The 232,665-nt window shown below is 32.7% G+C and overlaps 3 protein-coding genes across 7 annotated transcripts; 1 reads left to right on the top strand and 2 right to left on the bottom strand.

Annotated features, from left to right (window-relative positions):
- Positions 1-3,813: 3,813 nt before the first annotated feature.
- Positions 3,814-120,842, top strand: Megf8 (multiple EGF like domains 8). Its single transcript, XM_076465084.1, is given in 37 exon segments — positions 3,814-3,926; positions 9,944-10,302; positions 13,154-13,317; positions 15,526-16,705; positions 17,537-17,711; positions 20,998-21,100; positions 23,832-23,994; positions 24,694-24,866; positions 33,131-33,343; positions 36,336-36,530; positions 39,808-40,053; positions 50,513-50,616; positions 52,711-52,857; positions 55,294-55,448; positions 55,946-56,159; positions 57,145-57,336; positions 59,941-60,120; positions 61,897-62,064; positions 69,533-69,920; positions 71,175-71,465; positions 73,679-73,843; positions 74,821-74,995; positions 78,581-78,753; positions 78,947-79,091; positions 80,922-81,228; positions 83,191-83,329; positions 84,211-84,412; positions 87,680-87,894; positions 89,502-89,769; positions 89,990-90,167; positions 93,739-93,925; positions 98,092-98,247; positions 98,660-98,808; positions 107,649-107,787; positions 109,706-109,811; positions 111,479-111,814; positions 111,817-120,842. Coding segments are annotated over 36 exon segments (8,421 nt in total). The 5' UTR covers positions 3,814-3,926; positions 9,944-10,106; the 3' UTR covers positions 112,551-120,842.
- A 228-nt stretch (positions 120,843-121,070) lies between these two features.
- Positions 121,071-141,753, bottom strand: LOC143230843 (heparan sulfate 2-O-sulfotransferase 1-like). 2 transcript variants are annotated; one of them, XM_076465086.1, is made up of 8 exons: positions 141,556-141,753; positions 137,392-137,540; positions 136,671-136,921; positions 136,062-136,147; positions 131,853-131,991; positions 131,421-131,518; positions 122,851-123,008; positions 121,071-122,505 (listed from the first exon to the last, which is right to left on the bottom strand). In XM_076465086.1, the coding sequence occupies exons 2-8, from the start codon at positions 137,501-137,503 to the stop codon at positions 122,285-122,287; spliced, it is 1,065 nt and encodes a 354-aa protein (XP_076321201.1). In that variant the 5' UTR covers positions 137,504-137,540; positions 141,556-141,753; the 3' UTR covers positions 121,071-122,284. The 2 variants fall into 2 exon arrangements, with proteins under 2 accessions (XP_076321201.1, XP_076321200.1); XM_076465085.1 differs by having other exon boundaries at positions 141,634-141,720.
- Positions 141,754-149,754: 8,001 nt separating this feature from the next.
- Positions 149,755-215,298, bottom strand: LOC143230841 (uncharacterized). 4 transcript variants are annotated; one of them, XM_076465080.1, is made up of 4 exons: positions 215,163-215,297; positions 204,232-213,506; positions 154,952-155,416; positions 149,755-151,098 (listed from the first exon to the last, which is right to left on the bottom strand). In XM_076465080.1, the coding sequence occupies exons 2-4, from the start codon at positions 212,618-212,620 to the stop codon at positions 151,073-151,075; spliced, it is 8,880 nt and encodes a 2,959-aa protein (XP_076321195.1). In that variant the 5' UTR covers positions 212,621-213,506; positions 215,163-215,297; the 3' UTR covers positions 149,755-151,072. The 4 variants fall into 4 exon arrangements, with proteins under 4 accessions (XP_076321195.1, XP_076321194.1, XP_076321197.1 ...); XM_076465079.1 differs by lacking the exon at positions 149,755-151,098 and adding an exon at positions 151,782-153,959 and having other exon boundaries at positions 215,163-215,298; XM_076465082.1 differs by lacking the exons at positions 149,755-151,098; positions 154,952-155,416 and adding an exon at positions 160,699-162,421 and having other exon boundaries at positions 215,163-215,296.
- Between the last annotated feature and the right edge of the window lie 17,367 nt (positions 215,299-232,665).

Raw genomic sequence — 232,665 nt, 5'->3', positions numbered from 1 at the left:
AGCTCCTAACTCACATATTCAGTTGTATAAACTGTTTAAACTGTTAATGCATCTATTAGTGCCAATCATTCTAATTTCGTTGTAATCAAAAGGTAATTGCATCATGCAGTGTATACACTATATGGTAAACAATCACTTTATAGCTTGGAAAGCAATGATTGCTATTTTCTTTCAATTATTAGATGCTTAACATGATGATTTCACTGGCTTTATACAAGTGATGACTGGACAATGTAACACATATATGGCGCTTCATGTTAACACTCAAAGGTTAAGATGGCAATGGTCGCGTCATTCTTTGAGTCAGCAATCTTTCAATGACATTGCCATCTAGCTACATAGATTAGAAGTTAGTCAGTGGTGATTCCATGGATTGTAAAAGCTAAATCTGCAAGTTTTATGATTTTTTTAACTGACTCATCATGGAAGGTCAGCTTGATTACCTCCTTTTCTGGATCTTGATAAGGTCGGTTCATCAAACGTTAATTGATCATGTATTAATGTACGTTATCTTTGACTGCCAGAGACAAGAGGCTTATTTGTTGGTAACACATATACTAAAAACACACACAGTCCTCACTTTGTAACACACATTCTTTTACCGTATTATCGTAACACTTCTGTTATATAGTAGCTTTTCATAACTGTTGATATGCAGACCTGTGAACATCCACTAATGCATGCCCTAACCACTCAGTTATTCATGTGGACATTGTGGGACATCCTTTTTACCTTGAGAATTATACATCACGTCTACATGGAGCAAGTTTGTCCTGCTAAACATTGAACATTAGAAAACAACCTATGGATCCATGTTCAGTTGTATGAAATGCACTAGGATGTAGGGTAAGTGCTCACCTCAGTCAGTTTAGTCAGACTTAACAAACGTAGCGAGCAAATGCTTGACAATCTGTATCATCTTTTCTATTGAACTTTTATACTGGGGAGGATATAAAGTGAAGTGCGTATCCAACACTACACAGTTCAAAGAACAGTTGGTTGTTAAAACTAGTTCCTTGATCTATCTGGATCTCTACAGATGTCCTGAACTAAGTTATCCATTGCTCTGCAAGCACATCAGCTACAGATTTATGTACACATGTTCATCCATGGATAAACCTCATCACACTTTGTGAAGTAAACAATACCCATGAGTATACACAGTTGGTTTTTCTGTGCCTCGTACTGTATCAGAGATATTCAGTGCTTTTCTCTGTAGAGAAGAACCAGTTATTTTTTACTGGAGTTTAACCTATATAAGTCGACTTTTTCGTTTGATAACGCATACCAAACATTGTTAACACCAGTAATGGGCATTAACATAAATGTATGTAAAACTTTGATGATCTCCAACTCTTTATGTTTTACAAATTCCGAAGAATTTTGTATTTCAAGGTTATTAGGACCAATGACAACTAATATTGGCTTGTGGGTAAATTTGAGTATGTATTATGATGTTATTTAACAATTATTGCAATGATGAGTTGACACGTAAAACTGGAAGTGAGAAAGATTAAGCGGTTTGAATGCGACTGTGGTGAGTTCAATGACATGAAAAGACCCATAAACAACTATACATTGAGCAATTATTCATATTAAACTTTTTACAAATTAACTAAAGCTACATGATAGAAAGGAAATACAAATATCAACAGAATCACACCAATTGAATTAATGTGCTAAATTAAAGATAAGTGTGTGTGTATGTGTTTGTGTGTTTTCTCATAGCAAAGCCACGTCGGGCTATCTGCTGAGTTCACCGAGGGGAATCGAATCCTTGATTTTAGTGTTGTAAATCCGTAGACTTACCGCTGTATCAGCGGGGGACTGAAGATAAGTGATTTTCAAATCAGAAAAAAATATCTTAAAATGAAAGATCACTGTCAAACTTTAAAATAAAACAAAAATAGAGTGTACTACATTGTGGTCTTAAACTAAAACCAACAAATTGTAACTTACAACAAAGATAGCTCAGATGATAGTATCACTCCAAATGGGTGAAAGTCGTATAGAACACGTTCTCCTATTGCTCTATTTTATTTCCCTTGATCACTGGCTGGTAACCTTGTATGGCATCTTTAGTAGCCATTAAAATCAAAAGATCAATACGACGACAGAAACTAGCCAGAATGAAAAATATCGAAGAGGTGACAAACTACAAACCTATATTCGAAGGAGACCAACAGCAGTTTCTTTGTCCAAACTGCCAAAAAATCATAGTAAAGATAATTTTCGACTATTTTTTAGAAAAATTTTGTACACTGAGACAGATGGCAATAACGCGTCAATGGCTCAAAATATTCATGTATGTGAATATGTATAGTTAACACAGAAAAAGTAATTAAAATAGAGTTCTGTTGTTGTTTTGTAAGTCCTGCTTTCATCTTCAATTTAGAAATAAGAATATTTACCTCAGATGTTCAAAGTTTTGTTTTTGAAGAAATTACTATTATTTTATAATGTACAGTACAGAAACAAAACCCTTTTTAAATTGTATATTAATCATAAAATTAGTTGATACTTTCGAGGACTCTGGGATACTAGAGTTTAAGTTATGAAAGTTAATTTTTAGGTTATTCTATCCTTCAAATTAAATTAAAATAATTAAAAGTAACCCAAAACCAGTCCTTGTCATTTGTGTGCTTGTCAAGATTTTTAAGAGCTAACTGAAATTTACTGCCTCTACAAAGTTCGAAGGTAACCCATTCCAAAGACAAACCATCCTGTCAGAAAAATGAAATTATCTTAGCTGACGATGACTCCTATGTGCCAAAATTTATATTTGTGTTCCATAGACTTACTATTCTCGCTGTCAAATATAAAATAGATGACGCACCAACATTATCAATTTCCTTTACGGTCTTAAAAATCTCAATTAGATCCTCCAACTAATTTCTCAAGAGAAAACAATTTGAGAGATTTCAGCTTCTCCTCACATGATAAACCATACATCCCATGTATTATACTAGTAGTCTTTCTCTGAACCATTTTCAACAATTTAATGTCTACCCGAAGCTAAGGAATATAAGACTGAATACAGTACTTTAAAGCTGGCTTAGCCATTGACTTGTACAATGACACTGTAACTACTTTATTCAGTATTTCTGTACATACAACCTAAAATTCTATTTGCTCTACTACTAACAACAGCATCCTGCTTGGATAACTTTAGAGACTAATCGACTATTGCACGAAGATCGCTTTCTTTAATGACACTGTTAAAGTTATTCTCATCTAAATTATATTTATAATTCAACTTATGGTAATTTGCATGCATTATCTCGCATTTCTTATAATTACAACCCATTTGCTATTTATTTGCCCAATTCACTAGATGGTCTAAATCCTTTTTTTACGTCAGCAACATTTCTCTTTACAGCTAGCAACAACCAAGACTTAATATTATCTGCATATTTAAGTAATTTGTTGACTATTCCTTCATCTAATATTATTTGCGCAAAATACCTAACGAATAAAAATAACTCTGACTGAAATTTAAAACAATGCAAGATTTTAGCTAAATAATTCTTATTACAGACGAAAAATATATTGATTTAAATCATATAGTATTTAAATACCTCACTTAGTGCTGTTTAATGAAACTTATGAAAATAAACACTTTACTATTGATCTGATCGCATATATATGTTCCTATCACTATAAATTATTGTAATTTTAATGTAAAATATGTTTAAATTATATTTTATAAATAATGATTTTTAAATCATATGATTCATTTTATTTCAGTTTATGTCCTGAATTATGCTTTAAAGTTTTAAGCGCCCTCTTATTTTATTTCGATAAAATGTGAGTTAGGCCTAAAAAGTAAAACTAAACTGGGCGTCTTTTCTAGTTATTAAACAATATTTAGACAATTTGATTTCGTAGTTTCTATAACTGTAAGTTACAATGGGAGAAATTAAAAGGTAAATAATTTTCTGTTTAGTCTTGAAGTTCACTTGTAGTTGTAGGAGGATTCAGAAAGTAAACTTAATCAAATTATTATTTAATACTTATTAGTTGGACTAGGAGAAGTTTCTAAAAATGAAATTAAAAAGACGCTACATTTATCAAGTTCATTTAAGTTTCAAGTTGACTCACTAGATTTACACTATAAAAAGTATAAATGTGCAACAAAGTGTATACATGATCTGTAGGCTGCTTTGTGCTAGCTTTTCTGAAGTGAAGAAGTGTTGGAACTGAATTTGGTTTAAAAAGTAGACCTTATGTTAAATTGATTGATTACATTAAACCACACACACACACACACATTTTAAGCTTTTAAGTTTGACTTAAATTTGATTTCAAGCTTTTACTGTCTAAACTAAAGAAATTCTGCAGAAATTAATTCAGGTTAGAATAGAAAAAAATTGAAATATGATACAAATTACAAGTCTAAGATTAGTACTAGTAGCAGTATCACTAATATCAATTATATAATTAATATTACTGAGAAGGACAGCTAAGATCTCGCTGTCACTCAACACAATAACTAGAGTTGATTTAAATAGTAAGTTTGGTTGGATATCTTATTTTATGGGCTTCCATATCATAGTATAGTATTGAAATAGTTATTTTGTCATTGGTGTTTGAAAATAGAAAAAAGATGCAGAGTTCTGCATTAGTCAGTGACTATTTTAATTCAAGAAGAATGTGGCATGTGAGACAGTGCTTTAGACTGTTGTTTAGATTGTGCTTATGATCTCTGGCTTGACAATGAAGAGCAGAAGCAACACAACAGGTTGTTGTGATGTTTGTTCAAACAACATCATGACTAATTACATTAATCAGTTATAGTTACCTATGAGCAGTGTTTAAAACAGTAGTAGTCTGTTTGGTTAAGACAAGCAGACTTTATCTTATTCAGCCAGATGCCCTATCAAGTTGCATAGCCAATGACCTATTTTTGACTGGTAGGTTGATCTTTATTTTTGTTTCAAAAACAGTGTGGTAGTCATGAGCTGCTGTGTGTATTTACATTTTTTTTATCATGATGAACACTTTCTATTGAATGAAGAGGTCATGTGTACATTTTCTATTGAATGAAGAGGTCGTGTGTACACTTTCTATTTCTTTATGAAGATATTGATGATGTCTGCCATTTTTTTCTCTTAACTATAATCTCTTCCTTACTGAGTATTAACATAGTGGTACAGTGGAGGATGTTGTACTAGTGAAAGACTAACGAGTAAATAAACTAAAAGTTTTAATTTAGTATTGGTGACAGTACATTGGTATTTATTAGAACACAGTATAGATAGTATTTTTAATTGTAGTACGTAATATTTTATATTTGTTCTTAGAACCAAAATTTTAGGTGTTAAATTAGAACACACTGGATTACCAGAAAGTCTACACTTATTTTGAGTGTTGCCTAAATATCATGAAAATTAATGTCACAAAAATAACCAACTAATCTCAGTTATTACTGTTGTATATTATTTTAGTTATCTGTGTTTCATGTGAGAATAATAAGCTTAATGTAATTGATTAATAAGACTGATGATTAATTAATTATCCAATTCTACTAATAACCCAATTCTTTTACAGCTACTGGAGCTCATACTTTTTAGTAATAGTGAAAATACTGTGTTTAGAAGCTTGTAGAAAACTCCAGTGGCTGGATGATGTGATACGTGTTAAGTGTGACGATGCACAAGCAAGTGGTATTATGCCTGAATAATATTATGAGATATTTAATTTGCAGAATTGCTATCTGATTATGCACTGCATCCAAAAATGAATATCTGATCTAATTAAATTTTATCTTTTAATACATAGGATTGAATATTTTTCACATTCTTAGAAATAGTTAACAGAAGCATTAGTTAGTGCATTTATTCACATTGTTTGTGAAGACTGTCAGTGCTTGTACTTCCTTGAAAAAGTAAATATTTAAATCCATAATTTAATTTCAGGAAATCATCAGTTCAAGTCCAAGACACCTGTGAAGTTTAGTCCTGCATTATGACTTAAGATAACTGATTCCATAACCCTGCCACATAGTTAGAACAATAAAAAATATGTTAACAATAGATTGCCATATCTTTCCTAATTCTGTTCTCTTCAGAATAAAGCACCAAGAAACCAGAGGACTATATCCTATCAGCTCCTCAGATAATCTCACAAACTGCAATAAGAACATCTCTTATCATTTTTCTTTTAAAGGGAAATTGAAAATGTTCATCTATTCTTTTGAAATGATTCTTTCATCCTTGTTTCCCTCCTTGGAAACCTTTGCTATTAATAAGTTAATGTATTTACGTAAATAATAAAACATAACTATACATTGTATTCTAAGTTAGATGTAACTAGTGGTTTGTATAGAACAATATTTACTTATTTTAACCTGTACATGACAATAAATACACCTTAACATTCTGTTAGCATTGTTATTCTGTGGGGGTCACCTGCAGCCCTCTGGATGATTTAACATGGAATGACCTAGCAGATTAGTAAGAAGAGGCAACCCTTTGATGAATCCATTCACTTGGAATATTTAAAACTGATTAATATTAGGTGTAAAGTATGGTGGCTGACACTACTCAGAAGAAAATGCTAATATTTATATTTGTGTCTATAAATAGTTCCTTCACACTCACAAACTAGTTTTTTACAATCTGATCCTATATGCACAGCACAGTGAATTTGCTTTGATGATTCCACTTTTCATATCAGATGTAAGGAACTCAAATTACAACTTATAGGAAGAGATTATTTGTGCTGAAATATTAAAGGACAAGTAGCTTATGCACAGTCTTATTCTAGACTTGAACTGTTACATCTAAGTATATGGGAAACAGTTTTCTCTTTACTAGTAACTTTCTATTTAACTTTACCATTATTTTTTTGGGTAACTTAAGACTTCTACAAACTCTTCATACAAATTGTTCCATTTTAAGGAAGGTTAAAAACTCATCCATTGAGTTTAACACGTTGGCTTCCACACAACTCACCTGTGGGTTGTGATGGTCTTCCAGTAGACCCACACAACCCAGCAGTGAATCATGCTCTGTTTTCTTTTTAAAGGGCCACTTATTGGCTGGGACACAACAGCTACATATACAGCTTCCTAAAGAGTAATTGTAAAATGACTAGCTGGATCCTAGAAAGTATTGGCAAAATAGTCTTGGGAGCCAATGTGTTAAAGAACTTACTAATCCATTTTAAATTGTCACAAGATACAAGACACCTGGCTACGTTCTTTGCAAATGCTCACAATGTGAGGCATGACAACACATACACAACATTTCTATGGTAAAAAAGATTCATGTTGGAAAAGTACACGATATTAGTTATTAAGTAGCAAATAACATGCAATCAGAAATCTAATTTACAGTTTCATAAAAGTAACAAACATGTATTGGAGAAACTTTAAAACTCTGTGTCTGTATATCCATTTGAATGTAAGAATGAAATATAATCATCTACTTTTGAACATTTCAAAAGCAACAGACACAACTTAACAGTTCTTACATTTTCACTGTTAGTTTTTTTATTTTTCAGTTTAATTTTTCTAAATTTTGTTCTTAGTATTTAGAATATTGTGAAGCTTCATTTACTTTTTCTGATTTCTTTGAATATTAAGAAAAAGTTACAGAAGTTGAACAAGTTCCTATTACACACTTTATGCATTATGTATCACAACATAGATGTTTATTTTGTCTCTTATTTTTTACTTAATTGGTTACATTCTCTGTTGTTTTTATTAGGTACAATATGGCATATCCCTTTGTTATATGTTACATGTGATTGATTGTAGTCATTGTTTTATATCATGTTCCATGTATGTGGCATGTACTGTTGTTACATATTACGGATGATTTTTTTGTAGATGTTGCTCATAATGTTCGATGTATATGGCATGTCCTTTTGTCATGTGTTGCTCATGATTGGTTGTAGACATTGTATATCATATTTTACATATGTGGCATGTTCTTTTGTCACATTACTCATGATTGGTTGTAGACATTATTTTATATCATGTGCACATCCTTTTGTTACATGTTACTTGTGATTTACTGTAGACCTTGTTGTTTATAATGTTTATAGTGTATGTAGTATTTTTTTTTGTCAAATGCTATTCGTGATTGGTTTTAGACATTGTTGTATATCAACTCTGTTGTTTATTCCTAAATCTTCAAAACTTCCTATTGAATGCTTTTGATCAATTGTATGGGAGCAATGACTTGAAATTTCTTACAGAACATAAACTACTGCTCAAAGTCTTTTATTTACTGAACTGTGACATGAAAAGTCCAGTTCTTGCTTTATCCAGACATCATCTAACTTTATAACTCTTTCTCAAGCTTGTTTTACATTAGTCAATGATGGAATGACTTGATGGGATATCGTAAATTGGCAGCAACCAACATCTCAAGGATCTAAATATTATTTTCTTGCATTATTAAGGAAGTTGACTTTACAAGAGGAATTTCATATTTTTAGTTGACTTACCTGATAAGGTGTGGGTGGTCCATTTGTATTAACTTAATTATGACCAATGAGAGTGAACATAATGCATAGATTAAATAAAATCAATTCATGAGAAAGTGCAATTTTACATGAGAGAATGTAGTTAATATAATAATATTTAAGCATTTCTATTCCTAGTCTGTACAGAAGATGAACAGAAAAAAATAATGGTTGGCTTGAAAGTCAAGAAATGAGCAATATATTCCCAAGAAGTGATGAAATAATGTTTTTATCCATTACCTTAAAGATAACAGTTAAATACATGTAACTGATACAAGTACCATGGTAAACTTAAAAATTATACATATATATATATGTGTGTGTGTGTGTATAGTATATTCTGTTTGATGTTTGTGATTTGTTGAAGCAGGGTATTCTTTATGTCAGTATATTTGTTTTTTGCAGTACTTAAATGTTTCAGTATTAAAATGTTAATAAAATATTGTATATATTCAGAAAGTTGAATGACATTTTATGCCATTAGCATGTTCAAAGGCAAATGTCTTTTGTTGTGATAGATATACTATAATCAGTACTAATTATTTAAGGTCATTGGTGTCTGAAGAATGTTACAAGCAGTAGTTTTAATTAAGGTTTCATGACATATGCCTTTTGAAGTTTTAATAATAATAGAGAAAAACCACAAATGTATATTTATTTATAATACTGCTTATTTACTTGAAACAAATAGATCAGGAGAATTGTTTCATACTTTGTTTTTTGATAGTATGTATGCTGTGTTCACAAACTGACTTGAAATATTATGTACTGTTTACTTCATTCTTTTATTTAACACATATATACTTCATACTGTTTGACTGACTTAAATATGACTATAAAAGAATTTACAATTTGTAACTTTACAATCTCTGAAGGAGTTTCTGTTCTATCTTCTTAAATCACAATGTCCTTTTTGTTGATAGATACATCTGTGTTTTCCACACATATTATTGATGTCTGTGTGATTAAGAGTTTTACATAAAATAACTTGTTTTTAAGAAATGATAAGAAGCTATTTCATTAAATAATTTTGATCAACATTTTCATTAGAAAAATTTCTATTTACAAACTTAAAAATATCACAATTTATTCTCATTTTACAGATTTGCTCAGTAGTTTACCAGATAATGACTATTATTTCAAACTGTGATGTGTTTTTTGAGATACGAATTGAATGTAAAATGTCTTTTAAGCAGACATTGTTTTTCTACTGTCTGCCAAACATGTTTAAGATTTAACACACACAAAAATTGACTGTTGTTTGTTTATGCTAAACACTTGGATAATTTTGATAATCAATAAAATTATTTTCTTTTTTTTTAGATCAAGGAAAAAAGTGCATATTATTCTTTTGTGATTAAGAATCTTTCTTGGAGTTATATGTTAAAAGTTGTGATTTAAGTTTCTGTATTTTTCAAAATAATTAATTTCTTTTAACTCAGATTATTTTTGTACCCTCTTTTATTAGTTTCAACAGAAGGAAGCCAAAATAGAAACAAGCTTGAAATTTCCTTAGTCACGTGACTTTCGTGAAATATGGATTCCACTGGAAATATAAACTGATTATCAAGGGAAAAAATAAGTTTCTTAAAACAACCATGAAACAAGGATTTCCTGTTACTTAATTCACCATGTTTCAACGGGTGGTTCAGGGCAACAGTAATTTGTTGACTTGGTTTATACTGTCACTATTTCTTATGTACAGCCACTTAGAAGATGTGCAGAAATGTGATAGAAAGCGTCCTATATTCACAGAAAGTTGGGGTATCATTAGTGATGGACCAACCAATTACACCAACAATTCTCACTGTGAATGGCTTATCAAAGGTAAGGCTTTGATTAATGACTGAGGAAGTAAGAGTAGAATATCTGTAGTATGTTATATTGTGTGTGTGTGTGTATATATATATATATATGATATATACTGTGTGACATCCTCATACTTTGGGTAAAAAGTGTTTTAAAGGTATGTTATATATGAAATGCAGTTCAAAGACATCTGTCTTAAAGTAACCTTCAAGAATTTGATAAATATGTAAAGTATGATTGATGTTTAACCAAACTGTTGTTTACAGTTTTCTGAATGAAGGTTCATAGTTTTGGAAAGGCTTTAATTATTTTGAATGTGTGCACTTTCCCTTGTTCTACAATTATAGAATTATTTAGCTTGAAATGCAGTGAAAACAGATTTAGCAACCTCAGCATATCCTTAAAATGTAGAATTGGTAATTAACTGTTGACATTAATGTGAAATTAAATCTAAGAATTCCTATTCTAGTCCAATAATTTACATGGTAGTTGCAAGTAACTGAATTTGAAACAGAGGTATCAACATATCAACACAGTAGAGTTAACCAGCTAACCATAAATTATTCCATATCTTATTTGCTTGGTGAAGGTTAAACATATATATGAACTAGTTGGTGACTACATTTAATTGATAAATATCGGGAAAAGATATCATGATACTTACTCTTTACTGAATCTCCATGGTTGTAATTCTTGTGTATTTTGTTTGTTGAAATGTCAGATGTTGGCTAGTTTCAGTATTAAAAGTTGTTGTAGCTGAGTGGTGTTTCAGTGCAACTATAATTTTTTTATAAGTGAACTTTTAAAGCAGTCATTTAAATTGTGATATTCCAAGATGCCAGAACTATAAATGTTTGTTTTGCACAAGATATATTCCATATTATTCTCTAAGGTGCTGCCCATTTTTATAATTGAAGATTTTTGAAGTTGTATCTATAACATTTAGGTTTTATTTTATGTTAAAACTTTTGTGTGGGCAATTGCTACTTCTGTTTGACTTTAAAAGCTTTTTTTTAAAAACTGAAATAATTTGGTATTGAAATCTCATTTTGCATATTTTTCTATTTAGTTCTTAGTGTGCTTTTGACTTTTTATTTATTAGAAGTTTGCCATGGTAATTTCAGACTACATTGAATGGTTAAATGTTGATTAGGCCTAACTGTTCTTACACTGTGCCTAAAAATATAGTTTGTTATTTTTGTAACAGAAATTAATAAAAGGTTAATGACATGAAAAATTTCTTTTAAGTAAAAGTATACATTTAGATGGAACAGTTATTTTAAGTAACTAACATTTTTCTTTTTTAATGGCATAAAAGTTCCAGTTGAAACATAGAAACTATTAAATTTAAATATTTTGATTTCTTATGTGATGTAGAAAATGTAAATAATATTTAAAAATGTTTCTCTTGAATTATGCTCTCCAAGCTTTAATGTATATGTTGGTGAATCTTTAAATTTTTTAAATATAGTTACACACATACAGTTTAAATGCTGGTGGTTCATTCAAAATTAAAGAAGCAAACATTCTTGGATGGATGCAACATGTCTTTGCTACACAATTCCAACCAGTTTTGGCACCAGGAAAATCATGAAAACCACAATAAAAATTAAAAACTATCTACATCACTTTTTGGGACCTTCAAGAAGGTTTCTTTGTATGAAATTCTATGCAAGTTAGTTAAAAGTACACAAGAATAGTTCACAAAAATGCCAAATTGTGCTTTCCTTACTGAAAAATTGAGCAAACGACAAAATGTCCAAAATTGTTTATACCTCTGGTTGGGATCTATAAGAAAAGTATATGGCAAAGTAATTGTCAAACAAAAATCTAAAATTATATTTTTGGTGGCATCTTGGCCCCTATAATTACTAAAAAGGGGCAAATTCAACATTTATGCTTGCTAATGTGTGTTGCCTGAAGAAAAGTATTTTTGTACCAAATTCCGTGTAAATTGGTTGAAACAAGGCTAAGTAATTAATCAACCCCAATTGAAATGGGCAAATCCAGCTTTTTTGTATGTCAGTGTTTTGGTTGTATGAAAATTTATCAGTGCCAATGTTTGTATTGATTGATGCAAATATGACTGCATAGGAATTTAATGTATACCTTTTTGGATTGTTTTACCCATAACATTATAATATTCCTAAAAAAGCACAAATCTGGATATGTTGAATTAAAGTTTAACCCTGCCAAGTTTCAAGTCAGCCTTCCTTTAAATGGAGGAATGGCCATCAATTGTAAAGTTTGGAAGAAGAGAAACAGTATGTCTTTCTGTGGAGACATTAGTAATATACCTAAACTAGTAGGAATGTGAATAAATGGTTGCAGATGTTTTTATTACACATTTTAGGCCAAAGTGTATTTGTTATTGCAACATAGTTGTTGATTATTAACAGAGGAAAAAAAAGTAATTTCATGCCTAGTTTATTTTTTCTTGTCAAGCCATAGAAGGTCGTGAGTATTGCATAATTGTTTGTTACCTGTTGAGATATACAATAAGTAATCTCCCACTTTGTTTTTACAGAGCCTTTGTTATGTTGATGTTATTACATGTTATCAGGTCATACACATCATAAAGCTTTAAGTTGAGAAACAACTTATTTCAGAAATGTTTATAGAATTCTTTTAAAACATCTTTATTTTTGTAACTCTTGGAAAGTGAATTTTTGTTTTACAAAGTGAGAGTTTATTTATAGAAATGAAATATTTGGACTACTTTAATACAGCATTGTAAGGTTCATCTCCTCCAAAACTTCCATGAAGTCCAGTTGTTAATGTCACTTGTCTTATAATTTGGATTTGTTAAATAGATAAAAATTTATCACCACTTTTTGTGTTCCTGAGATGTAACCTTTCTTATTTTCAGCAAACTCAACCACTAGGTTTGTGACATTGAAATTCAAAATGTTAGCAACAGAGTGCTCCTATGATCATATTTTTGTTTATGATGGAGAGAGCTATTCTAGCCCTTTACTTGGAACTTTCAGTGGAGACACACTTCCTATTCCAGTTACTGCTCAGTCTGGCTCAGTAAGTCATGCCATATAATATTTTTGTTACATTTTAGATCTTTGTATATTTTGATGCAGTTATGTAGCATGAGATGTGCATTGCCACTTTGCATACAATTTGGGTGAAAGGCAGAAAAAATTCATGTTCAATCAAAAATGCAACAATAATTTTGTGTGGATTTTTTATTAAATAATAACTAGATGTGACATTGCAGTCAATTTTGATATTAAATTTCATTTTCTAAGAAGTTATTATTGCTGTTTCCTCTGCATGTGAACAGTGTTGGATATAGAGGAAAATAACTTATAAACTAAAAACCTCTGGATGACAAGAAACCCACTTGAAATCAAAATATATCTCAGAATGGCTGGTATGAGTATTAACACTTTTATTGATAAGGAGAGAACAATGTTTCAACCTTCCTAGGTTATCTTCAGGTTAAGAAAGAGAGAGTGTTTGAATGTGACTGATGATGGACAGGTCTTAGGGACGAGAGTATAATTGGGTATGGGATTGTAGGGGGCGTACAACCTGAAATTTTTTTTTAATATTTTATCCATTTTTTCAACAAATTGAACAATTTTCAATATTGAAGGCTATAACATCTACATTTCTTTATCATATAGTATATTTGGATGTAATTTGTGGTTCTAAAACTATCTTCTGAACAAGTTTTTTTTTCTTCAAGACATTTCTAAATTTACGTAGTTTTATTTACACTAAAATGAAATGAGATTGAACAGAATTATTGTAGACTTCTAAGATAAGTGTGATGCCTGAATAACACATCAATTTAAAATGTTACCAACAAAGTTTGGATAGAATTTTATTAAATAGCAACTTCTTTGTCAATAATTTATTTTTAAAATCTGTTTTCAACATTGGTTTGCCTATAGTAAAGCTAAACATATAAGACTATATCAGCATATAAAGGAAGTGACCGTGGTAAAGTTGCTTTCCTTTTTTATATACAGAAATTATTAGGTTCTAAATATCCAACCTCAGAAGCAAAAAAAAAAGCATAAAGAAATATTATTTATAGATGTAAAAACTGAAATCAGTAAATTTTTTGGAACGTCAAAAAAGTGATGCTAACTTCTGCCATGTTTCTCAGATATATGGTCTGTATAGTGTATAAGCTGAATGTGCCCTGACTGTGAATCTGAGGATTCATAGTTTGTGTTCCATTTTTGCAACAAACATGCTCTGCTCACTAATGCCAAGGGTGTGCAATAAGAGCAATGGTTAAATCCCACTATTAGGTCAGAAAAGAGTAGCTCAAGAGTTGGTGGTTTGTGATGTTGATTAGCTGCTTTCCTTCTGATCTATCAATTCAAAATTAGGTATTGCTATATACAGATAGACCTTGGCCTTGAATAGATGTTTTGAAATAAACAAAAAAGAAATGTAGGGTAAACATGGTGTCACTAGGGAAAGTAGAGCTAAGCTTAATTAATATTGCATAAACAAATTATTTTAATGCTAGTATTGAGAAGAAAATTGATGTTTGCAGTTCCACATGTGTATTGGCTTTTACAAAAACACATTAAATATAAGTTAGTGCATTAGAGTGAGACATAGGGGTATAAGATTTAGTGTTGACAATATGGATGAATACAGCACTGAAGAAATACTAAAATTGTTGTATTTTAACATGCAAATAATTTTATTAAAATAATATGCTTAAGGTTTCTTATAATAAAGAAGGATTTGAAATATATGTATATTTGAGAATACACATGCTTACAGCAAATCATCAACACAGATTTAAACCTGATGTTTATCCACTGATTATTTAGAGTATAAGGATCAGTTTCTAATGTGTTGAATTTTTTCAGTGTTTTAGAACATTTTCCCTGTTTTAAACATCTATGTTTTGCATACTGTTAATGTATTTAACCATCATCTATTTGTGTTTTTAGCTCCTCACAATCAAAAATGGTTTCTACTTTACTGCTCAAATTTAGATTGTTTGTCATGGCTTAGAATTTTGTATTTATATAAAACTTTCTGTGTTTAGATATATCTATTTACTAAAGAAGTAATTTTCTTCAGCTTTTGACACAGCTATTGATTTAAGTTTCAGTGCATTACTTTATTCTTTAATGTAAGAAATTAATTTGATATTAAAGTAAGTAATTCAAAAGCTTAAACTTATTAATCATAAACCACATTCTTTGAATGGTAGATTTTTTATAATATATTTTGATTTTTTCTGTTTTTCAGATGTTAATTTTATTGTACAGTGACACTAATTATGTATTAAAAGGATTTGAGGCAGAGTACAGCATAACAGACTGTCCTTTAAACTGCAGTGGGAAAGGAACTTGTGTAGAGAACCATTGTGAATGTAATCATCTTGCATCAGGAGACGCCTGTGAAATTGAATTGTGTCACAATGCATGTGGAGCAAATCAAAGAAAAGGACAATGTCAGCACATCCCCAGTCCCTCTAAGTGTGTGTGTAGTCATGGGTATTCAGGACAGTCATGTAGCTTACCAGCAACCAGTAACAATTCTGAAAACTATTGGCACCTACTATCTCAGGAAGGAACTGGTTTATCGCCAAGAGCAGGTCATGGAGGGGTTTACCTTGATTCACTTGATAGGCTTTATATTTTTGGTGGATTTTCATTTCATCAAGTTCTGGGAGACTTTCTAGCCTTTGACTTCAATCAAAGTAAATGGTTAAATATGACTCAGAAAGAGAACATCCCTGCTCCTCGCTGGGGACATGCAATGGCTACATATGCAAATAACATTGTGATATTTGGTGGAGAGTTACAAGATGGTAAACTCTCTAATGAACTTTGGCTTTATGATACAAACAAACAAGAATGGAAACTAGGAGCCACAGGGAGTAAACTGCAACCCCCATCACTAACTAAACATTCACTTACTGTTGTAGATGAGAAATGGCTGTATGTGTTTGGTGGTAGCTACCAGGATGGTTCCTTCGCTTCAGATATGTATCGCATTAACTTAAAGCCTGGTGGTTATTGGGAAAAGGTAGAACCTTTAGGCGGAAAGAGTCTGACCAGAAGACTGGTAGGACATTCAGCCATCTACTATGCTCCTCTGAAGTCACTTGTGGTGTATGGTGGGATTAGTGTTCGTGATGCTCGTTTTAGTCAGTTTAATATAAGAGTAGATGCATTTCATGTAGAAAAAAAGTATTGGACAGAACTTTTTCCTGGAAGATCTCATTATCATCCACAGATGATGCATGTTCCATTAGGAAGAGCTTTCCATTCATCTTCAGTGATAGGAAACTACATGGTGGTTTATGGAGGTTACATTCATGTTCATACAAAAGAAGAGAAGTGTTTTGATGATACACTTTATTTTTATCATTTAGAATGCCATAAATGGGTTGATATGTCCAAATTTATGGAAGAAAATTCAGGTACAGTGTTTTTGTGGCTTTAAGGATTTTGTTTAGTATTTTTTGATAGATTGTTTAGGCAAAGTATTCATTGATTTTTGTTGAGTTTTAGGGTTTAATATTGATTACTTTGTAAAGGTGGTTACAAAGCTATTTTTATAGTATAAATATTGTATAGCTATTTGTTCTACATTCTTGTATTAAAGTTATGTAAATCCATTCTTCCATTTGAAGTGTGATTAATGATTTATTAATTTATTGGTAAAGAAATAATAGTACTTTGCAGAAATTAGACACATTTGTATAATCAATTGTGGATATTGTGACACGTTTTAAATTTGTAAATCTTATACACCTGTACCTTGGTTGATAGTGAGAACTTATGTGTTTATGCACGAAATCTACGAGCGAGCAGTTGAACTCAGTTTGCTGTTAAGTTAGCTCTGAAATAAAATCATTAATGTCTGTACAAGAACAATTGACTGTTTACACACGTAATTATTCGTGTGATCTCTATTATTATCTATTGTCATGTGAGCTTGAGTCAGTATTGGTCTAAAATACAAAGATGAAAAAGTATTCTGGATATTTGTTAAAGACATTTAGGGTGCAAGCCTATTTTCAGTGCTTTGTAGTTTGCACTTGTTTAGATGGTACAATGAAATTTGTTTTTGAGAAACTTATTGTGCATGAACTTGGTTAAATTTAACACATTTGTTGTCACTTTTTTGTTATAATTTTTTTACTTTCAGTAAAGTTTTTAAATATATTCTTTACTTTATCTCGTTTCTTGTCTTACTGTTACACATATTGGTTTATTTCTAAACGCATATGCTTATTTTTTCCTTTCAGGTACATCTAATCCTGTTCCAAAAGGGGTGTTTTCTCATGTAGCATCTGTAAGAAAAGGTCATACACTTGTTGTAGTAGGTGGCTACAATGGAAGAATGAGAGGGGATATTCTGGCATATGTTTTCCCTCCTCCTATTACTAGCAAGGGAGGTGAATCCAGCAGAATTTGTTCCAGGTTTGTTTCTCTAACTCTTACATTTCATATTTTGACTAGTAACTGTAAAGATATTTTGCTTTTTTCTGGGAATTCAAGATCAATGTGAAGGTATGTTTAAAGTTTAGATATATTAAAGTAAGAATAACATATATTACATATTACAATCTGTCTAGCAACTCTCAGATGAAAAATCTATAGAAATAACATTGTTTCTAAATATAGTCTTCACAATGCAGAATAAAATTTAATTTGAGAAACAGTCTCCTGTATCAATAACCTAAAATATAAACATTGAATGAGTAATTGTGGTTTGTGGCTCAGTATGCAATTATTGGATATTTCACTAGGCTATAACATTTAGAACAATTTTTTTATATGCAATAATATCAATTCTAGCTATTATTTAATTAAATTGGCAGTTTGATATGGAATATAGGCTTAATAAGTATAAAGAAATTAAGTTATGGGACTTAAGCTACTTAGACTAACCACTTGTATTTTTGTGTTATAGTATGTAGTCATTCTAGCATGAAAAAGCTTATAATTTTGTGTTATAGTATGTAGTTACTTAGACTAACCACTTGTATTTTTGTGTTATAGTATGTAGTCATTCTAGGAGACTTAAGCTACTTAGACTAACCACTTGTATTTTTGTGTTATAGTATGTAGTCATTCTAGCATTTTTTTAATTTTTCCCTAGTATGTAGTCACTTATTATGGTTGTAATGTTGGTTAAATGACAGACCCCCATGTAGTTAGGAGTATAGGAAATAAAGTGTAAAGTCTTACTGAAAACAAATGTTTGGAATGTATTTAGGAGGTTCTAGAGATTACACAAATAATACTTGAGATTTTTAGGATGAAGAATAGTTTTTTAATCATAACATGAAATAACTTTGCATGTGGACTAGTAATGAAATAGACTTAATATTTTCACAAACAAATCTTTAGTAAAAATATATTTTTTTTAAAAGTATGAATTTTTTGTGTACAAAATACTTTTAATCTGTTCTAAAAGTCTACCAAAGTTCATAAAGATACATATGCTGTATCAAAAGTTATAGTGCAAATACTTAGTGTGCAGATTTGAAAATGAACTCGTATATTACACTGAGCTCATGGCAAAAGGGTTAAGCAAGTTTTAGGAGAATAATGTGTGAAACAGCAACCATAAAATCAAATCAAATTAGTGTTTGATTGTAGATTCTTTTTAAAATGTTGGTCATTAAAACATTAAATTAATTTGTATATTTAATTATGTGATTACATAGATAGTAACAGCTGATAGTTAATCCTTTCATGATGGGCTTGGTATAATATAGAGAAGTTTGTATACACATTTGTACACATTAAACGTTTATGCTATAACTTTTGATGCAGTGTGTATATTTTCACAACATTTGGTAGACTTTTAGTAAAGATTACAAGTATTTTGTATACAAAAAATTAGATTTTTTAATGAAATAGTCTGTTTGATACAAGTTTGAATGTGAAGTTGTTTGCATGTTATGATTAAAAACTATTCTTTATTCAAAAAGTCTCAAATATTATTTATGTAAGCTCTAAAACCTAAATGCATTTCAAATGTTTGTTTTCAGTAATATTTTATCTTTTGTCCGTTATTTTCTCTATCATAAGTATGTGGGGTCTGTAAATTTGAGATACCTCTTAACCACTATAAACAAATTAGGAATTAAAATATAAATTATACTTTTTTTTAAAATCTAGATTGACTACTCAAGAATACAGATGTTTAGACTAAACAGCTTAAATGTGATAATGTTATGCATTGGTATTTTATATATCATTTTTGTTATAGTGACTTTGAATTAATGCCTGTCTAACATAACAGAACTTGCATTGACATGGCACATGCACTCTCATGTTACTGTATCCAATAACATAAAACTGACCTTTAGTCTTTACAAAGTGACCTTGTCTTGGGTGTGCTTTAGTGAACTTGTAATATTTTGTAATATACAGTCACATTTCAATTATTATACATTATCTATATGTATGTAGATTACTACTGTTTAGAACTTAGCTATTAAATTTTTTTTTGAAAGTATGAAACAGTAAATAAAGAAGTAAAGCAAACAATTACCTCTTCTTTACAATTTTTGAACTTAGTTGCTGCTTGACGTAGGTTGCTAAGTCTTTTAAAATTTTTTATGTGGAAAATATGAAATTTAGTATTTTTAGGTTTTATGTATATAGTTTAATAACCAAAAAAATCATATATTACTATATCTATATCATAAAATTTCACTGTACGTTATCAAGCTTAGTAACTAAGCTGTATTTAGGTCTTAAAAGAATATGAATTTTCAAGCAGACTAAAGACATAATCTACCTCCTTGAAATCTTGTTTCAAAAAACAAGGAGCCATTCTATCAGATTAAAATGGCTGAGGAAACTACTAGGGGGCATTCTAAACTGTTGATTGGTTATTCACATCTCATATATTGAAGTGAGTGTACATAAGGGACTGTTTTCAAAAATAGAAAGAGGTAAATGTGGCCACTGTTTGATTCAGTACATAAGACATATTTCAGCAAAATAAAGATGTGTGAGGTTCTTATTTTATATTCTAGCTTATCAACATTGATAATTTGAGTTCCTAATTTGTTTGAAACTATGGACATGGTATTTTGACATCTCAAATATCTAATTTGAAGCAGTGCTGTATTCAACATACCACATGACTCACAAAAATTGGTGTTTAAGTTTTTTTAACATTTGCTTTTAAATTAATAAGTAAACTAATGTATAATACTAAATGTTGAATTATAATAAACAGTTTGATACCAAGCTTATAGACAGAAATTCCTAAAGTAGAAGTTCAATAAAATTTTGAATTTAAGTTGACAAATGTGATGACATGGTTTTTGACCTGTGGTCTATTGCAATAAGGTTAAATGGCTTAACAACTCAACTACCAATTATTTGATACATTTTTCTCTTCTTCCAAAATATGGCTATAATGCATTTCTTACATTTTAGTTCTATTTAGACAAATAGATATATATTCCTCTTATTAAATTGTGCAAGCTGTTATCTTTCTGTTGGTATGTCCATTTCTTTCACTTCTATATATTGTATTTGATTTATGAAATTTGGATACAATATGACTTATGTTAATTAGTTTTTGTTGTTGTTTTAGGATTTTTTTACATTGGTATAAGTCTTAAAAGATTTTTTCAATTGTGTTTCACTAAAAATAATTTTGTTGCACTATTTTTATTTTAAGGAAAGTTTCTTTTCAGTTTTAAAAATATGAAAACAAATGTATGTTAATTTACAGTTACAGATCAAAAAAGAATTGCACTCAAAATTCATTATGTGGCTGGTGTTTTAAAAAAAATGGGTCTGAGCAGGGACAGTGCTTGGAAAAATCACACAGTGAGGTAAGGCCAAATTTTACATATTTCTTACAGTAGTGTGGTTGCTAACTTTCCTTCATAAATGCTCAACATTTGGTGATAATTGTAGTTACCTTGAAAGTTTATAAAGTGATTTAATGAATTTATGACACCAGCCATTAATGTATAAAGATCTGTAGGAAACATGCCATTGAGATTGTTTTTAGAAACAATGTTGTCTTCTTAGAGTTCAGAATTAAGAAATGACATTTACCAGGCAATGAATAAATCTTTCTTAAAACTGGAGCTGTAACAGTCTCGTTTGTTTTTACATATGTATGATATTGTATGTATCAATTATTCAGTTTTGACAGTTTGATTGTCACATTTAAAATTGTGAAAGAAGGAACCTCATGTAAAAGCAATAAAAAATTTTAAATATTGCATTGAAAGTTTTTGGCAATTTTCACCAAAAGAAATAAGTAGAGTGTGACTATAAAGACCTGTATGATGATTGGCAGATACAGTGTTTTTTATTTTTATTTCAGATGGAGTTAATGGTTTAGTGAATGAAAAAATATTTATAGGTAGACAACTGAACAATTTCACAGAATTGGAAAATTATAATTTCATACATTTTCTTAATGTTTTGAAGTTTAAGAGTGAATTTGTTACAGGGAAAAAAAAACAACTACTATTAAACTTTATATTTAGATTTCTTAACTCATCCTGAACCTGGCTGGCTTTAATTAAATTCAGTCCAGCTGTTGGTTTTATAAGTTATTTTTTTTTACTTAGTAGATATTTATAGTTTATCAAGTTCATATATTCCTTACTTGTTAATGTTGCCTTGATATTATATTTTTACACTTATTTTCTGAATTTTTTTCCCTAAAAGTCTTTATTTATTAATATTCTTTTTCCTGGATTATTTCATTTGAATTATATTGAAGTTACAAAGAGTTTAGACTCTTTGGTACTTTTTATGTCCTTACTGCAAAGCATCATAGAGCAGAGCATTTTAATTTGTCCCTGTTTGTCTGTTCATAATCTTATTAGCATATGAAGTAAGACAAAAATGAAAAACCACAAAAAGACAAATAAGCATGTTTTTGTGATGCTTCCATTCTCATTGTCTAGAAAATGCCTAAAAGTCTGATAACTATTTCTATACTTATTAAATAGAATATGGCTGACTAACTAAAATTTACATTTTTAAACACCTGATATAACATAAAAGAAAGTTTTAAAAATGCATGTTTGAGTATGGTTTATTAATTCAGTTTTTGTTTTCTTCTTTCACAAATTTTCTTACAGATTTTACAAAACAATTAGTTTGTTTCTTTCTGTATATTTAAGCAATTACATGAGGATCTTGTAATTTATTTATGAATAAATTAAACATAATTTTAAAATTTTTATTTGGTTCATTTCTGTCACAATGAATATATATAAAAACAAACAACTACCACTACATCATAAACATAAATTTAACAAATTATATTCTTAAAATTTTTCTATTGTTTGCTGGTTTGAGGGGAAAAAAAAATTATAATGTACTTACTTTTTCTTTGGTACTTATTCAAAAGGAAATCAAACCCCAAGAACAAAAAAAAGCATTCGTCAGAAGAGACCAATAAATAAAAATCAATTAAAAGATGATATTATGCAATGTTCCTGTAGGAATCCTATATTTCTTTATTTTGGAACTATTTTCAACCTTATTATCGTAGTCTTTCAAACTTGTTATCCTCACTTTCCAAAAATACTGTCTGTTAGTAGTTGAACTTAAAATGTTGTTGCAATCACTTGAAATATACTTTTCCCATATGAAAGCAAATATAATTGTATTGTTGTTTTGAAAGTTAACATATCTTGTCTTCCACACCTATCAGTCATAATTTACATAGGAACTCCTACAATAAGCAGTATTAAAGATTTTAAATGTTTTAATTAAACTAGAGAAGTCTACATTTTTGAATGAAATATTTATTAACATAAAAAGATGTGATTCTTAAGAATTACCATGAAAATAAATGGCAATAAAACAAAGATATTTTTGTTGTAGTTCATTGTCTACAGTTAGTGTAATATTGTAAGTTCAACTTAAGCTTTACTATATTGAGTAAAGCTGAAAATGAAATGTGATTGAAGGTTCATGTATTCATTAATAATGTAATGCAAGTCTTAATATTTCACAGCATGATGTACCAACTTCTTTTTAAGTTGTGAACTTCTTTTTTTACTATTAATTAGAGATTTGAAATGTCTAGCATAAGTGAAATGTATTGGTAAAACCCTGAATTTTTTGTTATTCAGAGATAGGCTTTATGGCAGTTATGGTTCATGGATCGTGGCCCATTGCTGCAAAATATCTCCACACTTTTGAGCCATGGGTGAGGTATAACAGTTGACAGAAGCAGCTCAGTCTTAGGTTAAAGTATATAAAGAATCTACAGTGGATGCTGTCTGTCAGTTCAGAATTATGGATTTTTAGCACAGATAATACTTCTTAGCTTTGTGCAAGTATCCAAAACACAAACAGTCTTGTTTTGAATTAGTTCTTTGTGTATTTTCTATTTTCTTATATTTAAAGACAAGTGTTTAGTCCAATTATTACCATCATTTCAAGTTAGCACAAGAGAGAGAAAGAGGGACCTCTTATTTGTCATAATGGTTTAACAATGAAGAGACATGTTGAGTATATTAAAACACATTAAATCTCAGTATGATTTGCTTTGAGCCATGCACTTTTTTTTTCTCTCTCTCTTTCTAGGAATGTGAATTTCCATGTCCAGGATTGTGTTATCAGTTACAAGACTGCCAGTCTTGTCTTGCATGGGGAGAAGATTTTGGAACTGAAACTGTAGATTTGAACATTAAATATCAACCAGCTTGTGGTTGGTGTGTCCAGTCATCCCAGTGCCATCCTGCAAAAAGTAAATATATAAATATTTTGAAGACTATTCACATTCATAAAGCTAATGCATGCTATTTATAACAAAATCTTTCCCTTCCAAATGTCCCTCCCCAAAAAAGGAATATATTTTGTCAATTAGTTATTGTAAATGCAGGACAAAACTCCTGTTGAAATAAAAATGATGTTTAAGAGACCTAAATACCAAAATAAATGATGTTGAGTGAAGTAACTTCCTTTTGCTAATTTCACTGTTATTTAATGTAGTGTAAAATGTTTCCTATCCAAATATAATTTCATGAGAATGTAAAGTGATGTAAGTTCAAATTTACTTGATGTGACAGTTGTTGTAACAAAGTAATGATAATTGTAGTAAAGGATGGGCTAAGTTTTGACTTTAGCTAGTTCATGACTGTAAGACAGGTTATTGTATGATCCTTTCTAAATGTATATACAGTAAATTCAGTTGCACTTGATATTAAGTCAAGTGTATAGATAGCATTCCTTAAAAACTTAAAAGATATATATATGCATTGATAAATAAATAATTTTCATATGGATGTTTAAAGGGAAAATACACTGTTTTGAATGGAAAATTAAGAAATATTTTTCACACTTATTGTATGCTCTGTATAATGTAATTTGATCACAATATATATTAACATATTTTAGGATACAAATTTAGACTTTATTGAAGGTTTACATTTCTGGCGTTTTGTAGGTCCTCCACCTGAATGTCAGCATACATTGAATGAAGCTGGTGGTGATGTATCTTGGTGGGGTTCTCAAGGAACAGACATAAAGTCTCTTAGTAACTGTCAAATCAAAGACTATCCACCAGGGATTACATTACTTAGTTATCATTTGCATCCTGATTGGAACAATCCTGATAATGTAAGAGTTGAAACTTTAAATCATGAATGGAGTTGACACTTTAAGAGTTACCTTTTATTTGTAAATATTATGTGAAGTAGAGCTATGATATATTTTCTATAACATAACTATTTTTCCTCTTATGTTGACCTTTCGTCCAATGCACAGTGTGAGCCAAAAAAGTATATTAGTATATACAGGCCCATTTGTATGTAACTACATGTGAAAATAATTCTCAAGTTTAATGTATTAGTTCTTTGTGTTTATGTGGTATTTCTGGTCATGATTCATTTGTGTATCTTAAACCACTGTGAACGAAAAAGTAAAGGGAACTCTATCTCATTGGCATTTTGTTTTAGTCACCTTGTATGTCTTATACTTCATCATAACATTATTAGATACAGGTTATTAATAGATCTAGTTTTAAAATTGCTTATTACTTTGTTTTTTGTAAGCTAATTTTCTCAAATACATTTCTATATCTATTTATTATTATTTAATATCATCTGTAAAAAAATAATAAATACATTATATACTGCCTTTATTCCTTTTGTAATTTCACTCTTCTCACTTTAATAATGATTGTTTTCAGGGTACGTGTGCATTGAGTGGCCCATTTCTTAATAATATATTTATGTATTTCAAATTGCAGGAAAATAGATAAATCTTCTGAGTGGTGCATCATGTTTTATCCTCAGTTTATTATACATGAAACAGGGCACACAATCATTTTAAAAATGCAGTTCACAAATTTAATAAGAAAAACTGCCATATGGAGTATTAGTGTTTGGTTTATTATAACTTGTATTAGCAATCTAACATTAGATATGTTTATAGGAAAAGCTTCCATGTAGAGTTCTAGTGCTTGCTTTATTATGGCTTATATGAGTGATCTAATATTAGGTATATTTACAGAAAAAATGCTATATAGAATTTTAGTGCTTGCTTTATTAAGCCTTGTGTGACCAATGTAATGCTAGATATATTTAGGGAGAAAACACTACAATGTAGAGTTCTAGTGCTTGATTTATTAAGGCTTATATGAGTGATCTAATATTAGGTATACTTGAAGATTATTAATAATTTTTTAAGGCATTTTTTAAAAAATGTTTATCTGTCAAAACATGAATAACAAAACTGTATGGACAAAATATACTTCACAATTATATGGTAATTATATTTTAAGGAAGCTACTATATCTTCGTTTTTGCATATCTCTTTCTTTCAACGGCAAAATAGATCAATGAATAGATTTTGAAATTTACAAGTCAATAATGATAGTTCAAGAGTCATGCCAGTTCTGTCCTTAGCCCTCTTTCCATGGGCATCTTTTTTCTGCATGTTACAAGGTTTTAATGAGTTATATTCAAAATTTAATTAAACTACTTTCTTTTTGTGGTGCCTCTCAGTGGCACAGGAGTATGTCTACAAATTCAGTGCTAGAAACTGACTTTTCTTACCTGTGGTGGGCTGAGCAGAGATAGCCTATTGTGTAGCTTTGTGCTTAATTACTAACACTGTCAGAAAAATTGACGTTTTTTTATTTTACATACTAAAGTAAGTATATGGGTGTGTTGGGTTAAGGATTCTTCTACATTGGGTGTCTGTGACTTGTTGACAATAAATGGAATAATAAGTGAATAGCATATGATCTACATATATTTTAAAATAATATATATATATATTTAAAACAATTTAAACATGCATATAAATAATTCATTACACTATGGAAATAGTAGTTGTATTCTTAAATTGTATTTAGTTCTCTTCTTTTTGCCAAAATTCCACTTAGGCCAATTCAGTTGCTTTTGAATTCATTTGACAAAACAAGCTATTTTTTTATCTCTTATTGCTGTAGTGTCCTTGTATAGTTCAATTTCATTGTCATTGAGCTTCTGCAGTTGTATTCTGAACTTCAATTTTTTTTTTTTTTTTTGTTGTACTCCCAGTCATCATTTGCATTTTGTCAAAATCCACTTAAGTGGGTTCAATTACTTTAGAATTCCCTTTGGCAAGACAACTTACTTTCCTTATCTCTTTCAAAATTATTAACCTCACTTTAACATAATTGTTAGGCCTTTCACTCCCACTATGGTTAACTTTACTTTTAAACTTTTGTCTGACTGATCTTTTCTTTCCATGACTTTCTCTTACCCTTGTTACACTCATTTGGTTATCATTCTTGATATGTCTATCACTTAAGCCTTCTAAAAAATATCTATGGCTTCAATATTAGTGGATTGCACATGATGTTCAATAGTCTTGACATCAATGAATTACAAATAAATCAATAATACTACTTACACTAACCAGTCTTTTATGTGTGACAAACATACAGACAAACTTTTATTGGCATACCAATAAATATAGCATAGAACTGTAAGTAATAACTTGTATTTTAATAGTATACAAGTTTTAAGTTCTTACTTTCAATAAAGCAATATTTAAGAAGAAAAATTTTCCTTGTGTGAGAATTGTAACATTTGCTTTTTACACATCCTCTCTTTTCTAATGTATTTAACACCCCTCCAAGAAGTATGAAACTTAATATTATAAGTTTAAAACCAATTATAATGCCATCATTGCTAAGGCAAAGCATAATTTTCAGTCTTCAATCTTATTTGGTCACAAAACTATAAAATAGACAATCATCCCCATCTTGACACACATTCTCTTTAAGCAATTGCTAATATTTCTCTCTGATGTTCAATACTATATTATTTATAAATATTGGAAAGCCAGAGTTTTCATCTGTTAAATGGTATATTACATTATATTGTTTCCTGTACAGAGAATTATCTATTTCACTCCCATATCAAATTTTATTCCTGTGGGAAATGCATCGAAGAACTTAGCTTAAATTTTATGGCTTTATTTTGCATACTTAGAAAGCATAAAAAAATCTGATACTTGTATATTGTTGTCTGTTTTTTATGTTTTATTATTTTGTGTAGTTAGATGCAGTATTTAGTTAAATAAAATATGGTGATACCATTAGTATAAAAATTGGATTAAGTGTCATCAGCAGTCAAAGGCAAAACAAAATGTAAAAAAAGACACAAGTATGTGCTGTGTATTCTTTACTTATTATTATAAACAGTACTAAAATGTACACATTATAAATTATTTAGGTCAGGTTGGGTAAAGTAACCAATAATAATAAAATCTTTTCATGAGGTATGCTTGTGACCACTTTGTGGATAGTTAGAACATAGCGTAGTGTTAGTTGCATGTTTGCCAGTTGATTTACAAGTTATAATGGCACAAATAGTACTAGTAGTTAAGACTGGATTTAAAGGGTAATAAAACAATAAAATTCAATTATAAATAGATGTATACTTTTATGAGTTGAAAAACATAGTTTCTTGTTACAATATGAAGTAATTTTAGAAAGAAAAAAGGTGGTTTGATTTTTTTTGGTGGTACAAGATCATTCAGCTTGACCAACCTTTTATAATAACACAAGTTTTATTGGACAAAAATGTTCAAAATTTATTTAGGAAGTTTCAGAAATTATGCAAATAAAATCTGAGATGAAAAGTATTTTTAATTTAGACATGGAACTCACTTTGCTCTCAGACTAATATATATATATAGAAATACTATATATAGTTGTAGAGAAGTCTTTAGTAAAAATACTTCACAAAAAAACCTGATTTTTTTATAACAAATGTTTTTAATATTTACTAAAAGTGTAAAGATACATAAAGTATGTCATAAATTATATTTGGAAAGTGTAATGAGTACAAAATGGTTATGAGATTGGTCAAGTTGACCGACCTCATAGCAAGGAAGTTCATTATAAATGAGGTAAAGATTCAGGTGTGGCTAAAGTTTTTTTTTTTTTCTAGCAGTTCAAGGTTCTTAATTTTTACTGTTTTCAAAAACTTTTAACTTTATGTGATGATGTGTCACTATTAAAATACTTTTATACATTCAGAATTTGTGTTTGAAAGATAGTCCGTTGATCACCGAGCAACAGTGGTTAATTTTATACAATTTGATTTAGATCCAAGTCATAACCCTCAGGTATATATTGTTTTACATACTAAATGGTTATGTACTTTCTCTGTAATATAGTGAGGTTATATATGTGATGTAAAGAACCACTTTAGTGCATTGTTTAGTATAGTAGTATAGACTAGCTTTAACCCTAGTTGAGAGGGATGTTTATTCAAATTTCCAAAACACTCATGATACTGGAATGTCCTCTAAGCATTGCTAATCAAATTTTTGTTTCAGTGCACCAGTCTTTGTACCCAATCAGTTTTATGCCATTTCAGAATATGTACTGATCATGTGACTTCACCACCACTTGCTTGCTTATATACTGGTGCAGCGAACTCCCTCTATTATTCTAGAACAATTCTTACTTTCTTGATTGGCATTTTAGTATGTAGATGTGTGTTAACTTGCTGCCCTTGTGATTAAAAAATTCTGATTGTGCTTGATCACAAATTTATATCAGTTTCTATTTTACGTTTCTCCTTTTTATGTTTGATTAACCTGTTTCTACTCTTTTCTTTTAGGAATATTTCTGTTTTCCAAATTCTGATTTGTTCATATGAATTCAAAATTTATTCTGATGAATAAATGATGAATTTCTCACAACAGTCAACAGTGGTTCTGACATGAGTCCTCAGTGTGAAAATTTTTTTCTATTAAACTTTCCACTTATGTAATCACCTGGGTTTGGTATTCTTTTCCATGGGAGGTCTGTGGTACATTTTTCAGTGTGTATTCCTCACCCTCACTAGGTATATCTATGTTTCAAGTTTATGTGAGTTTGTGTGGATTGACATTGTTTCTTTATGCAATAAATTGGGTCTTTCATGTTTTCTTTGCACAGTCTCTTGTTAAATTAGTTTTTTATAATTCTTTTACCATCTAAGCTACTTTAGTTTAAATTTGCATTTAGAGTTTGATTATTACTTTGTTTCTGTTTAATTTTTGGTATACGTATGGTTTTTGCACCATATTAATTGTGTGGGTAATTGTAGCTTCAGCCAATTTTGTGGGTATCTTGGTTCATTATTTATACTTCATTTCACTGTTGATATTAGATTGTAATTTACTTTTTCTCTACCACTAGTCATATCTAATTGGGGATAAGATTTGAGTAAATTTTATTATTAAGTGCTCTTTCATTCTCCTGCATTACAGGGTAAATTTTACTTTTGTTTTATTGATGCTTTGAATGGATTTATAGCTTTGATATTTACATATCTTTTACCTTCTAAGTTCTTTTAGTGGTTTTTACATTAGTTAGGTTTTTTTATTGTTTTATGTTTAGTTTGAGTTTCATAGTTTTGGAAGTTTCTAATTTATATGTACTTTGTAGTCTCTGCAGATTTCTTTGTCTGAATATTCTGCCTACAATTCTGTTCCAAGAATTCAACTGTGACAGGTCTCCAACAGCCCATCTCTCAAGTGGCAACAATTAGTTGGGAGTGTAACACCACATGATTAGATACCACCCATTAAACAACCATTTATGTATTAAGTCTTGAGCAGATTAGACAAGATGACTTGAAGTATGATCCCAAAAAGGAGGAGGAGGAAAGGAGATCTGGGAAGTGTAAAGTGGGTGTAAAGTCCTGCCTTTCAATTTTGGGGGATATTTTCCTTGGTACTCTGAATGAACAAATCATTGTGGAGGATGCCTATTTTCACATCCCATTTGCTCCAGTGATAAGTTAGTTTCTTTGGTTTGTCAATGAAGGTCATGTCTTACAGTTCTTGGCACAGCTTTTTTAGTCCTTCTTGAGCTTCACATGATTTGTTGAGTGATGTGCTCTTTTGCACATCATTCTCACTCGTTAGGTCTTTGGACTTTCCTTTTGTATGAATGACTGGTTTCTGCTTGCTTCTTCCCATGCCTGGTCAATCAGTTGCACCTGTGTACTTCATTGGTAAGCTGATTGGATAGGGTTTTCTAATCTAGTTGGAGAAGTTCCTTCTTAACTCCACTCACTGTCTTATTCCATTGGGTTTTTTTTCTTCAATTCCAATCTTCATCAGATTCAGCTTTCTCCACTTCAGCTTAGGGATAGGAAGTGGGTAGTTTGAATGGCCCTACCCTCTCCTTTTCTCACTTTCTCACTGCATGAGGGTTCTGTCTCTTTGTGGCGTATGGGCTTCTTTGAAAGCTCTCATTCCTATGGATCAAGCTCACATGCATTCCTCTGAGTGTATTATTCTTGACTAATGAATCTTTTCCCACAGTCCTTTGAACCATCCTAGTACCCTTTTCCCTGGGATCAAGGCCAACATTACCTGATAGCTTGACAGGAATCATACCACCATGGGAGTTCCCATTTTCCTATTTTATCTAGAGTCTCGTACGTTTACTAATGATTCCTTGTTGGGTTGGGATCTTTCCTCAATTCCCAGGAGATTTTCAGTCAGTGGTCTGTCAAGTATGCTTCTTTCCATTTTCATCATTCTGGAACTTTTGTCAGTTTGTCAGGCTTTGTATCATTTCCTCTCTCTTCTGAGGAAGTGGGTGGTTATGGTTCATTCCAACAATTCTGCTGTATTACCAAACAAGGGGGGAACCATAGCCATGTCTGAGTGTTTTCAACTCTAGATATTTTTCCCTTGCATCATAACCATTGCATGATGATCTTGGTGAGCCACTTTTCTGGTGTTATGAATCTGGTGACCGATTGCTTATTTAAATGTAACCAAGTTTAACATATGGAATAGTCCCTTTTTCCAAGGGTATTTCAGTCAGTTTGTTCTCAATAGGAAGATTCCTTCCCTTTATTTTCTAGTTCCGTAACCTTCAGCTTTGGGAGTTAGATGCATTCAGTCAGCTCAGAAAGATTTTCACCAATACTTCCACCTTCCAATCAGAGTTTTTTCTTTTATCCAGATCATTCCTTGTCCTTATCTGCTTGTTGCTTCATTTTTGCATGCTCACATGTGGTTCCTTTTGCTCTGGCACTTATTGAAATAATATACCTTGCCCTTACCTCTGTCTCTTCTCTAACAACTGTGATTTGACATGGTTAATTCTGATATCACCAAACTCAATCTTCACTAGTGACTTTTGTCTGGTTCCTTGCCTTCATTCAGGGACTCACCCTTCATATTTCATATTTCCTTTCCTGTTCCATTTAACTTTTTTCCTTGTCTGTGTTTTAGAGGCAGTGACCTACCTTCATACCTTGGTCTATTTGTCTTGGTACCTGCCCATCCTGTCCTTCAGTATGTCATCCTTCTCAGTTGTTACCCAGTTGTTCAATTACAGTTTGTCTATGTCAACTGTTTCTAATTATAGGACTGCCTTATCAATCACCTTCCAATTTTCCTTTTCCAGAAAGCCTTCTCATATGCTGTTATTTTCTTTTTTTTTCCTCTCGTCCATCTTTCACCTTCCTTTGTTTGTCATATTGGATCTCAATTATGTCCTCAATGCCCTGTCCAGTTCTCCAGTTAAACCCATTGTTATGTGTTTCTTGTACCATCTTTCCCTTGTGTATTTTTTCTCTTCCAAGCTTGAGGTCATTTTTATTCTGATATTTAGTGTATAGAGAAAATCAGAATTGAGATAGCTTTAGGTGTGAGAAGGTAAGTACCTATCAGAAATTTTTAGTGTGAGAAAATGTTATATTTTCAGTTATGTTGTAGAAAACACAAGCTTTTATATGCTTTCTAATAGTCATTTATTAAAGTAATTGAATTTTTTGTGCAGTAGTAGTTCAAAATGTACATCGGTTATAACATAAAATCCTCAAATGGTGATTGTTTTCTGCCTAATTTTAAAATAAAATAATGGAACAAAGAGTGTTAAATGATAAAGACTAATTCTGTTTGTAGATGGTTTACATGCTATGAAAATTGAACCTGCAAAATACACTATATACTGAATTCTCTTTATTTTCTTTATGAATTTCAAATTTAACACAGAGAACTATTGTGACAAAATTGTTCAAGATTTTAATTTTTTGTAATTTGTTTGTGAATAACATATGAATTTGTACTAGTTCTTTTTTCTGTTTTGATGTTATTCTAACTTGTTAAATTGTTAATTTAACTTCTATAATTTTATTTTGTAATACGTCTTTTCTTTACGACCTTTGTATCAGGACAAATGCTTAGAGTATTTTGGGTTTCAGTAACTCAAGCGTTACTCTTATCTGAATAACTATTAACACTTTCTTTGCCTATTTTTTTGTAATAGTAATAGACATTTTTAACATGTATCCATTGTGTTAATATGAATATGTACATAAATCATATTTTAACATGACATCTCTGTACTCTTTGTTTGTATTTAGGTTTCATTACTTGATAAGACTACACACAGTGAATGGATTTCTAGAAGACCACTAACAAATCACAGTATTCCTAGTAATGAAAAGGTAGAAACTATAAAATTGCGAGGATACATTTACCCTTTGAATAAAAATGCTAAGCGAGGGTTGTTTCTGACAGCAAGTCCACATTTAGCAGTTTTAAGGATGAGTACAGATACAACTTGGGAACATATGGTAAAGTAGTGGCTATATTCAGTAAATCTATAACTGTGAGTGTTTGTTTTTAACTAAAAGTTAAAAAAACATTTTAATAATGTTAAATATGTTACTATTTTTGTAATGTGTATCTTTCTAGGAAAGATGTATTTAATTCAATTATGAAGTAAGCTGTATGTAAATTTGCAGATAGTTATGATTTTGTGTTGTAATATCCATTTGTTAATTTTTCCCACTATTTATTCCAGGATTTTTGTTTGTGTATGTGCATATATACAGTATTTTCCTTTTTACTTTCTCTCTCCATTAATATATTGAATCATATGTATTCAACATAACTAGCCCCTCCAGTTGCACAATCATATGTCTGTGGAATTACAATGCCAGAAAACAGGTTTCAATACCCATGGTAGGCAGAGCAAAGATAACTATTGTGTAGTCATGTGCTTAACTACAAACAAACAAATGAACATTATTAAGATATGCAGGATGCAGTAAACTTGAGTATTATCAAGCATTAAATTTTGTTGTAAAACAAAAAGAAAAGAAGTAACCTTACAGAAATTTAGTCTTTCTATTTGAGCGATTTGTGAATAATAATAATATAGTCACATGTTGCTGCAGGTTTGAGCCATGCTACCACGAGTGATGCTTTCAGTACTTATATATATTTGGTTCAGATAACTTATGGTTGTAGGAACATGACAAGCCTGTCTAAAGAAAAATATTTATACAGGAAATTTGTTATACATGGAAATAGTACAGTAGAACATTGAAGACAGCAATGGACTCTGAAATCCCTTGCTAATCTTGAGCAAGTCCTCATATGAAAAGTTGAAGGTTGTGGCTATAAAAAAAAGAACACTACAACTTAAAAAGTTATTGTAATGAAGCTGGACTAAGATTAAGCTTGCTACTAAAGCTTGTTACAATGGAAAATGTTAAGTCAGGCATAAGTGTGTAGTCATGGCCTTCAAAATTAGTATGACTGAAAAAAAAGAGGAAGTTGTTTCAATTGTAGTGTAGGTTCTTGAATATAATCCTTACAAAGTGCACATAACAAGTAGCTGTAGTTCATTTATTTGATTTGAATATTGGGGTTCCTAGTATCTTGGTTTAATACTTATTAGTTAAGTAACTCACATTTTGTGTAAATTAGAAAACATACAATGTAATAGTGCAAATTAATATTATTAAAATAATTACCACAATATTAAATATTGTGTAAGCCAGATACAGGAAGTAATTATGATTCAATATCTTTAAGCTGTTAGTTGAATTTTCTTAACATTATAAGCATTTTTGGCCACTAGATGAGATGTATTTAAATCATATTGTATAGATATTATTGGTGTGTTTTAAACTGTTTTTTTTTTATATTACTTTATAATGAGTATATGACCATACGTTAAAGTAAATATGAGTTAAATTATTTTATAGTGAACATAAAGTTAGATTTTTGACTTGTGTGCAAGCCATGTAATAAGTTGAGTTTAGCTGTTTTGGTTTAATGTAAAGATTATCAGATTTAAATTACACATTACTAAAATTTTCAGTCTTGAGTCAGTAATGATTAGTTTGGCTTTGAAGTTTATTATTTTTCATATGACTTTAAACTCAAATGCATTTACCTTCTAGAAAATTCGTCCTCCACAGTAAATATGTTTAAATAAAAAAATTCATGAATAAAAGATATGATAGACTTACCAATATGTCTATGAAGTTACTTTTGTACAATAATTTATTGAAGAAGTCTTCAACAGAACAATTCGGTCATGGGTATTTATTAACCAAAATTAACAAATAATACTATACTTATTTTAACATGAATAATCTTGCATGGACATCTTGCAGATTTTGAAACACGATTATTGCTAACATTATAACCATGAATAACAAACTGGAAGTCACATTGAGGTCAAAATTAACTCTTGTAATTTTGTACAATTTTTGAAAAATCTAAAAGAAATTCCTTTCTTATCCTGAATTGCTTGTAGGGAAAATGTTTTAAAACTTCAGCACCTGAAATAAATTTGATAAATTCAGTTTCTGAATTGAATGTTGGATCAAATATAGCAAAGATCAACTAAATTTGATTGATTATTTTCATGTATGCTTTTCTTACTTCCTACATTTACTAGAAAAATATTATTAGAGCATATCTTGCATTTGGGAAGTAGTTTAACAAAAGCTGTCAAAATTTTGTCAGGTCACAATTGAGTGAGAGTGTTGGTTACCATGAATTTCACAACCATAAAATCTTGTGATACAGTTTGTTTTTTTTAGACCCCTGTTCACAAAAAACCAACCACTCCAGGCATTGTATCAAATTTTGAAATATCTTTTAGAAGGTGCTGATTGGTAGAAATAAGCTACTTGACTTTACTATTCAGTCTTTTTTTCGAATGTAAAATCTATGAAGTATGAAAAAAGATACAGCTGCATATAGCAGTAATGGTTTTAGAGGTTTCATTATTTCCATCTCCTCCAGAATCAATATCATACTCCTTGCTTTCTTTGAATCCAATTTGATTCTCACCTCTCAGGACACTTGTCCTCGTTACTCATCTTTTTCCAATTTTAGCATCATTTCTTCACTTCCAGTTAATATCATGTGCTTTGTTTGAGCATGAATCCAAAGGTAAGCAGAAAATACAAACACCACGGGCAAAGCAGTCTCCTCTCTTTCTATATTTATGTTCTTGACAAAGCATTATACACATTTCACTTATGAGTATATTTTTTCAATCAGAAGAAAAGGCTAAGTTTGGATCATTTTTTTGCATTTCTGTTTTGGTTCTTATGATTTTGTATGAGACAGATTAACACAAGATAATTAAGATATAATAACTGCTGTAACATGTTTTAAGATAAAATATTCATCTTAAAAAAGTATTAATTATCTCTTACATCCATCTTTTAACCCTGCTGTTATAATGTGTTTAAAGTGAATGTCTTTTATTAATGTGTCACCTGATTTTCATGAAAAGTGTAAACTTTATTCATCTAGGAAATTGTGGCCAATGTAACTACTAGAGAAACAGAAGTGAAAGTTCAGCGTCCAAATGGCCAGACTTTGTTCCCTAATTTTACTCGATATCAGAAGTACCTTTTAGAATTGGAGGCCAGACATCATATAGATAATACACATCAAAGTCCACCTAAGGTGGAACTCTCTTGGAGTTCATCTGGATCAGAAAATAAGGTGAGCTCAAACAAATAAGTACATAACTATTATAGTATTTTGAACACAATCTAGAATAGAATACTTTCATCAATAAAATTGTCATGCTTCCCTTTTTATTTTAATCATATAATGATTTTAATATTGTGTTAATTAGTTTCATTCTTAGTTAAGTTATAGAAACATTTAAAAGTTTGAGTCACCTTATGGCAATGACTATTATTTTTTCAACTGTACTTTATCTGGTGTAAGATTCATTATAATTTTATGTGCACATAAAATATTTTCAGTTTTTGTGTTATAATTGACACTAGTATATTTTTTTTTTTTACATATAGATGGTGACATTAAGTGTTATTTTATGTTAAAATAATCAAAAGCAGTTTACATCAAGATGTGTTATGTGATTATTATCTGAAAAGAGAATAAATGTAAAATATGCAACACTCAGGTCTAACCTTATAAGTGTTGCAGTAGTTCACTTTAAGCATTATTTGTTTATGTAACCTTGTGGGCAGTATGTGTTATGGAAGATTTCTTACATTTTCTGGATATGACACTAGTAATTTTAAAATAACTGTATAGTATCAATTTAATTATTCTATATTTATGACTTCTCAAGCCAGGTGTTTTAAGTTGAAAACAAGTTTCTGATGTGCTCCCTGAAAACTTAAATTTATAGTTGTTTATAGGTATCTCATGTATGCAAACTTCACTACTTCACTAAGTTAATGTTTAGTTAGTGAATGATTATTGAAATTGGATACATTTACCTTTTAAAGACTAAACCTTTCCTTGTTAAGTCATTCTTGTTTTTTAACAACAGCATGGATTTGATATTGAATGTTCCTGATGCATTACATGTTTAACTTTACCCATAATTCTTCAATCTTTTACCTTTTGTATGATTTATTAACTAAGCACTAGAGAGCCTACAAGAGTACTGCTTTCCCAACAAAAGTTAGGTTTCCTTGTTGACAATTAAGTTATAAGTTTCATGCCTTCATTTACTCAACTCATTAATTCTGAAGCATTTTATAACTCTGATGTTACACTTTAGTTAATATAGAAAATACCAGATCTCCTTCAGAGTTTTGGAGGTCTTGTCTACAAAATCTTTTTGGAATATAGAGGGAGCTCCTGTGGCTGTATTGTCAGCTTTTATTATCAGCATATTAATGGTGAATTGTTTATTAGTGTCCCTGTATGTTTTTTTTTTTTAGTGCAGGCATTCAGTTTGTGGAACATCTGATTTTTTTTTTGTATTGGTGAAGAAATCTTGATTTTTTTTGCTAAGGTCTGTCCTCCTTCCATGTTGGTGGAACAGGATTTATATGGTAGTCCTAATCTTTACGAAACTTATGCTAGTTTAATCTCTAGCAGAATCTTTTTTCCCAGTGACAAAAATCCATTATCTCAAAATATATTTACCTTTGAGCTTGTGTTCCAGGTGTGATGAACATTTTGACAGATTCTCTTTCACAAAATCATCAGTTTCCTGATGGTCCACTCAGGTTTTTAAATTATTATGAGAATGTATAGTTCATTAATCTGATATCTTCACATAGCAGACAACTATATTCTTCTGCTTGGATCCAGCTTCACTGATATTGGATGCCTTTTGTCAAAATTAGAAAAAAAACACAAACTTAATTGAATATCCTCCTGTCTATCTTCTTCCACTGTTACAAGACAAGGTTGGTCTTCTGAAATGTTGGGGTCTGTTTGTTTGAGCAAAGTGGGGAGGGAGCAAAATTTTGTGGAGTAATTAAAATGTTAGGTTAATTTCATGTATTAATGTACATGAATGTAATATGTTTTGAAATTAATTGTAACTTTATCAGTTATTTAGTTTTAAAATGAAGTGAAAACTGTTCAATTGTAAAATACATTGTTACATATAGTAAAAATGTAACTAATACATAATTACTCTAGAAACCTACAAACATAAGATGTCAAAATCTATGAAGACTGCCAGCATGGAAAATGTAAGATAAATGTGATATCATATTTGGAAATGCATCAAAGCCCCCAAAATATCTTTTTGAAAAATATATCTGAGTATATGGGTCTGACTTAATATATGTCAGATATTACTTACACTTAGTATTTATGAGAATTTGTCATTTTTTATTTGGAGATATTCAACATTCTTCAATGAATATTTGCACTATGTTTTGTTAACAGTTGTTTGTGTGTTCCCTGTCTGGTAATGATATGAATATATTCTAAGAGTTGGCAGTAAATTTTATCACTTGCAAGAAATGAGTTAGTATGGTAGGTGTGCTACTGTTAATAGTTAGTCAGGTGTGGTTAGATTATCATTAGTAACCAGATAATTTTATAAATGTAAAATGATATACAATTGTTTGTTTTAAACAAATAACTTACGCATTAAATACTAAAAAAAATTTGCATGAAATACAATCAATTTTCACCAATAAATTCAGCTTTACATTTACTTTCAGTGGCAGTCTTGTAAATAGTAATTTTATTTCTCAAAAGGAGAATTCCAAAGATAGTAAAATACTGTAATAATACCATAAAGGTGGGAAAGTGTTCACAAGGATGCATTTTCATGTCATTCCTGGAGAGTATTTAAATAGTCAGAATTTTAAAATTTAATGTTGAATTGCTTCTCTGACAAAAGGAAAGGTGGTAAAATTAAAAAAAAAATCTTTGGCTTATCAAAGGGAAACAGAAAACAGAAGAACAATTACATTTGCATGCTATTATGATTGTTAATGACACAAAATGCCACATAATTAAAGTTAATGCCAAATTACATTGAAATATAAAGAAAATGCTGTAGTTTACACATGCTTATATTAAAAGGAAAATGTAAAGAAATCTTTTTGATTGGTAGATCATGCTTTACATCACACACATTTTTATAATGTTTTCTATTTTTGTGGAAAATTTGGTAAACTACACATGGGTACATTTTTCTCACTTACAGAAGAATCACTTAGCAACAACAATAACATGCTGTTCTAGTAGGTTGGAACCTAGTTGTTGCAGGTGAAATGAAATTGTTGTGTGTATAATGTATAATGCTGTTTTCATATACCAACTGAATGATACATGACAGCCATAAACTTTTAAGTAATAACTGAATACAATTTGGTTAGAAGCCTTTGAGCTTCTAGTCCCAAAATTTTGTACTTGTAATGCCTTAGTGTGGTTAAATGGAAATTTGTTAAGTTTATATTTTTGCATTCTCTCTGCTAGTTAAATTAATGTATTTGGTTCAATTAACCTTTTTTTATGAATGCAATACTTTCTTTCATTGCAACAGGTTATTACACGGGAACATCTGGAACCTTACAGGAATGGATCATGTGGTAGCCTTTCTACTTGCATGAGTTGTTTAAGTGATGCTGAATGTGGGTGGTGTCATTCACAGAACCAGTGTTTAAATCGGAATAAAAGAGACTCTCGCAGATCTCAGTGCTTCCACAATGAGGAGCTTCAGTTCTTGGTGTTAAAGACAGAAGACTGTCCTCTTTGTTCAGATTTTATCAACTGTAAGGATTGTACTCAAGTAAGTTTTACTGTTGTAAATACTGAGATGCTTAAGACAGTGTCACTGTATTAAAATCTGCTGTGAGAAAAAGGTTTGGGTGATTGTTGTATATGGACAGAGAGACAATTAAGTAAAAACTGTTGTTTCATTTAAACTATTTACATTAATTAAATCTTAGTAAAAATTAACTATTACTGATCTTAAAATTTGTTGTAGATGTTTGGGAAATTTAAATTTTTGTAGAAAAAAGTGATAAATGTAAAAACAACTAATTTAATGTCAAGGGGTCATTAATGTGATAATTAGTTGAGGAATGATCGCTGTAAGACATACAAAATCTGGGAATTTTATTTGCATGTGTATAAAAATTGTAGTTTTAAGAAAATTATTTTTCTAAAAAGCAGTACTGTAATAGTGAGTAATACTTTACAGGTAACATAGGTATTGAAACTCAATTTCATTAAATAGGAAAAAAAAACAAGACTTTTTAACTTGTGACTAGTCAGCATGTTATATGTCAACAGACAAAGGAACCATCATGATTACCTTGATAAAAACTTCTTACACATCAAAAATTATTCATATTCTGAATTACAATTGTCTTATAAAATGATATAAAAATGAAAGTAAATTAAAACTAACCTGTATGGGAAGGTAAAAATGTGCATGGCACAAACCTTTTACACAATTGCATTCAAAATTTATTTAAATCTTGGTATTTTTTACTGCACATGTCACAGAGTTTTAGTGACTTACATTCAAAATTTAATTAAACTCCTTTTCGTTCTGTTATACCAATTAGTATAGCATAAATTCATAGCTGATCCATATTAAGTTTTAGTTGTCAATTTTATAGTGTGAGAAACATGCCATTTTCTCTCTGCATCCCTTCTTCTCTAATTTATTTACCAAGAAATATGAAATTTAACATAAATTACTTATTATTATTTTGTCATTACTCAGATAAAGCATAATTTTCATAGCTTTCAATTTTGTTTGGTTACAGAGACATCTATTAGAAAATCAGACTCCCAGTGCCACATCCACCTACCATATCCTTACTTTTAGGATTTGTTAATAGTTCTCACTTACTCTTAATACTATATTTTATATGATTAGTAGAAAGTGTAGGTTTTTACCTGTCAAATGTCATATAATATTACATTGTTTTCTGAACAGGGAATTGTTATTTTTTCTATTAGTACAAGCTTCGTTTTCATGGGAAAGATAATGTTTATCTTGGAGGAAATGGTAACAGCTTTTGTCACATAGTTAGAAAGCCAGAAAAAATGTGATAGTTATCAGATATTGTCCTCTTGTTGCATGTTGTTATTCTGTGTTGTTTGGTGCACTATTTAATTAAATAAAAATTATTTAGTGCATTACTGCCATTAATTATAAAAAAAATAGTGTCAAGGGTCATTGACAGTGAACAACAAATAAAAGGAAGACCGAGGTAAGTACTTTATTTCTTGTTTTTCATCTTTGTTCTTCATTTGTTATAATAGCAACTAAAATGTAAAAGTAGGGATCTCTTTAAGGTAGTTAAGTTTAGATAAGGTAAAATAACTAATAATAATAATAGGGTTTTGAGAAAGATTCACGAGTCACATACATGAGAAGCTTGTGGGTAATATTATTTGATAGTGTAATATGAACTCCACATCCTCCAAGTGATTTAAAACTTATAATGGTGTGAATAACAGTTGTGAGACATGGTTCAATGAGTAATCAAAATAACTCTCTCTGACATTAATTGACTATTTTCCTTATTAGGCTATATCATTCTGATCAGTTTTGATTTATTCCACATCAATTTTCTACTTTACTATCACTGAGATTGCCATGACTAGATAAGGAAATTATTTCAACACACACATATAGCTTAATTAAACAGCCAGTGGAATTATAATAGTTTTAGAACAATGTTTTGTTTTTGTTGCATGTTAATGATTTTGTTTTAAAAGTAAAGGAAAAAAAAAGTTTACTAACATTGTGATTTTGAGAGCAAAAAATACAAGACCCACACATAAGTATTCATTTCTTGTTTTTTATGTATATTTTTAATTTATTTATTTATTTTTATAAAAGGAACTAAGCAATAAAAATTAGAAACTTATTAAGATAGACAAGAAAAAAAATTCTAACACAAGCATGCAGAATGTTGTAACTTCTGTGGACCAGGCATAGCCAGATGGCTAGGGTGCTTGACTTGTAATCTGAGTTGTCTTACTAAATATGCTTACCCTTTCAGCCATGGGGGCATTATTATGTATGGGCAATTCCACTATTTGTTTGTAAAAGGGTAGCTCAAGAGTTGACCAGTTGGCCTTCCCTCTAGTCTATCACTGCTAACTAAAGAACAGTTAGCACAGATAGTCCTTGTGTAGCTTTGTGGGAAATTCAAAAACAAACAAACAAATCTCTTCTGTAATAATTTGCAGTGCTGCAGATCTAAATGCCAGTAAAGAAATAAAACTAAATGAGAAATAGATTTGATTTGTATCAGCTTTGGTTGTAAGAATAAATAATGTGTAATTTTTTTATAAGAATATGCTATCATTCTAGAAATCAAAATGGTAACTTAGATTTCTTTTTGTTCATGTTTTGTGTGTGTGTGTGTGTGTGTGTGTGTGTGTGTGTGTGTGTTTGTTACAGGGTTGGGCAAATGAATTGAGCCAATGTACAGTGTCAGGGTGGAGAAAATAATGGATAAATTATGACATTTTATTGGCAAAAATACTTCTGGTATTAATTTAGGAAGTTTTAGAGGTTATGCAAGTGAAATTTGAAAACTGTAAGAGAAAATAAAATCATCTTGAACTCAGACTAGACAGAGTATCAGTTAGACTCTGAATACATAAGTTCCCAGACAAATTTTAAATAAAATATTGTTTAAACAATCTGAATTTTTATGTACAAAGACTGCAAAGTTTACTAAAAGCATGCACATTTTTATGAAGATAGACTTATTACATTAAAAGTTATAAGTATAGTTTTATGTTTACACGGTAGTTGCAGTATCAGTAAAAATGAAAAGTCCATATACCGATGATTAAATATGAGTAAATTCTTCACTAAGATGCACAACAACTATTTTAAAACTGACTTTTATAATCCTTGTTCATTGTACTTTTACCTCTTATTAATTATTTAATAAAATGTTTTTAACTTATGACATTATTAGTTTAACTTAATGAAAAATATCTTGATTTATTTTATAACTTTTTTCCTTACTGATGTCACATATTACACACTATATTTTCAAGTTTGAGCAAAGTTTTTAAATTTTTTTTTTGTGTGGAATTAAGTTAAGAACAGGGTTAACCCATTCCCCATAGTCTCCTGCAATTTGCAGGTACCCAATTGGGAAATACATAAGCAACAACAGACATGTTACAGTTACGACAGAAAGTGTTCGTACCCCTGCGTTCCAAGTAGTTTTTTGCTCATAATTTAAAAAATATCATGATTAGGCTGATAGAAGTATAATATATTATAAATATTATACTAACACACATTTACATAAATTTTTATGTAAATTAAACAACAAATAAACTGTTTATAAACAAATAATGAAAAATAGGAGGAGCAGAAAGTGTTCTTACATTTCAGAACGTGTGAAAAAACTGATATCTCATAAAAATTTTGTTTAGTTTGGCAAATAAACTGCATTATACCATTTCAGAACCAGACACTTGCTTCATAATTATTGGAATTTAGCCAGCAAAAAATTTACTTCAGGCAATTTAGTACTGTCTCCGTCATTATCTGCTTGGTCATCATGGTGAACAGGAAACAACTATCCAGTGATTTAAAAAACCGAATTATTGTAAAATACAAGTCTTGTGTGTCTCTTTCCGGTATTGCTACACAACTTAATGTGCCAAAATCTACTGTTCAAAGCATAATTGCCAAGTTTAAGCTTACAGGATCAACTGCTAACCTCCCTCGTTCCCATCAAAATTCCAGAGAAAACCAAGAGGAAGGTTCTCAGAGAAGTTAGTAGGAACCCTTGTTTAACAAGTAATGACATACAGAAACTGGTAGGGGAAACTGGGTTTGTAGTAAGCACCTCTACAGTTACAAACACGTTACGCTCTTCTGGGTTCAAAGCATGCTGTCCTCGTAGAACTCCATATTTAAAGCCTGTTCATTTAGAAGCATGATTGAGGTATGCAAGAAAGCATGTAGATAAACCCTTTACCTATTGGAAGAGTATTCTTTGGTCAGACGAGACTAAAATCGAGCTTTTTGGCCACAATGATGTTCGCAATATTTTCTGTAAGAAGGGGGAACGAAATCTTCCAAAGGACACCATTGCCACAGTTAAACACGGAAGTGGCTCGATCATGCTATGGGGTTCCTTCAGCTCTTCTGGTGTAGGCAGCCTTCACCGCATCAAAGGAATCATGAAAAAAGAAGAGTACGTTGATATATTAGGCACTTATATCAAGAATGATGCTCAGAACTTGCGGCTTGGGCGTTGTTGGATCTTTCAGCACGACAATGACCCTAAGCACACATCGAAATATGTGCAATCCTGGTTGCAGAGGAACCATATAAGTGTTCTGGAGTGGCCATTGCAGTCAACCGATCTCAACCCAATTGAAAAGGTTTGGCTATGAGGAGAGATTGGGCCAAGTAATTCACCTGAAAGGTTACACAACTGACCATTAAAGTAGATGCACAAACACTTTCTGCCCCTCCTATGTTTGGTTATTTGTTTATAAACAGTTTATTTATTGTTCAATTTACATCAAACTTTGTGTAGATGTGTGATAGTATAGTATTTATAATATACTATTCTTTCATTATCCTAATCGTGATAATTTTTAAGTTAAGAAGAAAAAACTACTCACGACTCAGGGGTACAAACACTTTCTGTCATAAATGTACATTGTGCACAAAAACGTTTAATTAAGGTTTCTGTTAAAAACTTATTATTTATTTGTTGCAGTTATTTTCACTCAGACACTGAATAGTTTGAGTTCAAGGTGACTGTTATTTTAAGTGTAAAAATATTTTCTTTCAACTTTGGACTTTTCAAGTTTTATTTGCATAATCTCTTGAACCTTCCAAATGAATGGCAAAAGTTTTTTGAGATTAATGTTTACATTTCATTTTTTTACCATATCACTAACTGTAGCTATTATCATCAACATACAGGGCAGAAAAATGTTTAACATTAAGTAGTAGAAAATATTTACATAACTTTTGATCTTTCACAGAGTTTCTTAAAAGATTGTTTTATTTATACTTGAAATTTCATATTTTTTCAGATATACTTAATTTTTAATGTTTTGTTTTCCCTGCTTGTCTTTTGCTTCATCTCAACACAAGTCAGTGATGCTCTCAAAGCATATTACATCTTTGGGAGAGATGTGTGAGCCTTCAGCAAAATTATCTTACACACGATTATAAGGCAGTGTTTGAGATAAATTTAAAATTTCAGTTATGGATTTTAAAACATAAGTAATACATAGTTAACTAAAATAGAAAGGTAAACCTAAATATAATTTAACTGTCTCTGTAATTATAACATATCTAGGTAAGAAACAACTTTAAGGACTATCATGGACAAAGCAACTAACAATACGTTTGGCAGTTAAGTCTGTCAGATGGTGACAACTGAGTACCAGTTTCATAACAACTATTATTAGATTATAGTTTAAAATGAGCTCTTTCTAATGATCATAAACATGTGTCGAGTAACTTTATGTGACTTCTAAAACGCAAAGAATAGTATTGAAGTTGGATGTGACATCGGTCATGGGTTGGAAAAAATTTATTTCTGGTTTCAACAAAACTCAGGCAAAGATCTTTGAAACATAATTGTCAATTGTGCAAATAAATGAATTTATTTTTTAGACATACAAGATAGAGAGCATAAAAATTGAGATTTCTTATAGCTCGTGTCAGTAAAGAACACAAAACTGAAAATAATTTTTTAAGGTTTCTTTTTAAACAGGAGAATTAAAACGTAGATAACATAAAACTTCGAATCATAACAATCTTGATTTTATTGACATACATTGATAATGAACGGATTTAATCCTGTCACGACAGATCATGGGTCTAAGGCCACATCATGCCATCTATTGACTTGCATTCAAAATTTTATGGAACAATTGGTTTATGAATTTATCTCAATAAGTTTGGTATCACACTGTAGATTATGATTTGAATTTTAGTATTATGTATTAGTTAATTTCTTAATTTGAAATTAAATATTAAAAGAACACACCTAAATATTGAATTTTGTATTTGTATGTCACATAGTAATTTAAATGGAGCATTGGTTCAAATTATATCTTTGTGATGTTCAAATACAAAGTCTTTAGTTTCACACAAAATAGGAACTCAAGTTATTGTTATTTACAAGCTACAATGTAAAACAAAAACCTCATATTATTTGTATTTGATAAGATATGGTTTATGTACTGAATCAAACACAATGACCCTGCTCACCACTTTTTTAATTTTGGAAACAGTCCCTTATATACAATTACTTCAATATATGGCATGTGAATAACTGATCAAAAGCTCAGAATGTCCCTCTAGTAGCTTTATCATCCATTTTAAAACACTAGAAAGTTGCCTTGTTCTTTTGAACCAGGATTTCAAGCAGGTAGGTTGTGTCTTTAGTCTGCTTGAAATTATATGTTTTTTAGATAAAAGGTAGCTTAGTTACTTAGCTTGGTAAATTACAGTGGAATTATATGGTATTGATATAGTTATTTATGATTTTTTTTTACCATTCATATGTATATACAAAGCCTAAATAGGTTATCTTCTTTCACATCCTCCATGTGTAGAATTTGAAAAGACTTTGCAATCTATGCTAAGCAGCATATGAGTATAAAGGCTATTGTAACTAGAAGATATAATTGTTTGCTATACTTATCTATCTACTGTTTTATGTTTTGAGAAAAATAAATTTAATAACTTATTTGTAAATAGTAATAATCTGTATACGTATGTAATGTATAATAATTATAAAATGGCTGTATTTTACAAAATACTAGTTCACTAAACCACAATCAAGACAGGTCACTTTGTAAAGAGTAAAGGTTAGCTTTTTATTATTGGACATAGTAACATCAGTGCAATACCTGTAATGTTAGGGCTGAACTTGTAGGTTAATATAATATAAATAATAAGTAGATGTGAATGTATAATGTTATGAGATTTAAGCAGTTTGGCTAAACATTTATGGTTTTGTATTGTATTTTGTAGTCATTCTACAACATAAAGATTTAATTTATATTTATTTCCTAATTTTTTTTTATAGTGGTTATGAGGTCTTTCAGTTTATAGACCCCACATAGTTAAGGTAGAGAAAATAACAGAAATCTAAAGTCCTACTAAAAGCCAATTGTTGAAATGTATTTAGGAGGTGTTAGAGCTTATACAAATAACATTTGAGATTCTTCTGATGATTAATATTTTTTTAATCATAATATGAAAGTCAATTTTCATTTAGACTAGTAATGAAACAGACTAGATATATTCACATACAAATATTTAGTAAAAATACTTCATTAAAAAATCTGATTTATTGTATCTAAAAGACTTGGAGTTTTTACTAAAAGTCTGTCAACTTGTTTGAAGCTACACTTCCTGCATCAAAAGTTATAGTATAAATACATAACTCTTATATTATACTGAACCTATCATAAAATGGTTAAAGGGGTACCACTTACAGAAATGGTTAAAAGGTCACTATTAAAAAATAGCAGAAAATCTTGTGTGACATTAATCTATCTTATACTCACTTGTACAAGTCTGTGAACAATAATTACAATTAATTAATTGTATACTCGCAGTTAATAAAATATTGTTTGTGAAGTTTAAGGGTAATGTATATTACTAAGAATTTATGGACAAAAATTTTCCATTTTAATGAGATTTTGATTTTTTTTTCATTATGAAAATCAAAATGTGATTATAAAAATCATCTATAAATAGCATAAAATTATCTTTCAAGTTAGTGAACTCCAAAGAAATATGAAAGTATTCAAGTCTGTGTTGGAAAATAATATGAATTCTCACTCTGTTCCTTTTTTAGTCTCTCCTGATGCTTTTTGAAAGGCTGTAATATTGGGATATCATGTAAAACTGTTAGTCTTAGTGTTTATAGGATGTTTCAAGGATATGAGTCCTTTATTTTAGAGATTATATGCAAGAAATATTACTCTTAATCTGGATGCTAGTGAAAAGTTTGCATTAAAGCAACTGGGAAACTTTCAGTAGAAATAGATAGGATTTATCGAAGAGTGTGTTAAAATAATAGTTCCTCACAAGACATTATATCTCATAAGTTTGTATGTCAGTATCTTCTGTGGCTGTAGTTGTGTATGAATTATTTGCTACAGTCAAATTATTATTATTATATTTTTTTATTTTTTGGCATTCTATGATGTAATGCACTGACCATTTAACAGCCCCTCAACACATTGGCTCCCAAGTCTTTTTTTGCCAATACTTTCCAGGGTCCAGAAAGGAAATTTTGTCCTGATGTTCCACTGATCTATATATGTAGCTGTTGTGTCCCAGCCAATAAGTGGCCCTTTAAAAAGAAAATAGAGCATGACTTACCAGTGGTGTATATGGGTCTTACTTGAAAGACTCACAACCAACTGGTGGGTCATGTGGGAGCCACCATGTCAGCTTTCTTAATGTGAGCTTAGTCAGTTTGACTGATCATGTGGCCTTTTGTACCCCTTTAGTCTTTTTAGATTTAATACTTCTAACTTTTAATATTGTGTGTATATCTTCACAAAATTTGTCAGTTATAATTAACTTACAAACAATCATATTTTTTTAATCAAGTATTTTTAATAAAATAAAGGTTTGTCCATGAATATATTGAGTATTTGTTTTTAATAGTCTGTGTGCAAAATAATTTTCATGTTAAAATTAAAAATGTTTCTCATCTAAAAAAACTTCACATTTTCTTTGCTTAATTCTTGAAACAGTGTAAATGTATTTTAAACATTTTCGTTTCAGTACAACATTCTATTTTATCTGTTATTTTTCTCAACCCTATCTGAAAACTTAATTGGTCAATTCAACCAATCTTGTAACCACCAAAAAAAAAAAAAAAGAAATCAATCTAAATTGTCCTTTTTTCTTTAGAGAATGACTTCAAATTGTAACATGAAACTACATTTATCCAAAGTAGTTTGAAGTTCATTACAGTATAAATCTATAATTAAATTTTATTGTTTTATTTCCTTTATAACTGTTTCTAATTACTATCCATGCCATTATTAGTTGTAAGTAACTCTAGAAATGTGCAGCTCATTTTACACTGATAAATTACATTACCTATGAACTACTTGCATGTGTGTCTCATGAAACGTATTTATGATATTATTATTTATTTTTTCCAAATCTAATCTTAACTAAACTGCAAAATACAAGAAATAATGTTCTTACCCAGTCATCTTTTTCTTGCTGTCAGTTGTTGAGGAGAGGTCACCCTAATTTTTTATACTAATGATAGAAAAGCATTTAATTATTTTTATTTCATTAGATAATACACTAAACACTACAGATTAATATTGTGCAAAAAGTAGACACTTTTTTTACCTCTTAAATTTTTACTGGCTTTCTAACTATGTTACAAAATTCATCCAGTCTAGTTGTTAACATTCTCACAGGTATGATGTTAGCACTTTGAGTAAAATAACATTTAATCATTCAAAACATAGTGTTATACAATACATCATGTGATAAATGAAAACCTTGAGTTTCTGTTGGTTTATAGGTAATATATAATTGAACATAAGAGAGAACTTTTAATGAATCCTGAAACAGAGGATGTGACAGGTAGGTGTGTCAAGAGGGATCTGATTTTCTATTTGATAGCTCTATAATCAAACAAAGTTGAAGACAAGAAAAAATATGGTATGTATGAGCAAGGAAAATTTTATAGAGAGTAATTTACTATTAATTTCATAATTTTAAAATAGGGAAGATGGCATGCTAAGAGAAAATGTTTCACACTAAGAGAAATTCAGAATATTTTACTATTGCCTTGTAGAATTAAGAACTTAAAACTTAAATACTATTAAGATATGGATTATTAACTCAGACTTTATGCTATTTTAATTGGTAAAAGATATACAAAAAGTAGTTTAATAAAATTTTAAATGTAAGACTAAAATAATATGTCATGCACAGTGAAGGATACCTGTGGTGAGAGGATTAACATTGGATTATTACCATATGTATTTCAATCTGTGGAATGTATTTTAAAAGTGAATACACATACATGTGTGTGTGCATGAGCATACATTCTCATTGAAATCTAGCTATACATAAAAAGTTATTTTTGTTCGTAATATTAATTATATGGTTTAATTTATTTCTCTATAAATTGTTTTTTTACATTCAGTATAAAATTTATGAAGTGACAGTGCTAATATACTTGCTTTTTTATAACTGTCTTTCTTTTTTTTTAAACCAGCAACCACACTGTGAATGGATAGTAAAAACAGCCACCTGTGTGCGCAGTGGAAGTAATGATAAATCTGTTCGTCATACGAAACTTTGTCCAATTCCATGTGGATCGTAAGATAAACTTTATATGAGTAACTTTTTTTAATGTTTATAGCATGAATTAGAAAATTAAAAACATGATGCATCAGCTTTCTTTGATTTCCTTAAATTGTCAATCTCCATCTAGTAGTTAATGAAGAATATAGTTTGGACAATTTATATCAAATACATGTATGAAGTACAAACATCTAGAAGAATATTTAAAAGGGTATGAAGGTTTAATGTAACTGAATAGCTTCTTCACAACTTTCTCTCTTAATTTGATTTAGCATCTACCATGTCTCCATGCACCTCAAACAACATACTGTATATAACTTATTAAACCTAGAGGCTAGTTCCCATTTCAAATACAGGTGACACCAACAAATTATCTCATTTGAAGTGAAGAGAAACAAAAGTTTCTATACTAACCTTGCATTTTCTTTCAAGCCCCAGAGGTTCTTGTGAAGCATGAATGATACTAAACCTGGATTCCTGTCACAAATTTGTTGTTGTACCTAATGGAAAAAAACATTGCTTCTCTTGTAGAAAAATGTGATGTTATTGACACTGGAACCCCATACATAGAAACCGATACATAATCTCTAATAAAGAGAGTAGATGAAAGGGAGATAATGGAAGCTCTCCACATTAAAAACAAATGACTAATCTTTAGCATAAATTTAAAAACAGAAAATAGCAATTCAAAGATAACATTGACACAGGTACAAGTTCTTTTATCATGGTTGTATAACACTTTATCGTACTTAAAAAAAACCAAACCACAGACATAGTGAAGGTCCATGTTAATCATTTAATTGTTGTCCCTTATCTAAGTTCTGAAAGCAAGTTTATTATTTAAAGAAATAAATCACTGTGTTCCACCATTTGGGCTTTCTCAAAACAAATTAAACTGTTGTATTTATTCTTGTAAATTAAATCCAAAATGGAATTATAACTGAAATACTGATATTTTCACATAAACTTTTGATGTAAGTTTATTAACATTTGTCTTAGAAAAAGTAGTTAAAAAATTGAAACAGTTTGCCATAATTTTCAATTTTTTTCTACTTTTGTAATTATTAGTGAGGTGGTGGAAATTATTGAATTTTTTACCTGTGCAGATGAAATTTCTTGGTTGATAAAACTTTTCACTTGTTTGAGATTTATTTTTAGCTAAAGTAGTGTGAAAATAGTGAATTTTTCAAGTTAGTGATATCAAGAGTTATAAAATTAAACTATCTGTATGTTTGTGTAACTCTTTCCTACTTTCTGGAACTAATGAAGTCTTGAATATGTCATACAAAATCTGTATTTCTTTCTTAAAATATGTCTCTCATGGAGCTCCCTTATCATTGAGTAGTTATACAAGATTGTGAATTTTCTATGCAGTGCTTTTGTTATGCAAGTTAATAATGGATTTTCTATAAATTTTTGCCAAATAAAATTAATAAAGTAAGTTTTGGAGTTTTCTTTTGTCTTTGGGATTTTATTGAAGTGATTGCTTTAACAGTTAATTTCCTGTTTACAAGAACTCGCAAGTTCTGTACCTTGAGCTCACCATGAATGCTAACATCATATTTTGCCCTTCAAGCAATGGTAGAGGTCAAGATAGTGTTATCTGAGTTAGTAAAAGAGGACATCAGTATGTATTATGTATAACAACAGAGCAAAGTAGATGCCATCTATTTATATCAGTTATAATACTTGATAGTTTTTATTGTTCCATTTCTTTGGTCAACTATAGCATAAGTACAATTATCTTTTAGGTTAACTGTTGTGCAGGTCATTCATAACAGTGTAGTAAGTAGTTGTGTTATGCACTGTATTATCAATTGTAAAAACATCAAATTTATATTTTAAAAGGTCCTCTAGTTATCATTCCCATGTGTTTGAATTGTCTTTCAGATATGGTAATTTTGGGATTTAAAGTATTAGTATCCATCACTACTATGACCTTTCTCTTCTTTAAATCTTAACATTATTTCTTAATACATTAAGCTTTTTAGAGTAATAACCATTTTTGGTTTCCTCTCATACCAAATAGTGTAGAAAAGTAAATACTTTAAATGGAATTAGTATGGGGCAAAAGAGAAACTCCATAAACATTTTTTTTTATGTAACAAGGCGACTCAACTGCACTTCTTGTCTTGGAAATCCTGGGATGTGTGCTTGGTGTGAACAAACACAAACATGTTTTATGTTCTCAACTTTTACAACATCTTTTATGTATGGTGGCTGTCGAGAGTGGGTAGATGAGGATGAGAACCGTAGGTGAGAATGTAATTATTTATTTCTTCTTCTTGCTTTTTTTTTAATGTTCCTTTTACAGTTGAAAATTATGCTAACATTTGAAAATAATGTCTTAAGTCAGAAATACTACATATTAAAACTTATGCTTAAATAATACATGTGAGCGTGATACAGTGGTTAGTTTGTAAGCCTATGGATCTGAAATCCCTTGGTCTGCATCTTGTTATTGGACAACCTAAAGAAAAAAAAATTAAATCTTGCTTTTCACATTGGGACTGTGGACTTATTGTAAGAAATATTGTGAACTTTAACTATTTGGCCTGAGAAAAGTAGTCCAAGAGTTGATGATTGTTGGTATTGATTTGCTACCTTTCCTCTAGTTTATTACGTAAAAATAATGGATGGCTAGTGCAGATAACTCCTTGTAGTATTATGAAAAATGTAGCAAAGAAACAAACTTATTTGGTTTCATAATTATTATTACTGATTGTGTTGCTTTTTTTTTTTCTTTTGTTATAGGTTTTGCATTCCAAAATGATAATTCTTATTCTCAAAGAGATTTTTTTTTTTTTTAGATATAAAACAAAATTTACAGCATTTACATTTAACTTAAAGAGAGTACTCATGATAAACAAAGATAAGTGGGCAATGACTGCCTAGTTCAGAATGATGCTCATAGAGAAAACCTTGAAGGACTGATCTATAAAAGGAAGAAAAGATAGTATTCAAAAAACTGTCAGTCTTTTTCTCTTCAGGTGAACTTGTACTGGTTTTGTATGGTTTTATATCTGATCTTGTATGATTGAAGTGGATATGGTGTGATGTGGTTGCTAATAATTTGACCAGTGGTAACCACAAACTTCTGATTCCCATTCCTAAGTCTCTGTTTAACAGTAATTTAATTATGTTTATATAAAAGATTCTTTGGTTTATCTTTGTTTTTTATCTGTGTCTTTAATTGTACCACTTTATCTCCCCTTAACATGGCATGTTTTATCAGGGCTGTATTCTATGTTTTCATCAGTCTTGTGTTCTTTCACCCATCTCCCAAAATGTCCAGCAGTTTTTCTTGTATATTGGTTTACATAAACAAGATATTTCAAAATTTATGTTTTAATATTTGTTATCAGTTGTTTTTTGGTTAGTTTTGACAAAGACAGTCTAGAGAATTCTATAAAATATTTGGTGGACATCAGATCTGTCATGGTCAGAACTAAACAACAGATAATAAACAAAAATGCCATGAGTATTCTTTGAGATCTTTGGAGGATATTAGATCTGTCCATGTCAAAACTCAACAAAGGAAACCTGACAAGTATTAAGACAATTTATAAAACAGCTTGTTTCTGTAAACAGACCTGTATTAGAGAAACTAAAGGTCAAAGACAATAAAGATAACATGAGACTGGTGAAGACACAGAATTCAGTCCTGGTAAAATATGCCATATTGATGGAATATAATTTCAGTTGAAATTACAGACACATTGAATCTGATAAAATCTCCAAAACATTAAAAATCAAGGAACTTTTCTACATTAATATAGTGAAACCATTGCTAGATGGAAAGTCAGGTCTAGCAAGCAGCTATTTGTGGCTAACATTAGTCAAATCATCACTTATTCCATAAACTGTGCTGCAAGGAGACATTACATGAATGGTTAATGTTTGTAAAACCAGTGCAAAGAGATTCAAAGATGAACATTTTCAAACTGTCATGCTTTTTACCAAAGCTTCTTTTGTAGAGTAGAATTACCTGAATTAGATAGCTGCTGTCCCTTTCACCTTTGTTTGATCAAACTTTCCAACTGTCATGTAAAGGCCAGTTTGCCAGATGCTAATTCTTATATTAAATTGTTATTTAACCCTTTGCATTGGGAAGTACGTAGGTATAGTTTTGAAAATATCAGATAAAATATAATGTTTTTCTGGAAAAAAAATTGATGTTTATTTCGGAGGTTTTAAAGATTACACAGATGAAATTCTAAAACCTTCAGATGAAGGAAAGTATTTTTAATTTTAACAGGAAAATCACTTTGTAGTGACAAATGTATAATTACATACAAAGTTTTAGTAAAAATACTTCATTAAAATAATGATTTTTGTCTACAAAAAATTTTCAGAGATTACTGAAAGTTTGCCAGATTTTGTGAAGATATGTTAAGTACTGTTAGGGTCATGGTATGTATTTTACATGACATCATAACTGTGGATCAAATTGTAGGGCAAAAAGTAACAGATAATTTCTCTACATATTTGTAAAAGTATAGGGTTACAAAAGATATTGCAACAGTTTTTGAATTATGCATCTTTTCTTCAACCTTTTTTAGTTTGTGACAAACCAATCTACAAAAGAAACATATAGAATGTTTTTACTTAAATAACAGAACTTTTAAAATTAATTTATGTTTATATTGTACTGAATAATAGAATATGTTGATGTTGATATCTTTACTACAGAGGCTTGGATAACGCTGGTGGGGAGTGTAGAAATTGTTCTTACCACACTAACTGCAGGTCCTGTTTAAATTACCTACGTTGTGGATGGTGTGGACTTGTCAGTAATCCAACCGTTGGTGCATGCGTGAGTGGAGACTATGGTGGACCAGATATTGGTAATGTCTTACTGTTTATTAGAATACATAACAAAATTTATGCATTTATTTTAAGCATAATATTAAGTCTCTCAGAAGCCTGCATATTTTTTTTTTCTGTGAGTGTTTTAAAAACAAAAATCTTAGGAAACAACTCTGCTGTACTATATTATTATTAGTTCTGATACAAAAATAACTTTATGAAGAACCCAGAAGGAAACAATGTTTTATACATCTTATATAAGTGAGAGTAGTTTTGGTTTAAATTCATGTTCATAAGGCCTATATATGATGCACATAACAGTTTTATATGTTTTATTGTTGTCCAAAAGAGGTTAAAAAAAGATAAATACACATGTATATAACTAAGAAATCTAATTTTCAAATAAAAGCTTATTCTATTTTCTGGTACTTAGATTTTTGTTACTTTTTTTTTACTAAACTTAAATTAACTTTTATAAGTTGTGTGTGTGAGTTTGAGTATTAAATAGTGATTGACTATTTTTGTTTATCTGCAGGACAATGTGAAAATATTTTAAAGCATATCCACACCAACATCTCTGAATTAGAGCTTGCTGAGTGGTCTTATAGTACTTGTCCTCTTGTTGATGAGTGCCGCTTGGGCCTTCATGATTGCCACTTGAATGCCAGTTGTGTTGACACAAAGGATTCTTATAACTGTACTTGTAATAAAGGGTTCAGAGGTGATGGAGTTTCATTTTGCAACAGAACGTAAGTATATAAACCATTATAGAACCTTGTGCTTCACTAACTTCTGGTGTGGAAATCAAAATCGTTTTTAGCAGAGACTTGCGAAACTTCCTGTGCTTGTTGTGTATTTGAAAAATAGATTTTTTTGTGTGTGGAAATTCTGGGCAATAATAAATTAATGAAGATTAAAAGACGTCTGATCATTTGGAATTTAACAATAATGTTGAAACTCACTGAGATAATATTTACATGGATTGTACCAATAAGTCAAAAATATATATAGAAGGTTTTATCGGCTATAAATGAATAATCAGATATGAAGTGTAATGTAATAATTTAACACTTTAAATTTGATTAAAATGTCCTGGTCTGTAATTATTTCACACTAAGTATTGTAAGTGTTTTAGAAATGAAATAGTTGTTGTACACTTTAACTTAAATGCATTTTTTTGTGTGTGTGTTCATTGATGTAATAAAAATTGTAAACACTCTGTCTAACAGCTTTGGCTATATTTGTTTTTGTTTCCTTTCTGTGAAACTACAAATTTGTTTGGAGATCAGTATGGTGGGTCTTTTTTTTTCAAACATCTGTATATAATTTTTTAATGAGTAAGATAACTTTGTAAGATATAGTAAGATAAATACTATTTATTTTTATTACCTTTTTATGCATAAAAGGTATCACAAGATATTCATTTGCAAAATTTATTCCAACAATTAGGTTGGGGCATGATGTTGTTAGGCCTGTGGTTTTGTTATTGCTAATAAACGTAAAATGTGGCTTTCAAGCCAACAAGTGTATTACATATAATGACAAAATATGACTTGAAAATACCAAACTTTTCACTTTTATAATTAAAAGTGGTACTTTAATATTTTTAGCTTGTAGTAGTTACTATAAATATTCATGTTAAGAAATTTGATGCATATGATATTCTATATATTAATTGTATATTTTAAGTTTTGTAAGAAGCAGAAAACTTTATTCCTTTTCATGAATTTCTAGATGTTTAGAAGAATGTGTCCATGGTCATTGCTCTGAAGTCCTTGACTACCAGTGTACATGTGAAATAGGTTGGACTGGCAGTGACTGTGATACTAATTGTGGCTGCAACAACCACAGTACTTGTGTCCATGGAGTTGGTCTCTGTGATGAATGTCGGGACTTGACTGAGGGAAAGTTCTGTGAAAAATGCAGGTGCAGTACCTCAAATAAAGTCTCAAATGTTCTCAGAATCTTTAAGAATATTTAAGATAGAAGTTTGTTTATTTCTGTCTCTCGTTATTTCAGCCTGAATGTTTTTGCATTTGTGCTTTCTTTTTGTTTAAACTTTTTGGTTGCAAATTTAGGCATTATAATAATGGTAAACAAAGGTTTTTAATTACATTATATAATTATGAAAAATTAAAAATCATATAAAGAGTAGATAAATTAGATTCTTAGTTTATTTTTAAGGTTTTTGAGTTTATTTCAGTGGCCAAGTTGATGTGACATGCCTGAATGCAAAGCAAAAATTTTACTTTGTATCTCCATGAATTAAAGTATATTATATTATGATTTTAATGTGCATTCATCTCTTGTTATGTAATTGTCTCTTTCTACAGGTTTGGTCTATCACGTAACCTCAAATTAACCTCTATAGTTTCCATACTATAATTGTTGATCCTTTGCTTATATTAATCATTAAGTCATTTGTAGAAACAAAATCAGAATATTTAATTATCTTCAATGAACATTTCTCCATGAATATATGGAGCCAAATCAAAAGTGATTTTCATGTTGAGACTTAAGATACTTTTTCTCATCTGAAAAATCTTATAGTTCACTTGTGTAATTTCTAAAACCTCTTTAATGAATTTCAAACATTTGTTTTCATAGTATTTTATATTTTATCTATTATTTTCTCTACCTTAACTATGTACAAGGTTAATTAATTTGGCAAACTTCATAACCAACAAACGAAAATTTGAAATATATCTAAATTACCCTTATTTCTTTCTACAATGACTTCATATTGTAACATGAAACTAATATGTTAATCCTAAATATCTCCAAACTCGTAACAAAAAATATACATATGTTTATACTTTTTGAACTGTGTCTATCTTCTTATATTACCACTACAGAACTTATAAACCACTCAGCAAATGAGTAACTCGTTACTCTATCAACTTGCATAATGTACAACCTACTTGTGAATTGCTCACAAGTGTACTTTGTGAAACTTATAATTTATTTTATCTAATGTAACCTAAATGTTTCTAATTTTTATATTTTAGTGACTTTTATACTGACAGATAAAGTATACACATAAAAAAGTACTTACTTGGGTGTTTTTTTGCTGTTGACTGTTAACATAACCCTGCTTTTTATACTAATGGTATTAACACACTAAATACTTTATTGAATTAAATACTTCACCTAAGAATGCATAATAATAATAATAGACAATGTCCTATAAGTATCATAATTTTTCTTACTTTCTAACTATGTAAAAAGGCCTTTAAAAATTCAGCTAAAATCCTTGATGTATTTCCTTTAGGAATAAAGTTTGAAATGGAAGTGTAAAAGACAATTCTCTATATAGGAAATAAAGTAATATAATGTGGCACTTGATATATTAAAATTTTAGTTTTTTGTTGATTATAAATAATATAGCATTAAATTCTAGAGAGAACTATTATAATGCTAAGAAAGCGAGGATGTGACAGGTGGGCATAGCAAGAAGGAGGGTAAATAAATTAGAAAAGAGGGACACCTAGAGAGAAAATGTCACAATTGTCATGTTAGAGGAAATTTATGACTATATTTTTTAAACTATTATGTTATAAAATTAAGAACTTCAAACTTATATATTATAGAAATTGTTATTATTAACTACATTTTTATGCCAAATTTATTCATATACTGTAATAAGAAAGCAGTTTAATTTTATTTTGAGTGTAATTGATTAAAACCTTTTGAATTTTGCATAAAAAGATGTCTGTAGAGAGAGGATTAAATTGAAATTACAATGCAGTGTTAGATAAGTATTAAAAATAACAAAATATTGGGTATTTTATTGCTTTGACAGTGAATAGGTTTGATACGATATGAAAAAATGAATTTGATGAATTGATGGTATATTGCAATTTTGTATGTATTCTAAATGTATTGTTCTTATTTAAGGCACTAAAAATCTAGACATGTTGTTTAATGTTGTTGTATAAGCAAAAATACCCATCCCCATGATGGTAAAAGTTTTAAGTTAATCTATCAATTTAAATTATTTTATAGACTTTAAAAAGATTAATTGTGTTGCACTCTTGGTTTCATTCAGCTTCAAAGTCCTAAGCTACTTATATTGCCCACAGTAAAAAGCAATTGTTGAGTGAGTACCTCAGTTATACTAAAAGCCACTCAACAATGACATACAGTAAATCTACATTTTTATTCTTGAAGTCACATTTTGAAATATGAATGATAGTGTGATTAATTACTAACAGTGTAGATTGTCCTGTTTGTGAAATGAAACTTGTCATCAACATTAGTCATGTCTGTTCTCCCATCATTTGAAAAATTAAAGTTGAGCTTTGTCTGTGTGCACAGCTTTTCAAATGGGAGACAGGCAAACGTTTGAACAGACTCCACAATTCACAATATGTACAAGATTTATATTTAAACAACACAGTGCAGGGTAAGTAATTTTAAATATCATTGAGTTCATGCAGTTTTTTTTATACGTGTTATGTGAACATGCATTGTTTTCTATTAAGTGCTTTAATAACAATATGTGTAGTAAAATGTAATCTTTCTACTTAGTCCTGGAAGTTATGGAAATGCAACCAGTATGTTAACTGGTTGTAAGAAGTGTGACTGCAATGAACATGGGGATGTGGAAAAAGGAATATGTGACAATAAAACAGGAACTTGCTATTGTGTTGACAACACCATTGGGAAAAGGTGTGAAAAGTGTGCCCCAGGATACTATGGTAATCCCATGTAAGTATAGCAGTTCTTCATATGATATTTTTATGTTATCAAAACTGCATTGTTATTCAGATTTGCTCACTTGAGTGATTCTCAATTAATAAAATATTTAATTTTTATTTTACTATACTTATAACCACAAGCAACTAGAAACATTAACAGGTTAACTGATGAAGATACTTTATTCAGCAACGAAATCATTTAAGAAATAAAGCATTATAACAGTGACAGTCAACTCCAGTATTTGGTTTGAAGAAGGCAAAATGAATGTTTGGGCAAGTGTTTATTATTGGCTGTGTACTCTTTAGTCAGTAGTTCAAAATTATTAGTGATGGTCGTATCTGAACCCAATGCCAAGAACATGTTCAATAGTTTTATATGAAATTGTTTCCACCAATTATAAAATAACTGTTGGGAAATTGTTCTTTGAAGTGTGCTCTTCTGTTGGTTATAAACATTCAGCTCAACTAAGTATAATTGGCTAAGAAATCAAGACTGTTGTACAGAAAGTGAGCATAACTTCTGTCAAAATCTCCAAGAAATTTATTTCTCCATTTTCTGAATGTGTTCTAAGGAGTTTGAAAGAAGGACGTGTAAACAGAGCAGTTAATCTGGTAGAAGTAGGGTATGCATGTAGAAGTATTCAGGTTATAGAGTTGAAAAGTTCAGACTTTGTGCATCATGCCACAAGATAACTAAAGTTTAAGAATTATTTTAAGGTTTCTTTTGAAATAAAGAAATTAAAACTTAGATCATACAAAATTTTGAAATGTAAATTTTAATGCAGATTTTGATTGGCACACATTGGTCTTAAAATGCCTAAACAAAATTTTGAATGCAACTTAATGAAAGCTCATGATGTGCAGAAAATGGTGCACATCTCTAGAGGGTTAAGAACTTTGACCTAGCTACACAGACCACATTCTTTTAATGTGTTGCTCATGTTGAAAATAATAGTTACAATACTTATAGAATATAAAGGCCATTGTTTTGTTTTGGATAGAAATGTAACATGGGTGGGGTTGGAACTAAACCATTTTGGTTAATAATTATTCTGTACTCAGTAATGTTCATCTTTTTACATTTTGAAGACTCGTGAAACTCAAAAAGCGTGCATTTTGTTTTCATCAAATTGGTAATCACCTTTAGAATAACACTTAGCATACTCTACAATAATCAGTTAAATGTCAAGCTAGTGAGATGCTGGAATGATAAATAACATTCAGCACTTGTTCTTTTGTTTCTGATGAATGAAAGATATGTAAAAAGACATGTAGAAAGCTTTAAGTAATTTTCAACTGAAATAGAATCAATGATTTGAGGAATAAGAAGATGAAAATTAAACTTAAGGGTTAAGGAAAATTATTCAATAGAAATGTTCAGTTTTTCTTTGTTTTGGCAGTGTTTAATTTGTTGATGTAAACTGTTAAAGGGGATGTAAAAAACATGTTACTAAATTTCATGCATCAACAAAAACCACCAGGATATTAAAAAAAGACAAATAGCTGTATTTTGAAGTCAATAGATAACTAGAGGAGAACTGTGGTCAACAAAAGAGTTTTACTTATAGTATTATTATGTTTCATATATTAAATAAACTAATGAACCAGTGGCTCATGAGTATTGCAGTTGTAAAATTATGATGTATATTTTTATTTAAATAGTAACATTTAAAGATCGTTGAGGCTTTAAGTGTATTGAAGCTATGTTAATACTTTTGTTTCATATTGATGAAAATTGTTTTTTTGTTTTATATATATATATATATATATATATATATATATATAGAAGTGGTGGTCAGTGTTATCGAAGATGTAATCCTCGAAGTGTAAGCACAGATGTAAAACGTGGGGGTTTAGGAGTTCCTCTGTCAACTAATGAACTTGGACATTGCCTGTGGATATTCACAGTTTACTCATCACTTAATGAATCATCCTTTCAGGAGAATAGACAGGGGTAATCACTTTTCTTAAAACTTGCTCTAGTATATTACATTTGTAAAATATTTGTAAGTATTTGAAATTTATGAGAGGTTTGGAACTACATATGTAAAATTTAATTATATCTCTTATTTATTTTATTATACCCTGTAATATAAGAAGGTGCATAGCATTGATGTGACCTCTTTATACTTGTTTGAAGTCTTTATACATTTAATGCTTCTATTTTTCATTGTAGTGCATTTAACTTCACAAAATTTAAGTCTTTCAGTTAACATTTTAAGTCTTTCACCTACTAAAAATCATACTTTTTGGGGAAGTATTTTTAATAAACTAAAATAAAGATATGTCTATTAGTTTCAGTGCCAAATAGTTTTCATGTTAAGATTAAATATACTTTTCTTCATCTCAAATATATCTAATTTCTTTTATGCAATTCTAAAAACCTCCTAAATACATTTCAAATATTTTTTTTTTTAAGTTAACTTTATATTTTATTTTGTTTACCCTAACTCAACATGGATTAGTCAATTTGTCTGACCTTTGACCACCAAGAAAATTTAAATAAATATACATTGCCCCTTTTTCTTTCTAGAATAACTTAAAATTGTAACTACATTCTTTGATCCGAAGTAGCTTTAAGTTTATAACAGGATATGTTTATTTGTAATTATATTTTATTGTTTCATTGCACTCTGAACTGTGTCCGACTACTTTTCGCATTAATATATGTTGTAAGTCACTCGGGGAATGTGCAGCTCAAATTACATTACCCGTGAGCTGCTTACATGTGTGCCTTATAAACTATTTTTTGTAATATTATGGTTAATATTTGTTCTACCTAACTTAATCTTAACTGAACTAAACAAGATCTCCATTTCTACACTTTAGTTACTTTTATAATAATAAAGAATAAACATTAAAAACAAGAAATAATGTACTTATCCAAATTTCTTTCTTCTTTCTGTCAGGTGTCGTGTGCATCTAACCCTCCTTTATTATACTGATGGTAGTAATGCACTAAATTTTTTTATTTAATTAAATAATGCACTAAAGAATATAGACTAATAACATGCAAAAAGTAATCAATTTTCCCTAACTCTTAAAACTTTTCTGGCTTTCTAAGTATGTGACAAGAGTCTTTACAAATTCATCCAAGCAAGTCATTAACTTTCTCACAGCAACAAAGTTTTAACTCTGAGTGAAACTGATGTTTATCTATTTAGAACACAACATTTACAATGCCATTTGACACATGAAAGGCTTCACTTACTGTTGGTTATAGGTAATATACAATTAAACATAAGAGAGGATGTGGCAGGATTGGTTTGTTTTCAATTTGGTAGTGTTGTAACTGAACATAATTGAAGGCTATAAAAATTATGGTTAGTCTGAGCAATGCTGAATTTATAGTGAGTAATTTACATTTAATTTTATACTTTTTCAAGAAGTGGTAGATATAGAAGGTGCCTAGAGAAAATGTGTTACACTAACAGAAATTCAGGATTTTTTAAATATTGCTTTATAGAATTAGGAACTTGTATATTATTAAAATATGGATGATTGGCTAAGATTTAATGCTATACTAATTGATATAACATGAACAAAAGTAGTTTAATAAAATTTTGAATATAAGGCTCTAAAATTTTGTGTCATGCAGTAAAGGATACCTGTGGTAAGAGGGTTAAAACGGTGTTTTAATTGTATTCAGATGAAGATCAATAAATGCTTTCATTGCAAAATTAGTGAGTATATGTTAACTCTCTCACTGTGGTGTCAATTGACTAGACCTAAAATTCATCCTAAATTGCCTCTTAGAGCTTCCAAACTATAATATCTAATATTCATGTATTTCAGAAAACAACTCCATACTTTCAGTAACCATTAAGCACCATTTGTAGACAAAAAATGAGGGTGTTTAATGAAGTGTTTTCATCAAAAATTTCTCTGTGAATAGATATGGAGTCAAAGTGTTGATTCTTCCAAGTGCAAAGTGATTCTTGTGTTGATATCAAATGTAGTTTTCTTCATGAGAAAAATATCAAATTTTATTTGCATAATCTCTAAAACTCTGTAAGCAAATTTCAAACTTTATATTTTATCTGTTTTTTTTTTTCATACTCTAACTTTATATAAGATTGGTCAATTTGAAAGACGTTTTAACCACCAAAAAACAAAAAATTTGAAACAGAACTAAATTACCCTTGTTCTTGAAGGGTTTAGAATTGTAACAAGAAATTACATTCATATGTAAAATCGGCTTGTTTGGGTTGAGAAAATATTTTACGTAGAAGAGCGAACAACGTTTTGACCTTCTTCGGTCATCGTCAGGTTCACAAAGAAAGAAAGAGGTAACTGACTGGAAGCTGACCACATGTTTGGAAGGGGTTGTGTAACTGAGTGTCGGAATGTAGAGGGCAGTGTTAGATGTTTGAATATATAATTTTATATTATTTATTTTATTATATTTTTAATGTAGGTATAAAGGTGTTCCTTTGTATTGGTTTATTTTGGTTTTAAATTGTTGTATAAGTAAGGCTTTTTAATTTTGCATTTGTTTATGTTTGTTTCTTTATTTAGTATTTGAGTGTTTTCTATGGTTATGTTGTGTTTATTTGACTTGCAGTGTGCGAAAACGTGTGAAGGTGACTTTTTATGTTCTTTGAATCTGGTTTCCATTTTTCTACTTGTTTCTCCAATATAGAAGTCATGGCAGTTATCACATTGTATTTTATAAATAATGTTGGTGTGGTGTTTGTCAGTGTAGTTTTTACATAGTATAGACATCAGTTTTGTGTCTTGTTTTTGAATAAATATGGTATTAACTGGAATGTCATATTTTGTTACTAGTTTTTGCCAAATGTTGGTTATTTGTCTGCTGATGTCAGAAATATACGGTATACAGCAGTATATGGTTTCGTGATTTTTTTTATTTGTGAGATATATTTACTTTTGTTGGTTGATTTTGCTTTCTGTCTAGGTGTGTGCATGTAATGTTTTCTACAGTTTGTGGAGGAAACTTTTTGATGTTGATGAAGTATTGTTTTATTTTGTCTAATTCATCTAAGAAACCAAATAAACACAGCCATAAAACTATGCTCATCAGATAAAATTAACGATGAATTAATGTGACGTAAATCCCTCTTCAAAGAAGTATCTTGTGTTACTCTATCAAATTACATAATTTATGGGTTACTTGTGTGTTGTTCACAGTTATACCTCATGAAAATTTATCATTAATATTTATTTTACCTAATCTGCTCTAAAATGTTTTTATTTTTTTCATTTTAGTTACTTTTATAATAACAAAGAATACACATTAAAAACAGGAAATATTGTAGTTACTTTGTTGTTTTTGTGGTTTTTTTGCTCTTGACTGTTGGTGAAACTTAACCCTGCTTTTATACTAATGGTTGTGCTAAACTAAATAATTTTTTATTTAATTAAATAATGCACCAAAGAACACAGAATAATAATATAATATCCTATAAGTATCATAACTTTTTTACTTTCTTGTTGCATGACAAGAGCTATTAAAAATTTAGCTGAGCTTGTAGATGTGTTTCCCATGGAAACAAAATTTGAACTGGAAGTGAAATAGACAGATCTCTGGATAAAAAACAGTGTTAAGTAACATATCATTTGTTAGATTAAAACTTTGACTCTCTGTTGATTGTAAATAATATTGTATTAAATGTTCGAACTATTGACAACTTGTGAAAGAGAAGGTGTAGGAGGAAGAATCTGATATTCTATTTTATAGCTTTCTAACCAAATGAGATTGAAGACTAAACATAATGCTTTGCCAGAATGATGACAACAATATAATGAGTGATTTTGTACTTCCTGGAGAGATTGTAAATAAATTAGGGAAGATGGGATACCTAAAAAGCAAATATTATAATACTCATACTAGAATAAATTCAGGTATAAAGGTAACAAATACTTAATTCAGTTTCACGTGTTCTGTCATTCTTCCACTGGCTGGCACCATTTATATTTGTCTTCTATAGTTGGTCTTTTTTTTTTTTTTCCCCTGGATAAAAAAGGTTTTCCAAAGCTTTTGTCAGTGATTATTATATTTATGGATTCTCACATATTACAAGATGTTGCACAATCAGAATATGGACTTGTTGGAAGTTTCTTTCTGGGTGATCCTGATGTGCTAAGTTCATTTATATTCCTTTGGTTTCTAATTACATTAACTACAAATTCTAAATCCCTGATCTGAATACAATTGTATGTTGAGAGTGTATGTGTATTTTGTCAGAAAAGGCTCTTGTATAATTTCCCCATATGTGATCAGTTTTTGGTAATATGACACTTTCTACAAAATACCAAATAAAATCAAGAGCTAGCTCTTATACATTTTGTTCATAACAACTTCATATTGTATGTGGTTTTCATGAGACTTGTTTGTTCAAAATTGTTTTAAAATACATGCCAAACTTTCTGTATAAATTATTGAATTCAATTCTATATATCAAAATGACTAGAAGTTTATAATGTTACAAATGACTCAACCAGAAACTTAATGTACACGCTAATTAAAATGAATTAGCAGATGGGTTTCGTCATTGTTAATGACATCTTTGAATATAATCCCATTAATATTTCACAAGATTCAGCTATTTAAGTGATTTAGGCTGATCATAGAAATGTAAACTAGGCTAACAATGCAAAATTATTTTCATGACCTTTTAAAAGATTATCGTAAATATTATAACTAATAGAACATAATTTAAGCATGAAGAGAAGTTAATATGTACAAATCATACAAACATACTGGGAGGGGGAGTATGCACAGCTTGTTAATGCACAAAGTACTTCTAACATTTGGAGATCACTTGAATATGTAGTTAAAGAAACTATAACAAATGTACAACCTCTCAATAAGCTTTTGTCACCATTGCCTGTCAACTGTAACAATCATCATATAAATTGATTATTGGTAAAAATTAATCACTTGATTTTGACTATTAAATGTTCTGGTGTGAAATATTGTAGACTTTTTTTTTTTTCTGAAATTGCGTATACCTTACTAAGGCATCTGCAACAGTGCAAATTGTTGAGTGCTATAATGACAGCTTGAAATGTGAGTAGTTGTGATGTTTTTCCCCACTACATGTTTCATATCTAGTAACAACTATGTCAGTATGACTTGCGATTTAAATATAATTCATTCGTCATTTATTAATCTTGTGACTGTTCTGGTAACCTTGGAATTACTGATGGGAACCCCTGTAAAACCTGTTGATTTTTAAACACACTTTTTAATTTGCTTATTCACCAAGTTGTTTGAAGCTTTGTAAGTTTTGGTTACATTTCTAAAGAATACAAGTCAAATAAAACCTATTAGATGAAGTAGTGCCAATATTACAGTTAATTCCACATTTTACTGGTGATGTACCTCATGTATACCAAACCCATCATTTTTAGTGATTTTTTTACTTTGAATGTAGTAACATAACATAAAATTGTTCAGTACTGTGCAATATGTGGATCCTACTGGCAATGGAAAATAAGTTGGTAGTTGGAAAATGAAATCTATTTTCTTGTGGTATAACATATTAACTGCTTATAAATTAGCTTTCTCAAAACTATAATTTCTGTTGTGTCAAAACTTAGCTTTTATGGATATTTCAGTGCAGGCCTAATAATTCCTACCTAACATAAGTTACTTATATATTCACTAATCTAGCATTTTTCTATTAAATATACTAACTTAACTCCCTTTAAAGCTGTGAGCTTTGTTGCTTACATGTGCAGTTCATAGTAACATGTCAAAGTAGGCATGATTCTCAGATGACTTTTACACAACCACTAAAAAGTTTAAAAAGAGTGTAAAATATACTTCTTATATGTATATAGTTCTTATAGTAATAGCAGTCTAAAATCAATGTGGATTTTACCCTTGAACACAGAAGGCTTATGTATTTGTAGAATTTAGTAATAAAGATTGATTTCCTTTGATTATCTTGACTGATTGATTATCTTTGAACAAATTGTTGGTGTTGAAATTAGTTTTAGTATAGGCTGTAACCTAATTAACTTATGTTTCTGTTCCATAAGAAGCAATGGTAAAATAATTGGCCTTTTGAATTGAAACCAGATATATGTATTACATTTTGGTTATATTTGAAAATCCAAATTAGAATTACTACTTCTGTAAACAATGTGGCAACATAATATTTACAATTGAAGCTGAAAATAATCTAAGGTGTACACTGGATTGTATAGTAATTATAGAAGCTGTGTGCCTAAGTTCATCATATATTAATATACCTTAGAGTTTGTCATCTTCCCAGTAACCCATTTTTGTTTCAACTAAAATGTTGTATAGTATTGAAGAAATACTTCAGAAACTTTATTTTCCTCTTGACTTTACCATTAATTATATTTAAAAAGACTTGATAAACATTTAAATAAAATCTGGTAGTTCTTTCTTCTGTTGGAAGATGTACTAACATGATCTTAGTTCTGCCTTACTTTAGTAAAAGATCTTTTTGCTTTAAGAGATAAAGTTGTGTGACTTTGAGTAGAGCCTTTCTACGGAATTGTTTTGAAAAGTATTTTTAGACTCTGTCACTTTTTTGTGTGTTTGTGTGTGTGTGAAGTATAAAATTATCAAATTAATGAAGTCAGCATTGGTTTATGAATAATGCACCTGTCTTTGCTGACTAGAAATCTGTATTGTTTCTATTGTGTTAATATCAAGTAATAAGTGAACACTTGTCATCTACTGTATACTACAAGTTGTCAATCCTATCACGTATGTAAAATGAGTGTGAATAATACATTTGAATAACTCTTTCACCTACTAATGCAATAGATTTGTGTATCGAAGGATATCTTGTCACAAAAAAAGCATATCCAAGACATTTATTTTGTTACAAAGAAATCAGAACATCTTTTAAAAATAAATTGTACGGGAACCGTTTCAAACAAACATTAACATGTACTTATATGAAACTGGTATAGCCAGCCACTTTCATTAAATACTAGAAAGAAATTGTTACTCCAGTGAAAACTTGGAAATGAGTACTAGGAAATAATATTAAAAAAATGTATAAATAAAATATTTGTTAATCTCTCTGAGACAGAGAAAAAGACAAAATGTTTAGGTGCATAATTTGACCAAGTGAGTACTTCTGATATTTATGCACAAGTCTAGAAATATTTCAAATGTGTTGTGTCCAGTGGAAACTGCTGTAACATGTCTACAATGTATATTCTAGTTATATTATGATAAGTGATGAACTAAATATTTTCTAGCAGAGGTGATTGTGGTAAATTGAAGGTTTAATGCTTTCTTTTAATTGTATTTGTTACTAATTTGTTAAGCTGTAACTTCTAAAACAGTAGGTATTTAATGATCTTTAATGAATTATTAAAAATTAATGTGATTCACAATGAAGAGTTAAACTTCTCATTTCTGATTGTTATCATCTTTGGTATTCTATTTATATTTTTTTCAATTCCAGTGCTGGTATCCTTTTGACAATTGAATCAGATATACAGATTTCTTGTTATCAAAATCATATTTACGTTTATGATGGGCTACCCAAGTTTCTACATCCAAATCGTTTGAGACGAGAACTTGGAACTTTCTGTGGTAAGAAACAACATCAATCAATCAAAGTCCTGGCTACTTCGGGATACCTTACTGTTTTCTACCAGCACATTGATGCATCACAAGGATTTAACGCCACTTATCATCGAGTGGAGTGTCCTGAGTTTTGCAGAGATCCTCACCGTACTTGTATAGATGGTCGATGCCAATGTAAACCTGGCTTTGTTGGTCCTGATTGTGAAGAAGCCATCTGTCCCAACAACTGCTCTTCTACACGAGGTTATGGAGCTTGTGATGAGGTATGTAACAATTTACATTCACAGTAATTTTTTTGTCCAGTATTTCATATGTTGAAATATTACAATATCTCTTATAATAACACTTAGTGTTTATCTGTCATGAAAATGTATACACACCTTACTATCCAAATGTGCACATGAACAGACTTCTTTTCAACAAATGTAGACATACTTCAGTAAACATTTTGTACAACAACATATTAAAAACTTATCAAAGTTTATTTGTATTGTCCTTTGAAATCACTTGTAAAATATTCCATGTTTTAAAATCACTAATAACATATGCATAAAGTTACTGGTAATAAAACGTACCGAGCAAAAAAAAAGAGGTTAGTTATTAAATTTCAAACTTTTATATTTTATCTACAGAACTTGTGATGGTTAACTTCTGCCCACTTCTTCACTGCCAACTTTGACTTTTCAAATTAAAAGACATTAAACACTGGGTGAACAGTTAAAATAAAACCCTAAAGAGACATCTCAGTAAATGTAAACAAAAATTGAATTAAACAGACATTACATTAGGATAGCATAAAAACTAATAAAAATAGCAAATATGAAAGCAATAATAAATTTGAAAATTATTTATTTCTTGGTAACTGACTTTCAGTTTACTGTAAAAAAAGTGTAGTATGCAAGGAGAAAATCTTTACAGATAGAAGGAGTGGGACAGTGAATTGCACTGTAATTAAATAGGCTTCACAGTCACTAAAAATTAAAATTCACAACAAATATCAGTAGTTGAATAAGTAACAAGAAAAACATTTCAGTTAAAAATATTTATGGAAAAGCAAGTAAATATGTTAAAACTTTGTTTTTAACCACTATGTATGGTTAGTCTTTCATTGCTTCACTAGATGGGAATCTTTGAATGAAATAATAGGGGAATGGAGTGGTTTAAGAGATATTTTAAAATGTATTTATTTATTTATCACTATATAAAAAGTAGCATCCAACATTTTTTTAATGATGTATTTTTTAACATTTGTTGTGTTATATTTTTGTAATTTGTTTATGGAGAAGCCTTTGTGTTATTAGTAGTTTTGAGTAAGTGATATCCATTCTCTCTTAGTGCAGATAAGTTTGTCTTGTAGCTGTGTGTATAAAATAACCCTGTTACACTTTTCAGTTTTAGTGATGTTTTTTATATTATTACTTAAGATATAAAATAATTAATACAAATTACACTGAAATTCTATTGCATAATAGAGTACTACATATAGCTCGTTATAAAAGACAGTAATAATTTTTCAGACTTATGGACGATGCCAGTGTTGGGGAAATTATGGAAGAACAAATTGTTCCATACTCTTGGAGCCACCTTATGCCAGTTGGAGTGTCTTATTTAACCCTGCAACTGCTCGTGCATCATCTGTACCAGATTTAGCATCTGTTCTTCCTCGCATGGGCCATTCCTTATTGACTAGCAGAAATCCTAGCCTTTCAAATAAGGGACTTATCTGGGTATTTGGTGGATATTCTACAGATAAAGGAGAACTGAATGATCTTTATAAGTTTAACACAGCTACCAGCAGGTGGAAAGAGGTATTTTTGAGTTTTTGAGAAAGATTTTTAAAATCCTTCTGAAACTTGTGATTCTGCAGAATTTAGAACAGTGGAAAAGGTGATGTAATAACAATGAAATTGTTAATTGACAAAACCGTTGTGTTAAGTATATATAGGCCAACAAAAAATGACTAACCCTGGTACTAAAACAATGTTTTTGCAGTAGTTTTTATTTTATTATTAAAGTACTGAAGTTGCAGTATCAAAAGTTTGTTTCTTTACATAGTATAATTATTGAATAATTGATGTTTTAACAGTTACACTGCCATGGACACTTACATAAAACATACTATATTTTTTGGTCTTTCAAAGTGATAATAAGCACAGATGATTTTGAAATTTTGTATGATAAAGAATAAAGGTATTTTCCTTAACTTTCTAAAGTAAACCAGTTTCAAGTTTTATGTAAGTAATGAAACATTAAAATGTTCTTGTTTTCTATTATGGATCTAAAAATAAACTTGGCTTTTGGAGAGTTGTTCATACAAAAAGTAACAATGAAAGAGTATAGAAACCACAGTAATCTAAACTGTAAAGAAATGAGTTTTAACACTGCAAAGATAACTGTTGTCATGATTATTAATTTGTTTATGCTTTCTCCTATTGATCATTTATATATTTTTTATCTTGGAACTAACAACACGTGAAAATACTGTAGTCACATTGGATTACAAGGTCCATCTTTTATTTAGATTCTAGTGTCTTGATTGGTATGTGTAGAAATGTGTTCTGTTGTGTATACAAGAGAATGCTCATAATGGCAGTAAATTAAATATCTGTTCTCAAATAATAGATAATGGTAGAAAGAAAAGAGTGTATGTATGTACTAAGGGAAGACATAATTGCAGTGACAAATTGTACAAGTAATTGAGGACAATTGATGACCTGTTTAAAAAAAATAGATAAGTAGAAATTGAAGAAAGTGTAAAGGAAGAATTTTCACTTTTACAACATGGAATTTATAAAATTCAAGTAGTGTTAAAAATGTGCAAAATAACTATTAGAGCTAAGAAAAGAAACAAATGAGTTAAAATTACTTGTTATGATTATGAGATAAGGTAATCATACTAGATTGTTTTTGTAATTTTATTTAAGTCAATGTCTGGATTTATTTAATTTGATTTAAAACTGGTTTATTTTTAATTCAGTAAATGTCTGTAAACAGTTTTTCCTCTTAAAGCTATACCATAGGATACCAAAAGGATGACCACTGTGGTTATTTATGGTCAAGGATGTTGAGGTGTTTGGCAGTGATTATTGAGTAAAAATAGATTAAACATGATTCAGTTATGGAATGATGGCTTCAATTAAAATTTTAACAAAGTGTTTAGATCATAAAAATATGTTAACTAAAACATGATCGAAAAGCTCTTAAGTTTCTTGATCATTTGTAAAACTGCTTAAATTTAGGCTTTACTTAGAATTTTTTTGAATTTCAACATAATCATTTGAAAGATCCATAAGTTAAAGCATTTTATAAAATTTCTGTTGTGAGACATCTCTTAGTTTTATGTAATTGGACCTTTAAGAAGTTTCATGAGATTGTGAAGTTAAATATTTTTTGTTAGATGTCTTTATTACCCCATTCAAGTAACCTGTATTTTTTGGAAAGTTTATTTTGTAATCTTTTTCCATACCATAAAACTAGTTTGCTAGCTTAGTTGCCTAACATCAGTTTGATACAGCAAGTTTTGAATGTAAAGCCAAATCATAACGCAAAAAGGCAATAAATGGTTTTTTCATTGTATGTATTTATTACTAAAATTATAACATTTTGTGTTAGCTTATTTTCATGAAATGAATGCTGTATTTTCTATTCTTACATAATGAAGAAACATGTATTCAATAGGAAATGGTCATATCATGGCAAATTCCAAAAACTGATTCAGAGAACATAAATGATATCACTGTTGTAACAACATAATAGATCTGTGCTAGATGACTGAAAACAAGGTAAAATTGCTTATACAAAATGAAAAGTATTTCACAGATATGAAGACTTTTGGGAAGAACAGTAGTTTTAGTTTCTTCAGAGAAAATAAATCAAAACCAAGAAATTGTTAAAAGGTTCTTGAATTTACATTGTTGGGAGTTTACAAACTCATTATTTAAAAATATTATGACATTTTTTACTAGTTTTAGTTTTATCAGTTTCAACATATAATTTCATTAGTACTGAAATACAATTATAGGTTGTTCCAGAACCTCAAAGTGCTGGACCACCTCCAGGTCGACACTTTCATGGAGCAGCAATGACAGGAAATGACATATATGTTTTTGGAGGACTAAGTAAGGACAGAGTATTGGGAGATTTTTGGAAATTTGATACTGAAAAGGGGGTTTGGACTCAGTTGAGAGTAAGTAGACTTACAAAAATTTTTTAATGCTTATATGTTGAAGAGACAAATTAAATCTGAAAGGGAAAAAAGATTACTTAGTTAAACAATTTTTGTATAATGATTGTGTATTAATGAAGTATTAGATTAAAGATGGCTATTCCACTTCAAATATAGCTTGATTTTAATCCGTAATGATGTACTGTTTAGTATTCCCAAGTTGACATCTTATCATTTATCATGCAGTAATGTTACTTCCTGATCAAGCTATCAAGCCATCTATTCTCAGAGTAAAACAGTTATAAATGGATAAAATTATATGGTTGAAAATATAACTTACACAGTCAAAATAAAGAACAGTAGGTGTGGCTCACTAATTTCACCAGTTTTTTTCAGTTTGAAGAAAATACTTCCTGTTGTTGTTTTTATAGGTTGTACAGTAAAAATAGTTTGAGAAAAATAAGTTGTAAATTTTGATATTGTTTAAAGTTAGTTAGGATTTGTATCAGTGACTGAGTACTGGATTATGCTAGTTCATAAATACAAGCTAAGATATTAATAAAACAGTGCAGTATTCTATTAACATAAATTATCTTACTAGTTAATATTTGTGAATGAGATTTCTTTGTTAACAGTTTCAGTGGTTTATTAACATTCAAGAATGTCTTAGGATCAATAAAAAGAAAATTTGTTTCAAATTCATCAAGAATTTCAGTTAAATCAGTTGAAACCATGATACCATCAATTCAGCTTTCATTGTAAACCCCTTTTGAGATTGAGAATAATATACACATTTATTAATATGTAATCCACATTTATTAGTTTCATAATTTTTAAATATCTTTCTTGATAGTTTATTGGTTTTTTATGTCGATATTTTGATTTTTTGATTTTATTACAGACCATGAAACTTTTGTTTTTAACAAAGGTTTGCCCTTTACTTTATAAAGTTGTGATTTGTTATCTGTTATTTGAAGAACATTTTCTGTTTTTGATAGACATCTTCAGATGTTCCACCGTTAAGTGGTTTAACCTTGATTGCTATCAGTGATAAGAGTTTACTGATGATAGGAGGTTATTCTCCAGAATATGGGTTTCTGGAATATCTTTTGGAATACAGTCTTTCTAGTCGAGAATGGAAGATTCTAAATAGTAGTGGAGCTCTACCAGTAGGTAATTGAAATATAAGAATTTTTTTTTTCTGTTTATGTTTCTGTATAACTTTGTAATTTTTGAGATGGCATTTGTTCATATACATAGAAATTGTAAGAATGTTTTTTAAAGTTAGAATGTTTTGAGAATTAAATTCAGACAAGTGAGATTCCAACAGGTATTTCTTAAGAGTCATGCCAAAATTCCATTTTTGGTAATTCACATAGTGAAAATGTAGACTTGACATTTGAGACTTTCTTAGGGTGTTTTAATTTACTGTTAGCAATTCCTCAGTAAGTGAAATTGCAGGTCAATATCTCACCTAATCTCAGTTGTTGTTTTTTTTTTTCTTCAGAATAGTACTAATGTGGGTTGAGTTTGAACAAATAATTGATATCTTCGATATCTCTTCTATGTAAAATATTTAAATGACATATAGAATGAGTTTTGCATATCAATTTCTCAACAAGTGGGTTTCACGACATCACTGAAATGATGCCATTGTTGTATAATTAGCATATAACTGTTTTAGTTTGCAAAGTTTCACAATACTGTAAATTTTCTGATCTACCAGTCATTAAAAATTTTTGGACTGACTGAAATTTTGATGAAAACAAGTAATAAAATTGATATTATAGAATATTTTTTTAAATAGGCAATGGAAATCATTAGATTGCAGCTTGAGTATGGTAATATCACAGAAGACTTGAAAAGACAAAATAAAACAATTCATTTATTAATTGTATTAATTTTAATTGTGTGCCAGAATCACTTATCTGTTTCATTGTCTTTATGTGAGGCCTCTTTAATCACTGTGCAACTTTGTGAGTATAGGCCCCAAAACATCTGTATCTCTCTTGGAAATAGACATTTCCAGTGTAGATGTTAACATTCATTGCTCCTCCACTAATCAAGAGGGTTCCAGGGTGGTTGGTAGTTGCTTCAGTTTTTACTAAGAGATTAACACAATCACAGAAAATCTCAATACAAGTTGTAAACTTTCTAATAGCTCACTTTTTGTCAGAAGTAAGCCACGTTTCCTGACCTTTTTTACACCTATCCTAGAACATCCAAAGCTTTTTCATGGCTTAATAAATTTTCTGTTCTGCTGTACTGACATTACTCTTATCTGCTGATGAAGCTTTTCTTTTCACCTCCTACTTTGGTCCTGCAGTGTACTAACCTGGCCATGCTGCCATTTGTAATCATTAGAATTTCAGGTGATTTTCGTATTGTAAATCTCACAGACTACTTTAAAAGTTACCATCTAATTGGGGAAGTGTGACATTCATTCCTATATGTATATAAAAATAAACACTCGTCAAGAATCATCTGAAAATAATCATGACATTATTGTAAATTTACTTGAAAATATGCAGCATTAAAACATGTCAGACTGTGACAATTTCTAACCTCAATTTCAAGAAGACTGAGGGGTTTGTAAAGTTCTGTAGTTGTACACCTTAACTAACATATGAGCACATATCTTTGATTTGAAAAACAGGAAGAGAAGTGTAAGAATATGTACAAGAACATAATTAGTTGTATTTATAAAGTGAAACCACACCTTTATCAGGACGTTGAATATCTACAGTGAATTTGTAGATTTACCTTACTTGTTTAAAAGGAAATGATGGAAAATTATTTTCAAGATAATTGTAAATGCCTAAAGTTATATTTGCAAACACCTGAAAATGAAATTATCTTTCTTTTAAGGGAGCAGGATGAGTGAAACATTACTTGTGTTATTGATCCTTGCTGTAATTTTTATTTGTGAATAAAAAAAAATGATAATTACATTTCACTCACTTGATCTCATTCACACCATAACAGCAGTTGTCCATGAAATTGATGACATGAATAGAACCTTTATCACTGCTCGCCTGATGACTGGTATTATGCAAAATTCTGTTACCACAGAATATGGTGGATGTAATGTGGTTTACGTGTTATTGCATATTCTTCTTTGTTTTCACTTATAAGTTCTGAGAACATGTTCTGGAAATAATTTAGCAATTCACCCAACAGATCCAGTATAGCTTTAAAGCTTCATTTTTAAGTGCTTTATAACATTTCAGTTATATTCAATGGGGATTTTATAAATGTTTTTGCTTAATACCAGATCATTTTATAGCACCAGGGTCACAACTGTAAAAAGTCTAATTAAAACACAGTTTATATTATAGGCATGTAATAAAATGAAAGGATGTATTTGTTAACATAATTGGTATGATGTTCTGTACTTGCTGGAGACCTAAATTGGGTTAGTTATGAAGGTAGTTTACAAATATTTTAATTATTTAATGAAAGTAATATATCTTACTGAGATTTTCAATGCATTTTGAAAATTTGTATATCAGTAAGCTTAGTGTTAATGTTTCAAATCTGAAGTTGAATAAGTGAAACCATTTGGCCAATAGAGTTTAAATAAGAAATCTTTTGTTTAATAACAATGAAAGTTTTTAGTTCTTTAAAATAAATTCTTCAGTAATGAGCAACTACAAAAGATATTTATAAAGAAAACTAAGATGTAGTGCCAGGATGAGGTTGTTAGTTGTGTTAAAACATCATTTCATTACTTTAAATATACATAAAATTTTCATAAGTGATTCATTAAAATGCTTTAAAAATTACTTATGATCTAAACATTTTAACACTATGCCTTTCTTCTATTTTTGAAACTAATAAAAAGGGCTAATGTAATTTTTTGTGTTATATGTAGGCGCTCTTGTACTACAGATGTATTCCAAGACACTATCATAAGTAAAAAATAATGTGCTATTTGTTTACGTTGCAGAAAATTTCTGTTGATAAAAATATTTCCAGTTACTCACAAAAAACATAGTAGTATGACAAATCAGCTTGTTGAGCTATTTTATCAGTTTATACAACAGCAGTGTTTGTGAGTGTAATCTGAGTTTGGTTTATAAAATTTTTAATGAATCTTTGTGATATACATATAATAATATGAAAGTAGGAAGTAGTATTCTGTAGTTTAGCCATATTATTAAAATTTTAAAATAATACTGATCTTAGAACTTTGATCTGAGTCATTTGCTAATGTGTTCAAGCTTGACATACATATTAGAGTATCAAGTAAAAAGAAAATGCCATTTTTTTTTCATTGTAATAAAAAATAGCACTCAATATTTAACTTTTGTCTTTCATAAGTCATTGGCCAAAAGGCTTTTCTTTTAACATCAGAGCTCATTATGTGGGTTGGACCTGTTTTTCCAAAATATTCATAAAATGCTGTTTAGGCACTTTAAAATTAAATGTATGAGTGGTGTTCAGTAACTAAATTGACAAGGAAATAAGACCCAAAAACAAAAGTCTTTTAGTTAAGTAGTTAAAGTCACATTAGATGGAGATAGTCTTGTCTCACCCTTCTATGAAACATTCCACATACTTTGATTTTAAGATGTTTGATAATTGACTAATTATAAAGAGAATCGTAATAAGTAATCTAAAGCAAAACATGATATAAAACAAACTTTAGTCAATTGTGATTATTGTCACTGTATTGTTAGGTATTAAAAAACAAACCTTTAATAACAATTTAAGGTCATCTGAGAAGACATTAATGCTTGGGTATTATTTTTCTAGGGATTTATGGACATTCAAGTGTCTACCATTCCCAGACTGAAGCTGTTTATGTATTTGGAGGTTTTCTGTGTGACTTCAATCAAGTGGTAGTTTCTGATCAACTTTATGCCTTTCACATACCCACGCTTCTTTGGTCAAGACTTCCTATTGATAGAAGAACCAGCTCAGCCAGAGTAAGTTCACAAATTTCTAAACTCCATGAGTTTTAATAGACAGTAGTTGTTTTTTTTCTGATGTTCCAATCAGTGCATGCATCTTCAGGTGACTAGTGTGTTACTAGCTTTTGTAAAGAAGTTTCATGTGATAGAATTTTTTTTATTTCATATGATAGACTAATAGAATACAAGCTATTATACATTTTTTTAGCCGATGCCAAGGTACTTTCATGCTGCAGCCACTACAGCTTCCTACATGATAATCATTGGAGGACGAACAAACAACAGCGAGTTGATTAATGATGTATTTGCTTACAACTACAAGTGTAATTCATGGGGTACACTTCAACTGAATAGTAAGTCTTTCACATTTGTTCAACAGTGACTGCAGAATGCATTTACAAAACTAGTGGGTTTTCAGTATTTTTTGTATGATTTGTAATTTTTTTTATGTTTACAATGATTTTAATGTACTTTAAAATAATAAATTTCTTGGTTCAAGCTTGATTTATTTAATGATTTTTTATTCTTTTTTTGATTCTTAAAATAATAAAAATTAAGTGGTTTTATGTGCTTTCTTGTATTATACATTTGAGATGGAAGACAATGGTTGCAGGATATATATTAAATGTTTTATATTATTGGAGTTGAAAACAGAATATAAATTACCAGTGCTTAAGTCATAATAAATTAATGCCAATGAAAACAAATAAAATATTTTAAGTAAAATAGTTTCTATTTATTACCCTAGAGTTACTGCTGGGGTATAACTATATGTGCATCAAATTGCTTGTTGTCTGTGCAACAGGGTCTCATATAATATGTGATATTGCAGAAAATATCTGAATAAAAAGACCATTGGTTTGTGTTTAATCCTTTTCATTACTGCTGAGATTATATATGTTACATATAAAAGTTAATGATTCATCCATTTTGTTTAGTCAGTTGTTTACTCTGGATGTTTTAACAATGAGAAACATTATTCAGTATGATGCACTATTTGAGCCCTATCAATATTGAATAATATAAAAACAACTCAGTAATTTGACAAATGGAGAGTTCTGCTATTCACTGTTCAGTTAAGAATAGTTAAACTGAATAAAATCATTGTTTTTAACATCCTCTTGAAGTTTTATTTTCATAATATAGTGTGGTTTATACTTTTTTGTGGAAGCACGTGTACACTTATCTGTTTGTAAATATATGTGTGTACACACATAAATAAGTATTTAGGGAATGATAGGCAGGAAGGTTATTTTTGATGAAAGCTCAGAACATATTTATTAATCTGGTAACAATAATTCCCACCAAAGTATCTACTTGGTTCTTGTCATGCAACTTTCCACAAGCACAATATCTCATGTGAGAAAAAAACAAAAAAAACACTTGTGTCACAGTTTTCTCAAACCCAAGTTATAAAATATGTATTTTTTTATTTATTTATTTAAAAGTATGTAGCAGAATTTCACATTTCCATTTTCATGGCACACTGTGAATAACCATGTTGGTTTTGGTATAAACACCTGGGGACATAAGGACTTTTCTGTTATGTAGCATTTTTCTTGTCTTTTGCTTCAAAGACAGTTCTTTTTAATTGATATTCTAGCATGGTTTTGAAATATTTTATGTTGGTAATCAGAGAAAACATTTAAGAAGTTCACTTCATAACTGTATTTACTTTTAATAGTAATGAATACTGAAAACCCCCTTCAGAAAGTTTGTTTTAAGATTTGTTTGCCTCTTCCAGATCATAAATATAGCAATCAAAACATATCTGACTACTTATTGTAGCAATTATTCACTTCTTTTCTAGTCAAAATCTAGTTATTTCATGCAGTAGTAACTATAGAAATGATATCTTAAAAATATTTTGATTATTTATTTACAGAAATTTTTATAGGAAATTTTCATAGACCTTAAACCTTTAAAATTTTGCAAGTCCTTCAATACATGATTTTGTCTATACGAAACTGGGATGCAATAAATCAGTTATAAAATTTTAATGATACTTAAAGACAAAACAATTTGCAGCCGATATTATATTTGATAATGAAAAATTAAAATTTGAATAGAATCAGAGGAGTATAAACCTCAGATACAGTTAGTTGAATATCTCTGTTAATATGATGAAATTATAAACAAAGAACAAGGCAGTTGATAATTTATTTCAATTCGTTTTTTTAAAGGTGATCTCCCAGATATTAAACGAGGAGAAAGAATCTTCATAGATGTTAAAATAGAAGGAGAGAGACCTGGTCCTTTATCTGGTCTTGCTTCTGTGTGGTTAGAAAGTGGTTTTTATGTGTTTGGTGGATATAATGGACAAACTCAGGGGCATTTGTATCAACTAAGTCTTCCCCTTGACCTTTGTCACCTCTTTACTTCCAGTGCATTAGCTTGCCGTAAGCACACTGGTTGCTCATATTGTTTAACATATGAAAATGGTACCAATGAAACTTTCTGTTTTGCAGAAGAAGGGTCCATACTTTCCAGGTAAATAGCTTATATAAACTTATAAGTTTTGATCAAGATCACAAATAGAAAAAAAGTTTTAGGTTTAAGATGTTAATCTTAAAACTAGTTTCTGAATAGTTAACTATTTGACATGAAACTTCATGTTTTACATTAAATTGCACTTTATGTAAACTGCTGCTGTGGGTAAAAGTATAATTTTTATATATTTGGTTATATAACCCTATAAGCAAATTTGGTTATATGGTTATTTATAATAATATTTATTATATTTGGTTGCACAACCATAAATCATAAAATCAGTTTTGTCATGCTTACCAGTCACATTCAATCATTCATAAATTGTCAAGAATGACATTTAATATTATATTATTTATACCAATAGAAAGTGAAATGAAATTGTAAAATTTAGAAACATTTTGTTTACCATACATTGTTTTATAGGCATATGTATTATTATTATTTTCAAACAAATAGTTATTTTTTTTTCTCAAAGCATAGAATAAAAATAAAAAATATTTGGTAGACAGTGATCTCTACTACTTATGCCCTTTTGCACTCATGAATCATACATGCTAACCCTCATCATAAGCCTTGTACAAATTTGCATGTGGAAATGGAAAAATAATAATTTTTGTAGACTTTATATGAATTTTGAAATACCAAAAATTATAAATTACTATACTGATATCCCAAAAAAAACCCTCTGTAATTTACCAGGCTTTTTAACTAAATTGTATTTGGGTCTAAAAATAATTTAATTTCTGCTACGAAAATTGTTTTCAAACTTTTGAGTGATATAAGAGCTTTTTCTTATATGTAGAGCTTTTGATCAGGTATAAAGTTGTTGGTATATAAAAGTAGTTGTAGATAATTATTATCAAATGATGAAGTGGTGGGTGGAGATAATATGATGGATTCACTAAATGTTGAGAAATCTCACTAGATAGGAAAGTTAGGAGGTTCTTACTTTATATTCTAGCATACCAATATCTGAAATTTGAGTTTTTAATTTGTAAGAAACTATAGATGTTGTATTGTGGCATCATAAAATATAATCGGACCAAATCCAAAACTTGATGTACAATGTGACATACAAAATTCGATATATAGCCTTTTTTTTTAATATTTACTTTCAAATTAAAAAATTAACTAATGTGTAATACTGTAATTTGAACTTTAATCTTCAATCTGATGCAAAATTGATTGATGTAAATTTATAAAACAATAGTTAAATAAAAGTTTAAATATAAGTACAAGCATAATGACATGCCCCCTCACCCCTTCCCTTTCTTTATATAACTATTCAGTGTAGCTCAGGCACAATCATTCTTTATTCTTGTTACAGTATCTAACTTATTAATTTTGAGTTAATTTTTTGATTTAACAAATTTTAAACTTTAAACTTCTGTATAAAAACTAAACAAAGTTTACAAAAAGTATACTTAATTAAGATTGAATCCTTTAAAACAAAGTGAGAACCAACCTACAATTAATGATTTTGTATGTTTATTGTTTAATCCTTTTCTTGTTCATTATTCCACTTGAGTGAGTAACATAGTATGGCAAGTTAACATTAAACTTCACTGTAGACCAATTCAGTTGTGTTTGGGTTCATTTAAACTTTGTTTTATTCTATTCTTTAGTAAATGTTTCTCTGTGAGCGATGTGTTTTACCACTAGTAATTAATGTATAGTCATCTAAAAATTTACTGTCTTTTCTATGTCTAAATATTTACATATTCAGTATATTTCAGATTACATTATACTTTATTTCTTTTATAGTATCTTAGTTTTAATTTTAAGTTGATTTGTTGATTAAAAAAACACTTTAAATGTCTGTTGAAACCTTAAATAAAGAACACTGTTTGGTTGAAGGTACTGTGCAAAATCTTAGTATTGTTATTGATTTGTTTTAATGAAAGATATTCTGTAATACTGAGGCAATATCATTGTTCATTTTTGAATTTTTATCAATTCCAGTTGCTCGAAACTAAAAAACTCTGAGCACAATCGGGGATTTGTATGCAGTAATGATTGGCTGGAACAACGAAACTGCTCCCAGTATACCAATTGTACAGACTGTGTGGCTTTCTGGCCTGCACATTATGGAATTAAACAGGTAATTTGTATATAGATTCACTTATGGAGAATAACAATTGGGCAGTTAGTATATGCACTATTTGAAGTTTATGTAAATAAATCATGAATTTACATGCTTTTCTGAGTGGAAATTAAAGAAACACAGACATACTTCCAAACTTGACTGGGTGTTAATACACTAAGAATTGGAGGAGAAACTTCTAGATACCTGTGACAGTCTCACAAGTGTGTATTATGTTACAGGTTTGCCAGTTGTCACTGAAAATGTCATGTTAAAATATTGATTAAACATTTATGATTAATTTTAGTCTTGCATAGCAAAATACCACATTGTTAAAAATAATCAATTATCTAAGACTACAAAATTACAGTAGTGTGATACAGTAAATAAAAATAATTTAAAACCTGACATTTTTAATGCTTTCCGATTGATTTCTCGATTTCATTACAAAAGTCGCATATAGGGATATTAAAAACAATTGTGAAGGTTGAAGCCTTTACTTTATTTTCAAATTTTTCAAAATAACAGCTTACTTGAACAACAACAACAAAAACAAAATAAAGAATATATTATTTATGACTCACTCTAGTTTATTTTAGAGAATTTTGAGGAATAAGGCCTACATGAAACTGTTTTTTTAAGCTATGTTTTATTACATATTTAGTGTCTTGTTATATGCAAATTAAGTTTTTGAAAATCTTATTGGTATTTTTAACTTGTGTTTGCCAGCTGTTCTTTAAGTATTTTTTGTAAATGTGTTTTATTGTCTTTTATATTCATACTTAAGTTGTTCTACATGTGATTCTTTGAATTTCCTTTCATAATTGTTTTGTAGTATTCTTATTTTTTATTTTTCTTTGCTGTTTATGGATAATGCATTCCAATGGCAATCTTTCCAGGCCTGTCACTGGTGTTCAAATTGTCCTACAGGCCGCTGCATTCCGGCATCTGCTTCTTGTGAACAAGAAAATCCTTGTAACCTTTCACAGCAAGTAGTAACTGATCCTACTGCATGTCCTTTTCGTCAATGCTTAGCATCTGATTGTGACAAATGTCGTAACCAGAATAATTGTATGTGGACTCGCCATGTCCAACGTTCTGGTTTGTATGATTTTGGTGGTTTTTAACTGGTTTAAGAGGAAATATTATTAGCTATTAATTATCTGACTAGATTCTGAGAACCATTTCAATTTATAACATAGTGAGTGTATTATTACTTACAGCTCTTCTGATGATGCTTGTTAATCTGAGGGTCACAGGTTCGAATCCCCATCACACCAAACATGCTCGCCCTTTCAGCCGTGGAGGCATAATAATGTGACGGTCAATCCCACTATTTGTTGGTAAAAGAGTAGCCCAAGAGTTGACAGTGGGTGATGATGACTAGCTGCCTTCCATCTAGTCTTACACTGCTAAATTAGGGGCGGCTAGTGCAGATAGCCCTTGTGTATATTTGCTCAAAATTAAAAAACAAACAAACAATATTTTATATCTCAAACACACACATAGAATACCTTCTCTACTTTAGACAAGGATTTGTATTCCTTTGTTGTAAAATTCTGCTCTGTGTTTTAGGGCTGAGAGTGTGCAATAAGAATGATGGTGAAATCCCACTTTATGGTCAGGAAAAAGTATTCCAAGAACTGGAGATGGGTGCTGTTAACTAGTTGCCCTCCCTCTGGTCTATATGGATATCTTTTTTGTAGAAATTCTAAAACACAACCTTGTGCTAGTTAAAATTAAGAGTTGTAATATTACTTTCAGTTTTTCCACAGGAAAATATGTATATTGGTTAAAATGTCATAGTTATAAATTCCATATATTGTGCATTTAATTGTTTACCTTTCAGTTTTAACATTGCAATCAAACAGAAGAGAAGGATAACAGGCAAGATGAGTGACCAAAAGTATCTATCAGAATTAATATTCAAATAGCATCTCATTGAATGCACAGAAAATTTTGGCACCAGGTTAAGGTCAATGAGACCAACAGAAGCAAAAAGTGACATTTAAATTTTGTCCAGAGAGGGTACTGTTGTGTACAAAAAGACTTTTTTTCATATGTGTATAGAATTATTATGAAAACTCATTGGCATGTTTGAACACCCTAGGTCATGATTTTTTTAAGGTTTTGACAATTTACTGTATTACTAAAATAACTTAAGAAATGCTGGAAGTTCCTTTAATATAACATAATGTTAAATCACAGTTTGGGGTGTTTGAAGTATTTTTTAACTGAAAAACATTTTTATAAAGTACTTTGTAACATACAAAAATATCTAAGCAATATAAGTTGAAGGGGAGTTGAAATATTGGGGTCAAATGCCAAGAAACCTGTGTAGATATAATGAGGCAAAATGATACAGTACTGTGAATATAACAGATGAATTTGGACTGACTTAGAAGTGTTTTCATGTATATGTTATTCATGTTACATGTTCTATAATGCAAGTAAAGAAGTTAATTCTGTCTAGGTATACCTTTGGAGTTATAAAGATTACTGAAAGACCAATTTCTTAGTGTGATTATATATTTTTCCATTTAATTTTGTTAATTAAATTAATGTTCGATTTTCCAGGAAAATAATAATAGTAATCATATTTTTGTTTTTTTAATATCTGTGGCATAAACAAAGTTGACCTGTAAACATTATAGGGTTTCTTTTCACTAAGATATTTTCACTAAAGATTTGTCTCTCTTCTTATGGAGTCAGACATTAACTGATCTGGGTGTAGGGTGATTTTTGTGCTAAGATTAGAAACACTTTTCATATACAGTTTTTATATTTCATTTATATAACCTCTGGAAGTTCCTAAATAACCACAGTGGCACAGTGGTATGGCTGTGGACATATAAAACTAGAAACCAGGTTTTGATATCTGTGTTGGACAGAGTACAGATAGCTTATTGTGTAGCTTTGTTTGGAACCTATGTATGAAGATCAGTTTGAGTTTAATACTTTGTTTTGAAAATCAGTTTTTGTCTAAAAAGTACTTATTAAAATCAATCTCAGTCTATTCATAAGACTCTGATAATTGTAACTGATATTCTCTGATTAATTCTTTGTAAATTTGTAATCAGCTGTATGTTTTAGATCTTTCCTGTATTGTTAATGTTGCAGTGTTTGTTGTGTAATGATTAAATCCTAAACTGACATTTAAGCATTTATGTATTTTTTTTTAGTTTCTACAACTTTGAACATTAATATTTTAAATATATTGCAACTTGTTTTCATTTATAAGATATATTTTTTGTTGTTTGCTGTTGAATACTTATACATTAGTAACACAGGATGATAGGAAGCCTGGATATAAAATTTATTCTTTTCCTTGATAATGCTGGTGCCAGATACTGCTCCAGTATTGCATATAGTCATTATATGCTGTTTATATGAAGTTATTTACTGGAGTTATGTATTTTACTTGTGTATGTGTTATTATTTGCTAAAACTTTAGAAGGAATTTTGGAATTGTAATAAATATTGTGTGCTTATTACTTTATGTATGTGCAGGAATTTGTTTTCTGTGTCTCTAAGTTATTTTGTTTCTTAAATTGGTTTGTAATTTGACACACTTTTGATCTTGAAACTGCTTGGTCATATAGATGTGTTGTGATATAAATGTTTTACGGGACACTCAGATAATAATTCATTCATCTGTAAATTCTGTTAATTTTTCATTGAATCACAGATATTTTCATAACACAACTTGAAAATATAAAATATATCCAATATTACTGAATACTTTGAGACCTGTAGTAAATTCCATAAAAACTACTAATGTTAATACTTATCTTCATTTCTTAATATATAAATGTTTGTGTTCAAATATTACGTAAATATTCAGATGATATGGATTCTCAAAAATGAAAGATTTGTATGTATCTATATTTGATATACAAAGGATGTGTTATGTTTTACTTTTGGACTTTAATATTTTATACTATACACATTTGAAGGCAATGAAAAAAATGATTTAGATATGTACATTCTAGTCAGTTGAACATTTGATTGAAAAAAAAGTTACTGCCATTTAATTTACAGAATTTTCCTATGGGTCTGTTTTGGTGAAATTACTCCAAAGATTCCACTCTTATGTCATTGATACATTTTAAGTGTCATAATCATTTTGTTTTTTTCTGTCACAAACTTTCATAAGTCAAGAATAATCAAATGCAAGTTGAAATATTTAATTGTAATTGTGTTTATTATTTCTGTCATTTTGTTGTTTCCATGTGCTCAATTTGATATTCATGGTATGTCACAGGAATAGTTTTTCATCATTAGACTGTAATTTTAGGAATCAGTTTATCTTCTTGTTTTAGTCTCTTGGTTTCTTGTTTCATTACATTTGACTTGTGTTTCTTACAGATGAGAAATTTCACAAAGTAAATGAAAATCCAATTTTTAACTGGACGTGCGTGAAGAAGAAACTTCACGATGTTACCTCGTACAAAATGGAGTCTATTCCTCCCAGGTCTTGCCCACCACGTTGTAATCACCATCGTAATTGTACAACATGTTTAAACAAATCAGGCAGCGAGGGAGGATGGCACGAGTGCCGTTGGTCTACTGCTTTGAGAAAGGTATGTTCTCTGTTAATCTGAAGATGACCTATTTTGAGAAAGGTATGTTCTTTGTTAACCTGAAGATGACCTGAAAAGACTTGAAATGTAGTTTTCTGCTTTGTTTTGGTAAAAGTGTTTATACCCATACCAGCCATCCTGAGATGCATTTTTATAAAGGTATGTTCTGTTTATTTTGTCTTGCTGATAAAGAATATTCTTCTCATAAGCTTGAATCAACATACTTGGATGTTACTGAACGTTAAAATTTTATGTACAATATTTTCTACATGTACTTCAATACAGTTCTCACTTTCATCTTTACTTTGATATTGATAAAGGATAGCATTTTATATACAATTGAACACTGTTCACACTTTCATTTTTTAAATTGTAAAAGCTGACTAAATGAAATTGTTACATGAATACGTCTAAAATATATTAATATTTGTAGTTTTTTGGACATTATTTTCTGAGGTGAATGGCATATTTAAACCAAGATTGGGTCTATATATTGGTGAATTATTGCACTTATCAAAACACAACACTTGACAATTGTTTATTCATTGTTTCTTTTAATTTAATTTGTGTTTCGAACCCAAGTAATGTATAAGTAGCAGTTTAGACTTTGTGTTTTGTCTTGAATAAAATACTTTCTTGTGAAGCTACTTGTTAGTATCCTGCTCTGTAATATTTTCAAACAGGTAGAACAGAAAGTTTATTATTTTATAGGTGTTTCTACCAGTTTTGGTTATGCTTGATATTAAATAGTTACTGCCATGCATTTAAATGATATGTGTATCATTGCTTAAAACATTTATAAACTTTGATAATAACATCATCTTAAATCATAAGTGTTCTATTTTAACATATTTTTCAGAAGTCATGGGGTATTTTTACACTACAATTTGTTGAATATTAAAATGTCAACTAAAGGAGAGTGGTTTTGGATGTATCTTTTTGAAACATTTTCAAGACAAGTTTCTTTTGTGTGTGTTAATTCATAAATGTTTAAGTGAAATACAGTATCCTCAGTTCTTCATATCAGTTAGTACTACAGTCTACCTGCTATAAGTAACTTCAGTATATATCCAATTCTCATTATTATTAATTCAGCAATTGCCAAACTTTTATACCTCTGCTTTCACCTCTTTATGTTTAACTTTCAATTGAGATATCAAAGATTTCACCTTCAGTTTGGTAGAGAAGATTAAAGCATTACGATAGTCAGCAGTAGGATGAGCAGATAGAAACAATTACAGGCATGATATTGTACTCAGCTTGCTGCACAATATTTATTAAAGTGGTTCTAAACAGTACCTGAATACTTCTGCATCTCATTTGGAGACCTCCATGCTTTTTGTACTTGGCCTTTAAGCTCATGATGCACTGACAGTCACTTTATCACTTCAAATTACTTTTCACAGTCCCAGTACTAAAAGAGTTTGGGAAATTCAAATTAAGAGAAACTGGAGTAGGTAGTTTGTTGGTTTTTTTTTTTTCCCTGCAAAAATACCCACTACTGTCTTCTGAGAGGCCTATTAATACTTTATCTGTTCTTTTGACTGGAAATCAGTGAACAACCCAGTTTCCACTTTGAGATGATTTACTTTATTTTTCTATTGTAGTGCTTTTCTCCCAGTTTCCAACGATTGCAATGTGAGGGAGGATTGTGTGGAGCTGTATTGGAGGCCCCTAATTTTCAGTGTAGTGATCCATGTTGGAATCACACACAAGCTTCTCAGTGTCTCAGATACCCTCGCTGTGGTTGGTGCTCTTTCACAGGAACGCTTGTTGATGGCCAGGGTCTGTGCATGGATGGTGACTTACAAGGCCCAACAGGTGGAGGCATGTGCCGTCAAGATGAAATTCGATTGCACGATGCTGAAATTTCAGGTAATTTCCTTTGGGTAAAAATAAGCTTGTCCTTGTATAAATTTTAGGTGCAGCTTTTACAGATAGTGTAAACTTCTATTGATTCATAATTGTACAGATACATTTATAAGTTGCTATTTTATTAAACTGTTGATTTTGATATTCATATCTGTATTGTTTATTATTCAAAGAAAAGGGAACCAATTATAATTATTTAAATATATGGATACTACAATTTCAGAACAAGTAAATCGCTGGTTTTCAATGTCTCTTAACCCTCCAAAGTGGGCGTACTTGAAACCACCACCAGAAAACGAGTGTCTCAATGGACATCATACCTGTGATGAACGACTTGAAAAATGTGTTGATCTGGAAGAGGGCTTTACTTGCCAGTGTCGGGATGGCTACACAGAAGAAGGGTAAAAGTTTTGTGATAGTATATGGATAAGTAATTAGTGTTCAGTAAGAAATCAGTTTTTGCAAGAATGAATTAAAAGTTGGTTTTGAACAGAAACAAGGGATTTGTTTTATTTTTAGCTGTGTTGAAGTAATGATTTGCATATGAAATTTCTCAACGTTAATGTACGTTTATATAAATGTGGCTAAAAATATTTGACGTATAATTTTCATGTATTTGAAAGTTAAATTATGTTCATTCATAACCTATTGTATTTAAATAGAATTATTATTTTTACCTGGAAAGGTAAAATCTTCTTCATAACTATAGCTGTGATTTACAATGTGCCATGTTCTAGAATTTGTCCAAGTAGTAGTGGCTGGATCTTAAAACTGGATTTATTTTTTGCCTTTTAAACTCTGTATTACAGGACTTATAGAAAGCATGATTTAAGCTTTCATACCAGCTCTGCTTCTCTAATATGATGTATACTGACAAACTAGACTTCCTTATTACTGTTTGTGAAAAATACATATGGTATTAAAAACACCTGAAACAAAGTATTTGGACTGAAGTGTAACAGTTTTTTAGATATCATGTAAAGTTTCCTATAGTTAACTGATTAACTCAAAGAGTCATAATATCTAAGCCATTTTAACTAAAATACTTGTGCACTAGCTCAGTTTTCTAGCTAAGTAACTTTGTTCTGTATACTCACCAGCTAAAACTTCTTGCATAAAATCTATAATTATTACTCATGCTTTTGTTAAACAAAGTAAGAATGCTTTTGTCACAGGTAGTACTGAAGAACACTTGTACCCAGCTTGAAGTCTTAAGAGTTAACATGGAACAAAAGTACCATAGAAATAGTACATTTGTTTGTTCTATTCACATTTATCTTTCCATGGTGAAATAGTATTCACACAAAATTGTTTGAAAGTAGATGGATACCCCAGATAATTCCAAAACTATTACTAGTAACATAAGAAAATTAAACCCCCAATGTACAATTATTTTACTACACTGATTTTTGTATTGTTAATCCAGTAGAAATAATGCTGAAGGAGGAATGAAAATATAATGTAATGTTTGTTATTATTTTTATTATTATTATTTCTGTGGTACTGCTGTTCCTGGATATTTTTACAATAGGCTTGATATAAAATACTGAGTCCATATACACACTTGTTCTTGTAAAATATTTATACTAATCTTTTAGTACAGTATGTGTATCTTCACAGTTTTTTATGAAATATTTTTAAATACTTTTTGTGAATATATTTTCTTTTTTTTAATAGGCTGAGTGCAATATGATTTTTATGTCAAGATAAAAAAAATTCTTTTCTTCTTCATCTCAAAAATCTCAAATTTCATTTGCATTATTCCTAAAAACCTTTTAAATGAATTTAAAACATTTGTTTTCAGTAAAACTTTATATTTTCTCTGCCTTAACTCCATACAAGGTTAGTCAATTTGACTGGCCTCATAATCATCCAAAAATATCAAAATAAATTTATATCACCCATTTTTCTTTCTAGAATGACTTCAAATTGTAACATGAAACTACACATGTTTATCCTAAATAGCATTTAACTTGTAACAATGTACAATTATGTATCTTTAAATTTTATTGTTTTACTGCCTTTTAAACTGTGTATAACTGCTATTTGCACCATTATAAGTTCTAAATCACTTGGGATATATGAGACTTATGTAATGCTGTTGAATTACATTACCCATGAGCTACAATGCTTACCTCATGAAAATGTTTTATTATATTATTATTTTACCTAATCTAACCTTAATTAACCTGAAGAGGCTCCTGTTCATTTTAGTTACTTTTATAATAATATATAAAGAATACCCATGAGAAACAAGAAATAAAGTATTCACCTGGGTCTTCTTTTATTTTTATTTATTTTTTGCTGTTGACAGTTAGTGCACTAAATAATATTTATTTAATTAAGTTATGCATCAAAGAACATTGAACAATAACATACAAAAAGCAGCAATTGTCCTGTAACTATCACAGTTCTCCTGGCTTTCTAACCATACAACAAGAGCTGTATAGATGAAACGTTTGGCTTTCTATTGGTTATAAGTAATTTAGTTGTGAATGTAAAAGAGAACTGTCAACAAATTCTTAAAAAGAGTATGTGACAGGTGGGTGTAGCGAAACAGGTCTGATTTTCTGTGTAATAATTAAATAAAATTGAAGGTTATATTAAGCTTTATCTGAATGAAAATTATTTGATAGTAATTTATGTTAACTTTTATATCTGTTAGATGGGTGGTGAATGAATTGGAGAAAAGGGATGCCAAGAGAAAAAATAAATGTCATATTTCTCACACTAATAGGATAATTTAGGATTGTTAAAATTTTGCCTCATAAAATTAAGAACTTAAAACTTTTATACTATTAAAATATGGATCATTAGCTACAAGTTTTTGCTATACTAATTGTACAATGTAAACAAAAAGTTGTTTAATTAAATTTTGAATGTTAGTTACTGAAATTCTCATGACTTGCATAGTGAAGGATGCCCGTAAATAGAGGGTTAATTATATCTGTAAAATACTTTGGAAGTTTCCGCTTTCCATAGATTATGCAACTTTTTATAGAAGTCTTTCTGATTTTTTTATTATGCCGTGTGTTATAAAGAGTATTGTTCGTAAGGTATATGGCTAAAGAATGTTTGTGAACTTTTGAAAAAGCTTAAGTTGATGTTTGATAATTTAAGTGAAGCATGGCATATGTATTTTGAGTGCATTATTTTTTCATTATAAGTAAAATTATGAAGTGTTATCAGAGGTTTAAGTTATCAGAACAGCCATACAAAAATAATGTAACATCACATTCTATCATATTTACGTTGTTTCAAAATAGCATTGGAGGCTAGAACTGGGTGATTGTTGTTATTAATCAAAATAATTGAATCCCCATGAGCATAAATTATATTGATTAACCCCATATAAATTTATTAATTGACATTATGATTAAATGAGTTGATGTTATGAAAATAATCAACTATAAATTGAAACTAGCATTTCTGATTATTGAAGTTTTTGGATAATTTAAGGTTTTCCATCTTGTCAGATAGTGTTGTGACTCTCAGAAATAATCAACTAACTGAAACTGGTTTTCTTGGTTTTTCCAACTAATCAAGTGTCATCTAAGTATAACTGATTAACATGATTGACAGTTGATTAGCAAATTACTCTAATCTCCCAGCCCTCTTGGACATACATTTGAAACAGTAGCCCAGTACTGAAGAAATATAAGAAAGAAAGTAAATGACAGTCAGAATCTGAAAGAAAAAATAGAGCTTGGGGTATTGTTGGAAAATTGAAATGATTGATTTTCCTAATAACTTATGGTTCTGATGGTTTTTAATTAATTTGTGTGTGTAAATTTGTGGTCAGCTTTACTTAGTATTATATACAATATTCCCCCAGTCTGTCAGACGATCCTACGGAATACCCAAGATTAAACGTTAATTTCAACTAGCATTTGGCAAAATTAATATATTTTATTGGGGTGTCAGCCATTAAGTATAAACTACATTATGAACAGTATATATACATATTTTTAGGGGACAGTGTATGGCAGTTTGTAACCAGGGATGTGTTTATGGTATATGTGTGGAACCAAATGTTTGTAAGTGCCACTTTGGATATGTGGGACAGAATTGTTCTACCAAGTGTCAGTGCAATGATCACAGTAACTGTGCTGGGGTGGATAGGCTGGATGAATGTTTGGAATGCCACAATAATACTCAGGTAGGGACACTTGTATTTTAATTTGCAAAAATATGTTAAAAGTGAAGAAAAAAAAAATTAAAAGTAAAGTGTCAGCTTAATGGTTGAATGATTAGTTTACAAAGAAAAAACTTATTAACATTCAGACCAAAGTTATCAGATGAAGTAATTTAATAAATTAATCAAGTTCATCATTAATATTTTTTATTGTGTTCATTGGTATTGTGAGTCTATGCAGACTTTCAATGTGTCCATATCTCCATTGCACAGAGTTATCTCAATCTTCCTTCTTTTCCTTAAGCATTGCTAAAAACCACTTACTGCTTATCCCACCAGTCCATATATTCTGCCCTCTACCAGTAGTATTGTGTCACCTACACTGATGCACCTAGCTCCCTCTAATGTTCCTGCTCAATCCTCACTTTCTTGATTAGCATAGCATCATTTAAACATGTGTTTTTATCACATGTGACTATTTTTTATAATTATACTTTATTGATATTTTAATACCTTTTTCAAAAAAATTTGCATTTGTTTATTACCAAATTATGCAGTAACTCAGAATGACTTTGTAGTCATGGCCCATGAGCTAATGAAAATATAGGGGATTTGTTTCATTGTTACATTAAATGATAATTAACTAATTATTGCTGTTACATCAAGAAAACTGTTAAAATAGATGAAAAAGAATAATATTGTGCATTATTTATATATTTTTGAACATCTGACTACTCTTCATGAAATTTTTAGGTTGATGTTGGTTATAAATACTACTTTTAGAAGTTGCAGTTCATACATTTTGACACTTATGTTTATCATTTATTACATATTATTACAAGATGCATGCAGTATGTGATGTAACAATGTACCGTATTACTTTGAATTTAAGATGTCCTCTAATTTAAGACACGCCACTTTTAAAAAGGGATTTTCAGGAAAAAAAATTTGGATGACAATTGGAAAGGAGTAAATATATTTTAAAAGAGTTTATTAATGAATCAGCAATTTAGTAATGTATTTAAAATGAAATATAATAAAACATATATAAAACATACAAGAAATTAAAAATTTTCATTACAATAATGCTTCTTCCTGCTTTCTTTATTTATCAGAATGCTACTCCCATGATTCTTCTGACCCACTTTATATTCTGAAGTTGAAGCACCTTGATTAACTTTTTTTTTCTTCTTGAAGTTTGCTTGATTCACTATTGTCCCAAATAGTGTTATATTACATTCCATCTTCCACATTGGATAAACAACATTTTAAAAACAGTGTTCTGATAATATTGTATGGCACTTCCTTCCAAGGTTTTGAAATCCACTCTACTGTTGTTGATGCTGATACCCTTTTTATTTTGGCACTCGTGGTCAGAGCATTCAGCCAAGCACCATGATGCTTAATGATTTGTTGATGTACACATCAAGATGTTGTAACTAACCTGTCATTTCTCCAGGAATTATCACCAGATCACTGCTTCTGTTGCTTAACTTAATCTTGGTTTTACCAGAGAGATGGCTGTGAAATACATCCATTACAAGCATGCTCCACTGCTTTAATAATGCACCAGATTGACATTTCCATACACGTCCCAACCACTTCCATTAATTCTGATGTTATCTGTGCATTTTTTTTGTGCATGAACTATTACATCTTTGCAAAACTTTTCTTTTGGCAGTGTTTTTCTGTTTATTATGACATACAGCAGTAATTTATTTCCATTTGCACTTACACAAAGTATGGCACTAACTCTTAACTTTTCATAACCAGTTGTTTTTGATTGTCACCTGTTTTTTCTTTTGGCATTTACAGAGTAGTTGAGCAGCATGTCAAAGAAAAAACTGCTGTTTCATTATTGATTCTTTTAGTGAAGACCAGTAACATAATGTTGATATTCAATAAGTTTCAAAATATGATGGCAGTTTGTGACTAATTGTTGTCTTTTGCCATAGTAATAAACCTTCTCTTTTCATAAATTTCTCACACCAATTACATCTACATTGAAAGAAATACCCCTATTTACTGCACATTCTTTTGCTTTTAACATTAAGACTTCTCTTGTTACAGGCAGTTCTTTATTTCATAACTCCCTGAAATATGTTAAAATGGCAGCATCAATTTCAGGATATTTTCCTTTTCTTGGACCAGAAAATGACTTTGTACTTTTCATGCCAGGACACAATTTGATTTTCGTACCACACCATCGATGTACATTTGCCTCACCGTGCACTTTTTATCAGCTGCAAAATTCTTATTCTGTTTGGTGCACAAAATAACTTTTAAAATTCGACATTGTATGTAAGATGCTTTTCCATGGGTAAAACATGCAATAAAATAACACACAATAAAATAGCATGTAAACAACAGGAATATCAGACAGAGACTGAGGACAATGATATCCAATTACACTGATGTCAGTGCCTCTATCGGTGTAATTTTTGTTTTTATAAAATACAGTCCAATGTGTTTTTTAATGCAGGAGTTTTCCAAAAATCTTTGTTGTTCAAGGAAAGTGATGTTTTCAAGACTTTTGAAGAGTGAAAAATAATACCTATTAAGACTAGGCTGTGTGAGATCCTCCTTGTGATGCATGGTTTAGGATGACACCACCTATTCCTACAGTTAAGTGCAGTAGAGGCTTCCATTCTTGTTAATTTGGTTGCAAGAGGTTTCGTTCTCTGCTCCTATTGTTGAGCTGAGGGACTTCATGTGCCTCATAATACTGGCAACAGCTTGTATGTACACTGTTCTTATGATTGAGCAAATGCTCCACATCCTTCTCCTCATAATTTTGGGTAGAGGATGTTTTTTCTCTGCATTTATGGTTTCTGCTCATAATATCAGTAACGGGTATTATCTCAATCTTACAGTTGAGTTGAGACAATGACATGTCCTTGTAATGCCAGCTCAGTTTGTCATACTATTTGCTCCTGTGGTGGTTTTGAGAGTTGTCCAGTTCCAACTAAATGACAAGTTGCTTGATGTATGACACTCTGCTTACTTATGATTGGGGTTGATGTGAATATATTATATGGTCCACATGCCATAGTGTCAATATTTATGTTACTGTAATTTTGTTTTTATCTGGGTTATCCTCAACCTCCTAAGCTGAGGACAGTTGTGGAACCTTGTCTGTCAAGTTTAGGTTGGGTAGATATCTAGCCAAGGCTTGTTGATTTTCTCCATTGTTAGATTTTGATTAACTTTTCTTTGACTTGCCATTTTTCTCACATGGATATTGAGTTTGCTTTGAGTTTTCGTTTCACAGGGCAACTCTTTGCCTACGTGAGTTGGCTATGTTCTGGCCTGGTTTGTGTGATGGAGGATGACTCAAGCTCATGCCATTTTTACTGTGAATTGCACTTAGAATGGATTAAGCCTGTGCACACCCTAATTTTCTGTCTGTATCAGGATCATTTCCTTCTTATGGAGGTGGGGAGAGGGTAGATTTACCTGTTCCAGAAGTAATGCAGTGCCCCATGTGTAGTTTGGTTTTGTTTATGAGCACACCAGTTGTTTCTAGGCAGTAACTACTTTTCACTTGGTTTCACTGTTAGGTTCTCTAACTGGCCTCCTCACCTTCTCAGTGTGGGATTTTAGCTTAGTGTGTATCAGAAGTTAATGTATTCATACACTGAAAATGTTTCTCTGATAGGTATATACCTCCCTTCATTCTCTCTGTTGGTGTTATTCTCTTTAGATCCTGCCAGTTCTTGAAAGTGGAAGTTTAGTGGCAACATTAGAAGGATCTAACTTTGCCAGAATAGGTAGTGCAATACTATTGGTGGAGGGTAGTCATATACTATATATATATATACAAAAGTGGTGCAAAATATTTAGGGTATGTAGATGGGTGTGCTGAACATTAATATTTCTTTAGCAGTACTTAGGGGGTATACAAAAAATTGAGATAACTTTGTGCTGATAGAGGTAAGTACCTATTGGAAATACATTTTCAGCATCAAAAAATGTTAATTTCCAGCAACCCTCTCTTTTTATGACTTTCCTAATGTTTATCTCCCATATTATCCCTAGTTGTTATGATAGAAGAAAATATTGCTGTAAATATTCTAAGTATCTCTGCCTCCAATCATTACATTACTTTGTTTTCTAGAGTACATGCATATAAGTGATAAAATGATGAACAATTGTGCTTGTATTTGAAACTTTTTTTTTCTTTATTTCAGGGTTCTCAGTGTGAGAAGTGTAAGCCATTTTTTGTAGGTGATCCTGTCAAGAAAATTAAATGCACTCCTTGTATAGAATATTGTAATGGGCACACTGACATTTGCTTTGACTCTGCACTGTTGAATAACACCTTTCCCACAATGCAGCCAATGGATGTGAGTTGGTTTGCTATGAATATCTGTGTTTTAGTAATTGCAATGAGAAGAAATATCAAATTTAGAATGAAAATAAGTTTATTAGTTATTATTGAACCAGAAGCTTTATTTTTCAAAATTTTTTAGTGATATTATCAACTATTTTTAAATTGAAGTTTAAATCTAGCAGTTTTAAATTTTCTTTATCAACATAACAATTAATAATAGATATCTTTGTTACCATATGTATGTGTCTTCTTACTTAAAATTATCAAGCCAATTGTTAATTTCCTTCATAGTTTTCAAAAAGATAAAAGTTCACAAAATTATGGACAACTTGAAATGATGATGGTGTTTCTCTCCTGCAATATGGTTAACTTAAAATGTTTTTCTGGTACAAATTCTCATCATGATACTTTTTTACCTCATACAGATCATTGACATTAAGGACTTGGTTCTAGAAGGTTCCATTGGAGGTGCTGTTTGCTTTAATTGTCAAAATAATACTAAAGGTGAACACTGTCAGAAGTGTATTCAAGGATATTTTATACTTGGGGATTCTATAAAGGATGGCTGTCGACCGTATGTACCAAGCTTTTATTGTGTTTGTTTTCTTGATGATTCTTGAACTTGTACAATTGTATGTGTTATGTAAATTAATGAATAGCTGATATGGCTTCAATTATTTGTTCATACTATCACAAACTGAAAAGAATAGCTCTAAAAATTATGAAATACAAAAGTTAAGTTTGAATTATTTTTTACTTGTATTACACATAAACCAATTGTTTGCAGGGTTTGAACAGGTCCTGTAATTTTATAAATAAATTTTTCAGTATTGGAAATCCCAAAAAAATAGTCATATTACCAGGATGTCTTGAAAACATTCTTCAAAGTTTATATTCATCACTCCTATATCCTGCATTCTTATTGATTAGAAGTTCTACTATTATATTTAAATGAGATTAGAAGAAAAGAAAGAGCTATAGAGAATATGGCACATAAAATAAGAAATATTCTGGCTTGGTGAATAACAGGTTTGGAAGTACATTTCTCCATTTGCAAATGAACAGGTAACATGCAACTGTAATTAGAATGATATTCTTATTACAAAATAATTTCAAAGGTTCATTTAGCAGAAATATAAAATAAAAAACAATTGTTGGAGTCATAAAGAAAGTGAATGTTTTGGAAATTTCCTGATTCAGTCTTCAGTATAAACACTTTACAAATAATTATCAATATTTATAGCTTAAATTCTTCATCAGTTGCTGTCTAAAATTTGTTAATAAAAAGAGAAAGAGGAATATAAGTCCAAATGTTTTATACTAAAGTGAATAAAATTCTTAAAATGATTCCTGATTTTTACTTGACAGTAAGCTTAACAACAAATAAAGTTATTCGGATTAGTTATTTAATTATTGTTTTAAATATCAATATAAAAATTAGTGTGAGTTGTTGTATAGAAAATGTAAAGGCAGAAAATCATGTTGAAGTACTGTGGTACCTCGGTTCTCGAACTTAATCTGTTCCAGAAGGCTGTTCGAAAACTGAATCAATTTTTCCCATAAGAAATACTGTAAATTAAATTAATCATTTACATACCTCTAAAAATTATGCATTATGAAGCATTTTAAGTAAAAATATTGCTTATTTATACCTGTATAATAATACTTACATGCATAAAGTCAACCACAAATACGATAAACACAATAAAAAAACAATAAATGAAAATTTAATTGCACTTTACCTGTGCTGAGGAGAGCTGATGGCATAAGTGAAAGGTGGTGAGGAACGTGGAGAGTAGGAGGGTTATTATTGTTAGGAAGGGGAGTCATCTTCCATAAAAACATCAGGCAACTCTCCTTCTGGGTTTCTTTCTCTTTTCTGTCTCTTTGCACTGCTACAACCTGCTTGAGACTCACTGGACCTATTTCTCACTAAAAACTTGTCTAATGAGGTTTGTTTCTGCCTACATTTTAAAATGTTTCTGAAGTAAGACATGGCATTGTCATTGAAAAGGTTTATCCTGTGGTTTGCTACAGCTTTGTCAGGGTGAAATGTTTCCACAAAACTTTGGAACTCTCCCCATTTTTCACATATTTCCTTGATTAGTGAACTAGGAACATCCTCCCTTCCTTCCACCTCATCTGAAGACACTTCCTCAGTTGTCTTCTGTTGCTGCTCCTTCTGAAGGTCTTGGAGTTCTTCTGTGATGAGCTCAGTGTTGTGGTCTTCCATCAACTCCTTCACATCATCACCACTCACATTCAAGCCCATACACTTGCCTAGTGAGACAATACCCTCGACAACAGGCTCAGCCTCAAGGCCTTCAAAGTCTCAATCTGCTACTTAGTTTAGCCACAATTTCTTCCAGGCTGAGTTCATGGTCCTCAAAGACACTTCCCTCCAGGCTTTGTCTATGATCCTCAAGCAGTGGAGGCTATTTAAGTGATTTTTCCAGAACTCTCTGAGGGTTAACTCTGTGTCAGAGGTCACTTCAAAGCACCTTTGAAACAGTGCTTTGGTGTAGTGTTTCTTAAAGTTTGATGTGACCTGCTGGTCCATGGGCTGAATGAGAGGAGAGGTGTTAGGGGACAAGAGCTTCACCGTAATGAAACTTCTCCTCCATCATCCTCCTCCAAGCCTGGTGGGTGAGCAGGTGCATTGTCCATCACAAGAAGGGCCTTGAGTGGCAACTGTTTTTCCATGAGGTAATTCTTTACACTTGGGGCAAACACTTCATGGACCCACTCCATAAAAAATTGCCTGGTTACTCATGCTTTACTATTAGCCCTCCACATGACATTTAGTTTACTTTTCAGGACAATATTTTTCTCAAAAACCCTCGGGTTCTCAGAATGGTACACAAGCAAAGGCTTAAGTTTTAAGTTCCCACTTGCATTACTACATAACAATAGAGTTAGCCTGTTTTTCATTGGCTTGTGTCCTAGCAGTGACTTCTCCTCCTTGGTGATGTAGGTCCTCATTGGCATTTTATTCCAAAAGAGGCCTGTCCCATTACAGTTGAACACTTGTTGGGGAATAAAACCCTCAGCTTCTACATAGTCCTTAAATTCCCTAACAAATTTATCAGCAGCATCTTTGTTAGAACTGGCACTCTCCACATGTCTCACCACACTATGTATGCCACTTCTCTTCCTAAATTTTTCAAACCACCCCCTACTAGCCTTAAAGGCATCACTTGTATCAGCACTCGTTCCAGGGGTGTTTTTCAGGATGTCAGCATGCAAATGCTTTGCTTTCTCACAAATGATGATCTCAGAAAGCTATCACCAGCTAACTGTTTTTCGTTTACCCAAATCAACAACAGTTTTTCTACCTCTTCCATTGTTTGTGATCTTTGTTTTGTAAGCACTGTCACTCCTTTTGCAACATCAGCTCCTTTGATGACCTCTTTATTTTTCAGTATGGTGCAGACTGTAGACTTCCCCATACCAAACTGTGTAGCAAGGTCAGACATGCGAACACCACTCTCATACTTTGCTACGAGATCTTTTTTCACCTCTATTTCGGCTCTAACAACTTTTCTTTTTAGTTTGCTGCTTTCATTATCCTTCTTTGATCCCATGGTGGCTTATTTAATCACAATATTTAAAAAAAAAACAAAGAAAAACGAAAACATTCACAGCAGATTTTAGCGGGGGTGTGGACTGAGCGACAGGTGCGGGTAAAATGTTTTAGGCAAGCTTGGTGTGGGCTGAAAATGGTCAAAGGGTCATTCGGGTTATCAGTCGGGTTATTTGGGGGTTCAGGAACCCGAGTTTAAGTTCGACATCCGAGACATTTTTTTCTCAAACAATATGTTCGAAAACCGAATTTATTCGAGAAGGTAATCGTTTGAGAAACGAGGTACCACTGTATTAACTTTTTTAGACTAATAAGGTTTCTAATTTTATTATTATTTCTTTGTTCAGAGGAATTGCAGCAGTAAAGTGAGAAAATGTTTAAAATATCAAATACATTTGTGTGAGAAAACCACCAGACATACATTATTGTAAATGTGCACAATAATTTGAGTTTTCTTGATAACAGTATGATAGTGAATCTTGGCTTGGTTGTGTGGTGGGGTGTCATGAAATGAGTTCATAAGACAGTGAGTTATAACTTGAGTTGTCCTATTAACAAGTTGAAATAATATGTTGAGTAATATTATTTGGCTTTGGTTACATGCTTGTGGAATTTTTTTATTTTGGCCAAAGTACAACATTTGGGTAAAAGATGTATGTGGCTTTTTCCATTGTTATTAAATAAAAGTTGGGAGAAATTCAATTGTACTTTAATTGGAGCTGTAAATAATGAATAATTTATTAGTATTTTGCTTAGTAATTTTTGTATGGTGGCTATGTTCTCTTGGTAATTGTACCATTTTATCAGCATTATGTATAACCTGTAAGGATTGTTTGAATGAGTGGATGTGACTCAGAGTAGTTTGTTTTTACTATTCTGATTATACCTTTCTGTAACATGTTATTTTGGATCATCTTACCTGAGCTTCCTTAGCTCTTTGTAGCCATAATTTCCTGTGTCCTTGTTCTTATTGGGAATTAATCTGGGTCTTATTTGTTTTTTCCTTTTTACCCAGATAATGGTGTTCATGCTTGTTGTTTTGGGGTACACTTGCATTTGTGGATTGGTATGCTTTGTCCATTGTGTACGATGACTTAACATGCTACTTTTTCACATTTCACCTACACATAATTTGCCTAACATTTTTTGGATTTTACTTCTTCCAGTGCAGGGTCTGGATTTTGATGCTTCAGTTACATTTTCCTTCCTCAGAACTTTCACGTTCATTTAATACATTATCCATTATTTTCTTCCATTGCCTTTTAGTTGGGGTGGTTCTAGAGTTTCATTATTTTTTATTCTGTTGTTTATAGTTGTCTCATTTTTGCTACAATAGATTGATTTTTCTCTTCAGCCTCACTTTATACATTGAAGTGAAGTTGGGTTCTTCTAGGTCTGGATCCCATTTTGATTAGAGATCTTTTATTTCCATTTTCTCTACAGGCATCATACATGGCACCTTTGTTTTTATCAAGAGCTGTTGGTAGTCTTTCTGAATATTTAGTGAACAACAGTGTTTCATCAAGTCTCCAAAACTGTTTCCATTTTTTCTCCTTGTTATATCACCATACACTTTATTTCACTCTCAGTGAGATCCTGTTTCTTCTCAGCTGCCCCCCGCTAGTACAGCGGTATGTCTCTGGATTTACAATGCTAAAATCAGGGGTTCGATTCCCCTCGGTGGGCTGAGCAGATAGCCCAATGTGGCTTTGCTATAAGAAAAACACACAAGCACACACTTCTCAGCTGAAGCTAGAGGTTGCTTGGGTCTTACTTCTCCATGGTCTTTTCTGTGAGGAGAATATTTTCATTAGGAGTTTTCGCTCCTGTTTTGTGGATAACATAGGTGTATGTCAAATACTTGTCTTCATTTCCCTGTTTCCCTAGTATTCAGGCTTTTTTTTCATTTTGTTCTTTATAGGATGGTCTTTTCAATTTAGGGTGTTTTTCGTCATCTAACGTTTTCTCATCTGCTTCCTTTTCTGAACTTAGTATACACTTTCTCATGGATAGCTAGATAACTTAAAGCTTCCTCACTGGCTGCATCTGCTCACTATACTCAATTTCTTCTTTGGGAGTCTGCCTGTATGGGTTGGCTCATCACAGTGGGGATTTTATTCATCACACCTGATCATTTTCTGATTTCCTTGGTATATTTTTCCTCTAAATTCTTTATTGGAACAAACCTCCTCCTACTTTGTTTTATAGCTTTGATACATCCTTTATATGGCTTTTCATCTCCCTTTCCTTATTGCATCTGCAGTTCCTTCTCTTTCAGGGACATAGGCTCCTCTCCCAGTCCTAGTTCCTGTTGGTTGCACCAATGTGCACCATCCTCTGTAACTTTTTACATCATTAAGTGTTGCCTTGTTCAAGGCAACAAGGGATCCCTTAGATGCTCCCTTTACCCTTTCTTCTCATTACCAGTCTGTACTAACTGTTGGTTGAATATGAAACTGTTGCTGACAGTATTCTCCTTCTCCTTATTCAGATTGTTACTTTTTCCAGATGCTTCTTTTTCCATTTAAGGAGCATTTCTTGATAGTTGGGAGATTGTTAGGTGGAGAATTGTTTTTGACTTCACTCTCCATGTCACTCTTGACATTTCTTGCTGTTCGATGAACAGTATTTTGCTTCCACTGGCTCTATGGGACAAAATGGCAATATTTCACTCAACAGTTTTACAGTAGAGGTCTACATCACCAAGCTTGGGGTCATCTGGTTAAGTATTCTTTATTTTTGAATTTTGGTTGTCATGTATTTTGGGCCTACTGTCATTATATCAACTTGTGGGTGTGTTGTCTTTGGGAGACCATGAATCTGGTTGCAGATTAGTTATCCTGTCTCAACAGGATTCTGGTTCCTTTAGTTTTTTGAATGAAGTTTGAGATTTTGGGTATACCTGATTTAAACATTTTTGTATCTCATATCAGTATGCAACATACCTGTTTTTGGTGTTCTTTCCTCATTTCATGGCATGCAGTGGATGCTCTCTGTGGGCTCAAATTTGTTGTTATACCTCTGCACATAAGCCTATTTATCTTTTTCCTCATGCCCTCACAGTAGTTTAGAATTCTCCATGTTGAGTTCAACTGGCTCTCCTTCTTGTCCAGTTCTTACATAGTTTCCATTTCTATAATGGTTTTTGGTGTAATGTGGCTTTGTTATAACAAGACATACACTCTTTCCAGGATTTGGAATCTCCATGTTGTCCTACATTCTTTTTATTATCCTCCAATTTAACCTTTTTTTGGTAAAATTGTTATTTTATTTTATTTTTTGTTTTCACAGTTTCTTGTATTGTTGGCTTGTGGTCACCATTTTTCCAATGTATTTAGTGGTCAGGTTTCACTATGTTTGTTCCTTAGTTCCTGTCCTTTCCTTTATGCACTTGACTTCAGCTGCTCTGGAGATTAATTCTGTTTTTACTCCTCTCTCTGTTTCCTTTCTCTCTCCACCTTTAGGTCCATCTGTTCCTGTCTGATTCCTTGACCTATCCAGAGTTCTTGGATTTCTAATACAAACTATGGTATTTGGTAGTTCTTGAGTCAGTAATTTCTTTGTTGGAATTCTACCTTTTCTCATGATTTTCATTCTCCACTCTACTTATGAATTGGATTTCCCAACCACTTTGCATGGTGTATGATTACTTTTCTCTTTGTGTTTGTTATCTTCATTTTTTTCCATCAGATCTGTCACCTTACCATGTCCTTTCCACCTTCTCTAAGAGGGCATTATTAGAGCAGGTGTATATTGGCTACTCTGTTTTTCACTCTTTTACAGGGACCTTTTGCTACATATGTTTAGAGTCCCACTCTGAGGTGAATAGCACATGTCAAGGAATACTTAGTATCAAGTCTACACTATGCATCCTGTGATCGTGCTAGGTTACAGTAATGTTGAGGTGCTTTCTATCACAGGTCTTATGTACAATTCTAGATGCTGCTAGGTGTTGGTTGTTTGACTTTGTCCAGTTGTCATTTATGCATCAGTATCACATATACTTAAAACAGTATAACATGTCACAGCATTTTCTCACACTGATGAGATGGAGTGTTCTGTAGAACCAATCATAATCACACATCATGGTCTTTTGCTTCATAAATATGTTTGTTGTAGACTATACACTTATGGACTTCATGGGTAAAGCAAACAGGGTTATGCCCATCTCTGACACTATGTGGTGTTGGTTGATTGGCTCTGCCTCTCAACGTAGGATATTGGTGTCACCCATTGCACTGTGTCTGCACTGGGCTTCTGGACTCACCAAAGCATTTTTCTCCCTTTTTGTCTGAGGGTGTATAGGTGTCCTTACCATTTACCAGTTCCTAGCTACTGGTGTAGTGGACCTTAGGGGCCAAGTCTCTTGAGTGAAGCACAATTCCACTCAATGGATCAGATAATTTCTTCTCAGCAACCCTCCCTGAGATTTTATTATAACACTTGGGATTTTTTTTAATCACAAATCTGTTTTAGAATACTCTTCATATAAAATAGTTTAAAGTGTGCATATTTTGTAGTCTTGAGACTGGATATAGGTCTGAAATATGTAAATACTAAGCATACAGTAATGACACACTTATTTGTTTCTGATAAAATTAATGGAAGGCCAATTACTGGTGTCATTAGCATCATGCTCTTTTTACTGAATATCTGATATACAATTCTAGATGATTCCAAGTGTTTGTTGTTGTGTTTTACCATATATTTGTGTATTGCATCTTGCCCCTCTGGCTGAAATATTCCTTCTTCCTGCCATCTTCTGGATGTTGGTTTCTGGTTTGGTCAGGTATTGGTTGGAGATGATCCAGCCACATAACTCCTCGCATGTGTTTGCCTGGTACCCTCCTTTTGCCATAGATTGCCTTATAAATTTCCAGTGTTGTCAGGTTTCTGAACTGGAGATGCAAAATCAAATTGAAGTCCCTCTTCATCTTCCTACAGTATGCTGGATATTGATTCCCAATGGATCTTGTGTTAGTTGAAATTATATGAAACACGTGAATTCTCTCATGTCTCAGGATGGGTTACCTGTTCCAACCACAGACTGGACAAGATATTGCCGGTGCCACCAGGGTTTTGGTTAGAAATGAAAGGCTTCTGAACTGTCCTTTCTTCATATCATCAACTGAATGTTGGATCCTAGTGGATCCATTGTTGGTTATTTGTTGTTGAAGATGGGTTCTTGGTACAGAAGCTCATCTTCCTTCTCACTACTAGTTTTTAAAATGAAGGTAGAGGGCCTAGAGGATCTTATTCCTCCCATAGACTTGAAGTACAATTCCACATGCCACCAAGTGTTTGAGGTCATACTGCCATTTACAGACTATCACATTGTAGCCAGACAACATCTAGAGATCCCATTAATGATGAGTACATTTGGGGTCCATTCATGTTTCTGGCTTTTTGTTTGAACAACACTTTACTCAGGACAGAGGGTATACCCCACTCAGAAGTACATTTATATTGAATTCTTGATATTGATAAAAGAAGATCAAGTTTTATTAGTTCTTTTGACAGATTAGGTTTTATTAGTTTCTTTAAACACAGAATATTTTTTTTATACTTCATTAAAATACTAAAGTGGCTTTGTTGCAATTCTTTTTATTGAGATTTAAGACTAATGCAAGTTTTCAACAAATATAATGGAGTTTGCAAAATAGAAACATAAGAAAACCAAGGTTAACATATTCTTATACTGTAAATGCTAATATGAAATTTATTTGAACAAAGGTTCATTTCAACATCGTAAGATAATAGCTGTTGGCCACGTGAATGTGGATTTTCTTTTAAACTGGTCTGGTTCTAATAACAGTTTCTATGTCAACCAGGTGTGAGTGTCATGGCCATGGGGATACATGTGATCCTTTGACAGGTGAGAATTGTAACTGTCAGAATAATACAGAGAATGAACGTCATTGCAGTCAGAAAAATGGCAAGAATTCAGCAACGCCTTGCTGGAAATCACAGGTATTTTTAGTAGCATGAACTTATACACTATTTAATCATATGGTGTGTTATTGAAACAGATTGGAAAGAGAAAAAAAAAAGCATTTAACTTGCACAGTATTTTGAAGTATTTAGATTAAAGAGTTTTGTTGTACTTTTTTTTTGTCATAGTTTATTAGCCTGGTAGCTTTTGGTGTTGGAACAGTAGTATATACAAAGTAAAGTTTAGATCCATTCTTATGGAACAAATAGTCTTAACACTTTTACATGCCCTTACCAGTCCAATTCGTGCCTGTGAAAAAAATACATACAGCTTATTTTGTAAGCGTTTCATGTAACTTCAGGGCACAAAATATCAGAAAAGGTGTTCAGCTTATCTCTTTAAATCCCAGTGTTTGTTATAATGTTACCTTTGCCCTTGGATTAATAAAAATTAATAAATCATAAAAGTCATTATATCTGAAACAGACATTTCAAACACATGGCATAACTTTGGAACGTTTTAAAATGTAAATTTGTTTTTTTGGGTCAATTTATGATTTGTAATGCCAATATAAACTATGTTCAGCTATTTATTATGCCATTATGAATGACCCATGTAACCAATGACCTGAAAGCCAGTTTTTATGCCTATATCATGGAGATCTAATTACAATATGCACTGAGCCACTTTTGGAAAAAGAATAGTGCAGTAAGAAATTGTTTAAAATATTAAAACTAATATAAATTGCTGGTACTTATACAAAAATTTGTTAAAGTTTCTTGCCCTTGAACAAGTGCACATCTTTTGATTAAGAAGCAGGATTTTTGTGCAGTACTATGCTAACCTGCTAATTGTTTTGTATAATGGGAAGAAATCTAGTTACAAAAATAAAAAATTACAGAAAACAAAGGGATGTTACAAATGGTCAACTAAATTATGTTATTTTCTGAGACATTTGTAATCTTGATCATGAAATTCACTGAATATCAGCTAAAATAATGCATAAAACCAGATATGTCAAAACAAGATTTGTGGAAGGTCAGGCAAAACTATGAAACTTTAACACTGAAAATCACTTTGAGATGAATCTCTTTTTCACATATTTTTTATCCTGAAGAAACTTTGAACTTGTGCTGTTAAAAAAAGTTTATTTATTGTGAAATTAAAATTGGACTGATAAGGACACATGAAAGTATTGGTAGTTGTTTCCATTTATACTTGTTCTGCAACTGTGGTTTTAAGCCTTGTTTTAGGTTTCAGTACATGGTATTTTGTATTTATCTACTATTGAAGTGGTTTGCGTTATTTACAAATAGCTATTCTGTTATCATGGATAACATGACATAAAGCCTTCAGAAATGTCTTGCTACAATACCAGATACCAGTAAGCTTATTAATCTACTAGCTATGAAAAGTGTGCAGGCCCAACTTGCTTGCCAGTCTCTCTGTTGGTATATTAGACTTGGCATGAGTAAGAAGTGGCCATAGAATTATTGGTAATGTGTCTGTGGTCAGTATTATCTATTTGAAACTGACCAAAGAAAATCCAGGAACATGTTATGATTTCAGGCTAGAGTTTAGACACTTGGTAGATAAGGCAGATGTGTATTGGGTGTGACAAGAACCATTTTCAAGAAAAAGTACCTACCCAATAAGTAGCTTTGCATCTGGGCATACATTGTTTTTTATTAGTTTGAAGTTAGCTTATTGGAGTTGTTTTGTTTTGTTTTTTCTCTTATAAATCTTGTAGTTTTCTTTTGTCAGTTAAATTATAATAATTTATGTGTGAACAAAAATTCAACAAAATAACATAATGCCATATACTTATGCCAGTATTCTCAAAATAAGCATTGTTTGGAAATAATTTTCTTTGTATGTTGTTGGAAAAACTAAATTCTTAAGTGTGAGAGTTTTGTTGTGATGTATATTATGTGAGTATGACCTTGAATTTTGCAGTGTGCCAAGTGTAAAGAGTATTTTCTTGGTCAACCCACTGATGGCCATCAGTGTTACCGTCATATGTACATGGACAGGGATTACTGCTTTGATCCTTTCACTCAAGGTTTGTCCAGGTTTTTGATATTTAGTGTGAAAAGGAGTCACAGTATTTCTTACAGTCATTTTTTGTTTTTCACTCTGAGTTGTTTTAGAATCCTACTAATGTAAAAAAAAAACATGGAAGACAAGAAAACTTCTCACAAATTCAGATATATGATGAAACTGAACATTTTTGGTGTTTTGTTTTGCTAGGTTTTTTTGTGATATAATTTGCTTAATTTTTCTGTAAGGTATATTTTGAATTTGATTGAGTTTTATAAAATATTAATGCACCTGAAATTTTAGGTAGATTGACAACATAAAGAGGTGAGTGGTGTTACATTCAGTTGTTTCTGATTCAGCTCCTTCAAACAGTGATGTTGGTTATATAAAGCCTGTTGAAATATTTAATATAATTGAAAATAAAGAAGCACATTGTTTTTGTCTACTGTTATTTGGTTTCATATCACCAGGATTTGACAGTTTATATCAGATGAATTTTATTTTGGCCTTTGTAATTACTTGAAGTTGGCCAAATGCTAAAACTTGGCAAAATGAAATTTGAGAGTGTAGTATAGATTTCATTATGTTTACATCAAATTTATTGCAATCAAAACAGCATTTAAAAAATACCAACTTTATTAAATAAAATCTAATTTAACCTATTACAGAACAGTATATTTTTATGACTTTATCATGCAAATTTCCCAATCTTCATAATGTAAGGTTTACTGATATGTCACAGTTTTAAAATTGTACACCAACTAAAATAAAAATTTAAAAATTCCTCAGTATTTCAGTGATCAAAAATGGAAATTTTAAGTGTCTTGAAACAGTGGGCTTAAGTTTTAGTAGTATGTGTGTGTGTGCATGCATATATACACATGCAGAGAAAAATAACCTCAAGGTGTTAAGTCAAAACTTAATTTGGGATGAATGCTAGCCTTTTTAAAAGTTTTCTCAGAATAGAACCCAGTATCAGTAATTTTAATATTTTCACAGTTCATGTTGTAATCTATCAAAAATATGTTTAGCAAGAGTGTAATTGAAGATTTTGAAAGATGATTTATGTTTGGAAATATGAGATTTTAATGAGCCCAATTTAAAGTGTGTAGAATTATTTTTGTTTTTTTTTAAATCATACTCAATATGTTAAACATTACTTACTGAAAAGTTTTTAATAGTTTTATTGTAGCTGATTTTTATTCATTGGTAGTTTCATAATCCCAGAGAATTACAGATTTTTGTAGGTCTTTCAGTACATTTTCATGCCTGGTAATGATGACTCACTTAAAATAGTTTTGTACATATTATATTATCTTTAAAATCCAGGTCAAATTCTCAAGTTTATCTTTTTACCAGAAATGTACTTTAGAATACTTTTCATACAAAATTTTTCAAGGTGTGCATATTTTGTAGTCTTAAGACTTGGATATAGGTCTAACATATGTAGATAATAAACGTACAGTAATGATACACTTTTATTTGTTTCTGATAATATTCATGGGAGGCTGCTTGCTATCAGATGTCACTTAGGATCTGTTAAATACAATTATTAAATCAACTAACTTTGGTAAATATTTTATAAAATAATGAATGACTTCCAAAATTATTTTTAATGTTAAATTTAAATATAATTTATGTAAATATGTATGAATAATTATTAGTGGATTTTTTAATTTTTTTTTTCAGATGATTGCAAAAATCCTAGCTCACTCCTTCGGGGCCAAACAGTGTTTTTTGCAGTCCAGCCACGTTTTATGAATGTTAACATTCGAGTATTTGTGGATGTTACCATAGGAGGTGTAGATGTGTACTTATCATCCAACAGGGAGAGCTTTGTGGTAGAAGTGAACAAAACAACAGGCGTTCACATTGTTTATGTTGACAAAAAATTTGAAATCATTATGGAGTCAAGTGAGAGAGAAACAGATTTTTTTTTGGCTGAGAGAACTTTTAGACCTGAGCGGCTAACTCTTCAAGACAAATTATTAGGAAAGCATTCTAACCAAACAGAACCACCACCAACTGAGCGCGCTTGAAGCTTAATGAATTGTGGGCTAGGGGATTGACCACTTATGCATTCTTGAAAGATCCTAGTGATTTTCTTGTAATTCGAGGTTTGCAGAATAGACTGGTAATGACTATTCCACAGGAAGTTCATAACCTGGGAAAAGACCGTTTCTATATGATTTTGCACGGAGTAGGGAGTGAAAGCTCTTTGGATACTTTTGGGAGTCTTTTCTTCAAGCAAGAACAAACTAAAATAGATCTTTTTGTTTTCTTTTCTGTGTTCTTTTCATGTTTCTTCCTTTTCCTGGCTATTTGTGTGATTGTGTGGAAAGTCAAGCAAGCCTTTGACCTTAGGCGAGCACGTCGCCTGCATGCTGCTGAGATGAAACACATGGCAAGTCGTCCTTTTGCTTCTGTGTATGCTATAATTGAGCCAGAGCCTGAAGAATATGAATATTTACCATATTCCCCCAAAAATTACTCTAAAAAGACAAAATATAACAAGTATCACAATGGTAGAGACTCTCCTAAAGTTGTAGTACATGAACGATACTATGTAAGACCTGTGGCCATTGAACCTACAGATGATGGTGCTGCAGCTATTGCTACAACACTCATTTTGCTTCCAGGAGGAACTAGCGCACCTGTTCGGCTTGCCTTGGGCTCAGGACTGGTTACTATGCGAGGAATCTATCAGTGTGTGAACATTCGGTCAGCAATGAGACGAAGTACAAGCCATGTGACTTTGTGATACTGTCGTAATGCTCGCAGATAGCTTATTCTCACAGTACTTGTGTACTGGTTGGTAATTTTTTTTGTTCAGTTCTGAGTATCGAAGAATTGCTTTACACGTGTTCCAAGGTGTGAAAAACTAAAACTATCTGCTCATCCCTTGCCAAAAGACTTTTTCTATTCTGCAAAAGGAATGTCATATTTTACAGCTTTATAAAAGTAGTAATGATAGAAAGTCAGCCATAGCTTCCAGGACTGTCCTACCTCAGTTAATGTAGTTGTTACAAATTATACACTTCTCTTGTATGTGTTAAGACTGAAGATAAAAATATACATATTATGTTCTAACATTATTTAGCATTATAATCTTTTGCATCTATTTTTCCTCTTTTCTGTCTTGTATACATTACAAGCTAATGCTTCGGTTCCAATATTAGGGGTGATTGTTAACTTCTTTTTTATGCCAGATTATAAGTGCTTATTAAAAGCACTTATGCTGTTATTCTTTTTCAACCATGCGACCGTTGGCTGACGTTTGCCAACATCAGAAACGCAAAGAGACAGATCTTCTTACTTGTTACCTAATTTATAGTAACTCACATCAGGTTTTTGTAGTCTGTATCAGTGAGCTTGTTGTCTTCTTTCTCGTCAGCATGTATATAGAGTAAATACTTTGTGTACAGTCCTTTGTATTCTTTACATTGACTTTAGGAATGCAGAATGACAACACTTCACGCATTTCTCAGAGCTCTAAGTGAAAACCTGGGACTCGTAACTTCTGTTGTTTTTTTCTGCTGCTTGTTGAACGAAAAAAATTGATTGACAACATAAGAAAGCAACAACAAAGAAATATAAATAGAAAGTAAGGAAAATACATTTCTTGCACCTTTTTTTCTGAAGAACTGTATCACATTAAGGAAAACATTTTTGTTAAGAAGTTTATTTGTGGTGGGTGTCTTTACAAAGCAAAAACCAGCCTTGGTTGGATAAACAGTTGTTATATTATATTTTCAGAACATCATGTTAGTTGTAAGGTGTCAACATAATGTACAATTACAGATGGATTAAATTGTTGAGATTTGAAATACTTTAAAAATGTTTTGTACTTGCTGATTTGAATAAGTATTACATAGCAGTACTTTCCTGCTTGTATGTGATTAGTTTTGCTGTGGAAATATAGTGTTCAGTTCAAGACTATGCCTAAAATTTTAACATCTTCATTGTTAATGTGTTGTATGTGTCTAGACACATTAACTTCATAGCTTGAAGATATAATACAATCTTTTTTTTTTTCCAAAATACAATATTTATATGCAAACACACATTTCTTGTAATTGATTTTTCATCTAGTGAAGGACTGAGGTGAAGCTGTACTTAAGGTTTTTGATGGAGTTATTTGCAGATTTTGGAATATAATTTTTTTCTGTACTATATGTTTGAACCATTTAAAACTATTCCAGAAAAAAATTGAGAATTGTACATAGTATATATATTTTTTCTTTGATTGTGTAAAAGATCTTTGTATTATAGAAACAATTTTCTGCTAAGCTAGTAAGAATTAAAAAGATTAAGTAAATTAAATGAAAATGTCAAATGAATTACACGGAATTGCATTTCATATACAAAATAAATAGTGTGGTATCTTTTCTTTCTTTTGTATGTGAAAGCTAACTGAGAATGTTTTGAAAACCACAACAAACCCAGCCATAATGTTTTAAACAGTTTAAGTTTCTTGTACCCAGGCCTATAGCATAGAGTGAGCATTACTAATATGAAATAAAACTGTCAAGGAAGAAAAGGATACATTTTTGGTAACTAATATTGGATCCAGTATTTGTACCATGCATTTTTTATAAAATTGCATCTGGTGGCTTCTTTATTCTTATCAGGTGTTTAAATTTTCATTTTATTTTTTGCATAAATTGTTTGTTGTTTTACATTGACAGCATTGTTAAAAAATATTATTGTTGTGGAAATATAAATTCTAATGATCTGTGCATTCTGTTACTGATAGTGATTCTTGTAGTGAAGCTACTTTAAACTTGGAATAAAATGATAAGCATATCTTTTTTTACATTACAACATATAATTTGTTTTTAAACAGAACTGTGTAGGTATTGAATACTTGGTTGTGAGCTTTTCATTTGTATAAGTGGTGTAAATAATAATAAATTTTTATTGCTCCAGTGCACTCAAGTTAATGTTTTTATTTCCATAATGCATAACAAATTTATTAAGTGATTTTTTCTTGACAAATGATGCTTTGTGATCTGAGTTGGTTTCATTCAGTTTTATCTACTTACTGTGGTTTAATAGTTTTAACTTTTGCTACTTAGAGGTTAATAGGAACAGTTTGGAATTCCAGCTTTATGCTACCTTTCTAAGGTTTATTTTTTATGTAGAATCAGTTTAATTTTCCCAAAACACTTGGTGCGTTTTTGAATATAATGTGTAATTTTATGTCTTGTAATGACTGATTAAGGCCTAATTAAAAGGCTTCTAAGTTTCAGTCTGTATGATGATGCTTCAAGTAATCCTACTTAACATCTTGTTTTCTCTATCCTTTCATAGCTTTTTTGTTATTTTTTTGTGAAATTTATAAAGAAACAATGTACACACTCCTAAAACATTACTTGAGTGTGCATTAAGTCATTAAGTTTGTGTTACTTGCATATAACAATTTGTTTTTTTACAGTCATCAGGATTTAGAACATTTTATTGCAACATCTAAATGTATTCATGCCTCATATTTATAAATACTGAACACGTTTCAACCTTGGCTAGCTAAACAGTGTTAACATGGAGAATTAAATATTTGACTTTTAAATGTGTCTAACAAAAAGCTATTACATATAAATTAGAATATAAGTGAAAAATATCTTGGTTAAAGTTTTCTGTCAATATATAAAATCTGTTGTAATTATGCAGATAAACAGGTAATTTTTGTTGTATTTCTGTTTACTGCAGGCAAAATTTGCAGTTACCAATTTGTGTGTTTACTTGTCTGTGTGAGCTAACTGACCCAGTCACACTCTGAGTAGAGGCTAAATGTCATGGCTGAAAATAATTAAGTTACATTAGAATAAAAAAGTACTTAGGTATAGCGATAAATCAGTTAGAAGTTGTAATAAAAGTTACAGTAAAACTGATCACATTTATACCATTTTACAATAAAAATCAAAGTATTGTGTAATATCTGTTCATGATGTTTATATGCCAGTAATTAAACTTTTAATTACAGGCTGAGCCATTGTGTTGAAATATAAAGATTTTATTTAACAAGAAGCTTTCCAGCTCTTTGTCAAGGGGAAATTGATTATGTGAGAAAACTGTGATATCTTATTGTTGTTAAAGTGCATTTTAGCAGCATGGTATGTTTATGTTAGTGCCTACTTAATTACTGATTATGTCCATTTACCATTCACAATGTTGTTAAACTAACCTCAGGATATTGGCATGAATACAGTTAGTGTGTCTGTAAGGTTACACATTAAAAAAAGTAATAAAGGGAAAAGTATATAGAGGATGTGAAAGAAAATATCCTGTAGAAATTATAGCACAACTGTTTGCTGATAGGATTATGGGCTCCACATGAAGTTGTTGTTTGTCCTGCATCTGTTATTGACTTCTTCCTATGAACCTGTGTTTTTTGTTCGAGACCTTCTATACCTCTCCAGATGTCACTGAGAACTGTGGGACCTTCTATCAATATCTTTGATACACAGCATTCTGTGTTCTCTGATGATTTATGGTGAGTGGGTTATCAGGGTTGCTGGTGGTTCCTGAAGTCTAACAATTAAAATTAAATGGTTATTTTGTTTTACTATTGTTTGCAGCAGTTACACTTTATATAGATAGGTACAGGATATTTTACCCTTGTCAAAATTCGAGTGTTCTCCTTTTTTTGTTATTTCATTTTATAGACAGTCCAAATATTGTGTTTGTCACAAATTTGGCAGATTTTTAAATGAAAATCCTAGGCACATGTAGAGATGAGCAGTTAGTGGTATTTGCTAATAAATGACAATCCTACAAACCAATTAGTACAGTGTTCCTTGAATCACATTATCTACAATTAAAATAAAAGGTTTGGTGGGTGATGCCAGCCAGTTGCCTTTCCTTTAGTCAGTAGTTCAAAATTAGTGACAGTGACAGGTAGCTTTGCCTTAATAAACACAGAACAAACAGGTTTGCTGTCAATATTTTAATCACTTGAGTAGTTATTAATAACTGAAGTTTGTAACAGTCAGAAATTATAATTCAGATGAGATTATTTTCATGGCAACCAAATTAATCATAATTTTGATTGATTAATTCTTGTAATAATCCAAAACACTAATTTGAATTAATTGGTCTACTTGTAATTTCAGTTAACTGATTAGTTTATGTGACACTAAATGACACAGTTGCTTCTCTTGGGTAATTGATTAATTTGCCCAGTTTTAGTCATATAATAGAACAATGAATAGACTTAATCAATAATAATATATGTATAAATATAGACATACTGTACAGTATGAGTGTAGATTTTTCTTCTTCATAATTTGTTCTAAATTTTGAAAATATTTTTTCGCTAGTGTTGTAAATACACTCGAAGAACTCCTCCCCTAAGATGTGGAAAGCTTTATGTTAATAAAACCTTTATATGCATGTGTGGTGCTTCAGTCCATAAATTTTAACATCAGTAAAGTCTTTCTTGTGGGCTTTACCTTACTTCAAATGATTATCAGCTGCCCTACTTAATTTCTTTTCTGAGAAAGATTAAGATAAGATCTCGCTATGTATGAAAGTGATATATTAAGTGTTATATTACTGTATTAGTTAAGTTCATTTTGTTCGTGAGGATAAACTAGTTTGGTAACATCTATTCACATTCATTTTGAAACTGTATTTAGGGTGAAATAAATGCATGTGTTCATTTACTTAGTTAAAAAAAAAACAGAATTTAATTTTGTGTTTGTACTGCATGTGTAAAGTCATAACTTCTTGATACCAGAAGTCGCATCCAAAGCAATTTGTCACAAGCAAATATATATCCTTAAAATGTTCCTGCATGCTTCAACTTATAGGGATCATGTTGATGTGTAAAATTATACATTTTTCCTGTATACAAAAACTGAGCTACCATACCTATCTATTTTTTTTCAAACTATATCTTGGCTTGACATAATGGGAGGAGCATGCACATCTTATGTGATAGATACTCTCATTTGAAATTCCTTGCTTTCTATTAATTTATCATGTGTGTATCTGATGAGAGTCTGTCTAAATAGGTGAACACTGGAAAGTCCAGAACAAAACTGTCTGAATATAGATTCTTTACTGTGTCATCTGTTGGTACTAATCAGAAGACACTTATGCAATTTTTTGGCAATCCACATGAGGTATGCATTTTTAAAGCCCTAATGTGAACTCTCAAATTGACACTACTAAACTAAAATTGTTTACAGAATTTCATTGCTTTAAAGTAACACCCCAACCATAGAATACTCATCTCTTCTATAAACTGCTTGTCACTATCTGCAGAGAACTCCTTCATGAGGAACATATGCTGAGTATCACATTATGAGCCAGTCTCCTTGTCTTTCAGTTTTAAGATATTAAAAACATCTTCAAGTGCATAAGTAATTTATGTATAGTTTTCTTAAACATATGTTATACTAATATTGAGTGTATTTCAAGCTATAAAAAATCAAGATGTTAACTGGGATTTATTATTAATTGTTAAAGTATTCTGGAAGAGAAAAGAAAAATGTCTTTTATGCCATTAGTTGAAATATTACTCTATAATTGTTTATCATATGCTAGGTTGCTACGAAGAAATTTGGCCTTCTATTAGATTTATTAAGTTTTATAGCATGTAAAAAAAAGAAAAAGGGGAGTTATTAGGTGTTAGTTTTTTTCTGTAATTGTAGTTGAAATTATCATAGAAATTGGTTGATTAATATTTGGTGTGTTCCACATTACTTAATGTTTTGTCTGATGTTACTCTGTACCATGTTATCTCCTTCCCCTGAACATAGATTGCTTGGGGTGTACATTTATTCTTAGCTAGCATGATAATTGTTTTACATAAGTAAGTTTAAGTTCTACATAATGGATGTAGCATTTATAGCTGGATTGATTAGGCAAAGCTATATCCTGTGATTTTATATGTTTCGTGAGTGATAGGATGGGTTTTAGACAGCCTCGTTAAACAACATTACTGTTGTTCCTTAGTTTTTCTGTATTATAGATACAGTACTTTTGATGTGGCACATAGTTCCATAGCTCCTTTTCAGGCTTGCTACATTTTATAATTTTGCTCTTCAGCCAATATGTGTGATCTTTATATTTCAAGCCTTTTTTTTTCATTTTTGAGAATTTGTGCATTACTGATATACTTGATATTTGAAAGATGCTAGAAATAATAATACTTTACTTCTTTGTGAAGTTTCTTCAAATCAGCATAAAAATATTGGCTCTTTCTTAAAAAAATATTTAAGACAATAATAAAAAACAGCAAAGATGCTTTCTGTGAGATCAAAAATGAATTCTAATTCATAATCAGAAAATATATGGAATTCTGAGCTTGTATCCAATGCATAACCTTTCTAAAGTGGTAAATTTTCATAGATCAGAACTTGCTTTTCTTCATAACCAATATTGTGTGAACTGTTTATTTTCAAGAATTGCTTAATAAATTATTTGCATTTCACGAAGTATTTTATCTTGTATAAAATATTTCTTTGTCTAAAGTTATGAGAGTTTATAACAAATTTACAAATCATTATTTCCTCCTCATTAATTCACTGATAGAATTGTTAAATGTTAATTTACATTACTTTAACAACTAATTAATAGACATTAATAGGATTTATTAATACATTTTTAAAATTGTAAGATGCATGGTTTTTATGAGCATTATGTACAATAATTATATTTTGTTGATAAAGTGGAGAACTTAATTATACATTATTCCATAATATGAAAGTCAAGAATGGAGTAGATTTACAATGGGAAATTGTCACTGGAAGGTGTGCTGTTATAGAATAGGATTAGATTGGCAAGATTTGAAAACTTAGTTGTTGTAGCTGGTTGGTGTAAAGGAATTTTAAACTAGTGATTTGGATTATGTTTCTTAATTTAATTCAGTAGCATTAAACAGAAGTGATGGAGATCATGCTGTTATGGATTATGCAGGGCAAGGGTCCTCTATCCTTTACTGAGAATATGCACATGCGTAGGCCTCCTCCTCCAAAACATTTTTAAAATTAAAAGGGTGATGATACTAAAAATAATGTTAGGAAATTACTTTCGTGTTTAAATGTAGTTCTTGTAGGTCCTGCCTGGTACCTCTTATGGATGGGGTTATTTATTTTCTGTCAGCACTCCTGCACTGGGATTAGGGGTTTGTGAGGTATCATTGTCATTAGATGTTATCTTGCAAAGTTGACACACTACAAGTTCCAAGCAGTTGCAAGTATTACAAGGTTATGTAAACTTGAACTGCTTCATTTTCATTGATTATAACCAAAGACACCTAGCAATAGGAAAGTATGTTATGATGTTAATATTTTCAAACTTATAACAACTGTAAGTTAGTGGCTATGTTGTGCATTTTGTAAAAATGTGTACAGATATATATGTATATATATAAAGTTTATATTTAGACAAAAGCTAAAGTCATAATTAAGTAAGACTGCTTATGTCTCAATATCATTCCTCAATTTTGTGCATTTTCACTAAACGTAGTTATGTAAATTATATCTTATGTTATATTACGATGCACAGTTGGTGACAAAAAGAATCTGGTGCATATGTTTAGCTAAATTTCTTTTTTAATAATTAAAAAATTCACTTATTACTAAATCTATCAAAAATATAAACATTTGGAAATTTTTGAGGACCACTAATTTTAATAATGTGCATAATAATTAAAGAAAACGTGTTTTTATTAATTCAAAATTTATTAAAAATTGAGTTCTAGTTGAATTCTTTTGCTCTTGAGGTCATTCCTTCCAAGAGTTGTGTACCTACTTGGTTGTGGTTTTCTATTGTTGGTACTTGCAAGAAAAATCCAACAACATTAACAATATTTTAGAGCACTAAGACTTTATGTTAGGCTTAGTCAGTAGCAGCAGTTATTAGAGCTGAGTATTTTTCATGTCAATATGAATGCACATTATGTATTTTGTAGATCAAAAATTATTTCAATCTTGTGCCTACAAGTTTCTTCTTAGGTAACAATGGATGTTTATGTACTTCCATCAGTGTGTGTATGGACTCTTAAATTACATGTTCAGTGAATAAATTTGAACTTGCATGAATTGGTACTAATATGTATTGAAATATATTGAATATCAAACATTCAACACATTGCTACAATAATACATTTCTTTGTGGTCATTAAAAATTTAAATGAACTTCCTGTGTACTACAAATACATCTGCCCTAAACATGTAGTTGTTGGACTTGTTAAACAGCTGGTTTTAACAGGAATTTTGTGAAAACATAATTCTCAGTTGTTCATTGATTTAGATTTTGGGGCAACAAAACATTCACTAAATTGTTTTTAATAATGTGAAGTACACATAATACAAGTTTTTGTTAAGGGAAATTTTAAACAAAAATTCCATTTAGATTCTCTGCACATTAGAGAAAAATGTAAGCATGTCCAGAGGGATCAAATCACAAATATAAGCTACTCAATTTTTTAACTAAATCATACAAACTTCAAATAAATCATGAACCTATAATTTGCATATTTCATTTTTAACTCCACAGAAACAATGGTGGATGAAATATTTATAATGGATTCATTGTTATAACATTGTGTGAAATTATCTACAATACCAAATTTGAAGGTAATGTTTTCTAAAACACTTCATATCCTTAAATTAAAAATATATTACATTAACAAGACCTTAAAAAGCCTGTATATGCTTGTTGCCAAAATACCACCTCTTGAAATCTCAAAAATATTGAAACAATCTTGTACTAGCTACCAAAATATAGCTCATGAGAATTGAAATAATCCAATTCTTGTGTTAGAAACTCAGTATTTTGACACTAAATTTGTGCAGTTCATTTTCAAAATTAATTGTAAAAAAATATTTAAAGTTAACAAAAAAGAATGGAATCACTAATTGTGAGGTATAGCAAAGATAAAGTAGCAGCAAAACACACCTTTGTCAAATGTCCAGTAGCTATAAACATGCTGAACAACTTATTGTTTATGCTCATTTAGGAGGAAGTTAACACATGTATTCCCCTAACTTACAGTTTTGTAAAAGGTCTTAACAAAATATACATACTTTCATGCTTTGGATGTGTAACTGTTCATCCATAGTCCATTTTCTTCCAAATAGCCAATTAATAGAAGCATAAAATATGTGTCCATTGAAGTAGATTCTTCTAATATAATCTTCAAGAAGCATAATAAGTCATTATGTTTCCTCAAAACATGAACCACGTACACAGTTAACACTTGAAGAGTTCTAAGTTTCAACATTTTGGGTTTGTATTTTCACTTACTGATTTATTCAACATGCTTCTCTGTAGGAATATAACGTAAAAAGTTCTGATATACACACATCACAGAAATAAACAGTAGTAACTGTACATATGGTGTAAGACCTCCTACCCTTCTAATGGTAGCATGTATGAAATGAAAGCTAAAGATACAAAGCACATGTGTTATTAATGAATATATTTATGGAAGAATTAGGTTAAATTTTCTATTTCCACAAATGTTTTTTTTCTTCATTTTTTTCACCTTGGGCGAATTTTCTCAAAGAAAAACCTCTGCCCTCCATCTTCAAAGACACCTCTTTTTTCTATTAGTGTTCTTTTCTTCATAGCATGAAATTGTTTGAGAGCAAACTCGTAAAAATCATTTTCCATGATCCATATTTTGGAACTCTTAATCTTATGGACAGTTTCTGGGACAGGATCAATTTTGTTGTAAGTTTTCCTCAGATGCGACTTCTTACCTGTGCAAAAAAAAAAAAAAAAAAATTTTCTTTAAGTCCTAGAGTAAGACAAGACTTTTTTCCACTTCAATTCATTTATGACATGATGCTTGAATGTTAGTCATTTAAAGTATACATCTGCCCACATAACTGCTTTCTAACAGCACAGCACTCACATTTGTCCATATACCTAGTTACATTCTTGTGCTAAATTATAGCTATAACTACTGCCATACTAACTTTTATCTACCTAATCCTCAGCTTCACTATTGCCCTTAACTCCAATCACACATAGCTACATCATTATAAAATGCTATAACCTTCACCCATCTCTGCCTCTTGCATGTACAAGTAAACTGTACTAACCTTTAAGGAACTGTTGTGTGGCACCATGAAAGAATCTTGGTAGAACAGCTTCCAGTAATGCCACAAAATCCTCAAGCTCTTCAGTAACTCCTACCACCATGTAATGCTCTACTAGGTTCTGCTTTGCCTGGGCCAGAGCCCAATCATTTCCTGGCTCCCTGATATTATAGACAGGTTTACTCAATTTGACATCACAATGTTAATGCAGTGAAAGAAAAGAAAAGAACAATTTTGGTTTAACTTTAGATACAAACAGTAAATACTGAGACCCTGCCTCAAAGAAAACGTTATTCTTATAAACAAAATTTATCTTGAATACAAAATAATGGATAGTATAACATAAATGAAATTTCAATGAATCCAATTTTTAATAATACCATTACATTAAATATCTTTTACCTACTAATGTATTTTTGCATTAAACTTCTAAATGTTTTACTATACTATTCTTTAATAAAAAACTAATCTGACTTATTACATAACTTTAGACAATAAAAATATTGTTTCTAACTTCTAATAATCTTTTTTAACAAGTGTTAAGCTAACTGTAAATGCAAATATATTTAGCACAATTAAAAAATAAGAACTGTTTCTTCAATCTCTAAAGTTGTATTTATTTGAAAAACTACAACATAAAACAGTTCTTAAAACATTTGTGAAAATATCTATATAAAATCACACTTTCAATTCCGAAACCTTTCTCAAAATATTCTTTATAACAGTATTGATATTCAAATTTTTCATCATTTTAAAGTTATAATTTATATAATGTCAGTGTGTGATATATTACAACACTTACTTTCCCACACTGACAGACTTTAGTATAATTTATGATTCACCTACGGAAACTGGTGGAACTGGAAACTTGATTATGCTGATGTTAAAATGTTATGAAAAAATTATTTATTACTGGATAGTTAACTATATTATAAAAATATATATTTGTAACTACTATCAGTACTATCCTTAGAAAACTTTGAGCCCTGAAAATCTCTTTTCTATATGAGCAAGTTTAAAAAGTATATCCCCCAAAGAAAGGAAAAGAATAAGAAATCCATACTTTTGTGATTGTTATATACATTTCTCAGTAATCAGAGGGCTTAGTTAATTCTTCAGAATTATTCTGGGGCCCCATAATGCCCTTAACATTCATGTTTAGTCATGCAATATAGATTCCATTGCTAAAGGCTCCATTGTAATAAGACTGTCAATGTCCAAAACACGCACCTTTACCTACATATGCCTTTCCAGAGCTCATATAAATAGTTTTACTGTACAAAAATCCATAGAAGCTACATCAACAATTTGATTAGTATGTCTTCATGTGAGATAGCATGAATACCCCTGTTTTTCAGCTGCTTGAGGTACATGTTGTGAAAACAAAATGTGTGTATGTTTCTTATGCTGCTCTTTCTGACCAAAATCCTTTTCAGTTATGTTGTGCATTCTTTCCTAGGACATGTGGTGAGCTTCTACTGACTTTTGTCTTCTTGTATTCTTACCTGTTACAAGATGCTGCACTTTGCTAGAAAACGACTTGTTGCAGGTTTCTTTATGAAGAGTCCTTATGTCTCAAGCTGATCCATATTTCCTTTGTTTTCTAATGTAATTAAGTACAAACGATACCCTTACCTTAGAAATTTAAGAAATTTTATGCTCCTGCAATGACACATACATTGGAAAAACAGGAAGACTTGTGACAAAAATAAAATAAAGACAATAGAAAATTGATGAAAACACTGAACTTCAGGCATTGCAGAAAATGTCATATCAAATGGACACAAAATAAACTGGGAAAAAACTACAATTGACATACACAAATTTTGGAACACAAGGAAAATTAAAGAATCATTTTGCATTAACACAATCAAACCTTCAATAAACAAATCTTCCTGATTAGAGGTAACCTGTGACAACCATTAGTTGAATGTACAGGAAGTCTCTCTCTCCACCAATCAGAAACATGGTTGATTGATTGATTTAGTGTTTTATGGCACAAAGCAGCGAGGCTATCTGTGCCAGACATTCGGTAAAAATGTAAAAAAATAAAAAATAAATGTAGTAAATAAATGGAAATGTAGTAATAGACATAAATGGAAATGAAGGTAAAACAAAAAAGTATAAAACCAATGTTGGCACCTAGTCTACAATGTTAAGATAGAAGGCAGAGTATAAGAAGTTGTAAGGTATTTACTCTAGCAAAAAGGTAATGATCATAACCAGCAATTAAAACAGAAAATGGTGTAAAACCAATGGAAGACTAACAGGTAAGTTCAAGAACCACCAGGAAGACTAACAGTCACCTGAAGTTGGTCTTTCCAGTCCTGGTTCCGGGTTATGAGTCAATATGGCCAGTACTAAAAAGTAAAGTAGTAAAAGTGTGAAATGATATGCAGCAAAAGTATAATAACAACTCGCCAGGACGACTAACAAGCAGTTCAAACGGATAGTTCAAACAGTAGTGTTAGTCACCTGAAGTTGGTCTTTCCAGTCCTGGTGTCGAGTTATTTAATGTTCTGGCCATTGTCCAATATCAAATTGAATGAGAGATTATAAAACTGTAAAAAAGGAACCACAATTAAAAAGGTGTAATGAATAAATATGCAACACTTAAATGAGATTAAAAAGATTAATGGCCATTAAAAAATTAAAATCATTATCAAGGTGGACAGAGTCACCATCACCAATAACTCTGTCCAATGTTGCAGACTGACCCTGGGAAAAAATATTTTTAAAATATTGCCATCGTTGAGAATTGTAACGATTGCAAGAAAGTAAAACGTGGCTGATAGTGATTTGAGTGTTACACAAACTACACATTGGTGCATCAGTTCCAGATAAAAGAAAATGAGTTAAAAAACTGTGACCAATGCGTAGCCTAGTGAGAACAACTTCCTCCTTCCAAACTTTATGGAAGATAGATGGCCAAAGTCCAATTTTGGGTTTGATTTGAAAAAGTTTGTTGTCGCGTTGCTCACTCCAAGTGGACTGCCAGCTGGCACGGAGCCGAGCCTTGAAGACAACACCATAGTCCATGTACGGAATAGGCATAGGAGTGATGGTGCTGAAGCAGACATATTTAGCTGCCATGACTGCAAGCTCGTTCCCGCGAATACCAATATGGCATGGTATCCAGAAAAACTGGATTAAAGTAGCTGCTAATGAGAAATGGGCCAGTCGGTTTCGAATATCAGCGAGAATAGGATTTGAGCTAACGTGTAGCGATTCCAAGGCAAGTATAGAACTAAGTGAATCAGTATAAATAGTGGAGTTGGAGTACTGCTCAGCTGCAATATGATCCAGGGCAAGAGATATGGCATACAGTTCAGCAGTAAACACAGAAGCTGTAGAAGGAATTCTGCACGCAACTACTGACCCATAGCAAACCATAGCAGAGCCCACTGAATTACCTGATTTGGAACCATCTGTATAAATGGGAACTGAATGATTGTTTGAAAGATATTCATTAAATAAAAGACGGTACTTCCAATCTGGAGTATCTGCCTTTTTTAGGTGACTGAAAGAAAGGTCACATTTGGGGGCTGTAATAAGCCATGGTGGGATGGGCTGACCTGTGGAATCTGCAATGTTATCCAAGGACAGATCCAATTCATCCAATTGCGCCCGGATGCGAAGGCCAAACGGAGCAATGACAGATCGTCTGTTCTGAAAAAGTACTGCCCACCGAGGAAGGAAAACACATTTCCAGGTGGGATGCTTTGGTAAGGAATGAAGTTTCGAAGTATATTGTAAAGATAGTTGCAAACGGCGAAGGTGTAGAGAAGGTTCATGAGATTCAATGTATATACTTTGAACTGGAGAGGTACGGAAAGCCCTAGTGCAGAGTCGAAGTCTTTGGTGATGAATGGGGTCCAGCATCTTTAAGGCCGAGGGTCTGGCAGAGCCATAGACCATTGATCCATAATCGAGTTTCGATCTAATAAGAGCACGATATACCTTTAACATTGAACAGCGATCTGCCCCCCAACTGGCAGAAGAGAGAACACGGAGGATGTTCAGTGCTCTTGTGCATTTGACCTGAAGCTGCTTTAAGTGTGGTATAAAGGTCAGTTTACGATCAAAGATAAGCCCTAAGAACTTGGTCTCCGGGACCACTGGCAGCAAAACTTCACCAATATGAAGTTCAGGATCAGGGTGAATACCCCGTCGACGGCAAAAGTGCATGCATACAGTTTTGGAGAGAGAGAAATTAAAGCCGTTCGCCAGAGTCCACTTCCATACACAATTGAGGGCAGTTTGTAGTTGCCGCTCAATATATCTCATGTTTGACGACTGACATGAGATGTGAAAGTCGTCGACATACAGCCCATTCGCAACAGTGAGAGGGAGTTGTTCAGTGATGGCATTTATCTTTATACTGAAGAGTGTAACACTCAATACAGTTTTGAGGTACTCCAAGTTCCTGTACAAAAGAACGGGAAAGTGTCAAACCCACATGAACTTGGAATCTCCTGTCCATTAAAAATTTTTTAATAAACATGGGTAGATGGCCACGTAACCCATATGTATGGAGGTCTCAAGAAAACGCCATACCTCCATGTTGTGTCGTAAGCCTTCTCTATGTCAAAGAATATTGATACAAGATGTTGGCAGTTGAGAAAGGCTTCTCTGATAGATGTTTCAAGACGAATTAGGTGGTCTGTGGTGGAGTGCTGTCGACGGAACCCACACTGGGTGGGCGAGAGGAGGTTGTTTGATTCAAGGAACCAAACAAGATGAGCATTAACCATCCTTTCTAATGTCTTACAGAGACAGCTCGTCAAAGCAATTGGACGGTAGTTTGAAGGAATCTTGGGATCTTTCCCTGGCTTAGAGAAAGGTAAAATAATAGCCTGGTGCCAGGCATCAGGAAAAACATTCTCCTGCCAGATCCGGTTGAAAACAATCAGAAGGACATCAAGAGAAGCAGGAGATAGATGGTGCAGCATGTCATAATGAATATCATCAGGTCCAACAGACGTACTGGCAGACCGATGAAGGGCCATTTTTAGTTCCACCAGGGTAAAGGGACAATTATAGTCAAAGAAACAGTCAGTTCGAAAGGAAAGAGGTGATCGCTCTGCCCGAGTCTTGATGGCCAGGAAGGTGGAGGAACAAGCAGAAGTGCTAGATACCCGGCAAAAGCTTTCACCTAGAGTGTTAGCGATGTTCCGAACATCAGTCACCTCCTGACCATCAGAGAGTAAGATCGAGAGGGGGACAGAATTGTAGTGCTCATTAACCTTTTGAATCCTGTCCCATATGATCTTGGAACTGGTGGTAGAAGATATGCTGGTTGTGAACTTAATCCAAGATTTCTTCTGGCTTTGACGTCTTACCCACCTAGCATGAGCACGGGCCCGATGGAAAGCAACCCGGTTTGAAAGTGTGGGATATCTACGAAAAGTATCCCAGGTCCGCTTTTAAGCCTTCCGTGCTAAGTGACAAGCAGGATTCCACCACGGAATCGGGATATCGTGGAAAACGTGTCGAGGTTTTAGGAATACACTGAGCAGCTGCATGTGTAATACAGTCGTCTATTGATGGCTGATTTACGATGGCAGGATCAAGTTCTGCGAGAGCAGTGAAAGTGGACCAGTTTGCCTGATCCAGCTTCCACCAGGGCACGCGGGTAGGGTGGCATCGACCACGGCCAGCCTCTCTCAAAAGGATTGGAAAATAATCACTGCCTAGTGGATTACTGTCAACCCTCCATGAAAAATGGGAGAATAATGAAGGGGAGCAAACTGAGAGATCAATAGCGGTAAAGGACTGACTAGGTGCATGAAAGTAAGTGGAAGAACCAGTATTGAAAAGAGAAAGATTGTGATCAGAGAGCATCCGCTCTACAGATCGGCCCCTCCCATCAATAATAGCACTTCCCCAGAGGGGATGATGTCCATTAAAATCCCCTAGGATTAGAAATGAAGATGGCAACTGTTCAACGAGAGCATCAAGATCTGATTGATCATATGTCTCTCCAGGGGACAGATACAGAGAACAAACAGTGATGGTATGACCAAAGGAAACACAGATGGCTACAGCCTCCAAGGGTGTGTTGAGTGACAAAGACAGGGTGGGCACGTGTTGATCAACCAACAGTGCCACCACTCCATGTACTCGACCATCACACAACCTGTCATTTCTGTACAGAGAAAACTGCCAAATGGAGACAGTATCAGCAGTTTTGAGAAATGTTTCTTGTAAAGAAAGATAAACAGGATGGTAGGAAGCAATCAGCGTTTTGATATCATCCAGATTAGAATGTAAACCTCGACAGTTCCATTGTATCAAGGTGGCCATTTTTAAGAACGGGTAGGTGAAGTGGCTGGAGAACCCTTCGGTTTACGACCACGTCTTTTTTCTTTACTGTCTTTAGTCGGAGGAGGTCTATCAACCTCCATGGATCGGGTAGGCAGGTTTTTGTTATTGGAAGGGGAATCCAGTGACTGAGGACGTGCACGAATAATTGTTTTGTCTCTTTTGGTGGGAGAAAAAGATGTATCAGAAGAAATGCCTGTATTTGAAACTGAAGGATGTGGATCTTGAGGTTTGTTGGAAGGTATGGGAGGAACAGAGATGGGTGTGGAAGTCGATTCATCAACCTTTTTAACCACAGAGGTCAAAAGGCTTTTCATTTGTTTTGAAAACGATTCTCTTGGAGGCACAGAGAGATCTGTCTGCACTCCCACTGTAGTTGTGGAATAAAGTGCAGCAGCATATGTCCGAGATGGAGTTGTGGACAGCAATTTCCGAGCCTCAGGAAAACTAATGTTATGTGTCGTTTTCAAATGCTGCACCTCTTTTTCCTCCAACCATTTTGGGCAAGAATGAAAGTAAGAGATGTGAGAACCACTGCAGATTACGCAATGTGGGTTCATGTCACAGTCATAGGCATCGTGGTCCTTGCCTCCACAACGAGCACATGTCAGGGAACCACAACAAGATGTCTTTGAGTGGCCGAATCTCTGACATTGGAAACATCGAAGAGGGTTTGGTATGTATGGCCAAACCCTGCAAATGAGATAACCTGCCTTGATGGTGGCAGGTGCACGTGGTGAAATAAATGTTAAAACGAGGGTATTTGTTGGCAGTGTAACTCCATCTTTGCGAGTGGAGATGCGCCTCACTGCAGAAACTCCTTGAGTGGAGAGACCAGCGAGAATCTCTGACTCGGGAACGTTCTTCAAATCCCTTTCAACAATAACTCCTCGTGAAGAATTCAAGGTAGCATGGGGCGTAACCTCAATAGGTATATCCCCAATTGCCTTTGAATTCAAGAGGAGTTCACTGTGTTGGGATGTGGATGTTTCAACCAATATGTCACCAGATCGAAGTTTCTTTACTGACTTTGGAGAGCCAGCAAGTCCCTTTAGTCCCTTTTGAATAAAAAAAGGGGACATTTTCCCATAAAGGTTTTTCCAAAAGAGAATGTAATATAAGAAAATGAGGTAAGTGTGTTACTGATGTTGAAGATTGCTGTTCTGAGTATTCAAGACGTGGTCGCTTACCCATTGACTGTTTTTTTACAATTTTATTTAAATTTTTTGGAGGATCCATAGGAAAAGGAAAAAGTTTCGGTACCCACTGACCCCACCCACCATGGAGCCCTACAAGGGGACGCACTACAAAGTCATGCAAGGACAATGCAGCAACGCCAGGGTTTCATGAGTACTATACCCAAACACCAGCATTAGGCACAATGTCCACAACACCCGTTGAGAACTTCCAACACTGGTATTTGGTCGACTCTAGCCCAAGTGGACCAGCCGATTGACCCAAGGGGGGCCACCCAAAGGCTGCCCGTCTACAGGAATTCGAGGCCAAAGTGGTGTGTTAGGGTTGGACCCCTCAACCACCAGGATCCTCTCCTCCCCTTCACGGGTCGCCACGCACGGCAAACACGTGGGTGGATGTTTAGATCCCAGAGAAGGTAACCAGATAGAACAGAACCTTCCCTGGGAGGTCCCCTCACCACGTACAGGAATCCACACTGAGGGGCAGAAACATGGATAAACTAATTAATCATAAAACTGTTCACAGCCCACCAGAATATTGTAAATACTGACTAAACCATACACATACTAACTTGAACACAAAAAGCAGAAAACATTCAAAATGTTGTTCTCTACACTTGTGTTTCTACTACAGGCAGTTACCATCTATTCAACTGTGTCTTATGATGATGACATATTTGTAAGGATTTGAATTCATGCATGGTCAAAAATTAAAGTTGAAGACCTGGGTCCAGAGTTGTCTTAACTCTTGATGCATGAATGAAGAGATCACTTGACATGCTCCATATTGCTATTCCATCAGTCTTCTGAAAATGTTGGCTTTAAAGCCACAAACAGCCTGTTATTATATAATATTTTTGTTAACAACATTTTAAGTACTGAACTATACAACACAAAACGAGACTGTTATGTTTAATACTTATAAACATATGACAAAGTTGTCTAAGTCACCCCTGGATTCTATAAACTGGAACAAGTTGATTTTATTTTTTTTTAAATTAAAATATGCTCAATTTATTTTAAAACAAGAATTTGCAGCAGATTGACACTTACCAGCAATCCACATGCAACCCACAAAAGAATGGTATCTGAAGCCACATGTTTTCAGGATCACAGTCACTCTCCTGTCGCTCCACACATTCATCAAATGTCTTAAATATGTAAATATCATCAGAAGTTTAAAGAAGCATAGCAAAAGTATGATTAAATGATAACCAGCTTTAATTAATTTTAAGCAATTTACATAAAAATCCAGATAAATTATAACAAATTATCCTTACGATAAAGCCAAATATTAAAAGTTATACATACAAAAGTTCTTGCAACTGACTGCAAAATATTTAGCTTTTCTAGTTTTCAATCTTGATCTATAACTATTTTTACCTTACTTCTGTAGAAATTAAAATCAAATCAAACATTAGCCTATATGCATAATTACAGTTGAATTTTTTGATTCTGTAATTTAAAAGAAAACAAAATACTTACCACAGTGTTTCCTTTTCTTTTGCGAACTACATACGGTCGAAAATCATCACCATAACGAAGGAAATAGTAATAAGACACTAGTCTATCAAGGGGTTTTCGTATAAGATTGATATAGATCGGTTTTTGTGAAATTCCATATCTGTTGAAAAGAAGCATCGATCAACAAGCTTAAGTAATATTTAGTATCTACATGTAAATAGAACAAGTAGGCTTAAAACATTCAGAACAAGAAGAAACTTGATAATTACTTAAAATTGTAACGAGATTTTTATTACCTCAAAAGCTTTATTTTAGAATTCTTTCTCAAAAAAAAAACAATTAAACAGAAAATGGTGAAATTAATCAAGTTGAGTCATAGAGTATGTTAAAACTGCTTAAAAAGAAAGAGCTGTTAAGTAGATTATTAAAACATTAATGGAATTTTGGATAATTGCTTTTGGTATTAACTTACGATTGTTAGTTACTGATCAAATTAGCTCACTACTGTAATATATTTAGACTATTATTGCATTATTTTAATTTTTTTAATGTACAAGCTTTTGGCTCAATTATCTAAGCCTTCTACAAGTGCAATAAATTTAATAAACAACAGGATCTAGAAAACACTTTTTTCTTACTAACTGCTTAGGATAACTATTGTTAATAAAAGTCTGTTGCAGCCATGTCAGTTCAATTTCTCTGTATTCTTTACGTACATTCCACATGCAGTGTATGCTAAGGTTTTTATGATACTGTTTTTAACACATACCTAATTCACAATCATTAGATAAAAGCTGTAAAATATGTGCTTTTTTTGGCATTCAATAAACATTTTTATATACAAAACATGCAAAACTGTGTATTCAACTAAGTTAGTTTAAAACTGCTTCTTCACTATTAACATTGGTTACTCATCTTCTTTCATAATAATTTTTATTTTTTCTACATAAAAAGTTTTCAATGAATTGTATTTTCTTTATGTACTTTCAATACTGCAGAAGACTAGTGCTTGAATTTCAGTTTCTACACAACACATACACACAAAGTAAATGAAGCTTTTCTAAGTTAATATTATAATTATGTATAAGAGAAAGCAAAAAAAATCAAAATTTTAAGAGACTTTTGCATTTGTGGTTGAGAAAAATCATCTAACACACACAGAAAGACTGAAAAAAAGTTTAAAGTAATGTAACAAGAGAAAAAATCTTTATCTTGGTCTCTTTATCAAATGAATTTTTTTAGGTTAAGAAACATTCATAAGGCATGCAAACACCGTTAAACATGGTAATCATTGTAATGACAAACTTTAAACAGAAGAACAAAAGAAACATCTTTTCTGCCAAATTTTCATTTAAACAGTGGTTCATGTTTTAAAACAAAAGGCAGATAAATGAAATTTACATTCTTGATACTGCCACAAACTAGTGCAAATGTACCCCTCTAAATCTGATTTATGTAAATAAATTTAGTAAATATTAATTTTTCACAACAAGCAAGCATTTACAGGATTTACTCTTTAGAATTGCATAATTGTCATTAATTATGGGATATTTAGTTTAAATTTTAATTATATTAGGTTACGTGCATTAGGTGTTTCTCTTGCATTGCCATGTGTTAAAATGATGCTTTATATTGATAACTTCATTAAGTTCAAGTTTCTTAAATATGCAGTCACAAATTTATAAGTACACTTAACCTCACCATAAACATTCCTTAAATATGTAGCTTTAGTTCATTTAACATTATCCACTTTGAGTGATGTATATTTATTGTTCCACCTCTTCAACAGTTATCACACTGTTTTAATATCCTTTTGATATGTGCAGTGTTTTTTTATTTTTGTTTAGACTTGTTCTTGTTTATTAAAAACATCACTAGTCAGAGGTTTGGAATTGATATTTTTAATGCAGTCCTTCATTTTAATTTTGTTTTATTTCACTTGTGTTGAATATTAATGTCATATATATATTTGAAACATACAAAGTACACAATCAAGGGTATAAATATAAATAGCAATTTATTTTTCTACCAAAGATGAAAGTGAAAGAAAATCTGTGATGTAGAGGCCTAATGCATTCTTTGATTGGCTGTACCTTGTGCTGTGGACTACATTTTCACATATTCAAGGCTCATCAGCACAGCTTGTGTTAGCAAACCCAAAAGTATTTTGTGAGTAAAATCTAACTCCTGAATTAGGTTAAGCATACAGTAATTTCTAATATAAAAAGTAAATTGGAAATATTACTGTTCCTGCAAATCACAGTAAGTTGAAAAACAAAAATGCACCACCATGGGCCAAAGATGTGCTCTCACTTTCACATGCTTCAAGACGAAAAGCACTGTTATTGCAGTCTAATGTAGCATTAATAATTAAATAGTTTGGTTTGTTTTGAGTTTTGAGCAAAGGTATACAAGGTCTGTCTGCACCAGCTATTCCTAATTTAGCAGTGATAGACTAAATGGAAGACAGCTGGTCAACACCAGCTACTTTGAGGCTACTCTTTTACAAACAAAAAGTGTGATTTACCATTATATTATTGTTGTCTTCACAGCTGAAAGACTGAGAATGTTCAGTGATGGGGATTAGAACCTGCAACCCTCAAATCGTAAGCTAAGCCTCCTCTCCAGCGTGCATATTTATACTATTTAAATCCCAAATAAAATGTACTTACTTTCAAATGCTCATATAACTATAGTAAATGAACCTACAAGCCACAAAGACAATGTTTATTAATATTTCATACAATAAATTAACTGTTGCATCATGAGATGTTAATGCTAGGCTTCACTGGCATTCAAACAAGCATGACATCTATCTTTGAATGCTTGATATGTTGTTACACAATTTCTAATTCTAGTTCAATGGAAAGCATTTGTGACTTGGTGCTTTAATTTGCCATTGGTTTTGGGTGTATTTTCATATATATCCTCCACTACTATGAGAAATAAAAATAAAACTTTTAGAATCAATATACAGAAGTCTCATCATTTAAGGAAGGATATACATGATGTATTTCAAGATACAATATTGCACAAACTGTATATTTCACATTTCAATTTTGCATTAAAAAAAAGGTTTATGATTCACAAAACTTCAAATTTCAAACACATTCTAGTGTCCTTCAATCACACTAGCCTGTCATATAAGGGCCTAAACCCTTGATCAACAACACTTATTTTTATAAAAAATTTTGAAATCTTGGTTATTACAAGAGCATTAAAAAAATATGAATTTGAAAATTAAGTATGGATCCTGTTACAAAAGGTAACAAACCAAGAATTAAAACCACAGTTGCAAAATTTATAAAATGTAATCCTTGCTTTGGCATACAGATAAGTGAATAAAGCTGCCAAAGTAAGGGGTTACATTTTATAAATTTGTGATTGTTGTTTTAATTCTTGTTTTGTTGCCTGTTTCTTTTGGAGCAGAATCCAGACATTTTAAAAGCCAGTTTTTTTAATATTCTTGTGTGTTTACTTTAAATGTTATACATGCACAAAGTATACACTTTACCTTTAAAAACTCTCTCTTGCCTATCTATTGATGTGTAGTGCCATCCATTGGGTTGAAAGGTAAGCAAGTATGTGTACAATGTGTTTACGTTATACCTGTATATACATGGAGTTTTATTGGAATATCAAAAGAAGATACCACAGACCATTAAAGCAAGCTGGAAAAATGTTGTAGTGGCAGTCTAAGCCATACATATGATAGCCCTACTGAGGTAATCAGGTAGATAGGTAGTAGACAAAAGTTGCTGTTTTAGAATTATTGTACTGGAAATGTTAGTGACCTGTTGTGCATATTATTTGTATATACACTCATAATTATCATATCCAATATTCTGAATGGTTGGTTTTTCATTTATAAATTCAACAGGGTGGTTTTCTGTCACAGTTATTTGGAATCCTTGCTGATCCCCACTAATAAGTACAACCATATCTAAAATTAAAACATTTAACACTTGTTTTAGTTTCAACCAACAGTATACATCTAACATGTAATTTCATGAAGATATCCTGTCTGAAACTTTACCAATCAAAACTAGAAATTCTTAAAAGTTGTTTACAGTTTTGATCAAAAATTAATTGAACCTTACCACCATGTGAAACTCTGAGCTCAATTACATATCGAACTGATTTGAGATAAGTGATTATATTTTACAATTATTTAAAAGAACAAGTCACAAAGTCAAGTAAGATGTTACTGACAAACATGAAATAACTCACCTTTGAAAATTTAGGAAAGCAATATGTCCATGATAAAGTGCAGGTTTCTTATCCTGCCATGATGTAACATTCTCAATGAACCTCCTCTGTTGGAAGAAACATAAATGTTATTGGCTTTAAAAAAAAAAAAAAAAAACAAAACAGAAATGTTGGATAAGGTTATAAATTATATAGGAATTTCAATTCCTACTAATAAGGATTATGGTAAAAAATATCAATAACAATGACAAACCCAACTAAAGTTTATTGTATTATAATTAATAAAGGCTTTGTTTTGTGGCACATATACTCCTAGTTAAACTCGTACATTAAAGTAGCTATATTATCTCTAGCAGTATTGATGTGCAGAATGTGAAATTTGTTATATTTAGAAATATGCACATTCCTGGTGGAATTGAAGTGTACACGGTGAATTTTTCTATATTTTCCCACAAGCACATTCTTAGTGGTATTAAAACATAGAACATTAAATTTGTTAGGTTTACATAGATTATTAAAAAAACTCTTACCTGGTGTGAGGAGCAACATCACACACATATTCCTGATAATACTGATGTGTAAAATATGAAATTTATGTTTGCAGAGGTCATAAAAAACAAACAACCTTACCTGATCTGAAAGTGACATCACATGCACATTCCTTGTGGTGTTGATGTGTAGAACATGAAACTTATTACGTTTACACAAATCATAAATCACACCCATAAGACTTGTGCTTGCAGTTTTAGGGACTCGATTATAAATTATAAGTAAATCATCAAATGGAGATTTGGCATCTTCTCCATTATTGACAAACTCAGAAAGTATATCCGTTTTGCTGTCTTCAAAGTTCCTTAGCTTAAGTTGACTAATAGTAGCAGCTGAAAATAAAAAAAAAATTCATTGAATTTTGCAACTCAATTGTGGTAAAAAGAAAATACAAAAGATTTTGGTTATAATAGGGTTTTCCCATAATGATATGGTAAACATAAATCTAGTTCCCCAAGAGATTACCTTCTGAGATAAGGACTTATAAAGTATTATCTTTCAAGTAAAAAATTTAGATGATTTTGATCCCCATTTTGAAGCACATACCTTAGAACATTTAAATGTAAAAAATAAGGTCTCAAATTTCATTCATCTTATGATTTATACCACTTTTATTTCTTGTGGGATAAAAAAATGCTTTCAACTATTCAATAGCTCAAAGTAAATTTTCTTTCTATTAAAATACATGTATTCTAACCATTGATTCTAAACTACTACCACCTTTTTATTGTAAGTAATTGAACAATGTTAGATTAATACAATTGTTTTAGACTAACTACACTATATGTCAGTTTACACTAACCTAATCTTTCAATTGCTTCATCCTGATGAGAGACCTTCATTATGAAATGACAATATAATGCAGTAAAAACAATTACACCCAAAAGTATGATGAACTGCTTTATCTGCCACATCTTTCGTGTCAGCTAGTCAAACTAAAAGTAGCCATCCCTAAAATAAAAAAAATGACAAGACATATCAGAACCCTGAGATATTGAAAAATAACACAGAATCTAGCAAAACATATCTTGTTTTTTGGGTATTCTTATTATGTTATGAATTATAAAACATCTTTAGTGCAAATTTACACATGTAAGAGATTAAAGTGTTCATATTAATTGTTCCAGATTTTGTAATACAATTACTAGGTGCTGAAAATATGATAAAACCTTAATTTTTTATTATCTGTTGGACACTATACAATTAGTTAATTGTTTATTATCAGTTACATACTAAAAAAATTAAGTTATTTTTATTTATCATCAGATGAAGATGCTTAATATAAGTTATTTCATTTATGATATTTCATTTCTTTCCACAAAATGACTACACTTTATTTACAAAACATATTTGTGAATCTAATTATAATACTGTTATAAAAATTGCACCAGTTTTTCCCTTGTCATAGATTCTCAAATTCTGTGAAGTAATGTTGAGAAATGTCATACTATAGCTAACCAATAGTTTTATTAAAATCATAAAAACCAACAAATTAGCAGCAAAAATAGTTAAACAGAATATTTAATTTTAACAATATATTAATTAGTATGCTACACATAAATGCATATTAACAGGAATGGTCATTTTAAAACAATTTAGATTCCTTCTATACAAGAAATGTAGTTTTTTTAGGAAACTTCACAAACAAATTTCACCAAATCTGAATAATATGTAGTCTTTTAAATTGCACAATTTTTTACTGTGTACAGTATTTTTATTTGTTATTCCTGTACTTTGTGTTTTAGGTTTAATTATCATTATTGCAGCAACATATCTTATATATTATTTACCCAAGAATTTTATTTTGCTTTAGATACTGAAGACAGAATCTGCATGATTCTAAAACCTTTATCTGTGCCCCCTTCTGTTATAAACAACCAGTGTTGTTCATCTTAAGTACTGTCCTTTTTGTTTGAAAACAACAGTACTTTGAATTAAAAAGAACAAATCACAAAGAACAAGTTTATTACAAGTTGCAACATAATTAAAAGATGCTTGATCTCTAAAATATTGCTGTAATGTTGGTCTTATTGGCAGGCTCTTTGAAATTATCTGCATAAACCTGAATAACTTATTTTTTTCATTTAACATGTCTAAAAACTTGAACACTCATAAGTTATTGTTGGCCAATGTCACAAGTGATGTTCAAACCTTCAAGACAGACATAAAATTAAATCAACTTACATGTACAATGTAAAATATACTACTGTACAAAATTGTAAGGACAAATTTAAGAATTAGATTTTGGGCTACTTTCAAAGAGCAATGGAATGTAAATCACTGGTGAAACATCATTTTATTTACCTTCGTATTTAATACAATAGACACTCAGTGGATGTGCTTAAGTTTAACAAATGGTTCATATTTTATGAGTCTTTCTTTTGTTTTAATGATTACAGACAGTTTGTCAGGAATTGTTGCAACATATTTAATCAAAGTGTCCTTTGAGATTTTATTCCAAATCTTTCTAATGCACTCCCATGAAGTTTCTTTTCATTTGTCAAATTTTTGATCTATCAAATTCCAAACCTGCTCAACTGGTTTGAGATCATGACTCTGTGGGGGTCATTGCATCCTTTGAATGACTCCAGCAGCTTCTTTCTTAGTTAAGTAATTTCTGCACAGGTTGAATGAGTGTTTGAGGCAATTATCTTTTTGGTTGTAGAATCCTTTACTAATAATATCCAAACCACAATGAATATTATGACAAATCAGTATCTAATGGTACTTGCACTGGTCCTTTATTTCATCTATTTTGCAAACATCTCCTGTCACCTCAGTAGAAAATCCCCAAACCATCATACTGCTTCCCCCATACTTCAAAGTAGGTTTTAGGTTTTGAGGTTAAAACTTGGACTCATCCATCCTCAGCACCCTTTTCTAGTCACTAACAATTCAGTTTCTGTACTTTTTAGCAAATTGTAGTTTCTTAACATTATGTGGAAATGGAAGTTTTTGTTTTTTTTAATGATCAAATATTCTATTCTCATCGAGTCTTTTTGTTACTGTAGATCTGGACACTTTCCTGTCATTTGGTACATGGTTGTTTATCTCATGTTTGAGATCAGTGGCAGTCTTCCTTCTGTCCTGAAGGCAGCATAAACAAAAATATTTAACATCAGTATCATTGAGTTTAGGTGTACTTGACAATGTTTGGGGAGCATTTCAAGTCTGCAACAATTTGTCTGGGAGTTCTACCTGCATTACATAAAGCTTTTATGTGAACTATTTGGGTCATGGCATAACAACAAAACTTAATATATATAGTGATAGCTTACTTAAACATTGAGTAAGGTCATTTTGAGTATCAAAAGTAGCTTGACAGTAATGTTTAGGTTTTTGCAATACAGTTCAAAACAAGCACTGAGAAAAGCAGAAAAAAATCATGTTTATTTTGCAATCTTCCTAAGATGGAAAGAGACTTACAATGCCAACATCAGTAACTTTTTAAAACAGGATACCAGTTTATGTTTTATAGTTTTTTGTTGTTTTGTTTCATTAAACAAATTTTTGTAAGCTACATTTCTGTTTTGTAGTAGAAACTACTTGTTAAAATGTGTACACAGAGCTCACCTACTTGTCAATTATTCATCCAATAAAAGAATCAATCCTATATACAGTTCTCCTAGTGCAACACTTAATTCTTACAGAATGTTAAAATAATCCTCTTACTCTTTAATATTTCTGAAAGTTGATCTCAAACTGTATATATTTTTTAAACAAGAACCAAATACTCAACTAAATTGGTAGGTGTTAGAAATTTCATGGACTGCAGTGTAAGTTGAATGAAAATGGGACATGTTCTGACTTTTTTACTGAAACCTTCTCAAATTAATGAACAAAAATCTCAAAACAGGCCATTAAAAGAACCCATTATTACATTTGAAATAAATCATTCACACTTGCTACTACCTTCATTCTCTGCTTTCTACAAAAAGGTAATTATGTATGTACTAATAACATTGAATATTTTAATATATTTTATTTCCAGCTACAGAAAGATATTAAACTCAGTATTTATTTATTATGGTTCATCTATTAAGATTCACCTTGTATTCTTAGGCATTTAAATTATCAAAAATTTTAACTTCATTGTTGGATTGTGAGGTATACTGTATTCTTGTGTAAGCTCATGTCCAAATGTTATACATTTGTAAAACAATGTAGTATAAGTGTTAGACTTCTGCCTCAATGTGCTCATATTTTCATAATGTTTACAAAATATTATTGAAACATAATATTATTAACTATGTTATAAACTTAAAATAGCAGTTTACAAAACTGATTAATCCACACTATATTATTTAGTGTATATACATCACTAGCTTGAAAGTTTGACTCTTTAAATTAAATGCTCTATCCCTGTGGTTTTATTTTAAAATTGGCTTTGAAAATAAAATATATAACAATCAGTTAAATATGAATATTTAAACGTGAATAGTAGGACAACTTTAATGACATCTGTCACTGTTAATCATATACATTAATTTAATTTGAACTTTGAAATAATTTTTCAGTGTATTATTAGCACCTTTCTATCAGAAAAACAAAAATTAGGAGGATCAAGTTAATGTTAAGACTCAATTACATACTACACTAAAAATTAAAATCACACTGCTTAATATCTCCACGTGTCACGAAATTAGTTTTAGTTCTACAAAATAATACCATTACAAATAGTACTAAGGTTTCATCACAAATTAAACATCACATTCATGGCTGAATTTCACTCTATTCAATGACAAATTAATTAAAAACAGATAAATGATGCGAGTGTAAACGCTAAATGAATTGTATAACTCAACTTTCGTGTGTTGCCATGTGATTATAACGAAAATCCCGGTTCAAAATATTTGAAACAGTAACAGTGATACTAAACTAAACGAAAGAGAGAGAACAAAATTAGAAGTTAATAAAACTACGAAACGTGAACTAGTATTACAAAAAAAAAAACGGATATGAGTACCTGAACAATGATATTTTGATTGAAACTCTATACTAAAATGAAACACTACCGCAAATAACTAATGACTTATTGAAATACCTATTCGAAATTCTTCCTATTAATTGGTTTTAATAGTATTAGAACGTTGTTACATTATAAAACCTACGAACATGATCATTGATAACGTAACGCCCTCTTTAACATTATCACACTATACATTTTTTATGTTTTGGTTTTTGGAAATAAAATAAATGAGCTTCATGATGTAATTTGGAGATAAATATATAAACCCACTGCTAGTTTCTTTTAATTTAACAAGAAATTAACGTCTTTCATTGCTAGTATTGTTTAACGCCGTTACTTTTCCACTTGTCTCCCTGGTAATATTGTTTGAAGTTTCGAAATTGGTGTCCGTTTGTTTGTTTATAGTTAAGTGTGTGTGTTTTCTTACAGCGAAGCCACATAGGGTTATCTGCTGAATCCACCGAATAGGGAATCGAACCCCTTATTTTAGCGTTGAAAATCCGTAGACTTACTACTGTACTGTACAAAGCTACACAATGGGCTATTTGTGCTGTGTCCACCACAAGTATCGAAGCCCGATTTTTAGCGATGTAAATCCGTTAATATACCCCCGAGCCACTGGAGGGGTAAAACTAGTGTCATAGATAACTTTGTGCATTACCTAAACAAAATTTAATTTTTGGTATATTAAAATTTAAATAAAATTCTGTAGCGAGTAAAATTTAATTCTTAATAATAATTCATTTATAATGTTTATGGTGATAACTTCAGAATATTAATTTATAAAATAATCATTTCAATGAAACTTAATATTTCTCAGGGGATTATTAAGTTATCCCATTTGTTTAAATAAACAAAATTGGATTTTTGGTACAATAATATTTTTCTTAAATTCTGTACCAAGTAAGATTTAAGTCTTAATAATAGCTCATTTCTGATACCTATGGTGATAACTTTATAATATTAATTAATAAAATAATAATGTTGATTACATTTGGGATTTCACACGGGATTCCCTCGGTTAACTCAGCAGATAGCACGAAAATACACACGGGATTATTAAGGTTATCCCATTCGTTCACAGACAAATTAAACAACAACCGTATTGAAAGTGGACGTTGCAGTTGTTTTAAAAACATGAACTCTTCAATTGCTCAACAGTAGATCTGAGATTTCACACAGCTAAAAACCGGGTTTTGATACACGTGGTCGGCATAGCACAGATAACCCATTCTGCAGCTTTGCTCTTAACAACAGACGTAAACAGAATCCACATCAAAGTGCGAACACGAAAACTTATACAATACCCTTGCCATTTCTTATTCAATATGTTGCAGTGAATAGACGATATGTATTTGAACCGAATAAATGTTATTAACTCCAAGTAAAGTAAATAAAAAGGTAGTTTTTTCATAAATTATTGAACGACTGAAAATAGTAAAATATATAAATTTTTCATACGGTATCATGTATATAATTTTAAAAATCTTGCAGATAACTGTAAGTATTTCTCAGTCTTCATTTCTTACAATTGGGAGGTGTGTAAGGAGGAAACCTTTGCTCTCTAAGAGAAACATCAAGTCAAGACTGAAATTTACCAGAGATAATGTAGACAAAGACCAGGACTTCTGGAATAATGTTCTTTGGACAGATGAGTCCAAAACAGAATTATTTGGACATCAGAACAGAGGACATGTTTGGCGTAAATCAAATACGGCATTCCACGAAAAGAACCTTATACCAACTGTGAAGCATGGAGATGGAAGTGTCATGGTTTGGGGCTGCTTTGCTGCAGCAGGACCTAGACAGCTCACATCAAAGAATCCACCATGAATTCTACTGTGTATCAGAGGGTGCTTGAAGATCATGTAAGACCATCTGTACGAAAATTAAAGCTGAAACGGAACTGGACCCTGCAACACGACAATGATCCACAACATACCAGTAAATCCACCAAATACTGGCTGAAAACTAAGAAATGGAAAGTTCTGGAATGGCCGAGTCAAAGCCTAGATCTTAATCCTATACAGATGCTGTGGGGTGACTTGAAATGGGCTGTACATGCAAGAAATTACTCAAACATCTCATAGCTGAAAGAATTCTGCACTGAGGAGTGGGACAAACTTTCTTCAGACCAATGTCAGAGACTGGTAGATGGTTACAAGAAGCGTCTCACTGCAGTTATTTTAGCCAAAGGGGGTAACACTAGCTACTAGGGAGTAGGGTGTCCTAACTTTTTCCTCAGTTAGAATATGCATTTTTGTAGAATTACATTTACAGAAGATCTTGAAAAGTCTTTTCTCCAGTTTTAATTGTTTAGTTATATTCCTATAATCTCTCAGTACTGTTGAAATTGAGATTAAATATCTATATATCCAAAAATGTTACACAAATACACGGGCTTTCATAGGATGTCCTAACTTTTTCACATGACTGTATATCAAATGGACAAACTTGAATAGCATTATCTTTTCAAGAGAAACCAGTACAGATGCAATATAATGCTAGATGTATATGTGGCTGTTAAACTTTGGTACAGGTCTAGCGCAGTATTGTGGAAGTGCCTGATTAGGTTAGTTCACTTGCACTGTAACCGGTACACTTGTCACTGTAAACTTTTGTTTCTCTATCAACTGAATCAAAACTTCTATTTCATACAGGGTAACAACTTAAATTGTCTTAGTTAAAGAAAGGATGTCCCAAAGATTCCAGTATTGACTTATGGTTTTGCTAGAAATACAATCAATAAATTTATTCACGAGTATATCCTCCTAATCTGCAAGTGTCATTGCATGGTAGGTCTTCCTGTGCAACTGGCGCAAATCATCCTCATAGGTGGTTAATCCTTTGCTGAAAGTTCTCTTCTGACATTTGAACTTGGCCCATTGGATTACCCAATTGTCAGTTGGGCTAAGTTATTGAGAGAGCTCATAGAACACTGACTTACAGTCCTCTTACTTTTTTTTTTAACATGACCTAGCGCGTTAAGGCGTGCGCTTCGTAATCTGAGGGTCGCCGGTTTGCGCCCGAATCGCGCCAAACATGCTCGCCCTCCCAGCCGTGGGGGCGTTATAATGTGACGGTCAATCCCACTTTTCGTTGGTAAAAGAGTAGCCCAAGAGTTGGCGGTGGGTGGTGATGACTAGCTGCCTCCCCTCTAGTCTTACACTGCAAAATTAGGGACGGCTAGCACAGATAGCCCTCGAGTAGCTTTGTGCGAAATTCCAAACAAACAAACAAAACTTTTTTTTATTAAAATGTTCAACATAATCGACAGTTGGACTGTATAAGCTCAGAACTAGTTGTTGGAAAGACTTTTTCAGTCCATTCATTTGAGGTAGTTATCTACCTGGAATGCATTAGGAAACTTTCAGAATCAGTTTTCAATTTTTTTTTTTTTACCCTTGAAAATTGAGGGTAAAATCAGTTTGACTTTGCTTACAGGATTTAGTGCTGTTGACCAAAACTTCCTCCTTGTGAGTTCTTGGCCAATGCCTGACCGAGATGGCACTGATGTTTTGAGTGCATAGTGGTTATCATAATGAGGAGCCCGGCATGGCCAATCGCGTTAAGGCTCCATGCTCGCTCTTTCAGCCGTGGGGGCGTTATAATGGTACGGTCAATCCCACTATTCATTGGTAAAAGAGTAGCCCAAGAGTTGGCGGTGGGTGGTGATGACTAGCTGCCTTCCCTCTAGTCTTACACTGCAAAATTAGGGACGGCTAGCACAGATAGCCCTCGAGTAGCTTTGTGCGAAATTAAAAAACAAACAAACAAACAAATCATAATGAGGGGCACCAGCATTCTGATGAGCGGTTAGTTCCATGACTGTACTCACAAGGTGATTAGTTTCTCACAATCCATGATACAGCCGTGCTTGATCCTGGGTGTCATTACAAGTCTTGGTTGGTTCAAAGGAATTCACCATACCATAATTCATGTCTTTACTTGTGGCTGTACATTGTCTTTCCTGATGGGGAAACAGCTCTGACTGGTGGAGATCATTCACCATTGAACATTCAGTTTTTCTTAGATGCTTGTCATTAATATGAACAAAAGAAAGGGGTTAGAAGTTGTCAATCCGCATTGAGACCCTCAGTTATTCTCGATTCCCCTAAGCCAAGATCCATCCTCGGGATTAAGGTCCAGTCTTCCTATCTGCATGCTCTAAACATTAGAAGATTTTCTGGACCTCTTGCTGTTAGCTGATCAATGCCAGGAAGTTTCACAGTAAGAACAATAATTCTATGTCTAGAAAAGGTCTTTTCTTACACTCAACACATCTATTATGCAACCGCCTTTTACTTGTTTGAAATTCTTCTTCTTGGGTGTGGCGAGTATTTCCATCTGCAGAATAAACTATCCTTTCACTAATAGAGGCCCTTTGGATTCATTTAAGCACCAGAGTTCAAGCAAAAAATAGTATGCACGTTAAAGAAAACGCTAACACTCCAATAAATTCTATTATTACTGCATCAAAGCCTCTCCTTCTTATCTAGTTGTGGTATTCTTATATAAACTGATTTCCATGTAAGTGTTATATAGTTCTGCTTAATAAAACGAGAATCACGCAGGAAAATTACAGAGCGATCTCATTTTGTTAAATTAAGTTTTGAACTGTGTGAAAAAAAAGAGACTGGACTTGTGTGATGAACGTAAAAACAGTCTTTGTTAACGACACAAAAAAGCAGTATTCATACGTGTGTATAGATTTAGGCAGCTGGATTCGTGAATAGATCATTAGCTTTCTTTTTCTCAAGATGAATCTCTAAAGAACTAGCCAAAGTTCCATAGTGAAACATAAAACCTCTATTCATTCCTCAACAATAGCATGATCACATTACTGTTAATTCTCTTAGCATTTGTTGATTGGAACATACAGAAATAGCCTTATCAACCAATGAAGAACATTGCATTCATTGACCCCTTCCTACACTACTGTGCATCGTTGATGCAACATCCGTACGGGAGAATAAATACTATCTGGAATAGAAAGCAGCAAGGGGACAAAGACAGTTAGAACGAGACAATTTCGTCAGCTTTTATTTGCTATTTATGCTAAATTGCATAGAAACAGATTAAACGAAAATCAGTCAACATTTCTATATACTAACGACATTTGAAAAACATGTGATTTGTCTACATATAGTTCAAACAGGCACAGTAGTTTTATCCTATCAGTTAATATAATAGAGGGATCAATAAAATAAAATAATATTTTAAAGACTTTTGTTAATTAAAAAACTAAAACTCTGACTTTCCCTGTTCAATCAGTGACACTTCAAAAGGTCAAAACTGGTTTTTAAATGTCTAAAAGTTAATGTTTATTATAGTTATGTTCAAATTTACTTAAGTTTCTTTATGTTCATAAGCTCTTAATAAGGCGCAACATGGCCAGGTGGTTAGAGCGCAAGACTCGTAATATGAGGGTAGCGGGTTCGAATCCCCCTTCCACGAAACATGCTCACCCTTTCAGTTGTGGGGCGTTATAATGTGACGGTCAGTCCCACTATTCGTTGGTAAAAGAGTAGCCCAAGAGTTGGCAGTGGGTGATGATGACTAGCTGCCTTCCCTCTAGTCTTACACTGCTAAATTAGGGACGGCTAGTGCATATAGCCCTCGTGTAGCTTTGAAATTTGAAATAAACAATATAGAAGAAATAGTTGACTGGTTGAACGTGTTCCCTACGCTTGCTACTGGCCCGACATGGCCAAGCGTGTTAAGGCGTACGACTCGTAATCTGAGGGTCGCGAGTTCGCATCCCCGTCGCGCCAAACATGCTCGCCCTTTCAGCCGTGGAGGCGTTATTATGTTACGGTCAATCCCATTATTCGTTGGTAAAAGAGTAGCCCAATGTTGGCGGTGGGTGGTGATGACTAGCTGTCTTCCCTCTAGTCTTACACTGCTAAATTAGGGACGGCTAGCACAGAGAGCCCTCGAGTAGCTTTGTGCGAAATTCAAAAACAAACAAACAAACGCTTGCTACTGACTAAGCAAACTTTGTCTAACACAGTCTAAAAATATCTCGTTCTGTAACAGCTACATACAGAATATTGTGCTACATTCTGGAGTCTCAGGTAAGAAGAATGAGTTTTTTTTCGGCGAATTATATAAAATGTATATTACTTGGTCTTGACACTTTAAGTAAATTATGAAAATTTGTTCCCGCTTGGCAAGAATTGGAAATGCTATTGAATCATGGAAACAAGTGTTCGATATTTTTCTTTAAATAAACCGTAGTTTAAGTACTGTTTCTCAGTGGAACAGACGTAAGTTATGGCTTACAACGTTAAAATTCAGGGTTCAATTCCCGCAGTGGACATGGAATATAGTCCTAGAGATCCTCAGAAACAGGCATTTGGTTCACAAAGAGATTTTCTTTGCCAAAAAAATACTTTATATCATTCTTACCCGTTCGATTGTTAATTTATCGTGTAATTTTTGTACAACTCCATACTCACGGAAGATTTAGGAAAAACACTATCGAGTATATTGTTGCTCTGCTCAACAGACCATACAGGAAAATTGGTGGATAGATATAATCTGATCTGTCCATTTAATCCGTGTGTTACATAAAGTGTTATTTGATTAAAAATACCAATAAATTTCTATATATATATCTTGATAAAGAAAATTGTGTGTAAACATTTATGTATGGTGTTCAAACATACATTTAATATTTCATTTTTGTCTTTTTGTTAGACTAATGAACATTTTACGTTCCCCTGGAATTTCAAAAATGTTAACACATACATGTTTCTAGTTGTGTAGTTACACGAACAGATTGTAAGCGAAGGAATGTGGCTAACCTCCATTGCTATTTTCTGATCATTCCCCTCCGGTGTCACGTGAGCTTTCTTGCGGAAAGCGTGTTATAAAGCACAACCAGGGCTACTGTCTGCAGTAATGTCGTGGTAGCAGACACTTCTCTAAAAGTGGACAGCGATATTTTACTGGCTGGTTAGGTGTCCTTTATTTTACTATTCGATTATATATCAACGAACTTGGGACACGTGAGAGGGGTAGCATTGTAGAATATTTTTACACTCTCTGAGTCTGAAAAAGATCAAGTTTATCTTAATAAATATTAATCTCCCCTAAAGTGTTGTTTACCATTAAATGCACCCCCGCTTGCTTTTGTTTGTTTACGTTTGGCGTATTCCTTCGAACTCAGTTAGTTACATTTCCTAACCTTGCTCAAACTATTTCGGTGGAACCCTTAAGGTAATAAACGTATCTGATAATACCAAATTAATAAATGTCACTTTTCGGTTGGCTTTGATAGTAGCCAAAAGTCTATAAGATGAAGATGTGATCAAATGTACCTACATCCGGGCTACCTATACATATATATATATTTAAACGTAGAAAGTGTGGGCAACTGAAAATGTAAACGTTAAAAACATATTTTGAAAGAAGAGAAACAATTACATTTGAACGTAGGTATCTATATGTGTATATATACACTTATTATTGAGCCACTAGGGGTGGGACTGCATTTTGTTGCCATGAATACACCATCATTTAACTTTGAAAACTCATATGTTTCATCCAAATAACTTTTAAATGATATTGTAGGTTCAATTAGGCGCTCTATGCGAACAGAAAATACTCGACATTTGAATGTGGCAATACTGTAGTGGCCACTGCAGCTGGACATCAGTAACCAAGATAATTTGTAAATGATCCGCACTGGAAAAGCTGTCTTGCTGGCCTTGACTACTGGCTAGAATATCAGTCACGAGGGTGGGTAGAAGAGTTTCTTGTCATGACGTGGGTGGTATCGCTTGCTGGTAATGCTGATGGAGTTTGAGATTGAATACTTATAAAATCCAAGAAAGATTACCGTTCAAAAGAGTGCCCAATCTGGTCGACATAATTAGCAATACAAAATAAATTTGAGTTGTCTGCCTTAGATAAGCTATGTTTTACACGTTCAGACACTGAATATGAAATAAACTGTATTCATTGTTTATTGTGAGATGTAGTCTTGTAGTCTTTATTTTATAAATAAAACCGTTACCGTTACATCTCAGTTTTCTATAATTTCATTGTATACATTTTCGGTTCCTCGGACAAAAAACAACAATAAACAAACACAAGATGTTACGTTTTTCCTTGCACATGTATATTTATTTATTTTGTATTTTTATTTCCCATAGTATTACAACGAATTTTCTCTGTGTAGCTTTAAGCGTTTGTTTGTTGAATTTCGCGCAAAGACACTCGATGGCTATCTGTGCTAACTGTCCATAATTTAGAAGTCATTGCCTAGAGGAAAGGCAATTAGTGAGCCCCACCCACCAGCATGTCTTGGGCTACTGTTATCGAATAGTGGGATTGATTGTAAGATTTTAACGTTACTACAGCAGAAAAGGTGAGCATCATACCATAATAAAACTCTTGCTTATATGATACTGGAAAACTTTTTTATTCAGCGATGTGCAATCTCCAACTTCAAGAAATTTGTAACCTGTATGTATTTACATATGCAATAAGGGTCACGATTTTCTCGTTTAGCCTCAGTTTCTTGTCACGGAGTACTTTACTTTTCTCCATTCTTAGGGTTCAAATATGACGTCATGAATACGTCACACGCGGATAGGATGCACTAGCGCCATATACATAAATATAATAGTACTGTCTGTTGTGTATCTATGTAAATACTTCGCAGGGTATGGATGAATCTTCACTAGAATTGGTATGATAGTTTATTAGGTCCATGACGAATAACTTATTTAAAGCCCGGCATGGCCAAGTGTGCTAAAGCGTTCGACTCGTAACCCGAGGGTCGCGGGTTCAAATCTCGGTCGCACCAAACATGCTCGCCCTCCCAGGCGTGGGAGCGTTATAATGTGACGGTCAATCTCACTATTCGTTGGTAATAAAGTAGCCCAAGAGTTGGCGGTGGGTAGTGATGACTAGCTGCCTTCCCTCTAGTCTTACACTGCTAAATTAGGGACAGCTAGCGCAGATAGCCCTCTAGTAGCTTTGGGCGAAATTCAAAACAAACAAAGAAAATCAGTGCAGGTTATGATATAACTGTGAGTGAAGGGTTTATGTGAAGGAAAATTTACTCTCTTACAAGGATGATGACCCAAGAATTACTTAGCACATGATTCTTTGTAGAAAAGGGTAGAATATATATATTTGTACCTCACTGGTACACCGCTAAGTCTACGCATTTACAACCCTAATATCAGGGATCCCGGCCCGGCATGGCCAGATGTGCGTTAAGGCGTGCGACTCATAATCCGAGGGTCGCGGGTTCGCATCCCCATCGCGCCAAACATGCTCGCCTTTTCAGTCGTAAGGGTGTTATAATGTGACGGTCAATCCCACTATTCGTTGGTAAAAGAGTAGCTCACGAGGTGGCAGTGGGCGGTGATGACTAGCTGCCTTCCCTCTAGTCTTACACTGCTAAATTAGGGACGGCTAGCGCAGATAGCCCTCGAGTAGCTTTGCGCAAAACTCAAAAAACAAACAATCAGGGATCCGATTCTCCTCAGTGGACTCAGCAGATAGCCCGATATGGATTTGCTATAAGAAAATACACAGAAAATAAATATTTATACATATATACGATATCCGAACAGTCTAGAACCACAGGTGATTGATTTGCGGATTTTTTTAAATTTCAGGTTCGTAACTGATTATGGCGCTGTCAAAACATAAGAATTTCGAGTTAATCCTGCGATTAATTAAATATGTTTCGAATTACAAGAGCAGTATGTGGAACGCATTCTGTAAAATTCGTTTAAATGCCTGTGGTTCAATACGTTTCGGACATTCTGTCTAATCCTAAGCAAATTTTAAAATTCAAAAGGTATATTATAATAAAATCCGTAATATTATTCGTAAATAAGGTAAATAACGAAGGGTTTGTTTCGGAACTTTTTGGTACAAAAGGAAAAAGGGGCGTGTCCTACCGTTAACGCGTCGAACTGTGATTTTAAAGGTTCGTGTTCCGTTGCTACTAAATCTCTCCGCATTTTCGAGCTGTCGGTGCGATATAAGAGTATCACTCAAATTACACTTTTGAATTAGAGTAAGACCAACGTATGAATGTGAATGTTGCTAATTAGCGGCCTTCACTCTAGTCTACCTATTCAAAATTAGGAATGATCAGCGCAGATAGCCCTTATCTAGTTTTATATGAATATCCGAAATAAACAAACAAACAAATAATTTATACAAACAAGTATTTTCAGGAGAAAGCAAAATTTCATAGTATAAGATTTATTTATTTCTTTAATTTTCTATATACAAATGCTAAATTTACAAATAAGGCATTGTTACATTTACTTAGCATCTAAAATAATTATATTTCCTGTTATATACATATCTTTTCTGTATATATATATTATGAACTTACAGTGTTTTTTCATACGAACACTATCATATTAAGATTGTTAGCATATTAAATATTGAACTTCAAGAGCTCACTATAAATTCAATTATTTGTTGCCTTCTCAAACTTAATTAAACAAGCCATGGCTCACAACTTGTTATATTGTTATAATACATCAAAGTTTCATATCAAACAATAACAAATATCACGATTAATTATTTTTCAAATAGTTAGTTATGAATATTTTTTGAATAGTTGTAAAATGAATCGATTATTTTAAAAGCATATTTTCAAAATTATTATTTTTCAAATCACGCGTTCGTTTAACGGATTTTAAATTTAAATAATTTCTTACAACGTCTGCTATTTATTGATAAATTAATCCCAATAAATTTATCTTAAAATATTATGTAACAAAAAACGAAACTGAGTTGAAAATTAATTGCAAATTGATTCAAACTACAAAATAAACCTAAAGTTTAAACTAAATATTTTACTGAACTAAAACAAAGAAACATCGATTTCTAAATAATATACCTGAGACAAAAAAAGAAAAATTTTCAAAGTTCAGTTATAAAAACAGGGGTTAGAAGCATAAAAACACGAAAGAGGTTATAAATTCTAATGTCTTAGTTTATTCCAAAACCAATCAAAACTGGTATATGCTCTAATAATCTAATACAATTTTGATCACTTTCCAATCACTGTTACACCTAAAATTTATCATAACCTGTTATAAGCAATAACGATACAACACGTCATTTGTAAGTGTATAACTGGAGTTTATGGAATGCACAATTACAAATGCTTTAATATTTATTAAAAATTGCCAACAAATATGATTTTTTTCTAATTTTTTCCTATATAACCCGTTGCTTAGTTAAACGTCGTTCACTAGAGTAGTTTCACAATAATTTAATTTCACAACAACCTAATTCCTAACTTAACGTGAATCTTTAAGGATCTAGAAGAAACGTAAAGGAAAACGAATTCGCAAGTAGAGACTGAGACTTCTTCCAAAATAATGGTAACTGGTAGAATTATAGCATCCAGAGTTGCCTGGTTGTAGTGACAGCTGCCTTGGCTGAAATGTTTTGAATGATATCAGCATCAGCCCAAGGTAGGATTATACACATAAACATCTTGGCTGTTCTATGATCAGTGAGGAACATGCTGAAGGGTAGAAATGGATTTCCTTTTTCTACGAAAATTCTAATTTTGGCATACATGTCAGGAAATTCTGCTTCTAAGTTGATTCCTCTTTCCTGCAGGTGACGTTCCATTGCCGAATATTGTTGATGTCGCTCAGTTACGTCAGATCCGGGGTCTTTAGCTAATGTTAAGATCACCGTTTGGACGTCATCTTCCGGCAGAGGAGGAGCTAGTCTCATCTTGATTCCCCGTATAATTACTTCTCGCTCTACAACAGCACCAGCAACACTGGATACGTCTTTAGTTACACGTACGGCTACTAGGAGAACGAACTTCTTTCCTGGGTTGTAGTGGTCACAGAGGGAGCGGACGTGGGTATACATATCTGCTCCCATTTCTTGAGGAAGGAGATCACCCAGAGGGACATAAACGTTCTGTCTACGAATTGATTCCCAACCTTTACTCATAAAGTCTAAGGCACCTTCTGAATTGTAGAATACCAGTTTGACAGCTCCTCGCCCTCGAGATAAATAACCTCTTCTTGCACATACAGATAGATTCCGTCTGGAAACTGGGTCTTGTCGAACTTTGATGAGAACTTGTTGGCACAAGTTATCGACTTTTGTGTAAGGACATTGATTTTTATGACGGTCCCAGTCAAGTCTGCGACAATGTCTGCCACAATAGTAAGTGTAACAGTTGGGACACGTGCGAAACTTCGCCCGTACTTCTTCTGCAGGCAAGGTCTTGGTACATTTTGAGCGGTTGCATGTAATTGTTACTCGATGCTGAAATGATTCGTGTTGAGTATCATTCAACTGTGACAAAACTGATGTTTCTTTGGTGTCATGGTTTGACTCCGGGAAACCATGACGTGTGTCTGGAAGTGTTGGAGTATCTGTAAAGATATTATTAACTTACTGCTCTCCAATTTTGTCTTCATCTGTAGAAATAGAGTTAGTGGAACAAATAGGATTGAGAAAGTAAACAAAAATCAGGTTATTTAACCATATATTTTTAGCATACTTTCATTTTATTGTTTGGAAACAACTGTAGTTTTAGGAACTTACTGGCACGAAATCCAAAGATATAAGTGAACGTGATGCCACACGTTGTCTAATATAAGTTACTAGTTCTATTATATTTATTTGTCACTATTAGATCAATTTCAGTTGCCTCTACATATTCTATAAGTTCTGGATTGTATACATTTGTATTATTTTATCACTGTTCAACAATTTTTCATCTTTCAGATGCTACTGTGTGCAAGGACATAATTGCTCGTGTGTGTGTATCCTAACCAAACAAGGACATAATTGCTGTACAGTAGTTGCTCGTGTGTGTGTATCCTAACCAAACAAGGACATAACTGGCATGTAGGACATGTTATGGAACAAGAAAACTAAACATTCAAGGATAGAATTAGCATGCAGGAAATTATTAAAGACAAGTACCCTAATCAAGCAAAGATGAAATTAGTATGTAGGAAATACTCGTGAACATACCAAGGGCAGAATTAGCAAGCAGAGAGATGCAACTGAAAAACAACCTATTTATGTAAATTAAAGACTAGTATATAGAAGATGCTGTAGGCACGTAATCTACTCATGTAAAGAAAATGCTCATGAACAAGCAACCTATTCATGCAACGACTAAAATCTGAATATGTAGAAGATACTTCTGAAGCATCCTATATATATATATAACGACAGAATTAGTACGTGAAGACGTTCCTAAACAAGCTACTTACTCATGCAAGGGCATGTTTACTGTGTAGAAAATGCTGATGAACAAGTAATCTACTCAAGCATAGACAGAAATGCCACGCAGAAAATGCTCACGCAAGGTCAGAATTAGAATATAGAAGGTGCTCTTGAACACGCACCTTACCTTGTTCTGGAGATGTACATTTATTGTTTTCTTTAGACATTGCTTCATTGAGGTTTTTTTCTGCGTTTTCTTTGGACGACTGCTCGAAATCAGGTTCCAGAGATGTCGCCACCGTACTAGAAGACACATTATCATCTCCTGTTCCAGATTTATGAGAAACTTCTTCAGTTATTTTCCTACAAGGAGATTCCTGAAATCCTGCACGACTCCTAGAAAATGTTGTGAGATGTGAAGCCATGTCAGTAAATGATTTCTGGTGAGGTTCTGTACATCCAATATCAAATGCTACTGACACCTCTTGGCCTACAGTGACTGAACTGATCATCTGAGTAACACTAGGGCTACAGTGACGTGATGCCCCAGGGCTAGAAGATAGAGAACTGAAAGGAATGGCCAGTAAAGAGTCTAGAACGTCATCTTGTGATGTAGTAACATCTTTTGTCTCTTCTTCCAGATTATTTTGACCTGAATAAGTTAAAAGTACAAAACAAAATCACTGAAATATATTGGTGTTAGTTAATAAAGCAATGAATTACAGGGGCACCTGGATTATTATCAAGAAAAATGCACAAATAATGTGAGTGTTTAAAGTAATTACTAAGTTGTAATGAGTAGCTTTACGTTAAACAAAACGTTTTAATGTCTCAACTATGAAGTTTTTTATATGTTACTGCACAGCTACAGCATTTCACTAACTCAAAGTGTGGTCTGAGCCCAACTTGTCATCCGCGGATTGGTAAAAAATGCAAATCATGCTCAAATCAACGCCATTTTCCTCCCCCTTTTTTTTGTGGCAAGCGAGAGTAAGTGGGGTAGGACCAGTAGGTAGTTCGCAGGTTCTTTTCTTCCGCCAGAGGGATTCGAGGACGTAAATGTTTGAAAATCAGTGTTCTAACTAAAAAATTCTTTGGTTACCAGTATTTTAAATGTTCCACATCTGTCACTGCTACCTGATTATCAGTTTGTCCAATTTAGCATGCTGTAAAGGCCAAACGCAAGAAATCAAAATAATGGATTCAATGTATTTCTACTGATAACGAAGACAGGATTAACGATCCATTTTGACTTGAGTACAGATACAGTTAAGAAAGTTATAACTTGGTGAATATAATTCTGTTCTTGGCTGTTTAGTCCATGAGTCACACAAGGCTATGCTGTTCAGTAAACTCCAAATCCAATTCTATTTTGTTTGTTTATTTGTTTTGATACTGGCTAAAAAATACACAAAGATTATTTAGTTGTCCCTAATTTTGAACTAATATGTTAGAGGAAAAGCAGCTAGTAAATATCATCTACAGCCAGCTGTTGGTCTACTCTACTAGAACAGGACATTTGATAATTAGTTAGTCTTATAAAGTACTCACGCCTTCAGGGTACTGAGCGCAACTGGTTTTATTGTTGTGGTAATGGAACTCTAGCCCCAAGCCTTTAAATCAACAGCCCAACAAATTGACCACTACTACATAATCGGTTTTGTTGAGTTTTGATCAACTGTTAGAAACAGGTTACAGGAAATGTTTTTTTTTTTTTTTACTTTTTGGGTAATTTTTAGTTGTAACTACTGCTTTTTTAAAGTTTTTTGTGCGTTCTAGCTGTCAGAAGATTGCACCAACTTCTTTGTCCCTGTGAAACTAAATAAAACGTACAAGACAGTGTAGAATCTCTATTATTATAACATATAATAAATCTCAAAAAACTTTCAGATGTTATATTCAAACAAGTTATAAAATGAAACAAAAAACTATACTCTACTTTATGAATCAAAGCCTAACAGACTGTAATCGCATCAGTGATGTTAACTTTCATAGTTGGAATTGGTAGAAACTCGAAAGTTTAATACCATTTGTTACTACGATTAGGCGAACGAAGCGAAATCACTATTTTCTGGTCACTCTCTGTAACTGCCTGTCTTTGTTTAACTGTTACATTTTGTATCATGTTGTGGATAACAGGAACAAAGTTTTACAGATTATAATATCTGCTTTGTTTAAAATTATGTGTGAATATCGCTTCTTTTAACACTTTGTAAGTACCACATTTTTTAACATTTTATATTTAACGGACGATATTCTTTTGTTTTATCAGACTATCTGGTCGTCGTATAGAATTATCATTATTAAAGGTCTACACTTTAAATGTTATTTACGTCAAAATATTACTTTTTCAACAACAATTCTTTGTGATAAATCTCTAGACGAGGGTGGAACTCTTTAAACATGAAACTATGGCATTACTGTCATTAGGTATCGTATTCGTGATAAATCTGTATAGTAATTATATTTTGCATTGACTAAATGTTTCAAATAGCTGGCTCAGCTGTATTATGGGATTCATTACGTTCCACATATTTACAAGCACAGATGACGTATGAATCTTAATGTTCTTGAATACGATGGTTGTAGCCTAAATTCTTGAAGGAGCTTTACTCAAGTTCAGTAGAGGGATGCATACATTACTAAGTAATATTGAACTGAATGTTTGTAAAGTCATGCCTGAACTATTGGAAAACCTGAATTCATTATCCATATAATTTTAGTTCAATGGAAAACTTCTCTCTAGGTTTGTAAATACAGATGCAGGGTATTAAGAAAACTGTATATATAGACTACAGAAATCGCTATTAGTCATAATACTTAAGTTCGTAACTAAACATTTGAAACACTTTTATTCATGGTTTATAAATGTATGTTTAGAATAACAACGACAGCAAATTGTGTTTTATAAGTACACGACTAAACTATTGAAAGCTTTCATCAACGATTCTAAAGTTCGTAAATAAACTATTGAAATATTTTATTTGTGTTTTATAAATGTATGTTTAGATTATTAATAAAACAGCAGAAAATATTCCTGTTTAATAAATACACGTCTAAACAATTGAAATTTCTTACATGTGATTTATAAACATGTGTTAGGTGCTGAAGAATTTCACTTATACATTTCTCAGTATATATTTAGACTACTAAAAACGTATTGTTTTGTCATAGCAAAACTACGTCCGTTTATCTGCCTTGTCCATCGAGAAGAAGCGAATCCTGATTTAAGGCTGTAAATCCATAGACTTACCGCTTGTCTCACTGAGGTCCTAATATGGCGCAGATACCTAGCTGCTTTGCGCCCTAAAAACACCAAATCAACCTAATATAGAGATTCGCTGTGACTTATAAACATGTATTTAGAGTATGATTGACCTTCACTTGTGATTTAAGTGTTTTTTTTTGTCTATCTGCGTTATTTTCGAAATGAATTTTTGCACCAATTTTATTTTTGTTTTCTATAAAAATTAGTCTTTTTTTTTCTCTCCTCTCCTTTCATTAGAACGATTTTTGATCATTTTTAAATAAGAGTTATTTTGGGTGTCTTCGTTTCACTGTCGGTACACATTTCTGTGTGGTTTCACGGAGAGACTCTCCCAGAGATAAAGTTTTAACAACCACAACTTTTAATGAAGCATTATATAGCTTTTGTATGAAATGCCATGCTGCATTGAGAAAGAAATTCAACTCTCATAACTGCAGTATTGAAAAACATCTAGTCATGTTACATGACTTGACTATTCTTCCACATTATGGTCATGTTTCTACAATCTTTGCTTACTTTACAGAACATGTAAATATTTCGGTAATAAAATAAAAGTTACAAGTCCAAATAGATCAGGAAATTTTAACCTCCTAGAAACTTCAAGTCATTAAATGTAATTATCAATATTTCTATGATTCTAAATAGTCTAGTATATTTAAGTGTATTCAAATAAAGTAGTAATTCCTTATAAGATTGGGTTAATAAACCTATTATACAATAAACACTATACTATGCCAATGTGCGTGGCCTGCTGGAAGTTTCAAACCAGTTTCGATTATTCAAATTTAATTTGTTTTTAGCTTTAGTGAATATTATACTTGTACTGTTTATCCGGCTGTTCTTTAAAACGCATATTTCTCATGTCTTGCCATTCATGATATTACGTTTGAGAAACTTTCCACGTATATATATATATATATATATTAAAATAGAATTATTAAAACCCGATTTTCTGACTATGGCAGAGGAAATATGGAGTGTTATAATCAACAGTAACAGGAAACATGAGGTAGGAAACTACCCCCATCTCCCCTTCCAAAAAAATGGGTTAGAGTAATACATTTCATTTCTAAAAGCTTCGCTGTTGAAATGTAATCTAGATATTAATTTTGCTTTGCATATTAATACAATTATTTAATGAATGGAGGGTAAGACATAAGCCCGGGTTTCACGTGTCGATTTCCCGTGCGATTCGACAAAGGATTAAATCAATTATAGATTTATTTTCTTTCTCACCAAAGACAAAATTGGAAAACAGAATCTCTGACGTAAAGGTTGATGCTCTTTTTAATTGGCCTTACTCTCTACTGTGGACTGCATTATTGCCTATTCAAGGCTAAACGTCACAGCTTGGGTAAGCAAACCAAAGGGCTGAAAGACCTGTAATTATTATATACACATCAACGTTATAAGAAGTCTAATTGCATTTCATTGGTTTGCTGACCCAAATCGTGTGGATGAGCCTTGAATAGGCAAAATTATAGTCTACGGCAGAGAGTTCGACCAATCGAGAAATGCACCAGGCCTCAACGTCACATATTTTCTTTTCAATGCTGCTTTCTGTCATAAGAAAAAGAAACCTGTAACATATATAAATAATCATTGAGCATTTACTCATATTCTTTTTTTCATTTAATATATTAGCAACATTGAAAACATTTACTTTACCAACTAATGCTATTCGATTTTGGAGGAGGTTTGCCTCGAAAAATCTCCCAAAACCACTGGATAATTCTAACGCTGTAGGCCTAATAATTTTGGTGCCAATTTTCAAGACTTTAGTTACACATTCTAACCAAAACACAGTTATGTCTTATGTAAATATTTCAGTAATGCATTTAAAATTGATTTATTTTTAAAATAAACGAGAGAAGGTTCAAATTTGATAACCGTTGTCTATTGCACTACAGTCAAGTTGCTGAGATTATAAAACATATAATGGCTTTGACTTTGTGAATGGAAGAAATATTTATTAATAATATGCAAAAATAACGTCACTTTACTGAAAATCGATATTACTTTTGAATTTTTGTTGTACTATTTAACCCACCAATTCATATATTCCTAATGGAATTTAGGAACCGAAACGCTAAACAAATTTAATATAAAATAATACCGATTGTTACAGAACAAATTAATTTTCTGTTATTTAGAATAAAAAATTTCAAACATGAGGATCTAAAATTTATTTAATTCTGTTCAGTCTGCCATAAACTTCAGTGATTTTGACATATTTCACTAAAATCTCAGATTTCAGTGCCATCTTAGGCGTTGAATACTTCCGATACTATTACTCATACTCAACTTATAATCCACAAAATGTCGTTATCTGAGAATAGCAATAAATTCAGAAGACTTCGGATCATTATATTCAACTTTACTTAATGAGGTGTCATATTTTTGAGCTCTTCTCAGTACTTTAATGTAATCATTCACATAACATAGTTTACTTATATATTTATATAACAGGATTTCAATTTAATGATTATATTTGCTTTTGTAAATAGAAAGAGAGCGTGTATATCTCGTATAACAAAACTGTTTCAAGCTATCTGCTGTGTCCATCGATGGGAATCAAACCCTTGAGTTTAGCGACGTAAACCCGCAGACTTACCGCTTTCCTACCGGGGGGACTGGAAAAAAAATAATGAGAAGAGACATAGTGACACAAATAAACAGTTATAGATTTATTGCACAAATTAAGCACGATATAATCTCTAAAGAAACTAAACAAAACAAAGCTTTAATAACACGAATTTAATATTTACAAAACACACAAAAAGACATAAACATAGTTATAACGAAAATTTAAATTCTTCGTTCTTTATTGACAAAATAATAACACGTGTGAGTGTTTGAGTTCTTACCGAACTTACAATAAGCTCATACAGAATTAAACATTTCCATAATATTTTACTAATATATTCAAAATCATAATAACAGGTGGCGCTAATATGAGCTTTGAAGTCAGCTAGTTTAGTTGATTATTACTTTAAAATATCTTATAAAGTTATATATAACCGGAAAAAAAAATTTTTGTTTCCATCTGTTATCTATAATTTGTCAATAAATCATAACTAACATCGAGGCCTTTCACTAAATGTTAATCTCCAAGTAAGAGTGTCACGTAGGTCGAATCAAACCACAAAAAGGTGAAACATACAAAAACGAAACTCTGAAAGTGAATCAAAGCACTCGTAGCATTCTATAGTTTTGATTGATCTTCAAATGCAAGGAAGGTAATGTGTGCTTCTGAACGTATATTAATAAGTTACACTTTAATCCAATTTAGAAGCTTATTATAAATCAGTATTATCCGTTACTACTTGGTATTAATAATTTGATGTCATATTAATATAATCTCTTTATCCCACATTATGGCCACTTTTACACATAGCACACTTTCTGAATATTCTTCTAGCTCATCTACTCTTTAGCCGTTCTTATTTTCACACAGGCGCTTTATTAAATTTTGTGTTAGATATATAAATGATTGTTTATTTTAAATTTTAAGCAGAAGAGAAAGTTATACTAGAATTACACGGGACTTATATTTTATTATGAAGTCATCAATATCTTTAAGATTTTAATCAGGGGTTATACAATTTGCTGTAATTTTATTTTCTATTATATGAAAGTAAAAACGGTTGAAGAGCAGAGAAAACTACAAAACCAGTTTTATAAAGAGCAAATAATTTTAAATAAATGTAAAAGCTGAACTAAAGAATAAAACAAGTTGTATTAAATTATTATGTATTCGCACGTAAAGAATGAGAAATAATGACATTCTATTACTATGTTCCTTGTAAGGATAAATCAGCTGTCAAAGCGTAATTTCTCTTGTGGCACAGAAAATAATGACTTTGGCACACGTACACGTGCACCAACTTTTCTTGCTGTCTAATAGCGTTATTAGTTTTCACTTGTTTACACTTGCGCAGTTGCAATTCTTATCAAAACTTGAACGTACAACTTAAACATCAAAATGAGAACAATAACATGTATATTTCCCAAGGTTTTACTTCTTTTGTACAATATAGTTAGTGATCCAGAAAGAGGTTTAGCTCCGCGTTTTCTATTTTTTAATGTAGTCCAAATAACAAGTTACGAACTTCATATGGAAAGTAACTGGGTATGTTATTAAGGAATGAAGTTATACACTCCATTTCAAAGATTGAGTTTTTTAATTCCAGTTAAAATGCTATTCGAAAAAACCCATGTGTCAAGCAAATAATGATATGTTATACTATATCAGCTTCACTACATTTGCCACATGCAGTGTCAACGAAACCTTCCGTTCATCAGGCTGGCTGAGATACGACAGACCTAGAAGTGGGCGAGGTGTTATGTATCGTCTGTTTTCAAGAGCAACAACTATTATGGCGTGAACTAAATTAAAAAAAAACAAAAACAACTCAAATTATTATAAATTTCATTTAAGTCATTTACACGTTAGATTTTTGTTGTAAAAATTAGTAATACACCATTATAATATATAAATTTGTTTGTTTTCTTATAGCAAAGCCACATCGGGCTATCTGCTGAGCCTACCGATGGGAATCGAACCCCTGATTTTAGCGATGTAAACGCGAAGACATATTGCTGTACTAGCGGGGGGCGATATATTAATCAAACCGATGAAGTTTTGAAATAAACAACAAATTTATCTGAACGTTACGTTGACGTTTAATACAGTCTCACCCGCTGAGTTTTACCGAAGTTACTAAGTTTAATATTTTCAGTTCTAAATATGCCACTCAGTGCTATGACGTATTGTGTGTAAGGCGTAACTCTTGTAAATTGTTCTTTTATTTAGTTTCTTAAGGAAATGCTACAAACTGTTAAACTCTATGGTCTGGGGAGTTGAATTTTAGTATTAGCATTATCTAGCCATGTAAATATCTTTAAAACCACAGACAAACGATTTATTGCAATTCAGTGCGCTTTGATCCTTCAATTTTGTAACAACTGTCTTAGTTTCGGAACTCAATAGCAATGCAATTAAAGGTTTGTTTGTTTGGGAATTTCGCACAAAGTTACTCGAGGGCTATCTGTGCTAGCCGTCCCTAATTTAGCAGTGTAAGACTAGAGGGAAGGCAGCTAGTCATCACCACCCACCGCCAACTCTTGGGCTACTCTTTTACCAACGAATAATGGGATTGACCGTCACATTATACAATCCCACGGCTGGGAGGGCGAGCATGTTTAGCGCGACGCGGCGCGAATCCGCGACCCTCGGATTACGAGTCGCACGCCTTACGCACTTGGCCATGCCAGGCCGCAATTAAAGGAACACTTACGTATTGCTATACCGTACCCTAAGTATTCATAGTCGTATCAAGTATACCCTCACGTTTCAATGTTCTCGAACTATTAGTAATGTTGTAAGTAAGCGACAACTTGTTTCATTTTGCTTTGATTTGAGTTCTTATGGCTGTAACAACTACAAACAGTCGGGATCTTCATGTTACAATGTTGTGGGTTTATCAGTATGTTGTAAAAAATTCAACTTTGCTTCGTATTGCCATGACTCGAGAATATGTTGAAACAGTTGTAACCTTCATGTTAAAGTGAGTTAGTTTTGGAACGCGTCAGAGTTATTTTATAAACAATCATATCACGGTGCCCCATGACATTTATAGCTGAAACAACTGTAAACAGTCGAGACCCTCATGTAACAGCGAGTTAGTACGTATCAGAGTTGTTTTGTAAATTATCATATCGTTGTGTCCCAATATTTTATAACCAAAACAGCTGTAAATAAATGTGAACCTTGTGTTATTTAGAGCGCTAATGTGGAAATTATGATATGGTGTAAAGATGTATAATATTGCTGTGCGCTGTATCGTTAGTTGTCACATCCATAAACAGATAAGGTAGACAATTTAATAATATTTGTTCATTATTAAAGTTTTATTGGTTTTAAGTTCGGCCATTCAGTTAAGTTTCAAGAATTCGAAGCATTTGTAGGTAACAATGACATGTATTATTATTTTCCTACATTGTTCAACGACTATTAGGAACCCGAGAAAGATGATTCTTACTAGTTCAAGAGAAATTAAAGTTATAAAGCCATTAAACTTTATATAACAAAGTAAAGTCAAATTTCAATTTTGATGGCTATATAAGTACAGAACCTTTAAAGAAGATTGTATTTCATAAAGCTGTTACAAAAAGATTCATTAATAAAATAATAGTAATAATTAATGAATCTAGTGAAAAAGAAAAATATAAATATAAATGTTAAGTAGGAATGAATCTTTCAGAATTAGCAGTACAAAACACTTTGGCAATGTAATTTTGATTTTTTCGTAATTTCTTTTCTTCACCAAAAATGTAAATTTTAGTGCATGAAAGATGCTTTTAAAGGATTTTGAACCATATAAAAACATGTAGTATCTTCCCTAATCATGCTTTTCAAAATCATAAAAGAAATCGAAATACTGATGAGCTCGAGATAGACTTGTTCCTTCATGTTGTTCGTGTGAAGTGCGTACAATTGTAAATTAAGCCTATAATCCAGAGATTATTTTTTAGTCAATGAATATTTAGCACACTAGATGACACAGAAATTAAACGCTTTTTGTTTAATTAAAACACATACATTTATCTTTCTGTGGCTTATGATTTGAATACAGTTAACGTGCACTTCTTACTAATCACAAAATCATTTTATATATATTATTTAATGCAAACCTACAAAAACAGACAGTTTAAAAAGCAAGAGCCAAACGACGGTTATGACCTTCTTCAAATGTATATCAGGAATACCGCCCCCTGGTAGCTCAAAGGAATCACTAAAGATCGAAACTGGCTTTCAATACTTGTGGCGGACAGAGCACAGTAAACTCGTAGTATAGTTTTATGCTTAACAATAAAGAAACAAACGAAATTATAGTACTAGCTGTAATTTGGTACAACGAAAACACTTCTAAGCAATTTTAATTTAGTCATTTTACCTGGTTTTTTCAAGAAGTTATTGTATTACACTCGAAGAGGTTTTTTTGAAATAACTATATCGATTGACCTGGTAAACTTACTGGCCCGTGGTATCTCCGCCATTTTATATTTTATACATTAGAACCCAATAATATATATATATATGTTACACTTACTTAGAAACGTAGTATGTACCTTTGAAAATAATACATACGGACTACTATTGACTTCATGAAATTTGAAGTATAACAGTTGCTCACTGAAAGGGCCTGGAATTGCCTAATGGTTAGTAATTCGACTCGCAATCCGTGACTCACGGGCTCGTACTCTATTATCGAACACGCTCGTCTTTTTAGCCGTGAAGGCGTTATAACAATACGTTCAATTTTACTATTCCTTTGGTGATGTGGTGTTGACTAGGCGTTAAACTCTATCAGTTCTTAATTAGAGACGGCTAGCACAGATGGCCCTCGACTAGCTTTGCGCGAAATTCAACAAACAAAGCTTACAGTAGTCATCATAATTATCAAAACATAACTATACTGATACGTCGATCACACAAAACAACATGGTATCTGGGATAATACCTTTTACAATTGTTAAAGGTTCCAGATTGTAAATCTAGGACGAAAATTAATACGTACGATTAGTCGTTTCACAGCAACTGCTAAACCTCATGTAACAAAATTTTGTTTTCTTTTTTTAAATCTAAATGTAATATAGATATGAGCGATTATTAAGTAAGTTTAAGTGAAACATTTTCTTGGATATTATATACAAAGCAGTTTTTTTTCGTACTTGAATTTGAACACAATGAGAAACTATTTGTAGATTTTTAAACTCATAGCTGACAGAAATTAAAAAAAAAAAAAGTTTAGCCATAAGAAATTCATGCTTATTGAGTTTCGTAAGAGCATTCTCGAAAAAACCCAAATGCCCTTTCTGTTGCGTTACTGATGGTAGCACAGCTAAGTGCGCTTAGGCCTAACATCTCCACAGTGACCAAGACATCTTTGAAGTATTGTGTTGTATGTAAATGTTGGCGCAACAGTAGAACGTCAGGTTCCGTAATTTGGGCCACTCGCCAGCGGTGACATCTTGCATGCTGTTTATTTATAGTGAAGTGGTCGACAACAGCGCATTGGAAGAACCCCCTCGTCAGGACCTAGATACAGGGAATCAACCATAAACATGAGTGAATTACTTTACGAATCTCTTTAGCAAATATCTTAGGCTTAGAGGATCATGCAACGTTCGTTATAGGCGACGAAAAAGGTTTTCGAAATTCGTATCGAATTAGTGAATAGATATTGTTAGTCTGTGTAATGTTACAAACAACGAAAGAAACAACTCATTAATTGATGTTATTGGTCGTATTTGCAGCATTCCAAAAAAGAAAAAAAATATCGATTAAAAGCCAGCCATCAAGAGTTAGATACATAAAACAATAAAACAAATGAAAAACTGATACAATATTTTTCGATAGATAAACATAAGTATGTAAACATGCAAGGTATATTTCATTTGCTCGGAATTTTAATAAGTAAAAACTAAATGAAGACGTTCAGTAACACAAAATCAATAAATATATATATTATGAGACCAGTATTTGAGCGACTGTCTTTTTTCTTTTTTCAGGTGGATTTACGCTTTATTATCGAACACAGTTGTAAGTATGGCAATATAAACGGTTGTCATCCAACAAGGCTTCATCAATAGGTAAAAATTATTAAACCAAACAAATACGAAATAAAACTTGTAAATTAAATATGCATATATATTCAAGATAATCAACAATTTTCTAGAAAAGGGCTAATTATGTATGATAATAAATTACCATGCAATAATAAAAGGAATAGATATTTGTGTATGTTATGGGTTATCATATTCTAGCATGACGAATACTTTTCAGTATTTCTGTTTAAACAGCAATAACATTTACATCTGCTTCTGAAAATTGTTTCTTTAATAAGTAAGCGACTGTACACTTAACTATTCATTCTATCATGTTGGATCACATTCTGACGAGAAGGTAGTGTTCTCGACGTAGTTTTGATTGTTCTCCATTGCAATTGTTTCACAGTTGTCGGAAGATGAATATGATGGTAAGTGGAACGTTCTGTTGTGTTCTAAAGATGTTCAGTCAGATTGAGGTTCGACGATTTTGCCAAGAAAAATGATTAAGGTAAGTTTTCGAGCTCTTCGAATCTGTTTCAGACATCACGAATACCATGTAGTTTTAGAGTATTTTCTTGAAAGAGCCATTACCCAGAATAATTAAAATGTAACAGTGTGTGATGGAATGGTTGACATTAACGTTCAAGCACATTCTAGTCGTCAAAATTTCCCACTTAAGTGAATCAAAAGGCCCTAACCCTGCTAAGAGAACCTTCTCACCATCACATTGTTTCCAAGCACTTAAATTGCGGAAACAAGATAAAACAGTGTTAATTGTCTTAGAATATTTTCCCTATATTTACTATCCGCCTTATCCAAGATAAACAACGCTCCGTCCAGTTATTGGTTTCCATATGACAATCTTTTAATGCCCCTTGCATCAACGTTTGGAGATCGTCGAATCTTAATAGCTGCTGGAAGGATGGGTCTGTTACAGTTTATAAGCCTACTTATTATCTGGTTGGCTGCCGCTGGTTTTCTATAGAGACGGAGATACATTTTCATTTTCAATCGTTATTGATAATAGACTGTGATGACAGATGTTGCCTGAAAAATCGATTTTTGATAGCCAATTATGACGCTCCTATGAAGTTGGCTGGCATAGCCTGGTGGTCAGGAGGTTCAATTAATAATATGCAGGTCGTGGTTTCGAATCCCCGTTACCAAACAAGTTTGATTTTTCAGCCGCGAGGTTATTATAATATTATGGTTAATCCTATTATTCGCTTGTAAAAGCCAACGAATTGGTAGGAGAGGGGGGGGTGGACTAACTGCTTTCCCTGCTACCACTGCTAAAATTAGGACGACTAGCGCAAAGTAGCTCCCTATTAGCTTTTCGCGAATATTCAAAACGAACCAAATCCCTAAAATTCTACCCACTGCATATGCATGATATGACTACATATCCGCATTAACATAGTTCAAGTAATCACATGACCAGTCTATTTTCCAAAAACAATCAAACAATGAAAAGAGAAAGAAAGTATTGAAAAAATATATGCTTATGGGTTTTAAGAAAGTAGCCCGTTGGAGAATATAAAGAAAAGCGTCTGAGTTAGAATGCACTACGAAACTACAACAATACATTGTCCTATGTAACTTAGTCTTTATATTATTTAATAATGTAGTGCACGTCGTTCACACTTCATTCTGTATTACTCTCGTGCAGTTTATGAGTAAATAAAAAGTTCATTTTCCTGCAGCAGTCTATTAACCTTTTATAAAAATCAGAGCAATCACTCTCTTTGAATAAACTTGAGGTTAGCTGCTCAGGTTTTGTAAACTTATGTTTGTTTTTAATTTCGCGCAAAGCTACTCGAGGGCTATCTGCGCTAGCTGTCCCTAATTTAGCAGTGTAAGACTAGAGGGAAGGCAGCTAGTCATCACCACCCACCGCCAACTCTTGGGCTATTATTTTATCAATGAATAGTTGGATTGACAGTCACATTATAACGCTCCCCTGGCTGAAAATACGAGAATGTTTGGTGCGACCGGGATTCGAACTCGCGACCCTCAGATTATGAGTCGCACGCCTTAACACGCTTGGCCATGCGAGGACCAAACTTATGTTATCATAATGTCATATAATAGTGTTGCACGATATGCAGACTGCAATTTTACCCTAAAAATGTGACTTATTCTTTACAGCGCTAACAATGTAAATACTAAAACCTGAAGCACTGGCATGCAATAATGGGAATCAACCGATTTTTAACAGTGTTAGAGAAGAATTTGAAATCTAGTGCATGTTACATACATAGATAGACAAGAGAGTAATGAGAAAATATAAGAATGCGCAAAGATAAAAACAGCTACTGGACATGTGGAAGATGCATACAATAAGATCAGAGGGAGGGTTGGTATACATATTGATGGGTAAAATCGAAGGCAGACAAACGACGAGCACTCACTTGGGTCGATAAGATTGCGGAATAGATTGGAGATGAGAACCTTGAACTAGGGAAGCTGTTGCTGGCAGCGAGAAATAAAGAACCATAGTCGTCACAACTTGGGAGGATATCATGTATGATTGGTGACATCAAATATTATGTTCAAACTGGTCCTATAGAGAAAGATGTAATCCCACAAGAACTATACGTAATTTAACATCTACAGAGTAAATTATGAAAGTATTTGAGAATATATATGCTATAGATGTGTAAAGTTTTCAATATAACAATGTTAATTATTTTTCCTCTGTGTTTGTGTTTTCAACTTGAACTGTACCATATGCGACATATGAACTAAATGGCCTCTTATGTTCAGGCTCAACAATTCCTAATTTAAAACCGCTGATCAGACGGAGAGTATCCAGTCAGCAGCAACTGCTGCTGTGGTGAATGTTTGGCGATATATTGCGGCTCGAATCTTAGACCTCTCAGTCTGCACATTGGCACACTATCCAATAAACCAATGGTTCTCACACTTTGGATTGTATGAAGTACAGAAATAGGTCGCACATCAAGATACAGTGAAACATAAAACTATGTACAAAACAATGCTTCTAAAACATTTTAGAATAAGCTATCAAAAATATACGAGTATTATTAATCTTTACTTATATATTAGAGTACTAATCTTCTTTCCTCCAAGTTGATTATGAAACCGGGAAGTCTGCAAAACAGCCAAACAAGCAGTGAAACTCGTAAGATGCCCTGGCTACTCATGAAGCTCATGAGTTGCAAATATTTGGAAATCCCTGCACCAGACCACACCCGACTCTAAGCAACAAACGATGTTTAACGTAGGTCTAATTCTTAATACTCTTTGTTATAGTATTGATACTTGACCTGATGATTAGGGTGCTCGACTCGCATTTTAAGTAGGTTCGAATCCCATCACCGAATATGCTCGCCCTTTTAATGTTGGGAAGGCTATAAAGTAACTATAAATCTCACTATTCTACTAGAGTAGTCTAATAGTTGGCGGGAGGTAGTACTTACTAGCTGCCTTTCCGCCATTGTTGTTAATCACTTCTCAGTTATGGACGTCTAACACACACAGGTCTCGAGAAGCTTTGCGCGAGGTTCAACGAGTGAATGTAAGGATATTTAGCCTGTAAGAAAAATTCTATAACTCTAACGACAACTTGATATAACTTGTAACCTGAACGTTTTGCTCTATGTTTTTAAAATACAGTAATAAAATATAATGTCTTAGATTCTTGAAACTTGTAGTTCTTGTTACAGTATTGCTTGATTTTAATTCTGACAAATTAATGACTATACCTACCGAACCGTCTTACCGTAATGCTAAATCTTTTAAGTGTAAAACATACCAACATACAGAATACTGCTTTTACCCCCTCTCCCTCGTGGCACAACGATATGTCTGCTGACTTACAACGCTAGAATCCAGGTTTGGATTCCCATGATGGGCAGAGCACAGATAGCTTATTGTGTCGCTTTGTGCCAAGCTTCAAACAAACAAATACTTTTTTTTTTAAGAAGTACAGTCAAATACGAGGGGACTACTGGAAGTTTTAAACTACTAGTTTGAATCAATTGAAACTACATTCTGCACAGCGAGGATACGAAAAAAAATGATGTAATGATGATGTCACATAGCGTCAAGCATTATGTCATATTTTATATATATGTATCTGAGAGTTTGTTTCTTTTTTGAATTTAGCGCAAAGATACACGAGTGCAACATGCGCTAGCCGTCCCTAATTTAGTAGTGTAAGACTAAAAGGAAGGCAGTTGGTCATCGCCATTCACAGCCAAATCTTGGGCTATTATTTTACCAACGAATAATAACGATCATGTTTGGTGCGACGAGGATTCGAACTTCCGACCCTCAGAATATGAGTCAAGCACCCTAACCACCTGGCCGTGTCGAGCTACCTCTGAGGGAAAACTTGATTTTACCCTCAGCTCCTATGTGAATTTGCCCCCAAGTGGCACAGCGGTATGCCAATGCTAGAAACCGGATTTCGGTATCCGCTGGGGGCACAGAACAGATAGCCCATTGTCTAGCTTAGTGCTTAACTCCAAATAAACAAACAAATAAACCCGTGAAACTTAAAGACCGGTTTTCTGCTTTCAAAGATATTTTGCATGATAAATACACATCAAGGGAAAAATGTTTGTATAAAAATAAAAATAATAAGTGGAAAATATTCTATTGAGTAATTTTATCAGGCTAAATAAAAATGTCGTAGTCTTTTCTCCTTACAAACAATTATTTAGTCGGAATTTCTATGCAAAATGCAAAAAAATAATAAAGTAAATTTTCTGCAAACGAAAAGAAGTTGTAGAGAAAGACAGATTAGTTGAAAACTTTGATTCCTTGAAGAAACAAGACAACAACAACAAAACACCGTTTCGTTGTGGTAGAGGCCCGGCATGGCCTGGTGGGTTAAGGCGTTCGACTTGTAAACAGAGGGTCGCGGCTACGAATCCCAGTCACACCAAACATTTTCGCCCTTTCAGCCGTGGGGACTTATAAGTGACGGTCATTCCCACCATTTGTTGGTAAAAGGGTTGCCTAAGTACACTGCAAAATTAAGGACGGTTAACGCAGATAGCCCTCGTGTAGCTTTGCGCGAAATTCCAAAAACGAACAAACAAACAATCCTTGTGGTAGGACAGATTGTTAAGTACATTTTATTAAAACGACTTTGAATATGTAAATTAGCAAATCACACGGCAAACATAGCCAAAATAAAATCATACTGAAATATATCATAACAACATAGGTAGTTCGATGCCACAAAAATCTATCACGTTTAATAAGGTTTCGTAGTAACCCTTTCCAACACAAAATATTCTATACACTCAGTGCATAAGGGTGTGTTCTGATTGAAGATTAATAATTTCCAAGGCAGGTATACTTTTGTATTTAATGGCGAGCAGGTTACGGCGTCTTGTAACAGGTGAGAATTCACAAACGTAAAGGAAATGGAGAAAAGTATCCACTACCCCAAGAAACAGTACATGTCATAATCAAAAAAAAATGTGATAAGCCCTGGAATCACTTACAAAGGAATATTAATAGTTGTAAATTCACACAAAGTTCCATCTTTTGAAGGGGCTCAAGTTATAGGGATTTTATCATTTTGTACCGAGATGCGTTGAATCTACATGTTTTCCTGACGTCATAAATTCACAATGTGTACATGCATTCCTTAAATGTACGTTAATTCCACATATTTTATCTTCTTTATAGGCTAAAATATTGCGTATTTTTAAATAGCATATTGGTAAAACGAATATTATTTTGCGCAGAGCTTTGCGATAAACCTATTTATTTATTCACAGAATAACAGTTTTTATTCACAGAACTTAATGATATATGTGCATAATATCTAGACCTCTACAATATCTGTGATATTTCAGCTGGCTTGATAAACCCTAGAACTGGGCGAAAGGCCTGTAAGCACTAGATACTGAAGATGTTGTGTGGTTGGCATATTATAACATATTCTCTTTTATTTTCATTCATGGGTTTTAGAATTATTTCAATTGTTAAAAAACAAGAGTCATCCTGAGCTTATTAATCAGAAATATTAAGAAAACAAAAAATATGTATAAATATATTGTACACCTTAGAGAAATATATTTCGTATATCAATACATAACCCGCCATTTATTTTTTGTATGAATATTCAAAATGAAAAGGATAAAATTTTAATAAAGCGCCCTCTAAAGAAGTATTTAATAAATGTTTAATACTTTTTATGCTGCTTACAAGTTTGAACAACTAATCTTACAAAGTGGATTACGTAAACATCTTTCCATCGGTCAAGTTCCTCATTATATCAAGTATCACATTCAGTGGAAATAAATGATAAATAACAGTTATTATTATTCTTTGAGAATATTAACATAAAAATTGTGTTCTCAAAGCACTTATGTAATAAGCTTTGTTCATTATTATCACTTTCCTGCGTCGTGTTGTTTCCTCATTTTATAAATCCTCACTTTTTCAGTATGTGTCATAAGAGTTAAGAAAATAAGCGCGGACCTATCAGAGTCATCATATAAATTATACTTCTGACGCCGAAATTAAAGAATCGAAACACAACCTTAGGTCATTAAGGCGCTTTCATAGGGCCGGCATGGCCAGGTGGATAGGGTACTCCACTCGTAATCTAAGGGTCGCGGGTTCAAATCCTCGTTACACCAAATATGCTCACCCTTTTAGCCGTGGGGGCGTTATAATATGACGATCAATCCACTATTCGTTGGTGAAAGAGTAGCCCAAGTTTGTTTGTTTTTGAATTTCGTGCAAAGCTACACGAGGGCTAACTGCGCTAGCTGTCCCTAATAAAGCAGTGTAAGACTAGAGAGAAAGCAGCTAGTCATCACCACCCACCGTCACCTCTTGGATTACTCTTTTACCAACGAATAGTGGGATTGACTGTCACACTATAACGCCTCCACGGTTGAAAGAGCGAGCATGTTTGGTGTGACGGGGATTTGAACCCGCGACCCTCGGATCTCGGGTCGAGTGCCTTAACTACCTGGCCATGCTGGCCCAGTCGCCCAAGAGTTGGCGGTGGGTGGTGATGACAAGCTGCCTATCCTCTAGTCATACACTATTAAATTATGGACGGCTAGCGCAAATAGTCCTCGTGTAACTTTGCGCGAAATTAAAAAAACAAACAAGCTAAAAGAAGAGTAGCGCAAAAGTTGGCAGTGGGTGGCCTTAGTTAAATTAGGAACGGTTGTTGTTTTTTAATTAAGCACAAAGCTACACGATGAGCTACCTGTGCTCTGCCCACCACGGGTATCGAAACCCGGTTTTTAGCGTTGTAAGTCCGCAGACATACCGCTGAGCCACTGGGGGCATTAGGAACGGCTAACGCAGATAGCCCTCGTGTAGCTTTGTGCGAAATTCAAAACAAACAAATGTTTTTAAAAGAAGCAAATTTAGAAGTGGAAATGTCTTCTAAAAAATTATTTGCATTCTTTCATATAAAAAGATAAATTGAATGCGAGTTTTTGTTGAAATATTTAATGCTTTATTTTTTGGTAACGACATGAAAAATAATACCTGGAAAACAGGGCTGGGTGTGGCCTGTGATTGGTGTTTCGTACTGTAGCATAACTCGTTTCTCGATACATAAAGAAAAAAAATCGCGCACCGCATTTTGAGGCAATGGGTGAGTTATAACAATGAAATTCAAATACTGCAATCTAATTAGAGTAGCCCAAAAATTGGCGGTAAAAACTGTTGACTAGCTGCTTTCCTTCTGTTTTATCATTTCAGAACTGGGGATGAAAAGAGAGTGTGAAATATTTCGTTACGCTAATAGTGAGTTTTGCAAAATTATATCGCAAACTAAACCTAAATGTTAAAAGTTAGTCTATATATATATATATATATATATATATATATATAGTTTTTTTTCTATTGCTTTGGAAAATCTTATCTTTCTCTTTCACTGCTCTTGGGTAATACAGGCTAGTTGCCAAATGGATTTGTTACGTTTAAAAACTGGCAAAGTTTGATGACTTCTCACAAGGTTGAATGACATTAAGTACTTTTTGTTGAAACTAACCAACTACAAAATACGTTTTCCAGATAGGTACCATCAAGTACTTTTAACGTAAGCCGTACAACAATTCGAAATTACACCAATAGTTAGTTTACTCGTCGATTCTTAGCTCGAGTTGCAAAAGTAAAGAGTGAATTTTAGAGGCACTCACTACACGAGAAACGCTTCTATAGTTTTCTAGAGGCAGAGAACAATCTGGATTTGAAATGTTTCTATATCTCGGTTAGGATTTTACTCAATGTGAGTTCGACAGAAAAATGTTAGTAACAACGCTGAATATAAAATTTCAACCTGATCACCAAAGACAATAACGTATTATTACACAACTGGAGAAAATAAATAGAGCTTAACCAACTAAATTGAAACTTGCTGTTCAAAATCCAAATGATACTTTGCGATCATGGAAACTTCTCTGTTAAATATTGTGCCAAAATGATATTTAAGATGCCTACTGTAAGCTAATATCCACTGATGGTCTGTTCAGTCACAATTCTTATAATAAATAGGGTTACTTATAAATAAGCCCAATCAAACGTTTTCGACGCTTATATTAAAGTTAAGGGAAAAATATTTGGTATTTGTGTAAACAAAAGTTATATGATTCTTACGGTTCATACAAATCCACGGACCGTACGACACTAACTAAAGAGTTAAACCACAGTATGTTCACACCACGTGTTCTATTAACGTGAATCATATTAGCGAAAGTATAACTCACTACTGAACGACTTAAAGGTGACACTGATTACTATGTATATATTGGTGTTTTTTACTAAGATTGTATAGTACCAAAACATAAGTTTGTTTGCATGTGTATATACGTACCATGACATGCCAGGATTACGAGATTACATAAATTAAATTATAAAAACATCATCCACTATAACGACTATCAAATTATTTTACTTCACTCGAAATAGATTTCCCGGTGGCTTAGCCTTTAGAGCTTATAATTTTCAGGTCTAATCCCTACGATTGGCACAACGAAGATGTTGTCTCTTGTGCAACTTTAAGCTAAACAAAAGTGAAATAACCATTCGAAATATCCGAACGTGTTTCTCATGCAAATACAAGTTGATTATTTTTACGATCTGTCAAAACTTATAAATGAGTTGTGTGTTTCTGTGGATTCAGGTTGTGGCATTAATTACACATGCCTGCGATGGTTTTATTAAATATTTTTACATGTTCCACAGTAATTCTTGTATGCTGAATTCGAAAATGATATCCATTTTTCTGCATCACTTACAGTTGTTTTTTTTTTCACAAAACTTTTACATAAGTAAATCATTTTCAATGAAATCGGGTCACATTTTGTTATGATTAAAATGTTGACAACTATTGGCTATAGATTTCTCAAGACTAATCGAAACGTGAGTCTTAGGTCAGAAACTCAAGCAAAGTATATTACGGAAGTCCAATTTGATTAACATATTACAAGTTTAGTGTTGATTAAAGTTGACTTTGGTATCGATTGTCTAGATATCCTGTTTGAATGATTAAGAACCCTCTTGAAACTCATCTCTTTTCTACTGAAATTAGTTTCAAAACATTCTACGTTTTAACCGGCTTTAGAAGTTTTTTCATAATGCTAAGGCGTTTCAATACGGTGAAAACAACTTTTCAATTGAAGGTGTATATTTACTGGTATAAATGTATAATAATACACAGTTGTTTGAGTATGTGTAACTCCTTACGAAACTAATTAAGGATGGAAATATTTTACACTACTTCAAGTGTATTTTTATAAAGTATTGTTTAAACATATAATTTTTATAGATATTAGTTACTTAAAAGCGTAAAGTGACTTTCTTGTTTTCGGTTTTTTTGCATTCAGATCCACAACACCTCTCCTACAAAAACTAAATAATAACAACTTTTATGTATAAGTAAACCAAAGTCACCAATATTCCCTATGACTATCTACAATTATGATTACAAATGTGTGAACCAATATGAGTTTAGAATACTGTTTATTTGACGAGATTTAATACCAATGTTCTGATAGATTTCTAGTTTACTGGAAGAGACCAAACTAACTATGTACCGTGATGACCAAAATACCATAAAATATCGAAAAGTCAGGAAAAAACATGGTAACAACGTTTCCTGTCTTTCTATGATTCTTACCAAAACTGATACCTATTTACTCAGTTAATTTTATCAGCTTTTTCTTACCTCACTAAGTATCTAAAAGTGCTTCTTGGCGCGCCTGCGAATTCTTTAACTGCATTTTTTTCGTGGCACTTTTTGAGTGTTTGGCACGTGCGCAGAATGATATAGTTCTCTCTAAAATATATATTCATCACTTTAGTATCTCTTGCAGTTTTATTAGATCAGGTTGGTGACGAGTAGCGCTAATAAATTAAAAGAGGAATTTTGTTTATAACCTCATTATGTTTATAACCTCATTATACCATTCTTATTCTTAGCATAAGGTAAACTCTTTTGACTTCTAATTCAATGGGACGTTGAGCGACAAATAATACGAGCTTCCTACGTGTGTTTTACATACATTGACTAGTTTTTAGTACTTAAAGTAATAGGTTTTTACCGCTACTGCAAGTATTGCGATAAAAGCAAATAAATTATTCGTGTACACTAGCGTTAAAGTTATTAAACAACGACAACTAACGAGATATACAGACACATAATATTCTATCTTTTAAGAAACTAATCCCTTGACAATTGTTTTCTTGAAATTGTAAACTCACTGTGAATTCATAATTATTAAGTTTGGTTTGAATTTCGCGCTAGCCGTCTTTATTTTAGCAGTGATATATTAGAGTGAGGGCAATTAGTCAACACTACCCACCGCCGACTCTTGGGCTAGTTTCTTACTAACAAATAGTAGGATTAACTCTCACATAATAACACACCCACGGCTGAAAGGGCGAGCATATTCGGTAACGGAATTCGAATCCTCAACCCGAGCACTGCGAATCGATCTCCCTATCTACCAGGTCTCATAAAAATTAATAAAATAACTTATTTCGGCATAGCGCCACCTAGTACAACCATTACTTAATTCCTTCCGAATAGAATGTTTTTGAAATGTAAATGTGTGAACTCAATGAATGACTCTTTTGAAAATATTTTCACTATTATCACATTTGAATTACAAGTTAAAACGTAAAGAGAATAGAAAAATATAAGACTAAATAAAATACAGAACGTTTACAGCTATAATCTTTCGTAAACAGCTAGAAAAAGTATTAAATGTCTTTTTGTTTTAAGATATTAAATGTAAAAATTGGGGATACTTATTTTATCAGTCACTTCTGGTGAGAAACCGACTGTTAAAAGATTTGTTATTTGTTAAAACTCACGTTATCTTCTTCTTTTGGTTACTTACCTTACTCTGATAAGTCAAATTATATTGGCCCGGCATGGCCAAGCGTGTTAAGGCGTGCGACTTGTAATTCTAAGGGTCGCGGGTTCGCATCCCCGTCGCGCCAAATATGCTCGTCCTTTCAGCCGTGGGGGCGTTGTAATGTGACGATCAATCCCACTATTTGTTGGTAAAAGAGTAGCCCAAGAGTTGGCGGTGGGTGGTGATGACTAGCTGCCTTTCCTCTAGTCTTACACTGCTAAATTAGGGACGACTAGCACAGATAGCCCTCGAGTATCTTTGTGCGAAATTAAAAAAACAACAAAAAGAGATTATAGTTTTTTTTGGTGTCGTATAGAAGGAATACACTTCTTATAAATAGCACGTTTTATTCTATTCACATTTAAATGTTTTGATAGGTATGTGATTCACTACAGTAAAATATACCGGAATACCTGAGTAGTGTTTCAACTGCGACTGTTATGCAATCCGTTTTAACACATACTCACCCAGATTTCCCTGAGCAAAAAATACAATTTCACAAAAGAAAAAGGTTTGATTTGTTTTGAATTTCGCGCAAAGCTACTCGAGGGCTATCTGCGCCAGCCATCCCTAATTTAGCAGTGTAAGGCTAGAGGGAAGACAACTAGTCATCATCACTCATCGCCAACTCTTGGGTTACTCTTTTACCAACTAATAGTAGGATTGTTCGTCACATCATAACGCCACCACGGCGCAAGGGCGAGCATGTTTGCTGTGACTTGGATTCGAACCCGCGACCCTCGCATTACGAGTCGAGTGCCTTAACCACCTGGCCATGCCGGGTCACAAAAAATAAGAGTTACGCCCATGCTCTCAAACCGTTTCTGACAACTTTTATGCCATCTGGATTGTAACGAAGATATAACTAAAACAAAAGAAACTGTAGGATGTGTGATGGCATTTCTATTATAATTTTTCTCAGAGAACAACCTATTTTAAAACTTTTTCAAAACCAGAAGTGAAAAAACTCAGACACACTGTGAGACAAAATTGCTCTATTTGAATCCAAGACAGCACAATTCACAGCCAACATTAAGTATAATAGTCCCAGAACACAATATTTATATTATAATACTTGTAGAATGAGTTACGTCATGTAAAGTAGAGTGAGATCCTTGAAGAACTGATATTAAGCTGAAGAGGCCGGAAGCAAGGAGAAATTTAGTTCATTCCGAAAATAGCTGTGTAGACGATTGAGTTTATTTCTTAATGTTGCACACCAAAGAGCTGTCTACTTATACAGGAAAAAAACAACAAAACTAAGTCCTGTAAGCCACAATATTGTCTTAGATTAAGAATTATTATTCGATAAATACTTGTTTAAGTTCATCAACATTCGTGCGTTTGAATCATAAACTTAGCTGAATATTGATTTTTTTTTTATCGCAAAGCTACGCAATACGTTATCTGCGCCCTTTAGACTAACGGGAATTAAACCCCGGAATTTATGTAATAATCCCGCAAACTTACTGCTGACCTGTTTATCAGATGATATCATACTGATAATTTTAACTTGTGAAATGCTATTGGTTATAACTATAAGCAAATGGGCTGAATAAAATATGCACTTGTATGTATGGCGTGTGCAGTTTGTTATTTTGTAACAGGCATTTGTAAGGTTCCTGATAATGTTAGACTTTATGGTTTTAGTCATCGCTATAATGTCGTATTAACATAATATCTCAATTTTTATGTAACAGGTCGTACTAGACTGACGTTTCACTTTAATGATTTTAGTGAAGTTCTATATTTGTGTTGTTATTCTTCCAATCAGTCAGACTGAATTATTGACTAGCATTTTGAATCAATACTATGTGTGCACATTAACTGTTATTTGAGTTTGATTTTTATTGCTTATTATATTGAAAAAAATCAGAATGTCGGATAATATATATAAACGTTTAAAACTGGTAGCGGAAAGACATAATTTCGGCATACAACATTAGTTTATTGTTATTTATTGTTATTATTTGTTGTTGTTAAGGAGATCATAATTTCTCGCTATATTCACTTAATCTATGTCCAGTGGTAGACATATATTGTTTGTTTGGTTTTTTTAATTTCGCGCAAAGGTACACGAGGGCTATCTGCGCTAGCCCTCCCTAATTTAGCAGTGTAAGACTAGATGGAAGGCAGCTAATAACCACCCACCATCAACTCTTGGGCTATTTTTTTCATTAACAAATAGGAGGATTGCCGTCACATTATAACACCCCCACGGCTGAAAGGGCGAGCATGTTTGGTGTGACGGGAATTCGAACCCGCGACTCTCGGATTACAAGTCGAGTGCCTTAAGCACCTGGCCATGCTGGGTTGGTTATAAAAGTATTTGATTGAATAAGTAAAACATTAGTGCTTTTGTTGCTTTAAGTACAAGACCTGTTGTGAAATGTATTCAAAATATACTATATGGTAACATTATAATCCTATCATCTAACTTTACGTTACATTTCTTAACAAAATACCTAAATATTCCTTTAATGTTTCCAAAGTACATTTTATTACACTTTGATTGCAAGAACGTGATTGTTTAAAACTTTGATCTATTTTTTTTATCTTTTAGATTTTTATCGTTAAAACAAGATAAGGGCATAAAACGCTAAAGATCGTGATTTTTCACGATCCCCAACCTTCGCGAATGTTATTGCAAAATGAATAAAATAATTTTGAAAGTCCCAGAAAAAACAAAACAAAAAAACACCCATTTATATAACGACCGGTTTTCGGCACAAAGTCTATAACAGTTGTTAAACCAATGAGATCTATACCACAAGCCGAAATAATAATAAAAAAAATGTAGACAAAGAATACAAAAACAAAAGACAACACAAACCAGCAGTACGATCATGGTACTCCAATATTCCAAACAACATGAATATTAATCGACAAGTGATTTGTTATTGTGAACTGTCTCCAAAGTTCACAAAAAATTTGTTTGTTCTCTAATTAAATACATATCTAGCTATCTGTGCTCTGCTCACTACGAGTATCGAAACTCGCTTTCCAGCGTGTAAGTCCGAAGACATACCGCTGTGCCACCGGGGGAAAACAAAAAGTTTGAATAATATTGCATGTCTGGTTTGGTTTTGCTTATCAAGAGGGTGGGAACAAATGTGTAACGACATAACTGAAAATCACTCCTTCTACAGTTAATTATCAAAATCACTCCTTCTACAGTTAATTATCAAAATCATTCCTTCTACAGTTAATTATCAAAATCACTCCGTCTACAGTTAATTATCAAAATCATTCCTTCTACAGTTAATTATCAAAATCATTCCTTCTACAGTTAATTATCAAAATTACTCCTTCTACAGTTAATTATCAAAATCATTCCTTCTACAATTAATTATCAAAATCACTCCTTCTACAGTTAATTATCAAAATCATTCTTTCTACAGTTAATTATCAAAATCATTCCTTCTACAGTTAATTATCAAAATCACTCCTTCTACAGTCAATAATCAAAATCATTCCTTCTACAGTTAATTATCAAAATCACTCCTTCTACAGTTAATTATCAAAATCACTCCTTCTACAGTTAATTATCAAAATCATTCCTTCTACGGTTAATTATCAAAATCACTCCTTCTACAGTTAATTATCAAAATGAAAACGATTAAGTGTTTCATGTTTAAGCTGAAAATGTTTAAGCCAAAGCGTTTTAAAACTTGTAAACATTTGATAAAGTTTCAAAGTCAAAATATTGGAATATGTATACACACACACACATATATATATATATATGAATATAGTTATATAAGTGCGAGTGTGTTTCAACAGTAAGAGCTGTTGAATACAGTTTTCATTACAGGGTTTTTACTTTTACTAACTTTCATCTCATTTTGATAGGATAGAACGTTGTTAAAACTAAGGTGAAAATAATCGATTTTTTTAACGAGAAATACTTTTTTAATATTCTTTTTTATAGCAAAGCCACAGCGAGCTATCTGCGGAGCCCATCGAGGGGAATCGAACCCCTGATTTTAGCCTTGTAAATCCGTAGCCTTACCGTTGTACAAGCGTGAGGTACTGCATGCACTACAGAAATAGCGTGTTAAGATGCTCCATTCTTCTGAGTGTTTTCCATAAATAACTTACATATGGTTTCATTAATGATAGTAGGGTCATGATAGTTACGTATTAAAACTATAACACTCAGCCTTTCTTCAGTTTGTGTACACTTCAGGTAAATATTCAACCGGCCGGGAGCAAATGTTAGCATGAACATGAACTCGGTGGAAATATTTCTCTATACCGCCAAAACCCTCAAACCACACCCCCTCTGTGTGCGTGTCAATCACTACAACGCATTAATAATCTGTTAAAAGCTAGTTCCAACATAGAGAAGTAGCATTCTTGTAACGCTTGCTAGTAAGTTTTAAAATTCGTGATTATTGGGACAAATCAAGACACGTTGTTGACGCTTGAATGAAACCAAACTTTTATTTCTTATTTATGTGGAACTTAATATTTATCCAAAAGCCTATCTTTGTCCTCAGATATAAAGTTTTGTTTTGTCATGTTTTGAATTTCACGTTATAACAGTTTTGCAAATTTCGTTGTTCTTCCCAGTGGTACAGCGGTATGGTTGTGGACTCCTCCCTCTAGAAACCGGGTTTCGATACCCGTAGTGAGCAGAGCTCAAATGATGGAGCTTTGTGCTTGAAAAAAAAAACTCCATTGTGCTAAGTCCTCCGCTGGTACAGCGGTAAGTCTACGGATTTACAACGCTAAAATAAGGGGTTCGATTTCCATCGGTGGGCTCAGCAGATAGCCGGATGTGGCTTTGCTATAAGAAAAACACACACAAGCATACACGTACATATGTGATAGCCAATGATTGAAACAGTTAACATTCTATTATTGTAGAGACTTGTGTAGTTCAGGAATATAATTTAACGCTAAATAAATACTCTGCATATAGATAGTACAGCACTTTACCACAATAAAACATACATAGTTAAGTATAATTGACAGGCTATAGAGTTATGTATGGTTGATTGGTTAGTGACCGAAAGAATTACAATGGTGTAGAGAAGAGGTTTTTCTTTCTTTTTTTTTATAATAAAGTACGAAGTATAACCTCCTTTCATTGTAAGAGAGTTTCTGCTGAAGTAAATTATATTACAATCCCTAAACGCATTAAAGTAATCTGAAAAAAAAAAATCCGTTTCGCCTGCGGTAATCAATCACTTGTCTGATTATCTGAAGTAACTAAATCTAGGGGAATGTTCTTCTTTTTCTGTATTTCCTGAATGACACGCGAAAGCGATAATAAAACTTTATGTACCCTCTAACGATATTTTATTGACTTCAAAAACATCAATTTACTGCAACCTGAAGCCAGTAAAACAAAGAGCAATTTTGTCTTAACTCGATATAACACAAACATTGTGAGCTATAGTGCGACAGAATGAATACTAAATGATAAAGTAAATACTACAGTTTTAGCGTAGGAGTTACGAGCTAATGCCTACCAGAAACAGTTGATTATAAGTGGTTGATAATTGTAATTATGATGTAATTACATTGAGACGATTTAATATTAAATGAAAGGAAGTCGGCGGAGCATGAGTAAATAACTCTTGTGCTGTGTTACCGTCTCTCTGTTGTGAAGCTGACCGACAGGGGAAAAGTGTTATTCACTAAAAATTGTGTGCATCAGACAACCTCCGGGATTCAAACCTCACTCAGTAGAACCGAGAAAAACAAGAACTCTTAATAAATAACTTATTTATAGTGACATGCGCAGGAGAGACTAGGTGGGCTCAAGCTCCTGGCCTCAAAGTACCCTTTTTCTCAGTCATATAAATTTGTCAACAGCCAGCGATTTCACACCCTGCTTGCTGCAAGTTATTGGGGGTAGGGGGGGGGTATTTCAGCTTTTATATAAATGACACACAAGACTTGCAGAACTGTATAGTTAAACAATAATTGAGATATGCTGTTAAGTGTTTATACGTCGTCTAGTGTTATATTTTGAAAGTGTTTATAACTGAACAGGAATGACAGAGGATCAGGTTGATGAAAGAGGATCTGGTTGTGTTTTCTACCCTATGTGAACGAGAGGCGACTCATATTCTCCTCTAAGCCCTTATCCCCTCAAAATGGGCTTTATTTACGATATTTGAAAAGCGTCCCCTTTTGTCAGTGAGACCCTCACGTTACTGGTGAGCTGAGTCTTATCTCAATCGTTGGGCGGATATTTAAATCTTGTAGAATGCTGGCTTAAAATAAAAACCAATATTATTCTTTGAAATATTACAAATCCGTGTCGCTTAGAAAAAACAAGTGTCTTGGTAGCAGTAGTTAGAAAATGAGAAAGTATCTTATTATCAACAATAGGTGATCGTCAATAACAATAGTGAAAATGAAAGTGGGTTAACAGCAGTAGTAAACGGATAAGAAAGTAACTTAATGACATTTAAAAATAAAGTTCGCCTTACTACAGTAATAGGAAGAATTGGAAATTTCCTCTCTAGCAATAAACAGAGAGCTAAACAGTATTTTCCTTTATCAGAAGTGAAAGGGTTAGAAAGTGCAATAACAGCAGTTGAAAGAGTGTTAACCCCTAATTTAGATCATTTGGTAAAAGAAGCTGGTTTGGGTTTGTTTGAATTTCGCGCAAAGCCACACGAGAGCTATCTGCGTTAGTCATCCCTAACTTAGCAGTGTAAGACTAGAGGAAAGGCAACTAGTCATCACGACCCACCACCAACTATTTTACTGACGAATAGTGGGATTGACCGTAACATTATAACGCCCCCACGGATGAAAGGGCGAGCATGTTTGGTGTGACGAGGATTCGAACGTTTGAGTCTCAGATTGTGAGTCGAGCGCCCTAAGAGAAGAGAGGTAGTGATGTTTCGAAACGTTACGAAGTATATAAATACTTCAAAATGTGTACGTTATATGTATTCATTTGATAGATATGGTAAGTGTCAAATACACGTACTTATGATTTCACCTTCCTAAGATTCTGTATGTACGGTCCATAAACGTGGAAGGTTCGTGTGCATCATTATTTTATTTCAGTCAGTTTTCTTTTCTTAGTGATTTGTACCACGATAGAGGGTGTGGATTATTTACTCGTATGTAGAGGTCTGGCAATTGTCTAAGCTTGCGCGGTGACATCATACAAGTTAGTTTAGGGAGATGTCCTTTCAAGACAAAGTTTACTTTCTGGACCAGAGAACTTACGAGTGCATTCAGAAATTTCGATCTAGTTGTGTAAACAGGCGTTACTTTGTTTATTCTTTCTCTTAGTAAAATGGAAACGGACGCTTAGCTACAAATATAACAAATTAATTTCAGACATATAAATATAAAACAGGAAAAAATAACACAATTTACCGGTAAGTGTTTTGTTTTCTGTGAAAATTTTTCATAGGTGCTTCACATAAATACTGAAAATAATTATGAAAATTATGAGAAAACCTATTATTAAACACTAATGATTAGTTTATTTAGAACTGAAGTGAGTATATACAGGGTAGAGAAAAAACACACGTATCTCAACTTTCTTTAAATTAAGTAAGGCACGAAACAACTGAGCCCCAAATGAAAATCGTAAACATTATAGTAAGTTTTAAAATCACATATCTTGTTAATTTGTTATATTTCTAACTTTCCTGCAGTATTAACGAATTCAAGAACAACTTAAACAAGCAACTGCCATTGTATATTACATAAATATCGAAGCTTATAAAAAAAATGTGACGATTTAAACATACAATATAAGGGTTCCGAAATGTATTTCATTAATGTTTTAATGCCATATTTGTGTCTTAATAATGACGTGACTCGTGCAAAAAACAAAACATTTCACCATTTAAAGCTCTGATACTTGCTCTTGAGTTACGGCAGTCACGTGGTGTTAGTCTCCAGTTCCTGATGGAAGCTGACATTAATATGTGCAGGACGGTCTAAGACAGCTCTGCCAATAGACACGGGAATAACAAATAGTCAGTGTTCTTTGACACTCCGAAAGTTTGGTTATAAAAGACATTTAATTTCCTTTGTAAAATAAATAACTTGTTTTTATACACACATAATTTCGTTTTATTTTTTGAGGCGTCGGAACTCAGGTTTATATAAATTTATTCGTTGTTTTAAATATTCAGCATGACAAATTTTCTCGATATAAATGCAAAAATTTTTATGGTCACAAAAATAATGTTTCATTAACAAAAATATTTTAATTTCTATGTTCAAAAACTCTGGTATTCCAAACGTAATGTTTTGGCTTTTATTTGTGTTTGGTATATCTAATCTTGTTTAAAGTCGTTATTGACGAGAAACCCACTTGAAGTAACAATGTATTTCAAGACGATTGGTATACGTATTGAAAGTTTTATTAAAATAAAGTAATTTTAATTGTGTGGAAAGGTGAAGAGGACAAGTTCGGGAAAACTGGCAAATTGTAGGTTACGCCTAATATGAAAAAAAAAACCTGTCAATGTTCAGAGCAAAACATCAACTGAACTCAGTTAAGAGATTTAATTAATCTGAATGAGGGTTCAGCGAGAGTTGCTTTTGGACACACTGTGTTGCAAGTCTTAATTGCTCGTAGCCAAGAGCACAAACTAACTGTAAACAGAATACAATTAAATGAAACCACATGATGAATAATTCCAATGGAACACATATTCCACGTAACTCACATATTCGTTAAGTATATCCCTCAGTGTCACAGCGATATGTCTGTGGACGTACAACGTTAGAAACCGGGTTTCGGTGCCCGTGTTGAGTAGTGCATTGTGTAGCTATGTGCTTAACTTCAAGCAAATAAATATATCTTTAAGCACTACAAAAGTATGTCGTTACTTAAACAACAACAACACTTGCTTAACCCTTATTTTTTTTATTTTGTTGAGTTTACCAAATTAATTGAACTATAAAACTACTGGTAGATGAGGTAGGCTCATCACTGTCAGGCTGTATTTTCACAAAGGCCTTCTGCACTCTGAATTTCCTGCCTAATTTTTTTTTAGTTGGAGATCTAAAAATGAATATCTTGCTCTGAAAGTTTCATTTCACATGTTTTAATCTCTCAATAAGTAATAGATACATTGATACTTTCCTATATTTCTGGGCATTTGCGTTGTTTAGGGTGTTTTTACACAATTTCATTTCAGATGTCACAATGAAGTAAAATAAATAGTTTAAAGTCAACCAGCATGTTCGAAGGTTGTGGCTAGGTCTAAAAAAATTGACGTTTCATCTGTATTGATATCCAAGTACAGCAGACTGTTACGATTTAACTACAATTATCTCGGAGTGTCGTTAGCAAAATATGGAACCATTTTCTAACCAAAGGTATAGACAGTTTCTTGACATCTGGATTAGGCAGACCATTATCCCTAAAACAAAAAATTACTCTGGCCCACTTCAATCGATAAATATAAATTCTGATATTGAATCGAGGGTCTGCATCCACATCCGGAAGCCGTTCAATATGTAAATGGTTAAAAACAGACTTCACACGGCTGCTATTCATTCCAACTACCCCTACAGTATAGTGCAAAACAATTAGCCGCAATGGTGCCAGGAATGTGTCCAGTGAAACACAAACCTATGGAGCAATATTCTTTTTACATTTTAGTTACTTTTACCCTAAAATCAAATAACAAGCAAGTAGTCTAGATGTACTTTGGAACCAGATCGAAAATTAGTGCTATAAAAATGCAGGAACGTAGTAAATATAGCTGCAGTGGAAGTATACTTTGAACAGAAATAATCACTGATTGATGTATCATTAATACATATTCTATAGCCTTTTGGGCTGCATTATTTTGGTAATTGGCCGTTTATCCAGTTTGGTGGATAGCAAACGCCCTTGCTGATGTGCTAACTTCTTCTTGTTGTTTATTATTAAGCACAAAGATACACAAAGAACTATCTGTGCTCTGCCCATCACTGGTATCAAAACCCGGTTTTTAGCAGTATAAGTCCGCAGAAATGCCACTGGGGGCACTTGCTAAGCTGTTTGACATAAAACAAGAGATTGGAGAAATTTTTGTATGAATGGTATCATGTGAACCCTGATCGACCAAAAAAGTAAAATATATTAGAAATAGATCAGTGTTTCACAAAGCAACACCAGGAGCGTAATAAAAAAGCAAACTGTATGAGAAAAATATTTTCTTTATGCCTGCAGTTGACAGCTTTGTAATATGGCCAGTGCAGCAAGATTGATTAATACCAGGCGAATATTGACTGAGATTTAGTTTCAAAGCTTGCGTGAACCATTATAACGTAAAAGTGAAATCGGAATTTCCGTCATCTCTTTCTTTATAAATAATCGACATTCTAGACCAACTTAACAAGAAATTCTCGGCTAAGCCTTGCAAAATATGAAACAATTCTTAAGGTTTGTTTGTTTCTTCAATTTCGAGCTAGCCATTCTTAATTTAGCAGTATAAGACTAGATGGAAGGCAGTTAGTCATCACCACCACCGCCAACTCTTGGGCTACTCTTTTACCAACGAATAGTGGGATTGACCGTTACATTATAACGCCCCCACGGCTGAAAGGGCGAGCATGTTTGGTACGACGGGGATTGAATCAGCGACCCTTAACCATCTGGCCATGCCGGGCCGGCACGTTTTGAGAAGCTACATAAGAAAAATCAAAAATCAAATAACCAATTTGTTTCATCGCTGTCATTGATACTTAAAAGTATTGAGACAAAGATATGTGAAATATTTATAACAGCCTGAGGAAATCAGATAAATGAAAAGTATTTCCTAAGAAATTAATACTAGCACCTCACGTTACAGACTCAATAAATTTAATCGCTATTATATATAATCTAAAATACAAATTCATGTGTTTATCATTCGTTAAAACGAAAAGGTCAAACTTATTTCACTACGTTTTATCCATCACCGTTATGTATAAAGGTCTAATGCTCTTTTGGGTTTGAAAGTGGTTTATATATATATTGAGAATTTTTTAAAATTATTTACGAGAGAGGGCAGTGGTTTTAAGGAATTGTATGGAAAAAATTAGTTTTTTTAAAGCGCAAAACTATATAATGGGTAATCTACACTGTGTTCACTACGGGGATCGAAACCCAGTTTTTAATGTTATAAACCTTCAAGTTTAATGCTTAACTACTAAGAGACAAAGACGTGTGTTTGTTTTGTTGTTTAGCACAAACCTATGTTTCATGTAAGACAAATCAAATCCTTTATTTTAAAAATCCAGTTTGAATTGGTAGTTAGGGCGCTTTACTCGTAATCTGATGGCCCCGTGTTCAAATTCCGTTACACCAATCATGCTCGCCCTTTCAGCCGTGAAGGGCGTTATAATGTGACGGTCAATACCACTATTCGTTGGTAAAAGAGTAGCCCAAGAGTTGGCGGTGGGTGGTGATGACTAGCTGCCTTCTCTCTAGTCTTACACAGCTAACTTAGGGACGGCTAGTGCAGATAGTCCTCGTGTAGCTTTGCGCGAAATTCATAACGAACCGCAAACAAACAAACCAGTTTGAATTAGACTAACTTCCTTAGAACTACATTTTATTTACAGTTATTGTTCACTAACTGAAGGCAGCATTTCCTTTTCTATATCAAAAAAATATATTCCGATAACTAAGTGTTACTATTTCCAACTCTGTTTCATAGGGATATCAATTTCACCATATAAGAAACAGTTTTCCTTGGTTATCTGTCACGAGTAGTATTGGTGTGAATAAAACAACAGTATTGGACTTGAAATACGTGCAAAAAATCATTTTCATACCAACGAAAAACTAATACCAAGACCGGAAAACAAAACTGTGAAATGTATTCTAAATATTGTACTACCGAATTACAGTTCTTTAGTCACTTGTTGAAGAGTGAGGAACTGAAAAATGTATTATCATTCATTAAATCGAGGATTTCGATAGATAACGAATCACACATAGCCTACGCAGTTTGTTTTAATATCGATTCTTTGTTTTATTGTTTTATACCTCAGTGGACAAACATCATAATATTTAAATGCAACTGAATAATTTACTTTTAACTCAAAATATGTTTGTTTGTTTTTGAATTCCGCACAAAGCTACACGAGGGCTATCTGTGCTAGCCGTCCCAAATTTAGCAGTGTAAGACTAGAGGGAAGGGAGCTAGTCATCACCACCCACCGCCAACTCTGGGGCTTCTCTTTTACCAACGAATAGTGGGATTGAGCGTCACATTATAACGTCCCCACGGTTGGGAGGGCGAGCATGTTTGGCGCGACGGGGATGCGAACCCGCGACCCTCAAATTACTAGTCGCACGCCTTAACACGCTTGGCCATAACTCAAAATATAATTTAGTGTTAAGGATTATCAGGAATATATATTATTTAAATCTAATTTACCTCACTATTCTATTCTTAATCAGTGGCACAACTAGACCTCATGTAGTTTGTTAAGTAAAATTATCACTGTGTTAACTACTGTGGTGGATCCAAAAGGCTGGAGGGTGGGGTGTGGAAGCTTGGGGGAGCCCCATAGGCTTGATACAATAATAAGATAGACAGTTGCTTAATTTTTCTTGGCATGTTAAATTACCAACTGCATGCTGTTTGTATTAACTATTAACGTTAATTGTTGGCTGTTGATGTTAAGATGTCAATTGTGAGTTGTTGGTCTTAGACCAATAAGTGTAGGCCGTTGACTTGGTGGAAAGTGTGGACTTTTAGTGTTAAAGTGTTAACTGTCAACTGTGGTGTTAGATGGTTAATTGCTGCACTGCTAAATTGAAAGAACGTTAATTGTTGGTTGTGGATGCATAAATGTTAGATATCGGCCATTGTTGTTAGACTCTTTACTATTGACTGTGTTATTACACTGTTTATTACACACTATTTATGTTAACTTGTTGAGAGTCTGCTTTAGTATTAGAGAGGTAATTGTCAGTTACAGTGTTAACATTTTTCTGACTGTTGATGCTAATATTTTAAGTGTGGTGCTAGAGTGTCAAATATAAACTATTGTGTTATACTGTTAAGAAATAGATATAAAAAGATCGTATAACCTGATCTCTTTCAAAATATGAACCTTTCTTCACCAGAACCAAACTTTGAGTGTTTTCCCCCTGATGAAGAAAGGCCCACATTTCCAAAGGGCTTAAGTTTTAGGGTCTTGTATTTTTGTCTTAAGTTTTTGAGCCTATGTATTTTCCTAATAACATGATTGTTTAGACTGTTAAATATTCGTTATAATGGCAGTATCAAGTGTCAGTTGTTGATAATAAAATGCCAAGTATGGGCTATTGGTATTAGCTTTACAATTATTGGTTGTTGATGTTAGTGCCAAATGTAGGCTGTTGGCTTTTGTGTTGTTTACAGACTGTTGTCCTTTGGAATAGCAAGTTTGGTGTCTGATGTTAAAGTGATAATAATTGTTAACCATTAGTATTATAGTACATATGGATTATTTATACACAACTGTTAAATGACGGCTACAGTATGCTCAGAATTTCAAAGTACATGGAAATAAAATTTTAAAAAACTTTTATTTTATCCAGAATCATGCTCACATTCTTTAACGGTTAGTTTTATCCAGAATCATGCTCACATTCTTTAACAGTTAGTATTATCCAGAATCATGCTCACATTCTTTAACAGTTAGTTTTATTCAGAATCATGCTCACATTCTTTAACAGTTAGTATTATCCAGAATCATGCTCACATTCTTTAACAGTTAGTTTTATCCAGAATCATGCTCACATTCTTTAACAGTTAGTATTATCCAGAATCATGCTCACATTCTTTAACAGTTAGTTTTATTCAGAATCATGCTCACATTCTTTAACAGTTAGTATTATCCAGAATCATGCTCACATTCTTTAACAGTTAGTATTATCCAGAATCATGCTCACATTCTTTAACAGTTAGTTTTATCCAGAATCATGCTCACATTCTTTAACAGTTAGTATTATCCAGAATCATGCTCACATTCTTTAACAGTTAGTTTTATTCAGAATCATGCTCACATTCTTTAACAGTTAGTATTATCCAGAATCATGCTCACATTCTTTAACAGTTAGTTTTATCCAGAATCATGCTCACATTCTTTAACAGTTAGTATTATCCAGAATCATGCTCACATTCTTTAACAGTTAGTTTTATTCAGAATCATGCTCACATTCCTTAACAGTTAGTTTTGTCTACAGCAATACTAACAATCTTTAGAAGTTAGTTCATGTTCTATGATTTTCATTCAGAAACATGTTCACTCTTTTTTCAGATTATAAAAGCACGTTTATTTTTTCTTCATCGCTGTAACAGACGTTTAAATACAAGGGTGTATGTGCATATAGGGAAATTATAATATATTGGTTTTCTTTAACACAAGCCATATTCAATGACTATCGAAGCTCTGTTTTCTCTCGGAAATCGAACTCCGAGTTTTAGTTATAAATAATTAAACCTATCACTGACCCACCGAGGTCATAGAGAAAGAAGTCAACGCATGTTGCTCTTTCTATGATGTTTTTACTGAGTAACATTTTTTGACACTTCACTACTGTCATCAGTAGAAAAAAAAATGCTGCGTTTACACGGAAAAACGCAGCTAAAAAAAGAATTATTTTAAGAAATATGTTATCGCATAACTTACAAAAGTGATTTTTTTTAGAAGCAATGAGTATGCATTAAACTTGAGTGTGAAAAACTTTGATACCAGCGTTGTTTTTTTTCTATTTCATGAAATTAAAACGGGCTAAGGACAAAGCGTGAAGTTTTATTTACTAAAACCTTCTGTCACAACATTGCTTGGCTGTCAAAGCTTGTGCTATGACCAATCTGTTATCTCAAACTGCGAGATAGGCCTGTAAAATTTAGCTTTCTTGTGGACAAAGCTAAACAAATTCTTTTTGGCTTACTTAAAACATTCCTGCCAGTGTAAGATAGTTTCTAAAATAAACTGCTCGAATTTATCCAGCAGTTCCTATCGCCTTTTCCTAGCATAAACTTTCTTTTTATTTTTGAAATAAGTTAGAACGAAGACTTGCGAAACAACACGTCAGACGATTTATATATACTGCACAAGAGATTCCTGATAACTTCGATTGTTAACCATAAGTACTTAAAACAAGACTATTACATCTGTGAAATGCTGCGTACCAAATTCGCTTCACCTAACAAAAAAAGTATAGCTGTACATGGAAACTAACCGTAATGGTTAGGTTAAGCATTACGTGCATGGTCAACAGGTTGAATAACATACTAATTTCTTCCTTTGCCGCAATTTTTCAAGATCGTATTTATTTGTGCAGTATATACTTCTGATGTGTAAAATTTTGATGTTTATGGAAAATTAACACAGGAAATAAGATGGATGATAAGTTTGTATTTTGAATTCCGCGCAAATCTACACGAGGGGACCCTCAAATTACGAGTCGAGCGCCTTGACCATCTGGCCATACTAGGCCTAGTTTGGTTTGTTTTGTTTTGAATGCAAACCTACACGAGGACTACCTGCGCTATCCGTCCCTAATTTATCAGTGTACTAGACTAGAGGGAAGGCAGCTAGCCATCACCCCAACCGCCAACTCTTGGGCTGCTCTTTTACCAACGAATAGTGGAACTGACTGTAACATTATAACGCCCCCACGGCTGAAAGGGCGAACATATTTGCTGTGACGGGAATTCGAACCCGCGACCCTCGGATTACGAGTCAAATGCCTTAACCACCTGGCCATGTTAGGCCTAGAAGGAAGGTATGAAAGAGGTTTAAGAAAATAATACTTGAACACTAGAACACCAATTGAGATAGAAAAGTGAGTTTCGTATATTAAGTATAAAGAAAACAGCTTAAAGATAGAAGCAATTATAAAGATAATGACGTATGTGTACTCCATATTTTGTTGTTTTTAAGAAAATAAAAATGTGTTTGTATTTCGCGTTTTGTACGCGTTTATGTTCTTTCTAAATTAACGACTGGTGAAGTGTTTCACATTTTGTATTATTTTTTAAGATAATGGTTTGTACTGTATATTTCACATTTTATATTCCGTTTTAAGATAGTGACTGGTAAAGTATTTCACATTTTATATTCTTTTCTCAAGATAACGACTCATAATGCATTTCAAATTTTGTGTTTCTCTTCACATTTGAGATTTAAAAATACAGGCTGAGGCTAAATCAGAATAATTCCTTGCAACACTGAAACTCTTCATTTACGTGTTAGAAAATGTATTTAAAAACTCTTTTATAGCTAAAAACACTTCCCCAGTCAAATACCAAGAAGAAATAAAATCATTTTCTATATACGTGGGTAAAGTAACGTGAAAAATAACGAATTTCTGTGACCAGTAAACTCTAAGTTTATTTCTAATAACTACAGACAACAACAACAAATTAGACTACATAACTCAGCTTCAACTATGCATTGGCATAGCTAAAAAGACGCAGCATGTCTGTTCTGTTAATATTGCTGTACATATAACTGGTTGGAAGAGACGATATATTTGCATAACCCGTAACAACCCTAATGGTTACAAGGCGTTGCGTTACAAAACAAAGAATGATGACACAGGTACATAACATAATTGATAATATAGACTTGTCAGGAAAAAATACACACTAATATTTACTCTCACTTTATCTAATTATATATGCAGAATTCTCTTTTCATATAACACAGAGAATCGTTTTAATAAAGGATATATTTTTACTGCTGTCTCGAGATTTACGACAAATATTTAAATAATACTTTAAGACTCGTGTTTAGGTGTTAGGTTAATTGTTCTTTGTGCGTCATATGCAAAGCTTTTAAGGGGAAAAAATGTCATTGTGTACTTTTACAACCCACCTAGTGGCGTGCGTAGGCCTATCAAGGACTGGACAAAATAATATTTGTCATCTCCCTCCAAAAACACAGATTAATCCTTTTAATGTTATGTAAGTAAAAACAAATCATTATGTTACAATATGAATAAATTAACACCATGTTTCCTATCATTCCGTGTAATATTATGGCGAGTATAGCGGTGAAGGCTGGAAACCACTACTTATTGACTCGTAGGAGACGTCAAAGATTGCCGTGCCAGCTCTGTTCCCAGGGGAATCTTTCTCAAGTTACAACTTTGTATAAAGCTTCCCCATCGTTCCCAAAAAATGTTAATTTTGTGTATCTAACGAGAGGCTCTACACGAGTTAGGTATCATCAGATATTAACTTAAAAAGTTTTCGTTCTATATATTTCACAAGTGAATTTCTTATAAGTTGAGCTTGGTGAAGTCCGGTGGTAGCTAGATCGTTTTGATGAGCATATTTCACCTACCTGCGGCCTGGCATGGCCAAGCGCGTAAGGCGTGCGACTCGTAATCCGAGGGTCGCGGGTTCGCGCCCGCGTCGCGCTAAACATGCTCGCCCTCCCAGTCGTGGGGGTGTATAATGTGACGGTCAATCCCACTATTCGTTGGTAAAAGAGTAGCCCAAGAGTTGGCGGTGGGTGGTGATGACTAGCTGCCTTCCCTCTAGTCTTACACTGCTAAATTAGGGACGGCTAGCACAAATAGCCCTCGAGTAGCTTTGTGCGAAATTCCAAAACAAACAAAACAAAATTCACCTACCTTGCTTTGTTTGGTTGTTTCTTAGCGAAAATCTATACAAACGGCAATCTACGCAGGAATCTAACCCCAGATTTTAGCGTTGTAAGTCTATAAACTTATCATTGGACCACTAGGGGACTATTTCCTTTAAGGCGTCTATATATATATGTATGTATGTATGCCGTGTAGATATGGCCTTTTTACTTTTTACTTTCACTTTTTACTGATACACTTGATACATAAGATATATGGATGGGTAGGGACTTACGGGCCACCCTGTATGTAATTTCTTTTAAATTGTTTGATTTGACAGTTTTGCACCCAAATATATTCTAATTTTACCTATGTTGTAGGGTTTGGGTGACACTGGTATCGATGAAAGGTTCATTTATTTAACCACTATAATATTTTGACTTTTTAACGAGTTAGTTCTTGTTTCACTTGTTTTGTGATATTGAATGAAACCCATATCTGGTTATGTCGAAATAATGGAAAACAATTTATTCTAAGCGTTTGTTTAATGTTCTTAGCTTGTACTTTAAAAATGTTCTGATTTCTTGATATTTTAAACGTTCTGTGTAATAAGGTTTTAACCACATTTTCTTTAAAGATTAAAGATGTGAAACTTTCAATGTGTGGATAGTCTCATGTAAGTGACTTTATGTTACACTTCAGTAATTAGTATACCCTTACTTTAAACAGTCAGATTTACAGTTTGGTTACAGCCTTCTCGTAACGTTTTAGTCCTGTTTATTTCAAGAGACATATTGATGACACTTTTCGTGACGTTTAACATTGTTGTCATAGTATGTCCGTTAATATACAGTCTTAAAATGTCAACATATCTCTTGTAATACATATCCTTAAATTGCCTTAAAACGTCTAGGACAAGAGACAGTAATCAGACTGTATCGTCAACACATGCCTTATAATACATAGGCTTAAAACGTTCAAGACAAGTTTCTAACCAAACTATGTTGTCAACATTTCTCCTGTAATACATAGGTGTAAAACGTTCAGGACAGGACTGTGACTAAACGTTTTTCATGGAAATATAGGAAAGGGTTAAGAACGTCAGGGTCAAGGCTGTAGCTGGAGCCATTTCATCGATTTATTCAAAGGTTTTACTGTTAACAAAAATCGTTACTGTTTTGTTATAATATACAAAAGTGTTTTAAAAAGGTTTTTATTATACTCTTTAAAATTTTATTTTCAAGAAATATAAGAACAGAACAAATATCGATTATATTGTTTAGATGTTGTTGTTTTGAATTAAGCACAAAGCTACACAATGGACTATCTGTGATCTGCCCATCACGGGTATCGAAACCAGATTTTTAGCGTTGTAAGTCTGCAGTCACACCGCTGAGACACTGGGGAGCTATATTGTTTAGGAGTATATTTGTAAACAAATACTCGGTACCATAACTAGCACAGAAAAAAAATCATACTTAAACTGTTTGAAGCTATTGACAAGTTTAAAAGTATTTTAACAAAGTATTTTTATATTTTCTATTTTGTACAAACTCTTAAAAATAGGGTGTCCAAAATATTGTTAATAGTTGATTATAGGTGCTTACATGTTGAAACAACTGATCGACCTGGACGTACCTGTTCATGAACCTTAGAGAGTCCATATAAAACATCATAAGTAAATCATGTGACACATTTTTATAATTATTAAGTTCTGTGGGATGTTTTTGCACAGTACGAGGTGTCGCGAGACAGTCTTTTATGAGTTCGTGTTTCCGCGAGGTGGAGTTTCACGGGTGTATAGCCCACGGGAATATCATTACAACAGAGGAGTGTGTGTGTGTGTGTGTTTTCTTATAGCAAAGCCACATTGGGCTATCTGCTGAGTCCACCGAGGGGAATCGAACCCTTGATTTTAGCGTTGTAAGTCCGTAGACTTACCGCTGTACCAGCGGGGGACTACAACAGAGGAAGATACGCTCTTCCATGTCGTCCAGTTTTTACACAGTAAAATTAGTTTAAAAGCTGGTTTACTGCGAATAACTTCGGTTTCAACTTCTTTCATTTTGATAACTTTCATTTCCATCTGTACACCATCTGCGCATGTTTAACATGCATTTCAATCTATGCAGTAACATTATTCATACGTGTGTATGTCTTGTGCAACTGCTACATTTATTTGTTTTCCATTATTCTAAGGAAGTTCTGTTTATCGGAGCAGTTTCAATTTTAAAGTAATCAAGTAACAACGAGAAAGACCGATACAACTCAACCGGATGGTTTCTTTTTATCTCAGGCTAGAAGGTAGTCTGTGTTTTTGTGCTATCCAAATAGCTTAAAATGCTTTCAAGTACAGATTTGATGTGTTACGTATATCTTGCTGTTATACATGAGCCACTGCTCTCAAATTTGATAAATTGCGAAGTCACGAGCGCTAAGATTAAATATAGAATTGTTTTATCGTCCAGTCATATTAATTCTCACGACCTTTGTAAACTGTGTTACTTACATTCAACAGTACAAGAATGAGGTTCCTATTCTTAGTGTTTTTATCGTCTAACAGTATTGGTTCCCATGCACGACTTATAACCTTTCAGTTACATTGGAGGAAATCTTTACTCTTAGTGGATGAAGAAGAAATGTTTATTTTCGTAAGAAGCCCCTCCTCTTTATGATAATGGTAAACTAAGAGCTTATAGTGCTGAAATAACTTTGGACTCGATCCTCACGGTTGGCACAACCCAACCAATTCATTTTTCCTGACGGTAAATGAACAAATTTAGCAAGAAAGTGATTTAGTCCTCTACATTGAGACATTAAACATTTCAAGAAAAACTTCTAAATTCAAACTGAGAGAAATGGGATTAACAGTTTCTTTTGGAGATCAAAGCCCGCCAAATTGATCTTTTATGAAACGTATTCAATCTCATGTCTGGCAACTGCTTCTCACTTACAAAAGTAGTATTTTCGTAAAGTCGCTCTACACTGTCGTTCACACATCATAACACTTCATTAAATTTATTCTACGTGTCTGTTTACAGTTCGTAGAATTTCTCATAAATGTAAATGTGATGCTTCCTTAAAGTAATTCTATATAGCCATTTAGACATTACAGTACTGACCAAAATTGGTTCTTTATATTCATGTACAGTTCATAGTATTTCCCAAAATCAGTTCTACAAAGAGTTTACAGAAGTAACACTTACAAAACACAAGTTTATAAAGCTGTTTACAAAGGGTAGCACTTCTCAAATGTGACAATTTTTGTTATAGTAAATTCTTAATGTAATTTTATAAGATTATTTACATATTGCATAGTTTCCCATACTTGTTTCTATATAGTCGTTTACAGGTCGTAGCACTTCTCATAAACGATCTTATATCGCTGTAGTACTTCCTTAAGGTAATTCTGGTGATGACTAGCTGCCTTCCCTCTTGACTTACACTGCTAAATTAAGGAGGGCTAGCGCAGGTAGCCCTCGTGTAGCTTTGCGCGAAATTCAGAAAACAAGCAAAACTTTTCGTAATTATGCAGTTTTTACATGAAATACCTGAATATAGTATCAATGGTACGTTAATCACAAACTGAGAACTGCTGTTCTAATAGAAACTGATAAAAATATATTTAAAAAAGAAACTTGTAAGTCAATTCAATTCGGAAACCACAGTTTTCAAAACGTGTAAAGAAACAATTGCGACATTTATTTCTAAATAATTTATATTAAAGCAACGCAAACGTACACACGTGTAAGTGTGCGTAGTGGAAGACAGCTGGTTTAACGCCCGCCTACCCTAAGCCCACTTCAAGCACAAATATATGTACATTAAGTTACGTCTCGTTGTAGTAAACTGAAGTTGTAGATTGGCACGTGCAACTAACTTTACGTAAATATCGAGACTTGACGAAGCACTCACAAATGGTAGCTGACTTTATGAAAATCCGATGTTGACGTCTTCTTAAGACAAAATGGAAAAAAAATGCCTCGAGAGCAGCATTGAATATATGGTGGCTCTAACACTTTCTAATGTTAAATATCTGTATTTGAACGCATTGGTCAGCGTTACTATGTAAAATGAAAATCATAATAATATGTTTTTATTTGTTATGTTACATCAAACTAGATTGTGAAAAGGTGAACAGCGACAAGATGATAAGATACCAAAAATCCGATTGATATATTGGCATAAATTATGTCAGAATGTATTCAGAAACTGAAAATAATATAATAAGAAGCAAATATTTCAAACAATTGGCTCATTTCGAAATAGTAAATGTGTTTATTATTATTATCAAAAGGTCCAAAGTTCAAGTTTTTACGACTGGTATGATAATTTCCAAAGGTCCATCGAAGACAAATAGATTAAATTTTAAACCTAAACGATACATGAGTTAAACGACCATGTCAGCGACTCCCAGTGTTCAAGTGCAGCCGTCCGTAGCTTGGACGACTGACCCGTCAGCAACATGTGCTCCCACAAGTGGCTATGTGATTTTTTTGAACCGAATAGGGAAATTAATGGTCATTTTTTTTAAAACGCGCCTGCAGTTGAAAGTGCGAAGCGTGCTCAGAGGAATCACGGCTGGAGCCTTGGACCCTTAGATTCGCAGCTCAACACTCTAACAACTAGGCCTAGCCAAATTCCCATCTAAAACAATAAACGTTTAACTTTATATAAAGTACACATAATTTAATTATTCTTAATTTTCAACGGTGTACGATTTTAAAAAGTAGGAAAAAATACTTGTTATAAATTTACTAGCAGATCAGCTATTTTTAAGACTGTGGAAGTTTACTATTTCAACCTAAAATTCGTGTTAGTTTACGGTTGGAATATAAATTGCACTTAATTTCAGCATTAATTGTAATATTAGTTACTTTAATCAGCACTTTCAAAATTAATTACATAGGGACGTAATAAATTAGAACGAGAAAACTGGGAAGGAGCTCAGTGTACCAGAAATTCTCCATGATACTGAACTGAACACGCGAGTTCGAATATCATTAGAACTTAATTTCACTTTTAAACAAAAAAAAATCTATACTTATATTCAAGTTCACCAAGCTGTTTGCAAGAGATACATTTTCGCAGTCAAAACTAGTAAATGTACCTAAATATCGTGGTAATTACAAATGGCTAGAGCTCCCAATTCGTAATTTGAGATGGCGCGCGTTCAATTCCCTATCTCACTAAACACGTTCGCCCTTTCAGCCGTGGGGGCGTTATAACAGTTGCCTTCCCTACAATCACGTACTGCTAAATTAGGGACGACTATGGCAGTATCCTTCGTGTAGCTTTGCGTGAAATTCAACAAAAGAAACAAAAATTACAAATCACAACTGGAAAGACAAAACACGATACATATCGTACGAATAAGATGGCAAAATGTCCTGGAATTTCGGCCACGTTTTAGTGGTCAATAACATCCATAAAATGTACTATTATTATCGTAAAACATTTAATCAACATTCTTTTTTTTAACGTTTCACTAGTTTGAGTTACCGAAGATTATTTTCATCCCTTATTCCTGCGAAACGTTACTTGTTGGCTGGATTCCACTGTTTTTTTTTTTGTACCAACAAAATTTTCGCTCCGGTTGGTTTGTACGTACCTCAGTGTACGGTGAATATTATATTTGGACAAGAAGAGTCTACGAAACTATGACGTAACTAGCTATAAATAAATTATTTAAACAAAATAAAATGTGTGAAAAATATTTTGGCATCTGAAATATTCTATCTCTGGAAATATTTTACTAATTACAATAAGTTAGACGGTTTATTATACTGATAAGAATTCTACAAATATGAGGAAAAAAGTGAAATAATAAATCGAAGTCGCTGTGAAACTTAATACTTAGTTTATCATCTACTTGTTTCTAAAATTCTTAAAAAGTTATTTTCCTTGCAAAGCTGTATGTTGGACGTTTTGTGTTGTACCCGTTGCAGGTATCGATACCCGACAGTGTTATAAGCCCTTAGGCTTGCCGTTGAATCAACGAGAAGTTACACACAGAGATTAGGAAAGGCTTAAGCAATAGATTCACAAGGTTTGACTAAGAGGAGGAAATTAGCCATGTGCTAACTTAACTGTGTATTAAATCATTCTGTATTATTGAAATTATTCGTATACGAATAGTGTTGTTTTTTACTGGGAGGGAGGTTGTAGACATAGGTGGTTTTACTTCTTGAGCAAACTGGGCAATTGTCTATAAAGTAATTTACAATTTACACCATTTCCCAAAAATGTTCTATATAGTCATTTATAGATCGAGCACATTAAACAAACATGACAATATAGAGATATATCATTACTCTTAAATTGTTCATCGTTCATAGCACTTCCCAAGCATGATTATATATAGCTATAACACCTATACTCGTTTACAGTTCGTAACACTTCCTGAAAGTCTACAAAGTCATTTACAATTCATACCACTTTCTAAACGTGTTTCTATACAAACATTTACTAATCGCAGCACGTTAAACAAACATGATTATATATAGTTGTAACATTACTCTAAAATCATTCTAGTTCGTCGTTTACAGTTTACACCACTTCTCTAAATTTTTCTATATAGTCATTTACAGTTCGTAGTACTTTCTACAACGTATTCTATATAGTCATTTACAGTTCGTAGTACTTTCTACAACGTATTCTATATAGTCATTTACAGTTCGTAGTACTTTCTACAACGTATTCTATATAGTCATTTACAGTTCGTAGTACTTTCTACAACGTATTCTATATAGTCATTTACAGTTCGTAGTACTTTCTACAACGTATTCTATATAGTCATTTACAGTTCGTAGTACTTTCAACAACGTATTCTATATAGTCATTTAGAGTTCGTAGTACTTTCTACAACGTATTCTATATAGTCATTTACAGTTCGTAGTACTTTCTACAACGTATTCTATATAGTCATTTACAGTTCGTAGTACTTTCTACAACGTATTCTATATAGTCATTTACAGTTCGTAGTACTTTCTACAACGTATTCTATATAGTCATTTACAGTTCGTAGTACTTTCTACAACGTATTCTATATAGTCATTTAGAGTTCGTAGTACTTTCTACAACGTATTCTATATAGTCATTTACAGTTCGTAGTACTTTCTACAACGTATTCTATATAGTCATTTACAGTTCGTAGTACTTTCTACAATGTATTCTATATAGTCATTTACAGTTCGTAGTACTTTCTACAACGTATTCTATATAGTCATTTACAGTTCGTAGTACTTTCTACAACGTATTCTATATAGTCATTTACAGTTCGTAGTACTTTCTACAACGTATTCTATATAGTCATTTACAGTTCGTAGTACTTTCTACAACGTATTCTATATAGTCATTTATAGTTCGTATCATTTTCCAAAAATACTTCTACAAAGCTTTCACGGAAGTAGTATTTCCTATTTCCCAAAAATGACTTTGAAAATCTGTTTACAGATCCTGGCACTTCTAAAACTAATTCTATAAAGTCGTTTATCATACATAGAACTTGTGTGTGTAAATGGAGTTGTAGAACTTCTCTATAAAGTCATTCACTATGATATTTTACAGTTTGTAGTACTTTTTTAAAATTAGTTCTGTAAAATCTTTTCCTGAAACTGGTTCTGTATACTCAATAATTGTAGATTATTTATAGATAGTGGCAATTCCAAAGAATGGTCCTACAAATTTCTTTACAATTCGTAGTATTTTTCAAAAGTGACTCTATATAACCGTAGCGCTTCTTTAAAGTGATTCTATATAGTCATTTACAGTTTGTAACGCTTCTTAAATAAACTCCAAATAAACGTTGTTTGTCGTCTTCATTTAAAATGTTTCTATAATTTAGTTTACATTTCAACCATTTTCCAAAATTCATTCAACAAAAACTACATTTCACAACACTTCTCACAAATGATCCCACACTGTAACTTACAAATCACAGCACTTCCAAATAGTGCTTCTATGCAGTCATTTAAAATTCCTAGCATTCTTCCACGTGTTTTCTAGGTCTTTTAAATTTTGTAGTACCTTTCCTAAAGTGGTTCTAGTCTTTTCTACATTTCTTTTCGTTTGTATATGTTATATTTAAATTCTATGTCTTCTGAATAACATCAACTGTCCTTAAGAAAAAAAAAATATTTCGAAATTTCTTATATTGTCGGTATTGAAAGTCTTGAAAGTGAGTTGATTTTTAGTTCTGAGGTTAATAAGTATCAGGCATATTATTAAAGTTTGGTAATATATGCTAGAAGTCATGCAAATGGAGAAGATTAGTTGTTAGTAATTAAATAGATCAGTTTGAGATGTAGAAAGTTGATTAAGTTGATATACGATTACACGTTCGAAAATGAACAAAAACTTGGCTTGTTAAAATCTCGCCAACAGCAAAATTATCGAACTGATGATTTCATGACTATTATCTAAATTTGATATTGATCAAAATTAATGTTATTTCCAGTTGTCTTGTAGTTAAGCTAAAACTTACATTTCGTTAAATGCTACTATAAAACTGTGTTCACTAAAGTGCATTCTACTCTTACTAATATAATTTTTATTAGAAGTAAATTTTAATAATAAGCATAATCTAAAGAAAGACAAATATTTCTTATTAGAGGTTCTATGAAAGGTAATACATAGAGACATTACATTTGTATTACAAAAGTAACATGAATATTCATACTTAACATTACCATTCTGGACATTGTCCTTATCACCATCCATGTCGCACGTGTCGTTGTTTGTTTTGGCAGGTGATACGCCGGAAGGCATTACTACCACTGACGTAGTGGGTCTTGATCCCACAAACGATGATTCCATCCACATCACATGCTCTGGAGAGAAAGAGCTTTGGTTTTGGTCGGTGTAAGAGGAAGAATGTGGTTCACTGGGACTAGTGTCTTTCTCTGATTCTTTATGAACGATAGAACCCCCACTGCAAATACTTTGAATTTGAATATACGAAAATGTGTCATCCTCGCGGTTACCTTCACGCAGGCTTTCGAACTTATCATGAACATTTTGATTAAAGGACGGCGTGAAAGTATCCAGTTCTTCCAAAGTCATTTCACTTTCTTCCCGGTAACCGTTCAAATCATTTTTCCGTTTCTCACTATTCTCTTGTGGAAGTCTAATGTTCACAACCTGGGGATCATCATTCTCTTGATGAAGTTTAGAGCTCACAACCTGGGGATCATCATTCTCTTGATGAAGTATAGAGCTCACAACCTGGGGATCATCATTCTCTTGATGAAGTCTAGAGCTCACAACCTGGTGATCATCATTCTCTTGATGAAGTCTAGAGCTCACAACCTGGGGATCATCATTCTCTTGATGAAGTCTAGAGCTCACAACCTGGGAATCATCATTCTCTTGATGAAGTCTAGAGCTCACAACCTGGGGGTCATCATTCTCTTGATGAAGTCTAGAGCTCACAACCTGGGAATCATAATTCTCTTGTTGAGGTATAGAGCTCACAACCTGGGGATCATCATTCTCTTGTTGAAGTCCAGAGCTCACAGCCTGGGGTCCAAAATGCGTTGTAACAACTTTAAGATTTTCATTTTTTTCCTTTTCGTTTAGATAAGCAGATTCAGAATGATCTGTTTCATTGTTAACAGAACATTTCCAAAGTGAATTATGATTTATAGGGATTTGTTGTGACAAAGAAATATCTTTCTCTTGTGAATGTTTGTGCTTGCTATACTCTTTGTAAGAGTTCTTTCTGATTGAATTATCAGTAATAAACCCTTGGTAAAGTGAGCTGCTAGGGTCACTTACAGACGTAGATGCACAAATGGGTTCGCTACTTTTTGCTAGAGAGTCGTAAAGACGTATTAAAGAACTTTGGAAAAGGGAGTCATTTTCATCTGCGCTTCTTAACTGGTGGTGGTGGAGAGAATTACTGTCAGTTGATTCTGAGTAATTCTGACTCACTTTTCTAATGTAAGAGGAAGAAAGAGAAGCTTCCTCGAATGAGCCATTTCGGCTATTTCTCGCCTCCGTGTCACCTGTAGGGTGATTCGTCGGGGGAGGGGCCTGCTCTGGCCTCGAGTTATGATTTGTTTGTTCCATAACGTCGGGAGAATAACTATACTGACTCAGTCGTTCGTTATAGTTTGTAAGGAAGTTACTTTTCTCCAAGTTTTTTACTGTTTGAACATGTGGAGAACTCTGTGTCTTGGACTCGTCCATTAAATGGCGAGAAGCTATATAACCTTCTCCTAGGATCCGACCAGGCGATACAGGTCGGCTGGTGGTTAGTGGAGTTGATGGAGCTGGAGAAGGCGCTCTTGAAAGATTGCTGCTAGGAGATAGGCTAGCTGCTGCTCTCCACCCCAAGTAAGGTTGTCTGAAAGAGCGATAGCCTGACAACCCTGATACAGGAGCGCTAGATAAGCGAGGACTACTCCACCTGGACCATGAGTCCGCAGGAGACGCTGAATCTGTACCAACTCCTGTCAGACTTTCTCGTGACGATCGAAATGAACCCATACAACGCCAGTCAGCATTGTTCATTCGATCAGGGGTTGTCAGATTTCTACCAGAAAAACTGGTGGATGCTAGACTAGAAGAAGATGGGGTTCTCGATCCCAGTCCCTCCCACCGTGGACGTTGTGCTCCCTCGCTTCTTTTCAAAATAATTCGTTCCTGTGATCGTTTGCTCCAAGGAGAACTTCTGTACCATTCTGGGAGGTTCAAGTTTTGTAAAGACCGTTCTATGCGCAATTCGTGCTCAGATTTGGGTTTATTTGTATTCAAGGTATTTTCCGGAGGTAAAGCTGCGAGCCTATTGTCATCATCCAACAGAAAGTCCATGCTTCGAGCTCTTGAGTTGTCTTCCATGCCACTAGTAAAATGTATTTGGTCCTGATCGCCCAATGTAAGCATGCTGCGAGCGTGAGACTCGTTATCTGTATTATTTTTTTGGCTCGAACTATCAATATCTGTTTCACACACTTGTCTGCACTCCAGTGTGTCGATATCTGTCTCCAAGTAGCCCAAGCTCTTACTTCTTCTTCTCAGTGTTTTCTCCAACTCGCATCGCTCTTTATATTGAGCCAATTTCTCTTTATAAGAAGGCCAGGCGACATTTGGGTCACCTGTGTGCCGATGAGACTCGGAACTATTGCGTTCTGCGCTACTTTCTTGCTGATTTGGACCTTTAGAAGCTAGAATTCGATCAATATGTCTCCTGCTGCTGCGTGCTGATCTTTCTAGAGCCACGAGATCCGGAGTGCTCCCTCTAAGTCGGGCTCTCTCCACTTCAGTAGAACGTCGGAAAGATTTAAATCTTTCTTTATTGAGATCTTGGCTTACGTTATCAGACACAATCCCTTCATTGATCTGAACAGAGTCTAAAAACTGTTTACGCGCAACAGCAATACGACCCCTTATTCCAGAGTGCAATCTATCACATTCAACGTTCTGAAGATGTGGTGGCAATGGCGGCTTTGTAGCATTGCCTTTTGTTGCAGATTTGAAACCAGTAATACGCTCGATTCTATCAGCAGAACCCTCTTGGGTTGATGGTGACGAAAGAAGAGATAGAGATGCTATATTTCGTGGTTTCTGACACTCAGCGACAGGTTTCAATTTCAAAGAGGAATTAAAGTTTCTTTCGACTTTATTTTTTGAGCCGTTGAAACCCTGTCTTCCCTGGATTTTAGGATGTGCCGATGTTAAGCTGTCGGAAATGTAATTATGAGACGACAAGGGAAAAGAAAGTTTTTTCTCTGCATGAATTAATGAAGGGTATTCAGGGGTAACACTTCTTCCATACCTATTTTCTAGACAAGATAATTTATTTTCGTCCTCCTTAGATCTTCGGGTTTGTGAATGTATTTTTATTGCACTTCTTTCATTACAGGGTGGTTTTGGTTTTTCTTGAGGTGCGACAAAGTTTAGATTAGTAAGTTCAGTTTCATTTACCATTACACATTTGTTCTCTGGTTCACAAGTTAAAGACACAATATTGACATTATCAAGTTCGCCTTTGTCAGTTGGAATCACAATTGTCACAGCCTTGGGACGACCAACTTCGCCACCATACTTCCACGTGGTAACATCAGACGTCTTATTGATGTTGCTAGGCAACAATAATCGATTGTTTACACCCGCTAACGTCACAGTTGAGTCGGTATTAATAGGAATGAGACCACTATGTTTAAACGACGAACCTTCTGTTACCAAATCCGGCGGTCGAACCTGTCGTGCTTTGCCAATGGTTAGCAAATGAGCTGGTTTTGGCGGTGGTTCTGGTTTAGTCAGTCCACTTGGAAGTTTTACTGTAGATTTAGTAAAAGAAGGGATGACGGACGCATGAACTTGAAGAACTTGTCTTCCAACCAATATTGGCTCTTGGGCTAACTCCTCTTCACGTTCGATGGGCTTCGCTACGTTAGCCATTTTTAGGGATGAAAATTCACGATATTTTGGTTGTTTTATTTGTAGCTGGTTATCCTTGATAGACTTTGATGGTGTTTCACCAAAACTACAATCTCTTCCTACATTATCAGTATCAGAACATAAGTACTTATCAGTCATATTGTTACTACTATATTGTAAATGCTTTAGATTATTACCTTTCTTTTCCTTGACGAATTCCCTTGAAATTCCTTGTTTTGTGTTCACATCCCCTTTACTCGGATTCGCACATCCACAAGGAGTTTGGAAAGGCAACACTGGCTCAGAAAGACTCCTGCGAAGATATTTAAAACAATGGAAATTGCTGATAACTAGAAAAGAATCATCAAAGCTCGCATTCCGTAACTTAGTGACCTTTTGGCAAGACGAACCACACAACTCCTCTGTTTTACTATTAACTGTGAACACAACGTTAGAAATGTCCGGTAAGGAATATGCCAGAAGGTTGTTCTTAATCAAAATATGGCTTGGAACATTTGCACACGTTACTCCTCGAGGTGCGACGCGAGTTAGAGACTGTCGAGGTTTGTCAGTTTCAACAGAGGTGCTGGTTGAAACAGTTTTGGCATCGGTAGTCACTTTATCGACCAAACAGTCTCTTTGTGAACTTGAAGTTTTGGAGCAAGAAGTGATGGTTCTTGTCAATGGATAATCACATTTCTTCCAGTCATTTGATTCATCTCTAGTACTTTTTCTCAAAGTTCTACTTGTAGGCCGAGCGCCTTTAGCTACTGGTGTATACTTTCCTGGCTTCCCTTCAACTGGGCTTGGCTCTAAGTCCTCCCTTTCAGCAGCACAAAGACGTCCCAGATTTAGAAACACATCTGTGCTATTCTCTACACGGTCAGAAACGAGTTCTTCCGAAGACCACGCGTTCCTTGCCAAAGGGGGGAAATCACGCAGCAGAGGTTCGGATTCACACTCAACGCTAGTAGGGTCATGAAGGTCACTCTGATACTGTAAGGATCGTGTTTCAACACCCTCGCTTACATCCTCTAAATTAATTTTGTAGTTATCGTGAATCGCACGAGATGGCGCCACATATTGCGCTACTTCACGGCTTACTTCGCTGGGTACAATCGTTAAATCATCCCTTTTACGTTGTTTGCCTTCGTCACCGAGAAGACGATGTGATTGTATTGACTCACTGTCCACATAATTTAATTTTTTTCGATCTATGTGACATCCGTCAATAAACGTTTTAAAAGCAGAGCCAGTTTCACTTAAGTATAAATGAGGATTTCTCAAATATTTTTTAGTGTGATGATATCTATGATCATCACTCGTTAGCGACTGAGATTCCACTGATCCTTGGGAAAGTTCTTTTGGTTTTTCATCATCTCTTAAAGCACTGTTATTACAACGTGTATTTGTATTTTTACTATTATGATTGGTTTCCTGGTCTGAGATTCCTAAAAGTAATTTACTTGACATACCACCGTATTCCTTCTCTTCATAATGAGGAGTAAAAGTCACACATGATGCTAAGACATGCTTACGTTTAAATAATGTGTCACCCACACTTACCGAATTTTGGTTCACTGACCTATCGGATCTAACTGATACGTCCAGAGGTGAACATACATTTCTCGTTTCTTCACGTTCTTGCTGACTGCTCATGGTGGTGCACTCTATCGGTGAAATTAGTTGGTGTTCACTGCTTCTTATCTTGTCTTGTTTCTCTGTCCTTAAACATTTACTTTCTTCATCATCTATTCTTTGATCATATTGCAGAGGATTAAGATGTCGAAAAGATTCAATTTTAGGGTTCTCAGAGTCATGTCTTCCTCGCTCGAGCAACATGCTTAGTGGATGTAGACCTTGTTCTTCATATTTACTTTCATCCTGAGTTGTTTCCTCATTGTCTACTCTGTGCGATTCTCCTATTTTTGTGTTTTCTATCGCACTTCGTTCCATTGTTTCACTAATTCTCCTCGTTTTGTTTTTACTTTTCTTTGACTGATTGGATATTATCTCAGATTCTCCGAAAGCACGACAAATTACCGATTCAGTGATGTCATTCTTACCTTTTGTGTCGTTGTTGTTTTCGAATGTTAAAATGTCGTTCAGTTCTGTATTTTCTTGTTCACTTAAAAATTTTGAACTCGGTCCGTAGCTCTTGATTTGGTAGGGTTTCATCCATTGCTCAACTTGAAGCGATGTGCTTTGTTGACTACAGTTTGAGGGTGGAACGTTATTCGAACTGAACTCTTCTCCACTCACTTTCAGGTTTTTTGAGTGAAGCAGACATTCAGGGACTGACCGCGTCTCAGTTGAACAAGTGTCTGTCTTTTGTGAATCGATACCACAGCTTTTAGCTCTACCATCAGTAAGTGATGCATAGGAGAATGCACGATCAGTTGACCATTTGTCTACGCGCTGGTGAATATCTGTGACCGTAAATTTAATATTGGAGTCGTCCTGCTCATAACTACGTTGCTGATCAGAAAAACCCACGTTTCTTCCCCAAGCAACTTCAACACTAAACTCTGTATCGTTTTCATGCACGTTACATGTGTGATCTATGAAGCGTTCCTTATATGGCGCTTGCGTGGTTTGCTCGATCAATAGTCCATCAGTAGAAGTTTGTCTTAGTAAGACTTCCTGAAATGGCAGACACCTGTTTCCAGGCGCGTTTTCAATAGCACGTGCCTCACTATGAACACATAGTTTCTTGTCATTCTTGTGCATACTGAACAATTCTCTTAAACAACTAGTTGCTCCTGACACTGGAGTATCACAAGGGTTTAGAGCCAAATCCGTAACGGTACCCGAGTCACAGTCGTAACTAACAACTTTCCTTTCAGGATCAGTTGTGTTCAGGTTTAAATTTTCTTGATCTTTTCTTACTTGCGAGAAAGAATTATTGACAGACATTTTTATTATTTTGCTACAATTATCGTATTCGGATTGAAATACCTTATTTTTCACATAGTCTTTTGGCTCTTTATTACTCGAGTAAGTCTTACATCTCTTTCCCTCGTCGTTTTGTTCTATTAGTTTAACGTCATGAATTTTTTTTACTTCATCTTTGAGGCAGACATCTTGTTCGGGAACTGAAACACTCGTATCAGGATTTCTTTCATTCACGACATTTGTAAATATCATTTTAGCGAAATATTCCCTAGCGTCGGAAAAACAACCTTCATTCGTGCACTCAAATGTTACATCGCTGTCAAGAAATCTAATACCTTCAGTTACATTCTTGGATTCCTGATTAGATTTAATCTGTTGAACATCTAAAACGTCTTTATACTTTTCGAAATGTAATAAGTTATCATTGTCCTCGATCTGGCAAAGACTGTTTTGTAATTTGATATCAAAACAATCTTCCGTAAAAAATTCATGATTCCACCAATCACAGTACTCACCAGCACTAACCTCTCTTCCTTCTAGAATCAGGAATCCTTCCAATGATCTTGCAAAGTTGGAGTCGTTAGAGTAATTCACTTGTTTTGCATTCTTCCTATAGTGTGAAAAGCTTTCCTTTTTCAATAGTTCAGGAGAACCCAATCTTCTTGAATTAAGTTCTTTTCCATCGCTGGAAGCTGAGATGAAAGTTTTACTGCGGCAATTACGAGTTTTATCTGACGGTAGTTTATGATTGTAGTTTTGTAAAACACGTTCGTGGTTGTTTGCACAAGTTCGAAGATTATCCGATAGAGTCTCACAGCTCTGTTTTTTCACAGTAGCAGAATAATCTGGTACACAAACCAGGGAATTGGTAACAGCTGTCTTTGAGAACGTAGTCTTATTATCTGGTCCCAAGAACAGGTTATTGTCATCGTCTTCTGTTTCACGGTCTATCTGATCTCTCTCTTTAACACTTGATGTCGCTTCGTGAGGGTCATTATTTTGAAACAAATGAAGATAATTTAAATTCATCATGGCATCCGTGGAACTATGTGCACCTAGGGTATTTTCGTGGTTTTCAATGTCTTCGAAGGAAAATTCAGCGAGGACTGCACGTTCTAGGGAAGAAAACTCCGAGAGATCTGATCCGTCGTCATCTGACATATCTGAGACACTTTCATCTTCATCCTCACTTTGACCAGTTATAGAAGTGCTCGAAATACAGTTAAGTTTGACAGTTCTATCGTCATCACTGCCTTCTCTTATCCGTTGCTGAACACTTTGACAGGCTGGTGATAATCCCCATTGTTGTTCGTGGTTTTGGTAACCACTGTATAAACATGTTTTTTTTTGTGACAGAGGAATATCCACGATTTCTACAACATCCTTCCTGTTTGGCTTAGAAACATTACGGTCTTTGCATGACAGATCTAGTAAAGTATGGTCATAATTTAAATCAGAACTACTATTTGTTTTCGATTCTCCATAGCTAAGAGACCAAATCTCGTCACTCTGACTTTTCAAGTCTTCTGACGTTTCTTCCTCAATTGTCTCCAGAAATCTATACCCTCCAAACTCGTCATAATCAGCTAAATCGCTCAAGCAGTCTGATTGCTTGTGAACGTATAGCATGATTAGGTTGGGGTCTTCGACTCCGTAAGTTATCATCTCACCATCAATATGTGCTGTACGTGGATCGTCCTGGTCTTGATAATAAATGTTATCCCAAGAAAATAGTTCTTCCTTTTCGGGGATTACTTGAAGGAGAGTCGAGTTCAAACACTTTTCATCGAATGTCGTCATAGCGTGTACATGGAACGAACTACCACTAAGTTCACCTGTTCGTGAACACGCACAACCTATGCACGAGGAAAAGCCGATACCCGCAGTTCACAGCGCTGTCCTCAGGACCACGTGCGAAACGTTTGTCTTGCCTACAACAGCACTGAAACTCGCCGACCAATCAATAGCTACTTCAAGATGCCTTGCGGTACTTAGTGGAACTGATTATTTCCCGTAAACATGGCTTTTCTAGTTCACTTTCCCGACAATTAAACAAAAACTGGCGGATTTCCACAAGTGTTATTTATCAATAACCGACTCTCTGTCCCCCGAAACAGATGGCTAGCGATCCAGCTGTTGTCCAAGTAAAAAACGTCTTGAATTCACTTACACAGCCTACAAAACCAGTATTCATTCATAAACATATTTGTCGTTTACCTGTACGATGGTTACCATACTTACGTGGATTCGTTAACAATACAGAGTCAACACACCCATCCAATAACACAGAAACCATAAATATATGCAGCTTTATCGTATTAATGAGCGTAGTTACACCCTGGAAAGAAATACTGTTTAGTATTCTTACTATAAAGGCGTAAACCTTGAGGAACTAACTGAGTTTTATGTTATCCGGCTATGTTATAAACTCGCCCTTTCGTATTAGGGCGGTATTCAACAAGAAACGCGCAAGGCTAAATGATAGGTGGCAACTAGGTTGAATTTCTGATACAACGTTGACAACAACGGTTTGTTTTATTTTGTTATAGGTCCTTGACTCTCAGCTTCGTACGTCTTATTCAACGTTTCTTGTTTCGCTTCGATAATGCCAGTTCCACCACATGCTATACATGGCCGCTTCCAAAACGACAGCTTGTCACGTTTTTCATTCCAATTGCTCTTTGACCTTAAAGAAATAACAGAATAATATAGCGATATTTTCCTTTGTGTTATTGTTGCTTTTCGCAGAATTCTCAACTCTTCATTGGATATTGTAAACTTATTTTACGATCAATTACTTAATCACAAAATATTTAACCAAAGCAACGACTTTATAATGAAATATATTAAGTAAAAAGTCATTTTAATTGGTTATTCATTGCCTTCTCGAATTTTAAAGCTGTTAGTATGTGACAGTTGATGACGACCTGGGGTTTCGTTGTTGGTTCCTGTCACGTGAAAAAAAAATCTCACATTACAGTGTTTCAAATGTTTTTGTCGCGAAACAGCTAGGTGTCTAGCAGCTAGAACGAGGTAAATCGGAGCAAGAAATATATAGTCCATTCTGGATTTTGAATCTCGACATAGAAAAACTTCGTCACTCATTACGTTACCTTCCAACTTTAAATACCATTTTATGGTGACATAAGTAGAGAAGCATGTGGTCAGACAGCCAAAGTAAGTAAAACACTTTTTGAGTAGTTCAATGTAAAAAACAAACAAACTTAAATCATGCAAAACTTTACAAAGGTGATAGATTGTACTTTGTTATCGATGAACGTGACCTACAAACCTAAACAGTGTTTGCCTTAATAGAAAAACGAACCTTTTATCTCATATAGTTTCAAGACAGGGACAAAGCTAATAAAATGACTTTTTTTCTTCGAAAGCAGAAAATAAACACAGAAAACGTATTTCGAGAAACTCTTATGCCTTCGTTTATTACAGCATTCAATAACCTAAACGTTTTTATCTAAAAACAGCAGGGCGACTTTAAGTGCTCTTAACAAACGAATTATATGAGACGTCAACACGAAAGGTTTTCGCACGATAATGACAATACATAGACGAAAACTAACTATGGAATATATATATATATATATATATTACGATTATATTAAACACGTTATATCTATCAATATAAACAACACCATTTGTTTTAATGATAGGAAACTGTTCCTAACGGTAAACATATCGGTGAGTTTCTTCAAAGTTAAACATAATACACTGTAGTCAAGTTTGAACTGTTACAAATAAACTAGTTCATTCAGAGTAGACGCTACCGACAGACTTAATGAATTTGACTGTTACAGTCAAAATGGAATTAATCTCTGCACACTAATACTTGTGTATTACATATATTGTTTGAGTATAGTCAAGATGAAACCATTCTACATACACAGTGACTATGTCCTACATACATCGTATGATCACTAGTATACACTAAGAGTTGTTTTTACATTTTTTTTAGAATATCTTATCACCAGGGAAATAGACTTATTACTCTTGTTCTATAGTAGGTTGAATTCGTCATATTAAAACGATTTTGAATATGCAAATTTAAAAAAATCAACTGACAGCCATATACCATGAAACGGAATGTATCAGAACCATATTTTGATTATTTGGCGTTTCTTGTGATGCTACCGAAAACTGGCCTCTGTTCGGAAGGCAATGTAACAGCTCCTTCTGATGCAAAACATTCATAACTCAGTTCATGAAGATATGTTCAGATCTAGGACTTAGAATTTCTTAAACGTGAATATCCCTTATAATTAGTGGCTTTGGAACATAAAGAAATATATTTCAAGGCTGTAGACGTTATTGCAGAATGATAACGTACCTCTTATTACGCTCCAGTAACTTTCCGACAACTCACCTATCCAAATTATTTTTCTTCAAGCAAAATAAAGTTATTCTTCAATGTTTTTATAGATTTGTATGATCATAAAAGTACACACAAGACATAAAATTTGCACACCTCCGAGAGAATTTCCCATTACGTTACATTAAAAACAAAGTATGTTCCTTACTGTGATAGCAACTTGGAATCATTATCAGGAAACGCATACGTCACCGACCATCCGACCATTGCATTTAGTAAGGGAATCGTTATCATATTGATATCTCATATGTTCAGTCAGCGCGACCGTTTCTTTCAATCACATGCACGATTAAGCTGAGATTCTTTCAAGGATGACCCGTGAGTACATATCTCACGAGGAGAATCCCAGGTGAATCGTGGGAAATGGTCATTATTTCCTACACAGGACTCGTACTAATAAACCGAGTCTCTTGCTGGCTTTAGATGTTCTTAGCTGTAACTTGTCTTCTAACTCTGTTATATAGACGAATAATAACCGGTTGGGCGCAAGGTAAAGTTTTGACAAAGTGACTCCTCCAGAAGACTATGACCTCCCAGGGTTTGCACTTGACCAGTCAACTATGACTATAGGATATGGAAATAAACGGTCGTTTCTAGTAACAGATGACAAGGTCTTGCTATAGAAGGGATTATTTTTCTTTATCTAGAATTTAAATAGTGATTCTCGAGCTATTTTCAGTAGAATTTCTGACAGCATAATTTTACCAAAGTTCTAATTAATATACTTTTCTAGGTGACTATATGTAAAACACGCACAGGCTTATTTCCTTACTTTAATATATTTACATATTTGTGTTGACGGTCTTGCAAACATTTTTGGTAGGTAATGGTAAATGTAATAAAAAATAACTGATAAACTGTACCTTCATGTTGTAAGTTGTATGTGTGTGTGTGTTTTCATATAGCAAAGCCACATTGGGCTATCTGCTGAGTTCATAGAGGGGAAACTGTAAGTTGTAAAATATTAGTTTGTATTTTTACTTTATTTATTAGCTGAATGTAGAACGATCATCGAACGTGTTAATATTACTTTTATATTTCCACAGTGTTGTCAAGTTTTTTAGAATAACACAAATCCTGTTGGGCTTTAAACTGACCAATCTGTTATACGATAATCTTGTAATGTTAAATATATCTCACCAGTATCCGGCACACATATTAGGTTGTTATTAGATTTTGACTGTTTTAATAACAAAAAAAATATATCACCATACTGACATATAGTGATTTGACCCAGAAAAAAAAAAGGCCTATATACTTAGTATTTAAAATAAAAACCAAACACAAAATACAAAACAATTACTGACATATAGTAAATGTACCAAAACAATTAGGCTTATATACTTAGTATTCAAAATAAAAAAACAAACAAAGAATATAAAACAATTATACTTTTCGTAAGAAATTAATATTAGGCCTATTACATTTTTGAATGTGACATCTCAGCCGGTCTGAAGAAGTCTGGATTGAGTGAAACCCGTCGTCTGTAACTATAATAAATTGTAGACGGAAGACTATTATAATACATCATTCCAATTCTTGAAAATATCTAAAAGACTAGATTAAGAATGTAGTGTTAAAAATGTAATAAATCCAGTAATAATGTTTTATGATAAGTAAAACAGTGATCATTCTTCGCCGGCTTGTAAAAGTCGTGTACATACCATAAAAACAAAAACATGTTCAAACAAACAGACTAAAATATATGCAATAAAAGCAAACAAACTTGCTTTTGGGTTAATTTTATGGAAGTTGATTTTTTGAGTTGGTTTCATACATTCAATAAGAAAATAATTAGGATCACGTGATTCGCACGTGATTAACGTCCTAAACAACTAGATATCAGCATTTCAAACCCCAAACCTATACAATGTTTAAAACACGTACAAAGTAACTGTCCTCTGTATATTTCTTAACTTAAACTATATGTGGAATGAACGAGCACAGAAGGAAAATTGGGTAATTTAATTATATAAGATACGGTTATTCGAAAGCATGTGCATGTATATATAAATGATCACACATTATACTGTAAGACTGGAAGTGGTAGTGGAAACATTCCTTTCTGACGTGAAGCCGTGACATTTCCCGTGTTTGTTTTGGTTTTTCTCAACGGTTATCGTACGAACGTTGCTAGGCAACTGCAAGGCTGTTTTAAGCAAGTTTGAATAACACCAATGCTGCAGATAAAATAGTCTACTCGAGTTTCAGTTACGTATTTCAAGCTGAAATAAATTTACTTGATTATGGTGCGTTATTCTTATCAATTGACATTTTAAGTTAGAAAAACTTTTTGTTTGTAATTTTAGCCACAACCTTGAAGTACTTTTTTTATGACTCATATTGATAACGCAAGACGTGACGTAATTTTTATATATCTATATGCATGTATATATCTTTGAATGTTTTTAACAACTTACTGTATGCATACACATACAGTTAAAATGTTTTTTTTGAGTTTGTTTGTTTTAAAATTTTTCACAAACTACACGGGAGCTATCTGCGCTAGACGTCCCTAATTTAATAGTGTATGACTATAGGGAAGGCAGCTAGTCATCACTACCCCACCACCAGCTCTTGGGTTACTCTTTTACCAACGAATAGTGGGATTGACTGTCACATTATAACGCCCACGCGGCTGAAAGGGCGAGCATGTTTGGTATGACGGGGATTCGAACCAGCGACTCTCAGGTTACGAGTCGAGTGCCTTAATCACCTGACAATACCGGGCCCTCATCCACTGAATACTGAGATAAGTTTTTGTTTCTCTATGTGACTTGCGTACAGCCACTCCCAGTTGAACTTCTTTAGAGTCATTAAGTTTATAATAAATTCAGAATATAAACAAAGTTAACTAAGTGATTAGATTTGGATATGAGTATACATAGCACATTTGTTATCTCACGTTTTTCATTAGTTTATGTTGGCGTTAAAACGTTTCAAATTTTTAAAAATACATTGCCCTTCAAAAAATAACTATCATTAATTGCAAATAAAATGATTTAAAATGTGTATTTTTATAATCATAAAACAAATTTTTTGAACAATTCCTCAAAAAATTACAGAACCAAAACAAATGTAAAATGTTATACTCGCCCATTTGATAACAGAAGTAAAATGAGAATTTTTCTCAATAATATCTCAAATGTATATTTAAATTTATTATCAGACAGTTGGTTGACTGACGGAATTTGCACTGCCAAAGGTGGTTCTAAGCAAGATTGCTGTTTTGTTTTTATATCATTTGTTAATAATAGTATACAGGATGAAGATATGAATTTCAAATAGCATTCGATATTAGAGGATGTTTATAAATAAAATAAAATCAGTGAAATTATGCATTTTATAATCAAAAAGGGATACGGGATACGTTTTTTTCAGGTTTGATTTTAAACGGTTACTGATGAATATTCCAGAAGATAAAATTTCACATATTATTTATAACTTTTTGTTCGATTTTATGAAATACTGGCACATTTATAATGAGGGATATATTTAAATTAAATAACACACATAAAAGATACATTCTCTAAAAAAATTCAACGTTAAACGAGGATATAGTACCTGTTGTAACAGGTGAAAACACGTGTGAATGCAAGATACAAAGGCTTAACTTTTAGCTTTCAAAAGATTTATTTAACGTTATTATGCACACGTTTTGAGTTTAAAACGGTACTAAGAGTTACTTTTATTTCGGGTTCTTTGCTGAGTCCATCGAAAGAAATCGAACCCCTGATTTTAGCGTTGTATTTTGTAATTACTCTCCTGTGGCATTAGACTTCTTCACACTATCAGATTTACACATATATTCTAAGTATAGGGTACTCGGTCAAGACAATGTAGATGAATGTTTTACACGTTTACATCACAATATCTTTATTGGATATTTCTCAGTACGAAGAGGATTCTACTTGTACATGAAATTTTGAAAACAAAAATCATTCATAAGCACGGGGAAAATTGTACTTGTAGACACACTTGTAGAAAACACATGTCAGCCATACGCTTTCAGCATAGGAAAAACTGTACTTGTGGAAGTCGCGCACGGTGTATCAGCTATTTACGTTCTTGATGACTAGAAACCCACTTGAAATAAAAATGTATCTCAGAACAGCTGGTATGGGTATTAACACTTTTAATAGGAGAGAACAACGTTTCGATCATCCTAGGCCATTTTCAGGTTAAGAAAGAGAAAGTTTGACAGTGACCGTTGTCGGACACATGTCTTAGGAATCGGTACGTGATTGTAGGGGGCGTTGCAGGTGGATGTTAGGTTATTAATTAGTATAGGTATAAAGGTGTTCCTTTATATTGGTTTAATTCTGGTTTTAGTTGCTGTATAAGTAGAGTTTTTTTTTTATTTTGCCTTTGTTTATATTTGTTTCCCTATTTAATATCTTGATGTTTTCTACGGTTATGTTGTGTTTATTTGATTTGCAGTGTTCAAAAACGTTGTTCTCTCCTTACCAATAAAAGTGTTAATACCAATACCAGCCGTTCTGAGATACAATTATTAACATGTCTGTTAAACTTTCACACATTTTACACACTTCCTGGATGATTTCTTCCGATAGTAGAATTGTTAAATACGTGAGAAGCTCATCACATTTAAAAGTGCAACGCATCGAAACTGGAATTTTAGAAGGTACAACACTAAAATACAAAGTCTGTATTCCATGACGTTACAAATGGAGTGTGGCGTTAGGCGTGACAAACGAGCTTGTGCTAGTGAGCACAATTGCACTAAATTAAAGTTTAAGAATGCTTGACATCATGCCAATCACCTTTTAAGCATATACGCTCCAAATTCGAATATTGCAATGACAAATGTAAGTTTCATCTTTCCAATCCACTTGTTAGGAAGGAAGACAAATGTGGCAACTGTTATCCTGAACTTTAATTAATCGCGACAGACACAATCTTTTCAATAGTTTATTAATAGTTCCTAGCTAGTTTTTCAAAAACTCTTGAGTCAGTTTTCAACATGAATAGTTTTTAAGAGAGAGAATTATTAAATAAGAGATATACACATATAACATTTCCCACATAGAAAAAAGATAACAGTGAAATTTGGGGAAACATATTCCCAAACATTAACATTCGAGAGAATGTTAATCATAAGTTGGTTTCTAACTATTTCTTTGAATTAAGAACTTGTAATTTGTAACAGTAAGCAAGCGTCTATATGTAACACTCGGCATCAATTGAGGTTTAATCCAATCAACTAACGACAGAAAAATAAAAGTTAGTTATAATAATGGTTGAATATGAATGCGGATTAGTTGTGTGTAACTGAATCAAATCAGTATCTGAATGCGTCCCCCAGAAACTTCTGACTATTTACTTGTCTGTTTTTAAGCGCAAAGTTATATAATGAGTTGTCTGTGCTCTGCCAACCAGAGATATCCAAGACCGATTTTTAGGGTTAAAATTCCACAGATTTACCGCTGAGCCGCTGGAGGGCAGTTGCTGACTATACACTGACAAGTTCCTTTCCAGTTTATTCTTTTATTTTTTTGATTTTATATTTTGGTATAAATATGAAAAATAAAAACCTATATTACTAGTGCTTAATCTTTCTTTAGTTAACTTTCTGATAACGGAATAAATAGTGAAATGCTAACATTAATTCATAATTTTTTATTGAAAATTAAATCTACAGTTTATATATAAATTCACTATTATGATTGCACAGGATGTTAGAACTTCATCTTAAACGATTCCACAGGTAGACTCGTTGGGCTGATAAGTAACAAGATGGGGGGAACGAAAATCTAAATCTTTTTTTTTCTCGTCCGCTGAAACTTCCTATGGGTTTTAGAGCATAAAATTTTCCATTAATAAGCAGTTGATAGATTAACATAGTTCTTTAGAGCACATTTTTATGTTTTTATTTTAAAACAAGTACAAAATAATATATTTTTGATAAAGTCGGGTAAATATGCTAAAAATATAAAAGTAATGGAATTTTCCCTCTAGGTAGAAAAAAACTATCAACACACGCTACAATAATACATTGATTCAGTTGTTTTCCTTTAAAGTACCGAACAATTTCTAGTTTTTAGCTCAGAGCAAGTTTTCAAGATGCTGGTTTATAACATTCTTTACAACACAACACTTGTATTAAGGATTATCATGTTCTAACATCGGTTTCATAAAGTATTTGGGCCGATAGTGACCTTGTAGTTAGTGTGCCTGGACTTTGAATCCTAGAGTTTATGGTTTGCGTTCCTCTGCTACAAAACCGCGTTCCGTAATTTGGAGCAGTGTATGCTCTATAACACTGAGGGTTAAGCTCATGATATGACAAGTCAATAAGTTGGCAACAGGTGCTGTTTACCAGCTGCCTTTCCTGCAGTCTATCAATTAAAAAATAAGATGGCTTACTGGTAGATGGTCTTTGTGTAGCTTTGCGTATAATTTTTAAACAAACTAATATAAACTGTGTGTGACATACAGGTTAGCGTGGATTTATGGTTTGCGATTAATTGCAGAAACAATTAAAATAACAAAATAACAAATAAAAATGAAAGAACGCACTCCTCACTCTGGGACCGTAGACGCTATATAAGAGTGACTTCCAAATTCCATTATCCTACCAGAAAGCAATACTAAAGGGAGCTGGTGGTGGTTGATATTGAATTATGCCGTCCCTGGTGTCTGTCAGTTATAAATTAGCCAAGTGCAGATAGTTGTATAGTTGTAGTTATCTTCGTGCGGGGTTATGAAGCATGTGGACATAAACTATGATGTTTACGAATTTGTGCAAAAAATTCAACTAACGCTCACACAATTCGCACGTGTGAACTTTTAAAGAAACGAAATTCTCAAAACAACAGTTCAGTTTCTATGTGAACTGTTGGATAATATCCAGTTTTCCAAAGTTTTTCGAAACCTAACAGTAATGATAATGGAAATATACGACTCAGGGAAAAAAAAATTACAGTCGTTCGAAAACATATTAATATAGATAAAACCAGTATATTTTGCTAACGATTTGATTTATCAACAGGATAAAATATCGCCTTTCTGAATGTAATTGTTGGTCTTTTATTTTTTCAAAGATGAATAAAAACAAATATCAGCCATGGATGTTCCAGGAATAACTTTCCTTCATAAGCTCCTTGTCCCCTTCCCACGGGTAGATTTCAATAATTGAAAGTTATTAAAACAAACTTTCGTTTAATAGCAAAGGCGGAGGACTGACACTATGTGGTCAGTATTAATCTTTTAGATTGTCCCACCAACTTTCCAGCTTTATCATGCAATTAGCTGAAGGCACAGCACTCTAAGCAGATCAGTTGGTGGTAAGTAGAGATGTGCTCCAAGTATCACAATCAGAGTTGACTGCTTTACGATATATGACAATAATACGCATGAGTTTCAAGGCATAGCTTGATGGCGCCATTTGTAAGTAACTAACACAACACTTTCTCAAGTCTACTTTGATTTTTCTTACCTTCTTTAGTTTTTCATCAAAATACTTTCGTGCTGGCTGATTGTAATCATGGAAAGTTTAAAGTTGATTTTTAATTCACCGATCCCAAAACCTATACCATTTCCGCCTTTCTCTTCAAGCCCGAGTTTTTGTTGCTACGTTCGTTAAGCTACCGAAAGAAAAGAAGCAATCGGTACAAGTTCAAATGTTGACCACAGGTTAAAGTGCGTGTGCTGTCATATTACCATGAGATGTTCTTTTTTCCTTGGGCCCGACATGGTCAAGCGTGTTAAGGCTTCTATTTTAGATCGGCACAAGTTCAAATGTTGACCACAGGTTAAAGTGCGTGTGCTGTCATATTACCACGAGATGTTCTTTTTTCCTTGGGCCCGACATGGCCAAGCGTGTTAAGGCTTCTATTTTAGATCGGCACAAGTTCAAATGTTGACCACAGGTTAAAGTGCGTGTGCTGTCATATTACCACGAGATGTTCTTTTTTCCTTGGGCCCGACATGGCCAAGCGTGTTAAGGCTTCTATTTTAGATCGGCACAAGTTCAAATGTTGACCACAGGTTAAAGTGCGTGTGCTGTCATATTACCACGAGATGTTCTTTTTTCCTTGGGCCCAGACATGGCCAAGCGTGTTAAGGCGTTCGACTCGTAATCCGAGGGTCGCGGGTTCGAATTCTGCTCGCACCAAACATGCTCGCCTTTTCAGCCATGGAGGCGTTATAATGTGACGGTCCATCCCACTATTCGTTGGTAAAAGAGTAGCCCAAGAGTTGGCGGTGGGTGGTGATGATTAGCTGCCTTCCCTTTAGTCTTACATTGCTCAATTAGGGACGGCTAGCGCAGATAGCCCTCCAGTAGCTTTGCGCGAAATTCAAAACAAACATTTTCCTTGCGCGCTATCTTGAAAAAGAAGTCAACTTTGAAACTGATAACAATGCTATACCCTTGTTGTGTTATAAACTGTTCAATAATGAGTGGTAAAAAATTCAAGTATTTTCACACGTATTCAAGTATTCACAAGTATTTTCACACCTACTGATACAAAGACCCTATTTCGAGTAGCTTCATACTGATTTCTTGGATAAAGGCGATATGAGTTATCGTTCAGAAATATATATTAACAACAGGTTTAACTGTTAGATCTACTTATTCAACATTAACTACTACATCTACCAAATCAAACGTTAACTTCTAGCACAATATCAACTAGACATCAAGTCAGTACTAATTTTGCTTCTACGTAAACACCCTTTTACAATGTGTTTGTCTGAATGTGCGTCCAAGAGATGCTGTGTGCGTTTTGAGAGAGTCTGTTGTTATATGAACTTCCACCTTTCTCCTTTAAGGTTTGTATACTAATTCACAACTGCTATACGATTACTTCACCAGATCAGGTCTCAAACATTGAATTAAATACACTGATTCTTATTCCCTCTCCGGAACCATGTCCATGATTGTTAAGCTTATAGCATTGTTATGCCTCTTCTAGTTATTTGGTTGTGTAACAATCCTACATTCACAAAAAGATTCATTGACAACTCGTACTATTTTCATTAAATTACATGATGTTCTGGTTATTCTAAATTCGTTGGTTATGACTAAGTTCTGTATTATTTATTATTTGTTAATACACAACAGTGCAACGTCAATTACTTGATGTATATACTGTTTATAAATGTTAGTTATATTTTCTGGTGATGTTCCAATATTTTTGTTCGAAGCTCTCCTAGCATAGTTCTTCTTATTACCATACATTGTTTGTGGTTCGGGTAATATTAATTTAGAATTATATGTTAATCCAAGAAATGTGGCGATGTGGCGACGAATTCTATGTAAGTATAATTTTGGTGGGCGTATATTTTTATCGATATCAATACCAAACATTTTTCCATGGAATATCTACTTTAATTCTATGTACCGGGCAACAGAACTAGTTGTAAATTTGTGGCTACAGAGAGGGTCGTTAAATTCTTCAATATCGCCAAATTTTCTGCGAATTGAAAAGACTAAACTTTGGATCTGTTAAGGGCATGCTGCTTAAATACGTGATAAAGAGGGTAGGGTTATTACTTCTCACTGGGGATTACCCGCCTTAGGAGTAAAATATCCTAGGTAGGTGCCCGCCACATTCATTCTACATTTGATGTTTTCCAAAAAGTCAGGTAACCAGCGAATAACACCTGTCGATACTTCTATTTGTTTCATGCGACATCGTAGACTATTATGCCGTACAGTGTCGAAATATTTCTATACATCGAAAAAGCATGCGCTAATGCATTTATCTTAATTAAACCTATCTGCTATAGTTTCAGTTAATCTAATTAAGGTATATGTGGTTTGCCGAAATTTTATAAAACCGTTTTGTACTTCGGGTAATTTTAATATCACCTCCAGACATGTGGAGAGTCTACTACTTATTATTCTTTCGAAACTATTGACTATGCAGCTGGTCAAGCAGATTGGTCGGTATCTTTCAGATTTACTCGCTGGGTTACTTTATTTTAGAAACATAAGAACACTTGCTTGTTGGCCTGGCATGGCCAGGTGGTTAAGGTACTCGACTCCAAATCCAAAGGTCGTGGATTCGAATACCTATCACACCAAACATGCTCGCCCTTTCAGCCGTGGAGGCGTTATAATGTGATGGTCAATCCCACTTTTCGTTGGTAAAAGAGTAGCCCAAGACTTGGCGGTGGGTGGTGATGACTAGCTGCCTTACTTCTAGTCTTACACTGCTAAATTACAGATGGCTAGCGCAGGTAGCCCTCATGTAGCTTTGCGCGAAATTCAAACCACTTGCTTGTTTCTACGAGACTGAGACGTAAATTAAAGTGCTGATATATAACACTGTACAACAATTTTTTGAAAAGTTTTTGCTGATTGTGACAGGTACCTGGTGGGTATGCACAAATATAGTTTTGGTTTTGCTTCATCACGTAGGAACTTTGTGAAACAGACAGTTAACTGTTTACCGGCAATAACGTATTTAATTGCGTTCATGTTTATAATACGCTATTAAGTTCAACATAATTAAGTGTTTCGCTCCTGATTTTCGTTTGTATTCAATATCCGTTGTATCACGTTGCAGTGTCCAATAGTAGTCAGCAAGCATTGACGGATTCCAGCTGCCCTGATATCGTTTTTCCATTGTAGCAATGTTCTGGTGAAACTGAAGATTTCGATGAAACGGTACGTGATGGGCAAATTTGGATGTGATTTTCGTGATCAGCAGCCAAAAATCTAAAAGGAACACCTAACAGTGTTCAAGAAACAAAAACTTTGTTGTGCAGTGTTATCAAACAATTCCTGAGCATCTTCTTTTGAGGAGAAGAGATTGTATATAATCTTCTGTTGGTGGTTTATTTCTTGTGTGTTTTAGAGATGTGATTACTTCTAGTTTGGTGACTATTTTTATAACTTTATTACCATGATAACTAGTACTTGTTTGTTATGAATTTTGATGGTTAATCGAATATTAACTGAAAATAGTGGTTTACAAATTTCTTGATTTTCTTGTATTAATACTGTTTGTTTTTAATTTTACGCTAACCGTCTCTAATTTAGTAATGTAAGACTAGAGGGAAGGCAGCTAGTCATCACCACCCACCGCCAACTCTTGGGGTACTCTTTTACCAACGAATAGTAAAAATTGATCGTCGCATAATAACGCTTCCACAGCTGAAAGAACGAACATGTTTGGTTTGACAGGGATTCCAACATGCTTTAATCATCTGGCTATGCTGGGCCACTCTGTATTAATACAGTGAGTACCCATATCCGTTCATTGTGTTTTGAATGTTTTTTTTATGATACTTTAAAATTTTTCTTTTTTTTCTAGATTTATATAAATTAGCATGTTTTCATGGTTTAAAGTTGAATACATTTTTTGAACGTTATGGTTGTTTGTAATTCGTTTCAAATGCATCCAGAATGCCTTTGGATCTGTATGTTCGTTTATTTGTGAGGAGAGAAAATTCTGTTTATCTTGTTTTTTAATTGTTTTATTTGATTTCTTATTTAAATTTATTCACATGTTTATCTGTGATTCGATGTGCCTCTTAAAATAAAATTGACACTACTTTTACTTCAAATATGGAGCTTGAGGATATTATATTTCGCCATGCACGTTCCGGACTTTATAAACTCTATGTGCTCAACATTGCAAATTAAAATAAAATTGGACAGCCAACTTTACAAAACTGATGGCCCGGCATGGCCAAGCGTGTTAAGGCGTGCGACTCGTAATCTGAGGGTCGCGGGTTCGCATCCCCGTCGCGCCAAACATGCTCGCCCTTTCAGCCGTGGGGTCGTTATAATGTGACGGTCAATCCCACTATTCGTTGGTAAAAGAGTAGCCCAAGAGTTGGCGGTGGGTGGTGATGACTAACTGCCTTCCCTATAGTCTTACACTGCTAAATTAGGGACGGCTAGCACAGATAGCCCTCGAGTAGCTTTGTGCGAAATTCAAAAACAAACAAATAAAACTGACAAAATCTCGTCCCACTGTCGACAAAAGTAGTTTCAGTACGATGTGGAGAGACCGTCGACAATATTACAAGAAAATGAAAGCCATCCTTCCTCTTATTTTAATTATCCTGAAACTACATTTTGACATAGTTCTTTTGACAAAGTTTGTTTTAAATTGATCACGAATCTTTAGTATTATTATTACCACAGTCTATTCCGTACAATCTGAAATAACGTTTTTTTTTCATGCGATATATTAATTACTACTTTATGACTTTGTGTACAATTTTATATGTACTGTAATTTAATGATTGAATGGTCTCGTTGTCTTGTATAAAAGCGTCACATTAGCTGAATAAGTTAATTATTAACAGTTATTATTAAGTGTTATATGGCGAGTAGTATTTCAAACTAAATAAAACGTGCAACCTCCTGCTTTAAAATGTACAACAATGATATCCAGACAACATCCCAGGAAATAGGTAGATCCTCTCGTGTTTGTTTGTTTAGGAAATTCGCGCAAAGCTACTCGAGGGTTATCTGCGCTAGCCGTCCCTAATTTAGCAGTGTAAGACAAGAGGGAAGACAGCCAGTCATCACCACTCACCGCCAACTCTTAGGCTGCTCCTTTACTAATAGTGGGATTGACCGAACATTATAACGCCCCCACGGCTGAAAGGGCGAGCATGTTTTGTGCGACGGGAATTCGAACCCGCGCCCCTCAGATTATGAGTCGAACGCCTTAACCCACCTGGTTATGTATAACAATGATATCCACCTGGTCATGCCGGGCAGATCCACTCTTAGTTATTTGAAGAGCGTTTAAAGGTTCAGCTCATATTACCCATTTGGGACGCAGAAAGCTTATCTTTGAGCAAACGTAGGTGTCCATCGATTTTTTTTTTTTTATGGTTAAGCTGTTCATGTTGTTGTTTCCTGCAAAGTTCGATCCATAGAAGAGATGTATAAATATACTTGTTTTCAGTTTTGGGAACTAGATAACAATGCTCCACATGTCTTGAGTAACCACGTGTTACTTTTACAAATACCCCAAGCACACCTTTTTTTACCATTTTCCTCTTCTGAAACGAATACACAAAATATCAGATAACGACGAGACTATGTGAATAAGGCACTCACTTGACTCAGGTTATGATGGTTGGATTACTTATACCGTAACTAACTTCAGCTAAAACATGGTGGGTTATGAGATCTTCAATGGCTGATTACACTCGGGTTACGATCGGCAAATTATTGCATCGTTGTATTCTACTCTAACGTTGTGTATTTATGTTTTTAAAAGTCACTTGGGTCACAGTTTTAACATAAATGTCAAAGTACAACAGGAGAACACATTTACATAAGTGATTTGTAAAACATTACATACTGTGTACTGTTACTAATCGATAAGGCAACCAGTGGCGTAGCTAGGGTTTTCAGCGCCCGGGGACAAAGTCAATTTTCGCGCCCCCTCATGACAAAATATAAGCCACAATTCCTAATTACGTAACATCAATTTGGCGCCCCCAACCCCCGATGCCACGCCCGGGGACAGATGTACCCCCTTGCCCCCCTAGCTACGTCACTGAAGGCAACATTATGTTAAAAAAATTTATTGCCATGGGGGTAAGTATATACATCTTCATAATAAAAGGAAGACGTGTGTTAATGAAATAGAAATCTTCAAGTCTATAATACACGTACAAGGGCTTCTACCTCTAAAATTAAAAAGTTCTGTTTTTTTTAACCATAAAGTTTCGCAGTGGGATCTCTGGTTTGCCCTCTACGGTATCGAAATCCGATTTTTAGCGTTACAAGTTTTAAGACGTGTGCCACTGGAAGAGGAGGCAAAAAAGTCTTAAATTGAACATGATAGGTTATATTTAATATAAAACGAAATATTATGAGATATTAATTGCTACCAAATTAAAAAAAAGACCCGGTATATCACTTTTGAGAAGTAAAAATTAAATTTGTCATTCGTTACATCTTTAAGAATTGGAAAAGCTTGTAGTCTCTGATAGACACTACATTACATTGCACGTCTAGGTTAAACATAGAGAAATAAAACCGCACTTCATAAAAATGATGTGCTGTACATTTCCATTATTACAGATTCACGGCGAATTCTAACGATATTACCTGCAATTCTGCCACGAATAGACTTGTAACTGCATAATAATGCTACAGCCCTCACCAAACAAGAATATTCTTATGGAAAGAGTCTTCATTGTTCTGCAGTGAAACAAAAAGCTCGTGCAATACTGAGGGTTATAGTTATGAAAGAGAACCTTTCGACCTAAAACGTTGTTATGAATGAACTGTGTATATTTTTGGGATGGTTAAGAAGATAATAAAATAAGAATTGACACTAGCAAGACTTACGGACCAAAAGTTCACAAACTTTCAATAACACCCGAAATCAACAGCTGTTTTACATTAAAGACGACCGATGAAGCTGAAGTAATAGCAATCCCATTCGGCCATATATCTGTCAATGCTCCACGTGCAGCTCAAATTAGGTTTTATTCTTTTGATCTGGTTAAATATGGTCTTGGAAGTTGACGTCTACGAACACTAGAGTGTATGTGGAATGTATTTCAAGAAGTGTATTATGACCTAAAATTCTCTCCTCCATCCTTCACGGAAGCTTGTTGTGATATAACTTGTGGCGTTTGGCAATATTGCGTTATCATGGCAATTTGAATGAACACAGCCGACGATGTCTGAAATAGTTCCATGGAGAGTATGGTGCCTGGTACATTAATTATTGTACCGTTAATTAGACATCGTTCTACCAATACGTGACAAACGTTTCACTGTCATTTCAAGCTATAGTTTCCGGTATTACATTTAGTTTTTAACATGTCAGGAAAACAATACTTATAATATACCGGTAACAGAAATAATAAGAAACAGATAAGTAAATACACGAGTAAAAAATAAATAATTTGTGTAGCATCGTTTTTTAGCTAGTTTATTTCGCCCTTTCAGTCGTAGGGGCGTTATAATGTGCGGTCAGTCCCGCTATTTGTTGGTAAAAGAGTAGCCCAAGACAATTAAAACAACTGACATTTTCACGCATAATAACCCTAGTTGTCTTTGGCTACTTTTTACCAACGAATAGCGGGACTGACCACACATTATAACGCCCCTACGATTGAAAGGGCAAAATGAACTAGCTACCCTGTTGCAAGGACCAAACTTAATTTGTATTTTCAGAAGATTATAACACCCATCCAGTCAGTATTCCATTTTAACTATTCTATTAGTTTTATTATTACTAAAGGTAACTTCAAATCCTGGAAATAAATAAATCGCTTTTCAACAAAATTTATGAGCACAGATAGAACCAATCATTAATAAATATCATTGACATAAATCGCATGCACATTTAAGTATAAAAATATACAATGTTTTGCAGTGCTATTAATACGGTAACAAAAATGTGAAATGTTTATATTATCTTTAATAAACTTGTCAAATGATACAACTTATTTAATATATGTCTATGTATGCGTCGTGAGTTCGAATCCGCGTCGCCGAACATGCTCATCCTTTTTCTCGGGAGGGTCTTATAATTCCACGGTCAATTCCACTGTTCCAGCGGCGTGGGGAAGCCCCTCTCTTTACAATCTGCCCCACCAAAAATGCATCAAAATTATCCTCAGAAAAAGCAAGCGAACAAACCCAATCTAGAACCCAAGAGATTCCACAGCCTTGAAATAAATCTTCGACTCCTTCGTAATAGTTGTATGTTCTCTTGTTTCTTTGGGTCGAATACTCCTTGTAAGCCAGTTTTCAATTTTGTAAAATAAGTCTTTCACTGCCCGCCAACTTGTGGATGGCTACCTGGAGAAGAGTAGGACGCCGCCACCATGTAAATATTCCCGAGAACCACCAAAGATACAAAAGCGACTGAGAAGCCTCAGCGTTCGTAAGCAGTTTCGGGACTTAAAATTAAAAAAACAAAACAAGCACTAAACACGTCATATTACAAACACAATACGACCACAGCAATAATTAACCAAAACATTATTGTGTGTGTTTTTCTTACAGCAAAGCCACATCGGGCTATCTGCTGAGCCCACAGAGGGGAATCGAACCCCTGATTTTAGCGTTGTAAATCCGTAGGCATACCGCAGTACTAGCGGGGGACAACATTATTGAGAAAAGTGATTAACTTATTCAGGTACTCAAAACAAGATCAATATAGGTATGTAAAAAAATGAATTTAATAAGAAATTAAAATAATAAATATGATCGAAATTGTGTAAGAATAATTTTCCATTTTTATTTGTACCTCCTGTTTAAAAATATCTTGGTGTTAAACTGCTATGTTTCAGAAAAGGATTTCCTGTATCTTTTTCAGTGGTGTATGATAAAGAATTTCCTGTATTTTTTATTTTATAACGGTGTATGATTACGGGGTGTATATTGAAGTAAATCCTCGTTTGGCTGGACCTTTGAAGTAACCTTTGTGTTCTATTGCTCAGTGTATTTTTACTGATTCGAAAATGAAAATGTCCTGACTTTTGTGACAAGAAATATGCTTGCCAGATATGATTTATTATTATATTTTATTCGTTCAACTGTCCATTAAAACAAAACGACTCAATTCTACTATTATAGGTATACAACACAATAAGACATCTGCTCTATGCCCACAGTGAGGTTACAGGTTTGCATAAATTAAAGAAGCAAGCGGTTTTTCTGTTTTTCATCTCTGTTCTTCACTTTAACACTGTCACATGTAGTGTCTCCCATGGCAGTGACTTTTAAGAAAAGTGTGATGTGGCAACTTATATCATTTTCAACATACACGTGTTTGAATCACTCATTTGAATGTCCAACAACTCATACACCGCATCGCGAAAAATGGAAAGGGCCATGTCTCGGTCGAAAGAAAATTTCAAAGCTTCTTCATATATCTAAACTAAACCTACCAAAGGAACCAGTTTTCGCTGTATTTTCTCGAGCAATCTTTTACCTTCAGTTTGACCCCGAGTTGATCTGTTGATAATTCAGTGTAATCATAATTCTCAAGGATCTTTCTTCCACCGAGTTTTCTTTTCAAGCCCAGGGCAACTTACATACCAAATCACTATATAAATAAACCTTTAAAGTTTTTGTTTCGTTTGGAATTAAGCACAAAACTACACAGTGGGATATCTGTGCTTCGCTCACCACGAGTATCGAAACCCGGTTTCTTGCGGTGTAAATCCATAGACATACCGCTGTGCCATCAGATGGTGAATTTCTTAAGGAAATGATCTTCCAAACATTTTAAGTATCAAAACTGTATTATAATTCTTTTGAAAAGACAATAAAGGATGTTGACTGAATAAGAAAGACAAACGCTAAATAGTTTTTATAAGGTAGTTCGCGTGTTTTCATAACTCTTCAATCAAATCTTAATATAAATATAATACTGTTGTAATATTACGTTTAAATATCAGTAGCTATTTCACATACGTTACAAAATTGATGTATTTTTCAAAATATTTTCTTATTAATCTGTTTGGTAAGTTGGTTATAGCACTC

This window comes from Tachypleus tridentatus, chromosome 10 (assembly GCF_004210375.1).
Source record: "Tachypleus tridentatus isolate NWPU-2018 chromosome 10, ASM421037v1, whole genome shotgun sequence".
NCBI classification, from domain to species: Eukaryota; Metazoa; Arthropoda; class Merostomata; order Xiphosura; family Limulidae; genus Tachypleus; species Tachypleus tridentatus.
This window is presented reverse-complemented; position numbering and strand designations above follow the sequence as displayed.

What these genes read in the sequence shown, in the direction of transcription:
- LOC143230843 (XM_076465086.1), bottom strand. Translation starts at nt 137,503, where the DNA reads ATGTGGCAGATAAAGCAGTTCATCATACTTTTGGGTGTAATTGTTTTT. An exon ending in TGATGTCACTTTCAGATCAG is followed by an intron (nt 136,148 to 136,670) that starts GTAAGGTTGTTT and finishes TTCTTCCAACAG; the next exon opens with AGGAGGTTCATTGAGAATGT. An exon ending in CACACAACAGTTCCTTAAAG is followed by an intron (nt 122,506 to 122,850) that starts GTTAGTACAGTT and finishes TTTTTTGCACAG; the next exon opens with GTAAGAAGTCGCATCTGAGG.
- LOC143230841 (XM_076465079.1), bottom strand. Translation starts at nt 212,620, where the DNA reads ATGACGACATTCGATGAAAAGTGTTTGAACTCGACTCTCCTTCAAGTA. An exon ending in TAAGGACAATGTCCAGAATG is followed by an intron (nt 155,417 to 204,231) that starts GTAATGTTAAGT and finishes TAACTTATTCAG; the next exon opens with GTCAAAATAATCTGGAAGAA. An exon ending in ATGTACATCTCCAGAACAAG is followed by an intron (nt 153,960 to 154,951) that starts GTAAGGTGCGTG and finishes ATATCTTTACAG; the next exon opens with ATACTCCAACACTTCCAGAC.